Source organism: Mustela erminea, chromosome 11 (genome assembly GCF_009829155.1).
Source record: "Mustela erminea isolate mMusErm1 chromosome 11, mMusErm1.Pri, whole genome shotgun sequence".
NCBI classification, from domain to species: Eukaryota; Metazoa; Chordata; class Mammalia; order Carnivora; family Mustelidae; genus Mustela; species Mustela erminea.
Window position 1 is genome coordinate 2,358,196 of NC_045624.1, and position 284,353 is coordinate 2,642,548.

At 53.7% G+C, this 284,353-nt stretch overlaps 3 protein-coding genes across 20 annotated transcripts; 2 read left to right on the forward strand and 1 right to left on the reverse strand.

Annotated features, from left to right (window-relative positions):
• Positions 1–28,307: 28,307 nt before the first annotated feature.
• Positions 28,308–38,682, forward strand: SHH (sonic hedgehog signaling molecule). 6 transcript variants are annotated; one of them, XM_032305348.1, is made up of 3 exons: positions 28,308–29,073; positions 34,114–34,375; positions 37,028–38,682. In XM_032305348.1, the coding sequence occupies exons 1-3, from the start codon at positions 28,774–28,776 to the stop codon at positions 37,846–37,848; spliced, it is 1,383 nt and encodes a 460-aa protein (XP_032161239.1). In that variant the 5' UTR covers positions 28,308–28,773; the 3' UTR covers positions 37,849–38,682. The 6 variants fall into 6 exon arrangements, with proteins under 6 accessions (XP_032161239.1, XP_032161240.1, XP_032161242.1 ...); XM_032305349.1 differs by lacking the exon at positions 28,308–29,073 and adding an exon at positions 29,817–30,016; XM_032305351.1 differs by lacking the exon at positions 28,308–29,073 and adding an exon at positions 29,817–29,973.
• A 17,303-nt stretch (positions 38,683–55,985) lies between these two features.
• On the reverse strand, positions 55,986–188,116 carry RBM33 (RNA binding motif protein 33). 11 transcript variants are annotated; one of them, XM_032305471.1, is made up of 18 exons: positions 187,840–188,116; positions 167,531–167,609; positions 153,917–153,965; positions 149,981–150,057; positions 147,286–147,598; positions 130,814–130,985; positions 125,064–125,272; positions 121,276–121,564; positions 115,173–115,231; positions 97,879–98,011; positions 96,951–97,294; positions 95,479–95,766; positions 93,684–93,971; positions 90,135–90,743; positions 74,209–74,415; positions 69,316–69,504; positions 62,415–62,503; positions 55,986–62,110 (listed from the first exon to the last, which is right to left on the reverse strand). In XM_032305471.1, the coding sequence occupies exons 1-18, from the start codon at positions 187,880–187,882 to the stop codon at positions 62,062–62,064; spliced, it is 3,486 nt and encodes a 1,161-aa protein (XP_032161362.1). In that variant the 5' UTR covers positions 187,883–188,116; the 3' UTR covers positions 55,986–62,061. The 11 variants fall into 11 exon arrangements, with proteins under 11 accessions (XP_032161362.1, XP_032161361.1, XP_032161360.1 ...); XM_032305470.1 differs by having other exon boundaries at positions 74,209–74,418; XM_032305469.1 differs by having other exon boundaries at positions 90,108–90,743.
• A 78,397-nt stretch (positions 188,117–266,513) lies between these two features.
• On the forward strand, positions 266,514–277,322 carry CNPY1 (canopy FGF signaling regulator 1). 3 transcript variants are annotated; one of them, XM_032305572.1, is made up of 4 exons: positions 266,515–267,205; positions 267,580–267,783; positions 269,478–269,574; positions 273,637–277,322. In XM_032305572.1, exons 1-4 carry the CDS (start codon positions 266,645–266,647, stop codon positions 273,672–273,674), a joined length of 900 nt encoding a protein of 299 aa, XP_032161463.1. In that variant the 5' UTR covers positions 266,515–266,644; the 3' UTR covers positions 273,675–277,322. The 3 variants fall into 3 exon arrangements, with proteins under 3 accessions (XP_032161464.1, XP_032161463.1, XP_032161465.1); XM_032305574.1 differs by lacking the exon at positions 266,515–267,205 and adding an exon at positions 267,340–267,423; XM_032305573.1 differs by lacking the exon at positions 273,637–277,322 and having other exon boundaries at positions 266,514–267,205; positions 269,398–269,568.
• The last annotated feature ends 7,031 nt before the right edge of the window (positions 277,323–284,353 follow it).

Below are 284,353 nucleotides of genomic sequence, written 5' to 3' on the forward strand. Positions count from 1 at the left end.
GTTTGGGGCCAAGCCGGTGGACCATTAGGGGACAGGCGCGGGAGAGGTTTGCTCATGCCGGGTGCAGGAGCCACAGCCCCACCGGCCGACAGCCTCATGCCCGGGAAAGCAAGCCCGCAGAACGCAGTCTGTGCGGCTCGGCTGGGCTGCGCCTGGCATCCCAGAAGTGTCAAGGAGAGGACAGCGCGGCAGGCCTGGGACGGCGGCGTGAAGGGGGTGACGCTGTGTTCCGCTGGGTGGAATGAAGACAAGGAAACGGCGCCCCAGGCTGGGGGACATGTTGCACGTGAGGTCACAATGGGGAGGCAGGTTTGGGGCACAGTGGGTGCCTGAGTCAGCCACGGGGAGTGGGAAAAGGTGGGACTGCAAAGGATGGTCAGAGATACCCCTGGAAACGGAGACTGCACCTCAGAAAGGGCTTTGCTGAGGAGAGAAACGTCACACAAAACCATCCGTTTATATCTGAAAACCAGCTTTCTCTCCCCTCCTGCCCAGAGAAGACACAGCCTGAATCACAGCACAGATATCTCGGTTCTATCCTGAATGTTCTTTCAAGGGTGAAGGAGAGGAACTGGGGGGCCATCCAGGTCTGGGGAGACTGGCCTCACGAAGGCGGACCTGTGCCCAGATGGTGTCCGGCCAGGTGCAGAGGCAGAACGCCCGCCCCCAGGAGTGCCCCCGCTCCGGGCTGGGGAGGACAGCCAGCAGCCCGGCCGCCCACTCTGCAAGCATCAAACCGCCAGGGAGATCGCAACCCCCAGGGCGCTCCTTCTCAGGAGCTCTCCCTGCAGAGCCAAGGTTAAATCATACAGGCAGCGGGACCGAGGCTGGCCATGACCTTTTCTCCCCCAGCTATGCATGAACACTCCATGGAAAATGTATAAACCAAAGCATGCCTGTACATCGAAGGGGGGCTGGGGCCTGGGGGTTCCTGTGCTGGTTCATTTCATGAGCTCAGGGGCCTTATAGTAAGTGAGAGACAGCCGAGACCCCTGGGTCTCTGAGATCTCGGAGGAAAACTTGACCCACCGCATCCCCAGGGGTAATGCTCCTCTTTGGAAGAAGAGAAAGGTTTAACGTCAGGCTAAACTCACCCTAGAGGGCCAAACAGAGAGCCTGGGTGGGACCCCTTGCCCAGACACCGACCAGCCTTGAGTCCAAGGGGTCCTTCAAAGGGCAAGTTCGTAATCACTGTCGCTGAGGGCAGGGAGCACATGTTATCGTCGACCCCCAGCAGCCCCGGGGGAACATTCCCTCGCAGAGTCAGTGCTGACTGACTGTCTGCCGGACGAGGGAGAGAACAAATGAACGAGTCCTGGTGTGAACGGGGCGGGGGGGGGCGAACAGGTGCGAAGCCCCAAATCTCATCCAGGACAAGGACGAGCAAATTCCCCCCCGCAAGGCGAGACGGAAATGCTGCAGGTTTTTGGCCCTCGGGTCTCCTCCGAGACGACGCCCCTCCCACTCGTGTTGCAGAAGCAGCCACGGTCACTATGGAAACCTGGGAGCCCAGCTCCGTTCCAATCCAACTTTACGAACGCCGCAATTTGAACTTCATATGATTTTCAGGTGTCATGGAATGTGGTTTACTTTTTGATTTTTCCCAACCATTTAAAAATGTAAAAACTCCTCTCAGCGGCACAGTCACAAGAAAACTAGGGTCTAGTCCCGTCTGCAAACCTGTGCGCTGGGGTGTGGCAGGACACGACATCACAAAATCTGAGGAATTCCGCATCAGAAAGGATGCCAAGTCGTGCTTTTCATCCCCAGATCTCATCCCCGTGGCCGCTAACATTCCCCATCAGCAACACAGACCCTGAACCCAAGCTGCTCCCCCGCCCCACCGACACCGGGGAGGGGGCGGGATTACCGGCTGCGGGTACCGCGAGCTGGAAATAAGTTTCATTGTATCACTGAGAGGTTCCAGGCTGTTCGTTACACAGAATAACCTTGTCTATCGGAGCTGACGCAAGCTCCGCTTCTCAGTTTCTCGGCTTCAGGAATTACCTGTGGATCATGCATTATGAAAAGTGAGGCTGTCCGCAGCTCCGCTGCTTCTCACTCGTCCTGACGCGAGAGGATAACGACGTTATTGCCTTCAGCTCTTCTGTCACTCGCCTGTTTAAATCCCGGTGAAGCATTTCATTTCTTCCACCAAGTCTCAAAGTATCTCTTGATCTTCCGGTATTCAGATCGTCGGCAGCGAATGGATGGCTCCCTCCCCCTCCTCCACGCTCCCGATCCCTTTTACCAATTACAATTTTATTTTTACACTGCGAGGAACACTACCATCGGCATTCTGTCTCGAAGCCATAATTAAGTCTTCTGGGCTTTATTCCTAGGTTGATTCCAGAAGATAAATAAGAGTTCTTAAAACATTAAGTGCATGTATATGATTGCAACGGTATGAAGATGAGGGGTTTTATTCTCTGAGGGTCCTCTGCCGCCCAAGGGAGAGCCTTCCTAGCATCGAGGCTGCATGCCAGACCGAAAAGGCATTATTCTGAATTTCTGGGAGAAGTCCGTCCAGTTGTAAAGAATCCTACGCTCGTACGCCTGCTGCAGGTGCCGTCCGAGGGCTGGGAGAGGGCGCGACGGCGGGTGCGCGCAGGACAGACTGACGGATTCTCTCGGCGCCCCACTCACTTTACGTCCTACAGACATTTGTGGGAACATCTCATCTCCTGTCAGTCCCCTTGTGATCTCGCCTCTGTGGTGCGTTTTCCCCTTTGGTTTTCCTTCTTCACTCTTCTTTCGGCAGGATCTAAAGCTGGTGGGCAGAAGCAAGCAGGGGCTGGCAACTTTTAATATCAGCTTCTCTCACTACAACGAGTTCTGCTTAGCTACAAAACGCAACTATATATGTATGTATGGACAATGAAACACAACACTTTTTGGTGACATAGAACAGAAAGCAAAGCTCACAGGCATGAATTTGTAGACGACGAGTCTCCCTGGGGCGAGCAGGAAACACCGCTGAGGCGGGACGTGCCTCTCCTGCCGCCCCGTCGGCCCCGCCGCGCTGGACAGCTCCCGCCGCCGCCCGCCCCTCCTCTAGCACCTGCTCTGTCGCTCCCGACTGTTTTGCCCTGAAAGCTGGGGGGGCCCTCACAGCCCCAGGGGCACCCCTGTACCCACAAATGCCCACCCCACCCCCTGCCAAGGGGCAGCTCTGGAGCCATTCCTACCTTTCTGGAGTGGAGACCCGCCCCCGCCCCCGACCACTGATGCTGCCCGACGGACGCTCCTCTCCCTGCTCGTGGTCTCACTTCCCTCCTCCCTCCCTCCTGATTCCAGGGACCACCTCCCAAATGAACACTCGCCCTCAAATTCTTATCCCAGGCTCTGCCCTGCGGACAAGGACACCAGACAGGATGAATCGTGTCCTCTGGGGGAGTGAGTGGCTGTTGATCCAAAGCAGCTGACATTTCCAGACGGCTGAAGTTGGGAAAGAAGATGACGTTGAGAGCTGGGTTTGGGTGAAGAGTCCCAGGGAGGAGGTTAGCACCTTTGGTGGAGCCCCTCACCCTGAGAACAGATCCTAGGGTCCTAGTGGTGGGCAGAGAACAAAGCGGGAAACAATGAGGAGAAGCTGCCGTGACGAATCGGAGGCCTGGCACTGTCCACTCAGGGTCTCAGAATGTAGGCTGCAAGGGACAGACCCCCTTGAAATCCTTGCTGAGTGCCTGCGGTCAAAGGCACGGTCAGAGCGCTTCTGCTGAGACCCCAGGAGGAGGGGGTGGGTAGTGTGGGCCAAGGCTGAGAGGTTGTGGGTGAGCCCCCCCCGAATGTCTACAAACTCGTGGAGTCTTGCTATGTGGACAGCTCCCAGGACGGCTGGTGAATGGATCCAGACCATGTCCGAGGGATGGTGGGGCAGCCCCAGAGATCCAAGGGCACATTGGGGGAGAGAATCAGAGAAGCCCCCCGGCCCACCAAAACCTGTGGGCAACCAGAGAGGCCTTCTGATGGTCAGCACGGCTCACCAAGGTGTGCGTGCCCCCCACTCCCCAGGGAAGGCAGCATGGCCCAGGCTTCTCCTGGTCCCTTATGTCTAAGGAGTGTGGAGCACAGAGCCATGGCGGTCCCAGATAAGGATAAGTCTCTGAGGACGGACTTTGATATGCTTTGAGTTGTTTACTCAAGGCTTTTCAAAAGTGTTTCCTCTCCTAAAAAGGCTCCAGGGTACAAGCAAGCTCACCAACAGCCAACGACAAGCAGGGTGGCAGCAGCGATCGCATCAGAAAGAGAAGGGAACTGTTAGGGTCAGGAAGGTGGCGTAGGTGCGGACCCCCAAAGTCCGTGAGCCCTGGGAGAGGAGGACCTCTGTGCATCATCATGCAAGGGTTCCGGGTGGGTGGTTCAGGCTCCCATGGGGGGCGGGGAATGGTCCCTGGGGAGCACTTGCTGTGGGCTGAGTGTCCTTATGCGTGCGTGCCTACCGTCTCACAAGCGCCCAGCAGCCCTGCAAGGTAGATGCTGGGAATCCCACTTTGCAGAGGAGGAAACTCACGCTCGGGAAGCATAGATCTAAGTGTCTGGCTTGACTTCAGGCAGGTTGGCCTGGGGCCATAGACGGCGATGGATGAAGAGTCGCAGAATCTGAGTTCAGAATAGCCACACCCTTGCCCCTTTCAGGACGACCTCCCCGGGAGAGCGTGCGCTGAGCCGTCCGTCCGGGAGGGACCGGCTGTGAGCTCTGGGGAGGGACCCCATTCAGAAGATGGCGGAGGCAAAACCATGCGCTCCAGGACCCCCATACAGCCAGTCTGTTCCCCGGGGGGCCTTCCACAACACAGCAGCCCCCTCTGGGTTTCCTCATCGTGCTAACCCCGAGAGCCCTTTCCCAGCTGAAGTATGCATTTTATGTTTGTTTTTTTATTGCAAACAGAAGTTTATGGTGCAGCAATTGTGCTCCTGTAAATCATCATTAGAAGGCCTCCCATCACGGAACAGTGACAAGAATAATAATCGATGGACATAGATCAAGAGTGAGAAGCTGATGTGGGGCTGAGACAATGGCACCACAAAGCCAATGTTTGCGTTCTTAAGAATAGCTTTCTCATTTATAAAGTATGAGTAATAAGATCAATACTGCCGGGATGGAGGGAGCCGGGGGCGGGGGGGGGGCGCTTTCCTGGCCCGGGGACAGGTGACGAGATAGGAATGTTCTGTATTCTTTTCCCTGAGTAAACACGCGCCCCCAGGGCTCCCACATCCCAGCGATGGTCGTGGGGGACCTTCTTCCGCCCGTAAGCGAAGAGGAGATGCACCGTTGCAGATACGGGACCTAATGACTAATCATCAGCCCAGTGGCTTAGCTCGTCAGCGTTCAGGACGTACCCACGGGCTCGCCGGGGACGTTTCCCTGCAAGGACGGCTGACTAGGGTCTGGAGACAGAAAGCCAGCAACCCGCACTGACCCCGGAGTGCAGGAGGGAGCAGGGTGGGAAGGGCTCCCTCAGCTGCACCCCACAAACCTGAGAGAGACGGTTCTGGATGACGTCATTGCCGCGGTGACGTGGCCACGCGTGCAGGCGGTGGTGGGCTCGGATCCCCGGGCAGACCTGGGAAGGTGTGCCGTGGACCCCTTTTCACACGCGCCCTGCGCCTGCGGGTCACAGAGAGACACGACCAAGTCATTCTCTGCTCGGGGGCCGCACTGACCCAGTGCACTTCCAGAATCACCCCGAGCCCGCCCGGTTGGTGGCCGCGGGCAGCCGTCACTGCGTCTAGGGCCGTGATGCCATGAGGCTCGCACCCCTGCCTCACCCCTCCAGGGCAGAGACCCAGAGCCCTGCCAGCCACACCTGGGTGCGCCCTGTGCCTCCCGCCCCATCCCTGTCCAGCCTGGAATCTCTACCAGGACCCTCTGCTCCGAGGGCACGACCCTGACCCCAGCCTTTCTACCAGACAAGTCCGGCTGGGAGCCCGCAAGGGCCCTTTTGACCCCTGGAGAAGACCAAGCACTCTGCTGCTTTACCATTGCTTTAGGAAGGCACACCAGGTGTCCCTCTCGGGGCACAGCTCCAGCACATACCCTGAGAAAGGCAGCACCCCTCAGAGTCACCCTGCAGGGGACACTGGTGGAGGCCACTCCCTCGCTGCCCCTCGGTAGGGACTTAAGAAATGTTCTCGGTGGTGGAGCTGTGCCTTGGCAAGCCTACGACAGGGCTGATTGCCAAATGCTCTCCCAGCAGAAGGAGCCACTTTGCAGGAAAGAGGAAAAAAGATTGCAAATATGAGCTGACATCAGCTTTGTCTTTGAGACTAAAAGTTGGTAGCAGGATGAGGTCATTCATCCTTCTGAATTGTCTCCCTTCCCTTGGACAGGAGGAGCCCTCACCCGGGGGCTTGTGTCCCTGGTTTCCTGGTAAGGGAGTGGCGGCGGGTGCTGGGGTCTTGAGTGGGGAAGTGTTTCCGTCATCCCTGGAAGCAGAATGACCGCTTGGGACCTCATGAGGCTGAGAGCTGCCTAAAAATAGAAGCCTCCGAAACGTGCTGTTTCCTGGAACCAGACCCCCTCCCGGGACTCGGGGAGCCTGGGGGCGCCCACCCATGGCCCGGATACCCCAGCTGGGCTCGGCCTTCTCCCATTCCTTTGCTGTTGGTGCCCCGTCCCACGGGGGGCCTGGGCCCAAGCCCTGCCGTCTTCCCCGCTTACCTGTGAGGAGGCTGAGCCATGGGCGAAGACGGCCCCCACACTCCGAACCGCGGCCCAGATGCGGAGCCACAGCAGCCGGCAGGGAGCGGGGGAGCCGCGCTTCGGGGAGGGAGGCCGTGGAGGGCAGCGGCCGCGTGCCCGCGGGAGGCTGGGACTTCGATCTGCGGTGCCCGTGGACTGGCGCGGGGAGAGCTCAGCTCGAGAGTCAGAGAGACCCGAGTTCCAATGGCCGCGACTCTCACCCGGGCCGTGGGACCCTGGGTACACCCTGACACGCCGAGAGCCTCGTGTCCCCCATCCGGGACAGACGGTAGTGAGAACTCGCTCAGAGCTGCTTCTAGGATTGAGGGATCGGAGCCCGGACCCACGAGAGCTACAGACACGACGGATCCCCGCGGGCGCTCCGTCAGTCCCCGCAAGCCCCCTCTGAGGCCGGCATGGGGGAAACTGAGACAGGGAGGCTAAGTGGCCCCAGACTCAGGCCACCCCGGGGCCCACACCCTCCCACTGCCCTGGGCAGCCGGCAGCTGCTCTAGAAAGGGCAGGGGACACGTGGCTGGCGTGGTAGCCGGTGGCGGGGGTTCTCAGCTCACCGTCACCGCACGTTGTTTCTTCTCATTCTACCGCCCATCCCACGTCCCTGTCACTCACACACGTGCACACACTAACACGCGTGGGCACGCACACGACATGTCCTCGCATGTGTGCCTGCGCTCGGTGTGCCAGCCTGTGTGTACATTTGACATGTCGCTTGCTGACACACGTGCTCACCCGAGACACACACACACGCCCACACGCACGTTCTCGTGAGCTAACATGTGTGCGTGACAACGCGTGTGCACACACCCTGCAGGTGCACACTCACGTGCTTGTAGACACACACTTGCACCCTGGCGTGTGTTCCCCGTGCATGGGCTCCTGCACTCCCACGGGCTCCCCGGTGCGTGCGAACACACCAGCACTCATGCCCGCACTCCCCGTGGCTCGCGCCTCCCGCGCCCTCACCCACCTCTGTCCTCACGCCGTGCTGACTCCCGCACGGCCACCCGCAGAGCAGGGAACACAGCACCGGCCGCTGCCCGCGGGGACCCTCCCAGCCCCAGGCTGGGACCACGGCAGCGGCCGCAGCTCAGACCTGAGCGGGACGTGCAGGGAGGGAAGGGGGCCCGAGCGGGTGCACAGACGCCCCAAGCTGTCGCTACGCTCAGACGTGCTGCGGGCCCGGGGAGGCGCCCTCGGACACACCCTGAGGAGCAGCTGGTAGAATAGGCAGGTGGGCTCTGACCCAGAGACTGGCCTCAGGGAGCCCGGAGCATCAGAGCACCGCGGACAGGCGCTCGGACCAAGTGCTCGCTGTGTTAACGGGACGGCTCGCGGACCAAAACCCCGCAGAGCGAGTCACGGGCGGCATAGCAAGAGGGGCTCGCCGATCTGCGAATCCCTTACTCGAGCTGGGGGTGATAGCCAGAAAGGCCAGGAGGGGCCCGCAGCGGCACAGCAGTCAGCGGCCAGGCCAGGCCCCCCAGCTGCTTTCTTCCCCCGGCCGCAGCGGGATCAGGACCCCACCGCGCATCAGCCAGCGGCCCGTCCGGGGGCGACGGGGACACGTCTGGGCTTGCAGAAGTTTCTGCTTCCCCGGGCGGTTCCCCCACCACATGCCATCAGGAGGATGTCCAGGACCGCGTAGACCGTGACCAGGACATGACCCACCACCGCTCATCGTTTACACTCCTCCGTCCACGGAACCTTCCAGACCAATCTAAACACTGCTCCGGGAGTCCTCAGGGGTATAAACGGGGTTTCCGCCCCCCTGGAGTTTCAGAACCTCAGCACATGGGCATCTCTTCCTTCCCGTTTCTCGAGGCTCCTACCAGAAAGAGAGGCCGTAATGACAGGCATCGCCTGTTTCTGACCTGGGCTTTGGAGAACCCCGACGGCGGTCCCGGCCCAGCTGAGCCACGTGCATGGGCCATGTGGAAGCCACAAGGGGCAGGTCACCCCCGGGCCTTGCTCAGATGGACACTCAGGCGCGCCAGGGGCTCGGGGAGGGCCAGCCCCCAACTGCCCCACATTACGTTCTGTCCCAAGAAGTTCCAAGGCGGTATTTTTATGACCAACACGGTGAGTACGTGCCTGTACAGGAGACCAGGGTTTAAATCTGGATATAAACAAAGCGTAGATTTGCGGATAGTCTTGTACTTTACCAAATGAGGGACCACAGGGTTGACACTGATCATCAGAGCCTCAAACCTAGTCCTGCTGTCACTTGATTCATTTAAAATGGCCTTGTGAAGGGGAGCCTGGTGTCTCAGTGGGTTAAAGCCTCTGCCTTCAGCTCAAGTCATGATCCCAGGGTCCGGGGATCGAGCCCCGCATCGGGCTCTCTGCTCGACAGAGAGCCTGCTTCCTCCTCTCTCTCTCCGCCTGCCTCTCTGCCTCCTTGTGATCTCTATTTGTCAAATAAATAAAATATTTTTTAAAAAATTAAAAATAATAAAATAAAATAAAACGGACTTGCAGATGATTCCGCGCAAAGCTAAAATTTTATCAAGTGAGGTGGGTGCACACGACAGCTGTGGGTCTCCATTCGGTATTTGCTTCCAAAACCTAAGACTCAGACTCTGGATTCTCCCAGTTCTGCTACGTTTCCAGAAGCCTGCACTTGTCTTGGGTCACTCATCACGTCGAAGGTCAAATCCAAGCACCTGTTGGGTTCTCTAGAAGTCGCTAGAACATGCATAAACCTTACATCTGCTTTGTGCACGGCTCCAAAGCACCACAAGAGTAAATGGAGGTTGTGGGGTTCAGTCTCTGGCTTCAGGGAGCGCCCAACCCCGCAGGAAGGACAAACCCGCTGAGCCCCGCAATGGTCTCAGGAGCCCCCCGCCCCAACAGCACAGGGGCAGTGAGGGGGGTCCTGCCTCACACAGGCGGCCCTTGGGCCCTGGGGTGACAGTCTTCTGGTCCCGAGGGGTGGGGAGGACGCCGTCAGGGCCCTCCGGTCCGCCATGGTTGTGGGCAGAGCGTCAGGAAAGGGTGCCGAGAACCACCCTGCCAGCCGGCGAAGGTAGAAGGACAGAACCCACGCTGGGACGTGAGACACCCTGGCCCTCGGCGCACGGGCTGAAAGGCACCCGCCCTCCTCCTGATCCGTCGGGGGCTCCAGCCGTCCACAGCTTTAAACCACCACCACCTGCCAAAGAGGAAACGCCGGCCTCACGTCCAGACCCACGTCTGCCCCAGAGCCGCCATGGAAGGAAAGCGTGGGGAGGGGGGGCGCCAGGCTGGGTCTCCCGGCACTGGGCGATGCCCCCACGCTTGAGGCAGAGCAGAGCCGGCGGGGAGGCCCCAGGGCAGGGGCGCGGGGTGGGGGCCTCGGCCGCCCTGAAGGGTTGATGTGAATGCTGTAGGCTTCGTTCTGTCTCTGGGAGTGTGCGTCTCGGTTGGCGGATCTCGGGAACAGAGTCATGCCAAGCGACTTCCTTCAGAGGTTCTCCGACGGACGAGACAGAGACGCAGGAGCTAACCCAGCACTGGGCTCTTCTGGGCCGCGCACAGCCCTCGGGCCCCCCAGCTCCAGCTCCCAGGCAGGGCGCGGGGAGGGACACCCAGGACCCTGTGGTTAATCATTGCCACAAAGGTGCGCCCCGGGGCGTGCCCGGGCCTGGCTCCGCGTTTTCAAGGAAGTGGGCAAGGAGGAAGCCGTAGGCCAAGGGAGGGACAGTAGCAGGAACTCAAATAGTTCTCATTCCTCCCTACACAGAACAGCCGCGGGTGAGTGGCCCGTGGCGCATTCCTCATCCCGGCCGAGCGGTGCTGGGGATGGACCGTCGCCAGGGCCCGGAGGGGGAGAGGCCAAGCGGGAGGAATGGTTCCCCACCCGCGGCCCCCCAGCGTCTCCTTCCAGAGCCGGCTCCCAGGCTCCCCTGAAGTGCGGCCAGTGCCCCCGGGGGCAAGCCCACGTCATGAGAGCCCGGGGCGGGGTGGGGGGTCGGCGAGCACCTGTCCTGAGCACCGGGATCGCTGCCACGTCAGCCTTCGTCCTGGGCCTCCGGAGTTGAGGACCCAAGATGCGCGGGTGACGGACAGGAACCAGGGCGCGGGCAGGCCGGTGCACCGCATCCCCCCTCCTCCAGGGTCGCGCCCTTCCTCTGACCTTGCCTCTCACATTTCCGTAGCCGTGGGCCCCTCCCCCACCCCCTTTCTGGGGACGTCGAGTGGCTGAATCACATGCCCTCCGGGTGCCATAGGCTCTCCCCCGAATCCGCTATGACAGACTTTTCCTGCCCCTCAAATCGGGCTTCCGTTCAACACGCGTGTACCAAGCACAAACTCAGGACTGGGCCAGAGACGAAGGCCTGACCGGGGAGGCAGGCCGGACCCCCAACCCCCCGCACCGGGGAGCACGGTGTGGCCGAGACCGCCAAGCACCGTGCATCCGAGGGGGCCTGGGTGCAGAAAGAACACAGCAGCTCACGCGTGGGCCCTGAACCCTGGGGGCCAGGCTGTGGTCAGCCACCTGTCCCCAGAGCTCGGAGGCGTGTGACCAGGAGGAGGGGAGATGCCCAGGGGCCCAGCCCCTGCCTGTGTTGCCAGGAGTGTGCCCTCTGGATACGCGCGAACATCTCCCCGTCCAAGCAGATCTCTCGTGTGCCGCTGCTGTCTCTTGAGGGAGATTCCCAACATCGGCTCCACGGAGAATGAAGGCGTGGGCCGGACCCTTGGACTTGCTGCCAGCGAGTGGGCACCGCATGGCTCACCGACGTGGAAGGCGGCCGGTGCCGGCCCCAAACCCGTGCTCCCGCCCACTCCCTCTCGGCGTCTTCTCCACTCGGCTCCGCACTGGCCGCCCCTCCTGCTGCTTGGGGACAGCCCTCCCGACGTGGACCCCCAAGGCCCTCCTCACGGCTCTCCTCACGGCTGGCACAGCTCCGTCCCTGCTCCTGAAGCCGGTGGGGAGCCCGGCGCCCCGCACCCACCCACACCACCCCCGCCGCAGACAGATCCAGAGAGGCGCTCGGCAAACACTTGCGACGGAGAAGGAAAGAGCTGTGCGGTGTGACTTGCCGTTTGAGGTGCCACGTCATCCGGGGGAGAAGGACGCTGTGTGGGAAGCGCGTGGACGTGCAGGTGCGGGGGGAGGAAAGGCCCATCTCACCGTTGACCACAACGTCCCCGTCTCGCTGCAGATCATGTCACATCCATACGGACGTCGAGACAACAGCCGTGACAAATGACGTCTGGCCCTGGACAGAGTGTGACGTCGGTGGGATGACGAGGTCCGTGAACCTGATCGAAGCTCGCTCCTTCGCTCTCAGGGAGCAGACGTGGAAGTTTGTTCTCAGCGTCAAGGGGAGGAGGCAGGTGGGCACGTCCGCGTGCGTGCGCCTGCGGGGCCGCCGTCTCCACGGGCAGCTGGAGGGAGCGTGCGCGTCTCCCTCTCCGTGGGCTGGTCTCGTCACAGGACCTGGAGGCCGCTACGGAACCAGTGGGTCATGGAAAAGCAGCCGTTGCCTTTAGAGATGAGAGTGGAAACCAGACCAGTCCAAGTCCTTATCCAAACGACTGAAGATAAACACCATTTTGATGACACACTGGGCTCCCCAGAGGACAGCGAGCGGCCCGGGTGCACACAAATGCCCACACACTTCAGGCTGGGACGTGCCAAGCCAGGCACACGTCCCCAGGGGACTGCATCGCATCCCTCGGTGACAGAGCCGGGGGGAGGCCCGTCACGCACCTGGCAGGGAGGGAACGGGCTGGTGCACAAAGCCAGGAACTGGTCCAAAACGGAGCAAGACCACTTGGGCAAAATCCCAAAGTAATTTCACCCAGAAGCCAGCTTGCCAGACCCGACACGGGGGAGCCCAGATGTGAGGGGAGTCTGAACAGATCCGGGTCGTGACAGCAGAATAGCCAAGGAGAGGGCCAGGAAGGATTCCTGGACAGCAAGTGGCTGTGGGTCCTCCTCCCCACTCTGGAGGCCCTAGGCTCCCCCCATCAGAAAGTGATGGGCACCCACAGGGAGCAAAGATGGGCAACGAAACACGGCCCTCGCCCTCCCCCGCCCCCAGTGTCCGAGCCCGGGCCCTGTACCTTCTGATGGGTGAGCCCTTGCACGGCCCTCCCTGTCCCGTCACGCATTAACCGCGACTTTGCTTGAAATCGGAAGCAGTTTTCAGATGTCCTCAGAAGTGACCCGTGTCCTTTAAGGGTGAATTTCATTTTTGGAACAGTTAGAAGCCGAACAGAAGCCAAGTCCAGCAAGACAGACAGTATCCAACAGGGTCAGGCTGGAGTCAGGGCTCAGCTTCCCGGGAGGGCCACTCGGAAGGAAAAGCGTCCTTCAGGGTGTACAGAGTCGACCGTGGTGAAGAAGAAAAGTCTGTGTGACTTCCCTGCTGAGGGTGTGCAGGTGTGTGTGTGCCTGTGTGCATGTGTGTGCACGTGGGTGTGCACATGGAACACTTTGTTTCGAGGTCTGTTGGAGTTAACATACCCACAGGTGAATACACTGGGGAGTCTCGCTGTTTAAACGTACCTTGTGGTCAAGCCCTTGGAGGAGTGAACACACGTCTGACGGGACAAGACGCAGCTCAGCTTGAAACCAAGCCTCCCCGAGTCTGGCTGAAACGCACGTGAAGTTCCCTGGGGGAGTCTGTGCCCCCGAAATGGAAAACAGGTCACTGATTCCAACCAACGTGCCGTTTCATGAGACCAAAAGGGCAGCAGGCAGAGGCATTTGCAAGGTCAGAGGCTGAGTGGTGGCAGGTCTGCTGAAGACCTCGTGATTCCTTCTGTCTGCAGACGCCCGACCCTGTGGGCAGATGGCCGGTCCCATCCACAGACGGCCGGTCCTGCTTGCAAATGGCTGATTCTGTCCTGCGCTGCTGCCAGGCCGGGCACACGCCCTTCGCGAGGGCAGAATTGACCGCACATGTGCAGCGGCGTTCAGGGGCAAGACACTGGACGGCCTTCGTCGGAGCAGGTGGAGGGACCTCATCTGAGCTCAGGATGCGGCCTCCAGGAGAACAGGCACATGTGCCAAGTGGAAGTCCCAGCCCTTTGTAGGGTTAGCGAAGGAGTGAAAACACGACAATGCCATCGTCCACACAGCGCAGCCACGGCAACAGCGGACACCCGACGGGCAGGCTCGGCACCTGCTGGGCTGCGGCGTGGCTCGGCCAAGGCCCGACAGCGGCCCAAGTCAATGACTTGCCGCAGCCTGTCTGCACAGCCTCTTCCAGGCCACGGTCTTCTAGACACACGAAGCGAAGCACTGCTGACTCGAGGAGTCTGTTTCCCGAATCTTCGCCGTGATTTTCTAATAAACCATCCTCACTGCATCTCCGAGTTCGGCTCCCAGCATCGCTGTGAAAGCAACGCACATGTCTGACCCACATCCTGGGGCAGAGACCACGCCGGAGAGCCGCCCTGCCTCTCGGGGACCCCAAGGCTCCCGACCAGTCCCCCACCTCCCAGGCTCGTGACCTCCCCACAGAAGAGCTGGGACGCAAGCCTTCTTGGTTTTGAGACCACCACAAAACATTTTGTCTCTGGTACAATCCCAAGAATCAGAACGGCTTCCCCATTGAAATTTGACGTTTTAAGCTCTTTTCCATAAGCACCACGTCCATAAAAATCAAATCACCGAAGCCAATATTTCCTCCTAAAAAGGCTCTCGCTCAAGCTCGACACTTGTAGGTGCTCACTTGCCTTTGCCATCCGACAGCGTCACAGGGTGCCGGAGGCTTGAGAAAACGTCCCGGGGCAGAATCGAACACCGAGGATCGATCCGCATGACGTTACACGTAATACACGACACGTTGTTGGAATTCAGCTCATTGAACTTGAAACCTCAGTGACGGCTCATGGTTCAGAAAACAGCCCGGTTACTGGAGCTTCGAGTCCGGGATCCACGGCTCGGTTCCCAGGACGATGGTGTCTGCGGAGCTGATGAACGACCGCGCGCCCCTCACCTTCCAGAGCCCCGAGGCTCCGACGCTGTCCGTGAAATAAAGGCCCCTCCACGGTGGATGACAGGACGGTGGGTTCTGTTGTCCATGGGTATGTCGTAGCTGTGTGTCCATCAGAAACAAACGGGTGTTCCCCAGACATGCAGAAGGATCCCCGAGCGGCCCCGGGGTCCCCTAGTTCTCATGATCTCACCGACCCCTGTCCCCACACTCGATCAACGCACATGCAGGCTGGGGGACAGTGACTGCACGCTTGCCTTACCACAGACACCATGGGGTCCGCCACGCTGCTTACCCTCCAGTGCCTACAGGCTAATACCACGATCCCTTTAAACGTCATCTGCGTTCTCTCCAGCCGGGATCAGGGTCCTTACCTCTGAATCCGTGCCCGTAGCTGCCTGCCGCCTTCCACCCGGAACCCCACTTACCCGTTGTCACTGAGACCCCGAGTCCTGGTCACGCACTGGGCATTCCCGACACCAGGAAGGAGCCGAGACGTCAGCACCCACGTTCCGGGGGGAGCAGCCTTCCCGGAAATGTCTGACTTCATTAGGTGCTCACAGCCTCACCCTGACGACCCCCCAGCTTCCCTCAGAGAGACTTCACAGCAGCGCACAGGGGCCACGGACAGCCACCATGGGAGCCATGTCCAGCCATGTCCCTGGACAAGGTAATCCCCAGCGGCCCTCGCTTACGCCGGTCATGTCCACCCTCCCCGAGGGAGCCCGGGGACAGCAGCCACTGGCAGAGGACAGGGCTAGGCTGGGCAGCACCAGACGAAGACAGGGGCTTGGACCCCATCCCACGGTACCTTTCTGTCGCTGGTGCTTCTGTCCGTCAGGCTGTGAGTCAGTTCGCCCGATGGTGACCACCCCAGGAGCGTGGGCTGGGCGCCGCGGCCGACCGTGCCGGAAGGTTCCATGACAGCTTCCGACAGCAGGACGGGCCTCCTCGGGTGGCACGGGGGAAAGAGGCTGCCTCCCGCCCTGCCCAGCAGGACTCCATCAGCGGCACCAGGGGGTGAGGCAGAGCGGAAGGAGGTCAAGCGTGGGTCCTTGTCACCTCGAGGAGGACAGCGCGGGGCGGCCGGAGGGGAGCCCTGGCAGGGTGAGCTCCAGACGCCAGGAGACTCCGCGCTGTGAGATGCAGCCCCAGGCCCCCTGCCTCTCGCTGACGTGCTCCCTGCTGAGTCGGGCGGCTGCGGTGTTGGCTAAGCGCTGCCGTCTGTGCAAACGGTCCCTCTCCGGCAGCCACGGGTCCCTCTCAGACTCCTGCTCTGCTGGGGCTCCCGATCAAAGGGGTCCCTCGGGGTGGCCTCCCCCCGGGGGGGCTGGCAGTCAGAAATCCTCCGTCGCGCACACAGTCGCCGGCCCCGGGCAGGAGAGCAGGGGCCAGCCCTGGAGGGGGATGGCTGGGGACGCTGCGGACCGTCCGGGCCAGGTGCCCTCCCACCTCCAAATGGGGAGCTGCCCGGCAAAGGAGTGCGCGGAGTTCCAGAGAGCCTCAGCTCGGCGGCCGGAGCCCGCCAGGACCACAGCCGCCTGCCGCAAACACTCCCCGGGACGGGTAACTTGAAGGCCCAAAACGTGTCCGGAGCGGGAGCAGAAAGACACGCTCAGGTCACTGTAAGGGAGAGACTTAAAGCCGGATCCTCACTGTGATCCTGATGTGATCTTGCCGGAGCCCCAGGGGTCCTCAGGCCGGTCACGGGCCCTTGGCTGCTGGGTTCTGGCGATGGTAGGGATGAACTGGAGGGTCAGCCTTGGCCTGTGCGGGGCGGAGAGCTGGCTCCGACCCTGACCTGTGGAATGGCTTCTCTGGCGGTGAAGAAGCCGGAAGGAGCTGGGAAGGAGCAGCGGCCGGTTCAGAGATGTCGGAAGGAGTCACGGCTCTGCCCAGGGCTCGGGGTCAGGAAGAGCAGAACCGGGTCTCAGCGCGTGCCAGAAGCCAGTGGCACAGCCGTGAGATCACGGGGGGAGACACGCACACACGGTAAGAGGTGAACCAGGTGAACCCGCGAGTGAGCTTTGCCTCGTGTCCTCAGCATTCGCACGACCTCGCGCGGGACCTGTGGTTCCCGACTCCAGGGCTGGCTCACAACCGGGACCCTGGGGCTGTTGTAACAAACCAACACGAGAAGAGCTCCGTGACCCGAGAGCCTGGGGTGCGAGTTCGAGTCTGGCCGTCGGATGGGAGCACGGCGCTCGCTCTGGGTACGCCTCGGCTGCGTCACCCAGACCGTCCGGCTCCGCTCGAGTTCTCGACTTCATCCTGACGTTCTAGACCCATCGGGCTCTCCACAGATGACATCACACGACATTTTCTTTTTCTTTATCTTTCTTTTTTGATGAGTCAGAAACTCAAAGGCTTCCCGGGATGTCAGGGGATTGTGCACAGCTCAGAGAGGGGCGGTTTTCTAGACCGCACCCTGTGCCCTCGCCTACGGCCGCCCTCCGAGCACTTCTCATCTCTGCTCTCCGAACGATGATTTATCTGGCTTTCAGAATAGAAGTCTGAAAGGCCTAATTGTGTGTGTGGCTTCTGGGGTTGTTTCGATTTATAAATATTTTAATAGGATTTTTATTCCTTCATAACAAATATCTTAGAAACCTTTGCACCAGAAGCAGATTCTGCGTTGTCTTTCTCCTACAGAGCCTAACTTAAGGGAAAAGGTAGAAACGACTCCGGAACATCGCGTCCTGGTCCCCGAGGAGAACGTGGCCACACGTCTGCTTGAAACGTGCCTCCCACACCCCGAAGGCGGCCGCCGTCCCCTGCTCCTTGCGGAGCCCGGCCTCGACCCACCGCCTAAGAGGACAGTGAGGAACGGATACGCCTCCCACGGACGGGCCTCCTGAAGGAGCGTGTTATTGAATAAACAAGACGTACCAGATACATAGGCCTCCAACCGGAGACGTCGTGAGGCCGAGGACGGACGACAGAAAACCCCCTGCTGAGTGACACGACCGCCGAAAGCTCCTCGTAGACTCTGCCATGACCGGCGAAGGGCAAGGAGCTCAGTCCCTGGGACTAAAGGGCAAAGGTGACAGTGGGGCGAGCACAGAGGGACGGTGGTCCTGGACTGGCCACTTAGGCCCCCGCCTGTTTGCCACAACTTCCTTCCCACCTGCGCGGCTCAGCCGGAGACGCAGGCCCCCGTCCGCGAGCCCTCTGCGCAGGGTCCCGCTGCCCCTCACACCTAGAGCAGCTGGCCTCGCTCAGTCCTTCCTCGCGGACTGACCGTGAAGCCTCAGAGAAACTTCCCAAGGGAAATCACTTCGGCAGTCCCCGGTGTGTCCACGTGGTCCCGGGAAACAGGGTCTGTTGCCCAGACCGGCGAGTTCGACATCCCGGAGAGGCCGATGCCGACGCACGTTTCTCTTCCAGGGGACGGAGGTGTGGACCACAGGTTCACCTGACGGGGAAGCACCGGGGGAAGCGCCTTGGGGCCTTGAGCACCGGGATGGTAAATTGTAGGATTGTCCTCGGAGCTGCTCAGGGGATGCTGGGATCTGGAAGCCAGGAGATGACCGCGGAATCCAACTATTGCCCAAAAGCAATTACTGATCAGAATTGGTTATTTCTACAAAGAAAGGGGACCGATGGATCCGTTGTCACATTACAGTGGGTTTGGGCAAAACTGCTGTCCTAGTTAAAGGGACAGAGCCCCCGACGGCAGGTAGGCTCGGACGCTGCTGGGACCCGTGGTGGCCTCTGCGTGCAGGTCGATGCAGCCGCCAGGTCCACGGCTCCTCCCTGGAAGGGTCTGTCCTTGTCCCCCCTTCCATCAGGTGGACTACGGCTGCCACGGGTCTCCTCCTCGCGACCCCGTCCTGTGCTCCCCTAACGGGGGGTTGGAAAAACACAGATACAGTCCCCGTGTAAACACTCAGTCCACGAGCGGGACGCGGTGTGTGACGACGTAGTGGAGAGCCCTCGCCAGGCCGCATCAGCCGCGCTCCAGCCCACGTGCTCCTGCCTCCCGCCGCAGCGGCCGCCGGCCGCACCCCCCGCCTTGACCCCTCCGTCCTCGCCCTTGGCAGAGTCAAACGCCGTGGGACCCCCCAGGCCTGCGGGTTGGAAACCGCTTCCAAGTCCATTGACGTGCGCGTCGGGGAGAGGGACGGCCCTACCGGGATTTCGGCGGTGGCGTTCTCCGATCGGAAGACGAGCGCCCTCGACCCACCGGGTACAGAAGGTCCCGCAGCCGCGCCACTGCCTCCCATCCCTCCTCCGCCACACGAAGCCCAGCAGAACGGGGACATAAACACATCAGGCTAAGAACAAACACGTCTGCGACGTCGCCTTCCACCCGGCGGCCGGGAGAAACAAGAGGACGCAGGACAATCGGGCACATACTCGGCCTGCTCCCATGGCCCGGGGGGTTCAGCGGTTACCATGGCGGGCCGGGCAGGAGGGAGGACTCGGGAGGGCAGGCTTTGTGCGGGCCCTGCTCAAACAGAGAGGGGGCTTCCGTCTGCTGGTTTGTGTACTTTGGGGTAAGCCCCCCTCACACTGCAAAGGCCTGGAGGAGAACTGTGGAGTCTGACTCGGTCTCATACCTTTGGGTTTCTCCTGGCAGCCCGCCCCCACCCCGCCCTGCCTCCCCAGCCGTGGAAACAAACCGCGCTGAGCACTCCCAGGGGGAGACGCCAGCCCGGAGTGCCCCTTCTCCCGGCAGAAGGCGCCGCCGGGAACCTCCCAGAGCCCATGGGTGTGAGTCACGGGAGAAGCCAAAGGAATGTTCTTCACTCAGAAAAGGAAATCCTTTCGAGCACGGAGCAAGGCCTGGCCCCCAAAACGCTCCAGCAGCTGACGCTTGAAGGTCAGAAGGGTCCAGTCCAAGGTGACCTGCACAGACCCAGTGGGCTCCTGAGCTGGGAGGGACAGCGCGAGGCCAGGGCTCAGCGTCCGGGACCGCCCCGCGCTGTGCTGGGCGGAGTCACCTCATCTCTCAGACTTCAATTTCCTCATCTGTCAGATGGAGACGGTGGCGTGGGCTCTGCCTCTCCCTCGGGCGTCACCGCCGGGGTTCGCGGCCCTTCGAACGCACCTCGTTAGCAGGGATGCAACTCCCTAGACTGGCTTGGGCGGCTGCAGAAATCCGTCCAGCAGCAGCCACCGGGAGCGTCCACACTGCGCAGCGGCGCGGGAGGTGGGCCCGGAGAGGTGGGAACGTGGGTGCCCCAGGGCCGGCCCAGGCAGGGCCAGTGGGCGCTCCCCACGGCCGGCGGAGAGGGGCGGGCCACAGGGCCGCCACCAGGAGCCAGAGTGTTTAAATTAACTCGATTTGATTCCTTTTTGCCCCATGGAAGAAGGGTCCCATGTCATACCCCCTCGGCTTAAAAACCGTTGAATTATTTCACCCCCATTGCCCCTGGCCTTAGGAAGCGTGTGCGTCCCAGCAAAGGAGGTAAGGCCCACAGGAAGGGCCCAGCGGCCCTGCAAGTCCGTCTGACAAGGGGACCGCCGCGGTCAGGCGGGGGCATGCCCGGGCCGGGCCTGGGCTGGGAGGGGCAGGTGTCATCGCCCCACCGCCACGGCCACCAGGGAGTCGGGTCACGTCACGGATGTGGAAACGTGCTCAGGGCAGCTCAGAGGTTTCCCCAGGGCCACACAAACAGGGGACATCGCAGAGGAGCCAGAGCCTGCACACACCCGCCATGGACCAGCCCCATGGGAAGCGCCTTCCGCAGCACCCCGAGGCCCGGTGCTTGCTGCCTGCGAGGCCACGGGCTCCCCGGCAGATGCGTGGCCGGCGAAGCAGAAGGAAGACGCCCTCCCCGCGCCCCTCCCGCGTGGGCTCTGGGATCTGCCCCTCCGGGCAGAGACAGCACGTCAGACACCCTAAACCCAATAGCCGAGACTTCTGTTGTGGCTTCATTCCTCTGGGATCCTTTTTCTTGTTGTTTTAAAGATTTTATTTATTGTTTGTCAGAGAAGGAGAGAGAACACGAGGGGGCAGGGGTGTTGAGGGGGAGGGAGAAGCAGACTCCACGCGGACCAGGGAGCCCGACCCAGGACGCAGACCCAGGCCCCTGGGGTCATGACCTGAGCCGAAGGCAGACGCTTCGCCGACTGAGCCCCCAGACGCCCCTCGCTGGGGTACTTTTCAGGGAGTGAGGCCTGAGGAGCACTACAGGGCCGCCGGTGGCCCGACCGAGAAGAGACACCCTTCAGCGGCCGAGCAGAGGGTCCCTCCCCAGCCGGGCCTGAGCCGGTGCGGGGTAAAACCAGGAAGTAATCATCATGAGTTTGTACCGAAACATTCTGGAGCAGCCCCAGACCCCAGAGTCACCTCTCCGCGTTTCCCATGCCCTAGGCCCCTCGCCAATGGGCGCCCAGGCCTCACAATGATGCAGACACTAGCAGACGCGGTTCGGAGCTGTCGGGGGACACGGACACGCCGGGCGTGGAGAGAGCTCGGGGCGTCCCACTCACGGACCGGGCCGTGCTGGGCTCTGCGGGCTCACCGCGGGGCACGGAGACCCTCCTCGGAAGCTTCTCCGATAGCAAAGACGGGTCCCTGCCTCCCCACCAAGCAGGGCCATGGGGCTCCAGCGAGGCCCCAGGGGGAGGTCACGGCCGTCGAACGTGCACTTGGGGCTGAGCGCTCTCTTGAGCAGCGAGACACCAATAAGTCCGACCCCGTGTCCTCAGACGTGTGACAGCACCACGCAGGGTCCACACGGCCGCCTCTGACCCCAGCAGGAGACCAGCTTTGCCCTGGGTTGTTCCCAACACGGGCCCCCCCGGGGGCACCAGGGAAAGCTCCCTCCCCCCGCAGAGCAGGCACCGACCACGCCGCGCTGCACGGAATCGTGGCCCCAAAACACACATCCCCATGCTTACCCTCGGGGCTGACAAAGAGGGTCGCGTTGGAATCGGGGTCTTGGCAGTGGAAGGGGCGGTCCCATGGGCTCAGTCTTCCCTCACTCCGATCTCAGAACCGGAGGTCTGTCTCCCGCAGGGGCCCCGCCCGTGGGGGAGGAGGTCTCGGCTTCAAGCCTCCACTTTCTCATCTGTAAACAAGGGGGCGGTCAGCCTTGCCGACCAGCAGGACCCAGCATTTAAGCCGTCCCCAGAGCCGAGGCTCGGATCACCCCTCACGGCCATCCAGTCTCTCCAGGGGTGCAGGCCACGGCCCCCATGTCGTGTCCTCGAGGACGGCGCTGCCTGCCACCAACAGGACGACACCGAGCACGATGGAGAAACGGCAGGAGTTGCCCCACCAGTGAGGACCTTCTGAGGGCGCTCTGGGGCCGGACGACCACGGTGGGGGCAGACGCGAGATTGCACGTAGGACGTGCACTTCTTTGGGCCATGGCCTCCCTGCCTGCCCCACGGCCCCTACCTCCCAGGGCTGTCAGGCTGGTTACCGAGTTTTACCCAGGGGCAATGGACACCCACTGGCACCAACAGACAGCACCCCGAGCCGGGGCGTTGGAGATTTAACTTATCACCCCATGCGGCTCGGCGGGTGAGGGGCTCCGGGCGCACAAAGGGGGAGCCCTGGGAAGCCAGGCTCGGCCCGTGCTACCTTTCACCTCCGACCACGCGTGCTCCTCGAGAAAGCCCTGCTCCATCGTCTGAGTGAGCATTCCGTGGCCTCCCCCGCCGCCGGCCACGCCAGAGCCACCACGGGCCAAGCTTCGTGGTCTGCACGGACACGGCTCCTTAGTGCCCTGCACTGCGCCCCTCAAGAAATTCCTGCCCCACCTGCGGAGCAGAAAACCAGGACGCATCACCAGCAATCCTATTAAACACCCCCCAGATATTAGGGTAACGGGAGAAACACAAGAAAGAGGCCTGTTGCGTTATTAAGGCTCTAGCGGCATCTGCTAATGGGGTGAAGTCCGAGTGTGTGCGCGCTTGGTGCACCCTTCCCCGCTACGCGCTCCCGACACACCTGCCTCTCCCCTCCCCACGCCTCTGACTCTGCATCTGTGCACAGTAGGGGCAAGTGTCCCGGCCCTTTCAAGACAGCACAGAAGGGGCCTGGGAGGAGGACCCCCTCTCTGCCCTAAACACAGCTGCCTGGTCCATCTCAGGGGCTGGCCCAACGGATCCTGGCGCCTGGCCACCTCCATGCCCGCCTGTCGCTGGAGCACGCGCCCTGCTGAGCCAAAGGGCCCTGGACAGCCCAGCGCCTCCTGCCGCAGAGCTCATCCCGGCCATGGGGTAGAGGCCCCAGATGGCCGTGCTGAGGGGACAAGGAGCCCTTGGGGCAGGGGCAAGGGGTTTGGTTCTCGTTTTCGCCGGTCTAAAGGGACGTGGGTGAGCTCCCTGGTTCTTCTGAGGCTAGGATCGGGGTGTCGGGGGTGGAGGGCTGGAGGACCCTCCTCTAATTCGGGAGTGCTCGGGGGACCCAGCAGGAGGGCGCTGGGCTGGGTGGCTGGGGACAGAGGAGGAGCCTTCGTGAGGATGCTCCACGCTCGGGAAAGCCGAGTGCAGACGCGGCGGCCCAGCCTGCAGGCCTGGGAGGAACAGCCTCTGCCTCTGTGCTCCTGCGTCGGCCCCCGCGCGTCCCTTTCTCTCTTTGGAAAGAAGGTGTTGGACAGAAGGGGCCCAGATGACGTACGCACGTGCTGGCCGTCCGGAGGACCTCGCACCCCCCTGGAGTGGCAGAATGAGCCAGAGATGGGGGCTCTCCCTGCGCAGGGTGGAAGCAGGCAGCAGGAGGAAAAGGCCTCCAGTCGTCACCCCCCAGACGGGGCCCCTCGGGGACATGGACCCTCTCTTCCCGCGTGGCTAGTGGTCCTGCTCCGAATCCACCTCCAGGCCCTGCGGTGAGGAGTCGGGCAGCGCAGCGTCTGCTCCGGTCCTGTGCCCTAGCTTCTCCGAGGACCCGGGAGTCCCCGTGTCACACCTGCACACTCGCAGCATCCCTCACACACACAGACACTCACGTGTGCACAGTAGCACCATCTCTCACACGTGAGCACACCCACAGGTACATACAGCACACACTCACTTGCACGTGCACACTCACCTCTGTCTTGCACACACACAGTCACATCTGCACACTCACGTCACGCACACCAGCACACTCAACCTCTCACACACGCGCACACCCCACACCTGCTCTCTAGAATCAGAAACTGCTCCAGCAGCCCCTCCTCAGCCTTGGGCAGGCAAAGATCTGCAGCCGCCCCCCAGGGCCTGCAGGACCGGAGGGGAGCAGACATGGAGGCACTCCAGGAGGACAGCGGTATCCCGAGGACAGGGACCCACCATGTCCGGGCCTCCCCATGGGCTCCCACCTCCAGGGCTTCTTGGGATCCCATCAGGGGAGTTAGCAAAGTAGGGAGCCCCGTGCTGTGCAGGGACAGCCCGCCAGGGCTTGCTGCGTTTGCCTCTGGTCGTGGCAGTTCCCCAGGTGACCCGAGTTCGCAGCCAGCATGGACTGGATTCAGTTTTCCAGGGCCTTCTGTGTCTTAACAAGGTCCAGAGATCCAAGGAGTGATGGTCTCGCAGGAGGGCTTCACAATAGCTCTGGGCCAGGGTAGGGGGTGGGGAGCGCACCAGGGTTGGGACCAGAACCATCGGGCCTGGGGCCAGCGAGGGACCCCTCACTTCCTGGGCACTTCGGCTCCACTCACACAGGTGGTCCGGGGCTCCCAGGGGGTGGCTATGGACCACCCTGAAACTGGAAAGGCTGCTCACGTCTAAGGCATCGCTTGGACCTGGGGAGAAGCAGCCACGGCTCAGGGTGCAGGTAACTGACCCTACGGGGCGGAGCGGGGTCTGGAGAGAGGAGTCCACAGCCCAGAAAACCATGCATTCCAGGCCCAGTGCGCCCGCCTTCACGTGTTCATGGGACAACACACGGCTTTCGGTCTCCACAGCCGGCGGTGTGGCCTGTCTGCATGTCGGCGTCCTCCTGCAGGAGCCCCGGTGTCTGCGTCTGCCCGGGGGGAAATGCCACACGGGCTGGGCCAGTCCTGGGGGAAGGGCCTGCTCACCGCCTCCCAGGGGCTTTGTGCGATGAAGGCAGGTCCGTCCCGCCCCCGGGGTGGGCAACCTCACGGGCGTCCCTGCGTCCACGGCCGGCTCAGCGAAGCCACCCAGGAACGGGGCTGCGACCGCGAGCTGCAGGGACAGGAGGGGCCCAGGAAGGTCCTTGGTGCTCCTGCTGGAGAGACTGACTGAAGCCAGGGGGATGCCAGGTCCTGCCCCGGGCACGGTGTGGCACGTAGCCAGGGGCACCCAGCCTGTCCCTTTGCAGTGCCCTCCGTCTGCCCGGCTCCACTCCGCTGAGAGACGCTGGGCTGCAGGCCCCAGTCGCTTGCGCAGGTCTTACGGGTGTGGGCGGCTCCGTCTCTCCCGCCACCGCTGCTGGCCGGCTGTGGCAGCTGAATGACGGGGCTGTGGAGGGAGGCCGGCCGCCATTCCAGGCTCCTGCCCAGCGGTCTCGGCACCGAGAGGAGAGTGGCTGAGTTCACCCACACGCGGACTGGAGTCAGGAACAGGGGGGCCTTTCCTGGGCCAGGAAGCTGGAGACTCGGGTTCCCCAGGTCCAGGGACTGGGCAAGGGCCATGGGTGAGGAGAGCAGGGCTGGAGGTCTGTGTCCCTCCAAAACTGAGAGGGGGCCCTGGCTGGAGCTCCAGAGACTCAGTGTGCCGGCGCCGGGACAGCGTCAGAGATAGGACCTGGGAAGATGCGCAGGGAAGAGAGTGAGTAGAAGTCCTAAGGGAAAGAGACGTCTTACGGGACATGCAAGATTGCAGCCCTAGCCCCGCGGGTGGGAGCCCCGGAGCAGGGAGGCAGGTGGGGCTTCCTGGGGAGGCCCAAGCGCCAGCTTCTGGGCCTGTGGGTGCCGACGTGCGGAGAGGGAAGGGAGGGGGTCACAGACACGGAGGGGCGGGGTGGGCCAAGTTGCCCAGACCCCTTCCAGGGCCTCCCAGTCTGGTCTGCAGGATTCCCCAGCCTGGCGGAGCCGGAGACTGAAGGCAGAGTGAGGAGGCCATCTAGCGGCGGGGGCTGGAGGGGAGGCGGGGGGGCGGGCCGGGAGGCGCCTGGGGGGGGGGTGGGGACAGAAGACAGGCAGCCACCTGTCCTCAGCAGGGATGCTGGTGAGGGATGGAGGGCTGGGCGGAGGGAGGGGGAGGGGAGGAGGGAAGGACAGACAGGTGGGCGGGGGCCTGGAGGGGTGGGTGCAGACGTCCGGAGAGAAGGGCAGAGCCCAGACAAATGAGACCCCGATCCTGAGCGTTGGGGACGTGGGGCCGGGTCAGGCGCAGGCTGGGGTTTGGAACCTCTGACCTGCGTGGGGAGGGGTCCGGATCGTGGGGAGGGGGACAGGCAAAGAGAGGGAGCCATCTGGTGCCTGGAGGTGGAAGACAGCAGGGTCTGGTGTCTGGGAAGTGGGGAGGGGGCGGGACGAGTGGAGGGAAGTGGGGGGCCTCAGTGGAGCCCTTGCTTCCAAGGCAATAAATGTGAACCACAACTGAGTTTTGTCCAGATTTGCCCCCAGCTCACGGCAGGGAGCAAACACCAAGAAATAAGGCCTGGGGGCTGGTGTCCCCGTCCATGGTTACCTTCCGCTTGAGGACAGGCCGTCCTAGGGCAGGTGGCCCCTGGCGGGCTCTGGGATGTCCTGGCTGGCCGCAAGAGGGAGTGGGATCCTAGGGTGAGGAGGCCAGCAGGCCTGGGGACCCCTTGGTCACCCCCAAGGAGCGCAGGGCCCAGGCATGACCCTCCCTGCTCCCAGCCTAGAGGAGCCCTCACTGCCCAGCTTCCTAGGCTCCAGCCCTGTGCTGCTCAGTCTTCCAGGCGGCAAGAGGCAGGCCCAGGGTCCCTGCACCTCTGGGAATCACGTACCCCAGGCACACTCCTTCCAGTTGGCCCAGTGCCTCACGTAGCCTCCCAGGCCTTGGGCGTGGGGTCACAACCCAGGGCTGCAGCGCCTCCGGAGCCTGGTCTGCAAGGGAGAGGCTGGAGGCAGAAGGAGCGGGGAGGGAGCCCAGAAGGCTGGAGTGTCCTTAGGACCCAGTGGCTTCTCAAGGCCCACCCCCCCCACCCAGCGCTGGCACCAGGTGGATGTCCCTTCTGTGTCTGTCTTCCCTGGGAGCACAGACCCACAGACGCTCACAGCCCGGCCATGGAGTCTGGACCTTTATCCGCCGAATGGAGACCCTCCCTCACCGGCCGGCCTTGATGGAATTGGGCGATGCTGCCCCCACCTTACCTAGAGGTGGGCGCTCCCCTGAGAATGTTGATTCTTCCCAAACCATAGGATGGGGGGGGGCAGGGACAGAGCTTGGATCAAGTTCTGGGGGCCCAACTGGCTGAGCCCAATAACAGTGTCTTCAAGGCCCAGCCAGATGGCTCTCAAAGTGCCCCTCCCTCCACACCCCAAAATCATCTGCCCAGACACCTGCCTGGACTGCTGGGGACGTCCCACCGTTTTGAGGGCCGGCCGAGCCTTCCCCGGCCTCTCCCACCTCCCCCGCTGGTCTGGGGTCCAGGGAGACCTTCAACTTCACAGAGGACGCTCCAGGCCCGGCACCTCCATCCTCCACCAAGAGCCCCTCCTTGCTCCCTTGCTTTTTCCTGGAGCCAGTCCTCCCTAGGAGTGAGACTGGGGGGTGGGGGAGGGTGTGTTCGGCAAAATGGGAAACTTCAGGTTTTATTTTTCGGGTTTAAATAGGACTTTTAGGTTGTTGTTTTTGTTTTCTTTTGTTTTGTTTTTGTTTTTTCCTGAAAGAAGTGCAGGGATCAGGGCCCCCAGTATTGCTGCTCTGAGCCCTGTGCCCTGCGTGACCAAAACAGGACTCCCCTAGGACCCTGCCCCACCCTGGGCTGCCGGCCCGTGACTCCGAGGGCTGCTCGCAGAGCCCCACGGAAAGCCAGCGCCGCTGATGTGGAAGAGCCTGGATTCCACATTCAGCTCATCCCCGGCCTGCACTTTGCTCCGATCGATCCGTCGGTGGGGGTGGCGTGCGCGAAGCCGTGCCCACTCGCCACTGCCCCCAGGCACAATGGGCCTCCGCCCACCACGCAGGCCCCAGCCCCGGCTCCCTTCTCTGAGCTGGGGGGCAGCACCAGACATGCTGGGCCCAGCCAGCCGGATGGTCCCTCAGGCCACTCTGTCCCAGCTCCTGAGCACGCCTGCAACCCTCTTCCAGAGTGCTAGAAATAATGCATTCGCTGAAACACAATAAAGGAGAAGCATTTTGCTATTTTCCCAGGCGCTTAAAGCATGTCAAATAGCAAGGCTTTAAGTTGTGGTCAGTGAGAGTCACCAGCATCCCAGGGTGTTGAATGTGCGGGAGGGGCACAGACCCTCTGTCTTTAAAATGCAGGGAGCCCTGGCCTGCAGGATAAAGTCTCTGGGAAAACAAAACAAAAAACAAAACAACAACAACAACGTTTAAATAGGACCTGGGCAGCTCTGGCCCTCAAACATTTGAGAGAATATTTGTTTGATGACCAAAGCTTGGGAAGGGGGGGGGGGTCTAGACTGTCCTTTAAAACTTAAGTTGGTTTTAACTGAAGCACCTACCATTCTGGAGACAGGGAAGGGGGAACACACGCCCCGCACAAAGCAGGGGTAAGTGGGTGTTGTCCTACGGAGCCTGTGCCTCCTCCCTCCCGCCCACCTTTGTCTCCGGAAAGATTTTTTTTTTTTTAACTCAAAGACTTCAGGTGAAAATAAAGCAACTGCAGCAGCAGGAAAAAAAATTTAGTCTTTTTTAGGGTTAAATATCAGAAGACAAGCTTGCGCTGCTTTGGCCAATCAGATCCGCCCCTGCTGGCTATAATATAGCACGGAGGGCAGCCTGTCTCGCAAGCTCTCTCGGCTTGCTACCATTTAAAATCAGACTCTTTTTGTCTTTTGATTGCTGTCTTCAGCCCCAACTCCGATGTGTTCCGTTATCAGCGACCAGCAGCCTGCCGTGCCAGCCCCCGTCTGGGTGGGGATCGGTGGCCAGTCTCCCGCAGCCGCGGCGGGCGAGGTTATATAGGAAGAGAAAGAGCCAGGCAGCGAGCGAGGGAGCCAGCAGCGAGCCGAGCGAGGAAGGGCGAGCGCAAGCCCCGGCGCCCCGGCACACAGGCACACGCGCTCGCACCCGCGCACACAGCCCCGCGCGGGGACGGCGTGGAAGGCGCTGGGCGCCGCGGACAAGATGCTGCCGCTGGGGAGACGTCTGCTGGCGGTGCTCGTCTCCGCGCTGCTGCTGTGCCCGGGGCTGGCGTGCGGACCCGGCAGGGGATTTGGGAAGAGGCGGCACCCCAAAAAGCTGACCCCTTTAGCCTACAAGCAGTTTATCCCCAACGTGGCTGAGAAGACCCTAGGGGCCAGTGGAAGATACGAAGGGAAGATCTCGAGAAACTCGGAGCGATTTAAGGAACTCACCCCCAATTACAACCCCGACATCATATTTAAGGATGAAGAAAACACAGGAGCGGACCGGCTGATGACTCAGGTAGAAACCCAGCGCCGGGCGTGCAATGTGCTGCTTTCACGGGGGGGGGCTGTGTGCGAGCCGCTCAGACCGAGTCTGCCGGCTCCTCCGGCCGATCGCAGGGCGACTTGGCCCTCTCCCTCCCCACCCACCTGCCGGCCGCCACCCCTGCCTCTTCCCCGAGGGGAACGGAGGTGAGGGGTCCAGCGGGAGAAGTTTAGGATGGGGTGGGGGTCAGGATGGCAGGTGTGGTCCACCCGTGGCCCTGATCTGCACTGTCCTGCTGGGATGGCCTTCCCATCCTGCCTCAGCTCTGGCTCCTAACTTGGGGAGACCTGGGCTCCGGGGGCATCACGGCCCTCCCCAGCTGGGAATGGGCATGGCGGGAGGGGGGCAGAAAGCCCCCTACACATAAAGTGGCTTCCAGGTCACTGTACAAATGCAGCCTTGGGCAGGAGGCCGGGGAGCTCGCGCCTTCCCTTCCCCGCTGTGCTCTCCTTTCCCACCCGCACGCCCACCCCGCGCCCCCCACCAAAGACGCTCAGTGGGAAACGCAGGAGGCCGTGCTGACAAAAGGCCGGGGCTCCCCAGGCGCCGCCTGGTCCCTGAGTGCCTCGCACAGCTCCACTCCCGGCGCACCCCGGGCAGCGGTGCCCATCAGAGTGTGAACGTATTGATATTTCTTTAAGGATGCGCGTCCATTCCCCCCGGGCCGCGGTCCTTGAGGGGAGGGACTTAGAACTTCCCGGCGTTGCATCACTCGGGCCAACCTGCGGGCACGCAGCGAGGAGCGCCTCGGTGTGAGCGGGAGGGGGCTAGGACGGAGCACCCGAGCCAACTCGCGCCCCCTCCCTCCGCACCTCTGCTCGAGCCTTCCGGCTGCCGGTCTCGCCGCCAACCGTAGACTTTCTGAAACTCCAGGCACGTAGAACTGAGCTAGAAATGGACTTCCTGGCAAATATAGGTCAACATCCTTTTTATTGCCCTATTAAAACAGCCAAGTCCTATCTGCCGGGCTCGGAGCGCACCGCAGCTGGCGGAGCAGCGGCGGCCGGGCGCAAGTACAGGGGAGGGTGGGCGGGATGGCGGGGCGGGGAGCCCCCTCCGGACCGCTCGCGTCCCAGCCGGATTGGGGCGGCCAGGCCGGGGGAAGGAGACGCGCAGCCGGCCGGAGCGGGCGGAAGGGCCCGAGGGAGCCGACCACCGGCTCCTTGTCGGCCGCCCCCCTCCCCGCGCTCGCATCTGCTCGCGACCACCTTAAATCCGGCCGCGAGTGTGGACGCGCGCCTGTGCCCGCGAGCGGCGCGAGCGACAATGAACTCGGCGCAGGCCGCGGGGCGCCGGGGGCGCGGCCGGCTGCGGGGACTTCTCCGACCGGGGTCCCCTCGATGCCCGCGCGCGGGGGGCGGCCTTCCCGGAGTCCCTCGGAACCGGGGACAGCGGGAGGCGAGGCCGGGAAGGCGGCGGGGCGGTGGGGGGTGCGGCGGAGGTCCCCGAGCCCGCGGGGTCGGCGTGCGCGCGGGGTTGCCGCGCGGGGCCGACGCCGGCGAGGGGCCCCCGGGTCCCGCCGCAGGTCGCGAAGCCGCGAGCGCGCGGAGCCGCGCACCCTGGCGGCCGCACCTCGGCGCCCCTTCCTCCGGGGCGAGCGGTCCCCGCGGCCGGGGCTGCGGTGCTGGGCGCGGGCCGGGGCCGCGGGGGCTCCGACGGCCGGCACGGTCGGGGTCGCCGGGGGCGCAGCGCGGAACCTCCGGCCTGGCGGCCCCGCCGAGCCCCCGGCCCCGGTCCCTCTTCCGGCCGCCCGCCGGGGACCCACGGCCGAGCGACCCCGCGCCGGCCACTCTGGCCGCCGCGCGCGCTGGCAGCATTTGAACTTCTGACCTTCTGTCAACTTCCCTCAGACGAACGAAACGAAAACAAATACTTTTTTTCCCTTAGGCAGTGGCCATTCCCATTCCCAGCACAAAAGGACGGGGGAGGGGCAGCCGACGTGGGGGTGGGGTGGGGAGAGCCGGGCCAGGATTGTGTCGCGCACCCCGCAGATGTCCCCTGAAAACGCGGGTGGCCGGTGGGGCGTGCTGCCCGGCGCCCTGCGGGTCACCCACTCCCGCCCTCGCTTCTTCCCGGGCTCTAAGGGTCGGGGCGGGGGCGGCGGACTGGGGGTGAAGGGCAGGGCCGGGGCGAAGGGGTGAGGCGGGGAACGCCTCCCCGGCCACAGGAGCTCAGCGCTCCTCGGGGACCTGTTCCCCCGCTGGCCCCACGCTTCACACCAGCACCCAGCTTCTGCCCTGGGGGCGCGCGTCCCTCGTCCCCGGGCTGGCCGTCCCTCCGCGCCTCTCCTGTCTGTCTCCCTAACGTGACTGCCGCCCAAGTCCCTCAACCATGGCAAGACCGTCCCCGGTGGAACTTTCAGAGCAGTTCTGGAACGCAGGAGCTCCTGGTTAATATTAACTCGGAGAGGGGGAAGCGCAGACAGACACGCTCGCCCCGCAGGCGCGGGTGCCAGGCGCGGGCGCGGCGGCCGGGGGGCTCCGGGGGCAGGAGGCGGCCGCCGGGGCAGGGCCTGAGGGCCGCGGGAGGGACAGCCGGGGACGCCACGCCGAGTAGATTTCTGTGTGCGTGGCCGGCCCGGCGCTCAGGGGAGGGTTCGAGGAGGGTGTTCCTGTTTGGATAGGAGGGGTCCTATTTCCCAGACTGGGGGCAGGGGCGTGGAGACAGGTGTGTGGGGAATGGGGGGGGTCTCTTTTGAAGTCGGGACACCCCTCCCCCGCACCGGGAAAGCCTGGCGGCCGTTGGCGGTGACAGTCCTGCCAGGGCTTCTGGGCACGTGGGGCTGCTGCGGAGACCGGAGAGGTGGCTTAGACGCGGGGACCACCTTGGACTCCAACGCCCAGAAGCCCGGCCCGGCGGCCCCGCTGCGCTTGACGGTGGCCGCAGGGAGCCGGGCCGGATTCGCGGCGCACGACCCAGTGAATCGCTAGCCGGCCTGGGCCCCGCGCCTCTCCCGCCGGCCGGGCGCACAGCGTCCTGCAGGCACCGGGCCGCGGCCGCGCCACGCCTGGGGGAGCCCGGGGAGGGCGCGCGGGGAGCGAGGCGCCGCTGGGGCCTGGCTCGGCCTGGGGCTCCTCGCCTGGGGCCCTGCACCTCGTGCCCTGGGGGCGCAGCTCCGGGCGGTGGGGGCCGGAACGTGGCCTCCCCATCCCGCCCTCCCCTCGCCAAGCTGCCCCGCGGAGAGCCGTGGAGGCTTCATCTGATCCCCAGAATAAGGGAGCGGGGCTGCGGCGGGGCCCGGGACGCGGGCGGTGTGCGTGCGCGTGTCGGCCGTGTGCGCCTGCGCGGCCGGCCTCCCGCCCGGCTCGGAACTGACCCTGGTTTACTGACTGATTTTCATGTAAAACGCGTTCAGTCCTCGAGATGACCTCACTCAAACTCTGCCCTTCCGACTTTATCATTATTATTATTATTATTATTATTATTATTATTATTATTATTACAGAAAACTGCTGGCGGGCCCAGAAACCTTGCCAGCGCCGACCTGTTAGCAGGGCCCCCCTAGCCGCCGCCCCCCCCTCATTTGTTGTCTGTTTAACTCCACGACCGTGCGGCCGGTTTTCGTGCCCTCCGACACACCCCACAGAGCGCGGACAGCAGCAGCAGCCGGAGCTCCCTGCCCGCTGGTCGGAAGCCCCCAGCCTGCTAGGAGGGTCCTCCACCGAGTCGTCTGTCCACCCTGCTTCTGGGGCTCCACGGCCCTGGCGGGGATCAGCCCTACCCTCGGCGGAGGTCAGCCTGAGGTTGCCCCGCGGGCCCTGGGTCTGGCTCTTCCTGGTCCCGCCACCAATTCCCCCCTTTGAACCCCGCACCCCAGCGCCACTGGACACTCCCCGGGAGCGAGCTCCTGCAAACACACACGCCAACTACAAACGGCTGCTTTCTCTTGCACCCTTCTCCGAATGGGACCCGAGAAGTACAGGGGAGGCTCCCCCAACCCCGAGTTCCCCTCGGCCCTCGCCCGTGTCCTGCGCATTCAGTGTTTCTCCGCCAGCACAGCCCCCGCAGCTTCCTCCCGGCTGGGGTGGGGGGGTACTCCCCAAAGGTTCTGAGGCCTCGGGCCTCTCTGGCTCCCCATCCCCCACCCCTCACACCCCGCCCCCTCCCGCGCCCTCCCTCCGCCTCTTAAGTTTGCTCTTCAAACTTGCAGGACGCCATTCTGCTCTGGGGCCCAGAAAACCAGAGCGGGGGAAGGGAACAGGTTAAGGACAACAAGAGACACAATCAGACCACAGAAAAGCCCAAGAAAAGAGGGCTATGGAGAAAAGGAATGTGGCCGTCCAGATAAAGAATGTCTGTCGGCAGGCCTGGCCCACTCTGAAAATCATAACTCACCTGCTTGCCTTTCACTTGGGCCCCCTCCCGCCCCCTCCCTGCGGCTCCAGCTTCCCACCTCCCTCCCGCCCTTAGGCAGGATCCAGGGCTCAGATAGGCACAGGGCGAAGTGGGAGGGCCCAGAGATAACCCAAGGCTTCTCACTCTGCAAGAAGCGACCACCACCGGGTCCTTTATTTCTGCTAAGTCGCACCGGGGCCTCTGTCCGGCCTCCTGCTGAGGGAGCTGGGCTGGGCCCAAGGGTGGAGCCTTGCCCCGGTGTGGAGACAGGGGGCCGGGAGAGGGGCAGGATGGGAGTGGAGGGCATCTCTGGCCAGGAGTGAGCCACTGGGGGGGCGGCACCTGGCAGGCCCAGCAGGCCCAGTCTGAGACACACGCAGTTCACTTGTCTCAAAAGATGTCATCTCCTCCTCTGGCCCCGCGCTAGGCTCTCTGCCGGCTCCGATCTGGAGACAGGCCCTGCGTGGGCCGTGAGAGCACTGGTGCCTCCAGCAGGCGCAGCCCTGCCCTCGCCCCTAGTGCACCTCCGCCAAGTGAGCTGAGGGTCTCCCAGGCCTTGTCCCCCTACTTGTCCACGGAGCCCTCATCCTCAGGGACTGGGCCAGGCAGACCCTGTGGGGACCGGGGTGGGCGGCGGACCCAGGACTAATGTCCGCTGGGACCCCCTTCTCTCCGCAGAGGTGTAAGGACAAGCTGAATGCCTTGGCCATCTCGGTGATGAACCAGTGGCCCGGCGTGAAGCTGCGGGTGACCGAGGGCTGGGACGAAGATGGCCACCACTCGGAGGAGTCGCTGCACTATGAGGGCCGCGCCGTGGACATCACCACATCGGACCGTGACCGCAGCAAGTACGGCATGCTGGCGCGCCTGGCCGTGGAGGCCGGCTTCGACTGGGTGTACTACGAGTCCAAAGCCCACATCCACTGTTCCGTGAAAGCAGGTGAGGTGGCGGACCCGGCCTTCCCCACGCCCCCACCCGGTGCCCGCAGAGCCTCCCCACCCAGCCACCTGACAGCTCCAGAGCTGCCCCTGACTTGTGGCCATGGTGCCCCATGGTGGGATCCAAGGGCAAGAGACAAATGCTTGTGGGCTGGGGGGAAGCAGGAGGCGCAGGGAGGGCTGGACCCAGGGGATAACTCGTGTGTCCGGTGTGGGGTCACAGCCTGTAGAAGTGGGGGACTGCCTCTACCTTTGAGCTGCAGAGGCCCGAGGGGCTCCAAGCCCAGATGTGGAGGGCATGTGGCTTCCTGAACCTCCCCCACCCCGTTTCCGGAGGCCCCCCGCCCCCCCACAGGTGGTGGAGACAGGGAAGATGGGGGAAGGAATCTTCCTGGGGCACTGGTGGCCAGGTCTGGCCGAGATTGTTCCTCTTGTTTAAGGCTGAAGAATCAGCCCAGGAGGGTCTGCCCAGGTGTAAGCCCCTGGCCCTCTTTCCTCCCTGCTGAGGGTCTGTGGACACTAACCTGACACTAACTGGCCGGCTAAGCCTCTGGGGAGAGGTCTGGTGGGAGGTACCGAACGCGCGGCTACCGCTGCCAGCATCTGGAGGCCGAGAGCCACGAGCGTCGGTCCTGATTAGGAGCCCGCTGGGGTGGCCTGAGCCGCAGGCGGGGGTCAGGAGCAGGACGGGGTCTGCTGGCGGCAGGCAGCCGGCCCTGTGCTGGTGGCTTGCCTGGGCCTACACCGCCACACGCTGTCGCTGGCGGGGAACAGCCGAGCCGGGAAGGCTGGGCACCCACGGCAGACCTCCCAGCTCCCAGGCTCTCTCTGCGGTCTTCCCGCCGAAGCCGGTGCCTTCAGCAGAGCAGTTCCGGTGAACTTCGGAGGCCCCGTGCCTTCCCCGCAGCCCCCCGCCGCGTTGCCTACTTGTCTCCTGAACTGTCTTAGCAGCATGTGTTAGTAGAAAAACACTTCCAAGGTGTCAAGACACACTTGGTAGGGAAGGAAAATAGTGGTTTCGTATCACAACAGAGAAGAAAAGGTGTGGAAGGGGCGGCGGGGGGCCGGCTGGGCTTCAAGCCAGAGATGGGGGCACGGGCAAGCGGTGCCCCCACTTCGCGGGGCTCCGCGGCGGGAGGCCCCCCGGACGCGCCCTTCTCGGGACCTCGCGGTTGCGCTCCCCGGGCGCGCGGCCCCCTCCTGGGCCAACCTGCCCGCGGGGTCCCCCTGGCGGGGGTCCCTAGAGGTCTCCTCGCAAGTGAGCGGCGGTGATCCCGCGCGGGGACCGGGACTCCCGCGCGGGGACCGGGACTCCGGGCCGGGGAGGGCAGCCCCGGGGGGTGGGGGGCGCGGAGCCGCTCATCGGCATTCGGCGCGCGCGGGCGGGCCGCGGGGCGCTGCGTGTCAAGCAGGGTCGTGCGACTGGACGACTCCGGCTTGCCCGCGCCCCGGGTCGCATTCCGGGGGGCGCCGGCGGGCCTCCAGCGGCCAGGCCCGCACTTCATGCCGCAGAAACCGATGAGAAGATTAAAAACCCTCCGTGATTCCGGCAGAAGATTCTCTCCGGCCTCTCTGTTTGCGGAACGCATGATCCCGGGGATCGGAATGCGGAGCCCTCCCCGCCCCTCCTCCGCGGCCCCCGCTCCCCGCCCCGCTCCCGCCATTGTCCTCGGGACGGGGAGCCTCAGAGCGCGACCGAGGGCTCGGGAAAGCGGGGAGTCCGGGGGCCTTGAGAACCGGCGGCTGCCCGCGCCCGGAGCAGGCCCCGCCATTTAAAATTCAAATACGCGTCCTGAGAGCCGGCGAGAGGCCGGGCTGTGCAAACAGAGCCTGTGGGGCCCGGCCCGGAGAGCCCCGCGGACGGCGGGGGGCGGGGAGGGGCGCACCTGAGCAAATAGGGAGGGGCGGCGAGAGAGGGAGGGCGAGGGAAGTCGCCCCCTCCCAAGAGTGTCTCCCGTTGATCGCCGAGAGCGCGACAATGCTGGGCCCTTCATGGGATTTTAATTACGAGACGCACAGCAGCCCGGGGTTTTCGCACCTCGGCCGGTCCCTGGAATGTTTGTCCAGTTGCCACAACGACCGCAGCTATTTTCCACCCCGGCCCCCGCCCCCCGGTGCCCTGCCACCGGCCGCGCCAAGGCCCCCCGGCGGGGCTGGGCGCCGGGGGGCGGGCAGGGGACGGGTCCCCGCGGCTCGGCCGGGGTGCGGGGCGCGCGCGGGAGCGGGGGTGCGGGGACCCGAGGGAAGGAAGGAGGTGCCCCCCACCCCGCGCCCGAGGGAGCTCAAGGAGGCTTCCGGAGGAATCCAAGTGCAGAGCAAACAGCCCGCGAACTCAGGGCGAGGTCGGGGGTGCGCCGAGCCAGGGGCTGGGCGGGCGGGTGGCGGAAGGGAAGGAGTGCAACGGGCCTCCCGCCGGAGACGCCGGCCGACCCTCGTCGCGGCCGGTCCGCCCCAAGAGCGCCGTGGAGGAATGCGTCTGCGTCTGAACTTTGTCACCGAGGCGGTGGGGCTGCGGGAGCGAGGCGGGCCGCACCCGCGGGGGCGCTCTCTGCCCGGGGCTCCCCGGGGCCGCGCGCGCCCCTGCCCCGCTCCTGCCTGCCCGTGGGCGCTCACCACCCTGTCCCCTCTTCTCTCCCTCCTGCAACCCCCGCAGAGAATTCGGTGGCGGCCAAGTCCGGCGGCTGCTTCCCGGGCTCGGCCACGGTGCACCTGGAGCAGGGCGGCACCAAGCTGGTGCGGGAGCTGCGCCCCGGGGACCGCGTGCTGGCGGCCGACGACCAGGGCCGGCTGCTCTACAGCGACTTCCTCACCTTCCTGGACCGCGACGACGGCGCCAAGAAGGTCTTCTACGTGATCGAGACGCGGGAGCCGCGCGAGCGCCTGCTGCTCACCGCCGCGCACCTGCTGTTCGTCGCGCCGCACAACGACTCGGCGGCCGCGGAGCCGGAGGCGCGGGCGGGCGCGGGGCCGCCGCCGGGGGCCGCGCCGGGGCGCCGGGCGCTCTTCGCCAGCCGCGTGCGCCCGGGCCAGCTGGTGTACGTGGTGGCCGAGGGCGGCGGGGGTCGCCGGCTCCTGCCGGCCGCGGTGCACAGCGTGACGCTGCGCGAGGAGGCCACGGGCGCGTACGCGCCGCTCACGGCGCAGGGCACCATCCTCATCAACCGGGTGCTGGCGTCGTGCTACGCGGTCATCGAGGAGCACGGCTGGGCGCATCGGGCCTTCGCGCCCTTCCGCCTGGCGCACGCGCTCCTGGCCGTGCTGGCGCCCGCGCGCACGGACCGCGGCGGGGACGGCCCCGGCGGCGACGGCCACAGCGGGGGCGGCGGCCACCTGCCCCTCCCCGCGCCGGGGGCGGCCGACGCGCCGGGCGCCGCGGGCATCCACTGGTACTCGCAGCTTCTCTACCAAATAGGCACCTGGTTGCTGGACAGCGAGGCCCTGCACCCGCTGGGCATGGCGGTCCCGTCCAGCTGAAGGCCGGGGAGCCGGGGAGGGCGCGGGGGCGGGAGGGGGCGGGGGGCGGGGGGCGCGACAGCGAGGAACAGCAAAGGACACACGGAAAAGCGCACGGAATGAGACTTTAATTATAATAATAATTAATAATAATAATAAAGTAGGACAGTCCAAAGTAGACTATAAGGAAACAGAGACCCCGGGAAGTCTTGTCGTCGTGCTTAGTTTATATATATTTTTTTGAATTTTTTGGTTGTTTTATTTTGGTTATTTTTTTTTCACCTCTCCTGGCTATTTATTTGTTTGGTATGAATAGATGTTTTAAATAATATGAACCGGACCTTCAAGAGCCTTAAATAGTTTGTTTCTCGGATAATTTATTATTATCATGTGAACTGTACTCACGGGGGAAAGATTATTTTGTGAGGCCAAGCGACCCGCTCAGAGTCTATTTTTCTACACGTCCCTCGCCCTGACTTTCAGAAAGCAAAACTCTGCACTCTGCACTCCTCCTTCCCACGCCTGCTTTTCGGCAAGAGTAAACTGAAACATGCTTCATGGGGGTCCACAAATTATATTTTTATACACAGAATTGTAAATTAGATTTTTTGAGAGATCAATACTTAACTGAATGACATTTCATTTTTGAAATAGTGTAAAATATGAAAATATATTATTTTAATTTAACTAGTTTCCAGTGTAACAGCCACCTCCTGTATGTCTTCAACGGTTAATATTTGCTCCATCATTTCCATTTTGGCCATGTTCTTGGAAGTCAAGACTGTTACACACACACACACACACACACACACACACGCGCACACACACACACACACACCGTGTTTCTTTTTTTCTCTTCTTTTCTTTTTTTCTTTTTTTTTCTTTTTTTGGACAAACTGGAAGAACTCTGTTATTTTTAACTTCAAAGAATTTATTAGAAAATAATATTTTTTAAAAGCGCACATAGTGATAAGCCCACAAGAATGGAGCCTGTAGTTTGTACAGAGAAAAACAAAGGATGTTTTTGCATTAATAAATTGAGAAATTACTGCTGTAAATTTACTAAAATGTATTTTTGAATATTTTGTAATAGTTTTATAGAAATAAAATGTGCCACGCACAGACTGGTTAGTATGTAATAACTAAGAACTCCTGTCGCGGCCACGTTTTCTTTTCTATTCTGGCTTCTTTGTCTGGGAAACCTGGTGCTGACAGGAGTGCCCAGTGTGACCTTTAGATGTGTTGCTTATACTGTGAATTCAGATCAGCTTAAGTAGGAAACCAAAGTAGGAAACCAGACCAGCTTGTTTATTCTCACCGCTGGAGGGACCTCAGCTCTGTTCCTGTTTGTCCTGGGAGGGTGTCTGGGCACTCCAGAGGCTGGGATGCTGTGTGCGGGAGCCGTGCCGCTCTCACCCCCCAGCCCGGAACCCTCTCCCCGCGCTCCATGTACTTTTCGGCAGACCTCGTGCCCTCCCCTGGGTGGCCCCCACTTGGAGAGCCTGGTCCTCTGGCCTCGAAGGGAGGAGGCCCCTAACTGCTTTGTGAAGTCTGGGGGTGCCATTTCCAGATGGGTCCCCAAGGAGAGGGCCAAGTGTTGACCTTCTCTGAGCCCCCCCCCCCGGGACCCTGTGGCAGATCCACTGAGAAGCGCACATTCTGCACCTGCTCCCGGGGCGGGGGGCCCACACCCCACCCCGCGCAGTCGCAGCTGCTCGTCTCTGGGCTGCTGGGGTCCTTGGGCCACATTGGTGTCGTCGAGTCCAAGCCGTCTGTCTGGAGTGGTTGTTCGGTGTAGACTTTCCTCCCTAGGGTACGGACCCATTTCAGTGGGCACCGTGTGGCCGGTGCCCCAGGTCAGCTGCATCTGCAGGGAGAAGTCCTCATGCTTGGCTTGTGTTAGAGACTCGGCTGAGGGGCTCGGCCCTTGGCTGTCACTCTCAGCGTTCTGGTGCATCAGAGGCTACTGTCCCGAAGTGTGCTTTGGGCCTAGTGTGTGAGCAGGCTCAGCTCTGGGAGGGAGGCTGCGTGGGAACCCGGCCTGCGAGCACCTTCAGCCTGTCTGGTTTGGGTCCCGGGAGCAGAACAGAGCCCGACGGCTTCGGCCAGGGGCTGGAGATGCTGTGCATAAGGCTGGGCCTGGGGTGGCATCCTCAGCCAGAAGCACAGGCCCCCAAGGCTGCTATGTGGCGGGTCCAGCGTGCTGGACCTCTTCCAGGAGGCGGTGGGCCTGGAAGGACAGCACTGGGGCCAGGGGGCCCGGCCCACACCCTGGAGCCTGCCCTCTGCCGGCTTCCATGGGGCCGGGCCCTCCAGCCAGGAGTGGTCCTCGGTTTGTGTCTGTCAGACTTTCCTTTGGTCTTCTAGGTGGTTGGCAGGGGTGAGGTTCGCGGTCCCTGGTGGAATTTGGCGCTTTCAGCTCTGTTGACCATCCCGTTCTGAGTCTAGCCCTGGCATCCCCAATAGCTCTGGCTTCGTGGATTGCCGGACTCATTAGCGGTCAGCCTGCTCGGCCCAAGGGAGCATGGGTGCGCGGGCCAGGTCCCAAGGGACCCATCTGTTGGGGACCACCAGTGCGGGGGCACCCTGGCCTGACCCCCCAGTCAGGAGCGGTGGCGGCCCCTCTCACTGCTGCCCTGCCCTCCCTGCTCCGCGTCCACAGCTGCTCACCCACTTTCACATTCAGAATCCTCCGTCTTGTGGCCGAGAAAAGGGAGCCACGCCGTAGGGAAAGCCGATACGGGCACCAGAGGGCGCGGTCCGCTCCCAGGGGACGCGGCGTCCACGGCGCCCTCTGGGTGCGTGGGGTGGAGAGTCTGTGCAAAGTGTCCACGCGGTGTCGCGGCCGCCTCCCTCGTGACTAAGTGCATATCTCTTCCTGTCAAAAGCGTGTATCACAATGTACTTGAAACTGTTCTCTTTGTGCTCTATTGTTTGAATAATTAAAGCAGTTACAGAGACCTCTGGCCCTGTCTGTTCTGTGGCAGTCCCCCTCAGTCCTCACATTGTGCTGGAAGGTAAAAGGCAGAGTCTCCGGGAGGCCCCAGCCGTGCAGGCCTCAGTGGTGGGGTATGACCCGGCTGGGGAGGGCTCCCCCGCGCGGATGCACGGAGCTGGGACACTGGGGGGACGAGGTGGCGCTGTCCGGTCCTGGTGGAGGCCCTCGGCTGCCGGCATCACACCCGCATGGCAAACACGAGCCAGACCTGCCAAGAATGCCAGTTGGTTGCAAGATTTGGTAAGAAAGTGGCAACGCCCCGGCGGTGAGCCGGCGGCAGGGCTGGTGCGGGACAAGCCCTCCGACCGCGTTCTGAGCTCTCCAATGACGTGTCCTTCCGAAAGGACGCGGTGCTCGGAGGGGCTGGGAGGCCCTGGGAAGTGGGCTTCCAGGCGGCTTCTCATGAGCAAGTCCCCGGACACGTGGTGAGCCCTGGTCTGGGGCACGCACTCCGCTGGGCCTACGTTTTCTGACAGGGGTTGGCAAATGACAGCCATGAGCTATGGGTTTTTACGTATTTTTTTAAGAGGAAAAAAAAAAAACAAACCCTAAAAAATAACATTTCATGACAGGTTAAAATTATAGGAAGTTCAGACTTCTGTGTCCAACCATAAAGTTATCTCAGAGCACCCTGTCCCCCCCACACCCCGCCGCACCCCGGCTAATTCCTTCGCACTCTGTCTGGCGGAGGCTTGGGGCACAGAAGATGCTTCGGGAGCCACAGGGCCCACAAGCCTGAGGTTTCTACTCGCTGGATCCTTACGGACACAGTTTGCCACCCGTGGTCTAGGACGGGAAGACTTTGGCCGTGCCTCGGAGGCAGGAGGCCGGGGCGGTGTGTGCACACCGGCAAAGCCCCTCCCCGCCCACTTCTGTCCTTACGCAGAGCCACGGAGAGGGTGGCCGACTCAGGAGAGTCGCCAGCGGCCGCTGGGACCTGCGGCATCAGAGGCACAGCCGAGCGCACAGCCGGTGTGCGCCAGCCCGGAAACGACCTGTCACGCAGGGCGGGCCGCGACCAAGAGCAGAGGAAGACGGGCTCCGTGACAAGAGCCCCCGGGGGGAGATCAGTAAGTCTGGATTTGAGATAATCTTTCCCTTTTTGGGCTGAGTTTGATTTTCTCCAGTTAAGAAGAAAGCCCTTAAGAAATAAAATTCACATTTTACCCTCTAAGCGAGCTCAGGGGCCTGCTCCGCGAGACGTGGACACGGAATGTCACCTTTTTAGTGCGTGTCTGTGGTTCTTGCCGGGGGGGCCGCTGTGTCCCCAGAGCGGGGAGCTGGCCTGAGTAAGGGGGCTGGAAAACCTGAAGACTGGAGATAAATTCTAATAGATATTATGCCCAGAATGCAAGAAAACCACGGCCCCGAGCAAGAGATCTCCGTTTCTGGACGCCATCCCCCAGGTCAGGGCCCAAGTGTTAGCTTCCAGGGGAAACTGACGCCCTCTCCACCGGGCGCCGCCCCTCGCCGGCCGGGACTTCCTTCCTCCACACCCAGGAGAGGGCAAGGGTTCGCTTGGACAACCCGCCTCTGCCAGGCAGAAACACAAGCCGCTCCCGGGTCCCTGCGTCTGCCTCCCGGCCGCCGTCGGTAACCTCGCATCCTAACACACCCCTCGGCCAGGCTGTGCCCAAGCTGCTCGCTCAGTGCCGGGCCACCCAAAGGGAGGCCACGCACAGGCCCCGTTGAGCAGGAGCCCGTCCGAGAGGCAGGGTGGTGGAGGGAGGTGGTGGGGGTCCGACATTTGCCATGTCGGATCGAGCGCACGCGTGGGCTCCGCCTGAGAACACCCTTGCACACGCCGGCTCACCTCCGGGTCGTCACCGACGCTGGCCTTGTGGTTGTTCCCCCGACTGGGTGCTGCCTGCAGGAAGGCACAGTCCTTGTTCCCCAGCCCGGGGCTCTGGGGGTCTGGGGTGAGGCCTCGGCCCAGCCCCCAGCCCCAGCTCCCTGCAGGGCTTCGCCCCAGGGCCTCTGTGGCCAACTCCCTTCCACCCCCAGCCCGCGGCTGGGCAGCTCCCACTGCGGCCCTCCCGGCGGGGTCCCCGCTGCGCCCCACGGCCCGGGGCCAGGGCCTGGGGAAGCCGGTGGGAGCAGGAGGCCGCCCGCCCCTCCCGCGGGCGTGCGCAGGGAGAGCTCCTGGCAGCCGCCCGTGCCCTCCACGCTGCCCCTGGTCATGTCAGGCTGTGTGCGAGGAGGCTGGGAGCGGGGGGAACTGGGGAGATCCGGGAGGCTGGGTCAGCGGGGCCCACCGACCGCGGACCCAGCTCCGCCGGCCCAGCCTCCGCCGCCTCCAGCAGGGCCCGCGCTCCCCGGAGTGGAGTCCGAGCGCCCTCTGCTGGCCGCGCTGCGAGAAGGCGGGCGCGGACACCGGCCCCGTGGCCCGGCCAGCAAAGCCAGGGACGGTGACCAGCCGCTGGGGCTCGTCAAAACAGGTGTCCAGGTGTCTTCAGAGAGCAAGGGACAGCAGATGGAGCCCCAGAGAGGAGTGTCCGAGGGAGGAGACATGACGGGCCGGCTGCAGTGCGTGGTGTGGGCTGCCCCTGCGTCAGAGCGGCCTGCACTCCTCGCCCTGCATGACCCAAATTAAAGCTCAACCGTCCCCGCCGGGCGGCGGACCGGGTCTGGGTGGTGGGTCGACACTCTCCAGGATGACTTTATTCTTGGATACCAGCGGCCAGCGGGGAGGAATGAAGTTGTCCGTGTCCCCCGTCTTGGGGGGAGCCGTGCTGCTGCTCGGCTGGGAGCTGCCGCTCCATGCCCTCCCCCCACCGCCTCCGTCTGGGCACCGGGCGCTGCGGAGGGAGGGGTGGCCGCAGCTGTGTGCAGAGCCAAGGGCTTGGGCAGACCCTCCTCCCAGTGGGTCTGGGGCTGCGGCGCAGGCCTTGCCGGGCCACGCGGCCGGGACCAGGCCCCTGGTCTCCACAGCCCTCGGCTCCTGTCCCAGGACACAGCTTCGCACACCTTGCGGCGAGTGGTCGACCCGAGGGGAGGTTTATAGGAAGGATGGGGCCACACGGGGGAATAGTGGTCACGGGGGCCTCTCTGAGAAGCCCTGGGGCATGGGAGCCACGCTCCTCCTCTGTGTGGTCTGGGCCTCACCGAGAGGGAGCCAGGGACGGGGGACCTTGTGGCCCCACCACGACCCGCCCCTGGATCTGGAAGGGCGGCGGACACAGGGAGGGGAGGTGTCCTTGGCAACCCAGAAATGCTCTGGCTCAAATCTGAACGTTGTGGGGCTGGAGGCACTTTGATTCTCTGTGAACAGACCCTTGAGGTCGTCCTCAGTGGGGTCACTGCCATTGGGTACCCACTGTCTCCTGAGAGCTGGTGGCCACGCCAGGCTGGCCGCCTTGGGGAGACACGGAACAAGAATGTAATGAAGCTTCCTTCCAGGGTGACCGGCCTGGAGAGGACCGCACATCCTCAACTGGAAAAAAGAGGTAGCCTCCTGCCCGCCGGGGGGTCCTGCCCAGCCCCGTCGGGGGCACATTGTGGCCATGACACGGTGTCCTCCCGCTACCACCAGGACTGCTGGGTGCCGGGGCGGGGTCGGATGCCGCATGGCAGGGGTGGAGGGCAGAGCTACAGACAGAACTCGCCCGCTCTCCAGGCTACTTCCTTCCAGAAAGCACTTTCCTCCCCGCTGGCCCCGATCAGAGCCCAGGGGTCACTTCGATGGGGACCCAAGGCCACAGCGGATCTCTGGGCAGCCTCCGGGGCTGGGAATCAGGGAAAGCGTCCCCTCAAGGCGTTCTCCTTTTTAAGGGAGAAGTTTCAGGGATGGCAGAACCTCTAGTGGGCCAGAGCTCATCAGGTGTCCAGAACCTTCCGTGCTGGAGTTGGGGTAAGCCTGTGCTGCGCCCAACCACGTCGGACCCCCGCGGTGAGAAGCGTGACCTGGAGCGCGGCCCCCTCCGCCCCAGCTGCAGGAGCGCTGACAGCCTCCATGCTTCCTGTCCTGACCGGGCCACGGACTGATTTCAGGGGCAGCCCATGGGTTTGGGGAGCCGCTGAGGTCACTGCTTCCCTCCTGTTTCCGGGGCTAGATTGGGAGCGAGAGGTGGAAGCCGGAGGGCACCTCCGCCGTGGCTCTGAGCCCTGTGTCCCTGTCCCCGGGGGCGGCCCGGAGGACCCCCCCCCCCAGTGTCGTCCTTGTCCGGCTCCCGGTGAAGAGCCTGGGTGCACACCCCTGAGAGAGACACGGTCGTCCCAAAGACCCCCATGCCCTGCGCCTGCTCTCATGGGAATTCGTTCTCCCCCAGGCTGAGGCTGGAGGGGCCAGGAGGAGGCGAGCCCCCAGGATGGGGCCAGAACCAACAGGGAAACTGAGCCAGCCGTGCCCAGAGCCCGGGGAGTTCCACAGGGGGCTGGAGAGGGCTGCCCGGAGACCTGACCTCAGCGGAGGGAGCACCGTACGTCCTCGGGCCCCAACTACCTGCCCCTGTGGGAAGACATGACAAAGACCCAAAGCCCCAAGGCGGCTTATCAGAGAGGTGGGAGCAGAGCCAGGGGAAGCGAACCCTGGGTTCTGGCTGTTGCAGGACGAAGCGAGTCTGGGCTGCACCCGCTCCCCGCACAGTGGGTCAGGGTCTGGCGGACTTGGGTAGGTGCAGATTTGCTACTTTCCCGTACTTGCCTAGTTCGCTGTAAGGAGTCTACTTCCACCACTCAGAAGGACAGACTTACCACTAGCTTCACGGGGCACCGACCTGCTACTGTCATCGCAGGGCTGTGGTTGGCGGTCCGGGCCCCCCAGTCGGCAGCCCCCCACCTCTGCGGGCCGGGTGGGGAGGACGGGCAGCAGCGGGGGCCCCAGGGGCGACCAGCACTGAGCCACGATGAGCCCAGCCTGGCCAGGGCCCCCTGCAGCACTTGACGCCAGGACCCCAGGGGTGGACCCCCAGACCCCTGTGGAGGCCCGAGCTGTCCCCCGTGCTCTGCTGCGGCCACATGGTCCCCCGCTAGCTGGAGCACTGAGCTATTTATAGGCAGTGCTCCCATGGCGGTCCTAGAGACGAGGTGTTCCGTCAAAAAAGAGTCTTTTTAGGTCAGGGAAATGAGTTTAAAAATACTTTTGTCTGCCTGCGACTATGCCAGGCAGAGGGACATGGGCTCTGCCACTCTGCGCAGGCACACACGGGCTTCTTCTGGGGGGACGCACTCTGGACAGCCCTGGGGGCTCCCCACCTGCAGGCCAGCCCAAGCCCCAAGCCCCGGCTCCTAGAGGCTGGGGTCCCCTCACCTGCCCCCACCCGCCAGCTGTCGGTGACCTCTGTTCCACTCGTGGGGCAGGAGGACCCCCAGGGCAGCTTCTTAGGAGCCGGGCTCCCCGCGCCCCCTTCCCACAGCACAGAAGGTGTGGGACACGAGGGGCGTCTGCACAGACACACCCGGAGAAGGTTTTCCAGTGTGGCTGGGTGTGCACCTGTGAGTGTGCAAGTCTTCCGTGCGTGTGAGCAAGTGTATGAGGGGAGTGTGAGTGTGCGGGTTGCATGCGGGTGTGCACGCGGGTGTGCGGTGTGTGGTGAGGGGTGCCGGTGTGGGTGGGCTGCGCCAGTGTACCGGTGAATGTGAATGAGATTGTGGTGAGTGTGCAGGGCCTGAGTGTGTGTGAGTGTGCAAGCACGTGGGCGTGTGCTGTGGGTGTGCGTGGGCATCTGTGTGAGTGTGGGAGGGGCTGGCAGTGGGTGGGTACGAGGGCCTTTCCGGGACGGGGTCTCTCCGGCCCGCGGTACGGTGGGGAGCCGCCTCCCTCTGAGTGGGGCACCTGCTGGCCAGACCTCAAGGGCACAGCAGGTCAGGGAGCTGGGGAAGCCGCCTTCTCCCCGCGAGGGCAGCGCTAGCTTAGACGCCATGCGAAAGCCCTGGGGAATCAGACTTGAAGTCATGTCTTAAATATCAAATCCTCCTCCGAGATCAGGTTTTGAGAGGAACATGGAGGGTGGCCGCCCTGGGACAGGCGCCGTGGGGCCAGGGACAGCAGAGAGGCGGGTGCGGTGGAAGTGCGGCAGCCCGGGCCTCCGGCTCCCGCAGCGAGCGCCCTGCCTCCCTGCCCGAGGGTGAGTGGCGGAGACAATGGGGATTCTGGGGTTCTGGTTTTGGTCAGAAAGTTGCCCACTAGGCATCTTAGGAACTTAGGAGGCTGTTCTAGGGGCTACGAAGGACCTTAAAGGAGTCACGCACTTGGGGACTCCTGGGGGGCTCAGTCTTAAATGTCTGCCTTCGGCTCAGGTCATGATCCCAGGGTCCTGGGATGGAGGCCCATGTCGGGCTCTCTGCTCAGCGGGGAGCCTGCTTCTCCCTCTGTCTCTGCCAGCTTGTGCACTTTCTCTGTCTCCCAAATAAATAAATAAAACCTTAAAAAAATTCATGCACTCTTCAAGTTTCCTAGCAGGAGAGGAAGAGACCCACAGGTCTAGCCGTGAAACAGGGAATGGTTTTTCCTTCCCATCTTTATCACCAATAAGCGCTAGCGACTCTGCACCAGGTTTTCCTCCCACGGCCCTGAAACTTCTCTCTTCCCCTCACAGATGAAGACAGAACCTCTAGGAAAGCAACTGGTTTTTCCCAGATGGCCCAGCTGAGGGAGGGAGCTGGGACTGGAAGGTTCTGCTTTGGAGCCCCCCCCCCCCCCCCCCCCCCCCCCCCCGGTGCGCCTTGCCCTGCCGATCCACCTGCCGCAAGGAGGGAGCGAGGAACCCTGCGCCGGCCTGTCCCCGGACCGCTCCTCCCCGGCCCTCCAGGCCTGGCCTGTCTCCCCAGCAGCCATGTCCCTCCTCACCCCCTCACCTGTTCAAACGCGGCCTGGTGCCAGCCCCCAGCTCCCCAGAGTAAAGGGCGGGGGAAGTGGGAAGAGGAAGAGTCTTTAAAAAACTTGGTGTATGTGGAGTTGGTGTGGGACTGGGGGCAGGATGGCCACGGTAAGTCATGTCACCGTGACACCGCGCGGCAAGAAGTCACCAAAGCCTGGGAGGTCTGTGTCCACCGGCCTAGCAACTCTACTGCGGGCATCGGTGTCAAGGGAACGGACAGACTTGCTCGTGCTCCGGTCCTGTCATATTTCCGCGGGGGCGTCCGTAGCCCGCCAATCTGGGCAGCAGCTTCCATGTCCACCGCTAAGGAATTAGTTCAATAAGTTCGGGAACGCATATAAGTACAGTACGGTTAGGCAAGATGCGCTAAAACATGCTCAGCTTCACGAGGAAATAGTCACAACACATCATTCAGGGAGGAACAGTGGTGCCGGAACCTTGCGTGAACCCGGATCCCACTTCCGTGTGTGTGTGTGCGTGTACGCACGCGTGTGTGCTTTCTAAGAAGGTTCGGACGCACACGGACATCTCACCCGTGACGGTCTCCGGAACAGCAAGTGACCGCATTTCCCCACTCGCTTACCTATATTTTCCACATTTGTCTCCATGACAATTTAGAACTACGTAAGCAAAAATAAAATATTTTAGTTTGAAAACATTTAAGAAACTCTTTGCCCTGTTTCCCCTCTAAATCCATCCTAGTGACCCCAGGTCACCAGTAAATCCTGCCACAGCTGCCAAGATGCTGCCCGAGTGGAAATCCAAGAGATCTGGGTGTCTGTGCATTTGCTATTGCTTCCAGAACGTTCTAAAGGATCAAGAGTCATTTGGAGAAGCGTCTTGTAGAGTCTGGGATGAAAACAAACGAGACCACGTGTGTCCAAGAAGTGGTGGGGCTCATTCGTCAGGCTCGAAACCAGCACCCAAACGGATTCCCAGAATGTTCTCATTGGTGGGAAAAGGGCTTTCCCACAGGAATGGCGTCCCCTCAGCTTCCAAGGCCTGGCTCTGGGCCCACCTGCTGGGCAAGGCTCCCTCTCCCCTGCGTGCCCCGGGACCCGACGCCAGGAGCATCCCAGCCAGGCTGGGGGCGCAGACCCTGGCCAACACGGGGTGGTCTCATCGGCCCTGCAGCCACTGCCTCCCCGTGCTGCTGGGGCTCCGGGGGCACCATCTGACTCTAGAGCCATCGGGGGGAAGGCTCTGGCTCTCCTCGACCCAGAGCTCCTGCCACCGCGCCTGCAACACGGGCTGTGATGAGACGCTGCCTCTAACCAACACGGGAGCGAGTGGGAAACGGAGCCTCTCCCGCGTCACGGCGTGAGTGTGCCCTGGAAACCCCCATGACCTTTCTGGACGACTGCAGACAGACCGTGTCAGAACAGAGGATGTGCGAGCGCCAGGTCAGCGATCCGACCGCCGGAACCCCTCCGAGACTCGCGTGCTCACGGCAACCCGACACGTCTAACGGGCAGAGTCCGACGGGCCCCCGCGTGGGTCTGGTTCATTACCCGTGGGAGTAGCCGGCGGAGCGCTCGCCGGCAACGGTCCCTGAGCGCCTCAACCGTGCGTCCCCGCGTGGCCCACGGACGTCCGACCGCGTGTGAGCCGCAGGATCCAACACAGCCTCTGCTCCACGTGCACCTGAGCCCCGGAACATGCCGCGGACTCCCGGCCGGCCGCCGACTTTCCCGAGCAGCAACGGGAATCCATGCTTCGCCCTGCCACGAGCAAACCAAACCCGCCTGCAGCGATGGCCGTGGACGGCTCCTCGGGGCCGGCTTTCAGGGCTTTCTACCGTCCTCGTGCCGTAGGGAAGTTAAGATGCAGCCTTTGGAGTCACGTAGATGTGGGGACCCGACGCGGGCACCAGGCCCCTCCGAGCGCCGTGACCCTGGGGACGGCCTCACTCAGGACGGCTCACGGTCCACGGGGTCGCCCCACGGGAAGCAGCACCCATGCTGCCTGTGCATGTGACAGGCTAACGCACAGCGCCAAGCCCAGCACCCAGAGTCCCAGGAAGGGGGAGCTCCGGCCACTTGTGCCCCAAGACGCCGGACGTAACCGGGGGCGCTGCTGGGGGAGGCTCTCACGGCAGGGTCCTTCCTCAGACGGTGCACGGGCGGGCACTCACGGGGGCATCCGGCACTGGTCACGCGCAACAACACGCACGCAGGGGTGCCTCAGTGCTCGCTGGGTGATGGCCATGGTGGGAAGCGCCCACTCTCAGAGCCATCAGGGGTGGAAAACACGGAGTGTCTTAGAATCAGTGTCACATAATACGCTGCAGACATCGTTTCTAGTGGGGGACTCAGTCGTTACGCGTCTGCCATTGGCTCAGGTCATGATCCCGGGGTCGTAGGATCGAGCCCCACATCAGGCTCTTGGGATCGAGCCCGACATCGGGCTCCCTGCTCAGCGGGGGCTCTGCTTCTCCTCCCTCAGCCGCTTCCCCTGCTCGTGCTCTGTCTCTCTCTCCAATAAATAAATAAAATCTCTAAAAAATAATAAGCACTATAATAGCCTGTTTTCTCAAGCCAACACGGACACTTATTTATTTGCAACATATATTGAAACTAAACACGTACGTATTTACCAGAAGCCTGGGGCTTCCAGGACGACGCGGCGCGGCCACGTGCAATCCAGGAGCACGGGCTGAAGGAAGGAGGCCAGAAGCTGCTGACTTCCAGCGGGGGCTGAAGGTCCCCCCAGGCCCCGGGTCCCCACAGGGATCATCAGAAAGCGCTGCTTTCCACAGACACAGCCCGGCTCTGGCTCGGCGACCCCCCTTGTGCCACATCAGCTCTTGAACCCCCCCACTGGCTGGTCTCCCCGAGCCGACTCGGTGGGCTACGGCCGGCCTGAAGCTCAGGCCCTGCCTTGTGCGCCTCGACGAGGGGCCCCGGGGTGTGGCCCCGGCCGCAGGGTCTGCGGCGCCGGACCTCCCAGAAGCCCCGCAGCTTGTCTCCTCGCCCGACTCCAGCCCCAGCGGCGAACTGAGCGGAAGCGCCTTCCTACTCAGCGGCCAGCGCAGCCGGTGGGGAGCCCGAGGTCCCCCGGCGGGTGCGAGCGGCAAGTGCGGGTCAGAGCCCTTTTGCTCCCGGAGAAGTTCCCGTTGCCGCCGGCGGGAGGAGCTGGGGCGGGGAGTTGCCGTGACTCACTCACGGAGGACCTCGCCACCCCTGGGCGGCAAGCACGGGCCCGGGTCCTGTGGACTGAGCAGGAAAAGCAGCAGGAACACCTTCCTTCCCTCCCGGGTCTACCGAGACAGTAAGACAGGCCTGTGAGCCACAGACCGAAGACACTGTAGCATGCCGGGTGCAGCAGATTCACTGCGGGCAGAACAAGAGGATGGGACCTTCTTCCCATCACGACACAGTGACGGTGACCCGGGGGCTCTTCTCCTATAACAGGCACCAGCTGTGATCACACACCGTCAGCTCCAGGTCCCCCAGGCCTGGGCACGGACGGACTTTCCCGAGCTCCATGCGTGGGGCTGGGGCCCGCGTGGAGGGCCGCTCTGTGCAGGAACTTGGAGAAAATGCTGCTGCACGAGGAGGCTTCAGAAACCCGCGGCAGGGCACCACCAGGCCCAGCATGTGTCCAGACATGTGCCGTGGGGCCAGGCAGGGGGCGGCCGGCCACCTGAAGCAGGCCAGGCCATCAGACACTTGGCTCGACGCGTCCTGGGGCAGTCAGGGCTGCGGAGCCTTCCCTGCCTCGGGCCAAACCTAGCTGGAAACTGAGCCTCAAAAGGGCCGAGCGAACCATTAGACCAGTGGCCTTCCAGAGCAGAAGTGGACACTCTCTGCAGCAGACGCACAGAACGTCTGATCCAAGGTCACTGGACGTCCGCAAAAGCAAGCGACAGGACTCGAGGCCCTGGGGGCACAGTCCAGTACCAGGAGCCACACGGGCAGCACAGGAATGGAGCAGGGGGGCCCTGGAGGGGGTAGGGGCAGGCTATGACCCCGCCTAGGGAGGCGTGTTCTAGGACGCGGAGGAGGGCAGGGCTGCCGGGCAGGGGGAGCAGAAGCAGGGGGGCAGGGGGAGGAAGTGAGGGACCGGTGTTCGTCTGCCATCGGAGCAGAGCTGACCCCCACACGTGTGCCGTCGGCCACGCTCACGCCGCCACTGTCGCTCTGACGACACGTCCTTTGCGGCATCTTCCAGAAGGGATTCCCAGTCCCATCTGCGTGACAGCAGAAGACCCGGGAGCATCCTGAATGCAGGCATCGGACTCTGTTCTAATGGCTGGCAGGAGGTAGGGTAGACGTGGGCCTCCAGAGGTGGACCTTGGAGACCAGGCTAGCCCGTGTGACCGAGCTGGGTGGCTTTCGCTGGGGTCGTAGCTGAGGAGCCAAGGGAAGGGCTGAGATCCCGGATGCTCTGGGAGACAGCACGGGCCAAGGAACAGGGTGTGTTAGAGAAGGAGAGAAGGCACCATCGACCCCCAAAGCCCGGGGCCTTGGGTGTCCTTAAGAAAGGAGCTGCCACCTGCTGCGACGCGGGGAGACCAAGGGAAAGACGAGGGTTCCGCAGAGTGAGTTTGAGCCTCCGGCCGAGCACCTAAGCAAAGGGGGTTTGCCTGCCTGCGGTCAGGGAGCCAGCACGGGGAGAGGTCCAGGGGCTCCCCCCGTTAGCAGACAGGAAGACAGAGCACCGGGAGGACCCAGCCGGGAGCCCAGGAGGCCAGTGGGAAGAGAAGACGCTGACCCAGAGGCCACGGGAGGAACACGGACGCCTGTCCTGAGCGGAGGGGGAGACACGCGTCCTGAGGCGCCTGACTCCGGCACGATGGGGCCCATCAGACTTCTCGGCAGAGGAGCTCCGGGGAAGTGTGGGGTTGAAGAGCCGGGTCGGTGTGGATTCAAGAGGGAATTTGAGGGAGAAAACGCAGACGGCAAGAAAGCCAGCCTTGTCGGCGCGCGTGTGAGCAGAGGAAGGACGTTCCAGCTGGGAAGCCACGGCAAGGGAGTCCGCGGGCTAGCGGGGGCGGCCAGCCGGGAGCAGCGGCCAAGAAGCGGCTCCACGAGGACAAGGTCGTCAGCAGGCGGGCGGGTGGGGCTGCGGAGCAGGCCGGGAGCTGGCCTCGCACAGGAGTGGGGACAGGGACAGCGGGCTCGGCGGGGGCCCCCACGGGCAGGCTGGCAGAGCCGGTGGCCAGCACGACGGACCTGCTGTCCTGCTCCTGCCGCGGGAGGCCCGGGATCACCCGAGGGTGCGGAGAGACGCTGCGCACGGTGTGGAGGGGGGTGCACGGGAAACACGCCGAGAGTGACCGCGACGGAGGACCCCGCCTGGGATGCAAGGCCGGGATCACGGGGTCTGAGGGCTCCCAGTGAGCTCCGTGAGCCCCAGCTCCAGGGGGAAGGAAGGCGCTCGAGGCGGCGAGCAAGGACGGCCTGAAAACTGACCTGCGGTGACGGGGGAAGCCTCACGCCGGGTTGAGGCGGGGCCGGGAGAACCACTGGCCGCCACCCCGGGGGGCGCTGGGCTCCTGGGGCTGTGATGTCCTGAGGGCTTTCCTAGCCATGACAATGACCATGTGGGCCTGGCACTGGGTGGCTCCGAGTAGGGGAGAGGGAGGCCCGTCTCGGGAGGACCGTGCTGGGAAGTGACAGACGTCAGGACGGAGAGGACAGGGAGCTAGGTCAGCCGGCAGCCGCGGGGAGGGCGCGCGGCCCTCCCTCCGCCAGCGACGGCCGCCGGCAGAGCGGGGAGCTGGAGTCTCATCTCTGGTTCTCGCAAGGATGTGGGGCCGCAGGCCAGGTTACCTGAGGAAGTGGAGGGCCCCTCGTTCACCCTAGACCCCGAGGCATTGGGGAGGCAAGGGAGAAATGCAGCGACACCCTCCAGGCCGTGGCCTTGGCTCACAGGGTGGGGCGGGGGGTGCCAGGGCGAGCCCCTGGAGACGACCCCATGCAGGGATGCAGGAGGCAGGGGCCTGGCAGCCTGGGTGGGCTCTGGGCCGGCTTACAGGATGAGCGTGAGCCCGGGAACACGGCACCGCGGGGGCCTCGTGGCTGGAGGACACGGGCTCAGGGTTGCCCCGGCTCCACAGTCCTGGAGCCCTCAGCACCACCCCCAAAGGCCAGGTTTCCGTCCCATTCCTGCACCATGAATGGCGGGGGGAGGGGGGTCAGGGATGCCACCAGGGATGCACAGTCTCGGGGGGCGGGCGTGAGGGACCCGCCAGGTGTCCCGGACCTGGCCCCACTCCCCCACCACCCGAGCTCAGCTGGGGGTCTTGCACCTGACCTGCCTGGGCCAGCCCCTCGCACCCTTCCCTCACACCCCCAGCTTCCCACACCCGCCCTCTGGCCCCCAAACCCCGCCAGCTCCCTGACACTCCCCACCCTCCATTCCAGACATCTGTGAGGGTTCCTGGCACAAGTCAGGGCACGAGCGAGGCACTGGGTGGGCGCCCCGACACCAGCAGACACGCGTCTGGAAACCGAGTCGCCTCCGCCGAAGCTGATGAGGGGGCCCCGCGGCCCAGCTAAAGCAGCCTTGGTCGCCCCCCGGCTGAGGGCGGGAGTCTGGCCAGGTGCGGGAAGGAGACCCTCTGCCTCCCAGTGCACGTGCAGGAACACCCCAGTGCAGCCAGAAGACACCAGTGGGCGTGCGTCTCAGAGCCGCCGCGCTCGCCAGTCCGAGGACGGCACCGGGGAGCTGCCCTCCAGCCCAGACACCGTGCCATGCTGTCCCTTCCTGGAGCCACATGCCCCCTGCGCGTCACTCCTGCTCGAGGACTCTCTCCACCGCCTCCCCCTTCAGACTCACCAGGGAGCCATCCCCTTCCAGTGGAGGAATGTGCGCCTTGGGGGGCGGACGAAGCCAGGGGTGCAGCTCAGGCACAGACCCCGCCCGCATGCAGCCCCCCACAAAGCCCTCCACCACCGCCGGTGGGTGGGCCTGAGCGGGCACCAGGCATGGACACAGGAATCCCGCAAGGAGCGCCCTTCCCCTAGGGTCTCCCGCTCACTACCCGACACCCAGAGGCATTTCCAGCCCCATCTTCTGCAGAGACCCCATCATTCAAGGCGAAGGCCAGGTTTTAGAGACCTTGCCCATGGAGTATGGATTAAAATGGGGGAAAAATGGTCTTGGCTTCGATCACTAGCCACGTTCAGATTCCGGTTTAGGGTTAAAAAGTCCATTAAGTTGGATCTAGGAAATCAATCCAAGTGTAGAGCTCAGTGGGGCATCACTTCCTGTTTTCCCCAAATCAGCCTCTTCTCCTGCCTTCCCTCCTCCTCACTCAGACCCGGACAGAGGTTCTCATCCCCGCAGTCAGGGACCTGATGGCGTGTGCCGCAGGGGGACTCCGGCAGTAACAATCGTATCAGGCCGCCGCCCATGCTTGGCGGGACCCAAGGCCCTCCCGCCCACCTCCTCGTGGGAGCACCGTGGTCATCCCCCCATGGTGGCCGTTGTCACTAGATTCAAGCAGGTACCATGCAGAGAGGTCAACCAAGAGAAGGGAACTTGGCCTTGAGTCCCGCAACAGGGGCTTGGGGTGGAGAGTGACGGTCACTCCCGAGACGGGACACGGGGGGTTATCTTTCATCCCATCAGTCAAGTGAGCCCGTATCACCCACACAACTCGGGGGACTTAACGAGGCTTGATCGTCACGAGACAAGCCCTCTTCCTACAGGTAAGAAAGGTGGGCTTCGCGAGGTGGGGAGCGGTGCAGCCACCGAGCAGCCCCGACTCCCATTCCGGCACAGGGGCGCAGGTGAGCCAAGGTCAGGGTCTCAAAGGTTTCCTCCAACGGGGGAGGGCGAGTTACTTTAAAAATACTTTGCTCTCAGAAGAGACCAGAAATCAGGAGCACTCCGGAGCCACATGGTAATATAAGCGTGGGTGATGCAGGAAACGCCCCGGGCCACTTCCCAACAGAAACTGGGCGTCGCGCGCAGTGGTGGTACACGGGTGTGACGTTAAAGGTGACCGGTGTTCTCCGGCTTCAGTGTACAAATGTCCTTTGAAAAGCTGTAGCAAGTATTTGTAATGCCATAAAAAAACGTAAAAGAAAATATAACTCCCTCCAACCAATGCAGCACAGCGTCAGCAGAGATCTCTGCACGGAATGCGGGTGCGGTGCGGCGGCATGGCCGTTCTGACCTTCCTGCGGGTCCGCCTGTTAGAGGCCATTTCCAAGCCGGTGCTGACGGCAGAGGGGGCACACCGGGGGGCCTGGGGACACTCCCTGTCCTCGGCGGAAACAACCTGCCAGTCTTCTGGGGTTGGTGGGGGCACAGTGCTGTCCACGTGGCGGAGACAAGGGATGGACCACATCTGAGCGGCGAAATCAAAGAAAAGCTCCAAAGAGAACAGAAGTGCAAAGCATTTTATTAACAAATCTTTCAAATTACAGTACAGTCCGAGACACGTCTCGGCACGCAGTCACACAAATGATACACACAGTACATTTTTTCCGACCATGTCACTACTGTACTTCACATGAATTCCTGATAAAGCTGTCACAGGGATTAGCGCAAGTGAAAACTGGGGTAAGGCGAGGCAACGCATCTCCCACAGTGGCAAGTGTAGTGTCTGGTAGAAAACACGCAGCAGACCCACCCAGAGGAAAAGCAACTCAGTCATCTGGTGGTTTCTGAACTCTCAACGCGCTCCCCGCACACACAGCGCGCGACTCCGCCTCGGAGCCGGCAGACGGCGGCCGGGCAGCGCCGCGCGTTACGGTTAGGAAGGATCACAGCGAGAGCGGTAACAAAGGGTCAAAGAGGCCACCACTTCCAGCGGAAAAACCGGCGCGCCCCAACTAACACTGAACTCATGCACAAGAGGTCCTGCAAAAGTAGAGGCGAAACAAGGGGTGAGTAGGGCAGCGGCCCGCGAGCGGCACGCGCCGGCGGCCAGGGCGCCCGCGCTCCTACAAGCCAAACTGCAAAGTAACGGAAGTCAGCCGTCGCTTCTCCAGCGGACACCTGGGGGGACAAAGCGTGAGTAAAGACCTGTCAAAGCAAAGGATGAGATGCAACCGAGCTGAAACACGGTGCCGAGACATGCACGAGGTCCTCGTACCCCCTCCCCGAGGGGTTCTGGACGGCAGACCCGACAGAGGAGCCAGAAAGGATGCAGCGCCGGCGGCCGACCAGGAAGTCCACGGCCGAGGCAGGCGGGGAGGAGGAGGAGGAGGAGGAGGAGGACCTCCAGGGATGAGGAGCTCAAGGAAAGTGATCTTCCAGCAGGGAGAGGAGCTCTCCGCGGGGCTGACGGGCGGGTTTGGGGAGGAAAAGTGCAAGAGGACAGGAAGGAAGGAGGCGCCCGACACGGGGCGGCAGCTCGGAACGGGAAGATCTCGGGCTTCGCTGTCGTCAAACCTGGAAATCAAAGTGTGGAATTAAAGGCGAAGACCGAGAGTTAAAATCCTCACAGAGGAAAAGCGATCCTGGATCCCAGGCCTGTGGAGAGCAAAGACAGATGATCAGCACAAAGGCTCGCTTGCCCTGAAGCTCAGAGGGTGACCGTGTGCTGTGTGTTGCTGGTTCAAACGCCCACATCGGAGCCTAAGCCAACACCGCAGGCTACAAAACGGAAAGAGTCCTTTAAAAATCAGCTTCCACTACGTGTGCCCTTACAAAGAAAACTAACTTTAAAGAAAAATCATGGCTAAGAGAACCCCAGGTTCTACTTTCTAGTATATTACTAAATACAGTATGTATTAAAATAGGTCACTCTGCAATGTATTAAAAATTTTAAACTACACTGTTTCTCTTTAAAGGGCCTCTATTTTTCTACATACGTTTTAAAATAAGTAAAATAAAACAGAGCAAAATACCAACATAATCTTTTTACATTTTAGTTGGTTAAAAATAAAAGGGAAAAGCAATTTCTCACTAAAGATACCTGCTCTGCCTGCCTGTCTCAACAAGATTTCCGACCACAACACAGCACAGAAGGGAGAGAGTTAAGAGTTTTAAAAACATTCTCTAGAACAGGCAGGTCACAACGTGTAAAACCAATGATCCTTCCCAACCACGCGCTACCAGAAGAAGGTACACCTGGGATCCAATATGAATCAGGGAGTTCTGCTTTGGTTCTAGGACATAAAACCATGGGCGCTTTAAATAATGACAATTAAATAGGTTGCAAAAAACCTTACACAAAATCCTTAGGATTTACTAGTGAATCAAGGCCAAGTGCCTTGGGAGAGTTCATATTTACCAAAATAAAGCTTCATTCACAAGTTTTAAAAATAGTTGAGAAGATTAATCAAAATGCTCATTAAACATAGTAAAGTATCTAAACTTTCCCCTGCATGATCTAAACTTGTGGCTTCCTTCACAGGAGGTGGGGCTGGGGGCAACCGGCTCCTGGCTGGCCCTGTCCCCTCCCATTCAGGAAACCCCTCTTCAGAATAATGTCACTTAAAAATCTGTAAAGAACCAACAAGGGTTCTCTCAGAAGCACCCCCCACCCCAACCCCGAATAATAAAAAAGGGGGTGGGTGCTGGGACTCAGTGCCTGACTAAAAGAAGGAAGATCAGGTCTACCAGTGAGCATGGAAGACTCCCGAGTCCTCCGAGCAAGAAGGGGGGGAAAATCCAAAACGGCCCCGAGAAGGGCAGCCTGCCAGGCAGGGAGCCCAGAGCCATCCGCGAAGGGCGGCCCAAGCCGATCGGGGATGCACGTCCTGCCGGCCGGGCGCAGGGGCTCTCTGGGGAGCTACGTGTGACGAGGGGGTGCTCAAGGGTGTCCCGCACTCGGCACGCAGACCCCTACCAAAACCCAACTGTCCGCAACAGGGTCCCTGTCAGTCCAGCGGTCCACCAGCACGGTGAGCTTACCTTCAATTAAACAACAAAGAAATTAATTAAAACAAAAACAAAAACAAAACAAAACAAAAAACCAAAATAAACAGAACAAAACCGAAAACCAAAAGCCAAAAGAAAATGAAAGAAAAAAGAATGGAAAGGATCGTCTCTCAACACCAACCCTCTGAGCAAGGCCCCACGTCCCCGCGTCTCCAGCCCAGGGAGCCAGTCCGGCCTCCTCCCGAGGAACAGCTCAAGGCCCACACGGGGAACGGTGACTCTCCAGACGGGCGGGCGCCCTCCCGTCCCCAGCGAGAGTCGCCTGCGAGCCCTCCCGTCTCCCAACCTGACTGGCCGACTCCTCTTAAAGAGTCTGTGTGTCTGAGGTTCATTATAAATCTTATTACAACTCCTCCGTTCTGCAAACCCCCCCACCCCCCCACCCCCTCCACCCTGGACGGCTCCCAATCTCCGGCCACCGGCAACAAAGTCTTCTGCTGGCCAAGTAAGGACAATGTTCTTCGAGAACGGACCCCTAGGTGCATGATCTGAGCTGAGCAACAATTCAGAGATGTCCCAGAACCCCGCGTCAACAAGCGTTCATCCAGGACCAGTACAAATCAAGAGAAAACAAGCCCGTGAAAAGCAGTCATGAAGCCCCCCTCCCCCCCCCGCCAGTCCCCCCGGGGCAATGGGTACCGGCACCTACACGGGACGCTGCCTGTCCAGAGGGGGGGACCCCTCAACATTTCTTTTGGGGAAAAAAAACAGAATTTCTCCTTTAGAAAAGTATCATTAGAAGGACTTAACAACGTGGCCGGACCAACGGCAGTGCTCGGAGAAGCGGCTCCGCGAGCTTACATTACAGCACAAAGTCAAAACAAGACAATGCAGGAAGAAAAAGTGCCTCGGCTCCACAGAACCTACTACGATTACCTTACGCGGTACTCTGCTATTTACTGACTCAAGCTTCCTGAATCTGGGAACAAATAATACACAGGTCAGGATAAATGTATTGACTTACTACCATCTTTATAAAAATCGAATATACACAAAACACATCAACAGTTATGGACTGTGTCCGCGCAACTTCCATACGACAACACAAAAGAACTAACAAAGAGCTAAGATTGTTGCTGAATTGAAAGCATTTCCAATTAACATTTTAATTTTAAAAGGTCCGTATTTACACAGTATGTTAAATGCTTCTGCATCTCATTTTAAATGCATGATAAATAAAGAACAAAGATAATGGTTGCAACAGATCTTCTAAGAGGGCTCAGCTGACGGTGCTCTGATTTCACTGCGGAAAGCACACCGACCACGACCACGGCAATAATGTTACCTTCTAATTCTGCTCCCTCCCTTTCTGGCAGTCCCCTTCGAGGAAACTAAGGCTTTGCTCCGGGGCAGTGCCGGGCACAGGGAGGCGGAGGCACTGAGCCTTCTCACCCCTTGGCCCGAGGCTTTCAAGAACGTCACAGCAAGAGGAAACCTCCGTGTGTGCAGACGGTTAGAGGACACACACGTCCCAGACACCCGTGTCCTACTGAGACAACGCCAGAAGCAGACCTGAAAGTCGTCGCAAGGTCCATCTTCAACACAGGAGGCCGCGCAGGACTGACAAGCGGACCGCGCGGACGAGGAGGTGCGTTTCTGGGCCTGCTCTCAGAGACAACGTGCAGCCCTTTGGCGTCAAGGCCCAGCACACTCCGACTACCCTGTTCTATGGCAGCAGGTGGCCCTGGGCGATACAGCAAGTCCACCAACCGAGAGCCCGCCCACGGCCCCGTGTGGGGCAGGGGCCCGCGTGCTCTCGAGGACAGCTTCCAGGCCGTCAAGCTCTTCACCTCAACACAGCGCCCACTGGACTGAACCAAACCAACTACGCTTTGAAACCACCTCAGCCCTGCCGTATCTGCCGGTGCCCAGAGTGGCCAGGACAGCCCGTGGACGCCGGTGAGGCCCTGGCACGACACCGCCTCCCATGGCGTCGCTGGGGCCCTCGAGAACCATGAGGCTGGGTGCCTCGGCTGGAGGGTGTTCCAGGGCATCCTAGGACCGCCTGCTTGCCCCCGGCACCAGACCTTCTGCAAAGCAGCTGCCAACCACCAGCACCGTCTTCCGGCCGACCGCTACCACGCGCTGCCACTTCGGGAGCCGCGCCGCAGCAAGCCCCGCGGGGTCTGAACACTCCCCCGCGGCTCAGGGAGCTTCAACTAGAAACAACTAGAAATGTCACCTCGGGGAACATGACGACACAGGCTCCCAGGGCCCCCAGAAGGCTGAGAGGTGGCAGGCTCCCACCTCGTCCAACTCCACTAAGCAGCCCGACAGGCGGTCTCCGGCACGAACACAGCTGGCGGGCAGAGTCTGCCCGGCCCCCAGCGCTGGCTCAGACGGTCCAGGTCCACGCCACAATACACCCACAACAATGCGCCTTCTTCATGAGCAGAAACACTGAATAAGGCACTTTTTAAAATCTGCCCAGAATGAACTTCACTAAACGCTGCTGTACAGAAAGGAAGGGTCTCGGCTGAAGGGCCCTACCCAGAACCCCTCAGGCGGGTTCAGGGCGCTACGAACAAATGCCGTCTGCACTTTGGGCCCGGCAGTCGCTCGCGCCACACTGCACGAGGGGGCACCCGCTCCTGTCCGCGGAGGACGGAACAGCCCTGCTCAAAAGGCCTTCCAAAACAAGAAGCTCATCAAAGTGATGCCAACCAGGTTCCCAAAGAACGTCTAAGTCACCAAGCCAGGGACGCGAATATGCCCCTTCGGGATGCATTTAAAACAAGGGAAAAAACCCCAGCGGGTGTTCAAGCTCCGGGCCGGCCCTCCACCTCGCATGGTACACGTGAACTGTCGCCCGCCTGACAGGGGACTCCAGAAGGGCCGCAAGGTGGCCACGCTACGGGCACCTCCTCTAGGCCCAGGGAGGTCAAGTGGGGCCTGCCAGGGCTGCTGCCTGATGTGGGAAGGGTGCAGAGGGGCGGGAGTCCCCTCTGGCACTGGGAATACACGGGGCGCTTCTGGAGCAGTCCCAGGAAGCAGGATCTCCACAGCCGGTGCCGCTTCCAGCCACCGCACACCCCGCTTTCCAGGACATGCAACTGTCAGTGGCAACCACCCGCGTTTTAATCCACGTTTTTCCAAGAGCCTTTGGAGGGCTTCCTGAGAAGACAGCGCAAGTCACGCGTGGCCGGGAAAACACCTGTCTAGCCTGCACTGAAGATAAGTGCAACCATTATCAAGTATTCTTTGCTGTGAAAAACTACTCAAGAATCTGTGCCGTTCATGTCCCTTCCTGAAGCTAAGTGACCGATGACACGGTGCGACCACAAGGAGCGATGTCTACATGCATGTGAGCACTTGGAAAACAAAAGCAAACGGAAACTGTAGTTCTCTGTGCTGACAACAGAACGTGAAGCAGTCTAACAGCAACCCCCAGTCCGCCGTGTCCCCAAGTCCAGCTGTGCTGGCGTCGACACTGGGCTGTGCGCCGCTCCGGACAACAGCCACGCGAGGCTGCAGACGGAGAGGCCTACGCTCGCGGGGACTCCACGCTGCCACTTCCTCGAAGAAACCCCACAGCGCGGGCAGTGTCAGGTCAGCATCTCCTGCCAGACGTCACTCAACAATCAGGGCCACGTTTATGTGGGACAAATCTATCATGTGCCTGTGGAAACGCAAACCAACAGTCAGCATTAACTTGACGCCACCCATCGGCAGTCAACTTAGCGAGGTACCAGGTCCGGATCCACAAAATCATCAAAACTGCAGGCAGACAGAGAAGACCGATACAAAAACGGGCAGGTGACCCGCAGGAGAGAAGAGCGAGCCATGGCGCTCTTTACACACTCCTGGTGCGTCGGCCCGGCAGCAGGTGGGCGCGCGCATGCGGACAACACCGAGCTGCCTCGGCGGACGGGCTCTCCCACCACCCCCCCCACAGCACCCTGACCACGGAATACACCGGATACCTGTGGAATTTCTGCTGAAATGCTAACGCATGAGCTGGTTCCTTGAACTTAGCTATGGCTTTCCGTTGCTGGGGAAGCATCTGTAAACTCTAGAGAAAAAAAAAAAGAAACGTGTTAAGAGCATGTTGTACGTGCTTAAAAAAACCCAAACACCCAACATATTTATACGGTAGCTTTCACACAGAATTCGAGTCCAGGCTGACACTTGGATCAATGCAGAAAATTCTATCTCCCTGGCAATTTTTCGTACCTTATCCAAAGAATCTAACCCAAAACAGTCACTCCTATGAGTAACCCCCAGCCTGGTTCATCCGGCCACACAAGCCACTCAATCTTCTCCCTCAACCTTCTCTGTGAGGCCCGCTGGTGACACTCGTGGAGAGTCGCCTCCTGTCCACACGCCCTCCTGCCCTCGCTAAGCTTTCCGGAAGAGCAGTACTCATCACCCGGGGGGAACTGCTGTTTAGCGATGGGACCCCACAGCTGCCGCTGGGTAAAAGGCAGCTTTCCTCCATCTAGCTCGTCGTGACGAGGCACAGCGCGGCCAGCGGCGGCTGTCAGAGCAAGCCGGTCACACCGCACTGAGAAGATGATCACCGAGCAACACGGCAGATTCAACCTTCTGGTGCTAAAGAACCATTCCCCAAGCCACTGCTCTCTGCAGTGAAAACTAAGTACGTCTGTGCATAAGACAGAAGGACAGAAATGATCCACTGAGCAGAGAGGATCTTACTTGTCTAAAAAGCAAGCCCTGGACAGAGGTTATCTCGGCCTGATCCTCACACCTGCCCTGAAGAGGGTGCATGGCTCCGAGTTTTCCCCGAGGCCTTGGGATTTAGGGTCTGAGGATGCAGGAGGGGCAGGTCAAAGGAGGAGACCCGTGGACTCTCTCAGCCAGCCCCTCCCCAAGAGCCTGATGTCTCCCAAGTATCCTGGTGACGCAGATCCTGGTGACGCAGCCAGCTCAGCACGTGTCCCTGGGGGGCCCAGCACAGGCTCCAGGCTCTGCAGCGGGCAGGGTGTGACAGCTGAGGCCGGACCCTTGCTCACCCCAGGACACCTGCCCCGGGACTCGAAGCCTCAGTGCCTGGGCTTCCTAGTGAAGCAGAGCAACAAGGGGGAAAATGCAGGTAACACATGACCCTTAGAAGTGCTGACCTATGTGACTAATTTTAAAGCATGTTTCAAAGATCTACAATGGAAACACGTGGCTAAAAATACCAAGTATTCCTCATTTCCGTAACCGCAGGTGTCTACCAGTCAATACAGCGAGGAGAGCTTAAAAACGTAGCCACCTTCCCCAACGTCACCTTTTGGTGCTTCACGGGAAACTAAACCGTTTCAAGTTGGCCAGCCCCGGAGCGCTGAGCTGTGCACGCAGAGCCTGGGAGGAGAAGCAGTCAGCGCGGGACCCGAGGACCCCTCCCCACCCCAATGACCGACCGGGAGCGGCCCCCTGGGTGGCGCTGAGCTGGGCCTGCCCTCCTGCGAGCCAAAGCAAGCGTGCTAGAGCACCAGGTTCCTCCTCTTCTTCGGGATATAAAAACTGGAACCAGAAGAGCTTTCCGGATGATTTCACTCCTCATTAAATGAGCGGCACACCGAAAGCACCACAAAGTGGTCTCTGATGAATGTCGTCAATGCCGCCTCCTCAGCTGCACCCTGGGGCAGCGCGGCTTCCCTGGACCGGGAGGTGCACCCCGGGTACTGGACAGAGGCACCTTCTCCTCCAGGGGACCTGCCTCATGCTGCTGTGCCCACCGCCTGTGCCCCTTCCCGGAATGAGGTCAGTTGCTGCAACTCTGGGGCTCGGTCCCGGGTGGGGCGGCTGTGGGCAAAGAACCACGCCTCGGCTCCCAGCAGAGTCAGCTGCAGACCCCACCCCGTCCCCGAGCACCTGCACAGCCCACTGCCAGGCCCTTCCTTCCGGCTCTGCGGGCCTCTGGCCTGCTCTCCTCTCTCCGGCCACTGGGTCACAGGCACTGCGGCCCGAGGGGAGTGACTGCCGCCAGTGCGGAGACAGACCTCAGGCTCGCATCAGAACAACTCACCTAAACTCTCCTCTAAACATTTAAGAACTTTATTAGGAACAGACAAGAAAAACTCATTTCCTACCGGCGTGCGGGGGGAAAAGCTAACACTCCAGCTTTCCCGGTGACTCCGCATTCCCGGAGGGGAGACCACTCCCCTCCCTGAGAGTAAGGAACTGTGCTTCTCTAAGTAGCAAAATGCATGAGACCTGGAGGGGCAGCTGCTCGCTCGGACACCCTGCCCCCCCCCCCCGCCCCCCACCCCCGACATGGGGCCAGCCCCTCCCCCGACACGCGAATGAACAGTGACGGGCTCTGACAGCCCGAGGCTGGATCCCAGGAAGACATCCATGTCACTCAGATCCCTGACCTCTTGTTCCCAATTAGGGAAAGTGCCTTCTCCTTCTCGGAAGCCCGTGCGTGCATGTGCATGTGCGTGTGCGTGTGATGCGCACACACTCAGATAAACTGCAATGTTATGAAGACACTATCAGGGTTCTGCAGCCCTGAAAATCCGTTTAGTCTTCTTCCCCCCGACCTCCAGGGACGCCTGCCTGGCTCAGTCACTTAAGCACCTGCCTTTAGCTCAGGTCGTGATGATGTTGGGGTCCTGGGATCGAGTCCCGCATACTGCCCTGGTACTCCCCCAACTTGTGCTCTCTCTCGCAAATAAATGAAACCTTTGAAAATAAACAAGCTGCTTCCCCTAGCACTTTGGTGATCACTTCAAGCAAAGAATGCTAACAGCTGCTTTAAACACAAGTGAAACGGCTGCAGCCCTGAGCCAGACACCTGTGGGTGGGCCCCTCTGAGGCCCGCCGAGAGGCACGGAGAGCACAGAAGCTTCCCCCTGCGGCCAGCGCCACCGGCCTGTTCTCCGTGCCCAGCAGGACCATGTCCCCGCAGCAGCAAACAGTACTGACCACAGAAAATGCACCCTGCATGGCAGGCAGCCCCCTCGCCACCCCCCGCACCCCGCAGCTTGTCAACAGGCTGGGTCAGGTCCCATCTGCTCCGCAGTCCAGTCGCTGTCCTTGCTCAAGTCCCAGGGCCTGGGCACACTCACCTGCAGTTCCTCAAGCTGACACTGCTCGTGCTGAGCCAATGGCCCCCCGCCACCTGCCTCGCTGCTGGCCCGGCTTCCCTCCTGCTACACGAACCTGCCCGGGAAAACCCATGCGAGCGCCTTCTTTTAAGAGCTGTCGGGCTGTCACACGGAGCTCCTGAAAATCCGTTCTTCCTCTGGGTTCCCGACAGTTTTCAGGATGGGTTTCCACAGTATAGCTTCGGAACGTGTGTCCACCGCTCTATTTTCTTCACACCTTGTGGCATGGGTCTGTGGTCCACCTACGCTGACCATACCCAGGGCTTTCCTTCCCAGATGTCCTCAGCCGCAGAACGGCTGCACTACTGTCACCGGGCAAGTAAGCCTCCTCCAACACCTCCCTGGTGGCTCAGAACCAGCCACGCTTCAGGGCAGACGGAGACGCGCCCCCGACAAACAGAGAGCAGGGCCCGGAGGCGCTGATCAGGAGCGCGCCCCCTTGGGGTCAGCACCACCTTCCAAGAGCGCACCTGCCCCTGCAGCTGGGTTCGTCCTGTCTCGCTCGCTGCCCATCAAGGGCAACGTGGAGGTCAACGGCCTCGTCCACCCCTCAAGGTTTGCCAGGGCACCACGGAGAGCTACGAGGAGCGCTGAAGTTCTCGTGCAGGTGACCCAAGTGCGGGGGAGGGGGAGCGCTGTCGGAGCGCTACACACCAGCAAGAACCGGCAGCACCGGGACTTGCCCCAAAGCCTCGTTGCAGAGCCCGGTGTGGATGCGACCCCGGTTGCAGGGGGAGGGGCTGTTGCAGCCTCCACAACAACCTGCCCGGGGCCTCCCCTACTCTGGACCCAGCTCAGGGACGCCCCGCACAGCCCCTGGGCCGCAGAGAGAACGTGCACGGCACCGCTGCCCCGTTCTCTGGACTGGTGCTATCAGTGACGATCACAGCAGGGAACTGGCCACAGAGTCTCATTAAGTGATTCCAAGCGTTCTGCTTTTGTGAAGAAACGACTTTTTTGTTTTCACACCATGACATTTCAGTTATTTATAGGATAACAAATTTCTCTTCTTGGCACCATTTCAGGCACAACCTACCAAAAGGGGAAGTAAAGATAATGAAGCAAAAAAGCCACAGGTGCTTCATCCATCCTCTGTCCTGACCCCAAGAGCTCCCTTGGCTTCTGGGTTTCAGGACAGAGCAGGAGGTCAGGGTCACTCCTGCGGGAAGCCGTGCAGGTCACCAGCCAGCAGTTGGGCGTGCGCGCCACTGCCCACAGCCCCCTCCACCCCCCCACCGAGAGCAAGGTGCAGCTGCCTCCCGCTGGGTCTGCAGACCGAGGCATGGCCTTCTCGCAGATCAGACTCCTGCCATCACCGCTGCGGAGCGCCCCGCGGCTCCCTCACTGTGCCCGCTCCCCTGAAACTCAGAACACGCCCTGCACTGCTCACGCCACCGCTACCCCCTGGTTTTAACAGGTCTCTCTCTGCTCCACAGAGGAGTCGTCAAATAGAGGCCTTACACCGGACACTCTAGAGAGTCTTCTGAGCACCATTTAAGGGAATACCGCATTCATCTAGAAGAAATGTGGCCGCCCCGTCACGGTCCAGTGTCACACTGAGCACGCCGTTCCCGTTCCACGGTTCAGCGCCACGGTTTTCTCTAACATAAAGGCCCAAAGGAACAGGGTACCTCCCTGCCCCAGACACCACCACTTGCTGTTACCCGAAGTGGACACAAGGTGGCACCAGAGCCCGCCGCACACACGAGCTCCACGCAGGGCTTGGGCAGGGCCGCGGAAGGTCCGGGTCACTGGCGCCATCAGTTCCGGGCCTATCAGCCCTTACGCCACGGGCGAGCCTCGTCGCAAACATCCTTCTCCAGTGTGTAACCAGGGTCACTCTTCAGCTATCTAGCACTGGCAGGGCCTTGTTATGTTAGTTGTTTTTTTTTTTGTTTTTTTTTTTTTTTAATTAAGAAACTTGACCTTTTGTGAATACGGTGTTTATGAACTCCCCCTCAAAACCCTCCTATGGGACTAAGACGGGCAAGATGCGCGCTCTCTCTGTTCCCCAGGGAGGAAGGACAGGCCCCTCTCTAAGTGCTCCGTTCACCACACCCCCAGGGAGCTCTCCGGGGCGGATGGAAGGTCACCTTCCACCCCACTTTTAGGGCACCCGGTGGAACCCAGAAACGCATTCTCCTCCTACTTTCCTTGCTTTCTAGCCTAGAACAAGGCATTAAATAGTCCTACGCCGTGTGTGGCTTTAGGTTCCCTCAACCAAACTTTATTTGTAACTAACCGATCTCCAGTACTTTTCTGAACGGGGGTGTGGGGGAGCCATACAAGAGATCTATAGGCCCCAAATGCAAAATTCAAAATTCAAGTTTTAAGATAGTTAAGACCACGGTGAATGCCCCGACAATGGCTCCAAGCAGCAGTGTGGTGAGAAGCTGCCCGTGGTTCAGATATGGACCCTGACAACCACGTCCCACGAAGACGCTCAGGAGAATTACCAAGACTCCTCGTGAGGAAGCAAAGCCATGACCACCGTGGAGAAAGCAGCCACGCCGTCACCCCCCAAGCCCACAGGGCAACAGAGACACAAGCCATGAGACTGCCCACGAGCCCTCACAGGAAACACCAGGCCTCAGAACCCCCAGATCCGGCTCTGGTTTGTTAGTCTGGACCCACTGTGAGGGGACCCCCGATTCTCCCCCACCGCAAGGGAGACTCAGACCAGGACAATCACACGCTAAGGCACGTCCAGTGCCGTCAGATCTGCTCCGGCAAACCCGCCCCCGTCGCGGGGACCTGTGCGCAGGGGCTGCCGGTGAAGGCAGCGTGAAAGCCCCGGGGCATCACCGACCGTCTCTGCCGCACCCCTGCGCTGTCGGCCGCCCGGAACACGGAAGCCCAAGTGCTAACGTCCTATTACGACACACAGACAGACACGAACGCCCCCCTCTCCCTCCAGAAATGAAGAACAGGGCGGGTTTGAGAAGCATTTTCATCCACGCCTCACAGGTAGTGACTGACTCTCAATGGTAGACAGATTTCAAACACGTTAAGAATTATTTGTATCAACTCTAGTCTGAAAACGCTTCCCCATTCGCTCACGCAACAAGAGGCTGGGAAAGAGCCCGAGAGGAAAGCACGCGCAAATCTGAGGTGCGCAGTCCTCGTCTTGCTCACTGGGGTCTGACGCGGTGCAGACGGCATCTGGCACGGGGAAGGGGGAGGGTGGGACCGGGGAAGGCCATGACTCGGACGCGGACGGGACACGACCCGAGAGACAAAGCTCAAGGAAACCCAGGCCAGCTGGCTCCTCTGCGGGTGTACCCGTGAGACCGGACGCAGGGGCTGGCGTTTGCGTGGACAACGCTATTTACCACGGACCTGGGCGCGCCTGCAGCCGGCTCAGCGGAGACTGCCCGTCGTAAGACAAAGAGATCAAACTATAGTCTGCGTTACTTCATGTTTGTAAAATCGAAACCAGGTTTCATAGTTGTTAACACGTGAGCTATTTCTCCAAATTAGGGCCAAGGAGGGTAGATGCTTTACAAGTTTCAAGTTATTACAACCGAGAGTGCACGACAGGGCAGAGCGTCAGGATACCGCGAGGACGCGGCAGGACTATTTCATATATTGCATAACTGAGCATCTGAAAATTTCCAAATAATCGAAGGCAAAAGTTCTGATGTTAGGTATCCACAGTAAATAACGTACGTGTCTTTCTTCTCAAATGTGATATTTTAACATGAAGTAACCAAAAGGGAATTAATCGAGACCTAGCGGGTCCTGGAACGGGCCCCGGGAGACACACCTGAATGGGACCCACTGACGTCAGCAGGCTCTTCAGCTGGACGTCAGTCGTGGACGAGGAGAGCCCTTCGACGGACACGACGCAGGGCTGAGGCTTACACTCCACCACCCGGAGGTTCTGCTTGTTGGGCGTCAGGCGTCCCCGGCCCATCGCTCCGGCCGCACCTCGGCCTCTCCCGTGCATGAGGACCTGGCAACAGCAAAAGTACAGTTTGACTTTGAAGCTTTGGATTTTTTCCCTGCAGCTACTAAGATTATACAAGGGGACAAACAACTCAGAATCCATTACAATCGACCACGAGCTACGGGACTGGCTGTACGTTCACCCACCACCAGAGCAGACCTGAATGTCAAGGTGAAACTACCCCCACGAGTCTGGGCAGAGGCAAAGGAAGACGCAGCAGCGTCGCGTGTGCATCTACCTCGGTACCAAGCACAGGAGGAGGAGGAGGCACTTTCCACGTAACCATCGCTGGCAGATGCAGCGGCAGGACCAGAGGGGTTGAGAAACTTGTTTGGGTCTGGTCCTAACAACTCCAGAGCCCAAATTTCTCCCGGCGTACTCCAGGCCACATCCACGGGGACTGGTGCCACCATGCGCCCACAAGCCACAACGTTATGGACCCGAGGCTCCTCGTGACTCTGTGTGGCCGGCACCCTGAGAACCTGAGCAGGTTCTGTAGCTGGGGTCACCTCCCGTCTGCTGCACCATCCCGCACATCACAGCGCTTTCATACCCCCACCAAAACCCAAGCACGGCGATGCCCGCACGCCCACCGCCACCTCAGTGACGAGGTCCCTGGTCTAAGGTAGGGCCCCGACCTCAGGAGATTTTTAAGTTGCCCACGGGTTCAAAACTACTCTTATGGGGTCTTTTCTAAAGAAGAGGAGACACTGAGGTAAGTACCACGTGCTGAGTGCTTTCTCTAAAACACAACTTGTCCTCTGCAGGGCAGCAGTGAAACGCAGGTGGCAAGTCAAAGTCAACAGCACCAGGGCTTCCAGACATCCTAACCCTAATTCTGCCCTGGAGTCTGGGTACAAAGGGACAAAAATGGCCCCTTGTTCCATCCCAGAAAAGGACAGAGAGGAAGGTAAGTAGAAATCATAAAGGAACTTTTGCACATGAACCGGGCACCACACAAAGGGAAAGGCATACAAACTGACATTTCTTAACACTCCCCAGAAGGCAACAAAATTCCACCTGGGAAATGAGTTTTTGAAAAGTGCAAAAGGATATTTCAAGAGAAGTCACACTGGAAAACATGCATCAAAAGGTACACATAAATCACATCAATAAGAAAAAGGATAAAGACTGTATGATCATTTCAACAGATGCAGAAAAAGCATTTGACAAAGTAGAACATCCATTCATGATTAAAAACCAACAAAATAGGTCTAGCGGGAAAATACCTCAACATGAGTAAGGTTATATATGAAAACCCACAGCCAACACCATACTCAAGGGGGAAAAACTGAGAGCTTTTCCCCAAAGATCATGAACAAGAAAGGGATGTCCACTCTCACCACTTTTATTCAACACAGGACTAGAAGTCCTAGCCACAGCAATCGGACAAGATAAAGAAATAAAAGGCATCCAAACTGGTAAGGAAGAAGTGAAACCTTCACTACCTGCAGGTGACATGATACCATACATAGAAAACCCTAAAGATGCCACCAAATACCCACTAGAACTGATGAATGAATTCAGTAAAGTCGCAGGATAAAAAAATCAAGGTACAGAAATCTGTTGCATTCCCATACATTAATAATGAAACAACATAAAGAGAAATTAAGAAAAGAAGCCCATTTACAGTTACACCAAAAATAAGATGCCTGGGAATAAACCTAGGAGGGGAAAGACCTGTCCGTACTCTGAAAACCACACAACACGGGGCAAAGCAACTGGCCACGACACAGAGAGATGGAGAGACCTTCTACGTTCATGGCCTGAAGAACAAATTATGTTAAAATGTCTACAATACCCCAAAGCAGTCTACACATTAAGTGCGATCCCTATCAAAATGCCAAGAGCACCTTTCACAGAATTAGAACAATCCTAAAACTTTGTCTGAAACCGCAAAAGACCCAAAATAGGCAAAGTGACCTTGGAAAGGGAAAGCAAAGCTGGAAGCATCACAATTCCAGACTTCGAATGATACCTAAGAGCTGGAGTGATCAAGACAGCACGCTACTGGCACAAAACAGACATGCAGATTAAGGGAACAGAAAAGAAAACCCAAAAATAATCCTAGAACTGTATGGCTAATTAATCTTTCATAAAGGAGGCAAGAAGGGGACGCCTGGGTGGCTCAGCCGGTTAAACCACTGCCTTCCGCTCGGGTCATGATCCCAGAGTCCTGGGATCGAGTCCCACATCGGGCTCCTTGGTCAGTGGGGAGAGCCTGCTTCTCTCTCTGCGTCTGCCTGCCTCTCTGCCTGCCTGTGCTCTCCCTCTCTCTCTCTCTGACAAATAAATAAATAAAATCTTTAAAAGTAAAAAAAATAGAGGCAAGAGTATGCAACGGGAAAAAGTCTCTTCAACACGTGGTCTTGGGAAACAGAGCAGCCACATGCAGAAGAATGAAACAGGACCACTCTGACACCGCACACAGAGATAAACTCAAAATGGATTAAGGACCTAAATGTGTGACCTAAAATCACAAAAGTCGTACAAGAGAGCATATGCAGTAATTCTCTAACACTGGTCATAGCCATATTGTCCTCATGTGTCTCCCGAAGAAAGAGCAGCAAAAGCAAAGATAAGTCACTAGGACTGCAGCACGACAGGAAAGCTCAGCAAGTTAAACGTTGAAAAAGGCAGCCTACGGAATGGGAGAAGACACCTGCAGATGACCTATCTGATACTGGTCTAGTACCCAAAATACATAAAGAACTGATACAACTCAATGCCCTAAAATCAAATAATTCAATCAAAAATGGGCAGAAGACAGACATTTCTCCAAAGGAGATCTTTCCAGATGGCCAAAAGACACATGAAAAGGTGGCCCACGTCACGTCTCACCGGGGCTAATGAAAACAACAGCGGGCTAGCACCTCTGCTGTCCGAACGGCTAAAATCAACAACACAACAGCTGAACTGTGGAAGCAGCCCCAGTGTCCACTGGAAGACAGACGGAGTTAGAAGATGTGGCGTGTGTGTGCACGCGTGTGCATACATACAACACACACACACACGGGCACGGTCCTCAGCCACACAAAGGATGAACTCTTGCCATTTCAATGATGTGGATGAAGACAGAGAGGGTTATTCTAAGCAAAGTCAGTCAAAAAGAAAAAAACACCAAATGATTTCATTCTCATATGGAATTTAAGAAAAAAATGTACAAGGAAAAAAAGAGGCAAACCAAGAAACAGACTCTTAGCTCTCGAGAACAAACCGGTGGTTACCCGGCAGGGGTGAGGGGAGGCCGGTGGGCGGAGGGGTGAGACGGGCGAAGGGGGTTAGGAGCACACGCAGCACCGTGAGCACCGGGAAATGTGTGGGATTTTGCTGAAATTAACTACAGTGGAAATGGTCGGGGAAAGCTGCAAGTAAAACCGGCTGGGAACCAGCAGTAGGTAAGCATTCTTCTAGCTATAATAAGTTACAATATTAATAATAATATCCTTTACCAAATGCTTCCCTTAGACCCCAGGAATCACGCTTTTTATCTGCATCTTCTCGTGAAATCCTCCCAGGCGCCCAGGTGAGCCGGCAAACATTGCTGTCCTCACTTCACAGGAGAGCAAAGGTTTCAGATGCGCACAGCTGTCGGGCGCAGGAGGCCTCTAATGTCTCTCCTCGTGTACGGGGGACAGCCCCTGACTGAAGCCAGTTTAGACCGGAGCAACCTTCCAAGACTGAAGTTAAGATCTGATGTCTGTACCCCCGTCCTCTGTTGCAAAAAGGAAGTAATTTTGTTTGCTCCTACATCAAGTGCTTATGACGTCAACAAAGTCATTTAAATACTTCCAAGACCCAGAATGGCCTTCACAGTGGTACTATTACTACTGAGTATCAGTAGGAGGACGAGCAGAGAGGAAGAGCTAGGAGACTGCAGAGCTTTCCAGAAGAAACTCAAAGCAGGTGTTGCTGCCCTGCCTCTTCCCTCGCGTAAGTCCATCAGATGAGGGGCATCTGACTTATGCACCAAGAGACTTTACTTTTGGGCAGAGAGGCGGAGGCCTTGGGGAAGTCACAGAGACAGCTCCACTACCAGCTGAGGGGAAGGGCGCCCTACCACAGGGACATAACGGGACAAAGCAGACACCCTTCTCCTAGGGGAGGTTTTAAATTCAGTGCGCCAAAGGAGAAGAGGCACCTGTGCGGAAGGCATTCTGGATGCCCCTGTCTCTTGTCCCACAGCCGGTCAGGACCCCTTTAATCCTCAGAGCGAAGGAAGGAGAAAAGAACCAGAGTCAGGGTCACTCTCTTCAGACAGGGTCCTTCACCCCCAACGCCTCGCTTTCCCGCCTGTGGACTGGGAACAGCCAGAAAGTGGCTGAGCAAACATCCCTCTGGCTCTTGGTCTGCAGAGCCCGGAGAGCCAGCGAGCAGGGGAGGAGGCGTGCTGGACCGGGGTCTGTGCGCCCAGGGTTGTCCCCAGAGCACGGGTCAGAGCTGGAGAAAAACAGCCACGCGCCCCAGCTGTGCGGCCTCTCCCTGACGTGTCCCGTTACCAAGTCAGCAGAAGGAAGTCCTTTTGTGAACACACAGCCCCCGAAGCCAAAACAAAAGAGACTACCGTCCATTTAGAAGTTTACTCGAGCCCTCCTACTGCGCGCGGCCCTGCTATCGGAGAACTGTCCGCACGCCGACCGCGACCACCAGGAGCAGGAGGACAGCCCCAGCCCCGCGTCGGCGGCACTCGGCCCAGCTAACAGGCAGTACCTTCTTGGCCGGATGAACTCCCGGGATGCTCTTGATGCCCGGAGGGCCGGCCGAGTGCACGTGGGACCCCACTGGCGGGTGCTGGGGCTGCTGAAGGGCCCCCTTGGTCAGCGTCACCTTGCGGGCGGGCTGCTGTCTCACTTCTGGGGGCTGTGGGAGCCGCTGGGGCTGGCCCTCAGGGTGAAAAAAGCCGTCGCTCTCTCCTCCCTGCTGAAACAAGGCAGCGTGCTGGTCAGTACCCGCGCGGCCGGGCGGGCGGCCTTCCCCAGCCTCAGGGCCCACCGCGGTTAGCCCTCACCTGAGAGCAAACCGTTTCAAACAAGTGAAAAACCACCTGTCCTTTCGCTAGAGCCACTAAGGAAATTTCTCATCTGATGTGCGTGGGTTTTCATCGCACTGGAGCAACTTAAACCATGGAGATCTTTAATTACTGTTATCTACTCAAGAGGTCTGCAGATTCCGGTACGGGCTGTTTCGCCAAGTGAAATACTGCTGAACTTAGAAATACTTCCTACTCAACCTGCACTTGCCACCTCCAAGAGCATCCGGCTGGAATCTGACAGTCTGTGGGGCGGTGGTTTCAAACTTTTAATCCACCTTGCAATGCAAATGGGACAGTCCTCGGGATGAAACTGACTGGCTATGGCCAGAGCGGCCCCGGGGACACGGCGTGGAGCCCTGGCCCTCTCCGCACCCTGCCCCCCACTGAGACGCTCGTGCCTCCGTCCCCAAGTCTGTGATTTCAGAGGTGGGGCTCGCAGGCCCTGTTACAAGCTTCACAAGGATCAGAACCTTTTGAGTTTCACTGACAACCCCTTGTTTCCTGTACTTCCTAAAAAGAGAAGGACAGGCCCCAAATGGGGTCCCTTAGAGCTCCCAAACCGGGGCCTGCGGAAGAGCCAACCTGCCAGAAACAGGAAGTTCTCCATCAGCACTCAACAGTGGGCCACAGGCCCTGTCTCATCTCCGCAGGTCCTCCACGTGCCCCTAACAGAGAGCCACCTGCCTGAACCCATCCTTTTCTTCTGCCAGGAGAGTTCGTGCCCGTCCTTGTTTTACAACGGTCTCCCGTTCTGTGCCTCCCGGGGCCTCTAAGGCTTGGTGGCTGGGACGCCGCCGATTCACAAACCTTCAACGTGGTCTCGATGGGATTTTTGGCCCTGAGCACACTCCAGCTGCACTATTTACGGTCACGACACCGCCCGGCAGCACAGAACACCTCTCTGGACGGCGTCTGTGCGCTGCCTTCCGTGTAAAGGAGAGCAGCCGGGGCCAAGAAAGAAAGTGCGGACAGAGGAGCCCGCGCTCTCGCCCTGCGAAACCACGTGGCCTGAGCAGAGCCCGAGGCCGGATGTGCCGGGAGACCCCGCTCCTCCTCACCGGCGCTGCGAGCCCAACCCTTGCCTGCTCAGGCTCCAGTGTTTCCACACGGGGCTGCAGGAACGAGCTCAGCAGTGGCCCCTGTACTCGGCGCCCCTCGCCCCCTACACTGACCTGTTAGAGACAGCTCAGTGGGACAGTGAAGGGACAGGGGCTGCGGTAAGACAGGTGTAGGTAAGATTTGTGTGAAAAAAGACCCAAGTAATTGGGACCTGAGAGAAACGGGATTAAAACTGTCACCTGTGGCAGGGCTTCTGGCCAGGGCAGCATGAAAAGGAGGGCAAATCTCTCCAACCACCCCCCGCCCCCCAACAGTAAGTACCTACGTGACAAAGCCACCCAGAACAAGCATTTCAGGTCTCTGGGAGTCGAAAGTGAAAGGAGTCGTGGACTCGTACCTACTCCCCAGACCTGGCCAGCAGGGCAGCCACAGGGAGTGGTGGGCCGGGGACCTTTCTGGAACAATAGCAGACACATTGGGAAATCCTGGAGATCAAGGAACTCCTGAAGGCCTAGGGGAGTGCTGAGAGCGCCAGGGAGCCAGGGGGGCTCACGCAGGTAGGGGGCAGGTGGGAAGGAGGAGCTGCGGTGGGCTCTACGAGCCAGCGCCCCCACTCACACACCACTGGACAATGTCTTCCTGAATGACTGGCCGACCAACAAGCTACGTAGCAACAGGGTCAACCCCTGGGAAGCCAGACTAAGAAATGAAGAATAAAAAACTCACCAAAATATATTCTGAACTGAATAAAAATACAACATCGAAACTGAGGGGATGCAAGTTAAGAGCTACGTCAAAAAAGAAAAATCTGAAATCAGTAACGTGAGCTTTTATCTCAAGAGGCTAGAGGAAAAAAAGGAAATCAAACTCAAGAGACGAGGAAGGAAATGATAAGATCGCAGCAAAAAACAATGACACAGGAAACAGAAACTAACAACAGACCAAAATAAATAAATAAATAAAAATCAATGAAACCAGAAGTTGCATTTCTGAGATCAAAAAAAACCCGATGACCTGTAACTAAACTGATCAAGAAAAAGGAAGAGAGGGTACAAATGACCAAAATCAGAAACCGGAGAGCAGCATCACTACAGGCCCCACCGCAATGAAAACGATGCCACGAACAACTTTATACCAACAAGTCAGGCCGCTGAGGTGAAACGGACAGGCTCTGAGAGAAATGTAAGACATCAAATCAATTCAAGAGTAAAGAGAAAATCGGAAAATATGAGAAGATACTGAATTGGTAATGGAAAACCTCCTGCAAAGAAAAACCACTGTGTCAGGAAGAAGAGAGCCAATCTTAGAAGCCTCCTTCAGAGAAGAGAGGAGGAGGAACCTTCCCAGTCCCCCGTGAGGCTGGCATGACCCACACATAAGCGACGAAGCCGCCAAAGCACCCCCACCAACGTAAGTGAAGACCCCCCAAAACAGCAGCAGCGTGACTCAACCGCACAGAAAAGGGACCGCGCCCCACGCCCACGCAGCAGGCCCCAGGAACACAAGGCTGGCCTGGACACCGGAAATCCTAAGGACTCGAGGGGGTTAAGTCAGCTGCCTGGGAGCCTACCCGGCGAGGGGAAGTCTGCAGGTTCCGGAGCATCCGCTATCCTGCAAGCACCTACAGAAACCGGAGTCTAGACCCCATCATTCTGTGTTGCTCACCAAACCAAAATTTCTTGTATGTATCCAACATACTAAGATTATCTAGTGAATGGATCAATAAATAGCGATTCATACTTTTAAAAACAGAAGTTCTCAATGTGCTAGAAAAAAGACGGTAGTATCGGGACCTCAAGGTTACAGCCACTGCCCATCAGCACACAGGTGTTCCCTCAACGTCACTGTGACATGGAATGCGCCACCTTCCAAGGCAGCGGCACTGTCTGATGCGCCACATGGCTATGCATAATCCGCTGGAACACGTCCACGTATCTGATGGACAAAGACAACGCATACTGTCATCGCTTATTTCTTTAGTAAGCCAAAACTAAACACGGGATCTACACAAGGAACTTTAACTTAAAAAGAAGAGATGACACCAAGGGAAGACACTGTAACTTGCCTTCCTTGAGGCAGACAATGTCACCGTGTACACCTATTTGGATGATAAAATCAACACGGGTGACCTGATGGTTTCTGAACTGGGAATGGAACTGAGAGCGTAACCTTCAGTCAAGAAACACTCCAAATATTAGGCAAGAGACCGGTGGTAATTTACTCTGTGAAGAGGAGACGTTAATGTCAGATAAAGACCCTGAAAAACAAAGTTATGGGGGCACCTGGGTGGCTCAGTGGGTTAAAGCCTCTGCCTTCAGCTCAGGTCATGATCTCAGGGTCCTGGGATCGAGCCCCGCATGGGGCTCTCTGATGGGCAGGGAGCCTGCTTCCCCCTCTCTCTCTGCCTGCCTCTCTGCCTACTCGTGATTTCTCTCTCTGTCAGATAAAGAAATAAAATCTTTACCAAAAAAATTTTTTAAAAAAAGTTATGAACTTTCATTTTCCTTCCAAGAAAAGTTTATTTTTTAAAGTAGGCTTGATTCCCAAAGTTTAGGAAAAACAGGTACCACAAAAGCTTCTTCTTTCCTCATTTGTCAAGAGAAAAACTTAACTCTCGTAATGCAGAGTGGAGTATGAAAGCTTGTGACACCAAGAAAGCGTCCTACTCAGGGTGTAAAGGTTTTCTAAGGAACCACCTGGAAAGACCCGATGATGACACCATTTCTTTGGATGTGCACCCCATCTCCTACCACTCTGGCCCCACGGCACAATTCCTGGGCCACGCGGTCTCTGTGGGTCCCCGTCCCCCACCCCCAGCCTGCTCTCTCCTCCCCCGGCCACGAAGCGTTCGGTGCTTCTGCAGAGCAGCAGTCGCTACTGCTATTCGGCTCCCGTTCGGAGGCCGAAAGGGGGGCCCCACGGGAGGCCTCGGTCCCCGCAGCACCGTCAGAAGAGAGAACAGAGCAGGTGGGCGACACTTGAGGCCACAACGCACACGGAAAGGGGGACGTTTCAGGCAGGGATCACGACTGCCTAGCTTTCAGGAAAACCCGTTCCCATCAGTGGTTTACTGGGAAGTGGGAGGCGGCGCTCGGGAAGCCCTGGAGTGGCTCACGGTCGGGGCCATTCTCTACACCTTCTGTGGCTGTAGATGACGTCATGAAGTCTGCAACAGAAACTTCGCAGGCACTCCTAGGACCCCGAGCACCGCGAGTTTCGGTGTAATGAACACGTCCACCGCCAGGAGAGCGGGTGGAGCTGACGTTTCTGGACCGTCCGCGATGTGACAAGCAGTGTACTGGGTTCTGAGCAGACATCATTTTCCTTCGAGGTAAATACTATTATCCTCACTGTACAAATGAAAAACCTGATCCCCTTGGTCACGCGGTACCAGTGGGGACCTCCTGTTGTCTGCAGTCGGACGCTGCTTCCCAGGGGAGGACTGTGACTGAACAGAATCATTTTTAGCAAAAGTTGAAACAAAAAAGACTAGCTTTCCTGCAAGTGCATGAAGGGTCACTATAACGACACGCGTGTGTTGTTCTAAACCACACAGCTGAGCGCTCAGGGCTTGCATAGAAGTCATTCCGTTTTGTAAGAGAAATGGAGAGGTTTCCTTGTTTCAACGGCGAGAACTATTAGTCTCTTTCAAATGAGCACAATGACAAGCTAATTCTTCCGTTCCAGAATTACTCCAGTCAGCACGTGGGGAGTCCCCAATGCGTTCGTGACCGGGCTCCCAGCGGGCACGCGCTGCGAACACCCGCATGCACACGCAGACCCAGACGGTGGGCAAGGAGAGTGCGCCCACGCACCTGGAGCCCTGGGCGACTCCTACAAACAGTCACGGCGCCGACACAGATCCTGAAATCGTCAGGACTTCGCGATGCACATTTAAAAATAGCGCTGACCTCAAATTAGGAACTTCAGAAACCCGCCGACGGAAACGTAAGGCATCACCGGTCGCCTGTGGATGGGAAATGATGTCCTCTTGCGAACAAGAGCGCTGCGGAAGCCCATCTCTGGAGGTGAGCCGGCTCCCGCTCCCGCTCCTTGCACAGCAGCGTGTGTAGCGATTTTAAGAGTCTGCCATTTCCTCTAAACACAGATGAGGTGAAAAAGTTCAGCCCATCTTAGACCAAGCCAGAAGATTCTGCTGGTTGTCTTCACAAACGATTCTCTCTTAGTGAATACCGTAGAACTGTCTGTTCTGAGGAGTTTCTCTTTTTTAGATAAAAGGGGCACCACCGGAATTAAGTTAGCCTGGGGGAACACTTTGTATCAGCTAAATCATGACCAAAAATGAGGTTTGTAGCCACCAACATGAGCAGGGCAAATTTATTTATAACAAACGGTTTAAATGCACAGATAAAAATGCCCGTCGATACTGTCAGGGCTTCTCGCAATTTGACAGATCAAATCTTATTTTCATTCCTAAACCCCGTGAAGTGGTATCACTGACTTGCATTCGCTGGTGAGCAAATTGATTAATCCCTCGCTATAGAAATCTCAACTCTTGATTACACCTATCAGACCTTAAGCAGCATTATTCTAGACTGACAACACTTGACAAATTCCCCAACCATTTTTCTCAGCTTTTGTGGCCCTGCTAGCTTGTATTAACCCTGATGAAAAATTAATTTCCCTTATCTTCTTCTAAACCCCAAAATCCAAATCCGCCAAACTGGCAACTCTTTCTGTAAAGGTATTATGAAAACCTCTAAAAGATTAATTGCATGTCTTCAGGTGACATTAAATTAATTTCTGTACTCATGACAGACATTTGATACTCCGCACTGAGAGGACAGATAACATTGTCAGGACACACACAAGGACAGTGGTTAGGGTCCCAGGGCAGCCTCTTATGAATCCCCCTTCCGATAAGGCCCACTTCACTGTCACGGCAGTGCCGCTGATCCCGCAGCCCGCAGGCCGCACGGAACGGGTTTCTATTAACTGCAACAATGCTGGGCCTCGCCCTGTAATCTTCAGAAAGCTCACTCCGAACCTGGACAATAAATGATATGCATGCTACGTGAAGTTTCCAAATATAAATACATGTAAGGCTCTATTTTGTCTTTGAAGACTACTCTTTAAAGAAGAAAAAGTAAAATAAACAGGTTAAGGTTTTTCCAGGTTCCGAGATCAATTTCCCAGGGAAACTGTTAGGACAGGACAGGAGGGGGCTCCTTTCCATTTGCTGATTCTCTGCAATCAGTCACCCTCACGTGTAGCGAGCGTGCAGAACACGTACCCGGCGTAAGTCTTCGGTGCTTCCCCCAAAATTTCAAAACTGGGCCCACATGGAGTGAAGTGCAGAAAAACCCCTGACATCAAGGAGACCAGAGCACACGGCGCCTGCTCACGCCCGGGCGCGCTGACCGGCACGGACGCCGGACCGGACAGCACGGCTCGTGGGGCCCAGCTCCCTGCCCGCCCGCTCTCGCTCCCGATTCTACCTTCCTGAGACGAGTCAGGTGTGGGGAAATCTTTGGAAGACAAAATTCACTGGACTTTGGAAAAATACAACGAGCCTCTGGGGGGCAGAGGAAGGACCTCCTGCCCCCGACTCTTCCACGGCTCTCACCCCAGTGGGCTCCGCTGGAAAGGAAGCGGAAGCTGAGGCTGAAACTCGGTGGGGCGGCGGCACGCCGGGACCCTCCAGGCAGCAGGGCTCCTGTAGACTCGGGCTCTTCCAGCTGAGCCCCCCACTTGGGTGGGGCTCCAGGCCAGGGAGAGAAGCTTCCAGCGTGCCCTTGCCGAGCAGCTTGGAAGAAGCTGCTTCCCTGCGGAGGTACCATGACTCCTATCCTTGGCAGTTACTGGAAGTCAGGAGAGGGAGTTACCCAAGCCCCTGGAGAAGGATTTCCTCCTCTGCTGGGGAGAATGAGTTACCACATCCTGTTTCCTAAATATACAGGAATTATTTCTGATTTAAGCACTTATGTTACTCCCCAATATCATACCCCTAAAAAACCAAAAATTAATGTAGACAGATTGAGTCATTACAACCGATTTCTGTCCTCTAATGAACAATTGCTGATTTTGCCCAAATTTAGAAGCCACGTGTTTAAGAATGCTCAAAAAGTCCTTTCTCTGAAAGCTATTAATTCCGTCCACTAAAGCACTTCAAAGCTCTTAAAAACTTTATATACAATAGCTTCAGCTCCAAAAGAAGTTTCTGGAATATACATATTCTCAAAGACGTGACTAATCAGAATTCAGGCCCAGGTCTCTTCGTCTCTTCCGCTAGTTGCCTTCGGGCCCTCTTGCTGCTTGTGACCACCCAGCACGGGGAAAGGACCCCGCAACCAATGAGGCCCACCTCCACCCCTCCTCCAGCCGTGCTCCTACCGGAGAGGGAAGGAGCCCGCGAGGCAAGGGTCTGGGCTCACCCTCACCCCGGCCCTCCTGGCTCCCCTACCTGGGTTAAAGCAGTTTACACTCGTCTGCCGCCCCCATCCCCAACACCACAGCAGCTCTGTCCCCCCACACCTCACTTCCCACCCAACCCCCCCCCCCAACTCACTCCTTCCTGGTCCTTTGAGTGTGGGCTCAGCTCCCACGGACAGCCTGACCCCGCCCGAGCTTCTGCCAGAAATCCATCGAGTCAGTGCCCTCTGCACCGGTAAGGCAGCTCAGCCCAGGTCACAGGGTCACCCCCACAGCATGGGACGCGCTCTGCCTTGGCCCGGGTCTCTGCACGAGATGTCCTCACACCTACCCACCACTCAACCCAACCCAAAAAGTGCCAAACCGTATGTACGATATAATCCCATTCTGTACGCCGAATGAAGGAGGAGTCTGCGAGGAACCACAAATGTTAGCGTGAAGAGACGACCAGGAGAATTAATAACAAGAATTAACGCTCTTTACCCCCATTTTGCTAACTGGTGCTACCCAAATGCCGACAACAGCTACTTTAACAACCAGAAGCACTCACGGAAAACACACTGTTGTAATTCCTGCTTCGGTACTTCACCAAAGAAATCACCCACAATGTCCAGATTTTTAAAGGGAAAAGATACCTTCTCAATTATTTCGACAAATGCTTTTTTAAACACCAGTCATGTTCTTAAAACTGTCCTCAACCCTGGACACAAAAAGTGAATAGAAGTGCGAGCCCGGCCTCAGTCAGGAGCAGCGAGCAGGGGACAGCTCCGAGAGCCCGCGGCCACGCACGGCAGGTGGCAAGCGCAAGGCAGGTAGCCAGCGGGCCAGAGGCAGGAAACGGGCCACAGCCGGAGAGTGGGAGGCAGTGAAGGTGACCCACCCCATTCCTACCTTCTACGCGTAGCAGCTGTAGCTCCTCCTCAAACCACGAGTCCCCAAAGGGTGACAGATGGCTCCAGGATGAACACTTCTATATCTAAAGCCAATGCTCAGTTGTGCCTATGACTTTCTGTATATTAAACTAAAGACAGAGCCTCAGGAAAAAAAAACAGCAAGTAAGGTCTAATTTAGAAATATACTTCTAAAGAACAAGGTTCAAACACTAGCCCCTCATCTCTCTGCTGAAACTTTCCAATGGCTCTCCCGGATCTGATGATCAAGATTCGCGCTCAAGGCCATAAAACAGCCCATAAAAGCCCCTGTCTCCAGACTGACTTGCTTTCTGCACTCTGGTCAAACTGGCCTTCCTACAGTGAGAACACAGGCCATGACCCTCCTGCCACAGGACCTTCGTCAGTGCCCTCCCCAGCCACCTGGAAGGCTCTTCCCTTTCCCCGGACCTCCTGGCTTCCCCCAGGCAGCTCCTCCCCTTCACGCAAAGTCCCTTCATCGGGTCTCCCTACCTGCGCCTGGCAGCACCCATCAGGGGCTACTTTACCTGCAGGCAGGACGCTGCCGCCGCCCGCGCAGCACCTAGGCTGCAGGAGCAGCTCCTACGCCCTGACGGGCTCTCTCAGCAGCTATCCTGACCGCGAGCGATGGCACCAGGGTAGGAGCTCCCGGCCATGAGTGACTGAGGAAGTGGCAGTGCCTCCCAGCCACGGCTGCCAAAGCCCTGCGGATACGCACAGCAAACAAAATGCAGAACTCCAACCGGGGCCACTGCACCTGCCAACTCCGCCGGGCCCCTGCCGTGGCTCGGCTGCCTCCTTGTCCACCAACACCCTCGTTTTTAACGTCTCAACAGTGACGTTACCTTCTCTCTGAACTGCCACACAAAGAACAATCCAAAAAGTGAACTCAGTACAGCAAAAGAGTCTGTTTTAGTCACGTCAGTGGCTGCTTCAAGAAACGCAGCGGACAACGGCATCTCTTCTTGATTCATCTGCCTCTGGAACTCACCGTGGCAGGCTGGGCGTGGGTGGACAGGGCCCAGAGCGATGGCGCTCAGAGAGTGCGCCCGGCGCCCCGCTCTCCACCCCGCAGAGGCGGGCCTGACCCCGGAGCTGAGCGGACCAAGTCCAGCGTGAGCCCCATCATCGTCCTGCACCAGATTTCAGGCTGTGTTCAAGAGCGACGGAGACACACCAACAAACACAGAGCCAGCCTGAAGGGGCTCCCACTGGCCCATCTGGGACAATCAAAACTCAAAACCGACAACAGGAACCGTTCACGGGATAAAGTGAGAATCCGCAAGCCCAGACCGCTGGGAATGCATGAGCCCTAAGTCCGCGAGCAAAGACGAAGCGATCAGAGTAAGCACACAGAGTGAGTGCTGACACCGTAAAAATATCGGGGCTGACTAAAAACAGTGAAAATCTGACAAGAAATGATACATTTCTGTAGTCTCCAAGTACCTTCCCACCTTCCCATAAATCCCGTACCGATCACAGAGAGTGGGACCGCAGCCCTACGGACAGAGACTTGCAAACACCTCCTCGCTCAAGTGATCCAAGTTACCAACACTGGACAAACGTGTCAGGAGCCTCCCGACAGGACCCACTGTGGACACAACATCCTTCTACGGGGCTCCTGCCCAGAGCACATCACCTGAAACAGCATCGGAAAAAGTAAGACAAACCCAAATTCAAGGACATCTCACAAGATCATCGGCCTCCCCTCTTTAAAAAAGTCAAGGGCAAAACACACAGAGGCCAAGCTGCTACCCCAAAGTCATGGGGACCATATACAGTACATGCCCTTGAGCCGGGCTGGGACTGTGGCTCTGCACTGGGAGAGCCATGCCGGGGACGAGCTGCGCTGTGTCGATGCTGCGTCTCCCGAGTTCTGAGAAGCGTCCCTGCGCATGTGCACGAGGAGAGCTCGCTGCGGAGGAGATGCGGCGAGGCTGCGATGGACTTCCGGGCAGTGACAGAGCTGCGCGGAGTGTGGGGCGGGCAGAGGGATCGGTGGCAACGCAACCGGGCAAAACAAAGTGGGGGGGGGGGGGGCAGGAGGTCCTTATCCTGTTTTTGCAACTTCTCTTTGACCGAAATTACATCAAAATAAAACGTCCTCCACCAAACACAGAGCAATCAGGTATGTACGTGTTCCCTCTTCTACCACATCCTAAACAAAGTCTGAGAAGAACCTGGGAGCGGGGGAGGGCAGGAACTACGGATGCATCCGACCCCCCGAGCAAGCGCACACACACAGATACGCTGGGACCTTCTGCAAGCAGCACTTGACAGCCTTTTAAAAATAAAATACAAGAGGATCGCAACTGGACAGCTGGCTTTCCTGCTGAGGCATTCTGGCTTCTCCCATTTCTCGGTGTGGCCGGCAGAACAAAGGACTGTTTACTGAATTTGCTGCCAAATTCTTAAAATTTTTATTACCTCCATTAGAATAAAGCCGCTGAATTCAGAGTTTGCTTTCGTCTTCTTCAAGAGCTCCGAAACTGCTGCTCTAAGCCACTGCTCCTCCCTGGGGCGGCCTCCGAGAGCAGCTCCTCGCACCTGCCCCTGCCTGGGACCCTCCCAGCCAGCCTGGGGGAGCACGCCGCAGTTTCCAGAGGTCACCAGGGCCCATGGGGGCCACGAATGAAGGTTCCCTGAACCCACGATCCAACGCGCCCTAGCCCAGACCCAGAGCCGCCGTCCTGGCGCAAGTCCTCCGTGCAGGAGGCTCCTCCCTGAGGCGTGTTCACCAAGGATGGGTGGGTGGCGATAGTGAGTTCACCCTGAGTGAACACTTCCTATTTTCATGTTTTTACTTGAGTAGTTTTCCTGGATTATGTATTGGTTATAAACAAAACTATGTAAAAAGATTGTTCTTTTGGTTTCTGAAAATTAAATACTTTACGTATCTTTCTGAGACCTGAGCAGGCAAATTTTTCCACATATGACATAATAACCATCCCATCAAATACAGCTCTTTAGGTAGACTACTTATGTAAGAGTAACCCTCGGGAAGGTGCATGAAATTCTGGAACATTCAACAATATCCAACACTTCACAAACCACCACTCTACACACACTCACTCCTTTGGTAATCTTACCTAGTGAAGCCAGACCACAAACTCTGAGCGGGAAAACTAAAATCCACACGTATGTTGATGAGTCTCACAACACAGGTCTCTTTAAACAGCAAATTCCCCTAGTTTTCACCGCAGTGTTTTCTATACAAAATGTGACCTCATTTGACTTACACAGAAGCGCTCGCAGGTTCATTCAGAGCACACGGCAAGTTCCAGCCGCACAGAGCCCGGCTACCCCGTCCCTCACTCCACCAGGCCAGAGGTCAGGGCCCCCGTGCTTACCCCCATGTTCAAGTTCTAGAACAGGAATGATGGAGACCCGGCCACACTCCAGTCCTGTAGCCACACCGCTGCTGCTATGCACCCATCACGACACTTTCCTCCACCTTCGGAAACCTCAACACTCTCCAGGCGGTCGCTACCACCTCTGGGGATGGCCAGAAAGGTGGAAGCTCATCACCCCCGCATGGGAGAAGCCCCGGCCTAAACTTGTCTGAATCAACGCTGCTACGAACTCCCTGGGAACAGCAGGGTATCAACCCTGACCAAGAGTTAGGGAACGCCTCGGAACAAGGCAGCAGGCAAACCACCGTTACAAATACAAATCCCGAGAACCTTAGCCCTGGCCACCAGCAGCTGCGTGGCCCCGAGCTACTCACACGAGGTCTCCAGGACGAATGTCCTCCCCCGTCCGGCGGGCACGCAGGCCGCCCCGTGCACGCGCTCGGCAGCACCATTGTGCGGCGTGAGCCGCGACCGCGCTCCTGCGGGGCCTCAGCAGCGTCGGAGAAGCGAGCCGCAAGCACACGTGCGCGGGGCGCCTCCCGCACGCCGGACGCGCCTTCGCACACTCCCGCGGCCACTTTACAACCCAGAGACTGGGGTTCAGAGAAAGGAAGTGACGCGCGCCCACCCAGACGCGGGTCCTCCTCATGGGACAGCCACTCCGCTCCCACCGCGTCGCGCCACCGCAGACGGAGGGACTGAAGCGCTCTGTCTGGGCGAGGGAGCGCCTCCACCACTACCTTTCGTGAAAGGGCATCTCACAAGGACCAGTGACCAAGGAGATGCCAACAGAGAGCCCCGGTGAGGGCAAAGAACCACTCTCCGGGCTTTACCACGCCACTCGTTGCCGTGACTGTGAGAACTTATACCCACAAAGAATTTTTATTAAATTCTTTTTGAAAACGCTTCCTCTCCCCGGGATGTATTAGCCATAACAGAGAGAAACAATATAAAAGGACGAGAAATTCTCTTGTGATTAGGGTGAATTAAAATCACTTTAAAAATAAAATAATAAAACGACTAAAAAACAACTACTGTTTTAAGACTCGGCTCTTTCACATTTTAAAAAACCCAATTTAATAAAACCCAAAGATCATTTGATTATAAATAATGAAATACGGAAAATAACAAAAGAGAACTCTGTACTGATTCACAATCGCCTCACAGGCACACCTGGAGACTCCAAATTCAGTTTTAAGGCATTTCCAATGTGTACATCAGAATAAGAGTTCAGAGACATTTCTGCTTTGCTAAGCATCCGATGGACACCTGGCTGAACTGAGACCTCCACCGGGCCACCTTCTAGCAGGACACTACGCACTGCCGTCGTCCCACGTCCTCTCTAGAGACCGAGCAGTGAGCTAGGGGAGGCCACGACGGACGGCAAGGATACCGGAACTGCATCTACTTGCGGCCAGTTTAGGTCAGTGAAAAGCAAACGAAATAAACTGACCCTCTGCACAGAAAACCTCATAAGGACAACATCCTGCGCCTCTGCACTAACGGGATGTAGAGAAGTCCAGGCCTCACGACAAAATACAGGACACGAACAGACGGCGAGATGCTTTTATTCCGCAAGTAATTATAAAGCTGAAACGCATAAATACTGCTCTGCACGGGTGTGATGTGCTAAGCCTGCCAAGGCCTTACCAGGGTGCCGGCTGAGCCCCAGGCATAAGACCGCGGCCTGCGGAGCAAAGAGGGAGGCCCGCAGGGGCGGAGACAAGAGTCCGGAGAAACGCGAGCTGACCCAGCACCTAACGAAATGAAATGGTTTCCTTGTTGCATCACCTGCACAGCTACGAATATGTTCTCTTAAGAAGAGTTCTACCCACACAAAAGGACCCAAGGCCTCTTGGGAAATAGCATTTTTTTTTGGTTCAGAGACAGACACACAGAGATACTGATCCCCCAATAAGTTGAAGGTTGCCAACACGCCACTGCAGGACTTGCTGGAATAAATCCTAAGACATAGAACATGTTGGTTAGATGACTTAACAATTACAAAGAGATAAAAAGTTATTCCAAATTTTGTCAAGTAGCTATTTTCGCACAGCAGGTCCTCTGTTGTTCCTCTGGGTACTGTATAATAGACAGCAGGATTCTGGAATACAGTCTTACAAAATTTACATTTTTCCCCCACCGGAGGAAAAAAAACAAAAATTTAAGTAGATAAATTATTTTAAAGGAGAAGTGTTCATTAGTGTGAAAGCTGCTCTCAGAGCACAGCAGACCCGGACCTCCCAGCCCACGAGAGACCCTCACTTCATACGAGCCACACTGCACACAACACCAACAATGAATGTCACGGGAAAAGGCCTCCTCCCAATGGTGGCCCCGTGGCCCCAAGTCTCCTCCTCCTAAGTTTTTAACTCAAGCAAAAAAATGAGACACTGAGAAAGTCTGCCTAAAATAAGGTCAAAACAGAAGACCACAGGGGCGCCTGGGTGGCTCAGTGGGTTAAGCCGCTGCCTTCGGCTCAGGTCATGATCTCAGCGTCCTGGGATCGAGTCCCGCATCGGGCTCTCTGCTCAGCAGGGAGCCTGCTTCCTCCTCTCTCTCTGCCTGCCTCTCTGCCTACTTGTGATCTCTCTCTGTCAAATAAATAAATAAAATCTTTAAAAAAAAAAAAACAAAAACAGAAAACAGAAGACCACAGATACCGTGAAACGGCTTCCTGCTTAGGTTTTGCCTGAAGAAAACAAAGTCATACGATGATTCAACAAGCTAACGTGATAGAGGCCATCTGCTTATCCACCCTCTAAATCACAATGAATGGAGGTGAGAAAAACCGATCTGAAGAAACAGCACAGGGTCTGTTGAAGATGGAATCTCCAGATCATACCACTCTATCAAAATTTTTCTCACGGCACGTGAAATGCTCGCACTTTCAGTCTACGGACCTAGAAATAAAAGGTAAAACTGAACTCCTTAAACGAGGAGCGACGAACTGTCCCTCGGGTGTCGCTGGCCCACTCCGAGGGCCTGCGTCTGCGGTCCTGCCCTTCCTTCCTCCGTGCACAGCACAGATGGCACGCAAGGGGCAGCACCGTCCTGACGCAGACCGCAGGGCGCCCCACCGTCGACACAGGACAAACAAGTCCCCTTCCGCAAGCGGGTCAAGAGCACGTGGCACGGTGAGGACGGATGCGACAGAGCACCGTCTGACCGAGAACCTTCTGCAGCACGATCTGTCTGCAGCAACTGTGTCTATTCTGAGTGCAGAGCTCATCCGAATCGCGATGGCTGTGCCTCACTGAGAATGATCTAGAAGGGGCACCGCCCAAAAGGAAAGAAAGGAAGGAAGGAGACGCGCTCTCCTTCTGCACGCATGTGCTCATAAGACTGCACAGGACACTTGACTGCGGATTCAGTTCATCCTTCTGGTCATCACAAGGGCAGAGATTAGCTTGAGAAGAGAAGACGGGACCCGCCTCTGAAACGCCACCGCTTAAAAGCAGCCGCGCGATGCGCGCTTGCCCCCGGGGTGCTCCCTGGACCTACAGCTGCATGCAACAGATTGTTTTTCTGGTAAAGGAAATTTTATTTTTAAAACAAACCTGATGGTTCTATCACAAATTATCTACAAAAATAGGCTAAAAGTGAGAAACACCTAATTTGGGGACTGTCCCACTGGTCTTTCAGGAAAACTCAAGACAGAGTCTGAAAGACCACGGGTCTCGGCCGGAAGGAGAACCTCAACGGCGACTCTCGTCACCGAGTGCAAGACGGAGCGGCTGGCCCGCGGGGCGGGAACAGAGGCAGCTCTGACTTCCCTTTCTTCGAAACCCTTCTCTGGGAATTAGGACATTCTGAGGGAAGCACAGATTCCAAGAGGCACCAGTTACCTCGTCAACTTACCCCGCCTGACAACTTAATCACCCTGACCTTGGAGCTGACGTGCGGCCCATCTCCGCCGCCGCTGTTTGCCCGGTGCATGACAGTCCTTTTCGCGCCGGGCTTGGCGTCCGGGGGCCGGCCCTGCAGGGACGCCACTCGAGCGGTCTGTGAGGGGGGTGGCGGCCCCTCCCCGTCCGCAGGTTTGACCTGCAGGACTCTGTGCTGAGCTGGACTCTGAGGTACGGTTCTGGCCTGTCTCAAGTGTTTCAACGGTCTCATCAGTTGTCCTTGATACTGCGTGTTAGCACCGGATGGCACACAACTGGATGTTTTGGGCTGAACATGTGAAACAGTGACATCCTGGTTTTTCACGAGAAGTCTGTTTTTCACATTTTGTCTGACCTGTGCACCTGGGAAGGGTAACAGTGGGCTCCCGTTGGTGGGCGACGGGGCGGCGGCGGGCTGCTCCTGCTCGGCCGCGGCCGGCGGGGGCAGGTGGAGCTGCTGCTGGGCCAGCCTCTCGAGCAGCTCCTTCTTCCTCGCGCCCGCCTGCTGCTGCCGACGCAGCTCCTTCTGCTTGAGGATCTCTTCTCGCAGGCGCTTCTGTTCTTCTATCTTCAAGCGATACAGCCTCGTTTCTTCGTCTTCGTCAGGGAACTGCAAGAGAACACACATCTGCTTTACTGCGAAGCGGGAGGCGAAGCCGGCTGAGCCGGGCCGGCGCAGCAGCCCCAGAAAGCGCGCCTTCCAAAAACGCTCCGCTCGGGATCGGAAAGAAGCCATTCAAAATCTGCTTATAGACTTTAAGGATAACTCCTTCCTCTGGGGAGGGAAAAACGATTACACGCAGCTCAAGCTAATTTGGAAAATCTTATCAGAATATTAGAAACTATTGAAATAATGTAAATTTCCACTCATTTACAAGTTTGAAACCAATTAAACTATTCATTTAAGATATCAAAATATGTTTCGAATGGAAACGGCAACAGTAGGGAGACCGCGCTGTCACAGAGGTTTTATCTGGCTCTTCTCTGACGAACCAACAAAAGGTGGGTGTAAATGACCTGAAAGGGCCTGATTAGAACTATTGATTTTTCGTACAGAATTTTCAGCCTGATCTCAAACTCATTTGTCACAGAATAATTGGTTATAATGAACAGCACAAGTCAATCTCTCTGACCTTGAACTCATGCACTCCCCACAGAATCAAAATGCTGCCAATTGCAGTATTGGAATATTAATGGTATGTAAGGAATGCCTTTTACATGCCAGCCCCAAACTATTCTGAAAGTCCACCCAAAAAAAATCTTTGAGAAAGTTCAAGAACTTTCATAAAAAGCACCCCATGAGGAAAGTTTATTAAAGGATAAGCATTTGTTAAGAATTACAGTAATTTTCTTAAAAAAAAAAAAAAAAAATCGCAGATGCCCTCATCCAAAGATCCTTTACAAAAGAAGTTAATAGGATCTGATCTCACTATAATTCAGCCAGGAACAAATAAACCTTAAGAATCAGGAATTAAGACCAAAAGGCAGCTGAGGAGTCCATGGGTGCTCCCAGAACCCACACAAATGGCCAACAGGACAGAGTCAGGCCTCATGAGGACTGGCCTGGCATTTCAGAAGCCACCCCAACCAACTTGGTCATCAACTTTCAAAGTCTAGGATAGATCTGAAATAGCAAATCTATGGTAGATGAAGGCTCAGGGGGGCACCTGGAGAAAGACAACGCTTGTTAAGGGAAGACGGACAGACAGGAGGACGTGGGCAACAGCTCAAAGGCGCAGGTGCCGCAGTTTTCAGGAAGAGGCCGACTGCCGGGGGAGGCGGCAGGTCCGGAGCACCTGCTGTTCGGGCATAGGAGTAATTCATATTCACCAAGCAAGCTCCCCAAGCAATCCAGAAAGCATTAATACACGTTCAAGTACATATGAATACACTTGTACACAGTTCTGTCAACCACATTTACCCAAGCCCAACAAATACAAGACGTCTCACAAAGTAAAATGGGGTCACTCCTGGTCCCAGCGCATGCACCCACACACAGAATGACAAGCAAATACATGAAGACATCCAGCTTACACGACGGCTGCCTGCGAGTCCCCCTTCATCCACAGAGCACCTGCTGGGTGCCACCGAGGGCTTCCCCAAACCAGTCGGGGAGAGAGCAGCCCCAGTGGCCGGTGGTGTGCCTAAAGCTCACGCCGCCGCTACCAGAAAATTCAAGGGTCCCGTGACTTCATCTTATACACACGGGGGCGAGCCAAATCAGGTTATACATACAAGGGGCAAGCTATCAGGACTGTGAGCAGGATAAAATTTTTAGCTAAAATTTCTTTTTATAAAGTACCCTAAACCACTTTGTAAATCTACCTAATTTTTTCATATATTGACTTTAAAACCAAAAAAGTCACCCCTTCTTTTAATATGATCTTGTTAACACTGTATCTTGACTTTGTATTTACTTCCTCATGCGGTAATGCTACGTGACCGCTGCTCCAAGCACTCACTAGGGAAGCCGGGGCGCCTGAGTGGTGCGGTCCGTCAAACACTCCATCTTGATTTTGGCTCAGGTTGCGGTAACAGGACCAGCGAGATGGAGCCCTCCGTCGGGCTCCACAGTTGGCGAGGAGCCTGCTTGGGATTCTCTCTCCTACTCCCTCCACCCTTCCCTCCCACCAGCTCGCTCTCTAAAAAATAAATGAATAAATCTTAAAAAAAAATAGTTTATTAGTAAAATCTGACCCCACCTCCAAATTTCAATGGGAAGGTAACTGATTAAGAGAACATGACTTAAGGACTTCTGGGTGGCTCAGTAGGTAAAGCATCTGCCTTCAGCTCAGGTCGTGATCCCAAGATCCTGGGATAGAGCCCCACACTGGGGAGCCTGTTTCCTCCTCTCCCTCTGCCTGCTCTGCTGCTGCCCCTGCCTGTGCCTGCGCTCTGACAAATAAATAAAATCTTTTTTTAAAAAAAAAAGAAAAAGAAAAAAGAAAGCGTGACTTATTTCATGCCTATATTACCTCATGAAGTTCTTCACACTGCTGTTTTCATTATATTAATAAATGCTACGAACTCACTGTATACCTTCTACGTACCTTTAAAAACCACTGGTGTAACTTCCACATACTCATCTCTTCCCACACCCCAGACACAAAGGCCACTGCTGTGAACGGCAGCCCCCTCCCAGGGTGCGTTACTAACCCAGGGACAGCAGACTCCTGTGCTGGGCTCGGAGCTTTGCCGCACAGATCTGCTCCAGTGCGGCATCTGTATCTCCAGGGGAACAGCCAGGACTGAACCCCCTCGCATGGAACCATCAGGCAAACAGATCCAACAACCTGCTACCCACCCCCGGAGGTACCAGGCTCTGCAGCACCAGCTACAACCAGACAAACACACAAACGCTAACATCATAAACCTACGAGGATGAGTGTGTCTCACACGGACATGGCTGCTGGGTTCACTGAAGGATCCGGCTGGAAAAAAGTGACAGTTTTATGAAAAACCTGCTGGACAAGAGGACACTGAGAGGAACGAGCTGATGATAAGGCTTTTCCATTTGAGATCAAAGATTTTGTAATGAAAATGCTCTTACCTCTGGTTCTGCTTTTGCCTCCTCTTTGGGCTGAACCGCAGGGCTGACTGGCTTGACTTTGGCTTCGGTCTTGCCCTGTGCACTCCTGGGCCCACCCCCCGGCCTCGTGGGTGGTGACGTGCTGGCGACAGGCTTCCCGGGAGCCGCGGGCGTGGAGGAGCAGCGGCTGCCGCTCATCTCCATGACGTGCGCCGGCGCGATGGGCAGCTCCCGCAGATTACTGTTCCTCGGGGCAGCCGGCTGCAGCTGCTGCAGGGGCCGTTTGGACACATTCTGAGAAGTTGTGTTCTAGCATGAGAAGACAGAAACGGAAACTACAACTGGGTACTTGCGAGAAGGAACGTAAAAAGGTACATTCTTAGATAAAAATATGACAAGAATCCTGCTAATTACTACATGACTTCTCCTTCTGGGGCGCTGATAACTTTCCCATGTGAACACCTTCTTTCATGCACGGCTGTTCCTGCTCTGTGGGGCAGCACATGCTACTGCTGAGGGTCAGGCCTGGTCAAGCTTACCCTACCTGCCTACGGACAGGCTCCTTTTGAACGGAAATTACCACCACGGGACTGCAATTGCTGCCTGAGGACGGGGACCGACATTTTTAACAAAACGGATCGGGCCAACAAAGGGCGATGGGCACCGCTTTTACGGGGCCCCTCCATTTCGGGTGGAACCGTAACAGAACAAGCAGTCCGTCAGGATCCTACGAAAACCACACCCTGCCAGGGAAACATGCTCAGAAGTTTCACCCGAGAGGAAATTCTTCGCCCTACTCATCCCCCAGATTCTTAACAGAGAGCCAACGGCTGGAGGGGCGCACAGGTCGTGCGGACGGCTCGGGGAGGACGGAGCTCCGACGGCACCAGGTCGGGGCCCAAGGGCACCAGGCAGGGGTGTATCTGTTACGCTGCTGTAGCAGAACGAAGCCTCTGTTACAACGCAGCTCTCCCCCAGTCCTTCCTCATTTCTTACATCACGTTAGTCTCAATGCTACTTTAGCAAAGAAAGAAAGGCTAGTGAGCATGAGAAAACTGAAATTACAAGTAGCTAAGTGACACACTTAAAGCTGCAGGTCAAGGGCAGAGTACTTAAAGGAAAAACTAATTACCTCCCCTGGCCCAACGCTTTAACCATCAGCCTCTTTATGGAGTTACTTAATGGAAAACAAGACAACAGTCTTGTGTTTGTGGAGCAACACACATTTCCTAGTTTCCTTCCGTGCAAGACAAGTCACACACCAGCTGATGGCCCCCAGCCTGCACCCGCATAGCTAAATGCACTGTTCATCTCCCACCATTAAATACAGCCTCATGAAGGCAGGAAACTGGCCCCTGTGTTCACGGGTACTTCCCCGGGAACTGGAACGGTGCCTAGCAACAGAGACTGGTCAGACAATTCTTCCTGAACTCATTTATTTATTTATTCAGAGCCCAAGAAGACAGAGACAATCCAGCCATCAAAAAGCAGGCTCCTGGCAAAGGCAGAGTGCCCACCACCACAAGCATTTGCTAAAATTATGTGTCTACGGATAATACCATCTGTCTCTATGAAAATATCTAGATACCCAGAAGTAAGAGGAGGAGGTACAGAACATCAGTGCAGTCTTTCTGGCACAAACGGGACTTCCTTAATTTGTGTAGTCCTAAGAAAACCCGTTTCCTAAGTAAGCAGTTTTTTTAAACATACACTCACTTTACAGAAACGTACTGTATGCGTTTCAATAATTAAATTGGAACTGGAGAATGTTCCAGCTCCCAAGTACCGCCCCTCCTCGCCCGGGGCAGACACTCACATGCCGCAGGCCCTGGCGCTGGGGGCACTGCATCCGGCCGCTGCTGGGCGGAGGCTGCGCCGTCTGGACGTGAGGCCTGAACTGGGGCTGCGCCATAGGCATGAGCGGCGGCGGCGGGACGGAGAGGTGGTGCTGGTGCTGGTGCGGGGGCTGGTGCGGCGGCTGCGGGGGCGGCTGGTGCTGCGGGGGCGGCTGGAGCGGCGGCTGGTGCTGCGGCTGGAGCGGGGGCTGCTGCGGGGGCTGGGGCTGCGGCTGGTGCGGCGGGGGCAGTGGGGGGTGCAGGGGCCCCTTCCCGGCCGGAAGAGAGAGACACGACAGTTTGCAAAGGTACACACTGGTGATGTTCCAATGCGCAAAAAACCCCCAGCAGCAGAAACTTGAAGTGGCACTAAAATTTCATTCTAGAATATGCGGACAGAGGTTTAAGAGGACCTGCCAAAAGCTAAGCTTGTACATTTTATATTTGCCCTGAGTCCTCTCAGCCCCAAAACTCCAGGAGTCTGCTCTCAGGAAACCACCACGGCTGCAAGCACACAGCGCTGCGGACGCAGACGGCAGAGTTTCTGACACTAGACTACTGGAAGCGACGGACGTGTGCTGAGAGCAGCGGCCACGGCCTATAAACCCGGGCAGCACTTTCTGAAGGCGGCGGCGAGAGGGACTCACAAGCAGGGGAGCCTGCTGCCGCGCCAACCAGGCAGGGTGACGAGGCTGCACCGCACCCCCGGGGACCACCAGCACCCGAATGCTGGTGGTGACCGTTCCCAGACCCTGGGATTTCTCACTTCCCTTTTTAAATACTCAAACATTGATACAACGGGGATGTACTCATAGTTTTTAATTTTAAAAAAATGAAGAAACATTTTACCCTACTTTAACACTGAATTTTTTTTTTTTTTTAATTTCGATAGTCTGCATGTTTTCAAATAGTTGATTCAAGGATACCGTGATTCTGTATCTCACTAGTAGGGCTACATCTGAGCAGAGTCATACAAGGCAAGAAGGAGCTCATGGAAGCTCCAGGCCCCCGCGCCACACCGCCTGCAGAAGGGGGCACGCAAATCTTCCCAACCACAGGGGAATAGCGACTCCGAGCTTCCCTCCACGCAAAGAATCTTTCTGCTACATTTTGCAGGAACATAATTTGACAAAGAACTTTATTTCCATTGATGAACCTTTCCAGAATCTTGCAATGAGGAGCAAAGGTATTATCAAAACATGCCCTAACTTTATTAGCAGTACCACCTTTTTAAAAAAAATCAAATACTGAATTTTTTCATTTCTCCTACGATTAGGGAGAAAAATATTATTGTCAAGAAAGTTGCCTTCAATAAGTAGCATGTTTAAGACTAAACCCTTATCCTCTACATAACCTCCACACACTAGCAGACTCGGAATGCACAGGCACGTCACCTTCTGAGACACAGAGACCCAAAGCTCCGGTGGACCCCTCCACACAGCCTGATGCATACCTGCAGGTTAGGCTGTGCGTGGGTGGGCAGGAACGGCTGTCCCGGGCCGGGCAGGAAGGGCTGCCGGGGAGGGATGAAGGGCCGCGTGGCCGCTGAGCCCGGCTGGCTGAAGTGAAGGATCCCCACGGGACCTGGCGGCTGGAGGGCTGGCCGGACCGGCCTCTCTCTGGGGAACACGGGCTGCTGTCCCTGCTGACTAAACGCTGGTCCAGGCTGAGTGAATGGTAAGGGGCTAGGGGTGGGCACTGGGTGAGTGCTGCTAAGAAGTGTGGGGGGCGGCGGTGGCGGCGGGGGGCTTCGCTGTTCCAGAAAGAGATGACTCGGGAACCTTGGTTCACCTGAAACTGAACGGTGGTGCAACATTACCCTCGGCTCACACACAACATGCCCATCACCCAACAGCACTTTTTTTTTTTTTTTTTAAAGATTTTATTTATTTGCCAGAGAGAGATCGCAAGTAGGCAAAGAGGCAGGAGGCGAGGCGGGGGGGAGGCAGGCTCCCCGCTGAGCAGAGAGCCCGATGTGGGGCTCGATCCCAGGACCCTGGGATCATGACCTGAGCCGAAGGCAGAGGCTTTAACCCACTGAGCCACCCAGGCACCCCCAACAGCAGTCTTGTGTGCCATCTTACTGGGAACAAAAATGACAAGTGGTGGGCAGGATGCGAAGTCTACACTTTACAACTCATTTCTAGACTGCTTCATCGCTCCTCTTCTACAGAGGACCGCCTCCTTGGCAGGAGATTCTCATACTGCAGATACCAACAATGTCCAGTGTTAGCATCTGAAGTGGCAAGGAGGTGCTCTGGTGCAAAATGTGACACTCTTCACAAGAACCTCCTACTGGAAGCTCAACTGTCTGCAACATGGATGTACTCGGGCGCATCACCCAAGAGAACTCTGTTCTGTGAGCCCGCTCGGTCCTTTACCTCCTAAGAAGAAAGGGTCTCGCTCCTGCGGCGGGGGCGGGGCCCTCCACTGGTCCTGGAGAGGAAGTCGGGGAGGCTGGCTGAAATTGCTGGGAACGGGCCCAGGTGTGTGCTGCGGGAACTCTGGAGGCCCCTACAGAACAATGGGAAAACAAGATGAGAGGCAGGGAAATGGCCATTTCTAGAAATGGAGATACACGGGGTTTCAACCTGAAAACATCAAGCAACTGTGTCCCATAGCTCCCACAAGGTCTTGCACAGTAAGTCATCCTACCATAAGGAAACAGGCAAACATCGAATGCAGCATCAAAACATGAATTCCATGTTCTGATATCACTACAGCAAAACAAGAAAATTATTTTTATAAGCTTACCGAAATCCATGCAATTACTGACCCCTGACCCTTCCTGCCCATTCATCTAAAAAGCTCAAAGTCTACTTTCAGCATCCTCGGCGCTGATCTTCCCGAACGTGCTGTGATTTGCTACCTTCTGAAGACAACCATAAATCATGGAGCCTTTACTTCCAAAACAGAAAAAGACACTGAACATGCAGCTTTACAGACACAGCAAGCTCTGCGGTAACAGGAAAACGTGAAACGTCTAAGAAACCACTCTGCTACAAAAGAAATGTCTCACAGTTGGATTCCATTGGGTAAGACCCCCTGAATTCTCACAGATCAACAATCTTCCACTAGAAGTCTATTTAGAGACAAACTAAATTACTTCATTTTTCAGTTGGCCTTTTAAGTATTCGTGGGGATCTTTAAAAGCACCACATTTGCATTTTCTCTTTTTTTTTCCAGTGAGGCATTTAAAGAAAGCTTCGCCATTTTTTTTCCCACTTCTCCAGAAAGAATTCATTAATTATACAGATCCTCAAAATAATTTTCATTTAAAAATATCTTCTTCTTTGAAACTCAGCCAGTATTTCAACTTTAAAATCACTCTCTTCTCGTGAACTTGGGATGCTAAGTCTTTTCCTGTCATTTTATTGCTGACGCACTGAGATGTCATCTCTAAATGTGACGTCATCGCACACGGAATGTTCTGCAAACTTCACTGACCTCCCTCCCCTTTCTCTTCTTTTTTAAGTCTGTTTTCCCCGTGGCATTGTAAGAACGCCGCACAGTAAACGGAAGAGCACCCACGAAAAGCTCCAGAAAAGCCCGCTGGCTGCAACAGTGGCCCATCAGCAAGAGGACTGTCACCACTGGGAGAGCCCAAGGAACTGCCCTGGAGAACCCTAGGATCCAAGCCAACTCTCAGGAGCACTGGGTCTGTCCATGTTCTGAGAATCGGGCACGAGCTCAAAGATCGAGCCATAACACCCAGGCTAGTACTGAAACGACCTGTGGACCTGCCAGCGTGTGGGGCGCGGGGGCAGCAACGGTCCCCTGATGAGGGAGACTCGGGTAACGGCCTTGGTGAAGTGCTGGGTCTGGAACTGGGTGGGTCACCCGGATCCAGGCCGACTCTCGGGCTCCTCTGGCTGGTCTTGCAGCCCCAGCGAAGCTGACTCCGGAAGCCGGAGAACTCAGCCAGAGCCCAGGGCAGGGTCTGAACCAAGGCTACGGTCTCATTACCAGCAAACCACCGCAGGAGACACTTCTCTCCACTTCGCACGGATGCTCGGCCTCTGCACTCAGGAGCCAATGCTCTGGACACACCCCCACCACCACTCCGGGACTAACGATGCAGTGATTTGTCCAGGATTTCAATAAACCACCTTGGTAAGGCCAACGTGAGCCCACTGAGAACGGATACTGTGGGAGCACCTACTTCAAGAGTAAGGACCAATGGGCATGGGGCCCCTGGGGCCACAAGTCCCCAGTACAATGGCCACCTTCGTCACCAGTGGCTCACGTACATACTCCATGCCAAGGTCTGTGCGGAGCCCCCACCACCTGAGCTCAGGACTGGGCAGCACAGCAGGGCACGAGTCCCATCTCACAGCCAAGGAAACAGAAACTCAGGACATTAAATAATTTTCCCATGGTGACCCCATTCTCTTTTCTTTTAAATTTCATTTATTTTATTATTACCATTTTTTAAGTAGGCTCCACACCCAGCATGAAGCTCAGTGTGGGGCCTGAACTCACGACCCTGAGATCAAGACCTGAGCCCAGAGCAAGAGTTGGACGACTAACTGACTAAGCCACCCAGGCACCCCTATTTTTTTTTTAAAATCAGAGATTTCAACACGCAACAGGTTAAAAGCTCCCAAAGGGTTCATTTTACTCGTCACATGAAAATGAACCAGGGGAAGTTTCAACCCATATGATATTAATCCTAACAAAATTACTAAATTTGGGGATTTTAAAAACCAGATTTTCTCTTGACTTAGACATGAAAATAACAGCCTACAGCCAACAGAACTGTGAATTCTGGAAACCATCACATCATACGCAAACTTCCTTGTTTCCTAACTCATCCTTCTCTGGAAAATTTTCACTCTAGGCACTGTCTCAGCTGAAACGCACCATCTCTACCACGAAGGGCTCCTCCGGCAAGTCCTCTGTACAGACACTCCACTTTCCCCGGCCCTGCTCCGCGCTCTCAGCAGCTCCCCGGCAGGCCAGCCCTCGATGTCAGGAGAGCCACCCCGAACCCGGCGCGGACCCTGCACCCACCCACGTGTCCCACCTCTCCACACACCACTGCGTGCTGCTGGGAGGCCGGAGTCACTGTCACCGGCCCGTCTCTCACGTGCTCGTGCTCAGGAGCTCCAGCTGCCTAGGACCCTCGGCGGACTCGCAGCGGGTGATGCCCCGCCCTCGCGGCACGGTCCGGCCTAGTGCTCCTTGCGCGCAGGGGCTTCCTCCTCTGGGCTGACAGACTGCCAGTCCCTGCCCCTGCCGCACGCTCTGCATTCCGTGTCCTGGCTGCTTTCCTTCCCTTCCATCTTCATAGTATGAACTTTCTGATATGAATGCTTGCTGCTAATTTTCACTCTATTGTTTACATCGGTCAGATTTTTCATTAAAAAGCAGGAACAGTAAGCTAAACCGTAACCCGGGCTGCAAGCGCTACACTACTGATTTGTTGGCAAGCTTTCATCCCGAACTTGACTCAGCCGACTTCAGGGCTCCTAACTCGTGTGCTGCATCCGTCACTTCTATGTTAAGGAGCCGACCAAAAAACACAGAGGGACACAGTGTCAGAAGAGAGGACAGACAGGATAAAACATACTTTCTGAGAAAGCAGGGGAGTCTTCTGGGGTTATTTCCACTCAAACCTCAAGTCCTGTGTCGTATCAAGACCTGGAAAGCGGCGGCGTTCATTTGAGAACTTCTTAAGACCTTACAACCGTTTTACCCATTCCAACAGAGGGGAGAGCAAAGTGTAACTTCTACACTGTCCCGAACCACGCGCAGATCAGCACTGCTGTCTCCCGCCCCGGGCAAGCCCCACCTGCACTCCTTTGCGGTGAGCGTCCCGCAGCGGGACCCATTCTGTGCGGCGTCTCCGTCTGTGTCACCCACACCTCTGGTCGGAGGCCCGAGTCCGTCCCAGGCAAGTGCTCCGGGGCCGGCACTCCTCCACACAGCTGCACGGAAGCCAGCGACCAGCAGTGCCTCCCACCTTCCGCCCCGGCTCTATTCACAACTACAGGAAGCGGAAAAAGGCTCCCGACCTTTCTGGCTTGACTAAAAACTGGGACTTTCTTCGTGATTTACTATGTGAAGGCCCGATACTTCCTGCTAGTTTTCTTGCCGGGCTCACGTCATGCGGGGCTTACAGAAAACTGGAAAATACTCGGTTTCTTCTGAAGTCTGTCGTAAGCGATAAATTGCACGACTGCGTTTTACTGCCGCTCGCCCCTCCCCTGCCGATGGAGGCCCAGACAGGTGGTCACGTGGCCGCGCCAACGGGCTCTTCACGACCCTCACTGTCTCCTTCCATCCGAGAGTCACTTTCCAGTCCTCCAGGAGATAGGTTTTCTCATTATGGATAAGGCCAAATGTAACTGGAAAAGGAGACTGGCTCCCCTTCCGTTGTAAGTAGAAGGTCTGCTAAGTTTTGATTTTGACTTTGCCACAGGTGGAGGTCAGGCAATATATTCTCAACCCCCTTCATCTGTTTCTAAAAGGAAGCAGTTACTGAATTATGAGAATGAACTCAAAAAGAAACCAATGTGGTTAGTTTTCAATAAAAATTCCAAGCTGCCTAAGAACTAGGTACATTCCTGGGAGATTATTTTAAATATTCATAACTTCTAAAGACATTTTTTTGTATTAAACTGAAAATATATTGGGATCATAAATCTTGTCCCCTTTGGAATTATAATATTGTGATTTTCATCTCTTCCCAGATCTTCTTTCCTTTTACTAATTACCTACATGCTAACCGCGTTTAGACACAAGCATTCAAATGTCAGCAATATGGAACAAGGCCCCCCAAATCCTTTATCTTCATCAGTCACTAAGGCTAGAACCTGAGTCTTCCAGCCGGTCGGTTCTCCGAAAGGCTCTGGCTAGCAGCAGCTGAGCGGGCAGGGGGCAGCACCGGCCCTCCCATCACTTAGCAGAGCCCCGGCCATGCAGCCGAGCCTCTCCAAGCCTGTTTCCTCCTCTGTAAAAGGCAGGGATACCGATGGTACCTGTTTCTCACGGGAGGAAATGAAAGAACACGTTCAAAGGACCTACGACAGTACCAGCAAATAACAGAAGTTGACAGCGCTTGCCATTATTGTCATCTGCACGTGACACACTTGTGCAGACGGCTTCCATGCTCTACCCTAACACAGAGCTGCTGACAAGCGACATGTCGCCTCCTGCACTGCGCGACAGCCCAGCGAGACCCCCTTCCTGCATCCCCACTCCTGAGTCACAGGAGGCGGCCTGCACGGGTGAGCCGTCAGCATCCTGGCGAATCCACTCCCACCGTTCGCTGCCCTTCGACGGACAGGACTGTGCAGGGTGAGACTATGGTCTGTCTTATTCACCAATGCACCTTCATGCTTGGCACCGGGCCTGGTACACAAACATTTACAGATATTTAACAAATGAAGAAACTGCCCACTTCTAACAGCAAGGAAATTCCAGCCCCACACTGGAATCTGAAACACTACAGCAGGTTAAACCCTGGCTGCCCACAAAGCACACGGACAGCAGGCGGCGGAGTGCCCCAGGAAGGACTTACAGGACGCTGGGCCAGACCAACCGGACCCTGCACAGTGAGCCCCAGAGGCTCCTAGGCGGAGCAGACTTAAAACATACACAGTGCACCAGGACCAAAGAGAAGCCAACACCAACAGAAGCCGGTTCCCTGACTTAACTGTAGGCAAAGGTCGCTTTCCGACCGTGGCACTGAGCAGTCAGAGGGAAAGTGAGATGAGCGCGGCTTCTGCTCTGCTCTGCGGCCTCCCGTCTTTAGAGAACAGAGAAGGAAGAACGGAAGCGGGATGGTCTGTGGGATATCCTTCCAACACTGCTGGTCAGAAGCACAGCCCGGGCCAGGTTTCTTCTGGGCTGTAGACTGAACCTCACAATCATACAGCAGGGGACGCCTCGGGGGGCTCAGTCAGTTAAGCGTCTGCCTTCGGCTGTGAAGACCCCGGGGTTCTGGGATGGGGCCCCATGTCGGGCTCTCTGCTCAGCGGGGACCCTGCTTCTCCCTCTCTCAAATAAATAAATAAAACACCGAGAAAAACAAAATACACCTGCAAAATGCACAATCACATATCACAATCACATTGTCCTGCAAAAGGACAATCACATAAACCAGACCAAAAAACCAGAGTAAAATGAAAAATAAAAAAATTAAAAACCGCTTCACTTTACTCAAATGGTGGTACTTGGCAATCATCGTGTAGCACACATACGATAACAAGGCATTTTTCAGAGTCAATCCTAAAAGTAAATACAAATCAACAAGTTAGAACTATACTCCTTCAGCCAGAGAATGCTTAAGGAAAAGTAAAACATGGTAGGAGCAAGTCTGCATAATGGCAAACCTGACCATACTACCCTAACAGCATGATAAATATATCCATAAATAAAATATAAATATATAATAATAAAAAGCCACTTGTAAAATGTAAAAAAAAAAAACATAAAACAAAAAGTACATAATATTAAAATAAATGCCCAAATCTGGATAGATCTTACAGCAATTTGTCCAAGTTCTAAACAAGGACAGAAGTCACTAAGAAAAAGTGATAAATGTAATTACCTTAATGTTGCAGAACGCTCATGAAATAGAAATCTGTACTCGCGAGGCCAGTTGGCTTTATATAAAAATTAGCTGATTCCCCGCCTCCCCCCGCCGTCACCAAGGACACAGACCCCTGATGCTCCCCACGTCTGTGCCCACGTCTTCTTCCTGAGCACCAGCCAGGATCCATTTCCCAGCCAGTCCTGCAAGGCGCCATGGCTGGCCGCGTGACCAAGGTCCAGCCGACAGCACGTGAGCAGAAGTGGCGCAGGCCGGTCCCAGACCTGGCCAGTTACAGGAACTCCCAGGAGTGAGCCTCGCCCTCTCCCCCCCAGACTAGTGAACACAGAGGTCTGTGGGGGCCCAGAGGACACGGTGAGTGAGAAGAGCGCTTTGCAGGACCGAGCCACTGCGGGCTCAGGGCTGGTCAGTCACTGAACTCCAGCCGATCCTGTGGTGCGGGGAGCCCGGGGCCATCGCCAGGCCCCCTTTACGTGCAGGCACCTCGGGCCCCAGCTGCTGCACATGCTGTCCCGGCCAATGCCTCAGACGTCCACGGCACCGGCCCCACAGTGGACAACTCCGAGGGAGGCTTTATGCGCCACAGGCTCCCCAACTCCCAACCAAGCTCCCAAAGATCAGGCCAGGGCCAGAGACTGACCTGAAACTACACAGCACCCAGTTCCAGCCTTTCCCCACCTGCATCCCCAGCGCCCTTGCCTAGTCTATCCCCCCAAATCCCCATCTTGAATCTGCTCCTACTGACCCAAGGCTGCGGCCCACCACTGCTGCTTGCCAGCTAACTCTGCGGGGGACTCCTCTGCCGTCTCCTTCCAGCCCTAGAATGCCCTGTAAGGTAGGGGTTTTGCTCACAGAATCTTCGGAGCATTTCAGTATCTCTCACCCAGTACGTGGCTAGAAAGCGGAGGAGCCCAGACTCACTCCCGAGCCGCCCACCTCCAGAGGGCACACACTCACCGTGCCTGTTATGAACAGTTATTTCACATTCCGTCGTCTGTCTCACTGTTTCACGATCACATATGTACAGGTCATCGTGTGACAGTACGTGAGGGCTGCAGAGTCACAAAAACCAATAAATACTAAATCAAGCCTACAGTCAGCCAGCCATGGAAATCCCTCCGCTGACCTGAACGGTGGAAGAAATTAGCAGTTCTTATCTGATCAGCCTATGACAAACTGATACAGGAGGCAGAACCCAAGATGTTATCTACAATTTAGAAAAAAGCGCTGACTAAAGTTGAGTAAACAAGCAAAGTTCTGGCTTGGTAGTTTGTCCAACAGAATTAGAATGGGAAGAGGGTTTTGTAGCATCACCTTGAACCCAGAGGCAGCCACCAGCTGGCTATGACCCTCTGGGGCAGCCAGCGCCATGGAGGACGGACCGTGGCAGGTCCACCAGGCCCAGCCACACTGGCTCTGGGGGAGAGCCAGCTTTACGGGCACCTGCCTCAAATCCAACCAGAAAGAAACCGATTTCCAAGAGGCCAAATACGGCATAAGGGTCAGGGGGTACAAAGATTAGATAAAAGGGGAAGATAATACAAGACAGTATTCAGAAAGAAAGTCGATAGCTCGTCCATGAAATGAACCAGAATGACAAATGCTCCCTCTCTGGAGGTAGCAGGTCACAACAGACACAAGGGAGAAATCATCTGAGGAAGACACGTGGACCCCTCGCTGCATCCACTGGCCTCAATGGACAACAGGACCCAAGAACTTGAATATTTACATGAGCTTTAAAACTTAAGCTTTAAGACCCTAAAAGCTTCTTACTGGCTATCAGCAGTATTGCCTTCTTGAAAGAGAAATTTAACAATTGCCAAGTATCAGGAAGCTCCCAGTGCCACTTTCCTCACTGGTTTCTATTTCACTTTGAACATAGAGGTCACTCTCTTTCTCTGTATTTACACAACTTAAATTACAGCCGTTAAGTTTTGGCCTTGGTGGTCAAGATTGCTCATCGCTTACCCAGTATAAATTCTCACTTCTTCCTAAGTAACAAAAGGGCAGCACAGCCCACCTAAAAAACCCTGAACTTGCCACAAGGGTGCCCATGTGACTAGGTTCTGGCCAACAAGCCATCGCCGGCACTGGGGGACAGGACCCGGGGAAGGCTCCTTGGGGGTCTGCCTCCGCGGGGACACGCCCTTTGCCCCCGTCCTTCCTCCTCGTCTGGCGTGGAATTTGGGTCGAGTGGTAGACGGGCCGCTGGAGCACCACAGAACGGCTATACCAACACAGAACTTTCTCATTTTTATGCAAAACATAAAGACACTCGGTTTATGTCACCGTTACCTCAGTTTTCTGTCACATGCAACCTCATTCGCATCCTGACCCCGAACAAGTCAAGTACGACACAGTATCTTTCACGAACACACGGCCAAGGAACAGGCACAACAAACAACTTTCCCTTTAAGGGACGAAGAAACTCGGGTTTACAGTTAGAAGTGGATTAGCCCAAGCTTCACTGTCCACGGAACTCAGGCCATAAAATGTATGCCCATTTTCGGATTTGCTCTACAAAGTGCTCTTTCCGCTGTGACCAGTGTGTCTTCAGGCGACGTCGAACACGCTGTGGCTCCAAGCTGGCCCCATCGTGGAGACTTTCCCGATGAGAGCATTCATTTAAGAACTTCTATCATTTCACGGGTATAAAAGATAATAAATTACCAATTCCCTCCACCAAATGCACAATCATTTTAAGCCTGTGAGTGAGCTGTGAATATATCACTTAACAGAACTTTCCGTACTAATTCTTCTGCCTTTTGAAAGAAAAGGCTACCTTAATCCTTTCAACTAATTGCTCTATTTTGCTTTTCTTTATATGCCTTTAAGCGTCTAAGGTAAAAGTTATCATCCTCTCCTGTAATTCTTACGCAAACTACTCTCCCTTCTTCGTCTCTTGTTAATTACATGATGTTATCTGCCTTAATCCTACTCAGAAAGAACTGACAACTTCAACCACGGGGGGGAAAAAAAAAGAGGAGAACTCTGCATAAATTGCTTAGCCCAAAGTTAATCGTATAATGCGAGAATAAAGCGGCTCTAACGGCTATTGTATGACTTATCAGCTTCCCTAACAGGGTCACTTGATATATTTTAATAAGACTAATTAAATACCTTAACAATGTCATTGAAACTTCATGAATCTTTCAATGAATTACAACCTTCCTTTATAGCATGTTTTCATTTATTAATCTCGCTTAAAATGCAAAGAACTATATAAGAGACAAGCAGACACTTAAGAACCCCGCGTCTCAGTTAATTCTGATTAAATGTGGGTTAAATGCAGAGAATAAGGCCACCAGTGACCCCTGACATCATTAAAATTGTACCCTTCGATCACAGTTTAATCCTCTTATTTCAGTTTTTCCATAGACCTTTTTTCTTTCAGATTGTGCCTTATTTAATACCTACATCTATTCCCTAAAAGGTACTTTTGTATCGGGAGATGCTCTCTAAACATTCTGAAGAAGGACATCGCCAGCGCTAAGCACCAGCCTTCGGAGATGGGGCAGGGGCGCGCGGACTCCACACGGATGGAGCCACACGAGACAATGCTACGGGCTCAGAGTGAAGCCAGCAGACACACTAGAGCATCTCTAACTTAGTCCAAAACACTGCTTTGATGAACACACTGAAGCCTACTTACTTCTCATATTCCAACAACGGAAAGCCCTTCAGCCCTACACCTCACGCTTCCTGCTGTCCTCCCCAACAATCCCACTGAAGGGCAGTACGGGCCCTCCCAGAGCAAACGTGGCCACTCCAGCTCTCACTGACAGTCACGATCTTAAACACGGTCTGGATTAACATACTCAGAGAGAAAGGGAGAGGAACGCCAGGACTGCGAGACTCGGACTGCCGCGGCTAAAACCCCGTCCGCACCCAGTTATGTGAACTTGAGCAACTGAATCCTTCCAAGACTCGGGTCCCCCTCTGTGAGCTGGAGAAGACGTTACCCTCACGCGGCTGTGGAACCCAAGCTCTGAGCCAACTCAGACACCGTGAGCACTCGGTAACTGTTGCCTTGCCCAACGATGTCCAAGGACGGGCTCCAGGACTATCTATCTCCTCACTCGGAACAGGACGCAGTTAAAAAGCAGAGCAGCGGCTCCGCCACTGCGAGCAGTCTGTTTGAACACTCTCATCGATAAATACCCCCACCACGAGACCCGCAATCCCTGCTCCTATTTACCGACTACTACGTTCACATAGAAAACGCACACATTTAATACCAACTTTACTCACAGTAGCCAAAGACTAGAAATAACCCAATGTCCACATGGGGAATGGACACCCCGACTGTGGTACATCCACACGGGAGAGCACTACTTGCCAATACAAACAGATGAGCCGCGTACAGGGAAAGGCTCTCAAGAGCACCGTGGCAAGGGAAGGCAGTCAGACTCACACCATCCCGGGACAGGATTTCAGTGACCGGAAACAGATCTGGCTGTGGGGGCTGGGACGGGGAGAGGAGTGACCACAGAAGGGCAGCAAGAGGAAGCCACTGGGGAGACACGACTGCTGTCGACACCTTAACTGTAGTGATTACACAACTGTGGGTACTTGTGAATTTTCACAAGCTTGCACATAACAAGACCTATACTGTAAAGAAGTTTAAGTTTCTAATCTTTTGAGGACATGCTTTCCATTCCTTTATAATAAAATAGGGCCTCTTTCAAAGTTTACCTTAAAAATGCATTTTAAAAGAATTCCAGGTCTTCAGAGACTCCAGAGAAAGTAAGTATTTAAGATAAAAACTGGTGTGCTCTGCAGGATGCATGGTAGACACGGGACATGAAGATCTTGTTGGCACACACAGGAGGTTCTGAGAGCTGGACAATCTGGACCGGCCGGACCGTTACAGCGCGGACTGTCACAGCACAGTCGGCTGGGCTGTGCGCAGGACTTCAGTCTACCGCTTCCGAGAGGATGGATGGCAGGTCTGCACTTCAACCTAACAGTTTACTTAGCAGAAGACCCAAAACGACATTCCAGCACACACTTTTAGAAGGCAGCTGTTATAATGAGGCCTACGGGCTGACTTACTGTACACGAAACCCACTTCACAGAGTCTCAGTCCGTACTCCCGGGGCTCGGAGTCCCGCGTGCAGACTCGTGCCCGGCCAATCTCACACACAAGGGACACCGGCAGGGCGGCAAGTCACGTCAACGGGGCGCTGCATCTCATCACCACCATACTTAATAGCGGTTACCATAGTGGTTAGCTGTTCCTGTTACTGCTGCAGATGGGAATGCATTGATATGATTAAATCTGATGGTATGATAATATATGGTAATCATGATTAATCAGAAACCCACCAGCAAATGGAGGATGTTGGGCATCACGTCACCTGCATTTTCAACCGCGTTCCCTCCCTGCGAGCCTGACAACGTCTGACAGCTGGAAGCCTCTCGTCCCACACTCGCCTGCTACTACTCGTACATCTGATAAGAGAAAATGCCCGTCATTCAATCCCGATCTTAAGTGCTAATAATTACAAGGCATCGCAGGCAAGTTGTAAAAACAGTTAGGGGTTCCAAAGAAAGGCTGGACTAAAGTCCAGATTCACATCTGCAAGGGCTCTAATCAGAAAGAAATGGAATCTGAGGCAGCAGTCTCATCAAACACGATTTGCATGAAATGCCATATAAAACCCATCCAGGCCGTGTCAATCACCACCACCTGATGCCACGCACCCGCTCCACGGGAAGAGCCTGTGCTCAGACCTACCTGCGAGGGGCTACAGCTACACAGTAAACACAAATGGAAATCTTACCGGGTGAACCTAAGTAATCATGTAATTGCTAAGAAGATTAATTTAAACTTTTTAGTGGTTTTTTTTTTAAAACGCAATCTTGGGTTTTAATTCCAACAAAAACCCACTGAGAAATTATTTAGCAGCCAAAGTACCTGGTTATTTAACTGTTTAGCCTGAAATACCACCTCTACCCAGTGCATCCATTCAAAATCAGTGACTGAACAGGTTTTAAAATACCCTAGGTCAAGAATCTTTACGTGAGTTATCGGGGTTTACCCACACGCTTAAAAATAGCAATTGTACCGACAACTAAAACAAATTAGGTTAGCAAAATCTCAAAGCAACACCTCAAAATATTATTAACCAACATTTTAGTGTTACTTTTTTAAGTGAGCCCACTTTAAAAACGATGAACACCTCTTTGAGGGCAAACACGTGACTGGAAAACACACTTACAGACAAGAACAAGCCTTCCAACTTTACACCAGTGACAACAACATCAGGGACAGCCTTTGCGGAAAGGACAGACTGACCCGTGAAACCAAGAGCATCTGGCAATGAGACGAGATCACGAGCAGAAAGGTAAAGGAGCCTCCCCCCCCACCCCCCATAAAAACACCACAAAGAAAACCACAACCGTTCTGTGAAACTACATTCAAAGGTCTTCACATGAGTGAGGCCGCTTCAGGAGAGCGTGCAGGATGGCAGGAGGCAGGAGGCAAGACCAGAGGAGCGGACGCGGAGGGAGGGACGGGCCCTTCCACAGCAGCACCCGTCACTCCTCACGGCAGACGCCGACTTCCTGTGCCCGTCTGCGCCGGCGGCGCTCACCGTTCACGGAGCTGAGACACCCTTTCCGTTCGGCAGAGTGACTGATACTGCGGTATGAAAAGGTGTATGAAAAGAATTCATTCTCTGACAACGCTATCAAATATACTGAGAGACAGATAGATAGACAGATAGATAACTTGGATTTCAAAGAACAAAGCAGCCTGGGAATTATAGTTCGTGACGAGAAATGTTTTAAAGTGCAGCACTAAGAGCTGTATCCATAGTGAAAATTAAAGACACAGATCGGATTCTTAGGTGCAAACCTGAATCACAAAACAAGTCAGCAAACTCCAAACTAAGGGAGTGAGGCCGGGGGCAGACACGGAGCATCCTGACAGGAGTACAGAAGGGGCAGCTGGAGGCAGAATTTTCCAGAAACATCAACTGTAAGGATGCCCTTCTTATGGTATTTAGTACTCTGACATTCAAGCTTTGTCTTGAAAACCGTTTACTCAAGTCTTTTAATAAAATTCACCAAAGAGGAAATAAAAATATTAGTTCTCCTACTATATCACGTATAGCCTAGAATACCGTATTTTCACCTAAGATTTGAATTTTTCAAACATTCTTAAGTAATTCTATGAAAAACAGGCTTACTAGTTGCCTAGACTTCTCTGATTTTTAATTTAAAAACTGGAGGCATTACCACCTAATACAATTTCTAGGTGTACTAGCTCTAAATTAGGAATTTCTCACGTTTTCGTAAAATTGTCAAACAAAATGGATTTTTAAGTAAAGCTTGCCACTGTTGGGGAAGAGCAGAACACCTTACCACTAATACCAACTAGATACTAATTCCTTTAAAATCTGGAAATCTGGTGGTACTTGTACTGGCTGCCTTTTTTGCTCTTTGGTCAGATGGGGAGAAAGTGAACGTGACGTAATTCTCTGATGCAAATTCACGTATGTACCGTTAAAAACAAGTAACAACGTAAATTACACACCCCTTCTCCAGCTACTCGTTTTACGCAGGGCTGCTCACAGCGTCTGCTGGAGTCAGTACGTATCCCTGGCGCACAAAAGGATGTGAATTACAGAAACGTACGGAGCAAAGTGAGATTCCCGGCAATCTTGTCCTTCCCGACCCGAGCTCCTTTACGGAACCCCCACTGCTCCGAGGACAGGCGGAGCTCTTGCTGCCGGCTCAGGAGGCCCCGATCCACGGCTGCACATCAGCCTGTGCACACGGTCCTACTCGCCCTGCGCCCAGCAGAGCTGGCCTAGCCCTGGGCCTTGTGCACAGGAAGTACAGATCAACAGTGGCTCAGTAAGTGACACAGCACATTACTACTGAATGACCGCGCTGCGAGACTGCAGTGAACCTCACTTTGCTCAACAGATCCATGTAATTCACATCTGTTTGTGTGCCAAGGAAGTCTACTGATCTGAACACACTCCATGATGATTCCAAAGTCAGGCTTCCCAACCTAACTGCTTTATCACCTTACAAAGCAAAAGTAACAGGACACACCCCTGGGCAAACGGCCATCAGTTAAGAAATCTCCAAGGGGTTTTGTTAAAACACAGCAAGACTATCCCCACTAGTTTTCTAATTTTATAAAACTGGTTTTACTGAATTCTGCTAGTCCGCTAGTCTATTTTATGGGTTGGGACTAGCACTCCACAGAAGCACTGGGAAGGAAGGAGATGTGTGCTCACAAAACTACCCTTACACTGACAGCAACCGCGTCCAACCTAGCAGAAAAGGGACAATCAGTTTTATTCAGTAAAGATCTGGTTTATGTAAAGTACCAGGCAATGGCCCAGAGTTGGTCCCCCTTCTTAATGATATTGTAGAGTACACCTTTTTAAAACATACTACCTCTTGTGTGTTTCTAAAAAAAAAAAAAATTTTTTTTTTAAAGATTTTATTTATTTATCAGAGAAAGGGGGAGAGAGCGAGCACAGGCAGACAAAAAAAAAAAAAAAAATTTTTTTAAGTCCTCTCTACACCCGTCATGGAACTTCAGCCCTGAGAGCAAGAGCCACCCGCTCCACTGATTGAGCCAACGGGTGCCTCCACCTCTCACGTAGAGACTGCACACCTGATCATCTGCTCTCAGGAAGACCGACTACAGAAATAAGCAGAGCACTGCACTTTTAAGACCACAGGCATGCTGTAACTGCAGCTTAAGACCCAGCATTTGGGACATAACAGAAGGTACAGGACGTGTCAGATACCAACAGACCAGTGAGCTGCAGGGAGCCTCCCGTGTAGCCCAGCAGCTTCCTGCCGCCTGTACATACTGCCCGTCTCAAAAACAGTAACAAAACAAAACATCAACACTTTGCAGAAACTCTTCCAAAAGCAGCTCCACGGTATTTACTACCCCCATTGAACCATATAACTGAAAAGTAAGTTCACAATTTAGGGGTGCCTGGCTGGCTCCTCCATCGGTAAAGTGCGTGACTTACTGGTCTAAGGGTTCTGGGTTTGAGCCCCACATTGTGTGTAGAGACTACTTAAAAATAAAATCTTAAAAAAAAAAAAACAGTTCAATTTCTCAAAGAAATATTCTTTTGGGGGCACCAGGGTGGCTCAGTAGGTTAAGCATCTGACTCTGGATTTCGGCAAAGGTCATGATCTCAGGGTCGTGGGACTGAGGCCTGTGTCAGGCTCTGTGCTCAGTAGGGTGTCTGCTGCTTTCTCTTTCTCTCTCTTCCCCTTTGCCCACCCCCCGATGCTCTCTCTCTAAAATAAATCAATCTTTAAGAAAAGAGAGAGAGAAAGAGAAAGATATTTTCTTTTATTATCCCCTTATCCTCCAATAGTATGCAATTGGCTTCCTCTAGGATCGGATAAAATTGTATCTCCAGAACAGAAGAATAAAAGTAGACGAAAACTACAAATGTTTATCCTAATTTTATATTAGTAAAGCTTTTTATAAAAATATCAAGTACATACAACCGTGCTTTATGTTTTCATTAAACTACATTGGTTTTCATATCAAATTTTATCTCTATAATGCAAACAAACCACAAAAACAAATCTAATAATGATTATAGCACAGTTGCTTACATTTCTGAAAAACAGCAAGAAGTACCTAAAACATGAGTGCTTTAGAGTAACTAGCGGGTAAACTACTTCAAAGAAGAAATGTATCTAACAACTAAAACACACACACTTATTAGTGGGCCATGCAGCTAATAAACCCTGTCTATTAGGACACTGCTTTGAACACAGAGGCATACTCAATAAATGCACCACCTAATTTTAAAACCTAGTTTTTAGTACTTTGTAAGTAATTCAAAGGAAAAAATAGTTAAGTAAGGGAATAAAACCACTAAGAATCAGTTTTAGAAACCAAATTATAATTCATAAATAACTATAACAAATCAAAAGTTTTTCTAAAAAAAGTACTCTGAACCTTAAATCTAATACTGATTTTATTTCTGAATAATCATCTGACTATACATCCAGAGCCTTCATTAAAAGGCTAAACGCCTAATAATAAATATGCTGTCCTTAAGTGTCAAGGCTAGGGTCAACCAGTCTCTTAGATATTTCCTGAAATCAGAGATTATTCAGTCTCAACAAAACTGTATCTGTTTTATATACAAATGATAGTAAAATTTGATAGTCTGGTCCATTTTTTTTAAACATGTCCTCACTGATTTAATGAAGCCAAGAACTAATAACAAGTCTAACCCAAAACTCAAAAAAAGAAAAAATTATTTAAACAGATACAACTATTTACCAGACATTTTTCTTCCAGTTAAAATACATCAAAAGAATGGATCAAGTTAAGGAAAGCGTAGCAAAGTATGGAGGGGGAGAACCGGTGCTTTCTTGTAAAGGTATTTTAAAGAGAAACACCTTCATTTTAAACTACAAAACCAATAGCTCGTTAAGACTTTTGGGGTTCAGTTGGTTGTTTTGTTTTGCTTTTTGTTTTCTTGAGCAAGTAGAGATCTCATTTAAAAAAGCTTACAAAGACTGACTGATTTATGTGAGAGCGAGCATGCACGAGTGATTGTGGGGGTGGTGTGGGCAGAGGGAGAGAGAATTCTAAGGCTGGGGGCAGAGGCCAACAGGGGCTCAATCCCATGACCCTGAGATCGTGACCTGAGCCGAAACCAAAAGTCGGACGCTTAACCGACTGAGCTACCCAGGTGCCCCAAGAGGTCATTATTATCCCCCAGAACTGCACACACACCCACACGTACGCAAATCCACCTGTGCACGCACACACACCATGATAAAGCAAAGCCCTTTCTCACTTAAAGTACTTAAAGACTGATTTCAATGATGAAATCAAAATTCACCTCTTTAAGATGAAAGGCACCGTATGATGATCCTGATTCAACACTTTTACAGTTAAACAAAATTAATTCCATTCTCAAAAACCCACTGACCTTAAGCTTTTAACAAACATTTTCCAGTGCAAAAATTATTGTCAATATTTACAAATCTTTAAACTTCTATTTAGTTGGAACCACGAGTATTTGCTGTCTGAATGTTTCTCAGCAAACGTGTGCTCGTCCGATCGCAGCAGAAGGGGCAGCTGCTACTCACTGGGAATCTCTGCGGCCCCACAGCGGGTCTCGGCTGGCTCGGGACTGGCAGCAAGGGCACTAGGAAGAAAAACAGCTCCGGTTACAAACACCCTTTACGTCACAGACAAACCCACCGAGAAAGGGATACAGCGTGTCAAGTTTAATACCAAATGTATGTTCTGTGTCCAGTACCCGTACTCTGCCAGGGTTACACTCAACCTACACCCCAGACGAGGATGGGCGAGCGGAACGTGGGCCGGCATGCGAAGGCACACGCAGAAGCTGAGATTTCAGCGGGGGATTCCTAGGCAGAACTACAACGCTTTGCAACAAAGAGCTTACTCCTCTAAAACGAAACACGGCCCCGTGTTTCACATCCGTATTCCAGTTATCCAGACAATCTACTCCAGTTACATTTTCGGACTCCAACCAAACATAGATTTGCATTGAAATCCTCTAGAATAGTGACAGAGAGGGAGACAGCAGAGGAAGGAAGACACATGCCCACGGCAGCGTTACAAGGAAACATGTACTATACAACCTACCACACCAAGACCAGAGGTTCGGTTTTGGTGGTTGTTTTTAAAGAAGCAGAACTCCAATCCATCTACCAGAGGAACGCAAAATCATGTCATTTTAAAGCAGATATTTTATAGTAGGGAAGAAGCCACATGTCAGTTTTACGCCCTGGGGCTAAATCAGGTATGCTCAAGCTACTTAAAATGTATGCATTGTACTGATCTTGATTTTGGAGGGAAAAAAAAACAAAACCACCACCAGCCTGCGGACTGCTCTCCAGGGGTACCCTGTCTCTCACTTCACAGCCCGATGACTGTCCCATGCACGCGGTAAGCTCTCAGGGGGTCAGCTATTACGGGCTCAACTGCGGTCCCCTCCCAAATGCCCATGCTCAAGTCCCAGCCGCCCGGCCATCAGAACAGGCCTGCATTTGTGCTAGGGGCCTTTAAAGAGGTGATCACGTAGAATGAGGTCACATGGACGGGCCCTGGTCCAGCTGGCCGGTGTCCTTTTAAGAGATTAGAACACAGACATGCATGGAGAACAACCAGCCAAGGGAGGATACAGAGAAAATAAAATAGCAATAATACCACATACCAAACGTTTAATTTAAAAAATGTCTGGTGAATGAGAAACAGAGAAATGATACAGCTTAAAGGTCAAAATTATTGTAAAAACAGAACACTAAGATAAATTTTATTTACTACAGGTACTCGAGGAACTCTAGACATCAAGCCATGTAACGAGGGCCAGACGTCCACAGGTCCAATTTAAAGGTATGGTGTGTACAGAGCCGAGTCAGCACCCATCAAATACAAAGTGTGATGAAAAGAAACTTACTTGGATAAAATGTAAAATGGCAGAAGTCCTGGGAGACAGAGAGAGAGAGAGAGAGAGAGAGAGAGAGCCTAATCCAAAATTTCAAACCGAGAAGAGGTCAATCTGAGAGACTTTACACGGACCAAGACCTGGTCCCCAGGTCTGCACAGCCTGCTAAAAGGCACTGGGGAAGGGGGAGGAGCTCATCAATTTAACCAAAGCAAAACAGCAGATTGTGAAGTAGAGAAAGAAACCATTAGAGTATCTTTGACCTCAAAAGATGACAGTGAAGGTGAAAGACACCTACCTACTAAACAACATGAAGATGAGGTTTGTACATTAAACACCAAATATGAAGTACCCAGACCTTCAAGACTACGTACCACTGATTTTTAAACTTGGCACTTAAATACCAATTTCCCGTCCGAAACCTCCACTACAACAAAAAGATTAAAGAAAAAATTAAGTCTCTCTACCTGCAGGGAATGAGAGCAAGAAAGCTAGGAGCAGTCTCTGGGAAGAAATCTGATGATTATATAATTAACAGATTTCTTACACAGAAGCCTCCTCGTTAGTTGGCTTTCTTTCTTTTTTTTTTTTCTTTCTTTTTTATTTTTTTAAGATTTTATTTATTTATTTGTCAGAAAGAGAGAGAAAGCACACAAGCAGACAGAGAGGCAGGCAGAGGCAGAAAGAGAGGCAGGCTCCCTGCTGAGCAAGGAGCCCGATGTGGGACCCGATCCCAGGACGCTGGAGCATGACCCGAGCTGAAGGCAGCGGCTTAACCCACTGAGCCACCGAGACGTCCCTTTCTTTCTTTCTTTCAAGTAAAGTATAAAAAGCAACAAAAAAGGAAAGGAGGGAAGAAGAACAAACGTGACAGAAGAGAGCACGTAAGGACAGGTGTGAAGGGCGCATCAGAGATCCAGCCTGGAGAGAGGGCCTCGGTCAGACCACCCAGGCCTCTGCAGTGTCCCTTGGGAGCTCCGCAGTCTCCAGAGCTCGTGAGCAGGGGACACTTCCAACTAGCTGCCTCTCTCTGCGCCGTGAGCAGAGAATTTAACACTTATAAAGGTAACACACCATTCTTGCTGAACCCTCTACTTGGAATATTTGATATTTAACATTTATCTTTCTGTTGTCCCATCATAATTATAATATGATGGAACCCTCTGTATCCCTGAAAAGGAATCAGGAAAAGACATGCTTATGCTGCTACTTCTTTCAAAACATTTCCATGCACCTGTCAGCGGCCTGCAGCTCCGAGACCCTGGGGCAGTGTGCGCGCTAGGCACAGGAGACGTGCAGACGCTGGCAGCCTCTCTCAGGAAGGGCACACTCATCTCCTGGGCAACACGCGACTCTTCAACAGTGCCCTGTGCGTACGCCCAGCTAGGGCAGGGCTGCACCCTTCCCCCACAGCAGCCCAGCTCAAGACCAAAGGGACACTAAAGAAGGAACATGGGCTCCGCAGCAGCCAGTTTCACACTGAAGAATCATTCCGCTGGTTCCAAGAGTGTAAAACCCATTGTCAGAGCTGGTCTTCCACTGACGGAACGATGAACTTTGCGGCGTAAGGCCTGCCTTTAGTATGTCAGGCTGCGGACTTTTTGGCAAGGCACGTGGTTTTCGTATCTGGACGCTGTCCTGGGGTTTCCTTGGAGCTTTCCCACTCCAGACTTCTAACACTATTTGTTTTTATTAGGCTAAAGAGTATCTGTGCACCCACCACCTGCCAGTTTTCCATTCAGTGTTTACGAGGAAATACACAGTAACCGATGCTGACCTCAGTAAAATTCTTCTGACAAACGACACTGAGTGCAGGTGCCTGTCCTAGGAAGCCACCGCGGAAAGGGCGACTCTCGTGCGGGGGGGGGGGGGCGGGGGGGGGGGCATCCCGCAGCTGCTGCAGGAGACCCGGGCTGTGGGCCCGTCACGAGGACGACCCTGGGAAAGTCAGCAGCCCTACCGTTTGCCTCGGGAGCGCAGAGCCCCGGCGAAGGATGAGGCGGGCAAAAGATTCCAGTACAAGCTGGGGACAGACAGAGGCTGGCAGGGGGTCGGGGACCCGCTCTGCCTCTGCCTCCCAGGTCTGTCAAGCACGAGCAGTCTCCAGTAACATGCCCAAGGCCAGCCGGCCGCCTTCACCACCACAGACATGGCTCCAAGGCACAGAACAATTTCCGAGTGCCTCCAGCCACCGCCTCCTCCCACACTTCAAGTCCCCTCTCGGGCTTCTCCCCAACTTCTGTGACTTTGGGATTCCAGTTCAGTGTCAGCAGAGCCTGACACAGGGGCCTCAGCCCCCACCTCCTACTCAATGGGAAACTAAACGCTCCCAAAGATGGGGCTGTCTTCCCCCTGCCGGCTCTGCAGGCGAGGCGGGACGGCTCCGGACTGTCAGCGCGGTTTCAGACCCCAGCCCGTGCTCTCGCATCATCCGAACTGTCACCCCTACCCCCAGCTGTTGTCCGTCTACCGGTGTGACCCGTGCCCCAGAGCTCAGCTCCTGTCCTACCAGTCTCCCGCCCTGCTTTTAGTCCCGAGAGAGACCAGGCTTCCTGCGCCCGGTCTCCTGGGTCCCCGACTACTGTCCTCCACCCTCCGCAGCCACACCCAGAGCTGGTTGTCAAAAGTGACCCACCTTTCCGCAGTCTCTACAAAGCCCCCTTCTCACCTCTACCTTCAACCTCGCCACCTCACTCTCCTAGTGGCCGCACCTCCTTCTCATCCGTGACGAGCAATGCCGCCCTCTCCTGCTGCCAACACCCGGCTTCCGGCAAGTGCAAGCCGTGCCCTTGCCACAAAGCCACGCTACGGTCTGATGCTCAGCTCCCCACTACACAGCTCAAGGGGCTGCAACACGCCTCCAGGCCCCGCCAGCACGCCCAGTCCTCTGCTGCCCTAGAGGAGGCTCCGTACCTCCTCTCCCCTCTTCGGACCCGCAACACGGCCCCTCCTGTCCGTGTCCTGCTCCTGTGTCCCACCACGCCCGGCAAACGCAGTGGCCCGCACCTGCATCCCTGAGTTCTCGCCGTCTCAGCGGGCTGCTGCTCTCCCCATCTGAAAATAAGAAACGTTCTCTCAAGCCCACTTCCTCCTGCCAACTACCACCCAACTTCTGTGTTAGCAGAACACCTTCAAGGATTGTCAATGCCACGCCCTCCCACTTCGGTGCCCCAATCTCTATCCAACCTACCCGAGTGAGACAGGCACCTTCCCTGTGACACCACAACCGCCTGTCAAAATGCGCAAGAGCCCCTGCCGAGGGCGGTCGTCAGCCTGCAGTCCAGCCCACGGCCGCTCTGTGGGCACAGGCCACCTCCCACCGCCGCTCACCCCTGCAACTCTTTCCGCTTCCTCCTTGCTACCCTGTGCCAGGCCCGAGCTGTCCAGGTTCCAGGCCTTGGGCTCTCCCCACACTTTAACTTCCCTCCTCTGGGCCTCTCACTGGGCACAGGCTCTCGACCTGCCTATGTGCCAACACCCAGCAAGTTGTACTTGAACCTAGACCTCCCCGTCCAAACTCTCACTAACTGCCCACAGGACGCCACCACCTGCAGGCACATCCGGAGCAGAACTTCGGACCTCCCCCGCTGCAAACCAACTCTGCCCCACCACAGGGGCCGGTTAGGTCCATGCCTCAGACGCTAGACCCCCCAGCGCCCCTCTGCCTCCGCCCTCCCGCACCCTCACCTGGTCCATCGCGTCCTGCTGGCGCGAGCAGCTGACGGCTTTCCACCGTCACCGCCACCACCCTATCTGAGCCACCATCGTGGGCACCCGTGTCAGCGTCACCGTCCCCTGGCTGAACGCTGGCTTCCACCTGCCCCTACAGCCCACTGCCAACACAGCAGCAAAAATGAGTCTTCTAAGCCGGAAACCAGATCGCGTCATTCCCTCCTTAAACTCCTCCAGTCACAGCCCCTTTTGCTCAGAGGAAAAACCGCGGCTCTTCAGAGGGCTGGAAGTCTCACGTGACAGGCCCCACGGTTCTTCTCTGCCCTCACCAGTCCACTCACGTCATGTCAGGTCTTCCTGGTTCTGGAACACTCGGGGCGTGGGCTCACGCTCCCCGGCTGATCCCTCTGCCTGGAACGCTCTCCCCTGAGACAGTGACATCGCCGGCTCCCTGACCACCTTCCACTCTGAGCTCCGCGACGCAGCCCGCCCGCGTCTCCCACGTTGCGCGGCCGACTCCAGGCCCCAGGCGCGTGCTCTGCGCGCTCAAGCTGCACACGTGATGTTTCTTGCCCGCTGCCCGTCCCTGTCTCCTAGACAGCAGATCACCAGCGCAGACGGCTTTATCTACTCTTTTTCAGCAACGCAACTCAAACGCCAGAGACCAGGAAGTCTCTCAATCGGTGTGGGCTGAGCAGAGGTGTGAAGACAGGCCCCACACCCCCCACTCCGAAGTGGCCTCCCGGCTGCCTGTGGTAGCGCGCAGTCGCGTGGCTACTCACTGGACCCGACCACCAGGGCGGACGGGGCGGCAGGCACGCACGGTGAAACGTTCCCACCGGAGGACTGATGAAGACTACCAGCTTGGGCATTTCTGCAATGACCTCTGCTGCCCCTGAACTTGAGAAGTTGCTCAGTGCTTCCCACCACGTCATAAAACAAAAGGAACAAATTCTTAAGCCAACAAGTCTGGCCCGTCAAGCTGGCAGGTGCCCGGGGCAAGGGGAGGAAGCAAAGAAGCCAAGCCGTCCTTAGAGACGTGCCAGTGAGGACGACTCGGCCGTGGGACCCCGTGGCTTTACAGGAACAGAAGAGACACGTACCTTGGACGGGCGTCACCACCGCCCCTTTGAAGTGGGGGTTTATGTGTATGTTCTTGGGCTGCTGGGGGGTCACGGGGGGCGGGGTCATCATCACCCTCGGGGCCTCTATCTGGGGCGGCATGTGCACGCCCTGGGGGGGCGAGGCGTGGTGCGGGTGCTGCAGGGGGAGCAGAGGCTGCAGCTGCTGCTGCTGGAACAGACTTCGGATGGGCTGCGGCGGCGGCGGCGGTGGCGGCGGCGGCGGCGGCGGCTGAGGCTGCGGAGGAGGGATTAATCTTGGAGAGTGCGTCTGAAAACCACCAAAAAAGAGGAGACAAATTCACAGAAATCAACATTCAGAAGAAGAGTAAGGGAAGGCTGACGCCTTACAGATTTACCCTGCGAATTTACCGGGAGGGATGGCTGTGAAGTAGTTTGCAGGGACAACTGGAGTCACACAGTGGGACCAGTAAGCTGTATGGCCCGTCCCCAGCAAGCTGCCTCACAACGCGAACCAGCCTCAACCAAGGAGGGAAAAATCACAGCCTCAAAATAACTCACATGGGGGGGGGGCGCCTGGGTGGCTCAGTGGGTTAAGGCTCTGCCTTCGGCTCAGGTCATGATCTCAGGGTCCTGGGATCGAGCCCCGCATCGGGCTCTCTGCTCAACGGGGAGCCTACTTCCCCTCCCCCTGCCTGCCTCTCTGCCTACTTGTGATTTCCATCAAATAAATAAAATCTTTAAAAAAATATAAAATAAAATAACTCACACGAACTCCAAAAGTTCACAAAATTTTGGTTCAGCCAATAATATTGCCCAGAGCAAGCCAAGCACCGTGCTGCAGGCTGAGCCCGGGCTGCCCTCGCCCTCCCCACAGCCGGTCCTGCTGCTCCTCTTCCAGAAAATCAGGGAATAAAGATAGGGATGTGCACAAGCAGCCATGCCTGACACAAGGCCTCCAAGAAAAGCCCAGCTACCCGAGGCGGCGGGGTCAGGAGGAGGGAGAGGGCAGAGACACGGCTGTTGGGAAAGCAAGGGAGCAGTGACACTGTAGCCATGGAGACAGAAGATGGACAGAGGAAAGAAAACAGACACCCAAAGCAGTCAGGGGTCCCAGGATGGTCCCATCAGACACCAGACCCAAGGGGAGGGACGCAGCCACAAGGGCACGATTGCTGAGCACAGGGCCACCCCGTGTCATAAGCCCCTATGTCAAGGTCCAAATACAAAGTAACCGGCGTCCCTCTCACCCAGACCCCCCACCCCCAACGATGCACTGCAGGGGCTCCTCGTGCCAGTCCTGCTTTCACAGGTCGGGCAGCAGAGTCCAGACCACCTGCGTGCACAACCCCTGCTCATGGCCACTCCTGAGGCCAGCCACGCTCGGTAGCAGAGGTGGCCACTTCACTAACGCACTGTCTAACGCAGCACCCGCCTTCCCTGCTGGGCTGCCCGATGCCGGCGGCTCCCGAACCCCCAGCGCCTGAAGGACCGTGGCTCCAGCCCGCAGCGCGTGCGGGCACCTACAGACATGACGCGCCGAAGACATGACACAAAGACGTGTCTCACTCGCCGCTCCGCGGGCTGTGGCGAGAGCCGAACGGAGGAAACGGGCCACGGCTGGACGAAGAGCAGCGGGGAAAGAGGCATCTCAGAGGCACGAAGACGCTTTGGAAACCAAACCGTCTGTGGCCTCGGCCTCAGCCTCAGGGAAGACTGTTCCAGAGACCCCCGGGGCCAGCCCACATCCACGGCTACCCACGCTCGGGATGCCAGCATGCGCCTCTTCTAGCGCACGGCGAGGGACGCATGCAGCGCAGACAGGACAGTCAGGGAGCCGGGCACCAGCGCGCACAGAGGCCGTCTGAGCCGGCTCCGACCTGACGGTGAACGCAGGGCGCGACCTCCGCTCACGAACACCAGGCGTGCTAAGGAAATCCCGCATTTGCGACCGGGAGTGTAGGGGCTGTGAGCCGCCTGCGTGGAGAGGCCCAGGGCAGCTGGGGAGTGCAGAGCTGGCAAGAGGGAAGGGCCAGGGACTCAGACATGCACAGGGAGGGCCGGTGGCAGTTCGGCGATGGCACCCAGCGAGAGCTCTGGCCAGGAGGGCTGACAAGAAGGCCGCTGCAGCGGACAGAAGGGGAGCGCGCCGCCCAGCCCGATGTAGAAGGCTCGGGACGCAGGAGCTCCGCGGGACCTGCGAGGCACCCAAGCGCGGCAGGAAGGACTGGCCCAGGGCAGGCAGCGATTCCCAGAGCACCTTGAGAGGAGCTGAAGGGAGCAGAGTCCAGGCAGCAAGGGACTGACCTAAGACAAAATGCACTGATGCAAGGACATGTGGAAGATTCTTCCTGGCTGGGGAGTAACCAGGACCAAGAGCGTTTGTGGTCTGACGACAGACATAGGTGGGAGCGAGGTTAAGTTCATCTCTGACAGCTTCGGTCCTCCTGGCAAAGTGGAACTGAGAAACACCTAGACTTGCACGGCTGAGCACCGAGCTTGTGGCCCAGAGCGCCACAAGGCTGAGCAGGTCATGCCACAGGCTTATCTCCAGTTCACAGTGAGCTGCAGAGCTCAGCTCGGTCATGAGAATGCCGAAGACACGACACCCCCAGGGCGGCGGCCACGCCGTCTTCCCCTTGGCTAACAAGCCAAGGAGCGCTCACGGCTCCTCTCAGCCCAGCCTCTCTTTGGGGAGGCTGGTGGGTTCACCTCCTCTCTCTGTGGACCTCCCCTTCTTTCCAGGATCACAGAAGACACAATTACACAAGAACAGGTCCCCCTGCGTGGCCGGTCCCCCCCCACAGCAAGGAGGCCAAACTAAGCAAACTGGCTGTTCAGTACACAGCAAGACGCTGGGGGTGCGGGCACCGGACGAGCAAGAGAAAGGAGGAACGAAAGGTCCAGTGTTTTTGCTGTGAGAAGCATGAGAAACCAAGCGCTGTGTGAAGAAACCGCGGTCCTCAACATCGGCAACTTCTTTCCCTTCCTTTACTTCCAAGTCGGGATTCCCGTGCTGAACAGTAGGGTGCCCTTTTCCCTCATCATTTCGCAAGTGAACGCCTCCTGACGCTGAACCTGTCTACGAAGAGGCAAAGTGTGACGTTCCCCAAATTCAGATAAAAATGTAGGAGGGACATGCAGTAGTCAAAGTGGACGCATATTTGTATTAAATCAATCTGTCCTTGGAGAATGACTTCTGAAGGACAAAGCCATAAAATCCTAAAGCTAACCAAAAGATCGTGTAACAAAATAACCACTGTAATTCCTTCCTTTGCTTCTGCGCTATCTCATCTTCGAAATGCACCCAAAATGCAACTGAGCTGAAATTCCAAGTATACGATTACGGGTAGGAGAAGACAGTTACTCTAAGAGAAACCGCTCCACTTAAGGGGAGACCTCTGGTAAACAGCATAAAGGAACAACTACTCTGATAAAACCAACAGTACCACCTAGATCGGGACGTAGCCCAGCCATCTTTCTGCGCACGGGTACTCGGGAGCAGCAGCCCTCTACAAGCAGGGAGGACAGAAGCCAGGCTCCCCGCTGGCTCTCGTCCCTTGAAGATACAGGCCTCTGGTTACTTCTTTCTCCGTAAGCAGCTGCATACAGAATCCTCCCACTACGCGAATACCAGGAGGAGTGAATTTGGACCACAAGTGAGAGCGGACTGTAAAGAAACTTCCGCCATTATTCCTACGATAAAACCTTAATTTCAGACTAGGAGATACACCCCAAGTCTGAAACCCATGAAGGCACACTTTCATTGTCCTAAAGTCTCGGGCTGTCGCCGGGAAACTAACCCTTACCATGCCAGGAGGCTGCGTCGGAAGCAGGGCCGGCCTGTGATCTTTTATTCTCGCCCGCTCGCTGCTGTCTCTCCTCTGGTCTCCCATTGCACGACACACCACAGAGCCTCCTCTCCTTCCGCCCCGCCTGGAGCCGTAGCGCCCCTGCTTGTGCTGTCGCTCTCTTTCTTCAAATTCCAGCAACGCAGCTTTGGCTTCTGCTGAAAGCTCTGTTTGAAAAGACGGGTAGATGTCAGAGCTCTTCCAAGAGCCAAAACTAGATCTACAAGAGAAACAGGGAAGATACACATGACAAGACACCCCGAGGCAGCGTGGGCCTCACCCTCAGGAGGTCAGCAGACTGGCAGCGACACTCACAGCGTGTGAGTGACACCTGTTAAATGAAGATGTGGCCCGCCCGTGAACCTCACCTGGAGTGAGGCACAGGAGCCACAGTATTTTCACCAGAGACCACAAAAATGTGCAGGGAGCAGCTGAAAGGAAGGGGCTGGGGCCCGACCTCACAGAGCCCTCAAGCCACTGCGATCCCTCCCTCAGTGCCGGCGGGCGGTGCCGGGAAGGAGCGCGCTGGGCCAGGCCCTGGCCCGTGCACTGCGCTCGGTGAGACCAGTACCGGCAGCAGGGGTGTGCAGTGGCACACAGACTCCAAATGAAGAAATAAAACACATTACTGCTTATGCTGAAGTAAACGAAACTATCAGTGAAAACACTGCGAATCAATTAACTTCATACAATGGAAAACTCATCATCATTTCCGATTTATCAAAAAAGACCTTTACTCTGTGAAAAAAGATTTCTATCCCTGCAGTCTGATATGGAATCCCTATCAGATGAAAGCAAAGGCACAGAAGAAAAAACTCATTAATGCAAATGCTTGTGGGACACCCACGAGATGCTCACCTCTCTGACCAATGCTTTAAGGACACAAAAAACACTAACTCTGGCCCTAAAAAACTTCAGCTGGCACATTATTATAAATTCCTAAAAGAGAAAAGCTGACTTACTCATATACGGTTCCTTTATTTTCAAATACTACCTGAATTGGGGTATCTTACATTAACAAATGTAAACCTTCTAAAGGTGTCACTGAATCCTGAAAGGCATTCTTACACTTTCTTCCACAGTGAAGGGTGAATTTTAAACATTACCAGTTCATCTCCTACCTTGAATTCCATAATCACCACCAAACTCTTCCAAAATCTCTAAGCCACATTTCATTTTCTTGATATTGTTTCTATAGTATTGCCCTCCCCTTCAAATAAGTCTAGACCCCATTCAAAAGAAAATTTAATCTCCTTTTAACAAGCACAGACTTTTACTCTAATCTTGACTACATGATTGGTTCATATACACCATTTTTTGCGGTGAATCAGCAATTATTTTTCTAGTGGTTCTAAGTGTCAAGATTAATTTCACTATCCCCAGTAATAAAATGGTTTCAAATGACATCTTTAATCAGCAAGTAAAAATGCTTTCCTCCAATTGAGACAAGCTGTCACAAAAGGTCACCAAAATATGACAGGATGGAAATTACATTTGTAACTTCAACTGAAATGTTAATTTCCTCTTAAGTGTTTTCTGAACTATGTCCATATTCTAAAGTAAAGAGACATAGTTGAATGTAACAAAGTTCTATATTGTATTGTCCTTTCCTACAATGTGTTTAATAACATTTGCATATAAATAATTTTTATAGTAGTTGGACTAATACATAATGAATAAATATTTATAGAATACACAGCTTATCTGGCAAAATAAAAATAACAAATGATAGTCTGAATTTTTTTTTTTAAAGATTTTATTTATTCATTTGACACAGAGAGATCACAAGTAGGCAGAGAGGCAGGCAGAGAGAGAGAGAGGAGGAAGCAGGCTCCCCGCGGAGCAGAGAACCCGATGCGGGACTCGATCCCAGGACCCCGAGATCATGACCTGAGCCGAAGGCAGCGGCTTAACCCACTGAGCCACCCAGGCGCCCCAATAGTCTGAATTTTTTTATAAGAGAATTTCGATCAAGTAATTTGTTAAAAAAAAAACAAACCTTGCTTGTACTACAAGGACCATCATGTAAACTGAAGGCAGGATCCCACTGCTGGCACTATCAGTCTTGTACAGTTTATTACTAGATGAAAATATTCTTCCCACAGATCCTTGGCCTTAAACAAAATTAACTAAGGATATTATTTCAAGAGAACAATATGTAAAAACAGTAAGAATGTTCTTTCTTTAGGCTAAAGCAATAAAATGCAATTTAACATTTACATGTGCCAGTGAAATTTAGAATACTACAAAATCTTGATGCCTACTCATAGACTAATGGATAAAAAAAAGGCCTAACTTGAAAGTAGTCTTTGGGGTACCACGTGTACTGCTCTCAAAGGAACTCTCAGGTCCACCTCCAAGGGCCAAAGCAGCAGCAGCTCTGAACTTCCGTGCTGAGATTTAAGAAAAACCAGTCACTAACACCTACTTTTTAGAGATGGCTTTTGACATTTCTATTCAAAATACATCACTCCCATACATGTATCAGTTCTAGAAACCCTTCTCAGCTGGGTTCCACAGAGAATTAAAACCCTTAGACCCTACGGCATCCTTTGTACGGAACGAGCAACTCTATCTGCTAATAAGCATGTGGTTTTGTACCAACCGCAGGGAGACTGAGAAAAAGTCACCTTTTCTGAAAGGCTTAGTTCCCAGAAAGCTAGCTGACTCCTTACTTAAGATCTTAACCTACAGGAAAGCCCAAAATTCTACCTGAATTCAAAATCCACATTAGCAACTGCGTATCAGCTTCTGGAGCTGTACACGACTCCGTGGTCCGCTCACTAAACAATCCCCGATCTGAACATGAGAACAACTAAGACCCAACACCCTTGCAGGTTGTGCAGGGAACTCCCTACCCACATGCAGGGTCAAAGGGTCAGGAAAAGGGGGTGCCAGAGCAGGATTTCAAGCTTCTTTTTAAAGAGTGGAAGGGGGGCGCCTGGGTGGCTCAGTGGGTTAAAGCCTCTGCCTTCAGCTCAGGTCATGATCTCAGGGTCCTGGGATCGAGCCCCTGCATGGGGCTCTCTGCTCGGTGGGGAGCCTGCTTCTTCCTCTCTCTCTCTGCCCGCCTCTCGGCCTACTTGTGATCTCTGTCAAATAAATAAATAAAATCTTTTTTAATAAATAAATAAATAAATGAAATAGAGAGTGGAAGGTTCTCAATAGCAATCAATGGTAACACAAAATCATTTTTGTCTTTAAAATGTTAAAAGACATCACTTGTCAAGAAATACATATTATATGAGATGACATGTAGACTCTGGTAGCAAGGTACCTACAAAGAGTAGGTAAACAGCTATATACAGTCAATTAAATGTTAGGTATTTCTATACAGAACCTGAAACCGCTACCTGCCACCAAGTACACACGAACTGACGGCCTGACAGGTAAAACTTAAGTAGATTTATGATTTACCAGACACCGTAGCAGCTTCTCTTTCTCAATCAGTATTTTCTTCTACGTAAAACTAATCTTTTGTTGGGAGAGTGGGGGTGGGGTCAGGGTAATAAGAGAGTGCACTGTTTTAGGAAACCAATCTGTAAACGGGACAGAAAAATTCTTTTTGTACCGGAAATAAGCCTAACTTTGAGTTACTAGAAAACTCGTGTTTCAAACGCTATGCTTGCTATGTCAGGGCTCACGCATATGGAGCAGAGACAGACACATTTAAGCACCATTTCCACTTGCCCTATTACCTGGCTAAATCGGCACAAATGCATTTAAACCTAATTTCTTAATGTTTAAAAGAACGGCCAATGTCCAAACTGTTTATGCTTGTGGCCCCCCCCACCCCTAAGGACCCCAGACTCTGTGCCCCTGTACTGAAAGGCTCCGGCTTGCCTACCACTAACCCCTCCCAACCTCTTCTCTCAGGAGGTACAAATGACCCCGAAGAGAGCACAATGAGGCCAAGGTCCCGAGACGGAGGGATGACAGCAACAGAGACGGTGAACACAAGCAGGTCGGACACCTGGCTGTCAGTGCCGGGGCGGGTGCAACGCACAGAGATGACCCCGGCTGAGGGCAGGAGGTGGGAGAGGCATCGGGGTTCAGGGGAACGTGACCCTCACGCTGGCCTACAGGAAGCTGGCTCTAGAGGAAAAAGGCCCTTCTCGGTGTTTGTCGAGTGACGTCACACCCTCAGAACCTGCAGCTATGCCCGCTGTTAGGATGTGCACACAAGTTCCGCATCAATGGAACAACGCCACAGCCGCTACGAAACCGCAGAGAAGCGATGAATTCTCCCTCTGTGCCATTCAGCCTGGCGCGGCCACTCTCCCTTTTCATCCTACTCCAGCCCAAGCCTGAGACACCTGCTCTGGTGTGTAATGTTACCCATCCCTCCTGCTGTTCTGTCCCATCATCCCGTGTTCCCAAGGCCGACGGCACATCCTCTTTCTTAGCAACTTATGCCGTCCTGCTTCAGCCCAACTGGCAACTTCACAGCATAACTTGAGCTAAGTGCAGAGCATTCTTGGGTCGAAAGCTAGAGGAGGGGAAAATAAGAGGGCAAAGAAGTAGAGACTGCCAGGAGTCCACCAGTAATCGCCCCATAAATCTCGCTGCATAAAGGTAACATGGTAAAACAGGCTCGCTGTTCATCTGTATACACTGGGAGCCTGGCACCCTCGTGCAGAATTCCCACCTGCCACTTACAGACCCGTGTTCATGTTTCTAAGTGAAAAGGACTATAAAAAAATGGTTAAGAAGTGATCAACGTAGTGACTGACAGTTAGTTGCTTGATTTTTATTTTGACCAAGACCCGGAAGTGGGTGAGCCCCTCCTCCCACCGACCCACGCCCTCTCCCTAGAACCCAGTACAATATCCCAACGGGGAAACTCTACGACCTCCCCTGGCCCGAGAACAAAGCACAGTACCCCAGACGTTCTTAAAGAAGAATCCTAGAGCAGCAGGGGCACCACCGCCTGCCAACTCCTCAGAAACGTGACCATCCTGTGCAGCGCCCTGAACCAACACTCAGGAGAGCTGGCAGTGGGTCCAGGAATCTGTGTTTCAACAAACCTTCTAGGTGATTCTGTTGCTCAAATTGGAGAACCACTGCTCTTTCCTCTGTACTGGACACTGGAAAAATCAAACCCCTAGGGGGCGGGGAGGGTGACCAGTGAAGGGCCCTCTGCTCTCAGCAGCGGCCTTCTGCGGGTCCTGCAAAACAGCGTCTGCTCAGAATGACGGTCAGTCAATCATGTCTATGAACAAGGGACCTTAACTCATAAAACATGGAGAGGAAATGACATCCGGGAAAAGAAAACAGAAAAAAGATGGTTATAACGACACTAACGGGAACAAAATATGAGTAGTCTGGTCCAGAATCAGCCTTCCAGAAGGATCAAATGGCCCTGCGCCACCCGCACACCACACCCCCCAGAGCCAGCAGGACCTGCATGGTATATGCCTGAGAGCAGGCCCAAGCCATCAACTCCAAAAGAAAAAGCTATTAAAAAAAATAAGCAATCAGATACTTTATTCAAATATTTTTGGTCCAGAAGACAGTCACTTTTACAGAACGTATTCTACAGCGCCGTAACTCAGCTCTAACGTCACGCAGCCCACGCGCTCTCTGGACGGCACACACAGTAACCTACGGAGTCAAACCGTTTCTGCCCATCGGAGCGGTCAGGACAGAACGATGAAAGAAGCAGACACGGGAGTGAAGGAGGACGGGAGACATGCAAAAAAAGTTACCCAAAGTTTCTGGAATGTTCCTTCTCTCTCTAGTTACATCGGAGAGCCGAATAATTGTTCCTTCTTTCCTTTCAGTTTTGAAACGTAACCGTCCAGATTCTTCATCATCATCATCTTCTTCATCTGATTCTTCTTTTATGTCCTTCTGCAGTTCCAAAGTTTCCATACCTCCCTAGAGCGCCGACATACAAAACAGAAAGGGATTGAGACTGAGTTCACATCCTTTTGAATTAAATACTGAAGCATGATCGATACACACACACACACACACACACACACACACACAAAGGTTCTTTATATCTAAGATGTAAAGATACTGTAAAATGTTCCATGACAAGGCCATGTAAAACACTAAACTGATTCCAGGAACAAATAATTTCAAACATTAAAAACGAAGTCAGAAAAAGTTCAAGTCTTGCTTGTAATTAATACACACTACACTTTTACTTATACTTCTGAGAGAGAAAACATGAACTTCTTCCTTCCTTCTTCCTTCCCCCCACCCCACCACCATTTCCAATTTTTTTAAAGTAGGCTCTGTGTCCAGCTCTGGGCTTGAACTCACAACCTCGAGACCAAGGTCGTATGCCCAACCAACAGAGCCAGCCAAGGGGCCCAAGAACCAAAAATTTCAAGATGTCCCTGCTGGCCTCAAGCCTGATCCAGATTCCAGCAAAATTCAATATATACGTTAAACCAGCACTGGAGTTCCACGAGTCATCAGCATACGCCCCACCATGTGACTTACATCCGATGAGAGCACGCTCCTTCCTGTCCCACAGGCTCAATATTCCCAGTCCCTCCTGACCTCAGCTGCCATGATTTTTACTCTCGGCGCGCACTCCAAAACTGCTGTTAGGTTGGCTGGTTTCTTCAGACTCCAAACATCTGTCCTCACTCACTCTTAGCCTCTCCCTGCTTTCAACCTCCAGGTTCATTTATCACTGTCTCTGGCTCAGAACACTGCCACAGCGAAACTAGGGTTTTTTCTCAGGCATGCTAAAAGCAGCTTTTATCTTTTATTTTATTATGTCAGCATTCCTATAGAAATATCGCCCAACCTAGTCCCAACTAAAAATTTCTTCATCAACAATTCTTCCTTTAGCCCTGACAGTCCCGTTGATACTGACCACTTTTCCCCTTGCACTAGGAGTCTAGGTAACCTCCCGGGAGATAAAATACAGACTTACAAGTGCCAGGTTCCTTTAAATACGTTTTGTAAATGTAAAGAAAACAGAATTTTCCCCTTTATTCTCGTGATTCATAATTTTAAATGTCCTTTACTCTCAAAGGAAACAAAGATGAGCTACTTTATTAGAAAATGCACAAGAAAAAGTTTAACATAAACCAAAAATACAATGGTTTTCTATTCTGTCCCCAACACTTTCTGTACAAAAAGATCAACTACGAATGCACATACTCATTGCTATAAATACTCACGTCTCTAACATCTTCAGGAGTTCAATCACCTGAAGATAAAACGAGGACTGTATAATGACGATGATACCACCACCTTCCAGTATTCGACAGTCAGTCTACCATGGAATTTTAAAGTACCCATGTCCTGGCATTTGCTCATTTGAGATCAGTATTTCTGTCTTACTGAATATCTGAAACCAAACTGAGTAACACAGACGATGGACCCAGCTAGGCTTGCTCAAACAAAGGTCAGCTCATTTACGAAGGACGCTTCCCATTTCCGTAAGGCTCCAGAGCAGCGCTTCTCCAATCCAGCGTTCACACGCATCCCTGGGAATCCTGTTACAACACAGACTGTAATTCTACACGTCCACGGTGGGGCCTGAGACTGCATTTCTAACAAACTCCTAACATGCTGGTCCAGAGACCACGCGTTTTGCATGGCAAGGCCACAGAGGAAGAAAGAAATGGCTACCAATAAAGCAAAGATTCTACTTCCTACAATAGTCATTTCTAATGTAGCCATTAACAGTAATTTCAGTGCAAAATTTTCCGAGCAAGTTTAACATAAAACAGGACAAGACTGAAATCAATAAAGTTTATTTTGTATCCAAACATCCACCTAAGAAATCGAGAGAGGACAAGGATGAGCTGAAAACGGTTTCTTTGGAGCAACTACTACAGCCCACTGGACACAAACCAAGCCCTACACCCAGCAAATCGCCTTCCCGGGCATCTCACCCCAGAGAAACAATCATTTACGTTCACGTCAAGAGCCTGTAGGAACATACTGCTCCCCTCTGGATCACCGAAATCGGATCGACAGTAAGTGAATGGCTACGTGAACAGGAGCCACTCAACGCTCACCAGCAGCAACAGGGCATCGACTATGGACATACACGGGGGGCGCAATCACAAAAGCCCTGCCCGAAGAGAGAAGCCGATCACACGCTGCAACGAGTGCACTCACAGGCCGGTCTCCAGGAGAACACATCACCCTGGCTGCCAGTGATTAGAAATGGAGGGAAGGCAGGACCGCAAAATGACAGCATACGGTAGTTTTTGAGCGATGGAACTCCTGGAAGGTAAGCTTCTGTCTGAAGTCTCGGAGGCCAGTCAAGCCTTGAACCACATGAAGGACAACACGAGCCCAGAACCCCCACACTAAACCATGGCCTGGCTTCGCCTGTCTCAACCACAGCCGACCACTGGACAATCTGCACTGAGCTAGACTCATGCCTTTGAGCACCTCTTGTTCTAAACACTGGCTCGAAAAGAAAAGAAAAAGAAGAAAAGAAAAGAGAAGAAAAGAAAAAAAGGCATCTTTTTGGCCATATGATTTACAGAATCAAATAACCTATCTGCCAACTGCTGAGTTTCTCCACATTTTTTTTTTAAATATTTTACTTATTTATTTGACAGAGAGAGACAGATAGCAAGAGGGGACACAAGCAGGAGGAGTGAGAGAGGGAGAAGCAGGCTCTCTGCCTAGCAAGGAGCCTGATGTGGGGCTCAATCCCAGGACCCTGGGATTATGACCTGAGCCAAAAGCAGACGCCTAATGACTGAGCGATCTAGGCGCCCCCTCCACAGTTTTAACAAGTACCAGCTAGTATTCTACCCATAAGTAAAACCCCAATGAAGAACAGTGCTGGTGACATAAAAATCAAATTATCGTAAGATACTATTGTGTAAGAAGTTAAATATGTGTATCCGTGATCTTATTGTGAGGCTTTGCCAAAAATACACAAAGACTTGATTTTTAACTACTTAATTATCTTGAAAACCTGAAAGATGTAATTGTAATCCTTAACAGAGGGTACACATGAAAACCATCATGAAAGTTCTTAAAAATAGACAACTCTATCAAAATCTTGCCACATATAGTTGCCCCCTGAACAACTCAGGTTGGAAATGCACAGGTCCACTTGTATGTGAATTTCTGTTTGGTTAAACACAGTACTGTAAATGTCTTTTCTTTATGATTGTCTTAATAACATTTTCTTTCCTCTAGCTTACTTTATTGTAAGGATATAGTATATAATACATGTAACATACAAAATAGATGCTAATCGACTGTTATCAGTAAGCTCTTAGCAGTTATGTTCTGGGGTAGTTAAAAGTTACACGCAGATTTTCAACTGAGCGGGGACCAGTGACCCTAACCCCAGCACTGTTCATGGGTTAAAGGTATAAAGAATTAGAAAGTCTAGGGCGCCTGGGTGGCTCAGTGGGTTAAAGCCTCTGCCTTCGGCTCAGGTCACGATCTCAGGGTCCTGGGATCGAGTCCCGCATCGGGCTCTCTGCTCAGCAGGGAGCCTGCTTCCCCCTCTCTCTCTGCCTGCCTCTCTGCCTGCTGTGATCCCTCTCCATCAAGTAAATAAAATCTAAAAAAAAAAAAAAAAAAAAAGAATTAGAAAGTCTAAGGGAAAGCAAGATCCAGGCCTGCAGATATTTTTAAGTTCTCCAGATAATTCTGAAATGAACCTGTGATCTAAGCTTTTTAAAAGAAAATTCAATATTCTTTCCCAAACCCAAGGGGAAGAAAAACGGGTGGTTCTCCGAAACAGGGTGGGAGAAGCATAGGGAACAGAGTTTTTAAAAATTTACCATAAGTTCTTAATGTTTACAGAATATTTTAATGGAGAATAATTCTTTATTATACTAAGAAATAGAAATCAAATACAAGTATTAATTCTACCAATTGTGAAAATTTAGGAGCACCTAAATTTAGGGGCTCAGTCTGTTAAGTATCTGACTCTTGATTTCGGCCCAGGTCACGATCTCAGGGTCCTAAGATGAAGCTCCGCATGCAGTAGGCAATCTGCTTGAGATTCTCTCTCTCCTTCTGCCGTCGCCCGCTCCCCACCGCTTGCTCACTCACACTCTCCTCCCCCACTCCAAAATACACAAATCTTTAAAAAAAAAAATGGTGAAAATTTACAAGTTGTAGAGATGGAGCAATCAAATTGCATGAAAATTCTAACTACAGACCATTATCCTTCATAAATACAGACACAAAATTCCTCAAAAAAACAAAAGCACGTGGAATCTAGCAAAATATAAAACACGAAAATATATCACAACTAAGTGAGGTTAGACAGAAGCACAAGGTTGATTTAAGATACAAAAAAATCAATTTACCAAATCTTAGAGAAAAATTCCAAATACATGTAGATAGCACCCCTGCCCCCATAACCCTCCCTCCACCAGAGGCAGAACTCCAGTCCGTCCACCCTCGAAGGGCCAGCGACGAGGGACTTGCTTCTAAGGAACAGAGCACAGAAGAGGAAAGACCGTACTTTACAGACCTACTACCTGTAACTGGCAAACAGGATGTGGCCATGCGATCAAGGCTGACATTGGCAGGGAGGTCCCATACCCAGTGGTATGATGGATGAGAAGGGCAGCCAACCTCTGTGGCATTCCTTCCAACCCCCCATGACCCAGCATAATCACGAGAAAGCATCAGATGAGCCCAGACAGGAGGACACATGCTACGGGCTATGCGGCCAGCGCAGCTCTAGACTGGCGTGGCGTGAAGCGCAGGCAGACCAGAGGGGACACACACAACAGTGTGGACCCCGGGACTGGATCCCAGAACAGTAAGAGCACATACAAAATTCCTTGTTAAAGGGCAATGAAAAGTCTGGAGTATAGTTACCAGTTTTTTTTAAAAGTCAGTTTAATTCACATTAATAAAAGACAAGACAGAAACCACTGGAGTATTTCAAAAGATGCAGAAAAGGCACTGACAAATTTCAACAGCCATTTCTCATTCTTTAAAAAAAAAAAACTCAACGAACAAGACACGGAGAAGAGCTTCACTCTGATGAAACACACACCAACTTCCAGTGAGCTCCAGTCACTGATTTGATGAAACACTGCGCACTTCCCCTACCATCAGGAAGCAGGGGAGAGTTAGTGCCTTCAGTATTTCTGTTCGTTCCGAGAGATGAAAGAAATCAAAGCACAGGTAGGATATGAAGAATTAAAAGTGTGTGTATTAACAGGTAACATGATCACTAAGCCATCAGTTTTCCCCGAGTCTGATGGAAAGATAATAATGCATTCCCTACCAAAATCCCAATCAGACTTTTAGTAGATATTGGCAAATCAGTTACAGAATTTATATGGAAATTCAAAGGATCTAGAATAGCCAAAACAATCCTGAAAAGGAAGACAAAACTGGTGGATTTACACTACCAGCTTTCATGCCACAGTAATCAAGACAGTGTAGTATCAGCGAGGGAACAAGAGATGTCCCAGAAAGAGCCCCAAACTTAAATGATCAATTAATTCCCAACTTAAGCACTAAGACAATTCAATGGGAAAGGAAGGTTTTACAACAAATAATGGTGCAACAATCAGATAAACATACATGAAAAAGTGAAACTCAGATACACACATAAACATATTAGCTGAGACAGATCACAGACCTAAACGACAAAGAGTTAATGCTAAGAAAGCTTCCAGAAGAAAACACAGGCTAGTATCTTTGCAGCTCTGGGGTAAAGATTTCTTGGGTCACAGAATTACCTGGTCTTCATCAAATTAAAATTTTGTGTTCATGAAAAGATACCTTTAAGAAAATCAGAACAAAAGCCACAGGCTCAGAGAAAATATCCACTATACATATAAACACCTGTCTGTCTATACTCTGTCTGTCGATCTAAGAGCACCTGGGTGGCCAAGTCAATTAAGCGTCCAACTCTCAGCTCCGATCAGGTCATGATCTTGCGACTGTGGGATCGAGTCCCACGTCGGGCTCTGTGCTCTGTGTGGAGTCTGCTTCAGATTCTCTCTCCCTTTCCCTCTTGTGCATTCTCACTCTCAAATAAACAAACATCTTTAAAAAAACATCTACCTAGAACACACAGACAGGAGCTTTAGACAATGTATGTTCCATGCAGAACATATACAGATAATTTATATTCTCTATGTGGCATATACAGACTACGCACAGCATACACAGACCAAGATTAAAAAGAACCCATTTTTTAAATACTAAAAATGGACACAAGGAAGATCTAGAAGTGTAATCAGCACCAGCAAGGGCGTGCAGTATCATCAGCTATCAAAGGAGCGCACACTAAACGCGCAAGGACACACCCAGTGAAAGATCTACATGGGAGGGACGGACACCACGAGTGACGGCGAACGGACAGTCGCAGGCAAGACCGCGGGAGCACAAGATGATACCATCACTCTGAGAAACCATTTGGTGGATTCTCATAGAATTAACTTCTACTCTCTCAGTAATTCCATTCATAGTTAATAGCAAGGAAAATGAAAAGATACATCCACTAAAAGATACGTAAGATAATCTTTATAGCTGAATTATCCATGACTTTAAAAAAAAAAAACGAAGAAGAAGAAAAGAAAACCCAGACGCCTGGGTGGCTCAGGGAGTGAAGCATCTGCCTTTAACTCAGGTCATGATCTCAGGGTCCTGGAACTGAGTCCTGCGTCGGGCACCCTGCTCAGCAGGAGTTTGCCCCTGCTTCCGCTCTCTCTCTCAAACAAATACAGATCTTTTTTATATATACTTTACTTATTTGCCAGGACAGGGGAGAGAAAGCGTGAGCACAAACGGGGAGAGGCAGGCAGAAGTAGAGGGAGAAGCAGGCTCCCCACTGAGCAGAGAGCCCAGCGCGGGCCTCGATCCCAGGACCCTGAGAACATGACCTGAACCGAAAGCAGAGGCTTAGCCAACTGAGCCACCCGGGCGCCCCATAAATGAAGATGAAAAGGAAGGCAGGAAGAAAGGAACCCACCCAAATATCTCCTCTATCGGGAAAATGAACACGTATGGCACATCCCTAAAATGCAGGGAACTACTGACATGTACAACGACCTACATGAGTCTCGGAAACACTACGTGGAACACGAGAGTGAGACACAGAGTAAGGAGTCTGTTCCCGTGAAGTTCTAGAGTAGGAAAGTCTATTCTGGGTGACAAGAACAACACTGCCTCCGCGGAGTCAGGGCTGACAGGACAGAAGGGGGAGCGCCGTGGGTCACAGAATGGCTTCCGAGCAGAGGGAAGGCGGCACCCCGAACGCTCGGACCGAAACCCCGAACGGCACGTTTCGGGATGTGCCCCCCCGACGGCCAGGGGCCCCCCAGTGCGCGGAGTAAACGCTTTCAACAGGGCGCAGACTTCTTTGCCCTGCTCGTTGCTCCTGCTACACAGGAGGAAAGCAGCGCACGCGGCAGGCCTGTTGGCCGCAGGGGACGACAACCAGCACAACCGGCCCCGGCGTCTTTATGATCACGTCCTCGTCACCCGCCGCGAGCGCAGGCACGTCCGGGCTGCGACCACGCACCAACGGGAAGGCGTCGCCTCCGGCAGATTTGCCCACGGAAAGGACTCCCCGCCGCAGGGCTCGGACGCCGCCCACGCAGACTTCAAGGAGCTGAAGTGGCCACGGCGCCCCGCTCCCTTCCTCGGCTCTCTGCGCACCCCAGAGCCCGTGCCCGCGCCGCTGCTGGGCGCCAACAGCTGGCTCGCCAACCCCCTGCAGACGCCTGAGAAACTGGATGAAAAGGCTGCATGGATACCGAAACACAGGCAGCGTGGCAGGCTAAACCCGTCACTCCTCCTTCAGGACTCTCTTCTGGCTTCTTTTAAAAAGATGGAAGAGCCGCTCTCCAAAGCGAAAGTTCCGAAACGTACTACGACAGCATGTGACACGGGACACCCACCTTTCAACACCTAAGACAGCACCACGCACATATGCTCAATAATGGTATCTGAGACTGGCAGATCTCAGTGATTCTACAAGAAAGGAGACAAGCCCGAGATCTTCATGGCGGGGGGCGTTGCGGGGGCCGCCACCAGCACGTTACCTGACTCCAAGGACTACCAGAAGGCCTGGGAGCAAAGCACGTGGGGAAGGATTTCCAGGCCAGACAAAACAAGCGACATAAACAAGGCAAACTTGAAGCAACCAGCAAGGACAGAGGATAGGAAAGTAAATATATTTAAAATATACTTAAAAACATGAAACAAATACACTAAACACACAAAATACAAATGCATTAAAAATATTTTAAGCAACAAAAATAAGGCAAACCTCAACCATAAAAGGACAGAAGAATAAGAAAGTAAATATAAGAGTAACTTTTTAAAAATACTTTCAAATACTAAATTTAAAATCAAATTTTGGGACATACAGCTTAGAAGGAAAAAGCAAATACTCTACCTCCTCACAGATGGCATAAAAAAAGAAACTAGTCAATCTGGAGGAGAGTTTACTTTATGCTCTATAAAAAGATTCATACTGAAAACAAACCTTAGGATGTTTCAAGTGGGACCTCAGCAACTTGAAATCACAGGAGTTAACAAATGCAATCTGGTTCTTTGCCTTACAAATTCCAGGTCAGAATCTTAACCATCCTAGGTCCCAATTTTAAAAAGTTATTCTGTTGGACGCCTGGGTGGCTCAGTGGATTAAGCCGCTGCCTTCGGCTCAGGTCATGATCCCAGGGTCCTGGGATCGAGCCCCACATCGGGCTCTCTGCTCAGCGGGGAGCCTGCTTCCCCCTCTCTCTCTGCCTGCCTCTCTGCCTACTTGTGATCTCTCTCTGTCAAATAAATAAATAAAATCTTAAAAAAAAAAAAGTTATTCTGCTCATAGCAAAAATATTCTGAAGTATTTGGGGTACAAAGTATCAAATAATCCCACCATCGAGAGGTAACCACTATCAGCATTTTTGTCCACACCCATGCAGATGTGGAGTCACACACACACTCAGATGTGCAAAGTTACAGGGAACTTAGGGGAGGAACTGGATTGTCTTCCTCCGTTCACTTTACGTGCCCAACAGAAAGCGAGCGCATCTGCAGGTAAGCCATGGTCCCGAGAAGTCCGGCCACCCCTTAACCCTCTAGAAAACTCTACACTTGAGGCTGCAAGCGGACTGGAGTGCGTGTCTTCGAACACAGGTAGATGAACTCTCTCGGATGACTTCAGCAACGGGGAATTACTGAGCCGAAAGGCCGTGAGGCTTTGATCGCCCCGAGAAGAACGGAGGGTGTGCGAATCTTCCCCTTCCAGCGAGCAAGTGAGGCAGTTGCCACTGTTTCACGGAGGCTGTGAGAAGCCATCAGAGCCTGGTCACCGTTGAGGACAAGGCGTCCCTCTGATCCAGAACAGTGTCATTTGGGGGCTGGCTCCCGGAGCGGATTCCCAGGTGCCGTGTGAACACAGTGGCTGAGCTACAGAAGAGACCCTGAGTGTAGGGACCCCCAGTCTGTTACAAGGAACAGAAAGCACACTTGCCCCTGGCCCCAGAGGAAGATACTCCATCTTTTAAGACTGTGTGTGTGCTTGAAAAGCTAGCTGAGAACAAAGGGGCAGTCTGTGCTTCGCTCACAAAATAGGCAGAAACATGAGAGACCTCCAGAAAAGTGTCTCTGGGCAGTTAACGTTTCTAAAATGGTCTCCCAACAGAATGAGACTGTAATCTGACCAGTCATTTTGATTTCTGCCAGTATTAAAAAAGGTTAAATTATCCATTTTAATTTATTTTGTTGACTATATTTTATATGCTTAGTGGTCATGTGCTCCTCTTCTCTTTGGATTACTCTCCCGTATCATTGACCCTTCTTTATACAGGAATGCTCATCTGTATGTGCTGAATATATCAACTTTGCTAAATATATTAATTTTTAGGCTCACATGCGAATTTCCCAAATCTGTCATTTGTTGAACTTCTTCATGGTGTTTTGGGGTATTTACAGATGATCAAATTACTCTTTCCTTTACTACCAAGAGTAGTAGAAGGTAATAACCAAGGCAACTTGGTGCTCGTTTTTCCTCATTTTCTATTATGTCCTTAATAATAAAACTCCCAGTTTTGGCTGAACACGTTGTCACCTCACACTGTCTTCACCAGTTTCCCTGCCGTAGGTTATGGCCATGTGACCAAGGCCTAACTCGTGCGATGTTTATCGCGGGCTACCTGAGAACTCTGCGATGTGGGTTCGGAGTGGCATGGTCCCCTCCGGGCCTCCAGCAACCCACAGTCTGGATGCAGACCACAGTAAGAAAGGCAGCCCTAGACCTTACCATGCACGTCAAAAAGAAGCCTATACACAATTACCTGAGGAGGCCTACACCAGATCGGAAATGCCCTCTGGAATTTTTTGACTTTAGTGTTAAAAAAAATTAGCTCTCACATTTGCTGAGTTTTCAGTTTTGCAGGTAAGCCTAAGGCCAGTCGGTTGCCATTATTAAAATGATTTCTTCTAATCCGCTGACCGTTCTGTATGTGTATATGCAGATGAACAAGTCTATGTCTGGTTGTTTTTTACACTAAAAGATTCAATCTTCCTGAGATCCACACTGATGTAAGGTATAAGGGAGCGATCCAACTTTTCCCCAAATGAGCAATCCTTTCTACGTGTCTCTGAGATACTCTGTCGTATTAGCCGCAGACAGGTTATGAGTTCATTTCCTTTAAGGCTGGGTCCAATCATTAATGTTCCTCCAAAGACATCTCTCCAGAAGATACTTGAAAATCGAAGGCAAAATTACCATTCTTTTTTAATAATAACAACCCACTTTAGCTTTAATATTTTCATGACTACAGTTCAGGAATCAAAGTCTGAAATACCTAGATCTACCAGTCACACCCAGAAAACAAGCACTTCCAGAAGGCAGCCAAGCAAGGGTAACCCTGCTTTTCTTTGATCGCTTCACACAAAAAGTGTGTATCTCCAGACATCATTAGACTTTTCTCATCCTAAAATATCCTATAAATATATTATCATCAAAGGGTAAAGAGACTACTACTTAAAGTACCGAATCAATTACGACAAATATCAATGAAATTAATTTTCCAAACTCAAAATCCCACAAACTAGCAGGACACGAACTAGGTTTCCATCTCAACTACTCACCACTGGGAATGATATCTGCACCTCCCTAACTGCGCCCTCCCCTTCTCTGCACTCCTGATGTCTTCAGGGTTCCTTCTTAGATGTCTTCTCCCTGAATCAGCCTCTCACAGGTCTGACCCAGACGTGCTCTACGCCCTCCAGCACACAGAGCGCTAACCTGCGTACAGCTCTGGTTTCTCCAAACCCGGGGCAGTGGCTCAGGACAGCCGGCACAGAGTGGCCACGAGGAGGGAACCATCTCTCACGGAACATCTCCTTCAGCTTTGGCTTGGCTCCTTGTCCTGGCTGCTTCTACAACTGGACAATCTGGGTAAAGATTTCTCCATCCTATTCTTTTATCTTTTCTCTAAGTTTCAAATTATTTCAAATAGCAAGAGACAGACAGCACAAAAAGGAAAGTCAAATTTGGCCTGCGAGGGAGGAGAGAGGGTATGTCCTGGGAAGTGCTCGCAGCATACACGTTCCCACACTCGGTCACAGCACCGTGGGAGGGAAAAGGAAGGGCAAATAAAGTGTTCTGTGCGCGGAGTTTCTAAAGCACTGGCCTAAGTACCTAAAGCAGAGGACCCAAGCCACTAAGTATCACTTTTCATGATCTTTTGGAATAAAGGGAGGAAAAGTTATTAAGGAAAGTAACTGAGAAAAAAAATCTTAGTAAGGAAAAACTGTTTCTAAACCAACAGATCGCACGGCGACAGAATGATTTCATGGCTCACATGCCTGGCCCACCAGACCAGTCCGCAGGTCGGAAACCCGAATCTAGGAAGCCCGACACGCCTCACGCCACCTCTGTTCATCCAAACATCTCTTCAGACTAGCCCACAGCTCACCTCTTCGCCAAGCCTCAACGCTTCCCCACGGCCCTTCCCCGTGCGCTGGGAGACCCAGTCCCAACCAGAGGGCCCCTCCGCGAGCTCCTGAAGCAGGGACCGGAGCTTGCGCTGGCGGACTTCACTTCTTCTAGGCCTCCGCCACAGGAACTTGCCCACGTGTCTCCCCTCTCCTGGATCAAAGCGCGCCTTCCCTGAGAGCAGGGGCCCAGCTTCTCACCCAACCACCCAAGCAAGGTAACACCTAAATACGAACCCGGAAGTATTTCTGCAAGAATGCTCTTAACTACCAACGTCAACTGATGTAAAATGATTATAGCAATCCTTTCAAAGCACTAACACATGCACCACATTTTTAAAGATTTGTACCCACGCCCCCCTAAAACACTGAAAATATTCTAACACTTCCAGGGCAAAGAGCTAAGTGGAAATCACAGCTCACCAGAACTCACTGTCCAAAGACTCTAGAAAGCTCCGGCTTTTTCTGCACACATAGTTCAAAGAAGACATGTATCAACTTTTCACTAATGCTTTAAAAAAAAAAAAAAAAGGCTCATTTTAAATCTGGAAGAAAAATAAAACCATCAAAATTTTGGACTCTTTTTAAAAGATGAACAAATACCTCTTCCGCTTCAGGAGCAACCTGGGGGTCAGTGATCTCATCTAATTCATCTTCAGCAACACAGTCTTCCTGCCCTCGCGGCCCCCGCCGCCCACAAGCCTGCACGCGTGCTTCATCCTGACAGCCATTAAAGAGAAAGTAAGTCCTCCTCATACCGCTCCGGGTCCTGAAAGCACTTTTCATCTTCACGACTCATGCTTCGTTATTTCAGCAAACGTGAGTTACCGGACAAAGCAGAAAGCACGAAGCACGGGCAGCCGATGCGGCCTCGCCCGCGTTTCTGAGACGGGGAGCGGCAGGCCAGTGCCATGGCCAAGGTCAGTGCCACAGCTGCGCCCCAGCCCCCGAGCGCCCTTTGAGCCCGCGCTCGGGGACAGCCTTCAAGACAAGGTGCCTGCGCTCGCTCGGTGCAGCCCAGCAGCGGCACCGGAGCCGAATCACACCCACCGTGCGCCATTTTCACAGCAGTAAAAGGCAACAAAAGCATAAGCCGTTCACTTCCACACAGGAGCTTGGTTAGAGATCGCGTCTGAATTTGCTTCTCCCTCAGCGCATCCCTTCGATCGGAGGGGTGGTTCCAGCTCTGTGCGACACGTAAGGGGCAGACATCCCTCGAAGGGCATATGGAAGAAAGCAGACAGCGGGCTCGAGATGGTTCCAAGAGAAGGAAGGGTCCCTACACACGCTACGGTCAAGTAACAGGAACCTCTGGTCCTGCGCGGGGGAGCTGACCCTGTCAGCATCCGCCAGAACAGCAGCGGCTGCTTGCAAGAAAGCGAGAGTGAGCACGGACAGAACCTGAGGCAAGCTCCCGCGCGACACGGAAGCCGCCCCTGCGATCCCCAAAGAAACCAGCTGCGTTCAAGGGGACAAACCATCGTAGGTCCCACAAGTGTCTCTCAAGGCTGCCTGAACACTGCATCTCACTCTCCAGAAGAAACTATCCCGTCGAAAAGAGAACTGTCACCCCTCACCATTCACTGACAGAACGGTTGGCCAGTGGCGGCCATCAGAATCTTCAGCTGAGACACAACGGAGAATATTCTATGCCACTGGATCCTCCCCAAGAAACAAAAATCTGCTGCCCTTCACACGAGCTCCCAGTCTGAAACTGTTCTGACAGACCCGTGTTTTATGAACTCTCCATCTACAGGAGCTTTAGAAACCCTGAAAAGATTGTGCTTAAAAGTATACATCCTCAACCACTTTCTCATATTTTATCAAATAACAAGGATCACCGTCTCTTAACACAAGAGCACAAGCTTTTAAATCAAGTCCCAAGTCACTCTCAAGCATTCTTGAGGACTGGCAAAATCCACAGCACCCGAGGACCGTCGGGCACGGGCGTCCTCCGAGCCACGCCCGCACGCGGCCCGCTTCTGCCCACGCCCACGTGCCCCTGGCAAGGCGGCTCCCGGACTCCATTCCCGGCCATCCGCGAAACGCACCCACTCGGTGTCAAGAGTGCGCCCCAAAACACATTACGTGCTCACACTCAGCATGTCACCGAGCGGGGTTCTAGCGCGAGGGGACAAGTTAACCATCCGACCCGGGACACGCCACACAGTGAATAAACCATCCGACACGCTAAAATGCCGCTGGGACCCAGGGGCCCCCACCCGCCGCCCGCCTGCTGGGCTCCCCTGAGGAAGCCCCTCCAGGAGCCCGCCCCGCTCCCCAGCCGGAGCCCCAGTCCGAAGACACGGCAGGGGACGCTCCAGCCCCGGCTGCCGCTTCGAAGCCGCCAGCGGACAGGGACAGGAACGGAGAAGAGCGGCCGCGCCGTAAGCTCCGGCGCCGAGGCGCGCAGGGGGGCTCGCGGGACACTCGCCTCGCCTTCCCACACGGCTCCCTGCGAAAACAGGAGGACGCTCTCAAAAATTCTAAGCAAAACTGCCGAAGGCTTTTTTTTAAATTCTGAAAACAATTCTCATTTTGATGTGGGAAAGTACCGTGGGGTACTGAACCGCCGCACCGTTTTTCTTTCGGATCGGAACTCCGAGACCACAAGACGTCGGAGAACTAAGCTGGATTTTACACAACCCAGAGCCTACATGCAACCTCTTGTCTGACAACGGAACACAAGAGAGGGCAGTCCTGACGTACCAGAATTCTCTGCACAACAAACTCGGCCGGGAGGCCACAGTGAGAAACAGCTCCAACGCCGCACACTCGTGCTGTCAAGCAGGCACTTTCCCCCCGGATCTGCTCCCCCAAATTCTAAGTGCACGGAAGGCAGGGGTCACGCCTTGGTCTCCTGTTAGCAAAACTGGTGCCCCCAGTGCCTGGACATCAGTACAGAAGTGCTGAACTGCTGACTCTACAAGGGAAAAGGACCCACATACCATCAACCGGTCACCTTTTCTTACCGAGACCAGGAGAAATAATAAAACGCTCTAACCAGGGAATAACCAGGTACATTTTTAAAAGATCTTGGCTTAATCTTTAAGAATCATTTTAAATGTATAGCACCCCACTTTCAGATAGTATACAAATGCACCAGTAAACCAGAAGAGAACTTGTCCACACCAGTGAAGGATTTATTACCAAAATAAACCATTACCATTATCAAAAGAACAAGCAGCCATGAGGCCTTTTACATGATTCTAGGTACCAAAACGACAAACATTTTTTCATTACTGTATTATCTACTGAAGTGTCAGAAAGCATTCAAAACCAATCAAATCTTAAAAATAACTACTGAGATAAACACAATTATGATCAGAAATAAATATTCTAAGGTTCCACTAAACAATCTCTTTCAAAATTACTCTCATTCGTTATATATGTATGACCCACGGCCAAATTTAAGATTTTGGAATTTTTTCTCAAAAGCAAGCTTCTTCTGAATAAAAACATTAAGAGATTAAAGGCAAAGCTACTCCCCTAACTCTGCATGCTCCACCCAGTCCCGGCAGCCCAGCGGACCGCACACCTCCTGGAACTACAGGATCATGAAAACCCAAAGATTCTACCCATGGATATCACGTCCTTCCCACACAAATGTCATTAAGTGCTTATTTTAAAAACAAGTATCTTTTAATGATGAATTATTAAGACAGATGAGCAACCTTTCACTAGTACCTTTTGCTTTCTTGACAGTTCAATTTTAAAAACAGCCACCTATCAAAACCACCTTTCTGAAACAGAAATCAGCACCATCTTTGCTTCCTGATTACAGATAACAAATTATGTGTGACATTTCCAAAACTAACCTCCAATCTCTTTATTCATGTTTAGACAGTTCTCAGCTACAAAAAAGGATGAATGAACAGGACATCAATCACTCTGGAATATTAGCACCTGAAAGATGTCTTTAGCAGGTCAATAATCTTTTCACCTTGGAAGGACTTTATCAGATCTTGTCTAAAGCCTGGATAAAAGCCCTGCATTAAGTACTTCTAACAACTGACAGTGTATCTCCACCACACAAAGCTGTTTTCTTCCTTAAGGTGCAGTCCTCAAGGTCAGACTCTGTGCAGCCTTCCAGACTGACAAAGGGGCATTACCTCCGGCCGAACAAGCTGTCAACACAAACTTTGTCACAGCTCAGATAAAGAAACTGGCAGACAGTGATAATAAGGTCTAATTTCCCTCGGTCCCGAGGGAGGGAAACAGATTTCAAATCAGTCTAGAAACCTCGGCCCAGGCAGCCATGCTATCTTCAGCCGCACAAAGGAGGGAGACTCACTGTGAACTCATCTAAAGGCTCATTGATCTCGATGTCCAACACTTCGTCGCTGTACAGCTGCGCCTCCTCGTGCTCCTCCACATACTGCATGTGGTCGTCCGGCAGCTCGGCGTCCTGGCCTTCGTACTGCCCTTCTTCTGCGTAGTCGTGAGCATACAGCTCGGAGCCGTCGGATTTGTGATAGACAAGTTCATCCTCTCCTTGTTCATACTCGGACTCCTGTTCTCCAGACTGGTCGTTGGTGTTGTCAGACAGTTCAAATGATGTGACCATGCCAGACGTGGTATTTAAACTAATTGTGACACCCTGAGAACTAAAGAGAACAAAAATACAAAGAAAGGTGCCCAGTGAGAATCAAGCCCAAAACTGAATCACTACCTCAATAACCGTGACAGGTGAAAAGTTGTTCCAGGACCTAGAAACCCGCATTACTCCACTGGTGACCGACAGGAGAGCTCGGCGTGCCGTACTGAGCCCGCACCCCACGCTCCTGACGCAGACGGCACCCGCACGATCGTCTGCTGAGGGTCATCTGCCCGAAAGAATCAGATCGACCAGATGGGGAACCAAGTCTCACTGGCAAAACGCCAGGACTGGAAACAAACAGACCGCACTGCACTCTAACTTCCAGAAAGAAAAGGGTGGTATCTGTTTTCCAAGATCCCAAAGCAAAAACGGGAATATTACTCTATAAATAGAACATCAGAAATCGAGTTTTAGTTTGTTCTTTTAAATCTATGATGCAAACTATAAACTCCTATTTTACAAAAATCAAAATATTAAAGATGTGTGTGAAAATGCACTTCAATATTCAAATAAAATTTGTACAAATCACCAATTTCTAAAAAATTAGTTTATAATTTGAGTAAAATACCAAGGAGGGTTTTTTTAACTGCAAAAAAAAATCTTATTCCACCCATGGAATCAGAACAGCTACATGCCAAACAGTAAACTGCAAGAAAACAACACTTACAGTGCAAAATTTTGCAAAAAAAACCTAAGTGCACACATATAAGTGAGGTATGTAATCCTAACAAGAAATCTGAATACATCACACAGACCTGAAGACATTACTTGGCGAAAAACTCCAAACTGCCACATTTCGAGGGCAAACTTAACTATTCAAAAAATCAAAATATAATAATGATATCAAAGAATGGAACTGGGACACTTAAATAACTGGGAGAAAAAACTAACTTAAAACCGTATCTCTATCCATAAAAGTTACTTTAAGTTAGAAAACCTGTTACAGATCTGTAGTTCAATAATAAATGGCATATACGTTTATTAACTTCACTTATAACTGAAGGATGTCTCTTTGAATTTTCACAATAAAGCTTTCCTCATTAACACTGAAAAAATTACTCCACCTGCCCGAGGATACTAAATACCTCTTCCTCTAATAATGGAGCTTACTAGGTCAACAACAAAAAGACATTCACTGATCGCTGTGGACTGGATATCTGTATCCCCCAAAACTCATCCTGCTGAATCCATAACACACCCAGGGTGATGGTACCTGGAGGTGGGGCCTTTGGGAGATGATCAGAAAGGTCATAAAAAGCTGGAGTCCCACTGATGGGATCAGTGGCTTTACAGAGAGAGCCCCAGGAACTCCCTTAGCCTTCAACCCTGTGAAGACACAGCAAGAAGGCGCCACCTATGAACCAGAATGTAGAAACTGACCATGCTGATGCCTTAACCTTGGACTTCCTAGCCTCCAGAAATGTGAGAAATGTATTTCTGTTATGAGCTACCCAGCTCATACTGTTTTGTTAAAACAGCGGAAAAAGACAAAAATAACTACATTCACTGAAACAATTACATTCAGAGAGTCCACTAGAGTCCAAAGTACAGTCCAAGGTCATCTTGGTGGCTCAGCTGGTTAAGCAGCTGTCTTCAGGTCACCATCTCATGGGTCCTGGGATCCAGCCCCAAATCCAGCTCCCAACTCTGCAGGCAGTCTGCTTCTCCCTCTGCCTCTCCACCCCACCCCTCAGGTTCACACTCTCTCTCTCAAATAAATAATCTTTAAAAAAAAAAATCTTTAAAAAAAATAAAGTACAGTCCAAAGGAATTTCCAAAATGGCAACTGAGTAAACAGATTACAGATAAACAAAAACTGCTTAAAATAAAAAGCAGCAACATCAAACTGCAGCCAATAGTAGTAAGAGCCTAAGGCCACCGTCCCCACCGGAATGAAGGAATTCTTTAAAGAAGAGCAGTAAAGAGGCGCCTGCGTGGCTCGTGGTTAGGTGTCTGCCTGCCTTCAGCTCAGGCCATGATCCCAGAATTCTGGGGTCAAGCCCCACATCGGGCTCCCTGTTCAGCGGTGAGCCTGCTTCTCCCTCTCCCACTCCCTCTACAGTGCTCCCTCTCTCACGGTCTCTGTCAAATGAATAAATAAAATCTTAAAAAAAAAAAAAAAAAAAAAGAGCAGTACATACCTTTACTGAGTTTTCATAACCTGCAGTCAAGAGAACTTACAGAGGTCATCAAACACAAGACCAATACCTATTTACACAAAATACATATGGCTTCCACATAGGAGAGGTATATTAATATCCTGTTTAAAATAAAATCATGTTCAAGATACAATATCACATTATCAATTATACTCCATTATAATTATAAATTCCAGTTACTAACAATTTAGTTAAACAAAGAAAATTTTTAATGAGCTAATAACGAATACCTGAAATTTTCTTCATCGTCATTATCGCTCTGTAAGAGGTCATCATTCAGCTCTTCGTCTGACAAATCTGACTGGTTCTAATTAAAGTAAGAAATCTAATTAATGCATGCCACTTCCACAAAGAGACCTGTTACAAATGTGCAAAATCCCATGGACTATACTGTTTCCAGCCCTATTATTAGAGCATGTGCCATTCCGTGAGCTACCTGACTTGGATACCACCAGCCGACAACTGGGAAACCCCACGTACGGTTTACCTGTGACCCCACACAAACGTTCAGATGCAGAGTCAAGTCGGTATGGAAGCAACAGGCCTAATGATCACATTTATTCTAAATCTAACAAAAAAGGAAAAAGGGAGAGTCCCTTGGCAGTATCCTACAAATATTTTTTCCTATCGTCCACACGGAAAAGAACGGTATCCTTAAGATTTGACTAAATTTGATTCTACTCACATGTTGAATTTAAGAAACAGAGTAAGAAAAATGAAAAAGTAAGAGACAAATCAAGAAACAGACTCTTCACTACAGAGAACAAACTGACACCGGAGGGGGACAGGGCGGGGGAAGGGGGAGACAGGTGACGGGGACTAAGGAGGGCGCGTCCTGTGATGAGCACTGGCTGGTGCAAGGAAGTGACGAACCACTACACCGCGCACCGGAGACTAGCATTACGCTGTACGTTAACTCACAGGAATTGAAATAAAAACTTTAAAAAAAATTTTACTAATTTTAACACTGTTAGTATCCAAAATCTGAAACCTTAAAAAAAAGCAGAATTTTAGAAATAAGCAGATTTTAGGGGCACCTGAGTGCCTCAGTTAGTTAAGCCTCTGCCTTTGACTTGTGTCATAATCCCAGGGTCCTGGGGACTGAGCAAGGAGCTGGGCTCCCTGCTCAATGGGGAATCTGCTTCGCCCTCTGCCCCCTGCCCCTCCTTCCCACTCATGCGCTTGTCTCTCCAATAAAGAGACAAATAAAATCTTAAAAAAAGGATAAAGTAGATCTTAAATAGCCAGATTACCAGACTGATAGGTAAGGGATGGCAACAGAGCTTCGGTCTGTCAACAGAGATGACCTGCGGAGGCAAACATGCCTGGCTCAGGGCCTCACCCCTGCGCTCGACAGGCCTGTGCATTCATCCCACCAGCAGGCGGAGGAAGCCTAGTGTTTCTGTCACTCCTCAACTTCCTAGAGTTCCAGGTTTTGTTAAGTTGAACACAGCCCAGCATTGTACACTTACACGGGTATGCTTCACACTCTGCTCCCATATTCAAATTACTTTCAGACTATACGTAAAGTACCACACCCTCTAAAAGAGGCCCCCTGAATGCCCACATATTAGGAAAAAGGTAAAGATAGAAAAAGGAAAGAGAGACTTGATTTCTACTTAAAAATAAAGCAAAAGGGGCGCCTGGGGAGCTCAGTGGGTTAAAGCCTCTGCCTTCGGCTCAGGTCATGATGTCAGGGTCCTGGAATCGAGTCCCGCATCAGGTCATGATCCCAGCATCCTGCGATCGAGCCCTGCATCCCTCTGGCTCTCTGCTCAGCAGGAAGCCTGCTTCCCCCTCTCTCTGCCTGCCTCTCTGCCTATTTTGTGATCTCTGTCTGTCAAATAAATAAATAAAATCTTAAAAAAAATATGAAAAAAAGAATATAAGGAAATATATATGGCAAAATGTCATGAGAGCTTATATCTGTTTTTTCCTTCATTTCTTTGACACCTGTCTATTTGAGCTCTTCGATTCCTACAAGGTATAGCGTTAGGAAGAGGGGAGGAAAGGAGAGAGGAGCACACGCGGTTCCCAGCCGGACAAACTTCCCAACTGACCGAAGTGGCTGTGGGCGCTCCCGCCGAGAGAGCCTCTCACGCTCCTGTTCCGTGGGAAAGGAGGCCAGTCACACCGATCAACAGTCCAGTAAGAGAGAGTGAGACGACTTTCCCAGAAGAGTCAGCATTACTGTCCAAACCAAACTGTGCTTTTCCATCTTTACTGGTAAGAGACCTGACCAAAGCTTTCACAGGATGGGGACAAATGTTCACCAAAAGGAATTATTAGGGCTGGTGGGTCACCCTGACAGAGATATGGGGAAAAACTACGCTGCCCCAGGCTCACCCGAGGACAGAAATCCAACTTAGGTAAAAATATCTCACCACATTTAAACATTTTAACATCTAATGGTATTCTTCACTGAAGTATCTTAAAGAATCACAAAGGGGAAAACCATGTTCATATTAGGGCAGTGAACTCCCAAGTTCAGTGACAGCACTTCAAAGATGTGCAAAGTAATTAGCACTGAGTCTCAAAGAAGCACTTTCCCAGGACCGTGACCTTGGAAGGACTAGCCCTGCACCCAAATCACACGAAACATGCAGGGCACCCTGAGGCCAGAGAGTGAGCCCCTCAAACAAGGGAAGGCTAAGGGACCATCTCACAGGTTTTCCACTTTCAGCATTTTGACATTTCCTCATGAGACCAAGTGGATCTACAGGGAACTCCACTAATTTTTTCTTTTTTTAAAGATTTTATTTATTTGACAGACACAGATCACAAGTAGTCAGAGAGGCAGGCAGGGAGAGAGGAGGAAGCAGGCTCCTTGACCATCAGAGAGCCCGATGCGGGGCTCGATCCCAGGACCCTGAGACCATGACCTGAGCCGAAGGCAGAGGCTTTAACCCACTGAGCCACCCAGGCGCCCCTCCAGTAATTCTTACTGAGAGTTATAGGTGATGAGAGCCCCTTAGAGGAGGAAAGGCTGAGGCAGGCTGAAGCCAGGTCAACTGGGGGCCAGGGATGCAGTAAGAAACAGGACAGAGAAAGGAAAGTGACCTCAAAAGTATCCTATTATAAATTCATGTATTAGTGAAAGAGCTAATAATGCAACAGACTAAGTTACAAGAAAACGGCAACACTGGTCCTTCTCCTACTAAAAGATCTCCATTAGCTTTATTATGATATTAAAAGGAAAATATAACCAGAGCTAATAAATCAGGCAAAAAATGAGACCTTATCACCCACAGTAACTGTGGACAGTTAAAAAAAGACCACAATCTTAAGACTTTAAAAAACTAAACATAAAAAACTTACCATATTTAGTAAGAATAGCAAATGTTTTTAAACTTAATAAATAAAATAAAAATTCACTATTTCACTTTAATCTCTGGATTTGTGTTTCTATTTTTAATGTATGTTTTATAATGCTATTGGTAGAGTAACATAAACATACATATACATTATATATAGACACACACGTATCAGAGTTAATTACTGAGAAATTTTGTTTGATCAAAAAGGTTCAGAAAAACCTGCATTAGGTTTTAGACTTTTATTCTCATTTGTGTCACATTTGAGTACAGCTATCATTGAGCTTATCCAAAGTTTCAAAAAAGGAATGCAAACTACTAGTCTCCAAATGCTAGTTTTCTGGCAAGTGAGTGGGGGTTCTATGTTGCTGCTTTCACAAACTCAACACCTCCTAGAGTGCCTCCGACTGAGTGAGAGCAAAAATATTTGCATGAAAGGACCGACCACTTGAGGTAGAAGTTACTGTTACGGGGCGCCTGGGTAAGCCTCTGCCTTCGGCTCAGGTCATGATCTCAGGGTCCTGGGATCGAGCCCCGCATCGGGCTCTCTGCTCAGCGGGGAGCCTGCTTCCCCCTCTCTCTCTGCTTGCCTTCTGCCTACTTGTGATCTCTCTCTATCAAATAAACAGATACAAATCTTTAAAAAAAAAAAAAGAAGAAGAAGTTACTGTTACAAACAGACTAAACAGAAAGGAACCTTTCTGTGTATTTAAAAGATGATTCAATTCCCAACACTGTAATCTGCACCCAACCTTCCAGTCAGTACCACATCGCACTCATGAGATGTATTCCTGGATGTTCAGTACAATGAAGCAGCTGGAGGCCGGTTTCAGGAAGACCTCGATTTCTTACCTTTTTGCCAGACAACAAATCTTCTCCAAGTAAGTCATCTTCAAGTTCGCTGGGGAGAAAGAAAAAAAGACCAATGCATTATTCCTACAACGCTGGAAAGTCTGCAGATCACTGGGAAATCTCGGGACTTCAGGGTGTGGGTACTTTCCTGCTTAGTTTGCTATGCTTCCCTTTTTCTTTATTAATACTGAGAACATTTTCAAACGTATAGGGAACCTGTGGTCTTTTAAGTGTGGGAGGCTCTCCTAGAGGAGAGGGCTCTCACTAGACTTCTGATCTCGGTTTTTCACGTAATATGAGATCTCTATTTCTTGGACCTGTTCAGTAATCAGTCAAAGAAGGAACTCCAATAGGTGCTTTCTCCTGCCTTGAAAAACCTATCCACCGTCATTAACTAGGAAAATTAAAACCAAAACCAGAGACCATCTGACACTCATCAAATGGCAAAACTGGAAAAGATGAAGAAGAAAAAAAAAAACAAAAAAAAACCACCAAAAACCAAGGCTGATGAGAGCATACAAGTAAATCATCGTGACTAACAGAATTATCTTTGTAAAACATGGCAAGTCCTTCAGCAGTCTGAAATTGCTTTGTCAGCATGGTTATGTTCTGAAGTGATCAGGGGTACATCATGTCACAATTAAACTCGAAACCCTTACCAGATCAAAAAGCTAAAGAAATTCCCCACTGTATGTATTGGGGGGGGGGGGAGTTGATGAGGATGGCTACTACTGAATTATATTCTTAGTGCTGGGGAACCCAGTGTCTTAGGAACAAATGCCTTTTAAGGACATCTAGAAGGAGAAAACAATCAGACTAGGCTTCCAGGTGCAAATGTACCACGATTCTTATTAGGGCTATTAATTTTTTTTATAAGCACTCTGGTTACAAATTTCTGTAGGTTTGGGGCACAACTTCATCCAAAGACCATGTGCACTCATAGTATGCTACTCTGCAGAATACCAGAATACACAGGAATGCCTCCTGGACTTGGAACACAAATGCCTGTTTCTACACACTGCCTTTTAGAACCGGAAATAACAACACATCTTTTCATTCCTGCACTGAACACCTTCTTGTTAACTTGTTACTCTCTATAGATCTGTTACCTTCATTTTATAAAGAAAACAAGGATAAGAGATTAAATAACTGTCCGAAGTCACGCAGCAGGGACAGACCGAGGACACGAAGTTACCCATGGGGAAAATCTTCCACACACCGGTATGAATAAGACGACGACTGGCAGAGAATAACGCGCACTTCCTCCAGCATTTCCAATAATCCCCTTAATCACTTCCAGGTACAATGGCTGCATCTTCAGTGTTAAAATCATCTTCTGTGAGTGAGGGATAAAGGATCTAGTCACCATACTCACAGGAACCCCATTTGAGAACGGATTCTAGATGACCAGAGACACTCTCTTTGAAGACAAGCACCCACGCCAGGCCATCAAAATAACTGAAAATGAAAGGCAACAGCATCCGCCCAGGGGATACGGACAACTCTTAAAACCAGAATACAAAAAGGCCTTGGTAAATATACAAGCAAAAATCTAGACACTTCTCTACTGTTTGCTAACAAGGGATGTATACAGAAGTAAGAAATCAGTCTTTGATGACCACTTATTTTTCCGAAACAAAAGCATTTTTAAAAAGAAGATAAAGGATCGCTAACGGTTCTAAGTGAATGGAGTAGACGGAGATTGAGAACAGCTGCTTCCGCGACTACCAAAGCCAACGGCAGGACAGGAGACAGGAGGGTTAGGGCCACACACCCACAAGAGACATAAACTGCAGCTCGAAATCGTGCACACCCACTGAGCACATCATGTGCCAGGACCACTCTAAGTGCTTCACGTGTATCAGCTTTTTTGTTGGCGTGACAATCCCATATTGACATTATCTCCCATTTTTCAAAATGTGAAAACAAAGACACTGAGATGTTAAATACTTGGCTCAAGGTCCCCAAGCGAGGAAGCGGCAAAGTCAAAAGGTGAACCTTGAGTGGCTCTAGCTCCAGGTCCAAACCCTAACTACTACGCCCAAACCCCACACAGAGAGCGAACGGACGTCCCTACTGTCCTCACCTGCTGGACCCTTACAAAAGATGTGTGCAAAAGGAAAGAAAGTGATAAAATATAAAGCACTACCAAAATCACACCAACTGTCCCCAAAACCAACAAGGGACTTGTGGGAGTGACCAGCCCGACCAGGCCCGCGGTCAGGGCGGCCGAGGTGTGCGAGGAAAGCGGCGCAGCGCGGCACCACTGAGGGGCCTCCCGGACTCAGCTGCGAGACCCCCTCAGGCCCTCGCCCGCCTCACTACGTGAGTGAGAACCACCGCCTGGCAGCCGTCCTTCAGGATTCAGGACAGCCAGCTCTCTGACAGCAACTTCACGCTGACTAGCAAACAGGGGGTGCCCGGGCGGACCCTTTCAGGAAGCAAGTGTGTTGTGCTCAGCCTCGGGGCTGCAGCTTGTCAAAACCACAAGTGTGAGTGACAAGAGACCCTGTGCGCAGTCCGGGCCACCCTCCCCCGCTCGCGGCCTGCTCCGGTTCCCTGGAAGCTTTCTCTGGGAAGACTCGAGCAGGCTCTCCTGGACTTTGCTTCTGGACGGCCTTGGCCCATGGGATGACGCAACAGGAGAGAGACTGCCCCTCCCCCTACCTGCACAGTCCAGTCCCACCACTGCCACCACTGCGACGCCCACTGGGCTCTAGGACGCCCCTTCTTTCCCCCAGGCCCGCTGCTCCGCCCACCGCACCAACTCTCCCTGCTTCCCCGACCCTGCCCTGCGCCAGCCCCGTCATCCCAGGACTTCGGCCAGAGCCCCGCGCAGGCCAGCTCTCTCCAGACATACACTGACACAAGCACATCCTTCAGAAAAGCGTAAGAACTTCAGGTGTCGGTGCAACAATGGCGCCAGCCTCTTCCAGATGCGCCACTGATGCACCATCGCGGCAAGCGCTGTCAGAACAATTTCTGACTCCCTCTTCTCCGCGTTCAAATTTCTCCCTCGATCATCCAGTATATGGAAGGGGCTGTTTAATGCTTTTAAAATATAGAAGAACACATGATACAGCACCTCCACAAGCAAACGCGCACTGAAGGTGTATGGAGAGAGGAAGCACGTGCTGGTGAGCAGCGCCGGGACAGCGGCCGTTCACACCAGGAAGGACAAGAAAAACCGGAGTCGGCCTCACCTCACCACCAAGCCCAGTTTCCACCAGCGCAGGAAGCCAAATCACTTCTTGACAACTGCAAATCCCACTGACCAGACAGGAGAGCGGTTCAAATACTAGTAAAAATAACAACCGCGATGCATCAAAATACACGTGTAGTATTTAAATCCGTTAGTTCGAAAGGATTCAAGAACAGGACTCCCCTTAGGAGGCGACTAAGGAACTGAGCCACTACTTTGAAAACTGGTGCACCGAAGTAAGGAATCAAGCCTGGTACTTCAAAGGAGCCCAGCAGCCTGCAGAAGGTCACTCGGGTCACCCCTCCTCCTGCCCATTTTCCAACCTACTCCCATCAACTTCTAGACCTGCTAACTCTCAGAAAACGCAGGAAACAAAAAGAACCCACTAACACTCCAGGGGACACAACCAGCAGAAGCAGAAACTCCACAAGACAAACCACTTTGTTTCTTCAAAAAGTTGCAGAGAACTAAAATACAGATGCAAGAAAACCTACAGATGAAACAACGGTTGGAAAACCGACCTGTCAGATGCCACCGAGGATCTGCTGTGGACCGCACAGGCGGCACAGAGCACACAAGACCCACCCCACGCCGTGCTGTGCATGCGACACACTGATACTTACATGAGACCAGCAGTAATAAAACACTGACATTCAGGGAGTTCTTCAAAATATAACTGTATTATGGTTGTCTTTGTAAAGCCTTTATTTTTTAGAGACACAATCTGAAATATTTTCAGATGAACTTATGTCTGATATGAGGAGCGTTGCAAATTACAGATAAAACAAGACTGACTTTGTACCAATAAATGTTGAAGCTGAATGATGCTACACTGTACTATTCTATTTTCACATTTTCTTGAAATTCTCAGTAAGTTGAAAATCAATCAATTTAATCAAGTTCAGGCAAATTATGTATCTTAACTATAAAAAATAAATAAAAACACTTCACAATTTTCACAGGAACATACAAAACATCCCAGAACACAGGGTAGGGATGAATTTCATAAGGACAGATAGTGGAAAGCACCTTCACCACACGCCTCTGTAAGTGATGCCCTCGGGAAGGCCACAGCCTTGGCGACAAGAGTCCTGACCAAATACACAACTGAGATCTAGTTCTGCAGAGACACCTGCAAATCCGTGCTGAGCCTGTCCTCTTCAAAAATGTCAAAGTCATAACAGACAAGGATACATAATTCTTCCAGATGAACAAAACGCACTCCATGATCCCGAACTGAAACGTGAACCAGGAAAAAAGAAACTCATTTTTGGCTATAGCACGCTTTTAGGAAAACCGTCAAAACTTGAATAACCACTGTACACTAAAAAACACAATTCTGTGTTTGTTAACTTCACAATTGTGGCTAAGTAAGTGAATGCCCCTGTTCTTGGGAAGCACACCAGAAACACTACATACTGCGGCACACGGGAAGCACATGGCCCGATGCCCTCAGACCACTGTGCAGGGGCGGGGCAGGGGACACTGGCGAGCAGGTGTGCAGAGGACACAGAGGACAACGGACGAGGCGGGAGGCAATTGGGACTCTGGGGGCCCATGAGAATGTTTGTGTCACTCCTGAAACTTTCCTCCAAGTCTGAAAATGATTCCAGAGTACACTGTGTTTGTTCATACTTTAATTAAAAAATAATAAATGCCACACAGGGAAAGATCATACATTTGATTGTATTATTTTTAAAAAATCCACCTCAAGGCTACTGTTTCAAGGACACACGGCACAGACTGGGAGGAGAGCTCTCCAAGTACAAAAGTATACACCGCAGAAAGTATGAAGAGCCCCTAAGACCAATGAGGAAAAGACAAACAACCATAAGAAAAATACACGTAGGGGCGCCTGAGTGGCTCAGTGGGTTAAGCCTCTGCCTTCAGATCAGGTCATGATCTCAGGGTCCTGGGATCAAGTCCCGCATCGGGCTCTCTGCTCGGAAGCAGGGAGCCTGCTTCCCCCTCTGTCTCTCTGCCTGCCTCTCTGCCTACTTGTCATCCCTCTCTCTCTCTGTCAAATAAATAAAAAAAAAATCTTTTAAAAAAAAAGAAAAAGAAAAATACACGTAGATACAAATAGACAATTGACAGAAGAGAAAATTCAAATGGTGAATGACTACTAAAATATATTTTTTATTCAGCTCCCCATCAAAGTCTCCGAAACAAAATTACTCATCAGTACTTGCAGTAGGGCCATTTCTCTTATGTAGGAGATTTTGTTGTGCGCTTTAAGTGATTCCTTACAGACTGCCTTCAAGCCACTGAAGAATAACCACGTCATGTAGGCGCTAAGTTTTTAATGCATATAGTTTTTAATGTATTCTTTTTTTTTAAGTATTTTATTTATTTATATGACAGAGAGAGAGAGAGAGATCACAAATAGGCAGAGAGGCAGGCAGAGAGAGAAGGGGAAGCAGGCTCCCCGCTGAGCAGAGAGCCCGATGCAGGGCTCGATCCCAGGACCCTGAGATCATGGCCTGAGCTGAAGGCAGAGGCTTAACCCACTGAGCCACCCAGGTGCCCCAAGTATTCTTTTTTTAATGGCATTCCTTTTTCTATTAACATACAATGTATTATTTGTTTCAGGAGTACAGGGTTGTGGTTCACCAGTCTGATACAATTCATAGCACTCACCACATGACATACCCAGCCCCCGCCCCCGCGATGTCCATCACCCAGCACCCTCTCATCCCCCCCAAGGCCCTCCACTCCAGCAATGCTCAGTTAGTTGCCTGCGGTTAAAAGTCTCCTATGGTTTGTCTCCCTCACTGGCTTCGTCTTGTTTCATTTTTCCCTCCCTTCCTCTATGATCTTCTGTCTTGTTTCTCAAATTCCGCTTATCAGTATTATCATATAACTGTTTTTCTCTGACTTACTTTGCTTAGCATGATAACCTCCAGTTCCATCCATGTTGTTGCAAATGACAAGATTCTACTTTTTTGACAGTAGTGTTCCATGATGTATCTATATACCACTTCTTCATCCATTCATCTGTCGATGGACATCTGGGTTCTTTCCATAGTTTCGCTCCTGGGGACACTACTGCTATGAACATTGGGGTGCATGTGCCCCTCTGAATCACGACAATTGTATCTTTGGAGTAAATACCCAGAAGTGCCATTGCTGGGCCCTTGGGTAGTTCTATTTTCAACTTTTTGAGGAACCTCCATACTGTTTTCCAGAATGGCTACAGCAGCTTGCATTCCCACCAACAGTGTAGGAAGGCTCCTCTTTCTCCTCATCCTCGCCAACATCTGTTGTTTCCTGACTGGTTAATTTTAGCCATTCTGACTGGTGTTGAGGGTGTATCTCACTGAGGTTTTGATTTGTATTTCCCTGATGCCAAGTGATATTGACCACTTTTTCATGGGTCTGTTGGCCACTTGGATGTCTTCTTTGAATAAATGTCTATTCATGTCTCCTGCCCATTTCTTGACTGAATTATTCTGTGGGTATTGAGTTTGATTAAGTTTTTTACAGATTTTGGATACTAGCCTTAGATATGTCATTTGGAAATATCTTCTCATTCCATTGGTTGTCTCTGGTTTTGTTGACTGTTTCCTTTGCTGTGCAAAATCATTTTATCTTGATGAAGTCCCAACAGTTCATTTTTGCCTTCTCCCCCTTGCCTTTGGAGATGTGTCTAGGAAGAAGTTGCTGCGACCAAGACTGAAGAGGTTGCTGCCTCTGTTCTCCTCAAGAATTTTGATGGATTCGTGTCTCACACTGAGGTCTTCTATCCATTTTGAGTCTATTTGTGTCTGTGGTATAAGGAAATGGTTCGGTTTCATTCTTCTGCACATGGCTGTCCAATTTTTCCAGTACCATTTGTTGAAGAGACTGTGTTTTATCCACTGGACATTCAAGCTTTGTCAAAGATTCGTTGGCCATAGAGTTGAGGATCCATTTCTGGGCTCTCTATTCTGTTACACTGATCTATGTGTCCATTTCTGTGCCACTACCATACTGTCTTGATGATCACAGCTTTGTAACAGAGCTTGAAGTTCAGAATTGTGATGCCACCAGCTTTGGTTTTCTTTTTCAACATTCCTCTGGTTATTCAGCGCCTTTTCTCATTCCATACAAATTTTAGGATTATCTGTTCTATCTCACTGAAAAAAGTTGATGGTATTTTGATAGGGATTGCATTAAATGTATAGATCGCTCTAAGTAGCATAGACATTTTCACAATATTTGTTCTTCCAATCCATGAGCATGGAGCTTTTCCCCTCTTTTGGGGGGTCTTCCTCAATTTCTTTCATGAGTACTCTATAGTTTTCTTAGTACAGATTCTTTGCCTCTATGGGTAGGTTTATTCCTAGGTATCTTATGCTTTTGGGTACAACTGTAAATGGGATTGACTCCTTAAATTTCTTTTTCCTCTGTCTTGTTGCTGGTGTATAGAAATGCAACTGATTTCTGTGCATTCACTTTATATCCTGACACCTTATTGAATTCCTTAATGAGTTTTAGTAGTTTTGGGTTTTCCACATAAAGTATCATATCATCAGGGAAAAGTGCGAGTTTGACTTCTTTGCCGATCTGGATGCCCTGTTTCTTTTTGTTGTCTGACTGCTGAGACTTCTAGTACTATGTTGCACGGCAGTGGTGATAGTGGACAGCCCTGCTGTGTTCCTGACCTTAGGGGGAAAAGCACACTCAGTTCTTCCCCACTGAGAATGATATTCGCTGTGGGTTTTTCATAGATGGCTTTGATGATATTATGGTTTGTATCCTCTATCCCTACACTGTGAAGAGTTTTGATCAAGAAAGGATGCTGTACTTTGTCATATGCTTTTCTGCATCTATTGAGTGTATCATATCGTTCTTTCTTTTATTAATGTTATTGTAAATACACTGATTTGCAAATGCTAAACCAATCTTCAGCCCAGGAAAAAATCCCACTTGGCCATGGTAAATAATCCTTTTAATGTACTGTTGGATCCCAATGGCTAGTAGTGAGAATTTCTGCATCTATAATCATCAGGGATATTGGTCTGTAACACTTTTTAGTGGGGTCTTTGTCTGGATTTGGGATCAACGTAATTCTGGCCTCATAAAATGAGTTTGGAAGTTTTCCTTCCATTTCTACATTTTTGGAACAGTTTTAGGAGAGTAAGTGTTAATACTTCTTTAAATGTTTGGCAGAATTCCCCTGGGAATGCACTTGTTTGTTGGGCGATTTTTGATGACTGCTTCGATTTCCTTACTGGTTATGGGTCTGTTCGGGTTTTCTACTTCTTCCTGATTCAGTTTTGGTAGTTTATGTGTCTCTAGGAATGCATCCATTTCTTCCAGATTGTCAAATTTGCTGGCGTATAGTTGCTCATAATATGTTCTTATAATTCTTTGTATTTCTTTGGTGTTGGCTGTGATCGCTCCTCTTTCATTCATGATTTTATTAATTTGGGTCCTTTCTCTTTTCTCTTTAACAAGTCTGGCCAGACTCGTTACTAATTATTATTATTATTAGTTCTTTTAAAGAACCAGCTCCTACTAGTTTATTTGTTCTACTTATCTTTTGGTTTTCTATTTCACTGATTTCTGCTCTGATCGTTATTCCTCTTCTCCTGCTGGGTTTAGGCTTTCTTTGCTGTTCTGTCTCCAGCTCCTTTAGGTGTAGGGTTAGGTTGTGTACTTGAGACCTTTCTTGTTTCTTGAGAAAGGCCTGTATTGCTATCTCTAGACCACCTTTGCTGTACCCCCAAAATTTTGAACAGTTGTGTTTTCATTTTCATTTGTTTCCACAAATATTTTAATTCTTCTTTGATTTCCTGGTTGACCCATACATTCTTCAGTAGGATGTTCTTTGGCCTCCATGTACTTGAGTTCTTTCCCATTTTTCTCTTGTGACTGAGTTCCAGCTTCAGAGCATTGTGGTCTGAAAATATGCAGGGAATAATCCCAATCTTTTGGTACTGGCCAAGACCTAATTTGTGACCCAGGATGTGATCTATTCTGGAGAATGTTCCAGGTGCACTAGAGAAGAATGTGTATTACGCTGCTTTGGGAACAATGTTCTGAATATATCTGTAATGTCCACCTGGTCCAGTGTGTCATTTAAAGCCTTTATTCCTTGTTGATCTTTTGCTTAAATGATCTGCCCATTTTGGTGAGGGGTGTGTTAAAGTCCCCTACTGTTACTGTAGTACTGTCAATGTGTTTCTTTGATTTTGTTATTAACTGGCTTATATAATTGGCTGCCCCCCATGTTAGGGGCATAGATATTTAAAACTGTTAGATCTTGTTAGATAAGACCCTCTAAGTATGATATAGTGTCCTTCCTCATCTATTACTATGGTCTTTGGTTTAAAATCTAATTTTTCTGATAGGAGGATTGCCACCCCAACTTTCTTTTGATGTTCACTAGCATGGTAAATGGTTTTCCAACCCCTCACTTTAAATCTGGAGGTGTCTTTGGGTCTAAAATGAGTCTCTTGGAAACAGCGTATCGATGGGACTTGTTTTTTTTTTATCCAATCTGATACTCTGTGTCATTTGATTGGGGCATTTAGCCCATTTCCATTCAGGGTAACTATTGAAAGACACAAATTTACTGACATTGTATTGCCTGTAAGGTGACTATTACTGTGTACCGAGTTTGTTCCTTTCTGGTCTATGGTAGTTTTAGGCTCCCTCTTTGCTTAATAGACTCCTTTCAATTATTTCCTGTAGGGCTGGCTTAATGTTCGCAAATTCTTTTAGTTTTTGCTTCTCCTGGAAATTTTTTCCCTCTCCTTCTATCTTCAATGACAGCCTAGCTGGATATGGTATTCTTAGCTGCATATATTTCTCAGTTAGTGCTCTGAATGTATCATGCCAGTCCTTTCTGGCTTGCCAGATCTCTGGATAGTTCTGTTGCCAATCTAATAGATATTTCTACCGTTGCAGGTTACAGGCCTCTTGTCTGGAGCTGCTTTCAGGATTTTCTCTTTTTCTCTGAGACCTGTAAGCTCTACTATTACTATTAGATAACAGGGTGTTGACCTATTTTTACTAATTTGGGGGGGGGGGGTGAATGTTCTCTGTGCGTCGTGGATTTTGATGCCTGTTTCCTTCCTCAAATTAGGGAAGTTCTCTGCTATAATTTGCTCCAATATACCTTCTGTCCCTCTCTTTCTTCTTCTTTTGGGATCCCAATTATTCTACTCTTGTTTCATCTTATAGTATCCCTTATCCCTTCGATTCTCCCCTCATGATCTACTGGTAGTTTATCTCTTTTTTTCTCAGTTTCCTAACTCTCCATCATTTGGTCTTCTATATCACTAATTCTGTCTTCTACCTCATTTACCCTAGCAGTTAGAGCCTCCAATTTTTGATTGCACCCCATTAATAACCTTTTTGATTTCAACTTGGTTAGATTTTAGTTCTTTTATTTCTCCAGAAAGGGTTCTAGTATCTTCTATGCTTTTCTCAGGCCCAGCTAGTATGTTTATGATGATCATTCTGAGCTCTACTTCTGACATCTTACTAATGCCCATATTGATTAGGGCCCTGGCAGTCAGTACTACATCTTGTTCTTTGAATGAGTTTTTCCATTTTGTCCAGAAAACAGATGAATGAGAGAACAAAATGCTCAAAGGGTAACAACGACCCCAGAAAAATATACACTGAACAAATTAGAAGAGACCCAAAACTGGGGCAAAAGGAAGGGGGGGGGAGAATATGAACAGGCTGGTGAATAGAACAGAGGCACACACTAGATTTTGGTTGTATTTTGATCATTAGAAGAAACTGCATCCCACAAATTTAAAGAAAGAAAAACTTATATTACATGAAAAACAAGGTCAAATACAATGAAGGGATAGAGTATGACTGTAAAAAAGAAAATTTAAAAAGATTTTTAAAAAGGAATTGTAAAGGAAATGACACTGAACTTGTATCGAACTCAACTGCTTTGATTCAGCAAGTCACAACTGTTAAAAACAAGGATATCAGAAAATTTTTGGATGGTATCTATGTTTCTGAAAAAGGAACAGTTCAGCAGGCTGATGAATAAGATCTGAGTTGTTCATCTGCAGAAACAGCAAGAAGCCGGATGATTTTTCAGACTTATTTGTGATATTTTAAAGATGCAATAAAAGCTATACTGATTTAAAAAAAAAATAAAAAAAGGAATTGTAAGATGTCAGTTGAAAAAGGAAAGAAGAAAATTTCAAAAAAAAAGTAGAAAAAGAAAAAAAATAAAGAAAATTTTAAAAATTAACTTTGAAAGACTAAAGAATCATGGGGGAAAAGCCGTGAGTTCCATGCACTGTATTCCCCGAGCACCGCAATTGTGCAGTCCTCATTGATCAGTAAACTCGGCCTTGGCTGGATGTTCTTGCTGATCTTCTGGGGGAGAGGCCGACTGCACTGATTCTCAAATATCTTTGCATGAGGGGGAACTGCACCACCCCTGCCGGGGCCAGACTGAGTCATCTGCTCGGGTTCACTTTCGGTAGCTTTTGTTCTCTGCAAGCTTTCTGTACAGCTTTCGAGGGCAGTAATGAACATGGTGGCCTCCCAATCTCCAGCCACGAAGGAGCTGAGAACTCAGGGCCCCACTCCTCAGGGAGCCCTCAGCGAAAAGCAGTCAATCACTCCCATCTCCCTGGTCTCCGGCCACACTCTGTGCTCACCCTTCCTGTGACTGAGCGTTTCTATCTCTGGCGCACGACCCCGTTTGGAGTCTCCAAACCCAGCAGATTCCTGCATTGCACCCCTGTACCGCTCCCTCCGGGGGACAAAGGGGAGTCTCCCCAGATCTGCTGCTTGTCAGGTCCGTGCTCAAAGAGCAGTGGCCCGACTGCGCCTCGGATCATGGTTTAAGGTAACCCCGAGCTGAGAGGCCCCTCCTCAGCTCCATCTTCTGCAGCCTTGGGAGCTCTGCCACACTTAGGCACTCCGGTCTTTCTGTGACCCCGACAGACCTGAGACCACACTGTCCCAGCAAGGGTTCCACCCCCCGCTTAGCCACTGGAGCAACGTCCCTCACCGGAGCAGACTTCTAAAATCTCCAAGCGCTCCACTGCTCCCCTGCTTGCTGGGCGCTGGCTGATGGGGGTTCCCTCCCCCAGCAGTCTATCTTCCGTATAGCATTTGGGATTCACTTCTCAGCACCTCCTACCTTCCACAAAGTGGTCGCTTTTCTGTTCATAGAATTGCTGCTATTCTTTTCTTCTATCTCCTGCTGAGTCTGTAGGTGTTCAGAATGGTTGGATAACTCGCTGAATTCCTGGGACCGGACGGAATTTGGATCACCCACCCCTCCACCACCTTGTTCCTCTCCTCCCAATGCAGAGGATTCGGTAAAACTCCTGGGGCATCTCAGTTTTCAAACGGCAATGAGGTAATTTTCTTTTTAACTGCAGAAGGTCACTGTTCTTTATTCAGAACTATTTACCTCTATTATTAAATTTTCCGACTGCAACTACAAGGTAAATTTTTACATTTTCAACAAAGTATTTAAAATCTTAAGAAATATGTAGGAGTGCCTGGGTGGTGCAGTCGGTTAAGTGTCCAATTCTTGCCTTCCGCTAAGGTCGTGATCTCAGGGTCATGAGGTCAAGCCCTGTGTGGGGCCTGCCCTGAGCATGGAGTCTGCTGAAGATTCTCTCTCTCCTTCTTCCTCTGCCCCTCCCCCGAGCTCTCTAAAATAAATAAATCTTAAACAAAAGTGTAGAAAATAATCCTCATTGAGAACCCCGCCACCTGGACTGTGTCCCACGTACTTCTGCCAGTACACATCCCTCTAACTCCTACTAGAGCGCCTCACCAGCAGTAATCACTCTACAGAACTGACATTTTTCACTACTGTGAATGTTTTAGCCCTTTACTGCATGCGTGTGTATTCCTAAAGACATTTCCATGTTCACTAGTAATCAGAGAAATAAAAATTTAAATTATAGTGAGAGACTATTATACACATACAAAACTGGGAAAAATTCTAAAGTCCAGCCAAATATCAGGTGGGCCACAGAACAAAAGAACTCCAGCAATGACAGCTCTGGGGACCCACCAAATCAGTATCACCACTGCATAAAAACACAGAGACAGAAGGGACAACAGGGCCCTCCAGACAATACAGGCCTGGAACTGGAGCCTACCAGAAAGGCCTCACCTTCCGACCTGGAAGACCTGCCCCTGCACTCACATCAGCGCAGCAGGGACAGGCCCACTTGGAAAAGAGCATCAGAGAGCCAATATACCGTCCTCGGGAAAGATCTCTGTGGAGCCGGGACGCCTGGCTGGCTCAGTGTGTGGAGCAGCAACACCCGATCTTCGGGTTTTGAGTTTGAGCCCCACACTGGGTGTGGAGGTTACTTAAACATAAAATCTTAATTTAAAAAAAAGAAAAATCTCTGAGCGCCAAGAGGCAGAATGACAGGAATCGGCACGAACTACAAGAACCAGTCATTCCGTACCTGTCCCAGTCCTCGTCGGCGGCTCTTCTTCTCCAAGATCGCTCTGCGCCAGGCTTATCAAACTGGTCAAAGTCATCATCTGTGAAAGAGAGATTGGCTGTAAGTCAGTCTTATTAAATTAAAACAGACACAGATGTTCTAACATTGATGGCCCCTGACTTAACAATGGTTTAACTTATGATTTTCAACTTTGCAATGCTGCAAAAGCAACATGCATTCAGTGAAAACCATATTTCAAATGACCAATGTGGGTCTTTTCCCCAGGCCGGCCATGTGCAGTACTGTTCTTTCTCATAATGCTGGGCAGGGAGCAGCAACAGCCGCAGCTCTCAGCAGGCAGGGGATCATGAGGGTAAACAACCAATACACGAACAACTATCGGTACCCACACGACCAGTCTGTTTGTCACTTTCAGTACAATATATTCACACCATTCATACCAGCACAATATATTCAATACGTTACAAAACACAGCTAACACTTTACTATAAAACAGGCTTTGTGTTACATTACATGATTTTGCCCTAAAGAAGCCAGGCTGAACTATAATATAATGTTAAGCAGGTTAGGTCCACACATGTTTGAATTACAGCATTTTCAAGTTACGGCAAGCTTATCAGGATATAACTCGGTAAGATGAGGAAGATCTGTACTGAAACAACGTTTTTCTTATAAGGATTCCTGACGTAACATTTTAAAATGTTAAAGTTTTGGCTCTCTGCTCCTTCCTACTTGACAGACGGCCACTTCTGCGCAGTGCCGCTCACACCCGAGACACAACAGTGAAGGTCTGCGTGTTCCAGGAGGAGGCCGCCCGTGGCATAGTCAATGGCACGATCAAGGCTGAGAACAAGAAACCTGTGTTCAGTGGAAAGCCCATCTCCATCTTCCAGAAACAAGTTCCCACAACATCAGATGGGCTGATGCTGGAGCTGGGTAGGTTCTCAAGTCCTCTGGGGACACGGAGAAGGCTGGCGCTCACCTGAAGAATAGTGCCGAGAGGCTCATCTCTACCTCCTTCGCGGAAGCCCCCGTGTTTGTGATGGACACGAATCATGAGAAGTACAACGACTCCCTCAAGACTGTCAGCAACGCCTCCTGTGCCACCAGCTGCCTGGCCACTCGGGTCAAGACCATCTGTGACCGTGGATGGCCCCTCTGGGAGGCTGTGGTGTAATGGCCGAGGGGCTGCCCAGAGCAGAGAGCATCATCCGTGCTTCCTCCGGCACCACCAAAGCTGCAGCCAAGGTCCTCCCTGAGCTAGCTGAGGGAGCAGCTCCCTGGCACGCCCCTGCATGTCTCCTCCCGCAGTGTGTCAGCCGTGGATCTGAACCACCGCCTGCAGAAAGCTGCCAGATATGACGACATCAAGAAGGTGGTGAAGCAGGCACTGGAGAGCCCGTCCCCTCAAGGGCACCCTGGGCTCCACTGAAGACCAGGTTGTCTCCTGCAGCTCTAACAGTGGCGTCCACTCTTCCACATTCAGTGCCGGGGCTGGCACTGTTCTCAATGACCACTTTGTCATGCTCCATTCCTAGTACAACAGTGAATTTGACCAGAGCAACTGAGCAGTGGACCTTACGGTCTACATAGCCTCCAAGGAAGAAGAGCCCCCTGGACCACTAGCCCTAGCAGGGCCACAAGAGGAAGAGAGAGGCCCTGCTGGAGTCCTTGCCCAACTCATCCCCCAACACGCTGAGACTCTCCTGCCCTCCACACAGTTTCCATCCCAAGCCCCTGATGCAGGGGAGGGGCTCAGGGGGACCTACCTCATCATGTGCCACTGTCAAGTACACAGTACCGAAATGAATAAATGCAATACAGAAATTCCATATACAGCTATTACAAATGCTGGGACACCTGGGGGGCTCAGTCGGTTGAGCGTCTGACTCTTGGTTTCACCTCAGGGCATGATCTCAGGGTCGTGAGATGGAGCCCTGTATCTGGCTCCAGCCTGGGCACAGAGCCTGCTTAAAACTCTCACTCCCCCTCTGCCCCCCCAATGGTGTGCGCTTGCACACACAGGCATGCTCTCCCCACCCCACCCCCCAAAAAAGTTTAAAAAAATCTAAGTAGGCTATTGAAAGCTACTGAACATTATTAGGCATGAAATACCACTAACAGACTGGACTTTTAAAAAAAAAAAATCATAAATTTTAGTAAGATATTTTCCTTACAAATTAAGTTTTTCAAAATTTTTACTAAACTTACATGAAAGGGAAAAAAACTGCTTTACTAAATATTAAAGATACTTTTATAACATTTTCGTTATCTTTACATTTTTCCGAATTTACCACAGAAGACAAAGACCTTATGTAGGGAAAGTAGGGATACTAAAGAATTGATAAACAGAAAAAAAACACGAGTCGCATCTATAAAAGTTTTCTGTAGCTACAGGTAAAAGTGAAAAGAATGAAACTTTAACAGGTGAAAACTTAACGACATATTTTATGTAACCTAGCATATCCAAAATATTACAGCATGTAACCAATATGGAAAATATTAGTAAGACATTTTACATTTTTCCCATTTTACGTTTTTCCCATACTGTGTGTCTGTGTCATACACAGTACATCTCCTATCTCATTTTTAAAAATTGTATTGGGAAAAACAAGGAACTGAAATGAAAGATTTTCCTCTTGGATACACATCGGAGCCCAGAGGCTTGAGGAGAGGCGGCAGACAGACACTGCCCCAGAAGAATCTGCCCAGACACCGCCCCAGAAGAATATGCCTCGGAGAGTCAGAGGATAAAAACACCAATAATGCCCCAGGAATTTTCCCAGCCTAGGGCTAGAAACTAGCCAGTGTTCTTTATCTTTATGACTGAATTGTCCTTTGACAGTTGACTCTAACTTTCCTTCCAGTTATTTCTCTGCAGGATTCTCACTGTTTCCGTGAGTACCTTTTGGCTAGAACTTTTTTGCATTATGTTCCATGAAGTTGGCTCCTCTGAGAGAGTTTTGGAGCTCTGTTGGTCTAAGCCTTGCTCTTCCCCTTGGACAAACCCCAAGTCCTAGCACTAGTGCTATGCGTGGGGACAGTGGTGTACCTGTCTCTGAGTAACATCTCACTTTGGGAGCTGAGGGCCTGGATGATGGCTGGGGAGGGGAGCAGAGAAGCTCTAGGTCTCCTTGGCTTACTCCTCTTGGTGCAAAACTCCATGAGCTGGGTCAGGAGCTATTGGTGTTTTTATCCTCTGACAGAGGGAGAGTGAGTCTTAAGCAGGCTCTGTGCCCAGGCTGGAGCCAGATACAGGGCTCCATCTCACAACCCTGAGATCATGACCCGAGCTGAAACCAAGATTCAGAAGCTTAGCCAAGAGAGCTACCCAAGCATCTTTAATGGGAAAAATACTTAAATCAAGACTGCACCAAAAACCATGGATGTTATGACAAAGAGTGAATGAAAAGATTCTCAACATTACGCTGTCATTAGGAAAATGTAAGTTAAAGCCACAACAATACACCAGGACATATCTATGAGAATGGCTAAAATTTAAGACCTTACTATACCAAGTGTTGTCAAGGATGTAGAGCAACAGATCTCATACTCTGCTGACAGGAATGCGAAGTGATTCAACCACCTAATAAAATAGTTTGGCAGTTTGTTTGTTTGTTTGTTTGTTTTTAAGATTTTATTTGAGCGCAAGAGAGCAAGCAAGAGCACAAACGGGGCAGAGCAGAGGGAGAGGGAGAATCAGACTCCCCGCTGAGCAGGGAGCCCAACACAAGGCTCAACCCCAGAACCCTGGGATCCTGACCTGAGCCAAAGGCAGACACACTTACCCAACTGAGTCACCCAGGCGCCCCAGTCTGGCAGTCTCTTATAAAGTTAAGTATCCCCCAACTACATGATTCAGCCATTCCACGCCTATGTAACTACCCAAGAGAAAAAGAAATTTAAGTCCAGGCTAAGGCTTGTACACAAATGTTCATAGGCACAATATTGATAAAAGCCCAAATCTGTAAACAATTCAAATGTGCATCAACAGGCAAACAGATCAACGAACTATGGAATATCCCCAGGTACAATTCTACTCAGCAATAAAGGAGACTTAAATACTGATATACACTTAACAGCATGGATGACCTTCAAAATAATTATGCTGAGAGAAGCCAGACCAAAAAAAGAGAACACACACTCTCAGATTCCTTTTTATCAAATGGTACTGTTACATCAGGAACAGAATCAGCATTTGCTCGGGGACAGACAGGAGGCAGGAATCAGAAAGGACACGAAGACACTTCTGATGATGACACAATCGTCACGCTGACTGGCTGTGGTTCCACGGATGTGTACAGATATCCAAACTTATGAAATTACGTGTTTCAAAGATACTCAATCTCCGCGTGTCAATTACACTTGAATGGAATCAGCTTTTTAAAAGGATAATTAAGAAACTTTGGTCAGGGATGAAAAACTCAAATGTGTACTTCCTGTAGACCTTGTAGACTCCTGTAGACTCACTGTAGACAAATGAGCAAAGCAGACTAGGTAGGCATGATGGCAAATTAGCAGGACTTTACCTAGTTTGAAGACAGGAGCTTTACCACATTAACGGGGAGTGCAGGCCCAGCGAAGGCAGAATCCCAACTTTTCAAGAGAAAACAAAATTATGGATTGTTCCTTAGTTTTTAAATATAAGCAACTGATTCAAGTCTCTGGGGGTGCCTGGGTGGCTCAGGCAGTTATGCATCTGCCTCTGGCTCAGGTCATGCTCCCAGGGTCCTGGGATCAAGTCCCAAGTCAGGCTCCCTGCTCAGCGGAGAGCCTGCTTTTCCCTCTCCCTGGCCTTCTCCCCTCCCCACCGCTCACGCACTCGCGCTCTCTCTCATGCTCTCCATCTCAAATAAATTGTAAAAAATCTTTAAAAATAAATAAGTAAAATAACTGAAGTTTCTGTGGTTAGTTTTCTGTTAGTTTCTGTGTTGGTTTTCCTTCCTTCCCCAGATTACATACTTCATGAAAACAGAGTATTCCCTAGCTGACAACATGAACACAAAGTTCCAACATTTTCTAAGCAAAAAGGTCTGCTCTTGGCTTCTTTCACATCAGTTCACAGTGAAGGTATTAATGGTCACAATCGCCCTTGGCAGATACTGCCATACAGCCAATTCTGCTGAGGACATAAAACCCTATGGCCAAGGTAACAGTCACCTAGAAACCTTGTTAAAAACTATACAATCCCTGGTCCCACCCTGAATCTGAGGCAGTGGGCTCAATTTCCATGTTTGTTTTTTTAAAGCTTCCCAGTGATTGTGATGACAGCTGGAGCTGGGAATCCCTGCCCCCAGCGACCACAATCCATCATACTCCAGAAGAAAAGTTAACTGTTATCTTGCTATGTAAGTACTTCCTACAGTTAAATCCACAAAAGTCAAAATTAGAAACCTGGATTGTGTAAAAACAGTTAAAATAAATACTTCTCCGAAGGAGAGATCCCCATAAAATGTCCAAGAAAATTGGCTATGAAATCATTCCAAACTAAGGATTATTGAAAGGTAAGCACAAACTACGCAGAACTGAGGTCATGAAACCCGCATTCTTCATTCAACAATTACTTGAGCACCTAATGTATGCCTGGCATTGTTCTAAACACCTAATATACAGGGTGTACAAGATAAAAATTTCCACTGCATGTAGGTTACAGTCTAAGAGATCGAGACAAACAAAAACCCCACAAACATATATGGAAAGCAAGAAGGAGGGAGTGGAAGGCGCCAACCAGATTGCTTACAATTTTAAAGAGAATGGTCAGAGTAAAATGCTTTTAAAATACACACAGGAAGCACTGCCAATACAATTACTGATACTGCAATAGCACTGAATGGTGACAGATGAGAGCTAAACTTGTGAGCACAGCATAAGGTTTACAGGTATAGTTACAGAGTTGTCAAATTACTATGGTGTAACCTTGAAACCTAACATTTTATTGATTATACTCAATTTTTTTAAATTTAAAAAAATGTACATGATTCATATGTTTCAAAATTTACTGTACCAGAAATTAAAACCAGGACATTTTTTAAATATTTTATTCACAAATTGTTGTAAAAGAAACAATAAACCCATTACATGTTAACGTAACACATTCTTACTGAAAACTGTATTTAAAAAAAGAAAATTTTTGTTTTGCCAAACTCTTTAATGTCTTTGCAGAAGACAGCTTGATTTTTACATCTGCTTCTGCACTTAATCTCTTGCAATAAATTGTTCTGAGTGAAGTGCATGAAAGAAATCCAATTCCAAAAATATGTGAAGCTGTTAAAGAGCATCAAGTGTTTTCAGATCATTTCAGATGTTCTTAATACTAGACCAACACTCAACAAGTGGTGGTTTCTCAAAGGCTATTTGCAATGCAGAGTCTGAACCCTCATCAATGAACATTTCATACTCTCACCTGTTAAAAAATGCACTGGTATGTCTCTCATTCTTAATAGATCTTTTAACACAAGACTGTTTAACATCTTGAAAATACTGGTTCACTGAGTTATGCTGTTCTTTCAAATGCAGACACCTTTCTTATTCCATATCAAAAATTAATTTGTTTAAAGCACCACCAATCTCTTCAGAAAAATCTTTAAAATATTGGGACGGTTTCAAGTTCACCATAGCAAATACAACTTCTCCAAGTTGTAATGGAAATGCTAATTTTTGCTCGAAAGCTTGGATTCTCTCATTGGCAATCAATACTGCCAGCTGTTTCCTTGACTAGACAGGCTCACGTCACTTGCAAGAAAACATCTGCCAAATACTACAGTCTGAATAATCCTAATTTCATCAGTTGTCTTTTCAAGTAAAACTGGTGTTCTATGCAAAAAAAAACAACAAGCAGCATATTCAGCTCTCAACTCAATCAGAACAGTACCTTCCCTAAGAAACACCTTATGCATACTTCCCATTTTGCCACAAACCTTCTTTTATTTTTTAAAGAGGGAGGGAGATGGCGAGGGGCAGAGGAGGAGGCGGCTCCACAGAGCCTCTCCACCCAGCACAGAGCCCAAGAAGCAGGGCTTGATCTCACAATCCCGAGATCATGACCTGAGCTGAAATCGAGAGTTGGACGCTTAACCAACTGAGCCACCCACGTGCCCCAAAGAGTATTATTTTTTCAAATGTACTTCAGGGTCAAGATTTAATGAAAGTAATAACTTTTACTGCTTCATCAAGGATCTTCCTAAACAAACTCTTGTTTTTTTCTATGTGGCCCGGCTTCTAACAGTTTGTGGTCACTGCCTTCAATCATGCTAAGGAAACAAACTGACTCACCATCGCTTTTGCAACACTGATGCAAACGTACACACAGTAAAAAAGGCACATCATCAGGTCTTAGCACTCTTATGAAAACAGCCCTCATAGACACTCCTGGGGGACCCTTGGGGGATAGTCTCGGGGGACTCTTTAAAAAGACTTTGAAAGCTGTTGTCATGCAATCAGCGAGCACAGACAATATGGACAAGGAAGCTCACTAAGGAATGTTTTATCAGCAGGAAAAGTGGAAATCAAGCAAATACCCAACGAAGCAGAGAGGTAAATTAAAATACAGTCTTGCAGTTATATACGAGGCAGCAGTAAGAACTATCACTAGAATTGCTGTATTTCTGACATGGAAAAATGTCCACAATAATCTAACAACCCCCAATACCATGCAGTATAGTGTACGACTTTGTATGCAAAATGTGTATGTGTGTGTGCGTGTGTGTCTGGAAGGATATAAGCAAAACCCTAATGGCAGTTATCTCTCGGTATGGAATCACAGACTGTCTTCTATACTTTTTCCTTACATTTTTACAGAACCTATTTTCTTTCTTAGAGTAACAACCTGTCCTTACTAAAACAGCATACAATTATAAAAACTTCTTGGAATCCTAAAGGTGCAAAGATGGTACTGAAATCACCCCAAGTTTCCCTGATCAGAAATAACAGGACACCTGGGTGGGTTAAGCATCCAACTTCTGATTTCTGCTCAGGTCATGATCTCAGGGTCACATCAAACCCCACATCAGGCTCTGTGGTGGGCACAAAGCCTACTTGAGAGTCTCTCTCTCTCCCTCTCCCCCATCCTTGGCTAGAGCTCGCTCTCAAAAACAGCAACAACAAAAAGTAACAATCATAAAATCAAACAAACATCACTTTAAATGTTTATGCACACATTTGAACGCACAGTGTGCAAACTTTAAAGAGGACTGTACAATGTTTTTAATGAAGCATGAAGTTTCATACTATTTAAATTTATCAGCAGAAAAAGCCACTGAAGGGGTGCCTTGTGGCTCAGTCGGTTAAGCATACAACTCCCGATCTCAGCTCAGGCCTTGATCTCGGGGTCAGGAGTTCAAGCCCTACCCTGGGCTCCATGCTGGGCATGCAGCCTACTTAAATATCTATCTTAAAAAAAGGAAGAAAAAAAAACGGAAGTAAAATCAATGGGATGACTGAAATTCAAGTAAAACTTTATTCAGCCCAAGAGATATCTTGAGGTTAATTTCCAAGCCCCCCAAAAGCACATACAGCATGAAAGGGGCTGGGGAAAGTGAAGCTTGATGTTACAGTAACAGAGAGGAAGGCTGAGCACTGACTTGATTTTTGACAAGCAGATGGGCATACAGGAAGACAGCAGAGAGGGTGAAACGTGCCGTATTAAGGCCAGAAGATTGTGACTAGTTCCACGGGTTTGAAAGAGCCGTTCAGGGAGAGAAGCAACAGTTAAAATAAATGCTGAAAAGGTAGACTTGAGGGGTGCCTGGGTGGCTCAGTGGGTTAAAGCCTCTGCCTTCAGCTCAGGTCATGATCCCAGGGTCCTGGGATTGAGCCCCGCATCGGGCTCTCTGCGCAGCAGGGAGCCTGCTCCCCGCCCCTCTTCTCTGCCTGCCCCACTGCCTACTTGTGATCTCTGCCTGTCAAATAAACAAATAAAATCTTTAAAAAAAAAAAAAAGGTAGACTTGGCGTGTCACTGAAGAATCACTGTGAGACACCTACTTACACTTAAGAGGCAACACGACTGCAGTTTAGAAAAATTACCCAGCAGCGAAAAGCAGCAGTGACTGAACTCATAACAGATGAACAATGGTCTGAACAACACAGAACTACAAACCAAGTAATTAAAAAAAAAAATCCTGGCTAGCATCACAGTAAATAGGTGGGAAAATAAGACAATGGATCAATCAGAATCTATTTTTTAAAAGATTCATTTATTTTAGAGAGGCAGAAAGAGAAGAGCGTGAGCAGAGGGAGGGACAGAGGGAGAGAGAGAAACTCAAGCAGACTCCCCACTGAGTGTGGAACCCAATTCAGGGCTCAATCCCACAACCCTGAGACTATGACCAGAGCTGAAATCAAGTGCCCCAGAATCTGTCCATTAAGAAACTCCAAGTCATGTCCACTAAATGACAAGGATCAAAGAGAAGTCAAAGAAAACATCGGTATTTTGAATCCGGTATATTACTGGGATGTAAACTGACTGATGAATGTGCTGGTTTATTTGGGGGTTGGGGATGGGTAGAAAGCAATGAGTTTGGTTTTTAAAATGCTGCATCAGTCTTATGACACACCAGTCATCCTTTGTTAATACTAAAAGCAAGTCTGACTTGCTGACCAAACAGGACTGAACAGTCTCTGATTTTCAGACACGAGGCAGATGCTGAACAATCCCGCAGTCCCGTAAGTGCTATTCCCTCATAATCCGGGGTTCGCACAGAGGTTAAGGGCTCCGTCTCAGGAGACTGCCCCACTTCAGAGGGTCAGCTGCGAACGGGGTGCCCCGGTTACCCATAATTCTATCCCCCAGGCTAAATAATTCAATTGAACAACTTACAGAACCCCTCACAGAACCCAGGCTAACATGATACTGGGACAGTTTACTATCAAGTATAGAAATGGAGAGCCAGGTGTACGCAGGATGAAGCTAGGAAGGGTCCAAATGCAAAAGCCTCTGTCCCCATGGCAAGGGTATGCCACCCTCCCAACACAGGCACATGGGAAGCGATCCCAAACCCCTTCGCCGAGGGATGTTTACGGCGGTCTCATTAGATAAGCATGCCTGGAAAACCACTGACCAAAGATGACAGAACTCCATCTCCAGCCTCCCAGGAAATGAGGTTGAGGCTGAAAACTGTAACCCGTTAAACACGTGGCTGGTTTTTCAGGCAACCAGCCCCATCCTGAAGCTACCTAGGTGACCCCCCCCCAAAGTAACGTATTCATTAGCATACAAAAGACAATAAACTCCAAGGGTTTTAGGAGCTCTGTGCCAGGAACCTGTCCACCAGAACCTCACAATGCAACCTTATTTAGAAATAGGATCATTACAGATATAATTGTTAGGATGAGGTCGGACTGGATTAGGATGGGTCCTAAACCCAATGACTGCTGTGGCAATTCCACTTCTGGGTATACTTAAGAAAGAACTAAAAACGCAGGTTTGCAGAGGTATGCATACACCCATGTTCACGGCAGCACTCTGCGCAACCAAAAAGTGAAAGCAACCAAAGTGTCCATCAGATACTCGGATAAATGAAATGTGGTCTAGCCGTACAACGGGGTATTATTTAGTCTCGGAAATTCTGACACCTGCTACAACACGCACGGACCTTAACACTCTGCTGCGTGAAATAAGGCATTCACAGAAAGACAAGCTATGAATGAGTACTCTTATACGAAGTCCCAAGAGTAGCAGAAATCATAAAGACAGAAAGTAGACTGGTGGGTGCCAGGGCACAGGGTAATGGGGAGTTAACAGTGTTTTACGGGGACAGAAGGAATGAGAAGGTAGAAAACAGACGAAATCCGACTGGCCATGATTTCATATTGCTGTAACTAGATGATGGGACATATAGGACTATGTGATTATTTTTAAGCTGAAATTTTTCCCACAACAGGACTTTTTTAAAATAAAAGATATTTTAAAGTAAACTATGAATCATTTCCTACCTCTAACAAAGACTTACAGCATGTGACTGTGTACTGCAGATCAGTGTGTGGGAACACAGGCGTTCTCTCTGACTAGTGGTCGCAGCGCAAAATGGCACAAATCCAGCTCCGTAGCTCAGGGGTTAGAGCACTGGTCTCGCAAAATGGCACAAATCCTACACAACATTGTGTCTGACAATAACTGGCAAAAATCTACGTGTCTTTCTCTTTTTATCCTCACTCTAACAAGTCTAAACCAAAGACCCACTGGCAAAAATACAAAAGGACATTTGCACAGACTAAGCATGTAGCATGAAATAAATATTATGTATTGGTTACAAATACATATAGGTAGATGGATTTCTTAATTTAACATCCTGACATTGATACGTAACAAATATATATTGGAAACACATCAAATTCCTGGTAGTGTGAGACTCTGGAGAAGAGTTCTGTAATCACACAAAGAAAGCATAATGGGGAACTTATTTGTAATACTGTCCTTCATTTAAAAGACAAACCTGGGGTGCCTGGGTGGCTCAGTGGGTTAAGCCTCTGCCTTCGGCTCGGGTCATGATTTCAGGGTCCTGGGATTGAGCCCCGCGTCGGGCTCTCTGCTCAACAGGGAGCCTGCTTCCCTCTCTCTCTGCCTGCCTCTGCCTACTTGTGATCTCTCTCTGTCAAATAAATAAATAAAATCTTTTAAAAATAAATAAATAAATAAAAGACAAACCTGATGCAAATGTGACCAAATGTTAAGTGCTAACTCCAGCTCTGAGGCTAACAGGTTTGTCATGCTATTCCTCACAGTTTACTTTACTGAATGATTTCTCTCGGCACACAGGTCAACAGGAAGTGAGAGGGACCTCAAGAAGCTTTGGCCGCAACGTGCAAATATGGAACAGATGCTTGAAGGGGACCTTTTACGATAAAGAAAAAGTATTTGTGTGTGTGTGTGTGTGTGTGTGTGTGTGTGTGGCTTTAATGTAGGAGCAAGCGCAACATGTGCCAGTGTCTGTGTGGAAGGGAAAAGCGACCAAACGTGAGGGCGAAGCAGAGGAGGGAAACGATGGGCAGGGAGGTCCCAAAGGGAAACCTGCTGGGAATCCCAGCCCAGGTGTAGATTAAGGCAAGCTTGGGGGAAAAAAGTTTGTGGTTGAAAAGGCTTTTTCTGAAGAAAGCAATCTCATCTCCTAACACCAAAGAAATAAAAAAAATTTTTAAGTAACGCAGCAAGACACAGCTAGAGCCACAGTGGGAGCAGAAAACTACTAGAATCCCCAGAAGGAAGGAAGAGCGACTCTCAGCACGATGAACCTGTGCTTCCACAAAGACCACACCTACTGAGGCAGAAAGCAAGAGGGTATTTTCTTCCCCCGGCATACGGAATATACAGATGGACATGGAAAGAACCAGGACTCGAAATCCTAGCAAATAAGCTGACAAGAACTCTTGGCCCGTTTTTATTATTCTTATATTTCCCACAGTCACCTCCCTTCTGCTCACGTTTAGAACACAGACAAATCCTTTTTGCAAAGCTGCAGTTTACATCTGTCACAATGAGCCAAACCAAGAGAACAAAAGAGGTCCACACAGTCTGACCGAATCTAGAACAATGCAACCTTGAAGACCAAGGGGAAGATCAGCCTGGCAGGACGAGCACGGTCCATGCTCCCACCTGCGGACTCTCCCTGGAGGGCCCAACGTGGTGCTAAGCATTCATTCCGTTTCCCTAAGGGAGCACTTTTCCTGAGAGCAAGATTACAGGTATCTACTAGAATTCTCACGCCTTTCACTTACACAGCAACCAGAGGTCTGAACCTAACCCAACTCCCTTACTCAGCATTCTTTTTCTCTTTTCCAGGAACCTGAAACTTGGATTAGAAACAATACAGAAACATTAGCTTGAACAGGGTTCTGTCAATTACCTCGCCAAGAGCCAGCAAATTTCAGTCCACAGGGCAAGTAGGGTCTGCCACCTATTTCTGTCCAAATTGGGCTACTACCTATTTCTGTAAGTAAGCTTTTATTGGAACACTGTATGCCAATTCAGCAACATATCATTCAGCTGCTTTCAACCTACAAGGCAAACAGTAATTGCAACAGAAACCAGGTGATCTGCAGCGCCTAAAATGTTTATTATTTGGCCCTTTACACATAAAGTTTGCCAATCTTTGCTCTAGTTCAAAGGTTCTCAGCCTTCTTCTTTTTGCGTCAACACCATTCTCATGTATGATACACTCAACTTCTGAATCACTAACAGTCCAAATTCTGTATTTTATAGGCAAGTTAATCTAGACCCTTTATTTAAACCGTAACTAAAAAAGCAATCAGAGTACTGTTTGAGACCTTTGAAAGTGAGTTTATTAGCCCCACAGAGTAAAACTACCAAATTGAGTAACCAAGCAAAATATTCAGAGCGCGTCCCTACGCCATGCTGTTTGGAAAAAAATCTGTAGTCACCGTTTTAACGATCTCTCACCAGGGGCACCTGGATGGCTCAGTTGGTTAAGCTTTGGACTCTTGATTTCAGTCATGATCTCACCGTTCTGGATCAGGCCTCGCATCTGGCTCACGGGCTGGGAGTGGAGTCTGCTTGAGATCCTTCTCTCTCTCTCTCTCTCTTTCCCTCTGCTCCACCCCCAAAATAACTATAAATAAATAATCTCTCACGGATATGGGCCCCCGGACAGGTTCTCCCTAAAATGAACCGTGTGATCTGTTCAGGAAGCGTACTGCACATTGACCGTCTGCTGCCATACACAGGATTTCCCCTTCCTGCGTCTGGATGTCAATCACAGGAAGACAGGGCTCTGTCTCCCAATGCGAAACTGTAAAACGTAGGTCCTTGATTCTCTATCATCCTGGGCAGCCTGGAAGAGGACAAGTGGTCCGAGCTCAGCCAACCAGATGTTCCCATCAGGACTTAGAGGAAATGATGCCCCATTTCTTTTTCCAAGAATCTAGACCCTCTTTTAAAAAAATGAAACCTTCAAAAATAAGAATAAAAAAAAGTAAAACCTAAAAACTGGTGAGGATCAACTGCTACACAGGTGAAACTCAGGGGAAGAAACAAGAAAAGGAGAAAGTGCCCCCACCAATCCCTCTTTTGCCTTCCACAGTATCGGCTGTGCGGACTGTGGTCACTATAGTCGCCCCCAACGCTACAGAGGAAATGCAGGAATATGCTTCTTTCCCGGCCTTTGTGGGGTTCTGAGTTAGCCAGCAAGGCGAGGCAAGGCACTGGCAGGAGGTCTGAGTCCCAATTATCATTACAGTTCTTCTCAGGTGGCAGAGGTAGGACACACACACACACACACACACAGGAGACAGGAGGCCGTCAGGGAGCCGGGAGGGAGCTAAGAAAAACCACGCTGCTGCACGGAGCTTGCAGGAGCTGGAGAGTCAGAGGTGACTTCCCGAGACTCGAAGGGTTCAAAAGTCAACATGTGCAGTGCTGCAGACCAAGAAGGCCCCAGAGCTTCCCCAAGAGTCTTCAGGGCCACAGGACTTCCAGGCAAACTCCTGACAACCAGGCTGAGACTATCAGAGAAAGTTTTCCTAACCGCTGTACCTCCACCTTTCCAAGGTTGTGTAAGCCTGTAATTCCTGTATTAAAACAGCTTCGGACTTGAACCGCATAGCATGGCTTCTGTTCTGACTGAAACAGAGACTGATAAAACTCCAGAAATTCCAGCACTACTGAAGAACTTAACAGAGGCTTCGTTGGACTTCAGCCAGCTATCATGTTCACGTCAGTTTTCTCCGTTGATGCAGCCTCAAGTCTTCCTTTCACAGACGTGAGAACCGAGACTAACCAAAGTTAGTAAACAACAACACCAGACCAACTCAGGTCTACTGAACACCAAGTGTAGCACTCTTGCATTTATTTAGGAAGCAACCGTAGTAGCAGACCCTCTGATTTCCTCTACAGAGTATTACAGGGCGACCACAGCCCCATCGAGGGGTTGGAGATCACTTCCTCACCGCGCGTGCTGAACCGCGCAGGCAGAGCCGCTGGACAGAGGCTGCAGGCTGGTGGTGCACAAGCCACATACTCTTTGAATTACCCGGTCCTTTCAGACTTGACTTAGTTGTTAGCATTTTAAAAATGGTATTATGCATAAGTATTAGAATTCCATGTTCTTTCAAGAAAGAGGAGAAAATACCAAAAGATCAAGAAGAGCAGACACATTTAGCCATAGCTGAAACAGCTAAAGATAAACTGCATTTGGCCAAAGAGGAACAAAATTCCTCCTACCGTAGGAGTGGTACGCACTTGTCCAGCCTCACTCAGTTACGCATTCTTTTACTTCCCTCTAGGAACTAGCAAACTGCCTATCTCCCCAAAAGCATCCTAAGGAACTGTCTCATTATTCTTACACTTCGTACATAAGTGAAGCATTAGAAACCAACAATAAGAGTTTCAGGTAGGTACAGAGGAAATGAAAGGGAGAAAAATACAAGAAAATTTCCCAGAACTGAAGATGCGTATTTCCACACTAAAGTGTCCACCAAATGCAAAGCACAACAAAAGACCCATGCTAAGGAAATTTTATAACACTGAGAAGGAATTGTTAAATCCTCCAGGGAAAGAAAAAGGTCACATAACAAAGGAATCAGAATGCCATCAGACTTTTCAACAGCAGAACTGGAAGCCAGAAAAACAACACAGCACCAGCACCAAAAATCTAAGGAAAATGAATCCAAGTCTAGAATTCTAGGCCCAACCAAATTCACCAATCGAGTATAAGAACAAAGAATTTGTTCACACACACGAGCCTCAAAAAACTTACCTGTAACACACCAGAAATGGTAGTGTTGAACCCTGAATTCAAAAATATAAACATAAAAAATTACTTTTCCAGAAAAATGTATTAAAACCGACCTCTATGTCAGAAGAGCATGCAGCTCTTGACCTCGGGATCATGAATTCAAGCCCCATTTTGAGTGTAAAGATTAAACAAATAAATAAACTTTTAAAAAATGACCCAGAGATTTCTAAAAAGCTAAATGGACCAAAACTGGTTGAAGAAACTGAAAAATAAAGAGCTACCAAACCCAACTGCTGTTCAGACAAAAGTTCTTCCAACTTTAATTTAAATTTTTTTAATTTTTTATGCTGTCCCAGAAAACTTCACAACTCATTCTAGGAAGCCAGCGTTTCATTAAAAAAAAAAAAAAAAAGATAGCACAAAGCACACACAAACACAAAGGGAAAAAACTGTAATCCACTCTTTATGATCACAGGTAAATCCTAAAATTGAAGTCCAACAATATACTAAAAAGAACAGTATGTTAAAAAGAATATATATTTAATATATTAAAAAGCACACAGAAGGTTTTGAAACCAAGAATGCAAGGCTGGTTCAGCACTAGAAATCTATCAATACATTAAGAGACTGAAAAAGGGGTCCCATAAATCACCGCAACAGATATGGAAAAAGCATTTGATAAAATTAAATGCCCAACTCAGAAAACAATTTTCTTTGCTAAAACACTATCAGAAACCTACATTAAACACCATATTTAATGGCAAAGCATTCGAAGAACACTCGCTGAAACTCAGAACAAGGGGCGCCTGGGGGGCTCAGTGGGTAAAGCCTCTGCCTTCGGCTCAGGTCATGATCTCAGGGTCCTGGGATCGAGTCCCGCATCGGGCTCTCTGCTCGGCAGGGAGCCTGCTTCCTCCTCTCTCTCTGCCTGCCTCTCTGCCTACTTGTGATCTCTGTCAAATAAATAAAGTCTTAAAAAAAAAAAAAAAACTCAGAACAAGATGACAAGACAGAGACGCCTGTCACCACCCATATTCCTCCACATCATACTGGAGGGCCTGACAGTGAAAGCCTCTGAGACAAGGAGAAGAAAAAGAAATGAGAGCTATAAATATCAGAAGTTTCGCAGGTATGACTAACCAGAAAATCTAAAGTACCAAACTATTAAAACAACATTCAAAAAACCAGCTACATATAATTCAATTATATTTTTAAAAAGCTTTTCTGTAATAGGCCAGTAACAAATAAGAATGTACGAAGATAAAATACGACACCCACAACGACAAATACTTTGTATATGAAAATAAAACTAACAAGAAATGTGAAAGACCTACATAAAGAAAATTTTATTGGGGCGTCTGGGTGGCTCAGTTCGTTAGGCGTCCAAGTTCTTGATTTCAGCTCAGGTCACGATCTCAGGGTCAGGAGATGGACTCCCAGGTCAGGCGACCGGTTCAGCAGGGTGTCTGCTTCCCCCTCCTCCCCCTCCCCAGGGCACAGGCTCGCTGAAATAAATAAATCCTTAATTTTTTTTTTTTAACTTACTTTAAGTTCCATAAGGATAGGGATCTCTTGTATATTTACTATGTATCCAGGCTCTTGGGTTAGTGCCCAGCAGAGCAGGTACCGAATAAAGATGACTGACAAAAACAAAAAGCTTGACAGAAACATTCTTGTTATCAGATGAAAGGACCCATATTGCAAAAACGTCAAACACTCTCAAATTATGTAAAAAGACTCAATGCCATCTCAATAAAAATTCCCATAGAATTCTTTATAAAACGTGATTGATGATTCTGAAGTACATTTTTATTAAATGCACAGGACTAATCAAGATATTTCTGAAAAGGAACATGCCATCATATATGCGTAACATTTACCCGTACGTACCTGCATATACATGCACACACACACCCTGTGAAACAGTATACTGTAAAAAACTTATGGGAACTTAATATATTACGAAGATGGAAAAGATGGAGAGTTCAATAAATCATATTAGAACTGTTAAAAGTCCCAAAAAACCACAGAACACCCAGAATAAAACTCCAAGAAATAAAAGCTAAATATAAAAAAGTGCAGAAGCATAAAATGTTAAAAAGCATAGACGAACTCTTGGCATAGAGACACCATTACAAAAAGAAGAAGAAAAAAAAACTTGTAAAACCAAGTGACATTTAAGAATAAATTTTTAAACTTCCATATAGTAGAAGTTTAAAACAAAGTTATTTATATGGGAAGCACAATTTTTAAAAAGGGGTTAATAATTCTGATTAAAAAATACAGAGTGAAAAAATATATAAATAATAACAAAGAGATCAATGACCCGATTTAAAAAATAAAAGTGAAATGATATAAACTTACAACTCACAGAAAAATAATATATAAAAAGATGCATAACTTGTCTGGAGATCAGAAAAATCTAAAAACCTTATGGTTATTTCTCTGTCCAAGATGAACAAAAATTAAAAAGACTCTTAAAAAGCGCATGGAAAACGGACCCCCCCCCCAACACTACTGAGGGAGGATAAAGTGGCACCAACTTGTTTTTAAGGGCACTGGCAATAGCTACCACAATTTTAAATAAACGTAACTTGAAACACAGTATTTCCACCTCTAGAGGTAGGGGTTCTCCGGAAACACCTGCAGAAGCACACCAAGTTGTGTCTGCAGGGGTTCAGCACACTATTTTCCACAGCAGTTTAGAAGTAGAAGCAACTGAACTTGGCCCATCAGTAGAAAAATGATTAAATGATCAATAATGGGTCCATAAAACTCTCACCTATTGACATGGAAGATCCCCAGGACCTCCTTTTTCTTTAAGATTTTATTTATTTATTTGAGAGAGAGAGGCGGGGAGAACGCGAGGGGCAGAGCAGAGGGAGAGCGGGAAGCAGACTCCCCGAGGAGCAGGGAGCCCCGTGAGGCTCGAGCCCAGGACCCTGAGATCGTGACCCCAGCCGAGGTCAAATGCTTCACTGCCTGCGTCCCCCAGGCGCCCCCCTAACCCCCAAGACCTACTTTTAGGGGAACAAAGCAACTGCAGAACACTACATGATTTCGCTGCTACCAGAAAAGGTCACGAAGCTAAAAATGCTCAACTTAAATGTGCACAGAGAAGGGGACACAGGGACTCGCGAGGACATTTCCTACTCCAGTTCCCGCCCTTGCGGAGTCACTTGTGGATCACGGAGCTCGGGGTAAGCGGCAGGTGAGGCGGGCAGCATTGCCGTCTTCGCGGGGCTTCCACGCTCCCTACACAATCTGACACGACAGATTAGGTCCAGGAAAAGTGAGCAGGGGCTCCTGGGTGGCTCAGTGGGTTAAGCCGCTGCCTTCGGCTCGGGTCATGATCTCAGGGTCCTGGGATCGAGCCCCGCATCGGGCTCTCTGCTCGGCGGGAGCCCGCCTCCCTCCCTCTGCCTGTCTCTGCCTGCCTGTGATCTCTGCCAAATAAGTAAGATCCTAAGGAAAAGAAGAAAGGAGTAAACGACACAATACGACTCCGAGCAGGGCTGCGCAGGACGAGGGAGGCCCCGGCGCCGCGGGGCTGCGTGGAGGGGCCCCGGCAGCCAGTCCCCGGGTCTCCCAAACCCGCGAGGGCTCGGGCTTCGGTGTCCGGGCAGGGCGCGCAGCGGCCCGGGACGGAGCGCGAGCCGAAGCTGCACGCACCGCGGAGGAAGCCCGCCCCGCGCTCGGAGACCGCAACCGCCCGACGGCCCAGAGCCGAACTCGAGGACGCCTGCCGTCGCCCACACGGCCGTGCCCCAGGCGGACAGCGGGCGCTCGGGACACCGGCACACCCCCGTGCTCACGCGGCCGCGGCCTCCGGGAAGGCCCCGCGCACGGCGCGCGCTCCCACCCCGCACACGGGCCCGGGCCGGCAAGTCACCGCGAAGGTGCCGCGGGCTCCCAGGCGACGAGGGGCTGGCCGCGGACACGCAGAGTCGCCGGCGGAAGGCCGAGCGGGGCGAACCAGGCCGGCCGGCGGGACGCTCCGCGCGCCGTCCCCGCGCTCGCCAGAGCCCGACTCGGGGCCCCCACGGGCCGGGGCTGCCCCGGCAGCGCTTCCGAGCAGGCCCGAGCCCCTCACGCGCTTCCCCGCACCGCGGCTACCGCGCCAAGCTCCGCAGCCCACGAGCGCTGACCTGCCCGGCGCCCGGCCGACACCGCCGAGGCCCGCGAGCGGGGGAACCGCCGGGTCGGGCTGGGCACGCGGGCGACCTGGCCCCGCCGCGCCCGCGCACCGCCGAGGAGGCCCGAGCAGGCGCGGGGAGGCGCTCGCCGGACGGTGGGGCCCCGCAGCGGCCGGGGCTCGGCCCCCAGGACCCCGGGCCCGAGGCGCCGCACCGCCCCACACGCCCGCACGACGCGGCGCCCCTCCCGGCCCGGAGCCCTCCCGAGCCCGCAGGGCCCCCCGCAAACCCGTCGCCCGCACGGCTGGTCCGAGCGGCCGCGGCCCCGCAGGCCACAGCCTCGCCGCCCGCGGCCGGCCGCCGCGCCGAGGGGCTCCGGGCTGCGCGGAGGCTCGCGGGCCACCGCGGCGCGGAGCCCGACGCGGGAAGCAGGACGACGGGGCCGAGGCAGCCGCGGCCCGGCCCGCCGCGCGGGGCGGCTCACGTACCTCCGGTGCCGGCTCCTCCGCCCGCTCCCAGGGCGGCCGCCATGGTGCTCGCGGGCCTTCAGGGTCGCCCCGCCAAGCCAGCCGGGGGGCCGCCGGCCGGCCGGGGCCCAGAGACGCGCGGCGGGGCACGGGGGGCGGCGGGCCGCGACCGGGCGCAGCGGGAGGCGGCCGGTGGTCTCCGCCTCTCCGGCCCCGCAGCTCCGCAGGAAGAAAACAACAGACTATCGCAACATGGCGGCCGGCCCGCCGCCGCCGCGGTGCACGCCGGGATGATGGCGGCCGGCGGGGCGGGCGCGGGCCTCCTCCGCGGCGCGGCGGCTCCGGGCGGCTCCAGGGACGCGGGGCAAGCGCCGACGGCGAGCAGGACGGCGGCCACCGCGCTCGGCCCCTGTAGCCGTCGGGCTTGCAGCGGCGTCGGGGGCGGTTGCCGGCCGTAGTACGGTCCCGGGTTCTGTCGCACGGCGCTTTGCAGCAGTGGGCGCCGCGCTTTCCGGCCGGCAGCCGGCGGGGCGGTGGGCGGGGCCGGCGGCGCTGTCAGGGCCGGGGCGGGGCCGTCAGGGCCGGGGCGGGGCGTGCTCGGAGAGGCGGGGCCTGCGTCCTGGGCCCGGGCTGCAGGTGCCACCCGCGCTCTCTGCGCGGAGGATCGCGGAGGTCCGGGGCGTTTGCGCTTCGCAGCAGCGAGAAGGGCGAGAAGACGAAGTGCTAGTGAGGGACGTCAAGGAACGGACACGGGTTTGGGGAGCCCGGGGTGCTGGTTGGCAGTGGGGGCTGTGGATGCAGTGGGGTCTCAGAGGACGCACGAGCTGCTAACCGGACTCCGTGACGGCGACGGAGGGGCCTGCTGGGGAAGGAAAGAAAGGGCCGTCGGGGCAGAAAGAGGACGCCGAGCGGAGGGTCCTATGTCGGAGGACTTCCTAGGGACCGAGAACGCCGGCAGAGCGAGCTGGAGGGGAAGGAGCTCGGGAGGCTGTGAGGGGAGAGGGGAGAGGGCAACAGGACCAGACGCCCGCGACTGTGGGTTATTTTCCTGAAGCTGCAGGGCGTATGCGTATGACAAGGCTCTAACAACAGTAGTTGCATTACGAAATGTGTGTTTTAGGGAGACGCTCTGGCAGCAGGAGAGCGGATGGGCAGCGTGGAGAGGTGAGACACCCCCAGGAAGCGGCCCCGCAGTCCAGGCAGCAGGCGGCTTCCTGCGGGGGAAGATGGACCTGTGGCAAAACCCTAGTGGTGGACTGCAGGAACTGTAAAAGCCGAGAGCTTTGACACACGTTTCAAGTTTTTAATAATGTTTGGAAAAAATAAGATTTCCTAGATTAAAATAAGATTTCCTAGATTTATCTTTCATCAAAAAGATAAAAACCAAAGAGTAAGTTTAAAAATTATTTTGAGGGGCGTCTGGGTGGCTCAGTGGGTTAAAGCCTCTGCCTTAGGCTCGGGTCATGATCCCAGGGTCCTGGGATCGAGCCCCGCGTCGGGCTCTCTGCTCAGCGGGGAGCCTGCTTCCTCCTCTCTCTCTGCCTGCTCTGTGCCTGCTTGTGTTCTCTGTCAAATAAATAAATAAAATCTTTTTTAAAATTTTTAAAAAGTTATTTTTATTCATCTACATGTAATTGTTGCCAAAAATAATAATTATAAGCTTGGCAAGCAACCTGGAATAGCTTAACTCTCCCTCAGAAAGCACATCAGCAGGTCCGGATTTCAAATGGTTTGAATCTCTAATCACCTTGTATTATTTTTTGCACAGTGGAGGATGGACTTCATAACTCAGAATATGCTCTTAAAGAGGTTTCACTGCTGATCTAATGCTACACACACACACACACACACACACACACACACACACCCTGGTGATCTTGAGGATTATTCAAAAAACAAAATACCCAAAGATGAAACAATCTCATAGATACTTTCCAGCCAGGTTGTAATTGAGGGAAGACCTCTCTCAGTTATGAAAGACCTAAAAATGAATTTCTCTAGGACAAGAATCTGTACATTTTTTTATCAGATCCCTGCTGGAAAAACTTGAGCACGGACACGAACTATTTGAAGACATCAATAAATTACTGTGAGTAAAGGTTTAACAAACCCCTTTTCTTCTCAACAGATTTCATTTTGGGTTGACTTTTTAGCTTCTTCTAGAAACCTAATGAAGTCAGAATGTGAGCTGTGTGTAAAACATCACTGCTTGTGTGAAAGAGGTGCTCTGGCTGATACACTGCTTCTGGCTGGAGAAAACCGAATGATCTTTAAACATCTGTCAAGAAGCCAGACCTTTAGGCTCTGTTCTAACTGAGTTTGGGGATATATAAGAAAAATTCAGGTGACTATTATGAAATGTATCAGTTCCGTGGTCAAAGACACTCCTAAGCCAGGGCCATTCCTACTTATCCAGTAAGCAGATGGGATGTCAGCACCAGCTCTGTGAGGGTGCTTCCATGCAGGTGGGATCAGAACCAGATGAGAAAGGTGTAGGAGCACATGCCTGGGGGTTGTTTGCGTGGCAGAGCCACAGAGGGACAGCCTGCTGCCTGGAAGCAGAAAAATATCCTCACTGTAATGACTGCTACTGGACGATATGTAAAAATGAATAGGATCTGAGGACAGGCGGAAAGGAAGGTAAAGAAGTGATCTTTCTTATTTTGGTGACTGTACATAATAGGTAGGAAGAAAGGGCTTGTTGGAAATTCACACCAAGGTACTTGAGGGTGATACAGTATCGAGTCAGGAGCTTGTTGTCAAATGGCTCAGGGAAAAGGGTTTTTGAATTTACTCTATGTTCAACTCTTCTGTAAGTATTTTATTGCTTTGAAACAAAAAAAATTATTAAAAACAGGAAAGGATCAAAGAGAATATTGTTTTAAAATGTAATTGTTGAATTGTGGTGATGGTGATGATATCACAGGTGCATGTATATGCCGAAACTCATGCAGTCCTGTACATTGAGTATGTGTGCAAGTTTTTGTGTGTCAATCATATCTTCATAGAACTATGACAAAATTAACCACTGGAGTTAAAGTGGTTAAAATCCCAACAGAAAAGTTAAAGAGATAAGACCCAGTTGAGGGAATTTTAGACTTGAGGACAGGCAGGAAAGGATTGCCCAGAATGGGCCACAAAGAGGAAAGGTGTGGAAGAGTGTGACTGAGGCATTTCACAACTAGGAGGGCAGAACAAGAGTCTCAGACTGGAGGTCCATGGAAGAGAACAAAGATCACAGAAGAGAAGAAGTATTTGTGAAGAGGACTCCTGTGAAGTTCTGCGAACCGATGAAAGACATCAGTCTGCAGATACAGGAAGCATAATGAGCATCGATTAAGAAAAGTTCGGAGAGGGGCGCCTGGGTGGCTCAGTGGGTTTAGCCTCTGCCTTTGGCTCAGGTCACGATCCCAGGGTCCTGGGATTGGGCCCAGCATCGGGCTCTTTGCTCAGCAGGGAGCCTGCTTCCCCCCCTTCTCTCTCTCTCTCTCTGCCTGCCTCTCTGCCTACTTGGGATCTCTGTCTGTCAAATAAATAAAATTTTTAAATATTTTAAAAAAAGAAAAGAAAAGTTTGGAGAAATCTACAGCTAGATGCATGTAATGCAACTCAAAAATATGTCCAAAAAAGAGAAGACCTTAGAAGTTCCAAAAAAGAGAAGACCTTAGAAGTAACGAAAGAGAACAAGCTATGTCTGATCATGCCAGAGCAGCTGGGGCAGACTCCCCATACATGTTACAATATGAAAGCTGGACAGATATGAAACACACGGTTTTCTTGCATTGGACAACATGCAGCGCTGGACCGTGGTCACCAAGGCAGAAGAAGCTACCATGGCAGGCCTTGCCAGGAAGCACTTTCTGGACCTTGGGGGAGCAGGAGAAACTCAAGTAAAACACAGCAGTCATGATGACTTGAGAGATCAGAGTTTCAAAGGGTTGTTGGGGGGGGCATTTGTGGGGCTCAGTGCTGGAGATGATGGAGCTATGTCGAGAAAGAGCTCCAGAAATCTGCATGGGCTCACCTTGAATGTGTTGCAGCAGGTGAAACCCCATGAGGATGGGAAAAGTTCACACAGAGTCATCTGTAAATGGAATGATTCCTGGAGCTCACACCACTGTCCCCATGACCTCCACAGGCCAGTATTCAGACCTCTTGAGTCATGGGCGTCCCACTTGAGATATGCTGTTCCTCCTGTCCGTGGGCCAGAATTTCTCAAAGTGCCACCCTGTTTAGAATTTGCTTTGAAATCACTTTTGAGGGGCACCTGAATTGCTCAGTGGGTTGAGCTTCTTCCTTCAGCTCAGGTCATGATCCCGAGATCCTGGGATCCAGTCTCTGATGACCAAGGAGCCTGCTTCTCCCTCTCCCTCTGTCGTTCCCATGCTTGTGCTCTCTCACAAACTCTGTCAAATAAGTGGAAAAAAATATTTAAAATAAATATACTAAAATCACATTTGGGTCCTTGTTAAAAGGCAGATTCCTAGGTTTCATATCAGTTTTATCAAATTTTGATTTCTGGAAATTGGGTTAGCAAATCACTTCCCAGGTACCTTGTATGCTTACCAAAGTATAAAACCACCTCCATAGATATTTCAAGTTGGGAAATGTTAGGTTACCCGATGTAGCTTTTTTTTTCACTGCTCCTCTTGTGGTACTCTATAATGAGTTCAAATTTTACAGTGGAGGAGTATGTGCTTCCTTGATTTTCCAATTTCAAGTTCGAATCTAGGGGAATGATGTCTTTAGGGAAACTCTATGCTCTGTGGCAACCTCAGGATGGGTGTCAGTGCTAATGGCATAAGTGGTGTCAAGGAAGGTGAGGGAAGGAGGCTCGCCAGGCGTAGATGTCTAGACTTGGGTCCATGTGGTCCGGTGTGTATCTGGGAGAAGGTGCACTGCTGAGTCCCCGGGAGAGTACCAAAGAACACAGACTGCTTTGGGCCAATGCAGAAAAGCTGAGGAAGGCACACTTTTTATTTAAATAGCCCTATTTCTGCTGGGAGCTCAGAATCTTCATTTATTCCCCACATACCACCTATGGTAAGGCAGTGAAGTAGCCTCACCTTACTGGTGAGAAAGCTAGCTGGCCCAGATCACATGATGCTGTCCCTCTGTGAGAGCGTCTCCTCCTGGGTGCCTGTGGTATCAGCCGGGTAGGGCCCTGCCTCTCCCAAGACCTCAGCACAACAGGACAAACCCGTCTTTCCCCCTACGTGCACCTGCACATGCAGCCAGCCAACCCCCCCCCCCCACACACACACAGGCCTAAACCCTCACAAACTCAGGTTTCTGCAGTGTGATCCTTTTGAGGGATTTATTACTGTGAATTACATAGTCACCCTGTTCTTCTCAGTTATTACTCTCTGTAATCGTTCTTTTTATGGTGCTTTCTTTTCTTAGCCTGTTTTCTCTCATTAAGACATTTGCTTTATAAAGATATTAGAAGGATGTCATCCTAAAGCGCACTAAGAGTAAAATATCCCATATGTATTGGATAGTTTTAGGTGTAAAGAAGTTAAATAATGCATTTAGTACTGACAAGTGGAATAACCAGCAAGACGTCAAAGACACACCTGAATAATCTACTGTGAAATAGTGTGGAAACCCAAGGTCCCAAGCCTCATTGCTTGCTTGAATTTCAGTGGCATCAAAGTATTAGTGTAAGATGGTCATTGATAACTGCTAACAGAGCAATGGTAAGTCTGATTCTCATTTCCAGCTTAGGAGCAGAGCTCCTCATCAGAGCAGCCACACTTCTTGAGCACAAGTGTGTGAAGGAACCTGCCAGCACCCCCAGGATGTTTCTTTAGCTAACAGTGATTTATCATGTAACACATGAGGTTCTGGTGTTACTCTGGTAAGATACCATTTGCAACTGTGTTTCAGAAGTATGTTGACCTACTCCAGTCAAGAAATGGGCAGAAGACAGGAACAGGCACTTCTCCAAATAAGACATCAAATGGCCAACAGACACATGAAAAAATACTCCACATCACTGGGCATCAGGGAAATACAAATCAAAACCATAATGAGATACCACCTCACACCAGTCAGAATGGCTAAAATTAACCAGTCAGGAAATGACAGGTGCTGGCGAGGATGCAGAGAAAGGGGAGCCCTTCTGCCTTGTTGGTGGGAATGCAAGGTGGAGCAGAAACTCTGGAAAACAGCAAGGAGGTTCCTCAAAAAGTTAAAAATAGAGCTATCCTATGACCCAGCAATCGCACTACTGGGTATTTACCCTAAAGATACAAATGCACTGATTCAAAGGGGCACCTGCACCCCAACATTTATAGCACCAATGTCCACAATAGCCCAAATATGGAAAGAGCCCAGATGTCCATTGACAGATGAATCGATAAAGAAGATACAACATATGTACAACATACAACATATGTACACACACACACACACACACACACACACACACACACAAGTGGACTATTACTCAGCCATCAAAAAGAATGAAATCTTAGCATTTGCAATGACATGGATGGAACTAGAGGGTATTATGTTAAGCAAAATAACTCAATCAGAGAAAGAATTATATGATTTCACTCCCATGTGGAATTTAAGAAACAAAACATGGGGAAAGGAAATCATGGGGAAAGGAAAAATAAGATGAAATCCGAGAGGGAGACAAACCATAAAAGACTCTTAACTCCAGGGAACAAACTGAGCATTGCTGGCAGAGAGATGGGGGTAACTAGGTGATGGGCATTAAGGAAGGCATGTGACGGAATGAGCACTGGATGTAGTATGCCGCCGATGAATCACTAAATTCTACCCCTGAAACAAGTACTAAACTATATGTTGATTGACTGTATTTAAATTTTTTTAAAAGCATGTTAACCTACAGACAGTGCTTGTGAGCACCAGATGGTGCTGGCTGCCTCCCTGCAAGCTTGTTGCCTTTTCCCTTTGCTGTTTTACAAATGGGAAGCAGGGAGAGGAACTATCACAGATGTGCCAAGGACCGAGAACAAGGCAAAACTCCTCAATTCGCATGCGGTCCACCTAGGAGATAGCTCCTGTCTGATTGCTTTCGGATTGTGGAGAGTCATGTGAAATCCCTGCATGATACTAATAGCAATGTTGGGAATTGTGTCAAAGCAAATGAAATTGTGCTTCTGAAAGCCCTGCCCTGGGGAGCCCTACCTAGTCTGGCATCCGACAGCAGCCCAGTACGGTCCTCACAAGAGCAACCTGGGCCTGGAGTGACTCTGAAAAACTAAGTCATTAAAACATGCTCATATTGAATAAAGTTAGAAATCCCTCTGAATCAATATGTCATGTCACATCCCAAAGCTGGCTCTGTTGCTCGAGTAACCATAAATTTAATTCCTCAAGTATCGACTATTTATTAGACAAAGAAATCTGGCCATTGATTCTTGCAACTAAACATTGAGCTGTTGTTTGTCATTTTTACTAATGACAAATCTCATGAGGCCACACCTCCACAGAGCCCAGAACGTTTTTGGGGGAGCCTTCTGTGGTGTCTAAACCCACAGCAGCCACTTTTATTTCTGGACCTTAGCTTCCTAATCTGTGGGTGAAGGGCAGGTACTGACGGGTCCTAAGGCACTTAGCTATGTGTCAGGGGCTCATAAGTACACTGTGGAGCTCCTGTATCTTTGAAAACTTGAGGAAGGATCAGTGTCATACAGAGGTTTTAAAAGGAGAAATCCTTGGCCCTGTTCCTGCTACAATACTAGTATTATCAGACAAAGTGCATGATGGGCTAAAACGGAGGCCACATGAAATCAAGGACTTCCAAGGTCACAGAACCTAGAAGGACCAAGCCAGGACTGACACCTCATGCAGTAGACACTTACTCTAACGAGTTGGAGAGAATTCCCCTCCTCTCTGGGGAATCGCTCTCTCCCACCCCTACCCCAATCTGTGACTAGTGGAGGCCACTGGGATGCTATCTCCCCAGCCTTAGTAGTTGGCTGGGGAACGCCCTGAGCCCATGGTAGAATCTGTTCAGCACACTCCCTCCTACCACCCCATCTTCTGAGACTGTCTAGAGAGATGGACATGTAACACAAGCCAGGGGTCCCCCTCAGGACACTGAGCACCACAGCTGGGGAATGGGACAGGGACTTTCTTTCAGGCAGTGAGGTTGGGAGAGTATGACCTGAAAGATGCCAGTGGGCCTTGTCCTTCCTCTGGGAGAACCCTGGGCTCAGAGGATAAGAGCAAAGAGGCAAGAATGAGAGTTCAAAAATAACATCTTACAACTTCAAAGGATGGAATTTTCACCAGCAGAAAAGGAAAGGAAGGTGGGTTACTGGTTTCCGAATGGTAGATAAATATTTACCAGCCATATAAAGTCTGAACAAGGGGCGCCTGGGTGGCTCAGAGGGTTAAAGCCTCTGCCTTCAGCTCAGGTCATGATCTCAGGGTCCTGGGATCGAGCCCTGCATCGGGCTCTCCGCTCAGCAGGAAACCTGCTTCCTCCTCTGTCTCTGCCTGCTTCTGCTTACTTGTGATCTCTGTCAAATAAATAAAAATCTTTAAAATAAAAAAAAAAAGTCTGAACAATCCTGTCCAAAGGCATTCACCAGATGTTTTTAAAACTTTTCATTTAACCAACTGCCATTTTAACATGGTACGCAACATGCTGGGAATGACAAGAGTGTAAGCCATCTCTGGGGCTTAAGTGGTGAGGGAGGGACGAATATGGGTGCTAGCGGGCGGTGTAAGTAGTAAGAGGAAGGGGAGGCGTTTTGACAATAACAGCCTAGACAGACGGAGGGGGCAGGGCCCGGGTTTATGCTGTCGTCCACATCGAAGGGGATTCAGCTAAGCCGTTGTTAATTTTCAAGTCCTCAAACCCAAACTAGATGTCTGGGCAGTTCAGAAAAAGATTTCTGAATCTTTCTGAAAAAGATTTCATACATATTAACTGTTTCACTTGAACTCAAAGCTGTTTGCACAAACGTGCTGCTAGATCAGCGTTAACATTCTGAACCACGGAAACGGTGAGTGCGGAGATCCCTGAAGCTGGCATGCGGGGCGAGCCGGTGACGAACCCCATTGACCTAGGCTGGAACTCAGGAAAAAACAGCGATGGTTTGATAAGCATTTGCCTGATAGAATCATATCAATGCAGTGAGTAAGGGAAAATTTTTCAAAGATAAAGAAGAAAACAGCATAAAGGCTGAGACTGATCAATTTGAGCTCATGAAAATTTGAAACTGCTCTGTATCTAAAGATACCGTTTAAATGTGAGAAGGCAGGCATAAACGAGGTAAAGATGTTTGCACTTCTTAGCTCTAACAAAGGATTAGTATCCAGAACATACATGTATCTCTCACGACTCAGTAATTATAAAAATCATAAAGAGTCCAGGAGAAAAATGGGCACAGGGTATAAATGCAGAGATTAAAGATGAGGAAACTCTAGTAGCTAAGAACAGGAGAATCTGCTAATCCTTACCTTGTACGAGGGCCGCGCAGGCAAATTCACAAGTCTCTGGCTGGTAGAAATTACAGTGATTGTTGGTAGAATGACCAGATCTGGTGAGGGGGTGATGCTGGCTGAAGCCTAACCTGGAACAAGCATTTTGGAGAGCCAGTTGGCAGTATCTGATGGAAGTCGAAGAGGAACATTCTCTTCTACCCAGCAATTATACAGCTCATTACGTACCCTAAAGAAATTCTTCTGGGGCGCCTGGGTGTCTCTGTGGGTTGAGCATCTGACTCTCGGTTTCGTCTCAGCTCACGATCTCAGGGCTGTGAGATGGAGCCTTGCATTGGGCTCCATGCTGGGTGTGGAGTCTGCTTAAGAGTCTCTCTCTCCCCCTCTGCCCCCAGCTTGGGGGGAAAAAAAAAAGAAAGAAATTCTTGCATGTGTGCAACAAGGTGTGAACCAGAAGTCTTCTGCCGTATTAACTAACACGAAAACAAACAAAACCCCCCAATACATAAAAACATAAAACAAGCACCATATCTAAACGCACACCGGTGGCAAAGAATGGGTAGATTGTGACATATTCACAAGGTAGGTTGGTGAACTAGAGCACGAGTTCCAAAATGGAGCCATCTCAGATCAGGGCTGAAAAAAAAAAGGATTCAAATATGACTATGTCGAGTGAACAAGCATCTCCACGACAAAGGAAACCATCAACAAAATGAAAGGCCAACCAGCTGAATGGGAGAAAACAATTGCGAATCATATACCTGATAAGGGAATAATACCTAAAATATACAAACAACTATAACTCAATAGCAAAGAGAAAGACAAAAACAGAAGAAGAATAAAAAAAAACTCACAAGTAATCTCATTAAAAATGAGCAGAAGAGGGCGCCTGGGTGGCTCAGTGGGTTAAGCCTCTGCCTTCAGCTCAGGTCATGATTCCAGGGTCCTGGGATCGAGTCCCGAGTTGGGCTCTCTGCTCAGTGGGAAGCCTGCTCCCCCCGCCCGCCGCCGCCTACTTGTGATCCCTGTCAAATAAATAAATAAAATCTTTTTTAAAAATTAAAAAAATTAAATATGGGAACAGAATGGAAACAACTCATCGTACTGTTGATTTATCAGCTGGATGCTGATTTTTAAGACTAACTTGAGACTGAACTCCTCAAAAAAGAGAATCCATGGAATTGAAGCTTCCTAGGAACATTCTTTAATGGGTCTGAGTTTTGTAGGAAGGCTGTCTTGTTTCAGCTTACTTTTTCGACAAAAAAAAAATCCATGAAATCTCCTTCCAAATCAAAAGTAACCCCCAGAGAATTAAGGTTTTTCTCTGCGGGCAACTGATCAAGAAAACATTGTCATGGGGGGCGCCCGGTGGCTCAGTTGTTAAGCATCTGCCATTGGCTCAGATCATGGCAGGGTCCTGGGATCGAGCCCTGCATCAGGGCTCTCTGGTCAGCAGGAAGCTTCTCCTTCTCCCTCTCCCTCTGCTTGTGTTCCCTCTCTCGATGTCTCTCCCTCTGTGTCAAATAAATAAATAAAAAGTAAAAAACACTGTCTTTAAAAAAAAAAAAAAATTGTGTCCCGACATCCGCTGAGCAAGTTCTCAAGCACCTGGATAGGGACAAAAATGGAAAGTCAAAGAACTTTTAGGCCATCTAGAAGCTCCAAGAGGGTGTGGAGACAAAGCGCAGGCAGGAGCAGGGACGGCGTGTCAGAGATCTGAGGGGCGTGTTGCAGAGCTCTCTGGAGCGGGAGGGAAGGACGAACCCGACCAGGACTGTCAGGGATGGCGGCAGGGGAACGGAGATCTGCAGAAATTTCTAAGCACCTAGGGCGAGGGCGGGGTGTTCCAGTGTGGTGTACGGGTACAGTGGGCAAAGTCATCATTTCTTAGCTCTGTGATCTAAGGCTTTTTTTAATGCTTAAGAACAATGTCTTGAAAGGAGGAACTGAGGTCTGCACGGCGGAGGTGTGAAAGTGACAGCTCATCCTCTCTTCCAGCCTTTTGAGCAACACATGCCCACACACACCCACATATACACATGTGCGTGCCTCACAGTGGAAACAAGCATCAGGGTCTGCGTTCGTTAGGCTTCTGGGTCGGGGAGGGAGTGGCTTGGAGTAGGTTTCCATCCACAGACAGTACCCACTCAAATGGGATTCTGGTAACCACAATGCTAGCTGACCTCTCCGTTTCTCATGGGTTTTTACGTGTGTGTTTCATAAAGATGGACGTGGCATTGACATGACCTTGGGACATTGTCTACCAGATTTCTCCACTGCATAGTTATTTTTCCCTTTGTGATTAATAAGTTTCTTGTGGGGAGATACTCTGACACTGCGTAAATAGTCTGTTTCTAATCAAACATCAATCCAGTGCAGCATTCATGATTTTTGCCTGAATTGACTACCATTTTGTTGGGTGCCACGTGATGCTTTTATGACTTCATAATTCTGCATGTATCACTGGTCGTGCCACCACAAGGAAGAGCTTATGCTGCTTCCCGTTTATTTATGTGTGTCCAGATGGACTTGTGAATTTTTATTTTTTTCTATAGATTATCACCTATTATTAGCATTCTTTCTTATGTTCAAATTGTCACAGATTTATGCATTGGAAAACCCTTCTAGTTGGATCTGGTACCCTTTCGCCTTTAGCGAAAGGGTACCAACTCCTAAGTTGAAACCCTAACCCCCGACGTGACAGTATTAGCAGGTGAGCCTTCAGGAGCTGATTAGGTTTAGATGAAGTCGGGAGCTGGAGCCCCCATGAAGGGGCCAATGTCCTCAGAAGAAACTTCCAGCCTCCGGAGCTGTGAGAAAGGAGTGTTGTTCATTGAAGCAGCCCTGGTCAGGGCTATCTTGTTATCGGAGCCCAGCCTGAGAGTCTGTAATCAAATCACTGGTCCCAGAATTAGGAGTTCTTTTCTGGTCCCCCTGCCTTCCAGGTCGCGGTGTTATGTCTTTGTGATACAGTTCGGTTCATTTGTTTCTGTTCTCATCGGCGTTCTCCCTCGGTTCTTACTGACTGGCTGGCTTACAGGAAACATTCATTTAGTTCTGCGGCCAGAGCTAGGGGAAGGTCATGTCCCTGGAGGTGTCCCTCCCGCCCAGATGCTCCGCTCCCACCACCCCTGCAAGGAACCCGGCTCTTTCGGCTCCAACGCCTCCTTCCTGAATTTCATTTCTGCACAAATGAGCAAATAATGCATGTTTCCTTACTCTTTTTTCTTACATGAACAACTAGACACACACACGGGTTGTTTCATTCTTTCTCTTTTTCTTTAAGATTTATTTATCTGAGAAAGAGAGAAAGAAAGAGAGCTGGCGGCGGGGTGGGGGCAGAGGGAGAGAAGCAAGAGTCCCCAGTGAGTGAGGCGGGGGGTGGACTCACTCCCAGGATCCTGAGAATCATGACCTGAGCTGAAATCCGGAGTCCGGTCCTCCCACCTCCTGAGCCGCCCACGCGTCCCTCATTCTTTCTCTTTTGCTGGTGGCCTGTGATTTGGCGGCTGGGACCCGTCAGTGGTGGCCTTCATCCTCCTCCAGTGGGAGGTGGCCTGTGGGTCTGCTTCCTCGGCTCTTTTCCCTGGAAGCGCCCATGAGGAGCCCAGAGGACCCTCGGAGAGCTGAGGGCTGCAGTGGACCCCCCTGGCCAGGCTCCTCGGCATATAGAAGCTCCAGGCAGTAGAGTAGATATTGCAGAATAAATCCCATTATCTCAGAAGCTGTCCTGCAGGATGATGGACACAGATGGTTACTGGGCAGTGCCAGGGAACCCTGCTTCTTGGCCTGGCTGGGACCCATGCCCCACAGTCCATGCTGTCAACATGGCCCGTGGCCCACGGGCATGCGCCCTACTTTATGAAACCACGATGACGTCTTCAAGGGAGAGCAGAGGGAGGCGGTTATTGGAATCACAATAAGCACTTTTAAGGGGGCTCTCGGCAAAGTGCAAGGGCCCAGGGGTGGGGTCAGGAGCACCGAGTGAGGCAGGAAGTGCACAGCACAAGGGCGAGCTGCCCCTTGAGGCATTTCAGCAGCCACGCCCAAGGGGCTGGGCTCCCAGGTGGTCCCAGGGTGCACCCAGGTAGGGTCCGTTTTGGGGCTTGAAGCCCAGGTGCCCGGGCACCCAGTGGCAGGGAGCTGAAGCAACCCACAGTGTCCCAGAAAGCCACAGCTGGTCTGGCTGCAGGGTCCCTCCCGGGCCCCAAAGGCCCAGCGAGATGGCGTGGGACTCATCCTCTCCACTGCGCCTGGACCATCACTGAGGAGTGGAGGAAGGGCCAGCCAATCCCAAGCCTCCTCCTGTGCGTTAAGTGGAGATTTATAAAAACCGATCGTCTTCAAATAATTCCTACTTGATTTGATTTGACCTCATTGTCAATTTTCTTTTGTATTATAGATGAGAAAAATGAGATTTTTAAAAAAATTTCTGTTTTAAAGTAATAGCAGTTAGGATCACACTGAAGGCAGTGAGATAGGAGAGCCAGAAAACCAGACCAGCCACAATTGTGGGGCCTCTAAGCAGTCCTGCCCCTCCTCTGTGTCTCCCTGTGCTGGTGTCTGAGGCGGAAGACAAGAACGTTCGTCCCTGGGGCTGTGGACAGGATGGGGTGAGTTCATGCACTAAGACGACCCTTGGCCTTGGGTAGGCTCCGGCCCTCAGCAGACGGACACCACCGCCATTGTCACCACTAACAGGAACACGGGTACCGTCACCCCCACCAGCACCACCAGCCAGCTATTGCGAGCAGAGTGTAGACACTGAACTAATCTGGCAGCACTCAGGTAATAATCACGTCCAAACCTCTGGGTAATGCCGGGTAAGGGATCCGAATCCCCGTCTGACTCAAGTGCTCTCCATGGTACCCGTGAGTCCCTCGGGATGTGAGGGGTGGGAGCAGAGGCTGATTTAAAAACACAGACTCCCGGGCCCTGCTGTCCGACACGACCGCTGTGAGTCTGGGGTGGGGTCCGGGAATCTGTGTGTTTCCTAATCACAATGAGTGATTCTGCTGCAGGTTCCTCAGGCCCACACTTTGAGAATCCTGGTGCCACCTCAAGCCCGTGGCCAGGGGGGTCCCGTTAAGACCCCTGAACCGTGTCCCAAACTCCTCTCCCCTTACAGACCCACTGTAAACTTGTCACTCATTAGTTCTAATCTGTAGAAAGTACATAAGACAGGAGCCCATCCGTCCCTTCCTTGAGCCGGCGTTCCGTTGGTGTCCTTAAATACCTGGTAGACACTGCTCTACTCCAGCTGGGATATGTCAAAGAAGAAAAGGCAAGGATCCTTGCCCTCATGGAGTTCTGGTCTTACTGGGAGAAACAGGAAATAAGCAAAATGTGATAAATTAACTAAATCATTTGCCAGGGGATGAAGGTGCCCTAAACGGTAAGACAAGGGTGCTGACACCCTTCTCTTCTTCAGAAGACTGACAGTGGGGCTGGAGCTAACTCCGCAGCCAAGGTGGGCCCTACTGAGAATGGGGCACCGAAACAGAAACTTGGAGGAGGCAAGGGCCTGGTCACAGGATATCTGGGGAAGGCTGTGGGTGAAAGGAAGAGCCCGTGCAAAGGCCCTGGGGCAGGATGGTGCCTGGAGGCCAGAGGACACAGAATCAGCCATGGAACGGATTGCAGGACTAAGAAATGAGGCCCGAGGGGCACCTGGGTGGCTCAGTGGGTTAAGCCTCTGCCTTCCGCTCAGGTCATGATCCCAGGGTCCTGGGACCGAGCCCCACATCGGGCTCCCTGTTTGGCAGGGAGCCTGCTTCCTCCTCCTCTCTCTCACTCTGCCTGTCTCTCTGCCTACTTGTGATCTCTCTTTCTGTCAAATAAATAAATAAAATCTTAAAAAGAAAAAGAAAGATTGGATCAATGTATCATCTCTGATGCAGTTCTTGTGATTAATACATTTTTTGTGTGTCATAATTCGATGGGTGGATCATAACATCTCCGTGGGGTTCCCTTTCTATTTGATTGCTCCTCAGGTTAAACATGCTTTCCAGTGTCCACGGTCCTTCATAATGACCTCTTTCATGATTTGTCTGTTCGTCCTCTTACCTCTAAGGTGGTGTCTCTATCAGGAGGCAGACTAAGGCCATTCACCTTTAGAAAGAAAACATCATGAAGTCCTGTCAGCTTGACATCTTCTCCTGTTTAGGATAATGTGCAAAAGAGACAAGGAAAATGTATTTCTATCAATCTTTGTTGTTGGCCTCTTGATTTCTTGGAAAATAAGAAAAACAAAGTAGAATTTCTGACCTTTGAATTTTCCATTCCCATGCCACACTTTCAAGACAGCGAAGATATAAATATCCTTTATACAGGATCTTGTCCCTCCTAACCCACGACCGATGCCTTATGTTGAGGTGGCGCGGTGGCTTACAGAAGAATCGTCTCAGAGGACGCAGCCGTTCGTACACGAGGGGTCGTCAGACATGTTTAGGAGGAAAATAGTGACGAAGAACATGGCTGGCTTTTCTCAGATGTCCTGACAGTATCTCAGGAGGCTCCCGACACCACTGGAATTCCCCTCTTGGTGACTGTCACGTCGCCTCTGCTGGTGGCTGTCAGCACTGCGTGGACAGCACCCTAAGAAAGGACTGGTTTTGGAATGTGGGCTGAAAGTGGGAGCCCCACATTAGGTATGGAGGTTACTTAAAAACAGAATATTTACAAAAATAAAATAACCAAGTGCACACATTTTTTCATTATCTTCTTCCTCCTCCTCTTTTTTTGATGCACCAAACCAGTATCTTCAAACTACTTTGAAATACAAACTCCTATTAACTTTATACTCCTTTATTTTCACACACAGTTTCTGTGAGTTACACAGGGAGACGGCAGAGGAAAAAGGAGCCCTCGTTGTGGGTCCCTTTCTAACTGAGATGTGGCTCATCACATACTTAGCTTCCAGTATTTGGTGAAAGATGCTTATTTTTTTCCTTTCCAGTCAGAATGATTTTTTTTTTTTTGGCAATAAACTTCCTGCTGGGAGAGCATTAGGGCCGATCTGCAGGAGCAGAGCAGACCCATTTAGGCGTCTTCACCAATGCAATGTGCTGCTCACAGCTAAAGTCTATGAACAGCGAACGAGCTGCCATTTGGAAAGATGTGCCTGTTGGACACCGACTTCCCAACACACCGCCTGGTTCATCAAGGCTGCTCATCTCAGCAGCTCTGAGTCCAACAGTGAGAGTTAAAATGGCACAGAGATGAGCTTTGGGGACCCGAGAATTAACACAAGCCTGCGTGATACCCTGTTTCGGTGTCTTCCGTGCATGAGGAGCCCTTCCGCTCAGACGCGGCCCCCAGTGAAGTCAGTGGGACCCCGAGACCGGGCTGCCCCGGCTGCTCAAGGCTGATGGGTGTTTGTGGGTCCTCCGCTCGGTGCCAAAGAGCCCCGTGTGTGGGACCGCTGAGCAACCTCTCTCCCCCCAAGTGGGGGGCTCGTTGACGGGCCGGGGGGGCATATAGCCTCTCAGGCAGAGTTTTGCCATGAAGGAGGGGTCTTGACAGAGGAGCCCATCGCAGGAACTTGCCTGCTTTGTGCAGCAGAAAGAGCACCTCCCACCTCCTGGGGAAGGAGGCTTGACGGATGTCGTGAAGCTGTGATCTCCTCAGAAGCCATGGTTTCAGGGCTTTGAAGATAAATGAGTGCGTACATATCTCGACACGCTAAACGCTGCTTGCGACTTTAGAAGAATCCCGCATCTTCTTGCCTTTTGAAGCTCCCACAGAAGCAAAATGCCGTCGTTTTCCTGGGCACCGGTTAGTTTATTGATCTAGTTGGACAAAAAGAGCAGAATCATGAAAATTTACTCCGGCAAACATTCTTTTCATCTTCCGGCGGTGAGGCGTCTTTAAAATCCGATTAAAACACTTTGAAACAAATGAAATGGCTTCTGTGTAACAGCAGCGGGCATCCAGGACCTCCCCCGTGTCTCTTCTCTTCGGGAGCTTGCGTTGGAGCCAGAAAACTGGAGTCTCAAACCTCAAGCCTGCAATCTTGACTATGTTTTCCTCCAACGCCTTTTGGCAACCACTGTTGTAATGTATAGAATTTATTTCCGGAAATTGTCTCCTGTCTCTCCTGCTAGGTTCTGTGCAATTTGGGGACCAGGCATAAGGTGCTCCAAGGTTCCCAGCCTCCCTGTAAACAAGGAAATGGGCTCAGACTGTGGGGGTGGCCGGGGCAGAGGGGGGCATGGCCAGGTGAGGGGGTTCCAAATGGTGACCACCCGAGTCAGCCGCTTACTGCACTCCTCCTGCCCCTCCCACCTCCCCTTTGGAGGCATCCTGGGTGTTCATTTTAACCTGATGTCACTGATGTCAAGTGTTCTGAGAACCTCTTCTACAAAGACATGCCCTACAACTCACAGCAGTGGTTTAAAGGCAGAGAAAGAGCCAGCCCGCCCGTCCATGCTTCCTGGTGGCAGATGAGCTGGGATGCTTTTTTTTTTCTTTGAATATCTTATTTATTTATTTGGTAGAGATCACAAGTAGGCAGAGAGGCAGGCAGAGAGAGAGGAGGAGCAGGCTCCCCACTGAGCAGAGAGCCCGATGCAGGACTCGATCCCAGGACCCTGAGATCATGACCTGAGCCGAAGGCAGAGGTTTTAATCCACGGAGCCCCCCAGACGTCCTGAACGGGATACTTTTGAAGAACTCTCTCGTCCATATTGTGTGGCCTGCAGAAGGGAAGCCCAGGAGTCGGTATTCTGCAAAGTTTCCGACAGCGAATTGAGTCCCCCATCCCCCGCTCCCCTGCCCCTTCCCCCAGAACCAGAAACATTCCTCTTCAGACTTCCAAAGCTGTCTGCGGATGTCTGTGTTCATTCACTGTTCTGGTAACCCGGACAGCCAAGGGCATGCCGCGGCCACCTGTTTAGAGCCCCAGGGCTCTCCAGCAAGTCAGGAGCTGAGCCTCGGGTGGGGTCCTGGGGGCCAGGAGTAAAACCCACACTGCTCGCTGGGCTTCCCTTGAGAAGGGCAGGAAGTAAGCTGGAAAGACTGCTTGGGAGGGGCCGAGTTATTGGTCAAAATCAAAGTCAATGGTTCCCAGAGCTCAGGTGCGTGGGACACTAGTGATAAGGTGACAGATCAGCATTTATCTCTTCCCAAATTAACGCCTTTTCTCGTTAGATGTTAGGATTTTGTAGGTTTCTTACCTTTGGAGGTTGTTCACAGATTATTTGTCTTTGAGAGGAGTTTGGGTTTAAGGATGCCTTAAGTCGGTGCCGCGTCTGCCTTCCGCTCAGGTCATGATCCCAGGGTCCTGGGATGGAGCCCCACGTTGGGTTCCCTGCTCAGCGGGAGCTGCTTCCCCGTCTCTCCCGCTGCTCCTGCCCCTGTTTGTGGTCTCCTTCGCTCTCTCAGATACATAAATTTTTTTAAAAAAGCTTGAGGGGCGCCTGGGTGGCTCAGTCGGGGAAGCGTCTGCCTCTGGCTCAGGTCATGATGGGCTCCCTGCTCAGTGCGGAGTCTGGTTCCCTCTGCCCATTCCCCACTCTCGTGCTCTTTCTCTCTCAATACATAAATAAATAAATAAATAAATGCCTTTAAAAAAATTTTAGGGGCCCCTAGATGGTTCAGTCGTTAAGCGTCTGCCTTCAGCTCAGGTCACGATTCCTGGGATCGAGCCCCACATCCGGCTCCCTGCTCAGCGGGAAGCCTGCTTCTCCCTCTCCCAGTCCCCCTGCCTGTGTTCCCTCTCTCGCTGTGTCTCTGTCAAATAAATAAATAAAATCTTGGGGAAAATCTTTTAAAAGAAGAGCTTGAGTTTAGAATTATAAATAATATTATTCTTTTAAAACTTTTTAAAATGGAATGCATCGCAAGGCTCATGAGATTTTACTATAAAAGCGATGTGTCCGATTTCTAAATCAACCTGACTTCACGGAGTGAACTGCGTTTTAGTGACTGAAAAAAATATTCAAACGCGGCGCAGCGTCTCGCACCCGCGGGCCCCCCAGCTCGGCACGGAGCCCAGAGCCGGTCGGAGACGTCGGAGCCTGGAGGGAAGCAGCCCAGCGCCGGGAAGTGAGCTGCGAAGTGCAACGTGTGCCAACAGCCGGTCTGCGGTGGGACCCCAGAGGCAAACGGGACCGAGTATGGGTCACGCGCAGCCGGGAGATGCCAAGCCTGGAAACGGTTCTCCCGTTCAGCCCTCAGTTCGTTGTTTAGAGCTTGGGAGGAATATTTCTGAGGGAAAACAATGCCAAATGCTGGGCGGCTCCTGGAGGCCTCCCACAGCTGCCGCCCGCTTCAGGATGGCCGGGCCCTGCTCCGCTGCCGGGAGGTGAAGGAAGGTTCTCAGGGATGCGAGAGCCGGGCTGGCTCCTGGGCCGTGGCGGGCCGGCGGGATGCTTCCGAGGCCCGGCCACTGTGGTCGCGGTGCTTTCCCTGAGCTCCGGCCGTGGTGCTGGGCCTTCCCAGCAGCTCTGCACAGGCCACGGGGCCGCCTGGGCCCTCCGTGTTCTCATCCATAAGAACCAGGTGTTTGGTGTGCACAGTCGCCGAGACAGTTGTCAGTTCTCAGGTTCCAAAGACAAAATCTCAAGGATGACAATGTCCTGTCCGTGGAGGGCCTGCATGCACACCTCCCCCCAAGCAGACCTCGAAGACTCGTCCCCGTCCCCCCGGCCGGCGCTGTGGGGAGCTGCGGCCAGGGGCGGGAAGGGTCGTGGAAGGCTGTTCAGCCGCACACCCCCAAGGTCCTGAGCGGGGAGAGGCTTTGCCAGGACAGATTGGCCTGTGGGGCCGAAGCTCCTTGGTCAGCCGCCAGCCGACCCCAGGAGGGGCCGGGCCCGGAGCCGCAGAGGCTGGGTGCTCCGAGGGCCCGGGGCAGCTCAGCACCCGTAGCCCCGCGAGGTCGCAGGGCGCAGGGTCTGGGGGGGGGGGAGGGACTCACCGGGAAGCCTCTGGGACCATTGTGTGGGGGTGACACCGAGGGGGACATCCCCGTGCCGGCAGAGCCCAGGGCCCCCGGTGTGAGAGGAGCAGCCCTCTTCTGGTTTCTATTACGGGAGCAGTTGGCATTTTAAACCCTCTACACATGCTGCTTTGAACTTCCTCCCCCAATATAATTCAGAGCGAGCATACGAGAGGCAAGGCGGCCGCCGAAGGGAGAGGCCTGCTGGTGCCGCCCTGCCAGGCCGCCTCCCTCTGGCGCCTTCGCACCCCAGCCGGGCTCCCACCACACCCACCCTGCACGCAGCCTGCTTCTGGGAGGGACCGTCCCCACCCCACCCGTGTGGCCGTGATTATTTCCAGCGGAGGCCGGGACGCATACAAAATGCGAACACGGTGTCGCTCGTAACCTGTTGGAACCTTACTCCCCGGCGCCAGCCTGTTGGAGCAGCCATCCGGTGCCCCCGGCGAGCGGACACCTGTGTTCCCAAACCCCCATGACAGCAGGAGCCGAGCCCTGCTGCTGGGAGAGGTTCCCGAGAGCTGGAGACTCGAGGGGCCCAGGGTTTGGCCAGAACGGGGCTCCCAGGGTCGCAGTCAGGGCAACACCCACCGGGGCCGGCCAGCGACAACGGTGGCCTCTCCCACCAAGGGCTATTTCCTGTGGCTTTTATAAAAGTTCAAGGACAAGTGATGAAATGTTCAAGCTGGAGATACCAATTTAATAATATCCTCATTTTTATTGTAGGAAAGAGGGAGCCCTGCAGACACAGTGAGCTGCTCAGGTCCATCCGTCCTGGATACGTTCAGAAACTCTGCACCAGCGTCTACCGCCCAGACCCCTGGGGGGGTCCTGCAAGCAGACGGATTGGCTGGCGCCTTCACAGCACGGACAGAAGAGGGCGCTCTGACAGACTCTGGGCACCACAGCCAGACCCAACTCAGACTGGAGGGCAGGCAAATGTTCAGGGAAGGCTTCCTGGAGGAGGTGACACTTGAATCAACTCTTGAAGGGCCAGGAGCTTTGGACAAATAAGGAAAGGTCTGGGAAGGGAGGTCCAGCCTGAGGGGACACCTGTAAATGCGGCGCACAGGCCTGAAAAAACATGAGAGGGACCGTAAACCCAATGGCAGAGAGGCCAGTGGCCAGACTTTCATACCAGTGCTAAGGACACGGCATTTTACCCTCGGGCAGTTGGGGGCTGGGTCTGAGTTGCAATTATGTTGGTATCTTTGGAGGAACTTGGATCCGGTCTGGAGGAGGCAGTGCATTAGGGGCCCCGAGCTAACTGTGTAATCCAGACAGGGGGTGGGGGGGGACGGCGGGGTGAGAAGGGACAAGAGACATCCAGACATTCAGTGGGTTGTTTAGAGAGGGTCCAGAAAGGTCTAATCTTGGGCCTCTTGCAGAACCTCTCCTCTGGCCCTTCCCAGCCCTCCCTGAGCCCCAGGAGGCCCACCCCCTGGGCTGTCCGTGGGCTCCAAGCCCTGCAGGGCCAGCACGGTGGTCCCAGGCTGGATCACGCTCCTAGTGGGTCTGCGCGGGGTGCGTGCGTCCCTCCACTGAAGGTCGCGTTTCATGAAGTCAGCCTCTGTCGCAGCTGTCCTCTCCAAGCTCCGGTGGTCCTTGGCTCAGAGCTGGCGAGGGCCCCAGACAGCACTGTCCTTCCCACATTTCTTCAAGCTTCCAGGCGTGTTAGAAAACTCTCCTGAAATCACTGAGTTCGGACCTGTTTGCTCTCTGCCGTGCCTAACTCGGGGCCCTGGGGATGACAAGCAGCGCGGGGAGGAGCCACGTGGCCCAGGCCTCCGTGGAACCCCTGGCATCGTCCCGGGGCCACAGTTCCCAGGGGGTCTACATGTCCAGGTGTCCTCACGGCTCCCTGTCCCAGGTCTCATCCAGCACGCCCGCTGGGGTGTCAGCCTGCTGCTGGGAGCCCAGGTCCGGAAAGTCTCCCCCCGCAGAAAACACAGACTCTGATTCTGTCTCTCAGGCAGATACCCCGAAGAGAGGAAGGTGATCAGGGAGAACCGTGTTTGGAGGGAGGAGGTTCTCAGACGCTCCTTTCGCTTCCTCTGTCCAGAGTTCCTCTGCTACAGCTTAGGGAAAAGCTCTTCCTGGCCAGTCTCTACGCCTAAAGGAGGGAGCGCCCACTTTGCTCGTCTGCTGGGTAATTGCCCCGGGGGTCCCTGCCACCAAAAAGGACAACGCTTTCTAGAGACAGAAGTTCGAGCACATGCAGGGTGTAGAGGAGGGGCCCCAGCCCCGGGTGGCTGAGGACACCCCAAGCAGGGCTCACTTCCTGTCTGCACCAGGAAGGAGCCCTGAGCTGGGGAGTTGAGGGGGTCACAGCACCACTTTCTTCCTCTCAGACATCTGGGTTTCTGCTCAGATATTCTTGGCGTATGTGCTGGTTCCTTAACGTGAGTCATTATTGTCACTTCTGCTGAAGGGCAGGGGTCACACCGGCGTGCCCAGGAGGTTTCCAGTCTAAGTAAAAGAGACAAAGCAATTCAATGAAAGAAAAACACCTCTCCCAGTAAATGAGAGGATGCTTTAACCCTCAGAGGGGCGAGGTTATTGGCTTTTTTTCTTATTCATTCTTTCTCGCCTCGAGGGTCCACTCAGCACCACCTTGCCACAAAACCTTTCCGTGTGAAATGCTACGTTAATACACGTTGATTGCTTCTGGTTAAAATGGAATACATTGATTTATTTATGGTTTTAAGGATGTATTTGTTTATTTATTTGAAAGAGAAAGAAAGTGCAGGGGGAGAGAAAGAGAGAGAGAAAGGGAGAGACTGTCGGGCAGACTCCCCGCTGAGCCCAGAGCCCAATGTGGGGCTCGATCTCAAGACCCTGAGATCATGACCTGAGCGGAAACCAGGAGTCGGACGCCTAACTGACTGAGCCAGCTGGCGCCCCAGAATACACTGATTTTAAGAGGAAATGGTGTTTTATTTTCCTTTTTTGTTTTCCATTTTATTTTTTTTTAAAGATTTTATTTATTTATTTGACAGAGAGAGATCACAAGTAGTCAGAGAGGCAGGCAGAGAGAGAGAGGAGGAAGCAGGCTCCCCGCGGAGCAGAGAACCCGATGTGGGACTCGATCCCAGGACCCCGAGATCATGACCTGAGCAGAAGGCAGCGGCTTAACCCACTGAGCCACCCAGGCGCCCTTGTTTTCCATTTTAAATGGAAAGGGCACTTAAGCTGGTTTTGACTCAAGAGTCAGGCTCGGGGCGCCTGAGGGGCTCAGTGGGTGAAGCGTCTGCCTTGGGCTCAGGTCATGATCTCAGGGTCCCTGGATCAAATCCCCGGTTGGCCTCCCTGCTCAGTGGGCAGCCTGCTTCTCCCTCTGCCTCTGCCTCTCCCCTGCTTGTGCTCTCTCTCTCTATCAGATGAATAAATACAATGTTTAAAAAAAAGTGTCTCAGGCTCCCGGCAGCTTCGGGGACAGTGTGAAGGAGGCAGGGCAGCTGTGGGGTCTCTCCCTGGCACCTGCCCGCTTTGCCAGCATTGCCCACCCACCTCGGTGGGGGGAGGTGGACCGAGGGAAGTATGGGGAGGGGTGCAGGTGGGGAGGCAGGGAGGGTCGGGGTGGGTTCAGGGACATTGGGGAGGGTGAGGAGGATGGGGGTAGGGGGCTGTGAATCCCCCCTTGCTGGTGGGGCAGCAAACTGTAGGCCTCAGAAAACTCCAGTGCTCCCTCTCTTGCGGCTTCCCGACAGCACCAGTAGGTTCCACGTCCGGCAAACGTGACCATCAGTGGGTGACCCCAGCACTTCCTCTTCCCGTCACGTGACACGCACAGGGCGGGCTCGAGCAGACCCTCTTCTCTGCAGCAGGTTGCCCTGCAGGGCCACAGGAAGCCCTCCTGCTCCGGGGGGTGACCTGCCCCGCAGGGTCACGTGGACGGCGCCTTATTCCTGCGGTGGGACGGGAGCGCACAGGTGTCCCTCACGCTCCGAAAGCTCGAGTCCTGCCAGCTGGCTGTGACGGAAGACTGATCGGCACGCACTTCCTCGACGGCAGAAAGTTGAGCGTGTCAGAAAGGGCCACCGTGCGCGCTATTCGCTCTTCTGACTTCTTCCGCTTGGCGAAAATAGGCTCCGCTGTGGGTCTTCTGTGAGAGCCAGTGACGTCACGTCCAGAGGCTGCCGCGACAGCGCGGTCCCTCCCGCGAGTCCTCCCCGAGTGTCCGAGTGTCCTCCCCGCGAGTCCTCCCCGAGCGTCCTCCCCGCGAGTCCTCCCCGAGCGTCCTCCCCGAGCATCCTCCCCGCGAGTCCTCCCCGAGCGTCCTCTCCGCGAGTCCTCCCGAGCGTCCTCCCGCGAGTCCTCCCCGAGCGTCCTCCCGAGCGTCCTCCCGCGAGTCCTCCCCGAGCGTCCCCCCCAGCGTCCTCCCCGCGAGTCCTCCCCGAGCGTCCCCCCAGCGTCCTCCCGCGAGTCCTCCCCGAGCGTCCTCCCGAGCGTCCTCCTGCGAGTCCTCCCCAAGCGTCCCCCCCAGCGTCCTCCCCGCGAGTCCTCCCCGAGCGTCCTCCCGAGCATCCTCCCGCGAGTCCTCCCGAGCGTCCTCCCGCGAGTCCTCCCCGAGCGTCCTCCCCGGGCGTCCTCCCGAGCGTCCTCCCACGAGTCCTCCCCGAGCATCCTCCCGAGCGTCCTCCCGAGCGTCCTCCCGTGAGTCCTCCCGAGCGTCCTCCCCGCGAGTCCTCCCCAGCGTCCTCCCGCGAGTCCTCCCCAAGCGTCCTCCCGAGCGTCCTCCCGCGAGTCCTCCCCGAGCGTCCTCCCGAGCGTCCTCCCCGAGCGTCCCCCCCAACGTCCTCCCGCGAGTCCTCCCGAGCGTCCTCCCCGAGCGTCCTCCCGAGAGTCCTCCCGAGCATCCTCCCGAGCGTCCCCCCCAACGTCCTCCCGCGAGTCCTCCCGAGCGTCCTCCCCGAGCGTCCTCCCGAGAGTCCTCCCGAGCGTCCTCCTGAGCGTCCTCCCCGAGAGTCCTCCCGAGCATCCTCCCGAGCGTCCTCCCGAGCGTCCTCCCGTGAGTCCTCCCGAGCGTCCTCCCGCGAGTCCTCCCCAAGCGTCCCCCCCAGCGTCCTCCCGCGAGTCCTCCCCAAGCGTCCTCCCGAGCGTCCTCCCGCGAGTCCTCCCCGAGCGTCCTCCCGAGCGTCCTCCCGAGCGTCCTCCCCGAGCGTCCCCCCCAACGTCCTCCCGCGAGTCCTCCCGAGCGTCCTCCCCGAGCGTCCTCCCGAGAGTCCTCCCGAGCATCCTCCCGAGCGTCCCCCCCAACGTCCTCCCGCGAGTCCTCCCGAGCGTCCTCCCCGAGCGTCCTCCCGAGAGTCCTCCCGAGCATCCTCCCGAGCGTCCCCCCCAACGTCCTCCCGCGAGTCCTCCCGAGCGTCCTCCCCGAGCGTCCTCCCGAGAGTCCTCCCGAGCGTCCTCCTGAGCGTCCTCCCCGAGAGTCCTCCCGAGCATCCTCCCGAGCGTCCTCCCGAGCGTCCTCCCGTGAGTCCTCCCGAGCGTCCTCCCGCGAGTCCTCCCCAAGCGTCCCCCCCAGCGTCCTCCCGCGAGTCCTCCCGAGCGTCCTCCCGACAGTCCTCCCGCGAGTCCTCCCCGAGCGTCCTCCCGAGCGTCCTCCCGAGCGTCCTCCCGCGAGTCCTCCCCGAGCGTCCTCCCCGAGCGCGCTGCTGGCTGCGCCCCGGGCTGTGTCTGGTTCCAGCCGCAGTGAAAGGAGCCTCGTCCAAAGCTCCTCCAAGGTGAAGGGAAAGAAAACCTTTCTTCTCTTTGAGTTCTTCGGCTGGTCTAAAGATAATTAATGATTAAGTTGACAGAAACAGATTAGCAGGAGAAAAATTTTGAACATAGAAGAGCCCCCAAGACAGGAGGCCCAGAGGGCAGCCAGGTGATTGCCTGAGGCTCAATGACACCGGAGCAGAAGGAAGCGGCGGGGCCGGGGCCGCGAGGGGCGGGGCCGGGGCCGCGAGGGGCGGGGCCGGGGCCGCGAGGGGCGGGGCCGGGCAGGGCCGATGTGCGGACACGGGCTGTCCTGGCGCGCAGTGAGCTCCGGGCGAAGGGGGTCTCTGGCCTCCGCCTCCTGCCCCGTCCAGGTCCCCTCCCCCGGGTACGTCCAGGCAGGGGAGGGGGCAGGGAAGAGCTTTTCCCGAATCCGCAGTTTCTTAAAAATAATCGACCTAAAATAATCTTCATGCCGAAGAGGCCTAATCGGGGGCGACAAGGTCTGCTCCCCTTCCGCAGCCCGCGACAGCACACACGTGGTTTGGAACCTTTTTTTTTACCTTAGAAATACGCTCTGGGGGCGCTCCCATCGCGGTGCACAGAAAGATTCCTTCCTCGTCCTGACGGCGGCTGCCGGCGCCGAGCTGTGCCGTTTCCCGCCGACGGGTAGATCGTCCCCGACGCGGCTCTCACGGTGGGGCTGCCGTGCGTGACCGCAAACCATTCTGTCCCCGTGCAAGGGTATGTGTGGCGCGGATTCTCGAAGGGGGTCCCGGGGCCGCGCCGTACGTGTATCCGTCCCGCGAGGACTATTTGGACCCCTCCCGATGGCCCTCCTCGGAGGCCACACCCGTTCACGGCATAGGAGGACCCTGTCTTGCCGGTGCCGACCTGCGGCCGGCTCTTGGATTTTGCTAGTCTTTCCTTTCAAATCCTTACTCGGTTTTCAAGCAGGTTAGATTTTAACGTGTTTTGTTGTGAGTGGTCTTTATTTTTCAGGGCAGATTTTGAGCAGAATTACTGACTTCCCATGTACCCTCTGCCCCCACGGCCTGTCCTATTACCAACACACCCCCGTTGTTGCGTGTGTGACAGCTGGTGAGCCCACAGCGACACGGCCTCATCACGCGGAGTCCGCGGTTCACTTTAGGGTTCGCATCGACAGGCTTGCACTGGTGTGTACTGACCAGCCTCCGCCGCGACAGTCGCCCCAGCAGCCTGTCGCTGCCATAAAACTCCTCCATGCTCTGCTTTGTGAGTTCATTTTATTTCATAAAGAATCCTAGGAGTAGGGGCTCCTGGCCAGCTGTCTGTAAAGTGTGTGACTCTGGGTCTCCGGACTGTGAGTTCGAGTCCCCTGTTGGGCAGAGACATTACTTAAGAAGAAATGATTATGGGAGTGTTCTCTTTCTTTTGTGTTACGGATTTTCTTCCTCCTGTTTTGGTACTAGTTACAAAGCCCCGTCCCATGCTGCAATTATATAAAAACTACTCTCCCTTAACGTCTTCTAGTGCTTTTCTGGTTTTGTTTCTTAATCCACCGGGAGCTTGCGTGCTGTGTGCTCCAGGCCTGCTTCCTGGAAGCCCGGTCCCTGGAAGCACCACCTGCGTCATGTCCTGAGAGCTCCCTCTGTCGGCGTGGGAAGTACAGGGGGACAGGCCGAGGGGCGCAGGGACCTGCCGGGGCTACGCGTGGGGCAGGGGTGGAGAGAAGTAGACTCATTCCCGAAGTATTTAGGGACAAAATCAAGAGGTTTAGTCATGAATTAGGATGAGGTCCAGGGAGCAGGCCGCAGGAAAAGACCCCCGGTTCTCTAGACTGAGCAACAGGTGGATAGTGGTCCCACAGACACGAGAAAACTGGGTGCTTGTTAAGGGCCCGGAGACCCCCAGAGCTGAGGAAGGAAAGCCAGACTGCATGCGGTCTAGAAGACTCTCACTCACCCCCCTCTGGCTTCTTCTCTCTCACGGGGATGACATGGGACCCCCTCCCCAGGCTCCGTTGTCCTCTTCCTACTGGCTCTTCTGCAAGGCCCTTGGGTCTCACCTCCAGCAACTGCACGGGTCCCGTCCACCCGGCTCCTCTGGAATGCGGTGATCCCCCAACCTGCTGGGCCAAGAGGCTGGAGTTCACTGGGGCTCCCGCTTCTGCCCTGCAGACTAGTAGACTCTGACGGGAGAGAAGCCGTCACCTCTCTGCTTCCTCGCCTTAGGAATTTCATTCAGCTTCCAGCAGCCCATACCAACAGGAACAGTGGCTTAAACGTGGAGGGATTTGCTCTTCCCTTATGTGAAAAGAAGGCCAAGAGCTGACAGTTAAGGGCTGGTATGGAGGCAGAGAGCCCTCAGGACCCAGGCTTCCGGACGCTCGTCTGCGTCTGCTCGCTGCTTTCCAGCCTCAAGCCTGCCTCAGGGTCTGGGACACCTGCGGGAGTTCCAGCCATCAGACCCACATTCCAGGGAGGAAGCAGAAAGAACAAAGGAAAGGCGAGAAGGACCCACTGCAGCCGCCTTCCTGATGTGAGAGAAAATCAAATCTCCTTACAGCTTGCAGCCCACATACAAGTCCTTGGGACAGGCAGAGTGACCGTCCTCCAGGAAGTCAACTGCCTCCAAATTAATACTTTGCAAGAGGCAGAAGGCAACCTTAGCTTGACATTAGCCCGACCTCCAGGATCCTGTAAAAATCCCTTTAGAAACTTCCTTTATCTCTGCGCCCCTCTCATGCAATCATCCTCCAGGCACGTGGGCACCAGCACACATCCGAAGGTCTCACGACTTTGGTTTTACTGGACAGCAGTAAATGACCCTTTCCTAACAACAGGTAGCCCCTTGGGCCCTCAAAACCTCGCTTCCAACTTCCTTAGAGACTTACGCTGTCCCCAACCCCTCCCAACTTGCACGTGTGTAATTGGCCACTGTTCACAACCCCAGTGCAGCTCTTTGTGCCGACAGGTCCTGTCCCGTGCTCTAATAAGACCACACTTTTTGCACTGCAGACGTCGGAAGAATTCTCTCTTGACCGTTCGCTCCCACACCCCACTTCACATCGCAACGTTCCCAGTTTTAAAGAACTTTTCAGAAGCCCCCCCCCCCCCGCCCAGCTCCTCCTGCTTACAGCTCAGCGCCAGGGACTTCACCCAGTGGCCGCCCCTGACCGCCAGGAGACTGGCACCGGAGCCTCGGAGCCGAGTGCCCCGCTGCCCTATGACAACCGGCATCCTGGCCCCGGCACACCAGCCAGGGCGTGGGAACAAGTCGCTCACCGCGGCGGCTTAGGAGTGCGCGCAGGGGAAATGAGCCAAGGAACAGTGGAGGGAACGGTAGCTTCTGTCCCGCTGGCGAAGGGGCGTCACAGTGTCGGGAAGGGAGGTAGCAAGAGTCCGAGGTGTGCGGGTGGGCCTTGGGGGAACTGCGTCCACCCAGGCTTGGAGATGGGGCGGTGTCTGTGGCTGTTAGTCCATCGCACATTTCCTCCTCTCCTCTGAGAGAGCCTGGAACGGCGACGTCCCCGTAGCAAAAGCAGGGAGTCCCCCAAATGCTCTTCTCCGCTACACGGTACCAAGGCACTGGGAAGATCAGCCAGTCGGGGCAGGGGCGGAGGTCAGGGGCGGAGGTCACAGCAGCCCCGAGGCACCCCTCCCCCCTTCCCTCCCCCTTCTCCCCTTCCTTTCTTCCATCTCTCCCCCTTCTCCGCCCAAACCCGCCCCTGCCTGCATCTCCAGCGAGCGAGCTCTGTTGCAGCCGCGAGGGGACGAGCACCCACAGCTCAACCAGACAGAGTCAGCCCCGGCTGCGGCTCCCGGCGGGAAACGGAGGTCGGGGGCATCGAGGGAAATCACTCGCCCCGAAATACTCACCCTCCTTCTCCCCCTAACCCCACCCTGCCGCCTGCCGCTGGGGGGGACCAGCTGGCCCTGGAGAGCAGCCGGTGAGGGTGGAGACCCAGGAACGGGAAGGGATGGTACTTTGCTGCTTTTCATACTGGGATTTCCATGAGACTCGTTTGAATAAAAGCCTCCTGCTGACCCACGAAGCAGCTTCCGCTACCTTTCCCTGCACCTGGCTCCGGCCGGCGGGGACGGTGGGAAGGAACAGGGCCTCAGGAAGGGGGGACACCGGGAGTGCGGTGGGGGCATGGGGCAAGGAGGCCCCCAGGACCTGGAGAGGAGGCCTGTGGGGGCCCGACCACGGCGAGGCGCTTCTCAGGGCCCCCAGGAGGACCCTTCCTCCACCTCTGTCACAGGCTGAGAGCAAGGCCCGGAGGTGCCAGGTGACCAGTGTGAAGGCGCCCCTTCTGCGGGGTGAGGCTGTGTGCTGGGGAACGTGTGCCCAGAGGCTGCTGCAGCTCCCAGGGCCGCCCGCGCCGGAGAGCTGGACCCGCTGTTGCAGCAGGGCCGGCGTGAGGGCAGCTGGGCGGGTGTCGGGACTGAGTGTGGGGCCACTGACCAGGACGGAGCTCAGGGACACGGGAGGGGGAGGGGCGGTGTGCAGGGATGGGGCCCCCGGGGTGGGGACCAGCTGAGCCGAGGCCAGCTGCCAGCGCCTGGTCCCAGGTGCAGGTGTGGCATCTGAGGGCCGGCACTGGTCTCCAGGTAACAAGGGGACACCGGCCGCTCCCTGCTCGTGCCCAGCTTCGGGTCAGCTTCAGAGGAGGTCGGCTGTGAAGCATGGGGTCGGGGCCGCTGATCATGGTCCTGTTGGCCCTGCTGGCGTGGCCCGCGCGGGCTCTGGGTGCTCAGGACCCCGACGTGCTGTGTGGAGGTGAGTGTGGCTGTGGACAGCTTCTTCTCCGCCCGGGGCACCCAGCCGAGAAGCCCCCGGGGCTCCAACGAGGCCCAGGCACGGTCCTCCCGCCTGCCGTGGCTCTGGGGCTGGGGGCCGCCCCTTCGCCTGTCAGCCTCCTTCTCGGGGGAGACTCGGTGGTGTGGGGTCTGCTGTGGGGGTCAGGCTGGCACACCCAGCCTGAAGCACCGGGGGGACGTCTCCTACAACTTCTTTCAGCAACCCCCTTGCCGGTCTCCTGGCTGTAACGCTGGCTCCTGCTTCTAGAACCCATGCGCGGGTTTAGGTTTCCTCGTTGTCGGACAAAAGGCAGAAGGGGTGTTCACTCCGTCCCGCGAGCTACTGGGCGTGAGAAGCAGGGGACGGAACAGGGAAGGACAGGCCTGTGGTTGCCCTTCATGGTGGGGGCGGGGCCCCTGTAACCAAGAGGCCTCCGTGCTGGGTCAGGAGCCTGGAAGCCTCTGGATGGCTCTGGACTCAGAGCTGCGTCTGGCTCTTCTTCACGCTCCCTGGCCCCGCTGCGGCCATGGCCCCTGGGTCTCTGGGTGGACGGAGGTCGCTACTGCCTGTCCAAGCTCTACACTGACCTGTGCTGGCGTCCCTGGCCTGGCTCCGGGGTATGAGGGAGTCCTGCGTGCCCTGTGTGGCCAGGACCTGGGGATGGCGGAGGCGGGCAGGGGCTGGGAGCCCACACGCCGGTGTGAGAAGGCCGGAGAGGCCATGTGAGCTGGGGTCCGAGGAGTGAGTGGTGGGACAGTGGCAGGGGGTTGTGCTCAGAGCGCCCACAGTTTCCCCTTTCCCAAGTGGCCTCAGACGTGGTCCCCTGCCCACCCCACACAGGTCAGCAGGCACCCGTGTGACTTCCTTTGTCTGGACCCGGTGCCTGACGTCAATCACTTCTTTACTCCAACGCATCCTCTCCAGAAAACTTCCTGCGCAAACGCAAACATGTCACTGAGCCTGGGAGGAGCCTGTAGAAAGGGCGAGACCCCGGGGCGGAGTCTTGCTCCCAGAGGGGGAGGCAGGGGATAAGTGAGCTCTCAAAAAAGAAAGGTGTTTGGACCCGTCTAGAACCGTGGTTTCCAAAGCTCTTTTGAGCAACGGATCCCTCTTTTCCAGCAAAGCTGTCCCCAGAGCACTGTGTGGACAGGGGATACCGTGGGCCTGTCCAGGGTCTCCAGACGGACGCGTGTGCTTGGCGAGAAGGTGGAGAGCCCCACGGGGCAGGGAAGGAACTATCAGATCTTCTACTTAGGCAGACTTTATCTCAAAACGAGCCGAGGTATATTTCGGAGGTGTTCTCGAGTCTACGTATAAAGCCGGGAGCGACATTCATCGGGCGCCCTCAATCCCTTGCTTGCTGGTGCGCTTGGACCTACTTTTGCGGGGCTCAGGGTGCCTAGGCAGCTGCCCCAGCTCTGAGAAGCGGGGCGCAGAGCGAGGGCGTCTGTCTAGAGACGCTGGGTGTCCTTGTGGGAGCTGGAGGGACACTGGGGAACAAAGAGGGGCGGAAGGCGGCTCTCCGTGGGTACCCCCAGCTCCCCCCGACTGCCCCGGTTCCACTCAGGAAGTCCTCCTGTAGCTTTGTCTCTTTTCTCTCTCTCCCTCTCTCTCTCTCTCGCTCTCGCTCTATTTTGCTTTGAAAATCCCTTTCAGGGTTTCCTTCCATTTGAAGGGAACTCGTTGAGGGAGGCTTGGGAAGGGACGTCCCCTTCCATTCGGCTGAACCCCGTCTCTCTTGCACAAACGGCCCTGAACACTGACAGCTGAGGCAACGAGCCTGCTCTGTGCCCTGAAGCAATTCTAGTTCCGCAGTGGAAAGAACTAGAATACAGAAAGCTTTCCCAGCGGGGCAAAGGAGGCAACCTGCCTGCCCTCCTTCTAGGAGTAATATTAGCAATAAAATGCGCAAAATCAGACTTCTTGGCCACTTTCCCCCATCCTTGTCTTTTCTGCTGAGAGTGGCTGCTGGCAGAGCCAACTGCTGGGGACGTGGGTCGTCACCTGGAGCCCAGGACGGGTGACCGTCCCTCTGAGACCCTTCTGTGGGCTTTGGCTGTTCTTGGCAGGGTCTGTGCGAGAGGCCAGTAGGACTGATACCTGAAATTCTGTCTAACTTCCATGTCCAGCACGTGCACCGCGGTGGCCAGGTTCGGCTCGGCTTCCCTTCCCCAGACCCGTCACAGCCCTGGGAGCCGGCGGGGCCGCGGACCTGTCCGAGGTTTCCGATTCGGGCTCAGCCGGCACCGCAACAAAGGAAGCACATGAATAATCAGGCCCTCCTGTCTTCGAATAAAGCTTTCTTCTTAAGATTCTATTTACCAGAGAGAGAGAGCAGGGGGAGGGGCAGAGGGAGAAGCAGACCCATATGGAGGGTGCAGCTGGACACGGGGCTCGATCCGACGATCCCACGACTCAGGAGATCATGACCTGAGCTGAAACCCAGAGTTGGACACGTCACCGCCAGAGCCACTCGGGAGCCCCCGAGTAAAGCTTTAGGTGTAAAGTCAGGCAGCAGGCTGGTTTGGTACGTGGGCTGGGGTGGGCGCAGCTCTGCTCTCTCCAGGGTCCTGGGGTCTCGAAGGATTGAGCCCCCCCCACATCAAAGCATCCTCTGCTCTCCGACCTCACTCCTTTGTTTGGGGGTGCAGGGGGGGCTCAGCTGAACACTGGGAGATGGAATTATGACCCTCGTTGGACAGATGAGGAAACGGAAGCAGAGCCCAAGGGGTCTTGCCTGAGGTCATCGAGCTGAGAGCACAGAGCTTGGGGTCCAGTCCTGATGCGCAGGCTGTGTGGGCTCCTCTTGGGTGCAACAGTCTCCCCCATCCACACGGGATTCGGGGCCAACGGACATCAGTGCGTCTGGGCACCACTGGGGACCCCAGAGACAGAGACTGGATTGTGGCGGGAGGAGCAGTAGACAGAACGAGGTGCCCGGACGCGCCGGCAAGCGTCAGATGAAGGACTGAATTCACGGGGGCAGGAACCCACGCCTCCCCCCATGCTTCAGTGTGGCCGAATCCAGCAGACCACCCACCTCTCGGAGGGGCTGCTGAGCCCAACCCTCCTGCACTCTTCAGGTCTTTGCGGTCCTGCCCTCCTGGTTTTCTGCGAATGCCCTGTCTGCTCCTCCTCTGCTCTGGGGGCTCCCCTCTCTGTCCACGTCTAAGTATTGGGGGCTCAGGCTTACCCGGCTGTGAGCTTCTTGGCTCTGCACTGTCCTGCCCTCTTGGTGCCTATCCCCCTGGAAGCAGAAGCCACTTTGGACATGTGACACCATCGCAGAGCAGACAGCCCCCTAGAGCCATGGAAGCCCATGGGCCTTAGCCGTAAACCCAGCTGATGCTGTGTTGTTGCAATACCGCAGCAGGAGACCTGAGTGTGTTTTTAAACATTTGGTGCTTACTGTTAGGCTGCGGGGCTCCAAGACCTGAATGTCAGGCCACCATCAGTGAACTTGGCCAGCCTGACCCAGAACGTCCCGTCCCCGTCAATGTGATTAGGCTGCCAGCCCCCGTTGCTTGGCCACTGAGGATAAGAGGCAAACGACACCCGGCTGGTCCCATGGTGGGTGGCAGGACGGTGGCGCTTGTGCCTCTGTCTGGGGCGGCTTGGGGCAGCGGAACCCACGGTTGGCCCGAGCCAAGCTGCCATGCTGGAAAGTCTCCATGCCCTTCTGAGGCGGTCAGCACCACAGCTCCCCACCCCGCTCCAGCGCCGGCACGGGGTGAGCCCTGCTTAGATGGTAGGAAGCTAAGCCTGGGTCCACATCTCCCTTCCCTGATGGGTCCAGCCGGGATGCCCCACCAGGCCTGCGCAGCCCGTGTCTTTCTAGAGGACGAGGACGAGGAGCCCGCCCTCCTCTTCCCTGGAAGCGAGAAGTCCTTCTTCTGCTGGGCGGCTCCATCCGTGTTCTCGAATTCGGTGATCCCAGCCAGGACCTTGGCCCTCTCCGTCGCACCGTGAGAAGAGCCCAGCCGCCTCCCCACGCAGCCATTTTCCTTGAGTTCACGGTCGTTTGCACGAACGCCCGCTGGTATCCCGCCAAGACGGGCCAGTCTCACGCATCCGTGGTGGACATCCGTGGTGGACATCGCCCGCGACACCGGCTGCCCAGTCTCACCGCCCGTGGCGGGATTGTTGGGTCCTTGAAAAGAGAGCCCACGGTGGGCACCTGCCGGCCAGTACTGTTGGCTGGGTGAGTGGGGCCGGTGACCTGGGGGCTCGGGGAGGAGGCGGGCGTCCCAGGTGAGTGTCCCGGGCAAGTGTCCACCAGAGAGTACCAAGCGTCTTGGCCTTTCTAGATGCATTGCAATGTTCTCCCGGCTCTTATCTTTTGAACTTCTCCTTGAACGTGTATAGATAAGCTTGCAGAGAACCTCCATCTCCCCAAGGCTAAGCCTCCCTTGCCAACACGCTACTGTATTCGGCTCTTCTTACTATTTCCTGGTAGAGGTAAGGGTTTCCTGACCTAGGTCCCACACGTTTATTTTCCTTTTAATTAGGCCTTTTTTTTTTTTTTTAAAGTAGGCTCCAATGTGGAGCTCAAACTCACAACCCTGAGATCAAGACCTGAGCTGAGATCAAGGGTTTGACACTCAACCCCCTGAGCCCCCAGGTGTCCCTACATAGGTCATTTTTTAGGGCAGTTTTAGGTGAACAGCAAAATGTGGGGAAGGGGCGAGACGCCCCACAGTCCCTGCTGCCCCCAAAGCCTCCGCCACGACCAACAGCCTGAGTGGAGCAGGACAGGCCCCTGTCCAGACCCGTCATCACCCAGAGTGCCCAGCGGAGCTCGGAGCTCCGGCCAGGCGCCTGGTGGGCAGCAGGTGTGGACAGGGTGTGGCGTCGCGACCCGCGCTCAGATTCCCACGGAGCCGTTTCCCTGCCCCACATGCTTGATTTTCAGTTTATTTCAAGCTCCTTTATCTTTTTTGTTATTGCCAGGATTCACGAGTACTTTTCTTCCTTATGCTTTCTAATTAGCTGGTATTTATACCCAGGAATTTTGTTATTTTTTAAAACTTTTTAAAAAGACTTTATTTATTTATTTGACAGAGAGAGAGTCACACACAGCAAGAGAGGGAACACAAGCAGGGGGAGGGGCAGAGGGGGAAGCAGGCTCCCCAATGAGCAGGAGCCCGATGCGGGACTTGATCCCAGGACCCCGGAATCCTGACCTGAGCCAAAGGCAGCAGACGCTTAACGACTGAGCCACCCAGACACGCCTGTTATTTTTATCTATAAATTCATAATCAGACATCCCCCTGAATTCTCTGTGTCCCTAGCACTCTTTAAGGGGATTCATTTGCATCTTCCAAGTGCATCTGCAAGTGACTGTCCGTTCGCTGGTGTCTCGCCAGTGGCTCAACCTTTCCAGCTCACTCTGCTCCCCCAGATGCACATTGCCCCAGTCGGACTGGGACCCCAGACCTTCACACCCTCGTCTGCCCATCTCTGTGGGACCAGAGCTCCCTGGGTCCCCAGACTCACCTAAGACACCCACCCTGCCGCGCTCCGGCCCCAAGGTGTTCTGTGCTTCTGTCCCAACAGTAACCCACGGTGAACTCGCTCCTTCCCAGATTCCGCCTACGTGTGCACGTGAGGAGCCTACCCGTGCCTGGATGGATATTTAGGGCCTGAAATCTCCCGGACTTAAGATGATCATGACTCGTTCTTGCCACCCTTGACCAGGTCCCCTCTCGGAGCAACACATGCCCTCCGGGGAGGCTGGAAACCTCCGCTGGGCCCAGCTTGAGCCTTCCTGAAACCCACCTGCTTCCCGGTGGGCATGTTGGCGGCTGCTGGGGGGCCTGTACCAGGGAAGAGGAGCCCCACAAATGCTGGCGCTTATCCCCAGGGCCCACCCGGGGCACCTGCTCCAGGACTTGCTACTTCACTGACTCCTTCTCCGTTGTGTTTGGCTCGTTGGGAGGAGAGACAAAGCCGGAGCGAGCCGCGAGCGCTACTGGGTGTGAGCGTGGTGGCCGGATGGACACGCCACCCCCGTCCTAACGCACGGCTCACTGTGAAAATGCACTTCTTAATACATGAGCTTATATGAATTCTCAATACCTGTGTCGTTGTCCTGCTGTTCTCAGGATGCCTGCGACGCGGAGACAGTCACCTCTGTCCCCCTTCTCAGGGGCTTCGGAGCCGCGGACGGAGCAGATTTTTATCTTTCCTGCCCCGGCCCAACGGCTCCGTAGAGGGCACCGGGCGGTCCCCTGCATTGTGAGCAGACCTTCCCGCATGTGTCAGCCGTCAGCAGGACGGCCGACACGGGCCATTGATTTAATGACAACGATCACCGCGAGGAATTGATCTAATGTTTTCATTACACGAAAAATGCTTTAACAAGTTCATTCAGAATCGGGTGATGGTAAAGATCCTCTCGGTCCCGACTGTGTCCCTGAAGAAGGGTGACTCATACGCGACCTTCTGGGAAAAGAGCTGCCCCCGACCCCCCTTCCCCCCCGCCCCGTGCGGTGACACAGCTTCACGCCGTGTCCAAAGAGACCAGAGACCTCACTGTCTCTGTCAGACCTTTCTGATTAGAAATACTCGGGCGGCGGGTATGACAGGAGCTCCCTGCCCCTGGGGCCCTGCCTCCTCCTCGCCCCCTCCCCCAACACGCTGGCCTTTCTGTCCCCGCCCTTGAAAAGCCCTTCACGAGGCTCAGCTTCCCGAGCTGCCCGCTGTCTGGGCTGCACCCGAGGAGCTCAGCTGACCCACCCGGGTTCCCTGGCGTGGAGGGCATCTCCGCCGCGTGTCACCCTCCGTTTCAGTCCTGATGGCTTCCCAGCCACGGGCCTCCGTGCCTCGGGGCCCCAGACAGACCGTGGGTGAGCGGTGCCTCGGGGGGCAGTCGGTGAAGCTTCCGACTCTTGATTTCAGCTCAGGTCATGGTCTCAGGGTCGTGGGCTCGAGCCCCGTGTAGGTCTCCACACTCAGTGTGGGTCTGCCCGAGGTTCTCTCCCTCAGTCCCTCCCCCTGCTCACACACGCTCTCTCAAATAAATAAACGAGTCTTAGAGGAAAAAGAACAAAACTGTGGGTGAGAGCACCTGTTCATCTGAGCTCACTGGGGGCCATCTCTGCCACTGGCCTGGGCTGTGGGGCCCCAGCGAGCTCTCGGGGCTGCGGGCGTCCCAGAGCCCAGAGCCGTGGCTCCTGCCTCACCTGGGCCCAGCCCCCTTCTCCGGAGCACAGGTGCCCAGCCTGGCCTCATGCCGAGGGCTGGCTTTCTGCTTCGACTGCTGCTCTGAGCCGGAGGTCAGCTGTGGGTCGCTCGGTCCTCATGATGGAGGCGCCGTATCAGTTCCGAGCCTGTGTGAAACAGGAACACAGGGCCTGTTCACCCGACAGTAAGAATTCCCAGAGAGTGACGCAGCACTCTCACGGGGCACAGGCCCCTGAGCGCCCACCACCACCAGCCTGTGTCCCAGGAACCAGGGTCATAGCCACCTTGGGGCGTGGCTCATCTGTCCAGAAGCCCCAGCAACAGGCTACTTCTTGGCCCCTTCCTTATGCTTCCTATTTGCCTGGACAGGGCCCCTTGTTCTGGGCCCGTGGGGTCTGCCTCCCTGGGGGTCCCTTCAATTGGGCTGACCTGCGATCAGGCCCAAAGGGACACCTGCCACCCCTTGCCCCCCAGCACAGGGAGCCCTGAAGCAGCTGATTTGTTCCTTTGCAGAGTTTTGTGCTTCCTCCCCCTCAAAAATGTGGTTCCCATCGGCTTTCACACGGCAGGTGAAATCCACGTACCTCGGGAGGAAGGGGTCACAGATGACCTCCAACCCCCGTGTATGCATCACAGGGTGCACGGCAGCCCCAGGGCTGCGGGCGCCTGGAGCTCGTCGGGTCCCAGCCAGAACTCAGGCCCAGCCCCAGAGTGGTACCCACACTTGTGCTCACTGTCCTCTGGCCAGGTCTTGGGACTCAGCGCCACGCCAAGCCATAAAGCAGGGAGCGGCACCCTCCCACGGCCCAGGGGAGCGAGGGGCATTCCCCCTGCCGCGGCTCCCAAGAGGAGCCGCGTCTAAGCGTGGCTCTCCAGCACGCTTAGTTGGTGCCCCAGGGCAAGCGGAGATAGATGACCGCTTGGGCGCGCAGGCTCGGAACGGGCCGTTAGCTCATCTACCACAGTCCATTGGCACATCAGATGTCTGAGGCCAGGTGGGGGCCAGCACGCCCTGCAGACCTATAGAGCCAATAGCACAGGCGGAGGAGGCCTGTGAGACGGGGGACAGCAACCTGACAGGCGACAAGACTCGCCTCCTTGTCTTTAAATATCCTTCACGGTCCTTCCAGGACTCGACGCTTCGGCCTGACCTTTCTCTGGAGGTTAAACCAGGGCCTCACCACCGAGGACTCTGTTCTCCCTGTTGTCCACGCCTCGGCGCTGCCCAGACAGGGATGGTGGTGCTGGCGGCAAGGATCTGTGGGTTTTTCTCTGAGTCCTCAGCACTCGATGAGAAATGGAAGACTGCTTTTCCACAGGTTTGCCTGTGTGGTACACAAAAGACACAAAAGACACTGCTTTTTTAAAAAAATATATTTTATTTATTTATTTGAAGGAAATCATAAGTAGCAGAGAGGCAGGCAGAGAGAGAGAGAGGGAAGCAGGTCTCTGCTGAGCAGAGAGCCCGATGCGGGGCTCGATCCTAGGACCCTGAGATCATGACCTGAGCTGGAGGCGGAGGCTGAAGCCACTGAGCCACCAGGTGCCCCAAAATGCTTTTAAAGCCGTTCTTTTCTCCTCCAATGTGAATCTGCGCTAAAGGCAGACAGACGGCATCGTAAGAGTAGAGACACATGAACAGCTCTTCATCCTGGTTAAAAAAGAACCCTGTGGGGCGCCTGGGTGGCTCAGTGGGTTAAGCCGCTGCCTCCGGCTCAGGTCATGATCTCAGGGTCCTGGGATCGAGCCCCGCGCTGGGAATCCCTGCTCCGCGGGGAGCCTGCTTCCCCCCACTCCTTCTTCCAGTCCCCTGCCTGGGCTTGCTTCCTCTCTCTGCCACATGAAGAGATGAAATCGTAAAAAAGAAGAAGAAGAAGAAAGAACAGAAACCTGCATGTTTTTTGTTTTGTTTCATTTTCAGAAAACGATTATGTTGGTGGTGGGAACGTTCCGTGAGGTTCTCGATCTCAGTGGAATGTCTTGGGAGCCGCTGGCTTGGCTGGAGAAGCCAGACGGTCAGCCCGAGGGCTCGTCCGTGCCCCCAACCCTCTGTAGCCGCCCGTGTCCTGCCTCCTTCCTTCTGCCCTGAGGTTCCCGCGTGGACCAATTTCTTGGTATCGGTTGAGGAAGGCTTGAGGCGATGCTGGGATCTGGCTCGTAGTTGGCTTTTCAGCCATGCACCGTGGCCGGGGCCTGTGGATCCGGATCCCCTTCAACAATGCTCATGCCAGAGCTGGCCGGGACGGTGAGCGGTCTGATCGCACAGCACGGGACACAGCGACTCCCGGCCTTGCCTGGGCACTGACATGCGCGGAGCCTTCGAGCCCGAGTCAGCACAAAGGGGGGCTCAGACTGCGGAGACTCAGGGGGCCATTCCCTCTGCGCCCTACACGGCATCTGCGTCCATAGAAGAAATCACACCCGGGCCTTGGAAGAGCGGGTGAGGCCCGGCTCTGGGAGGGCCAGCTTCGTGACAGCCAGGACCTCCCTGCCCAGTGGGGTCGCTGGCAGGATGTTCCCGGCTTCCTCCGCGGAGCCAGAACTGCACCCCCAGGGCAGGAGCGCGGTGACCGTACTGGAACCGACGCCAGTGTATTTCGACACTTCGCTGGGAAATGGCTTGCTTCCTGGGAAAGCGGGAGTCTCTCAGGGGAGGCGTGTAGGCGAGGCTCCCCTTGGCAGGACTGGGGAGGCCGTGCCAGAAGCGCGCGTGGGCCCCGGCAGCTGGGCTCACGGCCCGCAAGGTGCTGTCTGCCAGGGTCGTGTCGCCGTTCACGCAGCAGAACTCAGTCCACGTCCCGCATTTTGGCTTCTTCCCACGACCAGACCTCTTCAGTGAGAAGGATGAACGCTGGAGAAGGTCTTCCCAGAGCCCTCATGAGGTGACGTGGTCATGTGAGCCTCATGGTGTCCGCGGAGGGCCCCCCCAGCAGCATCGATGCGTCCACGCGGAGGCGTTTGGGGGAAGTGACGGTGAACTCGGGGCTATGCCTGCTCTTGAGTCTTGACTCTGCAGCCCGTGGGACCGGAAGGAAGGCGCTTCCCCGCCCTAAGGCTCGGTTTCCCCATCAGCAAAATGGGATGACACCGGTACCTTCTGTCGATACTGCCCCGTATGCGTCAGTGGGACGGTGCGTGGACTGCCCAGCACCCCAATGTGGAAGCCATTGTCCCCTCGCTGGGAGTCCTCCCGCTCCCCCGCAGAGAACTCCAGAGCCCCCTGTCCCTGGGGACCCCTAGTCACATCATGCGGGATTTAACAGGGACCCAAAGGACGGGGAGCCCTTCTTGAACGGCTGTGCTCTAGGCCTTGTGAAAATAGCCAAGTGACCAATTTCCCAGACTTTTCTTAACATCATCAGGTCTTACGGAGGAAACATTTTGTACTCAAGAAAGGAACAATGAAGAATTCCTAAGAGCGAACAAAGGAGAGTGGCCTGAGTCAGGGAGGCAGACGGCCGGTGGGTGCTCTGGGTGGTTGGATTCCCGGCGTCTGAGGGCGCCCAGACTCCCGCGCTTGCTCCTCCAGCCGTGCGCATCCCCGTCTCTCCCGGAGCTCACAGCATTTGCTGGTCGTGATTATCTCTTCCCTTGGTGACTAACGGCCGTTATCCCGGACATCGAGGATGACCGGGTGAGGCCGGAGGTAAACAGAATTAGGGCGAAAGTAGGACATTCCCCGGAAAACAACCACCACCCACCGCAGATTCCAATACTGCTTCTTTTTCTTAAAATCCTTCAGGTGGAAAATGCCTGTAGGTTGGGTTCTGACCTCTCTCTTCCGCCGTTCGTGTCTCATCTTTGCCTCCTATCCAGAGCATCTTAAAGTTGTTAAAATGAGTTCTCCTTCTCACAGTGACTCTGATTTTAGGCCTGAAAAATATAATTTGGGTTAAAACTCGATGGGGAGTCGCTCACATGGAGGGGTTGCCGTGGTGATGTGCTGCAGAAGAGAGATGAATGGCCAGTGGTATTTGCAAGAGCCTCGGGTCGGGCTTTGTCTCTGCACCAGCTGGGGGGGCTCCTCTTTCCAGCACTCCTCCCCACCTGCTGCCTCCCTGAATCACTGCCCAGTACGGAGACCGTCACAGAGCAGGGCATTTCCTGGGGTCTCCAGGCAGGGCGCGACCTTGCCAACAGATCCCCGATTTTGTTCGGCCACAGTGTGGCCAAGTGCTTCCTAGGACAGCCTGCGCTTTTCCCAGACACAGACGTGTGTCCCCATTGGCTTAAGCTAAACGTAGTCATTTCATTTCTGTGCCAGTAACCAGGTTGGGCCAGGCCTTAGGACGGCTCTGGCCAGGGAGAGTAGGAGGAAGACGGCTGGGAGCATCCGGAACACTTTCCCTGCAACGGAAGTGGGCGGGTGAGGACGCTTGTCTGTGACCCCAGGCGCAGCGGTCTGAGGACCTGAGGCTTGGAGCCGCAGACCACATCTCGCCACCGCGCGGGGGAGACTGAGAGCGTCGCAAAGAGAGAGAAGCAAGGGTCGGGGTGACTTGGAGACGCTGAGCTTCCCAGTGCACAAGTGCCAACCTGCGGCCATCCTGACTTACGGACATAAGCTTTTGACGTTATTGCCTTGTTGTGTGTCCCCCAGATTTACACTGCCGTCCTCACCCCCTGTCCCTCAGAAAGGAACCATTGGAGATAAGGTCTTTAAAGAGATAATGAGGTTTCAATGAGGTCTTTAGAGACCCTAACCCTGGTGAGAATTAAGGTTTGAACTAACAGCCAATGGATTAGAGTCAGTAAGTCACAATCCAATATGACGGTCTTAGAAGACGGACTTTTGGAGGAGACGTGGGTGCTCACGGACGGAGGATGTGTGAAGACAGACATGGACGAGCCCAGGAGAGAGACCTGGGAAGAACCCACCCTACTGACACCTTGATCTCGGACTTCAGCCTCCAAAACCGCGAGGGGAGGATGTCTGTCATGTCAGCCCCCACCTGTGGTAGCAGTTCTGACCGTCCTCAGAGACCCGGACAGGCTTACGAAACAAGCCGGCAACGTTCTCCCGACCCAAAGCGGCTTCAGCAATGAGGATAGTGTTGGCTGTGTCACATCCAAGAAGTCGGAAGGAAGGCGGCCCAGGGCGGTCCGCGCAGGCCATTCGCCACTAGGCTCTTCCATCATCCCGCACTCGGCTCTGGGGGCCGGCTCCATGGGATGACCGCCGCGCTCTCAGCTCCTTCCTGTGCAGACGCAGAGATGAGCTTCCTACACATCTCTGTTTCGTCAAAGAGAGAAGAGCCTCCTTCTTGGGGCTCACCGGCCAGACCTCCCACACATGTGCATCCCAAACCAAGAACTAGTGATGTGTGTGGAATTACTGTGGTTGGAATGAACTAGGAAGGAGCCAGTTTTCAGCCACAAAGGGCTGCCAGGAACCAAATGAGTGGTGTTTACTAATGCAGAAGAAGAAGACACAGAAATGGTGGTTGGAAGGGAACCAGCAGGGTCTGCACCACCCACACACCCAATCCCCTCCAAACCTACTGATTTTGCCTCCTAAAGAGCTCTCAGATTCATCAGCCTTTCTGCATCTCCTCTACCATAACTGTACCCAGCTGCAGTCCTCTCCTGCTGGGACCACTGCAGTAGTCTATCAGCTGGCTTACCTGTCCACACCCTGGTCCCCTCATCTCTTCTAACGACAGCCTAAACGATTTTTGAAGACTACAGATCACATCAAGTCTCACCTTTCTCAGAACGACACAGTGGTTCCACTATGGCTTAGAATAAAGCCACACCTCCTTACCTCTGCCGGCAAGGCTCTGCCGGATCTGGTGTCTGCCTGCCCGGGCAGCCTCATCATGGGCCACAGGAACACCCTTCTGACAAAGGTCAGCCCGCGACCCTGTGGCCAGGCCGCACTCAGTGGCCTAAAGGTGCACTGCCTCTTCTCGCAGGCTGAAGAGGCTCCGTGCCCCCCGGCCACCCCCGGGCGCACTCACGCAGCTCCCTCCCGCTCCGGGGCCGTAGTGCGGCTCTTGCCCTGATTCCGTTCCCACCGGGCCTGGCCTCAGCCACAGGTGTGGTCTGCGTGCCGGGAGTGAGCGTCCCAGAGAGCCCCGGGAGCAGGCCCCGGGAGTGCTACACAACCTCCCGCCGTGTTCCACCAGCCGGCGCGGACCTCGGGCGCCCGCAGCTCACGCTGGGGCAGGTGACCGCGTTCTCTCGTCCCGGCCCGCGGTAGAGGATCTCGGAGCCTGGGGAAGCCCCTCTCCGGAGCTCGGTGGCGGTCCCCTCCTGCGTGGGAACTCCAGGACCGGCCGTGGCCAGGACGTGGCCCCTGTCATCTTCCGCCGGGTGTCTGGCTCCCTGGCTCGGGGCCGGGAAGGGGGTCAGGACAGAGATCCTGTGTTGAGCGTCCGAGCTGACAGGATCACTCCAGGTTCCGTGTCAAAGGCAGCTGGGGACAGCCCTGTATGCGAGAGGGCAGAGTGAGGGACATTAGGTGCCTCTGCTGGACGGGTCTCACGCAGCTGTGGGAAACATCGTCACAGCTCTGCCGCCCGCAGAGAACGCACTTAGGACAGACTGTGGATTCCAGGCGACGGGCGAAAGACTGCGTCTTCTTATAATGAAGACTTCCGTCGCTCCAACATCCTCTCCGGCTCGTCTCCTCCGGGCGGCGGACACCGGCCCCTCTGGGTCCCAGCGACGTCCTCGGGGCGTCGCTTCCTCCAGAATGAGGGTCTTCCTCGCCTGTCCCCACGTCTGGATTGTTGGCTTACAGCCCTGCCTCTGTCACCTGTGTCTGCGCCTCTCCTCTCACAAGGACACCAGTCATGTGAGACCAAGGTCCCCAGCGTGGCCTGGTGGCCTCCAGCTGAGTCACATTCACAGATACTGGGGCCTTGGCTGGGGACATATCCTGCTCCGAGTCTCGATGGCACCTGCGACGGCGAGGAAGACAGGGCGGGAGGAACTGAAGGGAGATCGGCCCCCCAGGCCCGAGCCGCTTCCCACGCCCTCCCAGGGACACCCCTCCCTCTGTCGGGGGCTCCCGGCTGCTCCCACTCCCTCAGCCCCGAAGGAGGCCCACGGCCAAGTGCCGGGTCATCGTTCCAACGCAGGTGTGGCTCGCCTTAGGGTCTCTCAGCTCATGTTTCTCCCGCTCCCTCCTGGGATGGTCCAACACCCCAGCAACTTTTGGATGTCTAGTGCCCACAGTGCGTAAGAGAGACCTCGGCTTGGGGGGGGAATGAGCGTTTCTTGATGGGCGGAGTGCGGGGTGGTGTAACCTTCTCCGGGCATCAGGGCTTCGTCTCCCCCAAAGAAGGCGGGATCCAGCAAGCAGGACGCAGGCATTTGGGGTGGTGGAAGAGTGTGGGTCTTTGAGTAGCCACCTGGGGATGCAGGTGCCTGTCCCAGAGGCGGACACAGCCGGGCCACACCCCGACCAGGGCCCGGGAAGCTCCAGTCCTGGGCCCTGGGCCTGTGTCTTGGCATTTCCCGGTCAGTCTGCGGCTCAGCTGCATGGGTGGCTGGGCGCTGGTCCCTGCTGGTGGCTCTGCTCTACTTGGGCTCCGGCCCCCCTCCTTGCCCAGCGAGATATCTGCAAGCGCCTCTGTGCTGTCGGGGCTCCTTCTCACATCCATGCCCCTCCCGGACCCCATCCCGGGTGAGTTCCTCAGAGGGCCTGGGCTGCTCCTTCCTTGGACTTTACCCATGTTCTGGAAGATGCCAGTGAAGTCAGGCGTGTCTGCGGCCCATACAGAGCCAGGGGCCCGAGGGAAGGTGGCCTCGGTTCCCTGCAGTCTCTGGTCCCGTGTGTGAATGCTCGTACCCCTTGGTGGCTCTCGGGCCACCTGCGTGCTGTCGCTCAGGAACAGCAGGGCTGGGGAGATGGGAGCCGTCCCCGACAGCTCCAGCCCCTGAGCCCCACGGGGTCCCCCGAACCTGCCAGGACGGGCCTCACCACCTCCTTACCATTTCCAAACCTCTTGCCGAGAAAGAGAAGGAGAGCGAGGCAGGAGAAGGGAGGAGGCAGACAGACGGAAGAGGTCGGCGGGCCCAGCGGGGAGGAAGGCTCGCCCTCTGGCAGGCAATGCGACCCGCCAACCCCCCCACGAGGCCCCACTCCCGCCGCCTGCTCTAATAAACTCGAAACTCCAGTGACTTAAGTGAAGATTTCAGATTAACATTTAAATTAACACCGGACTGGAAATCTGGAGACCCAGGTCGCTGATGTGACTCTGTTAACTTGTTCTGTGACCTGGGGCAGAAATTTAAAATGATCTTTTCTCATCGAGCCGACCCTCCACGGGGAGGTGAGGGACGGCAGAGCCGGAGGACCCCTTCCCTCCCAGCCCGTCCTGGAAGCGGCAGCCTCCCTTGCAGGTGGGGACCCCCTTTGACCCTGCTCTGCTTGACGAGTGAACGTGGACCCTCCCCACCCCGGGGGTCTGGGACTCCAGGCAGCCGGAGGCCACAGGAGAGAGAGGCATGAGTCGTGGGCGTCCCTGACCACCAAGGCTTGGGGATGACCAGGGGCCCTGCCATCAGTGCGGTCTCTCCAGGGGTTCCTCTTCGAGAGCCCTCCTTTATGGGGCCCGTCTTGGTGTCCCCGAATCCCAAGGGGGAAGGGAACATGTGTTAACAGGTGACCGGGTGGCCCCCAGGGGGCCAGACTGCTCCCGCCTTGTGGACTCCCAAGAGCCAAGAACAGTCCAGATCAGGCTGGAGTCAGAAACGTGGTTCTGCCACACAGAACAGGAGCCCTTGGGGATTTGGGATCCCAGGCGGATCACCAGGGCAGGTTGGGGATTCCGAGAGTCTGGACTCTTCCAGAGGCTGGGGGAAGGGGCCGACCTTGTGCGTGTCTGATGCTTTGCAGACACTGGAATTCTTGGCCTAGGATGAGGGAACCGATAGTGAGGGGGGTTTGCCTGGGCATAGGGCAAGCTGGAACAGTGGTGGTTGAGCAGGGTCCTAGAGGACAGGGCACAGCTGTCCCGGGCAGCGGAGGCCGAGCCCTGCAGCTCTTGCTCTGCTGTCTCTGCACTCCCTGGTCCCGAGGGCTCTGGCCGAGCTCGTCAGGGTCCCCACCGTGGGCTGGGAGGGGCAACACCAGGGCGGAGGGTGCGTGCTACCTCTCCCTTCAGGAAGATCCCAGAACAGAGTCCAGAGCCAAGCCCAGCTGTCAGGGACAGGGACAGGAAGTGCGTGTTCTCCGTGGCCAAGCGCGTAGCTATGCGTTCCTTCACGGCGACGGAGGGACACCAGTGCCGGGAGGAGAAAGTGCCACACAGACCGCCCAGGCAGTGACTAATGCCCCGGCAAGAGGCCGACACACCTTCTGTCTCTTGCTGGCGATGGCATCGGACAGACAGACTGTTTTGTTCAGGGTAGATTATGCCCAGAGACTGAGATTGTCCGTGGTAGGAATTTATTTAACACAGGTTCACGGCAGGTGACAGCAATAACACCTCACAAGCCAGTAGCACGGGGGCCAATGTCTGTTAATAAGCCAATAAGGAAACGACCCTCCGAACCCAGGATACATGAATTCCACTTTGTTCCGGGCCAAGGGGGAAGACAGAAACAAAGCCCGGGTTTAGCGGAGGTGAGTTCTCCATCACTTGTTTCTCGGTAGACCAGTCCTTCCAACCAAACCCCGGATCCCCACCCAGGTCCCTCGCTGCTGGGCCACGGGGAAGGCAGGCTGCTCTGGACGGTCTCTCTCCGGGGCCACTGCACACCTTCAGAGGTGTCCCCGCGGAGAAGCCTGCCCACGGCAGGAGCAGGGGTCTCGAGGTCGTCGGAGAGCTGCTGAGATCAGTAAGGAGTAGACTCGCCCGGGCAGAACCCTCTTGGGAAGACCTCCCGAGTCCTGGGTATTGGAGCAACGAGCTCCCGCGACGGCGGCCGCCCCAGAGCTGCGTATCGAGGAGCACTTGGTAGGCCGGTAGGCTGGCGGTTTTGATAACATCGTCCTGACACGGCCTCCTCAGTGTCAGCATTTCTTTCTGGGGTCAGTACAACTCCATAAAATAGGTTCCAACCACAAACAACTTGGTCCGGAACAAGCTCGCAAAACAATTTGAAATCCCCACCCTGAGACGCGTGCGGTCCTGGGGACGCGGACAGGACTTCTGGCTCCGTAACAGGTGCTCCGAGTGGTCTGGGCTGCTCGCGAGGGCCGGAGTCCCCCGGCCAGTTGCGGGTGGAGGCAGGACGGCGCCCGGGTCTGAGCTCCAGAGCTGCAGGCGGACGAGACGCTCAGGGCGGCTGGCTTCCCGGAGACGCGCTCGCTGGCGGAATCCTGGGGCAAGGTGCTGATCTCCCGGTCCCGGCCGAGAGGAGGGGGTGGTACCGGGGTCGCTCTCCCCGGCTGTGTGCGGTGGAAGGCGCGCCACATGGGAGCCCAGCTTGTGCGCGCCCGGAGGGCAGGGAGCAGCCGGGAGAGTGAGGGCCGGCCGGACTCTGCGGGGCCTTTGTTCTCTTTGGGGCAGGCTGAGCCCTCAGCCTTCCTCCTCGGACGTATGATCAGGGCATCGCGCTAAGGCCGTGGGGTCTCTGGTGTCAGAATTCACACGCTAGGCATTTAAAGGTTTTGCTGTTCTAACAAAGGGACCGGAATGCTTGCGCAAGAACGTGCTCGTGCCTCCTTCTACACCAGAGTGGTCGGAACGGTGGGGGCCTTGCTTGGGGCGGGGGTGGGAGGGTCATGCAGAAGACCAGGTTCCCCCAACATCCCTCCTCCGCGGTTGGGGCACAGAAGGCAAGTCCAGAATCAGTTTCCTGTTGGGCAAACAACATTGGGGGCATCATTTCGTGGACTTGTTAACGGTGACAATTCTTAGCTGGGTAGGCGGAACCTGGAAAGAAGGGACAAAACCAGCCATGTAGCCCGTAAGAGGCAAGTTTCGGAGGCTCCCTGAGATTTTACATCCCTCAAAAATGGGTAATCGGGAGCAGGGCCCAGTTGGGGCAAACCTTTCCCATAATGCACTCCGAGGTTCCCTGCGTGTAATTAATGCGACCCAGTGGGGCCTGGGGGTCTCCGACAGGCAAGGAGCAAGGGTCTCTCTATTCTTTAAAAAAGCATACTTCAAACGAAAAGGTGAAACGTATGTGGTTTAAAAAAAGACACTGTACAAAAGAGTGCACAAAGAAAACCAGTCTCTTTGAAAGCTCTGTTCCTCTCCGCATGTGGAGAAGCGTCAGAGGACGAGAACCTTCCCTGCTTCCAAGGGGCTGCGCACGTGCTGAGGGTCCCGCTGGAGAAGGGCTCCGAGAGGCCTTCCTCTGCCCCTTCCGTAGGTAACAGATGCTTTGTGCCTTGTTCAGCGTGCAGGGCCCTGATGGACGAGGTGGAGTACGCCGTCACCCAGGCTCGGCAGAAGAAGACCAAGGTGGGCGCCTTCCGGATAAATCCTGACGGGACGCAGGAGAGGAGAAAGGTAGCGGAAAAAGAAATCACGAGCCAGTGTATAATTGCGGATGTGGGCAATTACGAACCATTTATCCAAACAGCAGTTGGTCTTAATCTTGTAACCTTCCTCTTGTTCGGGGTATCAGCTCTAAATTGCTTCTGAGTCCTGGGGGACCCAAAGTAATCTTTAAGCTTGAAATTGAAGTCTCTCTCCCAGCACCTAAATTTTGTGTCTTGTCATGTCGGAAGACATTTCGGCACTATTGTTCCTCAGGATAAAAATAGCACTTCCATGGTTCTTGGCGAGGCCAGCAGGGGCCCAGGGTGGCCTCGGGGGCTCCTCCCCGAGGCTCCCACTCCTCCCTCCAAGGTCTACAGAGATGGCAGGTGGGGTGGGAATGCCAGACCCATCTCCGGGACAGACCGGACAGATGTGGGCCCCTGTCTGAAGGGAAAGAAGGATGTGGTTGCTCCGTGGAGACCTTTGGAGAGGGGCCCACCCTGCACCGCTGACGGTGGGTCTGAGGAGCTGGGAGGGCTGTGGGGGGCCACTGTGAGCACAGACTCCTCTCCTCCCCAGCCCGGCACTAGGGTCCTGAGGCTCGAACGCAGAAGCCGACTGCAGGACCGTCCTGGGCAAAACAGTCAGAGAAGCTTTCTCCGGAGTCGCCCACCTTACTCCGAGCGAAACACAAACCAGTTTGGGGTTCCTTGCTCTTTCGTCCAATGGACTGTGCTCTGTTTTAGGGCAAATAATTGAAGTGGTCTGTCTGCTTTTTCCAGGATGGCGTGCCCATGGGGGGGGGGGGGTGAGGTCCAGCCGAGGAGTCCACGGGGCGTCGCCTTTATGGAGGGCCCCGGGGGGATGTTGGCCTCGGTCAGGAGGGCGGGACGCTCGCCTCCAAGTCAGCACACCTGCTGCAAACGAGGGTGGGAGCTCCGGTCTTTCTTGGGCTCGTTGCGTCTTGAAGTCAGAGACAAGGACAGAGCCCTAAAGTTCAGATGGTGTCACGGAAAGGATAAGGTAACTGTGCCGGCTGCTGCCGCTGCTCATCCCCAGGCGTCCCCGGGCCCCGCGGGGTCACAGCGGACGAGAGAGGAGCAGGCCCAGGCCCGGGCACCCGCCACAGCAGACTCCTGCGGCCAGGCAGGGCCGGGAAGCCGTCTGTGCGCAGCCCGGGGCAGCCCCGGAGGTGGATGGGGTGTTACTATCAGCCTCGGTTAGCATGTGGTTCTCCGATGCTTCGCTAGTGCGCCTGGGCCCGGAGAAAGGAAGACATACGCCTTTCAAGGGTCCGGGGGTGAAAGGGAGGGAGGCGGGAGACACAGGGCGTCCCAGGCAGAGGGCACGAGGCCGGCCCCAGAGCCTCAGGGCCCAGGCTGGATGGAGGGTGCAGGGGCTCGCGCGGCACGCCCAGCCCTCCCGCCCCCTGGCTCGCCCTGCGTCCTGGCTCGGGTCCCTCCCAACAGGGACTCGCGTTCCCCTGGAGGAAAGAGGCCTCTTCTGCCCTTCCTCCTGCTGCCAAGCAAATTCCTCGTTGAGCCAGTCGAGCTGAGACAAGCTTTCAGTTTTGCCGCAAACTCTCCGTCCGCTGGGCTGTTTGAAAGCCATCCTTCCGCTGCGTCCCTCGGTTAACCAGGGTGACCTCACAGTCGCGGCTCAGGGAGTGGACGCTGCCCTGGGTCGTGCTCCCCTTGGGGTCGTGCTCCCTTGGAGCTACCCCCGCCCCCCCCAGCTGGGCTCCCCCAGCAGGCGCTAGGTCAGGTCTGCAGCGCCCCCAGAAGGCGGCTCTTTAAAGCCCCCCTGTTTGGGAGCCGCGTGGTTTTGGGGTCAGGGGTGGAGGTCAGTTTTCCTGCCTCCGGCCAGCTCCCAGCGGAAGGACCCCGACAGCCCCCATGGTTGAAAGAACCCCGCGGTCTTCCCCAGGAAGCTGCTAGGACGTCCTGCATCCTCCAACTCAGAAAGCCCTCCCTGCCGTGATCAAACCCCGTGGCGTGGTTTCCTTGGGCGGCAGGCGGCCCGGCCAAACTAGAAATGCAGGGAGCCTCGCGGCGTGAAGTCAGGCCCTTCAAACGTCCGTCCTGGATGGGGGCCAGCCGGTTCTCGCCTCGTGTGGCTCCAGAGGCGTTTCTCTGTCCTTCTGCTGTGAGTGTGCAGGAGGCGCCTTCTCGGCTTGGCATTCGGCAGAGAACAGAGCAAGTGCCTAGCAGGAAGCTGGAGGAGGGAGCCTGGGCCGGGAGCAGCTTCGGATGCCCCGGGCCCCTCCTGGGCCACAGGGGCATGGCCGGCCAGAGAGGCGACGCCGCACACCTTCCTGCATTTTTCTGCTTTTTCTTCCCCCTTCTCGTTCTGTGTTTCTCCAAGGATAAAGGGAAACACTAACGTGCAGGCTGTGTCCTCAGAGCCGAGGGAGCGAGGCACATCCTCCCCAGGGTCCTTGGAAAGTCTCCCCTTCCTCGGAGCACTGGCGGGAGCGCCCCCTGAGAGAGTCTGGGTTCCGAGGGGGACCGGGGAGCACAGCATGGAGGATAAATGCAGGAGATGGCCGGCCCGTGTCCGCACCAGGCTCTTCACTCTGTGTCCGGCCTGGGGCTGGGCTGGCCTGGGGAGGGCGGTGTGGACAGGAGGCACGCGGGCCCCCGCTGCTCTGGGCCGGGTGTCCCTCGGTGAGACGATGAGAAGACAGTGAGGGGGAACCCTGAGTTGTGGCCACAGCTGGCCTGTCCCTGCGTGCTTGCCAGGCTGTGCCCCTGCCGGCCCCAGTGTGGCCGGTGGGCTGGGCCGTCTCCCTGTCCCTCGCGGGCTCCCAGCTGGCCTCGTGCTGAGCTCTTGCTTCCATCTTTCCTCCCTCAGTTCCACACGCACTTGAGCCAGGGCTGGCCTGCCTCTGGGGCCACTTGCTAGAGCCACAGACTACCAGACGTGGCTGCCGATGTGGCCACCAGCAGGATGCTGGGAGGTGGGGACACCGCGAGAGCTGTCCCTTGGAGGACTGGGCAGGACTCCGGTGGGGCAGGGTTAGGGGAGTGGGGGGGGGCGCTGCGTAGCAGGTGCACACTTCCAGCAAGACCTGCTCGCGGCCAGAGAGTTTTTCCCGACAGCAAGAAGGGCTACCCCCCAGGGAGAAGCCCTAGGGATGGGGGTTTCGGCCCTCCTGGGGGTCTTCAGAGCACTTGTCAGGTGTGCCGGGCACAGCCTCGAGGAGGTCCCCAGTAGAGTTAGGCTTAAGCTGCTCCCGGAGAGCACGCCTTTCTTGGCTGTTCCCACTCCCCAGAGCTCTGCCCCTTCTGCTCCCATGCCTAGGGGAGCACGTGGCGTCTGGAGGCTGCCTTCGGGGCACAATGTGCCTCCATGAGCCTCCAGTTTCCTTTGAGTCATGCTCAGAGATCCGAGTGTGGAAGTGTGGGTGCTCTTGGACGGAGGCAGGAGCCCCCGCCGGCTCTCCACCTGGCCAGAGCCTGGGAGCGGACACCCCCACTTCTCCGAGTGGTGACGGGGCCAGGCTGACACACAGTTGCCGCACAGGCCAGCAGCCTGTGGGAGGATGGCACGTGCAGCGGGGGTGTGAGGAACGGTGTCTTCTGCTCCAACAGCCATGACCTTCCGGGCAGCTCGCAGGTCTTCGGTGTCCGATGTTAGAGACGGCCCCCACGACAGATGGACGTACATCCCGCGGGCCACCACCGCCCAAAGACTGACGAGGCTTTGCTGGGAACGTCCTCCTGTCTCCTCCTTCTAAATGGAGACACTGAGTTCACCCACAGCCACGTTTGTCTTGACGTTGTCTAAGGAAAGGCACAGGCTTATCCCCATCTCGCTGGGCCATGTCTCTGCAGCTGAGTGGGGACAGAGGGTGTGCAGAGCACTCCCCACAGTGCCCGGTGCTGCATGCGAGCGGTCTATCCCTGCCCGACACCTCCCCTGCCTTGTGTCAAAGCCACATCCCTGCAGTGAGAGACAGGCGGCATCAGGTCCTGGGTGCCCTCTTCCTCGTTTTCAGCATGGAATGGCAGCAGGTGTAGGAACACAGCGAGCAGCACAGCCCAGAGCAATTCGGAGGCAGTCATTCAATGTTTGTTTTTTAAGCAAGTGTGTCTCCTCCTCTCCTGCAAAGGACAACGGCCAGACCTGCGGGAATGGGGTGTAAGTGAATTTCTAAAAATTTTTAAAGATTTTATTTATTTGACACAGAGAGAGAAAGATCACAAGCAGCAGAGAGGCAGGCAGAGAGAGAGAGGAGGAAGCAGGCTCCCCGCTGAGCAGAGAGCCCGATGCGGGGCTCAATCCCAGGACCCTGAGACCATGACCTGAGCCAAAGGCAGAGGCTTAACCCATGAGCCACCCAGGTGCCCCTATAAGTGAATTTCTACTCTCGTGCTGGAGACCCAGAGTCCAGAAGCAGCAGTATGAAGACGTACACTCCGTCCACTGGACACAGGAGCTCCAGGTCCCTGTGCTTCTACCTGGCGGGGCCCAGGACGTATCTGTCTCACGTACGATCAGTAGCTGAAAATGCGGAACACGAAGGCCTCCTTTGGCTCGACTGAGTGAGAATATGCAGAGTTCTCTAAATTTTGGAAGTTCAAACAGCACAACCATCCATCAGTAACCATGGTGGTGTAGACTAGAAGTAATGCCTTTTTGGTGGATTCTTTTAACAACTCTGGAAAGTAGATAAGACCACTTTAATTAGCTTCATTTTCTTTTTTTTCTAAGTAATTTCTACACCCAACACGGGACTCGAACTCGCAACCCTGAGATCGAGAGTTGCATGCTCTACTGACTTAGCCAAGCAGGCACCCCTAATTAGCTTCATTTTAGAAATATGGTTGAGGCTCAGAAAGCTTTACTGATTCCCTGAATTTTGGCAAATTGGTATTAATTTAACTTGCTGGTAAGTCAACTTAGATTTCACATCATTTGCTGTCAATTAAAGAACCCTGTCCTATTATCTCCTGCATAACACGAGGTTACCCCAGCATCATGGAGTTGTGCAGTGCACAACCGGCACAACTGTATGTGGGGCCCTGTTTGCTATTGAGATAAGAGGCACAGGCCTTTGTAATAGGCTGGCTAGGAGGCAGAGGGGAATTTAGTCCCTAGGTAATTTTCAGACTATAGCCTGCCCCCTGCAGGTGTGGTGGGGGGAAACCTGCATGTCAAAATACAAAATATCAGAGTGATCAGAGCAAAAGAAATGCTATCTTGTGGCACCATGTAATGAGCTGCAATGCAAGAAGTGGGTCATGTCCAAAAAACTGAAAGCCACCATAGCAGATGGCTGGTCTCAGCATGGGACAGTAGCCTAAAGATATTTCATCTGGGAAGATTATTAACACCCAAACAGTGCTGCAGTAACTCCTGACTCCCTCTGCAGAACCCGCCAGGACTTGTCTGAAACCAGACACCGCGGTGGACCCGGCTGGGAGCTGGTGGTCTATCCAGTTCCTAGGCCAAGGGTGCTGGGCAGCTGGGGCGGGGCTGATGTCTCCCCAGCCCAGTGGCAGCCCCAGTGGCTGTGTCCCCATCCGATGATCCTGCGTCAGGATCCAGGTGCAAGTTCAGCCCGTGCTGAATGTGGTGTAGACAAGTTCTCACCTGGAGGAAGTGACACCCGGACCGCGGGACAACCAGAAGACGGAACGTGTGTTCTTTATCTTCCATTCCCGGCACACGGCTCTGGAGCCCCTCGGGCTGTCCTGAGTGACTGGGATGAGAGCTGATGCTAATGAAGTGACCCTTGGGGTTGAACTCTCAGTCCTACCCGGATCCCCTGGGGAGGGGAGGGGGCTGGGTCAGGGTTCAGTCACCAATAGCCGATGATTTGGTCCACCACACTGACATACGAAACCTTCATTACAAGACTCAAAGCACGAAAGGGAAAGCTTTGTATTCTGTTCTTCTTTTAACACGTGGGAAATTTGGGGCAACCCTCTTGGGTCTCCTGCCTGCTTGGGAGCCTTATACTATCACTTCGCTTTGCTACCTAAAAAAAAAAAAAAAAGTTGGGGGGTGCCTGGGAGGCTCAGTTGCTTAAGCATCTGACTTTGGCTCAGGTCGTGGTCTTAGAGTCCCATGGTTGGGCTCCCTGTGGTTCTCCATCTCCCTTCGCCCCCCGCCGCTCCCCACACTCATGCTCTCTCTCTCTCAAATAAACAAAATCTTAAACACACACACACACACACACACACACACACACACAAAAGGAAATTTGTCCCGAAGCCCCACCTCCATCCCCAAAGCACTTTTTTCCTGGGTTAGGGTCAGGAGAGTCCTCAAGACCCACAGCTAAACCCCTCTCTGGGCAAGGGAACCTGCCCACTGGGGGTCTCCATTGGTGGAGACCCTGACTCAGGTCTCCCGAGGGAGCCTGCTTGAGCACAGGACGGGCAACAGGGGCGGGGTCTGCCCACAGGAGCCTGGAGGGTGGCTCTCTGCTGTTCAGCGTTTGGTGCCAAGCGAGGAGCACTCAGGGGACAGGGGTCGGGAGTTGGGAGGGCAGACAAGCAGCCAGCCAGAACCCCGGTGTGGTGCAGGAGCCTGGAGATGGAGCAGGGCTGGTTGGGGGTTCTTCCTTGCATTTTCTAGTCAGCAAGGGGGAGGCGCTGGTGTGCGGCTGGATTGCAGGGCCGGGAACTCGACTGAGTTAGCGGGAATCTGGGCGATTACCCCTAAGGTGGTCCGTGGACATTGTCAGCCCATAGACAACATTTTAATAAGCGTTACTTTGATAGCAATCGTGAATAAAAATGTCTTCGGAAACTGTAGATCACCAACCATAAAAAAGCAAAACAAAAAGCAAATCCCAAAAACCAAAGCAGAAAGGTGTTTTTCAGTGCAAAAAAAGAGGTATGAACCAGTTTGTACAGGCGACCCTATGTATACACGTACGTTGTGGGCAGAAAGCTTCCAGAATACACTTCATAAAGGTGGGCACACTTACCTTTGGGTACTACTGTGACTGTCTTCTCTTTTTGCTTGTCTTTTAAATTTTTTTCCATACTGAACACATTATCACTGTAATTAAAAAACACAAAGTGTGGGTTTTGGGGTGGTTGGTTTGTTTGTTTGAGAAAGCAAAAGAATTCCATGTCATTTCAAGAATTCTAATGCTAAAATGTAGCATTGTTTAGTGGGAAAGACACGCAGGCACACATTCGTGGTTTTCTGTTTTACAAAGTACTTGACATAAAGCTACACTGTGGCTTTCTCCTGATTTGTTCAGTGCCTGTTCCTGGGGCTCATACCGGCTTATGAGTAACACAGTCGGCATGCACTAGTCGCCTGGACCTTGTGAGAGTCGCGGGAAGGCAGGGTTGGACTGGGTGGCTTTTAAGCTCTGTCTGGTCTGGCTCCGTCTTCTCCCTGTAGTCCTGGCGGCCAAGAACCTCCCCTGGGACGCAGGTCTCCCCTCTCCCACCTTGTTCCGGGAGACGGACAGGTTCAGTTAGAGAGTTTGGTCCGAGATAACGCGGACGGTCCGCTTACCCTCTTCGTCTTCCCTCCCGCCCGGGAGTGACAGGAGTGAAATCTAGTCCTCGAGACCGAACAGCTGGGGCTCTGTGCGCTTGTGAGAAAAATCCGTCTGGTGACTTTAATTGTGTATCATCTTTTATTTGACTTCTCTACTTTTTTGTAAAAGAGAACCGCCACTACTCAAGGTTTCGCCAACATAATTCTTTAGTGTCCCATGCCACCATGAGCCTAGTCCTTGCTCACGCCGGGCCCCCCTGCAGGTCGGCAGGGAGTCAGCCCCACCCAGAGTCCTGGTCACTCACTGTCCCTAGAGTTCTCGCTGTGCGGCAGGATGGTGGGGCAGGAGGAGTACTTGGGGAGGTTTTCTGGGCAGACCACATGAAGAATGGGGAACCTTACTTTTGCCCACATGCCATGGCTGGGATGTCACATGTCCTCACCCAGCTGCAAGACGGGCTGGAAACGGCTCAGCTGTGTGTCCAGGAGGAGAAAGAGACGGTGGCCACTTTGCCGTTGCACTGGTGACACGACGTGCAACCCAGAGCTCGGTGTGCGTGAGCGGGGTTCCCGCAGACCAGCACCCTAGAGCTCGAGTTCAGAGCCGCCCAAGACTCGACAGCCTCCCAAGACTCGACAGCCTCCCAGGGCAAGCGGAACCACTCGCTAGCCCCACAGGCTTACCTGGTAACACAGCCAGGGGAGACCAGCCCGGGCTGCACTCTAACCCCCCCGGGTTTCTGGCCTGTGGCCAGGTCTTCTAGCAAACGTCGGCAGTCAGGGCTCCACAGAGAGTAACTCCTTTGCTGTTTAAAACAGGAAGGAATTTGATGGAGGCTTTTAGATGCTTTTAGATACTTTTAGAAGCTTCCACACCCAGACCCCCAGGGAGCAGCCCACAGCAGAAGGGAGAGTCCAGAGGCCACAGCCCAGCGGCCCTGCTGGGTTCAGGGGGACTGTCCCGAGCTGTGACTCAGGCCCAGCAAGCCTTGCAGCTGGGACCTGCCTGCGGGGTCCGCTGCTACAGAAGGAAGAAAATGGACGCCCTCACCCCCGGCCCCGTCTTACTATGGTTCCCATGCCGGGGTGCCAGGAACCACTCCGGAAGCTTGGGGTGGGGGGGCTGCAGACACGCTGGTCGCTGGTCGGAGCGGAACAAGCCGCAGAGAGATGGCCTCCCCTCCCCCATCTCCCCAGTCACACGGGAATGCGTCCAATTGGCAAATCCTCTGTCCCAGAAAGAACCCCAGCTGCCAGGAAGGCCGAGCCGTCCGGCCCCCCAGTGCCCGGTGGAGGCGGTGGGCTGGGGCCATGCGCCGGCCTCCCCCGCCCAGCCCGCTGGCTTCCCGAGCAGAGCGGCGGCCTGGCCGTGAGCAGGGAGCCCGTCGGTGCCACGGTCCTCGGGCTCTGTGCTCGGCACACCGGCGGCTCTCACGTCCTCCGCACACCTTCTCACCTCACTCCCATGGGTTCCGTGAAGCCCAAGTTCCTTCTTTGACCCGAGGCACCTTCCTCGTTCCTGTGACCTTGAACCTCAGCTCTGGCCTCTCCCCATCTTTGGAAAACTCCCTCGGGTGCTGGGGCTCTCCCCTCCCGGGGGCCCCACGCTGGCCAGGGAGGTTGACCCGGGGTCTTGGCCCGGCAGCACGGACCTCCCTGGAGGCAGGGGAAGGGCTGCCGAGAAGCCCGCAAGGGGCAGAAAACCCGCATTTGCTACTGGATGACGTGCGGGGGCGCCAGCGCTCGTTGCTGGGGAGAATCGGTGCAGCCGGCCTGGGGGTGTGGAACCTGCCTTCGGGAACTGGGGCGGGCTCCTGGGTCGGTCTGCCTGTCCTGGGGTGGGAGGAGCCTCCTCCAGGCTCTCTCCCTCCTGCCACACGTCCCACCGCCTCTCGGGCTCCTCCTTGGCCCAGATGGCTCCCTCATTAGCCAGGGTAGCCTCCAGCTCCCTTCGCCCCCTTCCGGAGAATAGTCCTGACCCAGAAAGTACCCACCTCCTCCGCACCAGCCCTTTTCAACCACATCATGGAAAGGTGACTTGCTCCACCGTCCCCTGCTCCAGGCGCCGAGCGCCAGCAGGCAAGGGTCGCAGGTTCCTGATCCTGCTCCCTGTTTCTGTCGTTCACGAAGCGGCCCGGAGTCTGGGAACCCTGTGCCTCCGTGCAGCTGGAGGCCTTCTGTGTCCTGCGGAACCGCTGGGTCCTCCTCCACCCCTCCCGGTCTCACGCAGCCCCTCCTCGCCCCCACCTCCAAGTTGCCCAGGACCTGTCCCGGGGCTGCCTCTGGGTCAATGCCATTGCTGGCCCCTCCGAGACGGAAAGAACCCCAGCAGACAACTGGTTCCTTCTCAGCCTGGCAGGTCTCCGGGGAGGCCAGGGTGAAATGCAAGCGGGGGACGGGGCAAGCGTTGCAGGCTGTGTGTGCACACGTGTGTGATTGTGCACGTGCGTGTGTACACACCGCACGCATGCGTTAGCGCGGGGCAGTTTGTCACAGAGCAGAGAGCGTGAGACTCGGTCGCGTGGTCTAGGAGGGCGGGCTGGCCTGGCTGGGACCCAAAGGGGAGCCCTCAGGCCGCCGGGACAGGTGTGGCCCAGGAGTGGGGCAAAGACCTTTCTCCCACCCGGCAGTTCGCAGGCGCTGGTGCTGTTCCGGGACGGGCCAGCAGGGGGCCCTCTCCCCAGGGCGACCCGCCCCGGCCGACCCTCCTCGCCCCAAACCGGGTCAGACACTCCTGGTCCCCAGGGATGGGGGCGGAGGACGATGCAAAATTAAAAGCGAAGGAGATTATTTTAATCCTGCGCTGTGGCAACCAAGGGTCCAGCATCCAAGCGCTGGCCCCGTGGGCGGGCACGTGGAGGACAGCCGCCCGGGCTGCCGCGCGCACAGACCTCCGCCGGACAGGGCGGCCTGCAGCCCCCGACACCGCTCCCCGGGCGGGTGCTCGGGTCTCCCCACGCCTCGCCTGGCGCCGCGGGCAGGTGGGATTCAGGCCGGATGCCGTCTGGCACCGCTCCGGGGTTTCAAACCGGGCGAGGACCGTGGGAAGAGCCGTCGGAATCCTGGCGACTCCCGGACGCCGGGTGGGCGCACAGGGTCTTCTCCATTCCCGTTCATCCCAGGCCTCGTGGCCGGCCGGGAGCTGGGTGACCTGCGGCCTCCTCCAGCCTCTCACATGCGCCCAAACCGGGGAGGAGGGACGTGGACTGGAACCTTACGTTGCTCTAGGGATCTTCGGGGCGCCGGTGCCCCTGTTTTCCCTCCTGCTCTCGTCAGCGGTGTCCAGGGCGGCGCGCAGAGCAGCTCCATTGTCCGCCGGCGGACAGGCCAGAGGCTCTGAACTGCCCAATGCTGGCCCGTTCCCTGCTCCCAGCGTCCCTGGGTGGGGCCGGGCCGGGGGCTGGGAAGAAGACTGCCCTCCTCCGTCCGGGGCTCAGGGGGCCGGGGTGACCGCGGAGGGGCCACGCCGCAGGAAACCTGCTGCGCACTTACCTGCCCGGGGTGTACGAAGATTCCGGTCACCGAGGCGGGTGAGCTGCGTCTGGCGAACTCCCCGTTTCTCCAGCGGCGAGAGAAGTCCGTCATCTTGCCTGGAAGCGAGCAGCTTGGAGAGCGTGTGCGTGGGAGACGCCGTTCCCTATCTTGTTCCCTGACTCTAGACGGACGGCGTGAGCTCTTGGGTCTGGTTTGGGAGACCAACTTTGTTCATAACATTCCCCAGGGGCCAGAGAGGCCCGTGGGTGGGGCAAGCCACAGCCCAGGCCTGCGGCCAGGCTGACAGGTACCCCGTCCAGGTGGCAAGCTTCTCATTGTGCCATGTGGGCTCATTTTGGAAGGGGAATCGTGGGAGTTCCCAATGCAAGCTCTTCTCCGTTGGGTTTGATTTAAGAAAACTCCAGGCAACATTTCTGGGAGGAGACGGCAGGCGATATAAAATAAAGAATGGTGTAGAAAGGTGTCCTCGTTCCAAAATGGCGAAGAATCACTTTCAAAGAATCGTATAAAAAGACAACGACCCTGGGAAAGAAACAGCCTCAGGACTGTCTGCAGATACGTCTCTTGGACAAGCACAAGAGACTGAACTTTCGCTATTAAGAAACTGGCTTGAAAAATCAGGCTGAACTTGCAGAACCCAGGTTTTTTTCCTCTCTGAATGTCAGGTTCAGGCGCCTGGGTGGCTCAGTCGGTTGCATGTCCTGCTCTGGATTTCAACTCAGGTCTTGATCTCAGTCAGGGTCATGAGTTCATGAGTTCGAGCCCCACGTTGGGCTCCATGCTGGGTGCAGAGCCCACTGTAAGTAATAAACAAGCAAACATCAGGATCCCTTTCCCTTACAGAGCATCCTACTAGCCATCGATCTAAGTCAACTGTTTTGAGCTGGTGTCCACACATATTCTATTTTACGTGATCAAACTGGCATCTGGAACCCAGGCTGGCTTGGTTGTCACACTTAACGCAAAATGGGCAGTGAGGGTCAGGGCAATTGACAGCAAGGAGGGGACCCCTTTTGGCTGAGGTCCTTTCTAATGCTTCTGGACCTCCCTGGGTGTTGGTGTTCAGGGGCTCAAGGCTTAAACGTCCAGGCAACCGACGAGGCAAAATCCGCCTTCCCCGTTTCCGAGGTGTTTCCCTGGAACTCTGTCCCTTTAGCTGTCTCCACTGAGCCTGACGCCCCGCCTGGGGTTTCCTGCGGCTGGACTGTGTGCGGCTATAGGCCGGCAGAGCTCCCCAGCGCTCGGCGGAGCAGCTCTCGGGGCAACGGAAATACCAAGAAGGAATTATCCCATCTCTGAGCATGGGCTGTGTGTCTTCGGGCACAGCTCCGTCTGACTAGGAAGTACCCGGATGCTGACCCGCAGGGAGACGAGCCGGGCAGGATGGCCCGCTCGGTGGAAGGCTGCCCCACCCCAACCCCGCCGTGTGCTGGGCAGTCCCTCGTGGGGCCCACCAGCCCCTGCCCTATTTCCCAACAATGTGCAGACCTGCTCAGCGTTCTCTGAGTCTCCCGGACTTAAATGCCAGGACTAGTGTAATGACCCACGTGCTAGAGTCAAACAGCGTTGAGGGAAAGAAATTCTGTCATTTAGCTTAGTATTAAGCACCAGAGGCTTGTCCAACATGGATGCAATTCCTCAAGTTTCAAGTTTAAAAAGTAAACACTGAGCATAGGAGGCAGACATTAATGGTCAAGAATTTTGGCGTGCTATGACCCAATTGTTTCTCTTGTAAAGCGCTGATCTACAGCAAGAAGTCTGCTAACAAGGAAAGGGTCCCACAGGTTGCCGGGCGAGCGGGCCATGGAGCCCTGCCCCCACCTTTCCCCGCCTCCCCGCCGCAGGCGTGCGCTCTGAGGCCAGGGGGTGGGACTGGCCTGGGCTTATGGGCCAAGGGTGCCAAGACTAAGCACCCTAGAGTTCAGCCCAGATGCCACTCTGAGGAAACCCAGGGCAGTGACTCAGGGGCCTTACAATCTCCCATGGACACGTAGAGCCCGGGGAGAGAAGGTGCTCCTGGCTTCCAGTGGGCAGAGCAGGGTGCTGTTGGACGCCTTGAAAGCACAGGAGAGGCCCCACGACGGAGGGGTCTCCGGTCTTAAAGGCCAGCGGCGCTGAGGGGGAGAAGCCACATTCTACAGAGCCCAGGTGTTTCCTTTCCTCAGATGGGGAACCCCAGCGTTTGGGGAAAGTCCTGCCTCTAACTGCACAAAGAAGGCCCCGCTCGACACGCATCGTGGTTTTAGGGTCGCAAGGCCCTTCCTGCTGCTCTGGACCTGGGCCGGGGTCAGATCCGTTCGGGAGAGGGGGATGTGTCAGTAGGAAACTGAGGAGTTGATGTACCCAGGTCTGGGGTGACGGTGCCCCCAAATCCACGTCTGCTCGGAGCTTCAGAATGTGACCTTGTCTTTAAACACGATCTTCAGAGATGTTCTTAGTGGGGACGGGCCATCTCGCACTGAGGTAAGCCCAGTCCGAGGACTGCAGTCCCCCCGAAGGCCGGCAGGGACACAGAGAGACGCAGAGGGGAAGTGGCCTCAGGCAGAGAGGCAGGGATCGGGGGTGCCAGCAAGCACGGCCGGAGCACGGCGGGGGCGAAGTGTGGGGTCCCGCAGGGGAGAGAGATCGGAGGCTCGGCACAATGTGAAAAACAAACAGAACAAGACCACGAGCCAACAGTCGTGCCGCGAGATTCCCGACCAACAGCTGTGTCTGGTTTCTCTGCGAGATCTGCAGGTCGGCCCGTCGGGCCCAGTCATCCCTCCGCCCAGCATGTCCTCTGCGGTCCACCGCCCCCCAGCGGCCTCCCCGGCCGTCAAGCCCAGTGCTCACCGCCGGGGCCTCGTTCCCCATACAGGTGGACGGTCTGGGTCCGCAACCAGGTCTCTAACAACAGAGACACCTTTAAGAGATCAAGATACCACATGTTTGGAGAAAAATGGGAGCCTCGGGATGCCTTTGGAAGGACGTACGGACGAGCTCCCCTTCTTTGGAGTTTGGCTCTAGATGAGGGGCCGCCTGACGCAGCGTGGACAGTCGAATTCAGTGCCCGACCCGAACGTCCCTTCTCTCCAGTTTCCATGTGACCCGCACATTGGTGACCACAGCCCATCCCCCCGGCAGAGCTTAGTGTGGGACAGAGAAGGGACGGTGACCTGTGACCGGGGCTGCCACCACCCAGCTGCCTGAGACCTGGCCGGTGTGGTTCAGGGACCAGCCCCTCGGCCGTCCCACACCGGGAAGAGGAGTGGAAAGCCGTGAAGGGAAGCGTTGGTGCCGTCAAAGCTCTGATTGAGAGACTTTAAATTTTATATTAAGAGGGTCTTACTCTCCTGCGCATTGTCTAAGTCGAGTGAAGAAATAATTAGGCTCTTTGGACCCTTCTCACGTCTTTCTCTGTGAACTTTCCGGAAACATCAGAGTGAGGGAGCCTCTGCAGCCATGTTGAATTGTTAGAGTTTGGGCCTGTCTGGAGAGCTCTGCTCTCCCTTCTGTATGAAAATGTGGAATTAAGGGTCATCTCTAATATTGTGAGGCCACTTGATTTCACTAACCGGATCATCTGGTTAGCCAGGCAGCTCTTGGCCGTCCTGACGCATCAGGAGGGCTCGAGTTCTGACGGGAGGCTCAGGCGATGTCCCTCGAAGGCTGGGTCTCTGTAGGCTCCTGGGGTACCCCCGGCAGTGGGCTGACCGTGGGCGGGGGCGCCTGCTGGGCTGCGCGCGGCTCTCGGGTGAGGAGTCGGAACTGGGATACTGGTGTTTGAAGACTCCACTTTGGGCTTTCTCATTGTTTTTTCATTAAAAATTTTATATTACCCGAGTAACACGCAGTGATCTGAGCTGGAGCCATGCGGACGACCTTGTAACCCACCTTCCCGTCCACTCGGATGGCCAGCGGTCAGAGAACCCCGCCAGCCTTCCCCACGCTCACCTAAACTCCCGGAAACATCCACACATTCAGCATTTTTTTCTTTTTGTCTTTTTGTCAGTTTAGAGTACTCATGTTATATAGATCCCTCTGAAGAAAGTGGAAATGTTAAATAAACTCAAATGTGCAGTTTCACTGATTTCCTCGCGCTCTAGACTGAACTGCGTCCCCATCCGTATGTTGGAGGCCAGCCCCCGACGCGAGCGCGTTGGATGTGGGGCTCTTTGGGAGTGAGTCAGGTTCAAGGAGGCCCCAAGGGCAGGGCCTTGATCTGACGGATGGGACTGGGGCGGTCATGAGAAGAGAAGTTTCCAGAACTCTGTGTCTGCCGAGTGAGAGCAGAGAGCCAGCCGGCAGGACGCTCCTCACCGGGAACCTAACCCGCCGGCTCCTCCATCCTGGGTTCCAGCCTCTAGAACCGCGGGAAGTGCGTTCCTGTTTCCTGTGGCCCCGGACAGGGCAGGCAGAGCAGGCTAGGACACCCCCAGTGACGATGCATCAGGACCCGTCCAGCCCAGGGGACAGAGGCCCCGCCCGTCTGGGTCTGTGTCTGTCCACCCCCCTCTAAGCTGACAGTCCCACGGAAGGATGTGTCCGTGGTGCGCTGTGGGACCCAGCAGCGTGGCAGCCAGCCTCCTGGGGGCCTGTCCTGCATGGTGGGCGTGTGTCCCACAGCGCGGACACCCTTTCAAAGGGCGGGGGTCCCACCGTGTGTGCGTTCACCCGAGCCACATCGCGGGGTTATTCTCCGTGACGCTTGCTTGTGTGGCCCCCGCCCGCGGTGTGTGAGCCGGCGGTCACACCGGTCTTCAGTTTTGGTGATCTCAGCAGCGAACGGCGGCCTTCCCCCGTCCTCAGCTTTGCCGTCCTGGGTTCCGAGCGAAGGGCTGCGGTTGTCGGCAGCGCGCCGTCCCGTTAGATTTCCCGCGAGCCCGGGTGTGTGTGTGTCCTTGACCCATTTCCTGTTGGCTTGAGTCTCACATCATGATTATTTCACAGCTCGACGGACGGGGTCAGGACCTCTTGTCCTCCCTCCGCAGTGTGCCCGCGTGTCCCTGGTCACGGGGTGTGGGTGGCCGGCCGCGTCCCCTTTGACGCACGGACAGCCTTGACTCCGGACGGCTGGGGCCTCTCTTTGTCGAAGGCGGCCTCCCCACGCTCCGTCATACCAACAGTTTTCTGAATTTTCTCCCGATGGTCTGGGCTCATGGGTTTAAGTGCTGCCTCCGTGCAGAGCGTGGCTTTGGACGTGGCGTGTGTGTGGTCCAGCTTCCTCTTCCGGCGGGCGAAGGTCTCCGTGAGGGAGCGAGCCATGGCCCTCCTCCCGGGGCTCAGGGGACACCTCGTCAGCTCTTCATGAAGATGAATTCGTCAGAGACCGAAACGCGGACGGACTTTTCCCTCACACAGTCCTAACATCAGGAGGATTTCGATGGCTCCTTCGGAGCTCCTGCTACTTCCCACCTTTCATTCCAGTTGTTGCTACGCCGTCGCGCGCCTCTGCCCGGGACCGGACCCCTGTCACCCCACACCCCGCACCTGGGGGACAGGATCTGCTTCGGGGCTCTCCGTGTCTGCAAAACGAAAGAACAGAAGCGTGGACGTCTGCTCAGGGATGGGCCACTTCTCTGTTGGTTCTGCGACGTGTTTGGGGACGATTTGTGCTCTTTTGTGAAGACTCCAGAAGAGGGACAGAATGTTAGGGGAAAAGACGATTCGTCACCTGTTAACCTCCAGAGTCGTTCACTTGGGGATATGTGTCCGTGGACAGGTGCGCGGACAGAGAGGGTCCCCGGATGAGAGTTTCTAGATGAGACTCGGGGGCTGCAGCTCTGTGCTCGGGTCCGCCCTGCATCCCCGGAGGGCAGCTTCCCACAGCCAGTCCTGGAAGCGAGCCTGTGACCAGTCCCTGCGTCCAGCACCGCCCTCCTCCTGCACTCGCACACACACTCTGCTGGGATCACCGCTGCCCGGGAAGACCTGGGCTCTGGCCACGGTCACCATTGCAGGGGCAGAGGCACCGTGTTCCAATGAACCAGAATGTTCTGGCGAGGGGTGAGAACAGCAGCTCTAGCGTTCGGGCCTGTACGTGGATTAAGTGCTAGACCGTCCTCAGGGAGAAGAGGTGAAACAGATGACCCCAAACTCCCAACAGATTAAAACCAATCATTATCCGACGGCATACAGCGATGGGAGGGAATGAGATTGTAGCCGCTTAACGCAGAACAGGGCTGATGAGCCGGATGCCAGCCACGCAGGCTTCTTTCCATCAGAACAAACCAAAGGTGTGGTAGGACGTGCGGCTTCCCAGCCCACCCAAGTCTTCCACCTAGGTCTTCCCCGGGGCCGGAGCGGTGGGAAGCCTTCCTCTGGCCGCACATGGCCTACGGGCACGTTCACAGCTCCACCGCAGCTTGGAGGGGCCAGGCCGTTGGGACCCCCCCCCCTCCATCAGTTTTTTGTGCCTGCCAGCGGACTTGCGAGTCTCCTGGGGTTGCCTGATGACACTACGGACAGGTCGGCCGAACCAGAAACCGGATGCCTCACTGCTCAGGAGGCCCGATGTCCTAACCGAGGTGTCGGCAGGCCTGGTTCTTTCTGGAGCACTCAGGAAACACAGGTTCTCCGTCTCACCTAGCTTCTGCGCACATGGCGGTCCCCCCCTCGATGTCCGGGTCCTCTCCAAGGCTTATAAGGACACCAGTCACGTCAGGACAGAACCAATCCTAAGGGACCATGACCTCGTCTGAGCTAATTATACCTGCAAAGGCCCTGCTGAAATAAGACTGCGTTCACAGGCACCAGGGGTTTGGACCAGAACATGTCTTTTTTGGGGGGACACAGTTAGACCCACAACAGGCTTTAGAGTTGATGACCCGGGGCCTTCCTGCTGTCTTTCTGATTCTGTGAGGCTGGGTGCGTTGACCCTCTCTACCCCGTCATCTGCCAGGCTGTCTCAGGCGATGGGGGTGCTGGGAGGGTGGGTGGCGTCCCTCTGCAGCCCTCCCCATGCTGGCTGTCTACTAAGCAGCTGCTGGCCGGGGCCACCTGGCTGGGCTGGACCCTCCCACCCCCCACTTCCAGGGAAACAGACCCTAACACGGACCTCCCCTGATGGCAGGAAACACTGCCCCCTCCCCCCACCCCCGTCCGGGAGTACGGCCCAGTGCCATTTCCCCCGGTCTCTGGTGTTTGAGTTCATTTCCGGTACCTGAGACTGTTCTCATTCAGGCTGGTTCAGACCATTTGGCACGAATAATTTCACAAGCCTGGTCTCAGACGCCGCACAAAAGTCTAAATACATAATGCATTTCGTAATTCTGTCACACTCCAAACAAGCTGTCAAAACTGTCTGCATGACTTATCCTTAATAAATCCCTAGTCCTGTTAATTGCTCCTTATTCCTCTGAATAAGGGTTGTTGGAATCCACAAATCGGGTAAAGAATGGAGGGATAATGGGGAGGAATTTAGCGGATTGCCACTGTTTCTCCCCCAGGACGAAGGGGGCGAGGCCTGGCGGTGGGCACCGAGCAGCCCCCGGCAGGGAGGCCAGCTCTCCGGGGCCCTGCGGCTGTGAGCCTGGCGGTGTTCGCAGGGTTCTGCCATGGAACCTTCGGCAGGAAAGGGGGCGTTGAGGGCCTTTGACAAAGATCACCAGAACGGGAGACTGGGTTCTGGGACACTAATTTTCATAGAAACAGGGACTTTGGGGGCACCTCCTCGGTGCTGTCGGGGGTTGGGGGTGTGAACAGCAGAGGAGACAGCATGTCTGGCCCTCGGGAGGACCGTGGAGGTCCCAGGAGCACCCCGTGGAGGCAGGGAGGGCGTCGCTCCCTCTGGCCCCGGACACTCGGAGAAGGACTAGAGCGTCAGGTAGACCTGGCTGTCTTCTGGCTTCAGCAGGGAGACTGGTTCGTGACCTTAAGCAAAAGCCCTCCCTCTCGGGGGCTGCCGACCGGGCTGCACGGGCAGGAGCAGGGACCAAGAGGCCCCCCGGGGCTGCACACTGGCTTTGTCATCGCACGCCTGGGTAAAAGCTGCTTTACTCTCCGTTCGGGGCGATGCCGTGTGCTTACCGTGTGTGCACGCGAGCACACATGTGTGCGCGTGTGTGCGTGTGAGCCCGTGTGTGCGCGTGTGTGTGCGTGTGAGCCCGTGTGTGCGCGTGTGTGTGCGTGTGAGCCCGTGTGTGCGCGTGTGTGCGTGTGAGCCCGTGTGTGCGCGTGTGTGTGCGTGTGAGCCCGTGTGTGTGCGTGTGTGTGCGTGTGAGCCCGTGTGTGCGCGTGTGTGCGTGTGAGCCCGTGTGTGCGCGTGTGTGTGCGTGTGAGCCCGTGTGTGCGCGTGTGTGCACGCGAGCACACGTGTGTGCGCTGTGTGCGTGTGAGCCCGTGTGTGCGCGTGTGTGTGCGTGTGAGCCCGTGTGTGCGCGTGTGTGCACGCGAGCACACGTGTGTGCGCTGTGTGCGTGTGAGCCCGTGTGTGCGCGTGTGTGCGTGTGAGCCCGTGTGTGCGCGTGTGTGTGCGTGTGAGCCCGTGTGTGCGCTGTGTGCGTGTGAGCCCGTGTGTGCGCATGTGTGCGTGTGAGCCCGTGTGTGCGCGTGTGTGTGCGTGTGAGCCCGTGTGTGCGCGTGTGTGCGTGTGAGCCCGTGTGTGCGCTGTGTGCGTGTGAGCCCGTGTGTGCGCGTGTGTGTGCGTGTGAGCCCGTGTGTGCGCGTGTGTGTGTGTGAGCCCGTGTGTGCGCTGTGTGCGTGTGAGCCCGTGTGTGTGCGCGTGTGTGCGTGTGAGCCCGTGTGTGCGCTGTGTGCGTGTGAGCCCGTGTGTGCGCGTGTGTGTGCGTGTGAGCCCGTGTGTGCGCGTGTGTGTGCGTGTGAGCCCGTGTGTGCGCGTGTGTGTGCGTGGCCCATCTTTAGAACCACGGCCCCATCCTCCAGGGGAGAAGTGCTGTCGGCATCCAGGAAGAGAAGAGCAATGTTGGGGGCGGGGCCGTGGAGAAGGGACCACGTCACGTGGGCAGGGGCGAGGGGACAGCAGGAACGAGACCCCCTGGGAAGAGGGGCTGGGCGAGTGGCTTCTGGAAAGAACCAGACGGTAGGTGGTTTAGGATCGTGGGCCTCCCTGCTTCTGAAGCCGGGCAGCAGCCGCGGACAGGACGCGTGTGGATGGGTGTGGCTTTATTGGGGACGCCAGTACCTGAATTTCACATCGTTTTCACGTGTCACAAAATATGATTCTTTTGATTCTTTTCAGCAACTTATAAAATATAAAAACCAATGTTGGCTCACAGGCCACACACACAGGGTGATGGCCTGGGGGACGCCAGCACGAAGGGAGGCTCCACCCGAGGCCGATACGGTCCCTGCGTGACTTCAGACGGGGCCCCCAACCCCCCGCGGCCCCGGGCTGGGAGGACAAGGACCACTGGAACTTTGTTTGCTGCCGCCCCCTCGTGTCTGGTACGCGCTCGCGCGCAGCAGGTGGTCGACAGGCAGAGGCCACGTGACCAGAGGCCGCCGTGGGTGCCGTGAGCCCTGCGATTCTCTCCCCCGTTGGTGCGGCCGTGACCCGCCTTCTCCTTGCCCGCCCGTCAGAACCGGCCGTGTCCTGGCCATCCGTCCCCAGCGAGGCACTCGGGGGACAGAGCCCAGCGACTGTGCTTGGCCTCCGCCATCGCAGGGCCCAGGCGCCGAGCTCCCTGGAAGGCTGGTCGCACCTTCAATCAAGGACTCCGGGGCCCGGAAGAACGGGGGACCAGGATTTCTCCTCTTCAGCAGCCATGTGGGGAGTCTCTCTTACTCTCGATTCAGACACGTGAACTGCTACGGTCTGGGTACTCACTGACAGCAAGATAATGTTTACCTAAATACACAGAGAATCAGGAAGGAACAGATTTGATATTATCTCTTGGGATTCATAATTTTTAAATAGTGAAAACTTCATTCCGTTCCAATGGAGCCAAATAATCTCAAAATGATCTTGTGTCTGTCTACTCCAGCACACATGGGCGGAGGCCCCGGTGACCGCGAGCTCCCTGAAGGACAGAGGCCGGCGGTCACAGCCGCAACATGCTGGGACCAGCCTCCAGGTTGTGGTGGCGCCTTGTGCCGCCGTGATGTATCTGCGCGACGGGTCCTTCCACCGTGACAAGGAGAAAGTCCTGGGTGTCGAGGAGCCTTGGGACCCGGGCAGCCTGTGGTGTCCGCTCTCCTTGGGGAAGCCATCGGAGACATTCAGTGATTTGGCTCATAGTTTATTTTTAGAAATGTCTCTCTGTGGTGGGCCTCCGTGGGTTTCATGGGCTGGCCAGAGAGAGCCAAGTCACAAACAAAACCCGCGAAGTGTGTATCAGAATGACTTCGTCACCCACGCTGAGGACCACGGCCCGAGAAGATAATGCAACAGAAGAAATGTGACGTATACAGCAATGCACCGAGCGGAGTTACTTGTTCGTGTTGCTGATTCCCTGGATGTCCCGAGGTCGAGGAGCTGTCTGCGGGACGCCACGTTTCCACGGAACGCCCGCCATCAGCGAATGCGGATGCCAGACCCAGACGCTGGAGAGCGGGTCTGCGGTCGGGGCCTCGGTGTGCATGGGCGGTACTGCAGGGCGGGAGCTGGAAGGGGTCAGGGTTGGGTGGCCGCATGCCTGTCCCGTTCCTCCGGCAGAAGCAGCATTTTCTCACACACGTAGTTTATGAACGTGTTGATTTATGAAGACTCGGGGTCCCTAAATGAGGAAAACCAAACCAAGCCCAACAAAAACATGTTCTTCAATAGGAACCACGTTGACTTAGTCATAGTCTCCTTGCTATAGACGTGGGTTGGGTTTGGCCTCCATCAGTTCTCACATTTGTACCTGGTCTTCCCAGGCCAGAGGAGACTGTCCCAGCATTGTTGGGACAGCAAAGACCCAGGGGGACCATGTCCTTAGGCCCCGAGGCCTGGCGATCTCCTCAAACGCTTTGAGACTTTCCTAATGACCTCCCCGCTTGGCAGCTAAGCTACAGTGACCTCCCCAGGACCGGCTGGCCAGAACCCATCGTCTCCAGGACGGGGGCCCTGCCGAGGCAAGGAGGAGAGGCAGCACCTTCCGTGGGAAGTGGCGAATCTGTCTCCAGGCAGTGGATTTGCTGCAGCAAACGCCGCCTCCTCCCCTCCGGCCGGTCTTACCGCGGGCTCTGCTGCGGGAGGCGAGCATGTCCCCGGGGCTTCCAGCCGCAAAGGGCTGAGTCGCACTTGGCCCTGTGCCACCTGCCCACTGCGGGTCTGCAGAACAGAGGGAAGGTCAGAGATGCGCGTGAGGAAAAGAAAGCCACAGAGGAGGAGCAAGACGATGGCTCCGAGCAGGGTCAGCCGCGGGCCGCAACAGAAGGCCTTGCTCGCGGCACAGGTGCCGGACGTCCCCGGGCGCCTTGATCGTCCCGCGCCTCTCTCTGCGTCTCCGAGGTCGACACGAGGTCTCTGGTCTGAAGCGTGGTCTCTAATGGGCAATGCGGCGTCTCACTGCCCTCGGGCCTCGTCGGGACGGTGGGGGCCTCTGGCTCTCCAGAAGGTGCCCTCTGCGTTCGGGGCTGCGGACGGAGGCGTCTTTTGCAGGCCATCACACACCGTGTTCCTAAAGACGAGCCTTTCAGCCAGAGTCTCACCCCGTGGCCCGTCCTCCGGGCACTGCTGGCGGGCTTCCTCCACGACCCAGCAGCGTGGACAGCTACAGGCTTGTCCCCACCACACCTGTCACCCTCAGGACTCTGAGCCACATGGCCCCAGCTTCCCGGCACACCGAGGCCGCCTGAGCACCATGGTCACGTGCAGAGCTGCACGCAGTCGGTCTGGGCAAGGCCGGGGCTCTGGGACACCTGTGCTGCTGGCCCACGACATGCTTTGAGAGCCAAGGGCCTAGATGGCCATCCTGGCCCCTCTCGATTCGAGCAGACAGGAAGGGGAAGGGAAGGAGGCGGCAAGGAGAGGCTCCCAGAGCTGTGCCCTGATGGGGAGGCCGCCGTGGGCCCTGCTTCTCGGACACAGGAAGGACGGCAGCTCCGCTCCCTCCAGCCCTTCAGGAAGAGGAGCTCAGACATCCGTCCACGCTCCTTAAACGGTGTCACTTGCGACAACAACAAACTAAAGCAGCATCCAGCAAAGTGAAAGGAACAATCGCACTTGACACGGATGCATTGGGCTCAGGAAGGACTTTCCTGTCGGTCCCTCGGCCCGATCTCACGCAGCCCAAGCGGGGTTCTTGTGAGGACCGGGGACAGCCGGGCAGGCCGGCCGCTGGCCGGGCCCAGCAGACCAGAATGGAGGTGTTTGGGGCCTCTCCCTACCCAGCACGGCGGCGAGACAGAGAAGATGGGGTCCCTGCACACGTGCCTGCACGGACCCGTGTGCAGCTCGTGCTGTCCCACATCCGCGGCCCCGCTGGGTCAGCGGCCCCTCAGCGTGCTCAGCCCGGCCGGCGGCTCCGCCATCTCCGTGAATACTCGGTGTGATGGGCTTGGGCCGTGGCTGGCGAGGCGTCAGGCTGGGGACTCCTGGTCTGCGCTGTAGTTCAGCTGCGGCTGTGACCACAAAGGACCCGAGAGCTGGGGTGGGTAGGGGGAGCTTAAACACCAGAAACCTGTGTCTCCTGGCTCTAGAGGCGGGGAGTCTGCGATTCGGGGGTGCATGGCTGGCTCCTCTCCAGGCCCCCGCAGCCTCATGTGGTGGTCTCCCTATGTGTCTGTGTCCTAAACGCTTCGTCGTATAAAGACCACACTCCTGCTGGGTCAGGGCTACCCTAGGTTTACCTTCATGACCTCTGTAAAGGCTCTGTGTCCACATGAGGCCACATTCTGAGGTCTCGAGGCTTGCGGCTTCAACAGAGGAAACTAGGGGACACAATTCAGCCCCAGAGTGCCCCTTTCTGATCACTCAGTGGGGTATGACATGTGAGTAGGGCTGAAGGCAGTTAGGAAACAGCCCGCCCCCAAGGACTGGCTGGCGATGTCCCCTGGCTGGGCTCTGACCCTGGCTCTGTCCTCCTTTCCATGCCTGTGCCCTCCCCTGGCACATGGGATGCTGGCTGCAAGGTCTCCAAGCTCTGGTGTCCTTGTGTCCAGCAGTGGGGCAGTGGGGGACACGGACAGCGATGGTCTTGCTGTGACAGGCATCACCCCGGGGTCTGGGCCACAGCAGACCATTCAACACCTGGCTCCTCACCCAGGATACGGGGGAAGAAATGCTCCCCTTATCCCGCACCAAAGTAGTGTCTGGGATTAGAATAAGGTAAGACTTATTAAAAAAAAAAAAAAAGGGATTTTTAACAAATATTACAGGGATTTGCCAACACTCGTGACGGTCAGCAGCCCCCTTGGAGCTGTGCTCAGGGGTGCGGCGCCTTTGACTCCTCCTCCCACGGGCATGGCTTTCCGGGTTGACGTCCCCACGGTGAGTATGCCTCCGTCCGGGGACCCGACAGGGATGGGCCTGGCTGAGCCCCCCATCACCAGGTGGACAAGGGCACAGCAAACCACATGTGCCGTCTGCTCTAGTCCGTGTGCAGAGGACGGGACGCTCCCAAATGCACACACGGTCCCGTGTATGTACCAACAGGGTCATGTGTACACACTCACGGACACACGTGCACATGCGGTCACACGTGTACGGATGTGCACGCGGAAGGTTTCTGGCTGGTGGAGAACCGGGGGCTTAGGGTCTGGGGAATCAGCCTCAGCCTTACTTTTTTTTTCTTTTTTAATATTTTATGTATTTACTTATTTATTTCACAAAGCGGCCGGCGGGGGGCGGGTGGTGGAGGAGGAGGACAAGCAGGGGGAGAACCAGAGGGAGGAAGCAGGCCCTCCGCGGAGCAGGGAGCCCGATGCGGGGCTCGATCCCAGGACCCTGAGATCATGACCTGAGCTGAAGGCAGACGCTTCACCGACTGAGCCACCCCGGCGTCCCCAGCCTCCCTTTAACTCTGCCCTTTTGTTCCCTTTGGATTTTCTTTCCCCTAATCAAGTGAAGGTATTACTTTAGCTATTAAAAATGTTTTTAAAGAAAACAGCGCTGCGTTTCTGGCCCGTGGAAACCAGCGTGCGCGCATCTCCACGTCTGCAGGGAAGGCACAACACAGGCTCTGGGGTGCGGCTGTCCGTCCCTCTTGTCCTGCTTCTTAGGAGATCTTCCCCTTCGCCACCAGCTGGGAAATGCCTCAACAGGTTCTACAAACGCCGAGTTTTCACCTTTCCCGTTTGGGGAAAGGGTTTCGCGGAGCTGGTCCAAAGCACACAGTCATGGTTCAACGAGACGTCCAAGGGTTCGTGGATTTGGGGCAAGGCAGGAGCCTGTGAAACAAGGAGACAGATACTGAATTAGCAAGAGACGAGGAGCCACATGCCCATTCACCAGCATCTGCTCGACCTCTCCCAGGCCCATCCACCCCCAGGATCTTAATTTTTATTTGGAATCACAGAGGAGTCTCTTTCCAACCACCTGAATGATCTGTCTGACACGTAATGGAGTTCGGAAAATACGTGTTAAATGGATGGACAGATTCACATCTCACTCCGTGAACGCCGCCACGCTGCTCCCGCCGCCCTTTTATGCACTTTTTCTAGCCATGTTCTTTCCTTTAATCTGTAAATCCTTCCGGGGTCTGTCAACAGAGGGCACAGCTCAGGAGCACACCGTGGGAAGGGCGCCCAGGCCCTCGCTTCCGGTGATTCTTTGAAAAGATGGGAAAATTGTGACATTTGCATGTGGACAAATGCATTTTTTCCATTTTACCCAAAATGCGTGAAAATGAAAGGTTTTCTTGAAGATGAACAGAATAGTCTTTAGAATGGGGAAACGAAACATGAGGGCCAAGTTTGCATTTGATAATGAAAGTAAAGTTTTTTTAAACTTTAGGGCAAAGTCAAATGGAGTTCAGTGGGCCCATTTAGAGTTCATCAGTGATGAACCATGATGCAATTTTTTCTGACTCCATTTATCACTGTGAAGCTGGGAATAGGCTCCAGAATTAAAAAAAAAAAAAAAAAAAGTGATTGAAACAAAAGTGATTTCCCAGTTTTGAAAGGTAGGGAAATCTCCCCCAAATCACGTTCTTTTTCTTTATTTCTGTTTTCCTCACAACCTGAGCGTATACCTTGTCACAACATCAGATGTACAAGCAGAAGAATAGGAAACACTTGCAAAATGTTTTATCTTAAATGATAAGACTGACTCTTTTCATTATTCAGATTAAAGAAGGCAAAATGCTGATGTTATTTCCATAAATTTACTGTGTCTTTGTGGCATATCGTGCTGAAATCTTTGTATTTTTGTCCCCAACCTTTTATTGATTGCAGAAATTCACCTGTTTTAACATGGAATTGATGGTAACGGGAAAAACTGATATTAATTCTATTATGTGTTGGCTGGCTTTAGTTCCCTAAACAAAGGCTACTTAAAGTCTCTGTTATTGATTAAGTCCAGATGGAATCCACTTCTACTGATACACAGAACACAGGCAGATTCGCCAGACCGTATTACTCCTCATCGAAACGAGCTCCTTTAGCTCTCTAATTATATTGTCTAATAAAACTAAACAGTCAATGCTATTTGCATATTATATGAAGAAGTGTCATACAACAAACTCATAGCAGTCAATTAACATAAAAGCTAATTATATAGCTCATCATCTTACAAGTTTCTGAATTCATGCTTCCCCTGTCGTAGCCTAGAGCAAAGGAGGCTTGAATTTTCCCTTCTAAATATTGACTTTTAACTAATATCAGAAGTGATTTCAACATTTTTATGGATGAAAAGTTAGTGATGAAGCCAGACGCAATATTTGCTATAATGCAATTAAAATTTCTATATGAACTAAACCTTTAGAAAGAGAATCTTTGCAACAATACGAACTCAATTATCAGTCACTAAGCAGTTAAGTACTGGTTTCATATCTGTGGAAAAAGATAAGTGAGATTTATTTGAGATTGCCAGGCTGTTATGCAAAAGACACCGCTACCACAAGAACGTTTCCACGCCCAATTGTACCCTGTAACGTAACCGTATTCCTGCCTAATTGTGATAGCTATCAAGCAAGAAATTCGCTACAAGACCGCACAGTAATGAACGCACAGGGGAGGCACTGTGCCACTCACTGTCGGGAAGGTGTGTGCACAGACCCCTCTCTCCAGTTTCCTACAGAACCCAAAGCCAAAACCTCCAGCTCCTTTCCCCCGCTGCTCCCAAGCCCGGGTACTTCTTTCCACCCCGGTTTCGTTGCCCTCAGAGCAAGCCCAGGGTCAGAAGAAGCCTGAAAGAAAACAGAAACAGACAGGACATCGACTAAGGGGGATTCCGATTTGTAGGTAGGATTCAGAAGGGCAAAAGTTAGGATCGACTTCACACACAATGAAGTCATAACGGATCCCTTCTGTGTGTATAACTCACAGCAAAGAGCCCCTGTTGGAAAAGTCAGAGTGATAAGAAAACCGCCAGAGTCGGGTTTTCTCTGCGTACAATGATGGCGGCCGTCTCCATTCATATTGTAATGAGGCCAGTATCTCCGAGACCGTCCTTGCGGGGTGGAGACAGCCCTCCCCGAAGATTACAATAGCAGTTGCGTTATTGACAAGTACTATTCAAAACCTTCATAGTACAGAAAGAAAGACTTCGTTTTATTCCACTTGTCTCAATACTTATTGCCTCTTCTAATCAAAACACTCTGAGGGGAGAAAAAGGCCCAGTTATTCTACGAACAGTCGTTAAATTTCCCGAAGGCAGTTCGGCTAAGTGCACTCAGTTCAAACTGCAATCCCGTGTGTTGTAGCAAACGTGGAAAGCATCTTTTTCTTTAGCATTTTCTCATAAAATTGGGTGCTTTGATTGAGATTTTAAAATCTATTATGTTTTTAAGTCTTCTGAAATAGCCTCCAGTCTTCTCCTGCTGGTGTTTTTCCTTTCTTGTTTCTAGTGGAGATTGCAATGAAGCATTTCCGAGCTATCTGCTGGCAAGTATTTTCTCCTCTTCAAGAATGCTTCCTCCACAGGGCCAGCTAACGACATGTTCAAAAGCCCGTTCGCCTCCAGACTCACAAAACAACAATTCACGTGTTGATCTCTTGCTGCGAACATATCTGTGTTAAAATAGGCACCACACTCTATTCGAACGTGGAAATTTACACTCCCAAAATTGAAAAAAAAAATCCATTTCGTGGCAAGTTCTCGTGTGGGGACTGTTTTCAAAAAGTCTCAGCCCCGGAAACAAACAGAAACCCTCTCAAAATAAGTTGTGGAGGCCGTATGCCCATTAACCTCTGATCTGCTCACCTCCGAGACGCAGGGCGATTTCTGCACACGGCCCAGGACCTTAGGGCAATTTAAAACAACAACAACAACAACACATATTCGAGAGTGGTCTCAGGTCGACGTGAACATACTGGGATGCGTGAGGACAGCGATGACATTCCCCCAGCTCTTCGGGGCTCTGACCCGTCCTCCTGAGATTACCACCCCCACCCTGTTTCTCTTCTGACAGGGGACAGAGTGGGTGGAGAGAGGATCCAGAGCGGACTTCTCCGGTACAGGTGGATTGTTTTAGGTGAAAGGGTGCACTCGTGTCCAGAAAGTAAAATGCTGCTTTGCTGACAAGGAGAAAGCGGGGTGAAGTATTTCAGACATAGCAGGCACACCGAAGGGCCGCTGCCTGGCAGGAAAAAGCCCTCATCATTCTGCTAATGATCTGCTTGATTAACTGTAATTAAGAATTTACCTCTGTGTTTTATGACTTGCAGACCCAATACAAATATAATCCGTAGCTCCTGTAAGTTCATAAAACGGATTTTCGGTTTGCCTGTTTACCCACCTATTACCGTTTTTTGTTGTGGTTGTGGTTGTGGTTTTTTTTTTTTTTTTTTTTTTTTTTTTTTTTACAATTTACAGTGCTCGATGGGCAGCATTAAAAGTGGAAGTAAAAGGCAATTTGTATTCGGAACGCGCTTGAGGCCGCTTTCTTTTAGGTCCTTTGACTGAGACATTAAACACACACACGCTCGGGAGTTTTTAAAAACTGATGGTTTGGTGAACAAGCAAGGACATGTGTTGGTATATTCTAGTTTAACAAACGATTTAACTGCGAAAAATGAGCGCGTGGGCCTAGAAAGACTGGACGTCAAACCCAGTTTGGGGGGACCGGCGGGGACACGGCTACAGCGCACACGCTGGGGGCCGCGGGAAGTGAACCAGGGGCGGATTTTTTTTGGCTTCTCCCCGTCCACGGTTCTGTTTTTCACGGAGTCAACCCCTCCCGGAGCGGGGGCGGACGGCGGGGGGCCCCGGAGCGGCCTCCCCGGGAGCGGCGGTCCGAAGGCGCGGGCGGGCAGGGCCACCGCGCCGGGCTGCGCTCGCCCGGGAACCCGCGGCCAGATGGCGGGAGGCGCGGGGACCCTTTGTGCGCCCCGAGCGCGCGCCTCCAAGCCGCGCGGTCGCCGGCACCGGAAGGGTTCACACTGCGTCTGAAAGGGGACAATGGAGTCTGGATGGATCAACATCGCCGAAACCGAGTTCATTTGCGATTCAGCCCCTTTCAGCGCGGTTGTCATGCAAACTTCCTACTTTGATCAGCAGAGGGTGGCGAGGGAGAAAGCCCGCAGAGGCCGGGCCGCGGCGCGTCCGCGGCGCCCTTGGCGGGTCCCCGCCCCCTTCCGGAAGGAGCCGCGGGGACGCCGCATCCTGCACCTTGACCTGTCTAGACGGGCCCCGAGTTTTTGTCTCGGTTTCCAAGGGCGCGGGGCGCTCTTTGACCCCCGCGCGGGGCGGAGGTGGCGGCCGCGGGGTCCTCTGAATCCTCGCCGGATCCCGGAGGGAGCGGGGCGCGCGGCGACGGGCACCAGCTGTCCCCAGAGGCCGCGGCCGCGCCGGGGGCCGCCCTGCCCGCCCCTCTCCCCCCGCGCCCGCGGGCGTCAGCGCGGCGTCCGGGCACCCGCGCCCCGGGGCGCACCTCCGGGCTCCGCCGGGCTGGTCCGGGCTGCGACGGGCGCGCTGCTCGCCGCGCCTCCGTCCCTCCCCGGCCCCTCTCGTCCTGTCCAGGCTCCGCGTCTTTCTCTCCCCCTTCCGCCCTCTCTCTCCCTCTCTCCTGCAAGTCCACAATCACAGCCATTTTCTGTACTCGGTGCCTTCGTGCGCGTGCTCGGGGACTTTTCGGGAGGACGACCCGCACAAGCGGACTTCACAGTGTGCATGTAGGGTTTTGCCTGCCCCCTTGCAAACACCCGCCCTTTTCCACAAGCACCGTTTAAGCTCACTTGGTAAACTCTGTAAAGAGGACGGCCGCGCGCACGTTCTGCTGCGAGGGGACGCAGGTCGGCGTTCACGGGGGTGGCGGACGTCTCCGTGTGCCTCCCCGCGAGCCCCGAGCGCCCCGAGCGCGCAAGACCGCTTCCCTGCCCGTGTTGTCTCCGCAGGTCCCCCTGGCCCGCTCGGAGGCTTTCCTGGCCGACCTGTTGGATGGCGTGTGCGAGCGCATGAGCGAGTACAAGCTGGAAGAAGACCCGGTGACCAAGGAGAAGGCGTTTAAGAGATTTGCCCCAAGGAAAGGAGACAAAATATACAAAGAATTTAAAAAATTCTATTTCTATTCTGATGCTTACAGACCTTTGAAATTCGCGGTAAGCTCTCTTCCCGGGCAGGTGAACCCTGGGCGCCACGAACACTCTCTGGTTTCTGTTTTTCGCTATTTGCTTGGGTTGGTGAGTTTGGAGAGGAGACACTGAGCATTCGAATGCTATGTTTGCTTTGTGGTCCTGCCTTTTCAGTGGTGACCGGGCATTGAGGAATGTGAGACACCTAACGGGGGTTCTGGAGACAGGAGACATTTTCCAGAAAGTGCTGTGGTAGCTCCCAGGGACTCTGAGACACAGTCTGTGTTTCTGTGCCGTGGGGCTTGAGGAGGAGTTCCTTCCAGGTTCCCACAGAAAGAATCAGGGGTCGTGGCTCCTAGGTTAAAATCCAAATTAAAATGAATGTCGCTTTCAAATATTTACAGCCAAATGGTAGAGGAAGAGTGACATACATCATCCGTCTCCCCCCCTTCAGGCTTCACAGAAGAGAGAGAATTTCTTTCCTGAGTTAATTCAAGTATTTTAGCACAAACTAAGTTAAACAAAGGCTTAGGTATGATAGCTGGCTTAATGCCAAACTTCCGTCCAGTACAGTGTTTATTTTAGATGAAGGCTGGCCTCTGGGTTGCTAGAATGTGCCAGGCAAAATATATTCCAATATATTTCACTTTACTTAATGCTGTTGAATCAGACGAACTGATGGGAAAGCCTGTTTAAAAAATGTATTAAGTTCACACATTGGCCAAAATGTCAGGCATGCTGAAACCCTGAAATAAGGGCTTTAGCTGACTTTTGAAGATTTCATTTTAATTAAAAAGTAGAGGCAATAATTCCAGGTTAAAAGTGCTGTGGACGAGAAATTGCAGTGAGTGAGTGTGCTTGCATTTCACAGGTTTTAAATCAACACATTATAGTGGAATTTAAATATTTTTAAAGGCCATTGAAAAATTTTAAAGTCTTGCTTAATGAACTTGGAAAATGATTTGCAAGTCTCGAGTGAATGCCCTTCTGCAGCTTCCTAATTCCTGAAACTGTAGCCCTGTGCGTCTCTAACACAGACACACACTTCACTTAGAATTGAAGATTTTTTTTTTTTTAAATGTCTGGGCAAATTTGGGCCCCCTCTTCTCTGAAAAGTTAGATTTGGAGGTAGAAGCAGAGTGAAATTATGAATGGATCTCTAAATGGTAGGAAAAGAAACTTCCCCGAGTAACTGTCAAGCCTGTTACCCACAGTGGGATTGAGGCCCGGTTTGTTTTGATCGCTTTCAGCGATTGTTTTCACACTTCAGACTCTGTTTTAAAACCACAACGTGGATTATTCTGTTAAATCTGAGGGAACTGGGTTTAACCATTTCCAAGGAGCTGTGTTCTTTAAAGGGCTCTAAAACAAACAAAAACAAAGCTAAGACTTTTCGGTCCCATCTAGGAGACCCATTTCTTCCTAGTCCTCACATTCCAATTTAAGGGAGAGGAACAGATACGAAGAACTAGCTTCCTCCCTTACCCTCGTCTTTCAACACCACTAATCAGTTGGTTAAGTCCCAGGAAAATGATGCAATTAACATTCTGGGGAGAGGGGGTCGAGCCAATGCCGCGATGTCTTAAACCAAGGGGGCTAATAAAAACGGGCCACCTTGGCAACCCGATTTTCTATTTCCAGCTAAGAAAATGTTGGTAAGCGCTTCTAACCAGACGCCCCGTGCGTGTCTCTCCACCTGTGCTGTGATTCCGTTTCCGCAGTGCGAGGCCATACTAGAGGAGCACGAAGACGAGATACTCTCCCTTATCGCCCAGGAGGCACATCACCTCGCTGACAAGCTGTGCAGTGGAAAGGCAGGTACTGTGTCTGATGTAACATGTGTCCTCGCGCGCCCACCCCTTCTCCCCCTGCGCCGCACCGTGTTTTTTCAAACGGCGCCTTGCTTTCTCCCTGCCACCGAGGGCTCTCCACTGAGTCAGAAAGACACCGAGTGCGAGAGAACAAACAAACAAAACCACAGGCCTCCGGGGGCTCCAGCTCCCTCCTTGACACTTCTTGCCTCTGCTTTGTCAGCAAAGTCTAAGGGGCTCAGGCTAGACTCTCAGATGTTAGGGACCACGTGCTCATCAGAACTGGACGGATCCAAAGCACTTTCTCTTTCCAAACTCCGAGAAAGCTGGGCTTTTCCGTCCTGCGTCAGGAAGGAGAATCTCTTTAGGACTCGCCTGCGGACGGAAGGGGGGATCTTTATTTAGTGCCAGATTTTGAAAAGGTTTTTGTTTGTTTGTTTGTTGATCGGTAAGGGGAGCTGGATATTTGTTTTTCAAGTTAATTTCCCAGAAATCCACTTGTTCTTAAATTATTTTTCTTTCTGGCAGAGGGTAGAAAAGAATACTTGAGTTATATTCACACACACACTCAGAAGCTAGATAAATTATGGAACTTGATTCATACGAAGTTGAAACTATGTTACTACCATTGGCCTTTCCACCTGTTTGGTGGCCTGTGAACCTCCTAGGGGAGTATCACTATGATGCTTATTTAAAACACTTACCAGGATGTAGCCAAGTTGGGCAGCCTTTTCAGAGATCTTGCAGAAAATGAACCATACATATGAAGACAGTGATTTAAAGTCCTGGAAGTACTTTTACGCCATTGCAGAATCTTGAGATATTTAGCAATTGCTTATAATAAGTATAATGCACCTGCATCCGCAGTATCGAATTTAGTGCCAAAATCCTTAAAATAATGTTTACTGCACATTTGTAGGTAAATATTCATGTCATTGAAAGTTATTAAAGAAGAAAGTTATAAATGCACATTAATAGGGAAAAGTTTTCTTACTCTGAGTAGATAATAGGGTTGTTTTCTGCTTAAAATCCAGTTTGAAAAATAATAATAAGATCCAGTTTGGTTGGGAATTTGAAGAAGAGTACACGGCATGATGCAGTTAGGGTTGTCCGGGACTAAGGTCCTCCGGGTGGGGGAGAGCTGGCTCCTGGAGTTCAGTTACCTAATGTTGCAATGTTGTGAAATTCACATCAATAAGGGCATAGCCTCGATTTCCCAAAGAAAGTATTTCCAAAGTTTTTCAAACAATTTGGAGATGTACATATGCTTGAAGATACAAGCAAAAATGCAATGACCAAGCCAGAAAATGTCAGTTTTCCTGTTTTTTCCTCACAAAGGGTTTGGACTCATCATAACCATCTGTGGCAAATGCAACAAATTTGCTCTATAAACACCTGTTCAGACCTTACAGGCAGGCCTGAGAAAGTTCCACCAAGTCTTCACAGCAGCCCTTGACCCACATAATCAGATCCTGGGGGAAAGGCTCTGTTCCTAAATGCCGCAGTTTGACTTGAGTTCAGTAATGTCTTTTCACTCCTTTTGCGTATTTATAATTAGAAAAATAATGTGAACCCCGAGAAAATATGAGCATAAGGGGAAACTAAGATACACGCACGGCTACTGGTGTAACATAAAACATTAGATAACTAATTCTCAATAGCGTTTAATTGTTTGAAAACTGGCGAAGTCCTTACACTCTAAACAGAAACATCAGGGCCGCGGGACTCCCGAGAGGGCCAGCTAGCCACCCCAGAGGTAACCGTCTCTGACTGCACCACAGAGCCGTGGTCTCCAAGCTGGGTTTCTCAGTGAAACCCATTTATGGAGGTTACGGATATCAGTTAAAAACTGCGGGTATGTTAATCCTGAAAAGAGGCTAGACTCGCCCCCCCACACCCCCGAGTCTGCTACTGTTGAAGTAAGTTAACAGCCCATAGCAAGATGGACGTTTTTCAAACTTAAAAATTATTGCCAGAAAAGGCTAAAGCAACACATCAGTAAGAAAAATGGCATGTGTGGACCCCGACAACAAAGAAGCGGTGTGTTTTGACATATTGGGACGGTTTCAGATGACCGCGTAGAAGGTGAGACGCTCCCGCGGTAGAAGAACTGGGGCGCTCTCCCACGGAACGTTTATATGGGGTAGCAGGTGTCCTGTGTGAGCTCGGCGTCCGTGCCCTGCTTCTCGAGGTAATACTTTACCTTGTTCTGTTGTCCCGCAACTTTACTGTGATGGACCTCCTCGTTTTAAAGATGTTTGGAAGACATGGGTGTATGTGTGTGTGTGTGTGTGTGTGTGTGTGTGTGTGTGTACATACGTGTACTAGAGGCTCTGAATGTGCCTTAACCAGTGACATGCTACCCAGAGTCTGCGGTATCCAAGACACTCCACTGAGGTCTGCAAAAATGTCTACAGACCGTTTTTAAGGAGATAACTTCTCTTAAACAGATGCTTCTAGAACTAGAGCTCTAATTGGGAAGTTGGTCCTTTTTTCTACTTTATGCATGTGTGTGTGTGCACGTGCATTTCTTATATGCGTTTATATATGAATTTTGCTTTTTTCTCTTCCACGTAGGTCAATTCACTTTAATTTTTCAATAATTATGTAGTCGCAGATGAGGGCGAACTCCCAGACTTTAAGACTTCTGCTTTCGTGAGGTAGAACTGACATGAAATTGTAAGGTGTTGGAAGAGTGCGTCGCGGTGATTTGGTGTGTGTGTGCGTCAGGAGAGATCCCTCCCGTCCACTGATTCCTTCAGTGGAGTATCAGGACGGACAGTGCACCCGCAGCCCCAGACAGCAAACGGGGGAGGACGGAGAAAACATCTGTTACATTCAAGATGACCGACTGGATTTTAAAATAACACATCAGTGGGATTTTCACAAACATTATGTTCCACCTTTTGAATCAGTAAAGAAAACCTCAGTGAAAGACGATCTGATTGCAGATGGGGCTGTGGATACCCCCGCCACTTTAATCACTGCATAAAACAAAAGCTCACCAAATACATCCCGTTGTTGGGGTGTAAGACAGAATAAGAGGGCTACCCCATACGTAATCTTGGGGGGTTTTCCCCTAGACAAAAATAAAAAAAAAAAGAAGAAAAGTCAGCTCATTAGATTTTCCTGATGGAATATTTTGTGGCCCGTGACCCAGGCTTTGCCAGATTGTCATTTTAACGTCTTGAAGTCAAGATGATGTTTTAAAATCTTAATACGATAATTGGGTCATGATAAAAAGTGTAGCTACATTCCACTGATGGTAGAGAACGTAACACTCTAGATCATGGGTGAATGGGTAGTCTGCGGTTTGTGGGGTCGTCATTAGCTAGAGTGTGACGGTGTCGACGCAAAGACAGAAATGTCTTCGGGACGCACGTCACTTCTGCTTTCATAGTAAATCTGAACATTTAAACTGTTAGACTGACAAATCTGTCACATGATCATTTGAAGGCAACACAGGAAATAAGGCACCAAGTATCTTGAAATGTTTAGCTTGCATTTAAAGGAAAAGCATTTTTACCTTTCTGTGCAGCCTTCCCAATGATAGTATTGAATGATAATATGCCAAATGATTACTTTCAAAGGTCGGTATATTCCTGTTTTAAATAAACGATGTAGTTAAAATAATCCGTAGTCTTTTTAAAGAGAATTGGCATGAGTTGCTTCCAGTTGGAAAAGGAGTGTGTGTTAGAGCATCTCCTTGCCTCTCTGCTCCTTGGGATAAACGCCAGGCGTGCTGTGCCCCAATTTAAAGCATTCCTTAAATACTCCCAAGGCCATGGGCAAAGCGGTATGATCCCTGGGCTTGGGTTTTTAAATATTCCAGGAAAAAAAGGCTGGAAGATGGGACTAGAGTAGCTTTGACAGGTGTCGAGGCTAGGTTTGGAGTCCGAGGGAGTAGACTACACCCTTTTATCTGCTTGTGTGTGTATTGGAAAATTTCCACGATAAAAAAGGTTTTAAAATATGCTTCCGTAAAAATGTGGGGTTTTGCAGAAGGTTAGTGACTCACACGCTGTGATTAAATGTGAGAGTGATGTTGTGTAACTTTTTTTCCCCCCAGATCTCTGCAAAACCGCTGCTAAGCAGACCGAACTCTAGGGTGCCAGGCCCATCAGGTGGTGAGGGGAGCCGCGGCGCACAAGGTCAACACCCACGTTCATATCTTCTTGTTTCTTCACGGGAAGAAAGTCTGCATCTCTCATTTATACCATGTCGTCTCATGTATGACATTTTTTTTGGAAAATCCGTTGTTTGGCATCACAACAAACCCGGTTCTTCCTGGTTCTTTCTATAGGGAGATGAAGGAAGGCATAAAACAAATCACCTTTCTGGATTTTGGTACAGACAGAGTTGGGAGTAAAGCATTTAATTTGATAATAAGAAAAAAGCGAAGCCATCTCATAAATGAAATAAGGATCTGATAATGCATATTGTTTATTTGGTGCACGTCTACAAGTATCCCGTTCTCTTTGATAAGAACTTGATTTGATTTCTTAAATACTTGATCGGTCAGGAAATTAAGAAAATATATTGCTACAAATTCCAGATTATGTCTTCTTGGATCTATATGGTGATCAGTAAAAGAAACAAGCTTATTTTATATCAGGAATGAAAATCAAATTTCCAGCTTTAAACCCTAAGTTTAAAAACTTTTTAATCTCTAAAATGTAATTGAATACATAAAAAATAATGAATATTTTTACAGCAAGCAGGACGGTGGTCTTTCTCATGCGTACCTTCTGAATTCAGATGATTCGGAAAGTCGATTTATGATTACACTGTGCATTCTTCAAAGATGATACCAATGACCATGTTTTGTTTTGCTGCAAACTCTAGCGTGTGTGTGTTTTAAAAGACTTTCGGCTAACAGTCAGCATGTGTATCTTCCTCCTAACTAACCTGTTATTCTCCCGACTTGGGTGTTTTGGTAGGTGTGGAGGTGGAGAGGAGGGAAGATCTTACGAGAAATCACCCACTGATCACACTTTATGCAGGACCTAGTAAACATATTGCTCTTGGGTATTTCACTGTCTCTGTTAAATTTACATTCCATGGAATCTGACTTTAATTATTTAAAATGTCAGGATGTGTTCCACACACTTCTTTTTAAAAGAAGAAATGCTTGTTGTTGGCAGTGAGAATTTTCCAGATAGGATAAGATAAATTCTGCCCTCAAAGAGCAAAATCTCTCTTGTAATGTGGTCCATCATTGCCTGGAAAACTCAGCTAAGGCTTCGGTGAGGAGGGAGTTCTGAAACTTAGGAACATTTACCAAAACTAAGGGGAAGCAGTTTCCACTTTTTTCCTTCTTTCCCCTCACTTCTTACTGGAAGTCAGAATTTTAAATTCATGTCACTTTTTTTCTTTGGGGAAACGGAAAGGCATGTGATGTTTGGACACATCTGTGGCTGGTTAACAAGGACAGACCTTACGTATTGGAGCCCAGGGAACCTGCACTGATAGAAAATGGAAATGGGCTTCCAGAACAATTAGCCCCATCTTTCAGTCAGGTAGCAAAGTTGTGATTTACAGCACGGTCCCTACATCTTTACGTAAACCTGTCTATTTAAGATTAATTCAGCATTTCAGATAGCTCCGAGTCACGAACACCTCCCAGACTTGGGCTTCCTTGGTAGGTGCACTGCCCACGAGCCTGATTCCTTCATGAAAGCATGACCGTGGCCGTGGCGGGCAGGTGCGCCCAGAGCTGGCACATCCGTGACCGTGCAAGTGTGACCTCAGGCTTCCCAGACTCTCACTGGTCATTGTCACAAAGTCTCAGATACAGACACAGCTAACAACCTAAGTGAACCTGAGGGCTCCGTCTTCCTTCCCCCGTGGAAGTTCTCGCGGGTGGTGAAACGCTTGCTTTGACTGGAGAGAACCACGCATCTCGCCTCTAATAGCGATCCTTGAAGGTCTTGCCAAATATGGCTTTTCAGTTGTTTCTTATCTCTGAGGAGAACTAGTCTTGTGTCTTCGAAGACTTTTGGTAGCTCCTGACTTACCTACTGGTTCTTTCCAGAATTTTTTTCCCAGCTCAAACTTGTTAAGCTCATGTAAATACTGTGACTTGCTAAGTTACTGATTAAATATACGTTTGCGGGATAGACACGATCACCACGTTTCTTACAGCTGCAGACACGCGGGTGTTTCCTGTAGGGCACAGTCAGGCTGTGGTGCTTTCACTAATGAGCGATAATGAGACAGAGTAGTTGCTCGCTTTAGCGCTTTAGCGTCCCTCTGAGCCACAGTCCTGCCTTCTTAATGACGCCTGTTGACCCAAACCAAAACAAAGCAAAAAGCCTGGGGGAAAAAAAAGAAAGCAACACCCAAACACCCAAAGTGTGGCACAAAAGTTTCTCAGAATCAATGAAAAGCAACTTAATTCTGGGTCAGAAAGATTCCTGGAGGAAAAAAAGTGGGGGGTGTGATGTTCATTAAAATAATGGGGAGAGCAGGCACGTTCGGGCAGTGGTTTCAAGTCGTGCTTTTATGAGACAGGTTCTTTGGGTCTCCCTGGAAGGCTCTGGGAACCTGTTCTCATAAAGAGAAACCAAATTGGCTGCAATGCACTGTTTATATTCTGTTACGTGGATCACTACTTGCTAAGAATAAGCCAAGACCAGTGAATCCATTTCACCGAGGAGTGGAAAGTGGAATTGAGCCAAAGTCCCAAATGGGAGAAATCAATACTTGATTTACTAAGACAAGCCCTAAAAAACCAGAGTCAATAGCTGGTTATATTTGTTCTGCCTACTTCTCGGCTTGGGTTGGTATATATTCATGTATGTAATGGCTTCATGTAAATAAAAAAATTTTAAGCTATCACTCTTAAAATTCAGGTTATAATGGAATCGGAGGAGAAGCCATTCTTTGATGTGATGCTGTGGCCTGTTTGAAGATTTGACACAAATTTTGGAGCTAATCTTAAATCTCGAAGCCCACCCAATAGTATATTATGTAGTTTTATACCAAAATGTAATTAGCAATGAGAGTAAATTGTCACAACACCTGTTAGACACAAGTGTACGTTTTGCTATGATTTTCTGCCTGTAACTTACTGCCCCTTCATACATTTCCTGAAATTCTCAGATTAGGTGCCTGGATTTACAGCAAGGAACTGGATAGATCAAAGACCGAAGGAGAGAAATGAAATTGGAGTACGGAATCATGGACGTTCACTGCCCTTGTGTTACCTAGGATAAGACGCAGCAGACGACCATGTCCTGTCCCTTAGTACCCAATGCCCCTGGCCCTGAACGTGTCTGAGGGGGAACAGCCCACTGGTTTTGTCCATTTCCAGAACCTGCCCTTCTTGGAGATGGTGATTAAATTTAATGTACAGTGAGCTCATTTGTCTGTAAGAAATCTAGTGTGGCTTGTGAGGTGGGTCTGAACCATCAGAAGTAGAGTTCTCCACCTTTCTGGGTGCTCGGAGGGCCCTGGAGACGGGCGGGAGCACGGAAACACAGATGCGCGCAAGCAGACCCCCGTACATGGAAATGAGGTCTGGACCCCGGGAAGTCACGTGAAGCTGGGATCGCTCCAAGGTGCACATCTCAGAGGAAAACGTGTCTGGAAATTTCTGTAATTCCTTAAGGGGGAAAAAAAAAATCATTCCTGTGCTCCTTAATCTTGATTTTCAAGAAAGAAAAAAATATGCTAAATTGTAACAGATATATAGAAAATAGTCTATGTCACAAGATAGTTACAAAACACAGTCCATCTGTTAAGAAGTTCCTGGAAAACAACGAGCTTGGAGACTCTGCTGGAAACGCATCAGAATTGTATTGTGATGTGGCTGGTTATTACGGAACACAGATTTGATCTGGCCAGCCGCGGGTCGAGACTGTAACCCCCAAAACATAAGGGCACAAAGTGGAAGCCCGTACAGTGAGGGGAGCAGTTAAATAGGCGAGAGCACAGCCGTGTTCCCCCCAACGCCAGCGTGGGCGACAGCCGGCGGCACACTTGGCTGAGCTGGGACACACCCCCGAGCCGCGCACGTCTGCCCTTGGAGCAGACAGAGGCTCCGGGAACTTCCTCCTCCGTTCCGGGCTGTTACTAAGCCAGTGTGGAAGGTATGCAGGTTACATAACAGAAGGTCGGATGGCCAGTGTCAGCTAATTAAGCATGGCTGAGACCCGGAAAGATCCTGTAAGTGATAAGTTAAAATATTAATACCGATTTCCAACTTCATGAATAGCGAGGCTGGCACCCGAAGAGTTAGAATGTACTCCTGACATTTTATATTAAGGTTTTGGCCTCAAAGCCACTTTCCGAACAAGTGGGAGTTCCTCTGCAGCACAGTCTCGGATACCAGCCGAGACAGGGTGATGGTAATCCTTGAGGTAACACCACTGTCAACAGAGAGAGAGAAGATTCCAATCAGGTGACTTTCATTGTCTGATAGAAATGATCTTTATGGCTTTGCTGTTCTTCATCAAAGGGCGCTGATTAAGCATCTTCATGCCCTGTGGTTTGTAGAAGAAAGCAGAGAACCAAAAAATAGTCTATTTGGCCCCCATTAAAAATGGGCCCTGTTTAAAGCAACATTGTATTAAAACAGAGCGAAGTCTGATACAAATGCGGTTCAATGAGTGTTATTAAATTATTAGACCTTAAGGTGAAAATACACCCTTGAAATGCCTTTATATGCAATCAGAGCTGGTGATTAAATTTTAATGCCCTAAGATTAAAGGGCCACTTGAGTGAGGTATTTTTGTTTTATTTTTTTGTTTTGGGGGGTTGTTTGGTTGGGTTTGGGTTTTTAGTAGGACCCCCAGTGGGGAACAGGAGATGCTGTGAATTTGCTCCATTTTGTATACATCATGGATCCTGAAGCCTCGGCCGGTTTCCAGGGTGAAAGCGTCCAGGCTCTGGCTCAGCCTCGCGTGGCGGCAGTGGTGTGGCCGTTTGCCCATCACAAGCCACAGGAAGTCCCGTGACCCCGTGTGAGGCCCAGTGGCCCCGTGTCCAGGCCCAGTGGCGCCGCAGGCTCCTGCAGGAGACAGAGGCCAGATCGGAGCCGCAAACGGGGCCGACTCTCCGCCAGCGGGGGTGTTTGAACCTTAAGAAGACTTTTTTTTTTTTTTAAGAAATGGTTTTCCTTCTACCTGGCGACGGAGTGTCAAACCCATCAAAGCCTTTGTTCTCCCAGCTCGGACGACTTACTCCCACAGACGGAAGTGTTCCCTGATGCACCAGGCCAGAGGGGAGTAACCACACGGCCCGATCCCTCCATGCCCGGACACCCCCGTAGCCCCCCCGGGGACCGCCGTGGCGTGACCCGAGCCCCTGGGGCAGTGGGCCCAGGTGGGCAGCCCTTTCTCCGGCGCTGGCCTGCTGCCTTGCTCTGAGCAGCCCGAGCTTGCCCTGGAGCCTGGCCGTCCGGCCCTGCGTCTCCGAGGAGCCCACGCCATGGGCCGCCGCCGCCGCAGACAGAGCGCGGCTCCTTCCATCCCTTCTGTCCGCACAGCCCCGCTCCCGGCTCTGCACTCAGGCTGGGCCCGGAATCCCGGCTTCGTGTCCCGCTCAGAGCGAGCCGCGGGCCCGAACCAGACAAACTTCTCGCCCAAACCCTCTTCCTACCCACCCACAAGCTCACACAGACTCGATGCTGCCTGCCTGGGGCCGGGGGTGCCCCCAGCAGCCTGCGCCCCCCCCAGTAACGGCCCCCAGCAGCCTGCGCCCCCCCCAGTAACGGCCCCCAGCAGCCTGCGCCCCCCCAGTAATGGCCCCCAGCAGCCCGCACCACCCCCAGTAACGGTCCCCAGGAAGCCCACGCCCCCCCAGTAATGGTCCCCAGCAGCCCGCGCCCCCCAGTAACGGTCCCCAGCAGCCCGCGCCCCCCAGTAACGGTCCCCAGGCAGCCCGCGCCCCCCCAGTAACGGTCCCCAGCAGCCCGCGCCCCCCAGTAACGGTCCCCAGCAGCCTGCGCCCCCCAGTAACGGCCCCCAGCAGCCTGCGCCCCCCAGTAACGGTCCCCAGCAGCCTGCACCCCCCAGTAACGGTCCCCAGCAGCCTGCACCCCCCCAGTAACGGCCCCCAGCAGCCTGCACCCCCCAGTACCAGTCCCCCTACATGACAACACTTGCCGACCCCCACGTTTTGTCAGACACCTGTGTGCTGTGAGGCCCCACTGTGAAAGGCAGAGGGGAGGTGGGCAGGGGCCCCTCCACGTTCCGACGGGGAAGCTGGGGATTCTCAATGGGAAGTGGAGATGAGGGTGACCCCGCCGGAGGCGTCAGTGTGGACGCGGCTGCCCGCCATGCTGGACAAGCACTGGGGACCTCATCTTCGTCCTCGAGAAGGCCACCTCCTCCTGGGCCACCAGCGTTTTTGAGGTCAGTCGTGGGAAAGGCAGACCCAGAAAAGACCCCGGCTGGTGTCCGGAAGAAACCCTACCCTGACCGCCTGCTGATGAGAGGTGGGGGCTGGAACTCTGCTCCCTTCAGGGGCCGTTGGTGGGAGCGAGGGGGGGATCCAGGGGGGCGAGGAGCCCACACAGACCTCCAGGGTCTCCTGCCCTGAGAAGGAAGAGGCAGAGACCTTGGGAAGGGGCGGTGGGCAGAGCGGCTGGGTGGTCTTTCCGTCAAGCCCCTGGCGGGCACCTTGCAGGGGAGTCGACACTTCCAGGTCACCTGTGATCCCAGCCGAGACAGAGACAGACCTGAGGGGGGGCAGTTGTCGGATTTGCAGACGGACTGGCAAGAATGCCAGGCCTGCCTGTCTCCCCGGGGGCTGTCGCTGTTCGCAGCCCTGGCAACGCCTGCGGCTGGTGTCCCCCCGGACTTGCCTTGCCTGGTCGCCTGTAGGGGCAGATTTGGGGCAGGCATGTTACTTTGAGCTGAACACAAACTCAGACCGCAAAACTATGTCATCTCCTCTTGCTACTTTCCAGCCGAGCAGAAAGCACAGAGTTCTCCTTTACAGTTAGGCTCCTGCCGTGCAGGGGGTGCAGGAGAGCAGACGGAATCGCCTGGACCCTTCTGGGGTTTTCGTTTCTGTTTGATTAAGTGCCTGTGGCCAGTTTGCAGCCTGGTCGTCCTCTCTCTGAAAGCCTGACTCTGGGAGAGCGTCTCCAACCCCAGCTAGGGACCAAGGGACGCTGTTCAGCTAGGGACTCCGTGACCTTCTGCTCCCTGGTGTGTCTGCCGGCCTGACCCACTCTGCCTGGAACCCACTGAACAGACACTGCTGGTCCCTCTCCCCGTCCTCCTGGGAAGACCACACTCAAGATCGTCCACTGCCTTCTGCCCTTGCCTCTCCTGGAGGCCGCAGGGCAGGTTGGGGTCCCCAGGGGCCACACTGCGGGAATCCTGGGTCCTCCAAACACTTGGGAGGTACCGGTCAAACAAGAGCTCTCTGGGCGCTGGACAGGTGGGTGGCCAGTGCCCCGAGCAGGATGGCCACAGAGGCGGCCCCTCAGTCTCTGTGGCTTGAGTCTCCTTTAAAACCAGACAAAAAGGAAAATATCACACACACGCGCGCGCGTGCATACACACACGCACGCATTTTTTTCTTCTAAGTAAAAAAAATAACCAAACCTGTTTTTAGAAAAATGAAGATTTAAAAAGAAAAGAATAAAGACATTCGTATGTCCCATCACCCAGATAATTGTTTGCGTCTATATGTAAGTGTGCACGCGTGTGTGGGAGGGCACGCGTGTGCACGCATGTGAGTTAGTTGTGCAGCCAGGTGTCCTCTGGCCCAGAACTTCCACTCGAAGTGCTAAAACTTTCTTCTGGTGCTTGATATTTTCCTTCAACACAGCTCGTCGGAGCGGCAAGGGGCTCACTCCCGGCGGGCACGGCAGCTCTAGGAGCTCGTCGCCCGCATTGGGTCACTTGGGTTGTTTCCAGTCTTCTGTGAGCGTGAACAGGGTGGAGGTGACTTTTGGTAGCTGAACCTTGGCCAGTTCGGAACAGCTTCCTTTGAGGGGACGTTGCAGACGGGGAAGCGCCATGAGTCTGAGCAGATGGGAGACGGGCGTGGGTGCAGGGTGGGAGCCGCTCCCCGGGGCTTCTCAAGGCCGCGTGAAGACCTCCAACAGCTTGGCACCATAGGACCCGTGATGCCGTTGAGCCTAGGACAACGCCTGCCCTCTTGAGCTGGCTCCCTGTGCGTGAGGCATCCAGAAAGTCTTCTCGTAATTGGAAGATGCCTTGTCTTCAGTGAGGACAGTCCAGGCCCTCCAGCACGGCCGGCTGGCAGCTTCCCCAACTGGGGCGCAGAGCCCCAGCTGGGTCGCCTGGACCTCCCAGGGGCACTCCATTGCTCTCGTGCTGGCCATGCTGGGGAGAACCATGAACAGGACATTACAGTCCCTCCCACAGGCACCCCTTCCCGTCACCCTCACACAACCTTGTGTAGAAATACAATTCTTTTTTCCCCATGCAGATGAAGAAACCAGGGTCTGGAGAGACAGGAGTGGTCACGTTCGAAGGTCCTGGTGTCCCCACTGCAGCCCCAGTGGGGAGCCCCTCTGATGCAGTGAAGACGGACTGGTTGGACAGGAGAGTCCCTGAGGTGCCTTGGGTCCCGATGTGAGGGCACGAGAGTGGGAGACCAGGCATCTGGGCCTCCAGACCCCCCGGAGCCCCGTGCACAGAGCACTGGAATGGAAGTCGCAGGACTCCAGGACCGAGGCTGCTCAAACATGACCTTGTCGGCGGGTGACATCGCCCCTAAAGGTCACAACAGGAAAGTATGTGCCCATGGGAGGCAGAGGGCATGGCCCTAGTGTGGGGGCTGAGCTCGGGGATGGGGGCGACCACGTCCATCTGCAGCATCACAGAGGCCAGGCTCGGTGTGCGGTGGTGGCTGTCATGGCGTCTGCGTCTGCAGACACTGCAGGCTCGGAGCAGGGGCCCAAAAACCATCCCGAGGGAATGGCTGCCCCAAATACAGTAATTTAGGGTATTGCCGCAGGGTGAGGCTGCGCTCCCTGTGCGCTCTTTGGTCGCTCTCCGTCGTCATGACACTTGTTCTTTGAACTTCCTTTTCTCTCCTTCTCACCCTCAGAGGGCTGCTGGTCCTTTGGTAAACATGCATTTTGCCTCTCAACCTCCCTCTAAAGCAGAGTTTCTTAGCCTCTTTTAATGCCGGGGAGACTTCCGGAAGCCTTGGGAAACCCATGACCACGCCGTCCTCTGACGGATATGTACGCGTGCATCCAGGAGATGTAGACGATCACCAGAAACCCAACTAGACTGAAATACTTACCAAATATATTTTAACTGCGATGTGTTTCCTTGCTAATATGTTAGATAAGAAGATGCCCTCGTAGGTCTAATCAATGATTTTGAAGAAGCGACAAGCAGAGACGGCCTCGCCATTCACCGGCAACGGCAGCAGCAGGACGTGAACGTGTCTGTGGTTTCACTGGCAACGGGAGGGACAGAGCATCAGGCTAAGGGCGAGAAGGCACAGGACACCACCGCGCGACCGCACTCACGGCCGGGGTCCGAGAAACAGAACAAATGAGCGAAGCGGGAAGAAAGAGAAACAGGGACAAACCAAGAACCAGACCTTCCCCTACAGAGAACACAGAGCTGGTCACCAGAGGGGAGGTGGCCGGGGGAGTGGGGGACAGAACGGGGATGAAGGAGCGCACCTGCGGGACGCGCCCTGGGGCAGGACGGGCGGCATCGCTCCGGGGCGTCTGAAACTAACACGACTGCACGTGAACTCATGGGAATTAAAGTAAAATCTTAAAGGAATTGGCAACAAGGTCACAGGCAAGGCTGACTCCTCTCGTGGCATCATTAGGTCTGTTTCACAGTGAAAAGAACTGGCCAATTGCCAGTAGGCATTGGTTAGTGAGAACAGGATGCAGAACCCGGGGAAGACCTCCGGCCCTAAAGCAAACAGAAAGAGGTCAACTCGTGCAGACAGGAACATGAGGCACAGAGAGGCTCGCTGTCTGGTCTAAGGCGACGCAGCAGGTCAGAACCCCACACGCGACCTTCCGCTGAAGGGCTGAAGGCAACGAGCTGACCTCCCCACGCTCCCCCCAGCCCCTCCCATTAGCATCCCGGAGAGCTCATCCAAGAAGGTCGCTGACCACCTTTACCGCCCGTGAAGAAGACCCTTGACAGAGGTGTAAGACACGGAAAAGGGCATTTTAGGAAATAGGAAAAGAGCTCCTGAGAATATAAAATTCAAGCCTGGACCACACATGTAGAGTCACTCAATCGGGGGAATTAGAAGATTCATTTTATCACAGAAAATCTTGAAAATCCCATCCCTAGTGCTCATTTTGGGTAGCACGATAAAATTAGCAATAAGAGGGCGCCTGGGTGGCTCAGTGGGTTAAGCCTCTGCCTTTGGCTCAGGTCATGATCCCAGAGTCCTGGGATCGAGTCCTGAGTTGGGATCCCTCCTTGGCAGGGAGCCTGTTTCTCCCTCTCCCACTCCCCCTGCTTGTGTTCCCTCTCTCACTGTCTCTCTCTCTCTCTCTGTGTCAAATAAATAAATAAAATCTTTTTTAAAATTAGCAATAAGACTAATAATAAGACTGCTTAAAGAAATCCTTCAAGTTTAGATTTAAAAGAAATAAATACTTACAGATAGGTTAACCGCTTGCTTCAACTTGCCATATTTTGAGTACAGTGGAGGATGTGGTCATTGGGTCTTCGGGTCCTGTGTTGCCAAAATTCTGTACAAGATAGAGTGCTCGGGGGATAAGTAGCCCCTGACAATACAGACAAGTTTCATGTTTCTGGAAATATACACCAAAAAGGACGAAACAGTATGTGAGTATTTTTTTC

Coding starts and splice junctions, on each gene's coding strand:
- RBM33 (XM_032305468.1), bottom strand. CDS start 187,882: ATGGCGGCCGCCCTGGGAGCGGGCGGAGGAGCCGGCACCGGAG. Junction 115,232..121,275: donor GGTGGTGACGCCCGTCCAAG/GTACGTGTCTCT, acceptor TTTTCTTCCTAG/TGCCCTTGCTGCCAGTCCCG. Junction 90,744..93,683: donor AGGCAAAAGCAGAACCAGAG/GTAAGAGCATTT, acceptor GTTCTCTTGCAG/TTCCCTGACGAAGACGAAGA.
- CNPY1 (XM_032305572.1), top strand. CDS start 266,645: ATGGAGTCTGGATGGATCAACATCGCCGAAACCGAGTTCATTTGCGAT. Junction 267,206..267,579: donor GCCCCTCTCGTCCTGTCCAG/GCTCCGCGTCTT, acceptor TTGTCTCCGCAG/GTCCCCCTGGCCCGCTCGGA. Junction 269,575..273,636: donor GCTGTGCAGTGGAAAGGCAG/GTACTGTGTCTG, acceptor TTTTCCCCCCAG/ATCTCTGCAAAACCGCTGCT.
- SHH (XM_032305348.1), top strand. CDS start 28,774: ATGCTGCCGCTGGGGAGACGTCTGCTGGCGGTGCTCGTCTCCGCGCTG. Junction 29,074..34,113: donor CGGACCGGCTGATGACTCAG/GTAGAAACCCAG, acceptor TTCTCTCCGCAG/AGGTGTAAGGACAAGCTGAA. Junction 34,376..37,027: donor CCACTGTTCCGTGAAAGCAG/GTGAGGTGGCGG, acceptor CAACCCCCGCAG/AGAATTCGGTGGCGGCCAAG.